The 246,844-nt window shown below is 35.1% G+C and overlaps 3 protein-coding genes across 4 annotated transcripts; 2 read left to right on the top strand and 1 right to left on the bottom strand.

Annotated features, from left to right (window-relative positions):
* Positions 1-28,487: 28,487 nt before the first annotated feature.
* On the top strand, positions 28,488-173,953 carry LOC102688033 (inositol polyphosphate-5-phosphatase A). Of its 2 annotated transcripts, none has more exons than XM_015346849.2 (16): positions 28,488-28,938; positions 72,320-72,361; positions 85,991-86,091; positions 86,475-86,562; positions 123,352-123,415; positions 124,901-125,004; positions 130,909-130,961; positions 132,120-132,239; positions 140,079-140,163; positions 154,739-154,834; positions 155,423-155,497; positions 159,451-159,524; positions 167,760-167,871; positions 171,034-171,102; positions 172,174-172,210; positions 172,373-173,953. In XM_015346849.2, exons 1-16 carry the CDS (start codon positions 28,864-28,866, stop codon positions 172,420-172,422), a joined length of 1,245 nt encoding a protein of 414 aa, XP_015202335.1. In that variant the 5' UTR covers positions 28,488-28,863; the 3' UTR covers positions 172,423-173,953. The 2 variants fall into 2 exon arrangements, with proteins under 2 accessions (XP_015202335.1, XP_006630458.1); XM_006630395.3 differs by having other exon boundaries at positions 172,174-172,261.
* A 1,812-nt stretch (positions 173,954-175,765) lies between these two features.
* nkx6.2 (NK6 homeobox 2) lies at positions 175,766-178,544 on the bottom strand. Its single transcript, XM_006630394.3, has 3 exons — positions 177,774-178,544; positions 177,055-177,227; positions 175,766-176,551 (listed from the first exon to the last, which is right to left on the bottom strand). The coding sequence occupies exons 1-3, from the start codon at positions 178,186-178,188 to the stop codon at positions 176,303-176,305; spliced, it is 837 nt and encodes a 278-aa protein (XP_006630457.1). The 5' UTR covers positions 178,189-178,544; the 3' UTR covers positions 175,766-176,302.
* Positions 178,545-217,472: 38,928 nt separating this feature from the next.
* valopa (vertebrate ancient long opsin a) lies at positions 217,473-232,141 on the top strand. The gene is made up of 5 exons (XM_006630393.3): positions 217,473-218,443; positions 220,562-220,772; positions 223,477-223,594; positions 224,713-224,952; positions 230,409-232,141. Exons 1-5 carry the CDS (start codon positions 218,080-218,082, stop codon positions 230,643-230,645), a joined length of 1,170 nt encoding a protein of 389 aa, XP_006630456.1. The 5' UTR covers positions 217,473-218,079; the 3' UTR covers positions 230,646-232,141.
* Positions 232,142-246,844: the final 14,703 nt, after the last annotated feature.

Genomic DNA, 246,844 nt, shown 5'->3' with positions numbered 1-246,844 from the left:
TGACTTGTGTCTCTTAAAAATTTATATTGTTGTAATTTTTGAGTATTTGCATCATATCTACGTAATCCACACTAATTTCAGGGTGAGTTCAAGATAAGGAATGAACTCAACAGTTGTGCGGCACGGTGCAGTGGTTAGATTTTCTGCCTCAAAGCACTGGGACTCTTGATTCAATTCCTGCAGTGCTATCTGCAGTTTGTATGTTCTTCTATGGGTGTTCTGGTTTCTTCCCACAGTCTAAATATATAATGGTACTGCAGGTTAATTGACTTCTGGGAAAATTGTCCTTGGTGTAAGTGTGTGTGTTTGTATCTTTGTGTGCCCTGTGTAAAGTCCAGGGTGTATCCTGCCTTACAAATGTATCTTCCCAGGATAGGCTCTGGCTCTCCTGTGACCCTGTATTGGATAAAGAGGTTAGAAAATGTATGAATAAATGTATTCTACAGTTATTGACAAAGCAGTGGTGTCAGCTCACATCATTTTCCTTTTCACGAAACCTTGGCTTCTTTTCAACTTTCTCAGTATCAGCAGTTAACTAGCCCTGAATTTTCTGCACTTCCCTTTTCAAATCTTTATGACGTTATTGACCCATGGTTGTTTACAAAGAAAACACTTAGCTATGTGAATTTGACCATTTTTCTGCCCATTAAAATAGTCTGAGGCTTTATTTGCCTCCAAACATAATTTTACTTTCACACATTTTTGGATAGAAACAGAAGAATGGCTGCTGAAAAAGCAGTTTACTGTATAAAAAAGACAAACTTTACCTTACCAAACATTTACGTTCCCTGGGCCTAGAAATGTTAACATTCTTGACCACCATTATTTGTATTTCTCTGACTCTCTGCGGTCATTAAAAATCCCAGAGCGTTTCTCGAAAAGAGTAGGGGTGTAACCCCGGCATCCTGGCCAAATTTCCCAATGGCTCTTACTGATCATGGCCTCCTAAAAATCCCGCTCTATGAATTGGCTACATTACTCTGCTCTCCTCCCCACTGATAGCTGATGTGTGGTGAGCGTTCTGGCGCACTATGGCTGCTGTCGCATCATCCAGGTGGATGCTGCACATTGGTGGTGGTGGAGGGGAGTCCCCATTACTTGTAAAGCGCTTTGAGTGGAGTGTCCAGAAAAGCGCTATATAAGTGTAAGCAATTATTATTATTATTATTATTATTATTATTATTATTATTATTATTATTATTATTTGCATCAATGACAATTAAATTAATAGTTCTGTAGTTTACTTTAGTTCTAACTTTAGTAAACATCTGAAATAAGGCATGTTTAGAGTACGAGTAGGTGGATGCATCACCATGCGCAGGCTGCAAAGGAAGGAGTAAAGGTTTATTCCATGCTGAAAAGAGAAGAGACACAAAAGAGACACATTGCTGTGGAGCCTTCTTCAGTTGTCATGTTACAGCTCTAACACCACATTAAACAAACGACCTTAAAATTATGGATGTGCTGAAAATAAATGTTGAGAGCCTAATTTTATAGATTAGTCTTTTTCAAATGACTACAATTCATAGATAAAACTTCTTCATCAATGATTTGCTTAATAAGAATATTAAGTACTCTTTTTGGAGTTATGCAGCATAATTTTACAAAATGTATTGCCCCCTACTGGAATAATAGAAAAACTACTATTGAGTTGATAAAATTTCTTCTGGCAGAATAATTGTCCAGTGTGCTTAACTCCTTTTTGTGCACAAGACAAGATGTATAAGTTAAAGACACAAGCATATCTACATATTTTTATTTTCACATGATTTTAAGAAATAAATCCTTCTTTCTGAAGCAAGGATTAAGTTTTAAGTTTTAATAAAACCAACCAAATGATGTTTCAGTAACATGGGTAATTTTTATTTGGTGAAATTATTAGTACCAGTTTATCAACAAGAACAGGCTTTGAGCTTAAAATTGAATTGGTTCAGCTTATGGGGAAAAAAAGATATAAAGGCATTATTCACAACTTTGTCCTTTTATTCCGCATTTTTGTCCTTTCGCTTCTCTATTTTTCTAATTTGTAGCTAAATTCTAAATATCTTTCATTTACAATTCTCATATAATTATCTGTGCTACATTAATACAAATTAACACCATTACCACTATTACAATAACATATAACAGGGGTCTGTTCGTTCAGAAGCATGTTTACTTGGTTTCAGCAGTCTCGTCTAGTTTCTCTGTGTTTTAGAAATGGAACTGGGGTTTTGAATTTATTCCAGTCATTGAGTTCTTGTTGTTTTGGATACTTTCCTGGAAAGTTTCTATTTTGTAACAGCCAAAACATCTGGAGTTTGTTGCTAGTTACACTGATTTGAGGTTTTGCTGCCTGCAGTGTCTTTGGGATACATTTAATGTAATTATACAGGTGTTGATAATTATGTGTTTTTTAAATTATCCAGTGTTTTGTGTAAATGTCATGGCTCATTAGCTTTGTGCATATTCCCGTTTTTTAATAAAAATGCCAATTTTGAACAATCTGAACCTTAAGCAACAGTTATGTACTCTTACAGTAAAGCCAAAGCCTATGTATTCCATTTTGATTAAATTATATTAAATGTATATTTTCTCACCTTCAGATGTTTCCCAAAGGCAAGCGTTGCCTTGCCTTTGGTTGTGGGATAATCTCCAGAAGTGTGACCACTTTTTCAGCCATCTGCTCAGAGCATAACTCTTTTTTCAGATTGTTCACAAGGAATTTCTGAAGCACTGGTCAAAATGTTAAAAGAAGAAAATGGGAATGAAAAGAGTATGAAATGTTTATTGAAATGTTTCCTTACAGGCAAAAATGTAATACTTTTAAGTTATCTTCAAAATCCTACAAATTATGAAGACACCAACTGTACCATAATTTATTTTCTCTGTCTTCAGTATATTCTAAGCTGTTATTGTGGTGTTCTTAGTAACAGGATATTAAAAAATCCACAACCCAGGAGTTGTTTCTGTTGAATGTTCAAACAAAGCTCTATTGTGAGGTGCTTTGAGGTCTTTTGTTATGATCAGAAGTGCTTACTAAATATAGGCACTAGGCTAGTCATTGTTGTTGTTGTCATTTCTAAGCCCGTGAATGGATTTGTAGTTAATCATCTCATTAAAACACTAATAATCACAAGGGTATCATGTTTATTTTATATTGGTGACTATAGTAATAGAACTTGGAAGAAGCAAGGCAACTAATTTAGAATCCCTAAGGAGGAATTCAGTAATGGCAACACAAGATTGTGCTGAAACACATCTAGAGCACAAAATTAGAGGATAACACTAGTGGCAATCAATCAAAACCTTTTTCTGAGCCGGCATACATTCTCTTTGACATTAATTACCTTGCCAAGAGGATCCAACTGAAAATAAGTCCGAACCAAATAAATGTATAAAACTAAAGACGTAGGACATTCAGTATAGAGTATAAGAGATAGATATTAGAGTAAAACATATTTGAAAACTGAATTAGAAAACTCAGTAGGCAGCATGGTGATGGCATGGTTAAAAGTCTAATTTTAATTTATGTTGAAGAATACCATTAAGGCAGGAGAGTAAACAGGTGTGTCTTGTCTGAGGTTTCTATAATTTGGCCCGTGATAGAACATCTGTTACTGGCTGTCATGCATTCCAAGTCTCTGAAGAGTCAGGATGCCTAATTTACCAAGTCCTTCTGTAGCCACTGGGGGAACCCAATTCAGAAATCTACAGCCTTTACATTGCTGTCAAATGCAGTGGGAGCACAGGTCTGCCCTATAGAAAACATCCTTAAACAGACAGATTTCCTCATACTATAAACGCTAGTGAGGTATACTGAGCAACAGCATTGACAGCTACTGTGAGTACAAGTCTTATGATTTACCTGTTTGCTGACAGCTGAAATAACGTTCAATAGCCTTACACTGAAGGTGACCTTCAACAAACTGTGCATTGGGAAATCTTTTAAAGAGGAATACATTTGTTACCTCTAATCTAGCCTTAATAAACTACTAATTACAGATAAATATCTGATTTCAGTCAATCACCAAGCAATTAATTATTACTTTTCTGTTTCTAAAAAGTTATGTCTGAAGTATTTGCTTTATTTCCTGTATTCCTAAAATTGCTGTAATGTCAAGATCCTGACTGCAAAAATATGTAATACCCCTTAATTTTGTCTTTAGGTGTGGTACAATTACTGGATTTAGAATTCACAGCTGGTATAGTATTCTTAAGCTTATTTGACACAGAATGCTGATGGTCTTCATTCTTGTTTAGTATATGCATTTTTCTGTGTCCTTGTCTCTTCTTTCTCTGGTTTCCTCTCAAATACATTATTTTTTGTGTTCTTCAACTACTGTGATTTCAGTTGTCTTCAGACTTTAAAGTTTGTATTGTGTTAAAGACTTTTGTTAAATCTCTCAAATCTGTAATAAAATATAAAAATGTATAGTTAAATAATGGTTATGATTATATCATCTACTTGATGTAATATAATAAGCAGTATTAATAAGTAACAATATACAGTACTAATGTCAGGACCAAGAAATTCTACCCTCTGATGGCTGAATTAAGTACACCACAGGATGTGTTGCTCCAGGATCTGCTCAATCCCACATGAATCCAGAGGGATTCACACAGGACCTGTTACTTCAGAACCAACATAGAACATTGATCCAGTTAATACTTATAGTTTATAATAAAATAACATATAGTACTACTAACTATGAAAAACGTTTCTCCAGGACAAAGACAAAATACATTGTTCCAGAATTGATGCAGAACATGAAGAGAGATACATTACATACAGATGATACAAGCATACATGCACATATACAATATACAGTAATTACCATTACTATTGTGACAAAAAAACACCACAAAGAAAAGCAAAAGTCAAAGTAAAATGGAGCCTCAAACTGCCAGAAATAAAATATTTACAATTTAATCCATTATAAAATACATTGGTTGCTTGGCAATGAAGCTATTCAATACTAACAAAAAAGAGATAGTTATGTAGACTACAAGACACTTCCCACTCAGGTATCTGGAGATTTATTCAGATTTCATTCAACAATAACAATACACAGAACAATAGCAACAGTGATAGCATTAGCAACAATAACATTAGTAATACTGAATCTAATAGCACACAAATTAATACAAGTTTAAAAAAGTATTACTTACCTTTTTCTGTTAAATTGTCTATACTTAACTAATGTAGATAACATGTGTCTTCACACCATTGTAAGCAGCACACAAACCCCTATTGAATAATAACCATAATAATAAGGCACCATATAGAAATATCCTAAGCCAACCAAAAATAAATCAAAGCACAATAAAACTTAGTGACACATTAAACTATTAAAATACATTCTACACATTAATAGTAAATGTGTACTGTACTCCAACATTACAAATCTTAAAACTACAGAAGAAAAATATAACACATAGTTTTAAAAACTGTGATGACGACCTGGCCTACCTACATTTAACATATTTTTTTTCTGATGTAATAATAATAATTCTTTACACTTATGTACTAAGTATGCAAGTGCTTTTCTGGACACTCCACTCACAGCACTTTACAGGTAATGGGGATACCCTCCACCACCAATTTGCCTGCCCACCTGAATGGTACAACAGCAGCCAAAGTGTGCACAGTACACCCATCACACATCAGCTATCAGTGGGGAGGAGAAAAGAGCCACTGATGTACTTTGGTGGGGAATGAAGGGGGTCCCAAACTGTATGTACAGTGCAATGGGATCCTTTGTATAATATAAATAATAAACGATCGATTCTATGTAACTTGATGCAGCATGGTGGAGTAATAATTAAGGTCTGCACAGGTGTGGAGAGATCTCAAACCCCAAGTGAGGCCCTGAGGTTGAACTCTTGCGTGAGATACTTGAGCGAGAACTCTTGAGTGAGACAATTGGTGTGCTCCACTAATAAATAAAACGCCAGGCTGTCATTGTCAATGAGAAGTTGTTCTTAATTAACTTATGTGGTAAAATAAACGTTCCTTAACTAATTTCCCTCACATGAGGGAGGGAAAGAAAAGTCTTTGTACTCTTCAACAAGAATAGATTAGCTTTATTTTTTTTCAAATGATTGCCCACCGCTGCGTTAGTTTCCCCAGTCAGCATTGCAGGAGAAGCTGATAAGGTGTAGGCAGGAAGTCTATCAGTATTTAATCACAGGTATTGTAGGCAAGTGTATGGCATTTCATGCAGGTAGTAAAAACATAAATTAGAAATACAAAATGGGATACAGAAATAGATGAGGCTACATATGAAAAAAAAACGGAGGTGTTTATTTTGACATGTCATTTATATCATCTAGACAATCTGTGGTATCAATCAATAAGGCAAATAAAATGCTATGATGTATAGTTAAAAGTGTAGAATTTAAATTAAGGGATGTTGTTTTAAAATTGTATAATGCAGTAGTAAATTATGTCCAATTTTGTTCTCCACATTACACTGAAGTTATTGGTGCTATGGAATCTGGCCAGAGAAGATCAGTCAGATGCATTCCAGGGTTTAAGGCAATATCTTAATCTAACAGGCTTTTTTAGTCTTGAACAGAGAACTCTATGAGGGGATCTGATGTAAGTATTCAAAATCGTCAAAGGATTTATTAAAGGGGTGAATATCACATAACGTAAAGTGTGTTCATTACAAATGTTCAATAAGTGCAGATTATTCCTATTTTATTACAATAGATTTCAGCATATAGTTGGAAATAGTTTAAATGAGTTTGCTGATTTTCTCTCATTCTTATCCCTTACATTTAAAAGGATCCTTATTCTAGGGGACTTTAATATACACATTGATTCAACTTCCTCCAGTCTGGCTAAAGACTTCCTTTCTCTTTTGGGATGCTTTGACCTTGCTCAGTTTGTTTGTACCCCTACACATAACAAAGGACACACCTTAGATCTAATTATTGCAAATGACTCCTTTGTCTCCCACTGCTCCCCCCTTGATCTAGGCCTCTCTGACCACTTAGCCATTCTCTTCAATCTGGAATTACCTGTTTCTAACACTTCCCCCTCACGCTCTGTAAATTTCCGCAACTGGCGATCAATTGATCACCCAAGGTTTGCAAATTCTGTTCTGTCCTCCTTATCCTGTTTCTCTTCCTCTGACCCTCTAGAGGACAAAATACAGTTACTTGACAATGCTCTTTTATCTACCCTCGACACCTTTGCTCCTTTAAAAACTCGAACCATCTCCTTCTCTCGCCCTGCCCCCTGGTACAATGACCATCTGCGTTTCATGAAGGCAGCCTCTCGCAAACTTGAGCGTAGGTGGCGTCTTTCCGGCCTAAATGTACATTATCAGGCCTGGAGAGATTACTTATCTGATTATAAGGTTACTATAGAGTCTGCTAGATCCACCTACTTCTCTCACATCATTGAAAATCACCAAAACAATCCCAGACATCTTTTCTCCACCATCAACAGACTGCTCAAGCCAAACTGCCCCACCACATTACCTGCCTCATCACAACTTTGCAACACATTCTTAGATTTCTTTAGTTCTAAGATTGACAACATCCGGCATCACATTCTCTCCACTACGGATATAATTTCCACACCTCCTCCCTCCTCATCCAACTTCTCTGGTTCCCGTCTCTCCAGCTTCTCTCTTCTTGACTCAGCATCCCTAAACAAACTAGTTACGCGCATGAAACCCACCACATCTATTTTAGATCCCATTCCCACCACTTTATTCCAGTCCTGTTTCTCTTCTCTCTGTCCCATTGTCCTCAATATAATACATGAATCCTTGAGCACCGGCATTGTACCAACGGTCCTCAAAACTGCTGCTATTACCCCAGTGCCAAAGAAGCCTAACATGGCTCTCGACAATCTTAACAACTTTCGCCCCATCTCCAACTTACCCTTTCTCTCTAAAATTCTAGAACGTGCTGTCACACTTCAGTTACATAACCACCTCATGACAAACAACCTTTTCGAACCCCTCCAATCTGGCTTCCGTCAACTTCACAGCACAGAAACCGCCCTAGTCAAAGTCACCAATGATCTCCTAATAGCTTCTGATTCTGGTTCTCTTTCCATACTCATCCTTCTTGATCTCAGTGCTGCCTTTGACACTGTTGACCATAACATCTTGCTTTCTCGTCTCGAGACTGTGTTTGGAGTCTCTGACACTGCCCTCAAATGGTTTAAGTCTTACCTCACTGATCGCTGTCACTTTGTCTCTCTCAATGGGTACAGGTCTGAAATTGGTCTTGTCAAGTCTGGTGTCCCTCAGGGCTCAATACTGGGCCCCTTGCTCTTCAGCATTTACATGTTCCCACTTGGTCAGCTTTTAAGATCACATGGCCTCAGCTTTCATTTTTACGCTGACGATACTCAAATATACATCCATACCAAACCCGACACTGATGTGGCTGTCTCTATTCTATCTAATTGCATCTCTGACATAAAAATTTGGATGACTCAAAACTTCCTTCATCTTAACTGTGACAAGACTGAAGTCATGCTTATTGGTACCCCCCATCAACTTCGCAAAGCCAGTCCTGTAACCCTGTCTGTAGATGGCTCTGTACTTGAGCTCCAATCAAAATTGAAAAATCTTGGGGTTATATTCGATTCTGGCTTAACATTCGACCCACATGTACAGCATACTGTCAAAACATCTTTTTTTCACCTTAGAAATATCGCAAGACTACGCCCTATGCTATCATTAACTGTGGCTGAAAAGCTGATCAACATATTTGTATTCTCTCGAATTGACTACTGCAATGCTCTGCTCCCTGGGGTATCTAAATCTACTCTGAACAAGCTGCAGTATGTCCAAAATTCAGCAGCCAGAATCCTGACCAGATCTAGTGCAAGTGTTCACATTACTCCTATCCTGGAGTCCTTGCACTGGCTTCCGGTCAAATTCCGCGTAGACTTTAAAATCCTCATGCTCACCTACAAGGCTTTACATGGCTTGGCACCTCAATACCTGTCTGAACTTTTATCGCCCTACTCCCCACCTCGCAACCTCCGCTCTTCAAATTCTGCCCTCCTTACTGTCCCCCAAGCCCGTCTACATTGTATGGGCGACAGGGCCTTCTCCTGCTATGCCCCCAAGCTCTGGAACTCCTTGCCCAAGGATATTAGAGAGTCACCTTCTCTAAACTCCTTCAAATCCAGACTCAAAACCCTCCTTTTCAGAAAAGCCTTTACTTAACTGGTTCCATTCTTCACCCCTCTGCTCTTCTTAATACCATCTTCCACGGTCTCCTCTATTGTTATTGTTGTATTGCTGTAATTATAATTGTGTCCTGTCTTGTGAAATTTTTCTTATTTATTGTTGTAGTCTTCTTATTTATTGTTATTGTCATCCTGTAAAGCGCTTTGAGAAGCCACCTTTAAAGGCGCTATATAAAATAAAGTTTATTATTATTATTATTATTATTATTAAATGATTGTGAAACTTTTGGGATCTTGGGTCAAACACAGGTTTGCAACTTTTCTGTAGTGTAGTTTTATTTCTGCCATCTAGTGGAGCTAATCAATACCTGCAACCTCACATTTTTGCATAAAATATTAATAATAATCACTTTTATTTATAAAGCACCTTTCAAACTCAAGGACACTTTTCATAGTGATAAAGGAAAAAATACTATAAAAACTTTAAGAAAAAATGAAAACAAGAACATACCGCATAAACTACAGTCTAGAGCAATCAGATCCTAGTAAAAACGTGAGTAAAAACGTGAGTTTTAAGTTTAAATTTGAAAGAAGTCAAGAATGTTGCCTCTCAAAGAATCAGAGGAAGGCCATTCCATGGCAATGGAGCAGTTACCAAAAATGTGAGATTTAGTCCTTAGTACAGTGAGCCAAGGACCAGCCTCAACTAAACGGAGCCTAAAGAAAGGAGTATAAACATGAAGGAGCTCAGAGATGTATGATGGAGACAGATTATTTAAAGCCCTAAAAGTCAGTAACCAAGATCTTATATCGTACATTTAAGTGTAGAACTGATATGCTGCCAGGGTCTGTTGTGAGATAGAAGTCTAGCTGCAGACAGAGTTTTGGACATATTGCAACTTACTGAGAAGAGTGTTACATAGACCATAGAGCTGCAGAAATCAAGCAACAAAGCAACAGCAAATTACGCCGTTTGCTTTGTCACTTTGTACAAATGCATGACGTACGTAACACCCTCTATACAGCATAGATGTTTGTCAGACTGCACTTCCACAAGATTTTGCCACACATTATAAATGTGTGGATCAAGAACTCAGGATCAGACATTGATAGAAATTACCTAATGTGGGCAATATTTCTATGATGAAAAAAATAGTTATTTTTTCAACATAGGAAAAGATCAATTATGAATACCATATTCCTGACTATGGCTGACACGTGAATGGGGAAGTCACCCACCATTATTGTGAAGCTCTCCAGGTGGATATTACATTTGTAGCCCACCAGAAAAATTTCTGTTTTGTAACTAAGTTAATTTGATGTCAGATAGAGCTTGATGTGACACAGACAAGAGATAAGTGATGGATGTGGGAAATCAGAGAAGGAGGAGGTTTTAACATAACTCTGAGTATCATCTGCCAAGCAATGAAACAATGAAATGTTTGGGTATAATCTGACCGAGAGGGCAGCATAAAAATAAAAAGCAAAGGATTAATGAAGACCAAGTGAAACAAAATGCTCCCTGCCGTTCAGATATGAGCAGAACTATTTTAAGACAGTACCATTGATATACAAGAATGTCTCCAAGAGTTTGAGCAGCACTGAATTTACTGTATCAAAAGCTACACTAAGATCAAGATCAGTATTTTATCAACACAAAGTATTTCAATAAGCAAGTACAGTAGTTTATCCATTTTACAATAAAATATTTACCCCTTTTGATGTGAATTTGTGTCTTTAATTTCAGTGTGATATTGAAACTAAAGCCCTAAACTATGTATTGTACTGTATATAACATATACATGGACAGTCCATGGACACCAAGCCTCTCTAAACATCCTTTTTCAACAAAACATAAAACTTAAAACCTTTCTTTTTACTTCAATTGACTTGAGAGAATGCCTCATGCTGTAAAAAAATAAGGAGTATTTTAAAACAGATGTGAAACATTCTTAAAATTCATAATATTTAATGTTGAGCAATTATGTTACTCAATTAAGCCTTTAAATATAATCATACATAAATATTCATGTGCGTGAGACATTGATATTGGAAGTGTGCTTTTTGATACACCATTGAGAGGCCTGGATAGTTTCTAGTATAAACAGTGCTGCTGAAACAGGATTGTTTATTGTACTACACAAAACCTGACGGTAATTATGTTGTGTATAACATTGCCACCTACTGGATATTTAAGAGATTACTTTGAACTGTGATCAGAATGTAAAAAATAATAATGCATTTCTTTTTAACTGCTAAGAGTATCTGTCATTCAATTTGTTCAGAGGATGGAGTCTGTTGATATAAAGTAATAATAAGTGCACTGTCATGCACATTTTGCTATCAATAAATCAGTTAAGAATTTTCAAGCATTATCTTTACAGTAACCTTCAAGATTCTTGTGTGTTGTTTTTTAGGCATTAAAGGAAATGTCTAACCACCTAAAATCCTCCCCCTCTGTACATGGATATTTCTCGAAAACAACAGCAGAAACAAAAGGAGGAATAACAAGCCAAACTTCAGTGGGATTAATTATTAATATTGAACTAGATATTGAACAAACATGCCACCCACATTCTCTTGGAATTTGGATATTGCAAAAGTCAGAACTAGGCTGGTGTGTTTGCAAGAGCTCCGTTGTGACTGATGTCTTTCTTTTTTCCTGCATTGTTTTTATCGAGTAGAACCCTATCTTAAACTGCTGTGACCCACCCACACAAATCCTCTTGAAGAGTCTGCAACTGATTGATAATAATTAAGCTGTCAGCTGTCTCAGTAAAGAGCAGCCAAGCAACAAAGCAACAGCAAATTACACCGTTTGCTTTGTCACTTTGTACAAATGCATGACATACTTAATAGCCTCTATACAGCATACTGTAGATGTTTGTCAGACTGCACTTCCACAAGATTTTGCCTGTGAATATGGCTTCAAACCCACCTGGCAATACACTGTTACTAAACAGTGATCTTCCCATGAAGTGTTCTTTAAAAGGTTTCCTTTTAGGCTGATTACAGTAATCACAAACTAAAACTAAGAAAGAACTACTGTAGGAATTGCTGGAAGTTAAAACTAAAATACAACTATAAATACGATACAATAAAAAATAAAGCTTAGTTATTTAAGTCAGACAGCACTTAAGTACACCTAGCTGCAACTAGCCTTCTGTGTGGCTTGAGGGTTTGAGAGGCAGTCATTGAAGAGCCGACTATGAAAAGCAATTCCTGTTGGACTGCAGCGCAGTTAGTTCAGTAGTGTCAGTTTGGTGACTGGAGTCTTGTGACTGGGTGCAAACAATAAACGGCATGTAAATTTACATGTCTCTGAAAATTTGTTTCAATGTGAGGATGTGTTTTCTATTTCTCATATTACAGTAGATCAACTCAGCTATGTAGCACTGTAATGGACATACAGATTTGTGGGGTATAAAAGAGGACACAATGCTCATTCTAATACAATAATAATAAGGTAATTACACCTTTCAGGTTGTAAATCGAATTTGAGTGTATGAAATATACTAAAGGCTTTATAAACTGGTATTAAAAAATAATGCATTTTCATTACCAGTCATAACTTCTAAATATATGTAGAATCTCATTAAAAATCAATGTCATTATGCTGATTCAACACTGAAAAAAGGAAGTTGCAATAGTGACTTATCTTCTGTGTCATTAGTGACAGAACTCAGTGCAACCAAGGCCACACTCGGAAGAAATACTGTACGCAGACTTGATTGTCTTTTCAGTCAGACTTCAAAACAGAATTAGCTACAACATTTTCAGGAGTTAAAATGTGCTAGTTTTTTAAATAGTTCAGATGCAATAACTTCCTTTTTGTTGTACTCACATTTTACATACTGTACCTGGAAAGGAAGACATGTTGCAGCAGTCGCTTCTTGCCTCAGCAGGGTCTGGGAGAAACAGTCCCTTGGCCTTGCTCTGTTCACCCTGCCCAAGACAGCAGGCTGGAAGAGTGAGCTACTGTACATCCCTCCTACTCTCTTATTTCCCTCGACTCTTAAAAAGAACAAATGCCTGACAAAGCCATGCCCCTTCTCTTTCCCTCAGGACTTAATTAAGTATGCCTGCTGTCCCTGTGGCCCTGTTGGGAACTACTGTAAGCCTGATTTTGGTTTGTGTGCTATAAAAACATAATAAAAGTTCTGACATGCATTAAATGAAAAGATAATTGCACCCTAATTAGCTTTAATGCACAAATATATTTAATCAATCTTCTGCAATATTTAAAAACATTTCAGTTTCTGGCTTTGCTCAAACAACGAAGTCTAAACTCCCATGATTTCAGATCTACAGAAATCTCAAGAGTGGATTCTTTCACAGTAACATTTTCTAATGGATTATTCAGGAGTAAAATGAGGTATCTGGGTAAAAAGAACATCAGAGGAACAGTTCTGTGGTCATTGATTACACATCTTTTACTGTCTTGAGGCATATTGAGGAACTCAAATCAGCTTTGGAAGTCAATATCTAATGATATTCCTCTAGTAGTCAGTTCCATGATTGTCATGATGGACTTGAAAGCAATCTATAAGCCTGACTTAAAACTCAGTCAGTAAAGTAAAATTATCATTTACTACTGAAATATTGTTAAAATGCAATCATCCTCTCTGACTCTGTCAATGTGTTTAAGTTTTATTTTTGCATACAGTTGCCATGATATTGTTGTTCAAATTATGTGTCACATAGTTTGGATGAATACATGAATATATAGGTTGTATCGTCTGCACCATATATTATTGAAAGCTACCAGAAAGCAGAAGAATTTGTGAGCCTAGTTCTCTTTTTTATTTTATTCTAATGTGCTCATTAATAATTTTAATGACATAAGCTCAAAAATGTGAAATGTGTAATGTGCATAGAAAATGTTGAGAAACAGTCCAAATAAAAGTTTAGAAATGCTATTTTTGTATCGTTACAATCAGGAGCACAACTACAAAAAGAGTGACATACACAATCCAATTTTATTTAATCAGCATTATCTTGTGTTGAGTCAGTGGTCAAAGTTCAATGTTTTCTGTAATAAGTAAAAGTCATAATGTATTAGTTAAAATGTATTTATTTACGCCTCTCAGTAGATTGTTGTAATCTGACCAAGAGGATCTATCTGTTGCCATGACAACACTCCAGGAGAGTTTTGTTTGTGTGTGTGTTTTCAAGGCTGTCTGCTGAACAGTTTCCTGATCAATGTCCTCTTGAATGTCCTCTTGAATGAAAAGCAAGTCAAAAGTGAAATCAATTATAAAGCTTCTTTTCCTGGGTGCATCATTTAAAAAAATATAATATGTTATTAAGGCACTTTCACTCTGCTTGAATTGCAGCCCTCATTTTTGTGGTGCAGAATTTTAAATCTGTGTCTGTACACAGGCATGCTAATGAAATAAGCTGAATTATTAGTCAGGACACCAATGTGTAAAGCTCAGAGCCGTGTACTGAATTATTTATCTGCCCTCATTCTATGGTGTTTCACCAATGGGACTTGCAAGCAGATCAAACAGCAGTGACAGATTAATTGATTTGATGGCTCTTAAAGGCTTCTAATGAATGCAGTTCAGTTGATCTGAGACACATCCCACTGCACATTAATGCACGTGAAAATCTAAAAATAATGTGACCATTTAGCTGACCCCAGTGAGTGCTAAATCCAGTCTTAAAACTATGAAGTAATTAGTACGTCAATCAGTCTCTGTAGGTCGAAATTCTAATTTTTTCTCAGTACATTATAAGGTGGATCACAGAGTTAAACAAGTGAACATATTCTCCCAAACTTTTACTTAGAGTAATGCATGCATTGAACCTATTTGACCCAATCGGGCCCTGTGTCCTCACTACCTCCAGCTTTGAAAAATAAGAAACGTCCTACAGAAGAGGTCGGGGTGGGGGAGTACGGAAACACTGCCATCAAGAGAAAATAAATCGCCCCCTTATCTCGTAATTACTCGATAGTAATTCGCGATAGTAATTGTCTTGTACTTTATGTGATCACGCGATAGCACATTTGTCATATACAGTAGTACCTAGTTGTATAGACATAAGATTCATATAGAAGGACACCATCATCTTTCATGGCATATAGTAATCAAACAGACCAGAAATTCTACCAGCATTTATGTGAATTGGTCAAATATGTTGACATGACATACTGGGTGTGGCTGATTAGGAAAGGAATCTGAGAATTCTAGAATTGTGAAACAGTTGGGACATAGATGCATGCGTTTCCTGGGTGCTGGGAGAGTTTGTATGTTCTCTCTGTGTTCTTGTGGGTTTCCTGTGGGTGCTCTGGTTTTCTCTCATAGTCCAAAGACACACTGGTAGGTTAATTGGTTTCTGGGTAAACCAACCCTGGTGGCGAGTATGTGTGTTTCTGCCTGTGTGTGCCCAGCAATGGACAGGCATCCTATCCAGGATGTGTATCCTGCTTTGTAAGCATTGCTTGCCGGGTTAAGCTCTGGCTCCTCCATGACCCTGTACTGGATAACACGGTTTAGAAAATGGATGGATGAAGGAACTCATAAAGTCACCGAATATCAAAACACTTTTTAAAGCATCACATCATACTCCTGACTTTATTTAGAAACCTTTATATAAACATCTTCCATTTTCAGAGGTTTTGGCGTCCCACTCTCTGATAAAGCAACATTTACATTTTACTGCTGCTTGCCTCTCTGTTTTGAGGAGTAAGGAGAGGCTTTTGGGGTAAAAGTTATGGAAAAACAAACTGCTGGAGGCGGGAGATTGAAAGAGCACAACAGGAAGTTTCAGAAAGAGCAGACCAAGCTGGATGAAGAGCTGTCTAAAGGATTGAAGTGTGTGACCCTTACCTGACATATACTGTACAGAGATCAAAGACTACAGCTCAGCCACTATCAGTGAGTAAGCAGGATTCAAACACTGCTTTCTGGCCATCATGAGATGAAACATCATCACAACTTTGAATGCCACAAGTGGAGTAAATTAAGTATGACTATGCAACACTGTTTTATTAGCAGAAAATTCCCTGTCCCTAGGAACAAAGAACAGGATCTCGGGAAAATTCAGTTTTATTTCAGATATAAATAATGTTTTGGTATATTTCCGTAACAAAGATTTGATGGCTTCAACAATACAAACACAGATCTTAAAATATTATAACACCTATAAATGTAGACAATGTCTAGTCTTTGAGTATGATATATGACAGCATTGAAAAAGGTTTATCCATGTGAAAAGTTGTTATTGTGCTTTAAATCAGTAAGGTTAAATCAGTTAAATAATTTGAATGTTAGTTCTATGAAAACTACAGTTTTACAATAATTTCAAGCAAGAATATTCTCAGGCTATTTTTATTAAGTTTCATTTGGTTTGCTTCCAAGTGCAAAACTTTGTGACATTTGGTGCCCTTAAAAGGCAATTTCTTCCATCCAAGGCTTGAAATGGTCTTCTCTGTTTACTGGCACACAAGCAATAACTTGGTTTACTGTGCATTTCGTTCCACAACGACTTCTTAAAAGAAATCATGATTTAAAAGAGAGTGAAAATAAATTTTAATCTTTGGAAAGATGTATAATTTTCCACTCATGTCATCTAACCAGGACTCAAATGCACAACTGTCAACAGATTAAAAAAATTAAATACAGCAAAAGTATTCTCAGTTGTACTTTAGCTTACTTTTTAGCTTAGTTTTCAGTGATTTATGATTGCTATGTTTTACATTTAGCTCCCAGTGCCTTATCCTCAAGTTTGTTTTCTAAGTTCACCACAGGACTTACCGAGTATTAAAAGAAACAAATGACTTAAATGTGCAACAAATTCACAAAGTTATCTGACTCTGCCACTAACGAGTCCACCAGAGTGACTTATTACAGTCTCCACCGTAGCAATCCCACAAAGACATTGCCCTTGATAAGTTGGGCATATAAATTTCTTTTCATCTTCCATCCATTTTCTAACCACTTTACACAGTACAGGGTTGCAAGGGAGCTTGAGACTGTCCCAGCAAGCAATGGCTGCAAGGTGGGAGTTCACCCTTGACAGGACATCACTCTGTTGCGGGGCAAAAACAGACACAACCACACACACTCACACCAGGACCAATCCTTCCGGAAACCAATTAATTTACCAGGACATTTTTGGACTATGGGAGGAAACTGGAGCACCCAGAGGAAACCTACGCGAACATCGGTAAAACATGCAAACTACAGACAGACAGCACACTAGGTCCAGAATTGAACCCAGGGCCCCAGTGGTGCAACATTGCAATGCTTACCACTGTGCCACTCTGCCACCCTCGCAAATCCTTTCAATGTGTTTTTTTATTTATTTTCATCTGACGTAAGGATCAACAGGTTAAATCAGTTAAAACTGTTAAAACACCTGTGCCCAATTTAGTTTCTCCTTAATGAGGGGATTTAGTGTTTAAGCAACATTGAAAGTCACATATTCATCTTGGTCAGTCACGAATGATCAAGTAATCAAAATAAGGGAGGCCAAAAAGATTGAATGTGTGTAGGATGGAACTCGGGATATGTGGGAGGAAGAGGGCTGTTGGATTTGAATTGATTTTCAGGTTTTCAAATGTAGTCTTAGAATATTGTGCTTTTACTTGTTCTTCTCATAGTTTAAAACAATAATTATCTGATGCACTAGGTAAAATATTAGAACCACATATAATGTACTTTTAATGTCAGGACCTTCATTAGTAAACCACTGATAACTTTAAGGACCAGAGGACCTTAACAACTGTGCTGAAAAGAAAAAAAAGATGCTAGTCATTTGTCCCACATACTGACCCAAATGTGTCTTTTCTTCATAAAACTTTTTTTACCAAGATTAACATGAATGACTTGTAATGTTAGTCCTTGTTTCACTTACAATTTCTGATCTGAAAGAAATTAACCAATCACAGAAGAAGTTATCCAGCTTTTATTATTTTTTAGCTTTAGCTTAACACGCAAAAGGTGAGAGAATCCTGAATATATTAAGATTTCTTGAAAAAGGTGGCCACACACAAAGTGAACTGCACAGATCTTTGCCATTATAGTAAACCATATTCATGTGCTTTAGTTACTCTATTGAAATAAATTGAAAGAAAAATTTATCACTCCACAGTTCTGTTGCAGTATTGTCTTTTAACTTGATGAGTCACATAAAGGGATTTTGACATTTATTTTTGATCATTTTTGTACAGCCTTATTCCATCATTATATTCACAGCTCTAAAAGATTATATTTTTTAATACTGTATGTATTTGACCTCTAGATGGCACAGTGCACAATAGAGAATTCCTATTTAAGAGGTGAAAAGTGGTTTGATGTCTTAATAACTTAGTTAATTTAAGTAAAGAGTGTGTGTACATTTAGAAATGTTTCAGTTCTGTAAAGCCAAACATCCAGCAAATCAGTTGTTCCAGATACCTCTGAATTAAAGTCTATACAACAGTGAAATGCCAGACACTAGAAAATATAATACAAATGTAATGTGGGTGATTCGAAAATTAGAAAATGGATGCAAGCAGTCTGAGCTTGCAGCTTTTTCCAAAACAATCAAGCAAAGATATGCTGTTAAAATTCTACCTATGTCAAATATTAGGATTCAGATTTCTGGAAATAAAAATAAATATTATACCCTAGAAAATCAGAGAATGCACTCAAAGATTTTATCAAGAAAAAAAATATTTTTATTTCATTTCATCTTTCCTACTTGTCTGCATAGTTGTGATTAATCCTTGAAGATCAAAGCTCTTAACTTCAGCTTTGATGAAATCTAATCACTAGTTCCTCAATGTTCTTTTATTTTCTGTACAGATAGATTTAGGCCAAGATCCCTTGTGGACTAAACTGTGTGTCTTCCACAAGGATAAAGAACCACAATTAATTGGCAGAGATATTATGGACCTATCTAATGGGACTGATTTTATAGGCCTTGCTCACACAGGAATCAGAAATCACACAGGGAATAGCAGAAATGTGTCATATATTTAAAGGAACAATTCAAATGACTTTGTAGAGACTGTGAACCATCTGAATTGAAATCTTGTTGCGGGTTAATTGCATTCCAGTGTACAGAGGTAGTTTTACTCTTTGGGTTAACCTGCAACTCAGACAGTGGGGAGTCATTCCATTTTCACTTTATGATTTGAGAATATTGAAACAGGACATTCAATGTCCTACTGTACACAGAGATGATGTAACTTCCTCTTTAAAGCCAAGGGGATATGTACAGTACTTATAAAATAGGGATTTTCAATATGCACTCTATACAAAGTCCAGGGGGATTTTATTGAACTAAACAACTTCATTTCAGTATTCATAAATTTCTTTACCCTCTAACTCCACAAGTTTGCCATTCCACCTCTTCAGAGAGAAAGCCATAGAAGCACTATGTTAAGACCTAGTGATACTGTAGATGTTGATGGTTATATTGTTCAGTCTCTTTGGTTTATATACACTGCACATATGTATTCATTCTGAATGAAAAAAGTTAGTGTATACAGTATATACAACATACTCTATATAAATACTAATTTCTGAACTATATATCCAGTCATAAAACTAGGGCTAACCGACCAGCAACAGATAAATAAAATATAGTTAGAAATATTTTGAAAAAGTACAAAGTAGTTGAGTCTGATCACTTCCGTGCTTTGGTATCACAGTAGCAGTGGGTGTCAGAGTCTTATTAAGTGGGGGAGTATTGGAAAATAAAAGACAAATGAACTGACAAAACAGCACTTGGTCATCAATTAGAGCTATTCAATAAAATTCCTTTAAAAAATTAATTAATCTTCACAACCATGCTTTATAATACAAAATATAAAACATAATGAAGTCTTAAAAAGGCTTTAGAGGTATATGTTTATGTGTGTAAGGCTTTAGGTAAGGAATCAATGTTCTGTAGCACTTTAAAAAACCACATCCATTAAACATAAAATCCCTATTTTCCAAACATATAGGAACCTAAATTCTTATAAGAAGCAATGAGAATTTATGTGCCAATATGTTTTGAATATGGGAAAAAGTTCAGGAATAAGAATAAAAGTGGTTGTACAGTTCAACATTAAGATTGTTATATATGGTATATTTCAAAAGCAGTATCATGATGGTTTATGACTGAAGGTTGGAAGTACTTCGTAGAATTATTTCACTGAAAGATGAAAGTGCTAATAAAAATAAACCTAGCGATAAATTTAAATTTTAAATGTGAACTACATTATCTCTGCATAATAAAGGGTGATTATTATGACTCCCTGGTAGTGTGGTGGTATTTTCTTGTAAGAATAAAAAAACAATAAGCATCTGAGCAAACATGGAGGTACAGATTAAAGATTACAAAAAATACTTAAGCCACAATCCTCAAAGTCCTCTTTTTTTTGGAATTGTTCAAGGAACAATGTTGTTGTTTTTTCTATAGTCAAGGTTTCCTAAAGCCTGAAGAGGATCTTAAGGGAGTGTGGATACGTCTTTGTATGAAAGAGCTAATGGATATAATAATGACTGCATAGAGGAGGCTGTGGTTTGTGTATTATTAGAATGTGACTTTTAATACACACCCACTTTTCCCTGTCCAAAACAATAATTTTATGTTCACATACAGCATAAAGTGAATTCAGAAGCATAATGTTTTTGTTTCTTTTTTGTATCTCAAGACCATTCTTAATCCAAATAAAAAAAGCTGTAAACTTTAGTTACTAAACAAAAACATTATTTAAAAACCCATCTCAGGTTTGGTTTTTCAGAATTCTAAGTGCTTGTATGAGTTAATAACATTCTTTCATAGCTAATCCTTTAGTTTACATTTTCTTTATCAACAGACCTTGAAGATGATTAAGTTTTTAAAGCAGCTTCCTCACTCCTTCAGATCTATTGCATACCAAGTCACAGTTATAGCTATGTGCACACAATTTGCTCACTTTCTATACAATTTAACTATTAAGGAAATGCCCAAGTGCTATTTTATTAGAACAATTTCAGACATATTTTATATTATTTAATATTAAGTATTCCCTAAACATTGGTTGGTAACATATAAATCACCTTGGAAATATGGAAAACATTTTAAGTAAAACATAAAAAATCAGATGTTTTAGAAACTTAATGTTGAGATTACCATACAAACTAAACTAAATATTTCTGAGTTGTATTTTTTAATGAAAATAAATGCATCATTAATAAGGAAAGAGAGAGATTACAACATATTAATACCAAAGACACAATTGAATCCCTTATAAAAAAGGCTTATATATTTATGTTCTCTCTTAGTTATTAAATACATGGTTGTAAAATAAAAGAACAAAACTTAAAATCTTAAAAACATGATTCCCAGGTTTTTCTATTTCTGTCTGAATGAATTTGGCTGGTGCGGGAGCATAGGTCAAAGTGTGCATATTTGCTCACAGACTGGAATTCCGACATCAGTTTTTCCATTACCCATAGTGCCGAGGGAGGGGCTTCAGTCAACCCTGCTGCCTTTATCAGTGGGTGGAAGAAGAATTTAAAAAAAACTTTCTCAGCTTGCCAAATCTTCTTGCTTTCCACTGGGATTTCCTGTTCACTGCTAACAGTGTAGTATTTAAAGACGTCATGGTACACATTATGTAGGATTATTATGCTGAACTACATAACACATACAGTTTTTACATACAGTATTTTTAAAGTAGCTTGTTTGTTAATAATGCACTCAGCCTTCTTTAAATATTGGTATCTGTGTTCTTTTAAATAAAATATAGGTTTAATTTTCCACCTTTAATACAATGACATTTAATTTAATTAAATTAACTTAATTTAATTTAATTTGATTTAATTTGTGATTTTAATACTTTGTTTGTCAGTAGTTTTCTTTCCAAAAGTACTGTTCATACAGGAGAAGATTCATTTTAATTCCCCAACCTGGATAATTTACAACACTTCTGTATATCTGTATTCAGTTTATCAGATGACAATGATAATTTACTTTAAGAAATGGTGAGAAAATACTCCACCAATTAGTGAAATGATCTTATTAACTGTTTATTTTTTGTAAACAAAGTACATTTTAAGATAATCACACAATCACACAAGCTTTAAAGCTTGCATTAATGATACTTTGGAGTGGCAATTTATTTCTGTTACTGTATATACACCTACTACACAACACATTCAAAGCAAAAAACAAAATGTAAATAGATAATTAATATGATATATGATATGGAAAGGTAATAATTGTGTACATTTATCCTTTGCAATGGCAAACTTAGTTAAGGTACACAAAATTATATTAGTTAGTCACACAATTACAGTAGTTGAGAGCCTCTGTCTCTTTGCAATAGTAGTGTTTCTTGTGATTTCAGAATAAATACATCTGTCTGTGTAAGGTCCATCAATTAGTGAATTTTAACCAGATTCAAACATGAAAATTAAAGAGTATTCAAAATAATCAAGGATAAAGTTGTACAAATGCACTGACCAAGAGAAGAGTAGAAAAATATTCAAAGACTGAATATACCTTTGAGCACTGTTTAGTTGATCATTAAGAAGTAAGAGGTGTATGATACCAGTCAGACACTGCCTAAAACCATCTGTCCCACCAAACTGAGCAGCAGGGCAAGAAGAAAACTAGAAGGTACGCCACTGTGAACCCAAAAGTGCCTTTAAAAAAGCAATACAGTTCAGTGGTTGAAATAGGAAAAAATGGCAATGAGTCAAAGCTGGCCTGTATTACAGTGGAAAGAAGGAAGCCATTACTGAAAACAAAATTTTAAGTGCTGCATGGAGTTTGCAACAAAGATTGTTGAAGTGATACTGAAAACATGTGGCAAAATATGTTTTAAAGTCACATGCATCAACACTTGAGCAATTTGTTGTTAATGCACTTGTGCATATGATAAATAAACTGAAGTGAAATGCATCATAAAGTACAAACAACACATTGAATCATCCAGTCAATACCATCCTTTCTGTTCAGCAAGTATGGCATCATTGTGTTATGAGGCTGCTTTCCATCAGTCGGGACTAAGAAGCTTATCAAGTCTGAGGAGACAGTGGAAGGAGGAAAGTACAGGCATATCTTAAAACTTTTCTAAAATAAAAATTCACCTTTCAGTGGGAGAATGAACTAAAGCACAAGGCCAAAGTTACTTCCAGATACTTATGCAAACAACAAATTTAATTTTTTCTCCTTTGGTCTTGTTAACATTTATTGTACCTTATCTGACCTTAGAAGTCTTCAGTTTGAGCTTTCAGGTTTTGAATATAATATTAAGTTACAAATATGTATCATTTTATAATTTCACAACACGGGACACGGTAGGAAGAGTCTGAATACATTTGCAAAACATGGTACAGTATGTCTGCACATGTAAGGGATAAACCCAGATACCCTGTACATGGTGCAGTTAAAACAGCATTTGAATATCTAGAGAGGCAAAGCTCACCAAACTAGTTTTTAATCTCTGGTGATTTTTTTTCTTTACAATAGAACCTTTAATAATGTTATGCAGTATCATGATCAAGCACTTCATGAAATGTAGAATATTCTTTCAATTAATGTATTTTCATTATGAAGTCAGAAAAACAATAATAATCAGAAGAATAATTATTTGTATGGATTCAGCACTTTTTAAGTGAAACATCCCAAAGGGTTATATTTATAAATACTGTATACGAGCACTTACTTCATCTACCGCACAACAGCCACCTGAGTGATGTGCGGCAGCTCAAGAAGCACAAGAAGCCCTATTATGCAGCACACCAAACTGTGAAGGGAAAGGGGAAAACTTTATGTAGGCCAGACTGTGAAAAGTAAGAGTAGAATTTAGCCAGGACAACAGAGGTGGCACACCTACTCTTACGAATAGTTCCATGGGTCCTTAATGATGAAGTAGTCAGGACCTCATTATAATGTCACTTGCCGTGTACCACCTATGAAATAATGCAACACTCAATACTAAAAATTCATGTCCCCTGAAAAAGGGTTTAATGTTTCATTAATTAATTCTGTGTCTCATGGAGAGGAAGCTGGGGTATGCGAAAAGACGAATTCCTAATGCAAGAAATTGTACAGGGCTAAAAAAGCAACATTATTATTATTATTATTATTATTATTATTATTATTATTATTATTATTATTATTATTATTATTATTATTATTATTATAAGGATCTTCCTAAGAGATTCGAGCAAGGCGATGCACTAGTTTGTAAGCTAGAACAGGATCAAGTAGTGGTCAATTAAACTGAAATGTAGTGTATTTCAGTCTTGCTCTTTTTTTCAGTGTGGAATCAGCCTTGGCCTCCTTATTTTTCATTTTGAGAATATAGAAGGGTCTAGAGGTGGTGTAGAATCTTTGCATTAGGGGTAATTTCAACTCATTTTCTGTTTCCTTGTTTCCTGGGGATGGCTGTGTCCCTTTCCACAGAAACCAAACCAAAGACCAGTTTCCCTCACTTTCTTAGAGGAATGCTAAAATATGTATAGCATTTCCCATTGGTCTGCAGCTGTTGTGGTGTGACTTGGGCATTAATAAATCTGTCTAAACATAACTCAAATGGTAATACTATGTATATGTTTCTTCAAAACGGTTTATGTCATAGAACAAATATATTTATTTCTTACCGATATATTTAACATTTTCCCTCCTGATCATAAAGTATAGAATCAAGGAAGGGTGATTTACATTTTAGCCCACTGTTATTTTATGTTACATATTATTATAGATCCCCAGACCATTTTAATACAGTATTTTTGGATGTCTGAACAAACTAAGTGTCTAAATATTGGGCATGTACCTGGAATATTGCAGAACTTCACATATCACTATCGTTACTGAATCATGCATCTATGTGGCAGCTATGAAGTTTGTAACAGCTGCACCAAGAATGTCTGATGAAAGCACATCACACTTAATAGATGACATATGACTCGTTCACATACAGTATATGCAATCTAAAATATAACACTGAATTGCTACTGGTTTCTTGTGTTGTATTTGGGATTTCGGTACAAAGAATAAATCTGCTACGTAAAATAAGTTTCAGTCTGTTGTTATTCAGGAGAGAAAAAGGAAATATATCTCGCCGTTTCTTTAAATTACCAGGACATTTTAGAACAACTGCCGGAGTAACTGCATGCAAACTACAGTAGATTTACAGATAACGGGGTGTGCCGTGGAGGCAGTCCTGGCTTACTACTGCCAGAGACATCTGTGTTTATTTTGAATATGAAGGTAACGTGATAATGGCCTTGTCAGCTCTCTGTTCTCTCTGGGTTTCAGTGAACCGTAAACCATTAAAGCTTTTTTCTTGTTTGACTCACTAGTCTCTATGTCCATGGCAAGCAACTCAGTTTTTTAAAATCATAAAAATAGTTGTGATTTGGAGTTGCGAGATGCTTTGTATTCAGAATTATAGCTGCTTAGCTTAACTTTGCTTGTTAAACATTATCAAACATTAACATTTTAATACGTTCCCTGAGACGTATTCTGATAAATGTTGTGACGTGTTTGTGCAAATAGACTCTGTAAACCAAGCAGAAAGCAAATAAAGTAGAGGATTCCCAAGCTATTTGTATTGTAGTATGAGATATTTAAAAAGGCTATACCAGATAACTTTTACAAGGCAGGTATGTTTTTGAATGAAAAGTGAGGAAAGTGGTATTTAAAGTAACTGCAGTAAATCTGAAAGCCTTTAGGTAGACGTGAAAACCGATGGTGGGCCCCACCAAAGTATTTAATCAGAGTACAGGTACCTTAAACAAGTAAACACTTTTACAGCAGCTCGACGACTTTTTTTTGTTTTTTTTCTCATTTTGGTTGCTTCGGTTACAAAATTGTTATTTTCTGTGTTGTGGGTGTCCCTGCTTGAATACTGTATTAAAACTTAAATTTGAAACGATTTCATCCCTTTAAATAGAACTAGGTAAAACGTACTTAACAGATGGATATGCTTTCGCAGTTACCAAAACAAAAGTACACTTTTGTGAATTTCGGAAGGAAAATACCCTGACCTTCCCTGCTTTCTCTGGAAATCACTTCTGAATTTAATTATTTGTTTTAAAGTATAGTTATACACACTGTATACTATACTTTTGGCAGTATTCACAATAACGAGTTTTGAAACAATTTTGAGTTGGATCTTTTATTTCAAATTGATTCAAAATATATTTAAACTTATTTTAACTGAGATGTACGGGAGACGTTCTTGTCTGAAAAACAGAAGCCTAATGACTGTGGTTTCACTTGTTACTTTATAATTAATTTTGTAAGAGCTGTCCAGAAGACTGCTTTCTCTCAACCTCTTCATCTCTCGAAAAAATCCTGAGTAAATTTATCCACAGAGCACTTGAAGCATCTGAGCTACTGTTACCTTTTATGAGGAATCTTTTTAAAGAAATGCTCGAGACCATATGCCATGTTTAAATTATGGCATTTGAATCACAGCAGTTTTAATCCTGTTATAATCAGGCTTCCCAGACTTGCAATTCACGGTATAGCTACATATGTAAAACACAACAGAAACAATAGACACTTGGACGCCCTGCGTTTTAACATAAACACAGAAATGTAAAACAAATAAAGTCGTTGTTTGTGGGATTGTTCGGCGCGTACTGTGCAGTAAAGAGGTTGGTCGTGGAGAAAGATAAAGCTATACAGTTGTTATTTGGGATAATTTAAGATGATATTCTTATAGGTTTGCGATACAGAAACTATATGTTCATACATTGTTAGGTCAATTGTTATTATTTTATTAATACAAGCAGAAGAATTTACTGTTCTGATGTTTATTGTTTTGAAACACAAGTAAAATTAACTTACAGTTTAATGTGTATTACTTTAATGCATAACAAATAGGATGCATAACATCCCTTCAAAAAATAAAACTACAGTGGAACGTTAAGACGATTTGTCCTAAATATTAATGTCATTTGCCTCAACAATGAACTACATGTCTATTTTACTCTAAGGTAACACAGAAATTATACTGTATTATGTTGAATAAAGTTGGGTGCTCCTTGGAAATCGCCTGATCATGAAAGTGTTCCAGAGTCTTCAGCAGGATACTCTCATAAAAAAAAAATTATTATTTTTCACATATACAATGTTATTCATGTTTTGAAATATATATGCATATTTCTGTCAAATGTTTTGATAAAGTTTGACATTGCATATTTTCCCTTGCATTCATTCAGGGATGTTAATACCATAATCATCCAAAAGAAAAAGCAGAGGGAAACTAGAGGTAGAAGCAGTGAAATGAAAATCTACAAATGAACATCTGGTCCTGGCATCTCTGTATTAAAACAATGTGAATTTTGTGTAGAACAATATTATATGCAGGTCACCACTCATGAAGACGTTTTTTTTAATTACACATAGAAACCCTTATGCTTCACTTATGGTCCGTGCCATGCTGTGGACAGAAGCGATGCTCTCTCATTTTAATGAGGAGTTCGTCATTCTGGGATTGATAGTTGACTTCTGATACCGTTACTGTATCTCATCACCAGGGGACAGTATTATCAATGCCAGAAAAAGGTTGCGACATTGCTCAGCACAGTCTGTGTGGCGGTGATAATAATTATTGTTCTGTTAAGATATACTTGTGATTAGTGTGGCAGTAATCGACGTCAACACAGACTGTTTGAGCCATGATTTTCCCTCCTGTCCACAGTATCACTGAAGGGCTTGTACTGGACCTTGAAAAGGCTGTTTTAATGTTTAAAATTGTATTTTTTTATTTTACCATCCCCAGCAATATTTATCTGCTGAAATATAAAAGCAACAGCAAGATAACAGTAGTATTCAAACGTGAGTTATCTCCATTGATTATGAAACAGCGGCCTTCATATCAAAAATTTAACTATAGGCCCTTATTAGAGTTCTATGGCAAATTAAAAAAATACTAAAGAAATGTAACAATTTAAACTTATTCAACGTTGAAATAACACATAGCGTCCAATCCACCATTCCAACAAGTCCTCACAATTTGAAAAGCAAAAACTATAATTTTCATGAAAGCTATATGTCTACTACTAATTGTACACTACTGCATTTTTCAATTATCCAAAAGACATGAAGCATTATTTTTTAGCTGCTAAACGACAAGAGGCGATTTTCTTCTGTCTGGCCGATAATAAAAACCTATTGTGAAAGGTTTATGCAATCGTTCTCATTTCTTTTTTAGCTTACTTGGGTGTCAGAAATGTTAAAATAACCGAGAACAAGAAGCAAGATTGTTTGTAATAAGGCTCTGCACTGCCACATTTAGGCACAGAAGCACGAAGACAAATGTCTTCTTCGAAATCTGCTCTCTCCCAGCGCGTTGCCCTTTTAAGAACTACATCTTTCCGTTCGCTTAGTGACGTCAGGACAGTGAAGGACTCTAGCCTATCCTCCTAAACAATCCAGGCAATGGTTCTCTCTCAGAGCTCCACTTCCAAGGGAGATAGAGTTTTTAGCAGCAAAAGCCAGAAAACACCAGACGCTGAAATGACCCAGAGTCCAGTGATCGCTGTGGATTAAAGCGGAAACTTTTACGATGGCCGTTAAGGTGAAAAAGTAACCAAAACAAACATCAGAAGCGAGATCCACAGATGCACACAGCAATGAGCGGACCGAGCTGCTGTAAACCTGGCTGCAGTTTTTATTCCTAAGTATTTTAATAGAACTCGCCTTGTTAAACATTTTACGACTCTGATTGATTTTTATCCTGCTCGCCTTTTAGTAGTTTTAATTTTAATTTTAAAAGAATTATGGCGGGGAAGGCGGCTGCACAAGGCACGGGGATATTGCTCGTAACAGCCAACGTTGGATCCCTCTTTGAAGATGTAAGTAGCTAGTTGACACTGTTTCCTTGCAGCTGGTTTGGACTGTAGTTAGCAGGGTTTTTTTTCTACAGTGTAGCGCTGTGTCCATGCGTTGATCTTTAAGTGAGGTGTGTCGATTACTTTTTAAATCTGACCACGTCGCTAAGGACCCTGCTGTACTTTTGAAAACAACCAAAACGCGGGCCCTTTTAGTTTCATGGATTGAAAAAAAATCAGTTACACTGGACTTAATGAGGTTCATAGGGGAGTGCAAGGGTGCTGCTGTGAATGGGCAGTCTGCTTTTGAGGTTGCTTAAGGTTAAATTAAAAAAATATAAATTATGCTCATAGGAAATGGTAACACAGGGCCTGTTTTTGTTTATAAGACAGGCTGTTTATAAGGTTAATTATACAGTACAATTTTTTTTTCTGCAGTACCAGATTATGTTATATCGATCATGTTTTTCTGTCTCGAGTTCCCAGCGCAGTTTCACGGTTTAAATGGACTTGTTGACAGACCTTTTCACTGTAGAACCTCATAAAAATACCCACTTCACATGAAGTTGAGGTAATTTGCTTTTGTGTTGCAAGTCACACTTGTCCAACAAAATTACTTACTACCAAAACTTTAATCACCCATGGACAACATTTGTAAACTGAAAAGTGTTGTTCAAAGAGCGTATCCTGGATTAAAATGGCTACTATTTTTTACCATGTTTAGAGTTTGGTTATGTTTGCTATGGTAATTTTAATGCCTCATTTGAGTGTGCTAAATTCACTTTACAACTTTGGTAATTAACAGTGTGTTTGTGTTTATAGCATGTGTCTTAATCTTGAAGTGGCGTACATTAAACTTTAATATATTTTCGTGAAAGATGCTCTGCAGCTAATGTAGGTTTGTATTCTGGCTTTTATGCAATGATGTGCTGATAACATCTGTTTGTTGCAATGCACGCACTTAGTCTATTTAATTTGTTAGTGGTAATCATTTGAAGTAAATATTTTAGAAAAGTTCTGGAGTTATTCCAGAACTGTTTGACTGAAGTTGACCCACGTTTTTCTAAAAATAGAATCTATACTGATTTAAGTGAATAAGAATAAAATGCACATTCAATTTTGTGTAATCACCTTATGCTTCGATTTGTGAAATGATTTAAAGTTACTTGACGTCGCTTGAGAAGTAAGAACATATCTTTATCGTCGTAGTAACATATACACTAATTTCTAAGTTGTTAAGTCTGCCAGTTAGCTCCCATTACTTTCTTTGGTTTTGATGTCCTGTTGCTTGTTAATAAGACATTTACGAATGTTACCGCCGTTGAAGAAGTCACTTCTAGCCTATCGTGTGAAACTAGCTTAGCAACAATAGATAATGGGAGGTGTACTGTTTGCTGAGCCTTTAAATTCTCTATCCATTTTCAGAGTGATTATAATGTTCACAGATGCAGATGTTAGGGTGTTAGTACTTTATATATAATTTTTTTTATTTTAACAAAGCTTCGAGTACAAACTAAAATATCAAACATGAGAGGTCAAACGTAAAGAACTAAAGGAGTACTGTTAGAATCATTACGTGTTTATTGTACTTAGCAAGCTTCCAGGAAAACATTTAAGAGAAACACTGCTTGTATCTTTTTAGTGATGTAAACAATCACAGACCAGGGTGACTGAGTTTTTTGGGAGTCTTTTAAAATCTTTACTGTTAGACACCAGAAAGAGGGTTTTTTTATGCATCTAGGGATGTAGGTAGACACAGGACTACTGTCTTAATTCAATTTTGGATTTAATTTTTCTGTATTGGGATCATCTCATCTATTAAGACACTTTCTTAATGGAAAAAATATTTCTGTAGTGCTTCTTGTGCAATGGTATTTTAGTAATATTTTGTACTGATGCCTCCTTGAATCTTTCGGACCTAATGTACTTACACTGGTATGGTGGAAAATAAACTTTAAAGTCTTGTTCCATCTGGATGTATAACTGTATCAGCAAATTAATTCATTTTTCTGTTTCACATAAGGCCTTTTATAGTGCACACCTTCTAAGTGCTTAATCGAGGGTGATTAAAAAAATAAAACATAGATATCTGTAAGTAATTGTAAGCATGATAAGAAATGGAAAGTCTGTATATTTCTGTTTTTCTGCTGAGTAACTCATTTAATTTATTTAAGTGATCCTGAAGCTATTTTTGCAATTTCCATTGAAAGCATTTTGGTTTGTTATATAATCAAAATGCAGAGAGTGTGTCAGTCTTTTTGTATTCCAGAATTCCTCACATATAATAACTTATTGTGTCTTTGTGTGTTGTATCTTGGTTGTTGTGTATATATGGAAGAGTTTGTCCATTGGTTTAATCCAATAAAATGCCTAGTATCATTGGGTGATGAATGAATTATAAACAGTGTTCATCTTGTTCTTCAGGAAATATTGATTCCTAGGTTATATGCAAAGTAGCCTACGATTTTGCTTCCTTAGTATCTTATCTGCAAGATCGGGTGACATTATTGTTTTTATCATTCCTTTTGTGTTGAAAGATGAGTGAAAATAAGTTAAAGGTTTGAAAGTGAAGCCAAGCAAGCAAACTGCAACTGTTCTTTTCGTAATGCAAAATGTTTCATTCTTAATGAGGTTTCTGAAAGCGTGGTAATTGCTACATATCCATGTGAAAGAATGTATGGCTGACCTTAAAAATCAGAGAATAAATATTTAGCATAGGGTTACACTTTAACTTGATTAACGTAAATGTAAATATCTTTTGATATCTTAAATATTCCATATGGTATGAAAACTGAACAAACAATTGAATGAGGCTGCCTAACGTTATGTTTAAAAAGTCCTTTCCTTTGAAGCAGATGTACTGAGGAAGCCTTCTGGTGACGAGTTGCAGCTGCTCATTAACAAAACAGCTTCCAGACTTTCCAGACATTTCAGTATTTGTCATCTATTTGTTGTGAAACCTACTGTTGAGCTTTTCCTTCAGCGATCGAGAGAACCCTAAATATAGTGTACTGTAGCTATACTTGAATGCATCTTTTAACCATGCTTTTACTATATCTTTCCTGAGGATGACATGAAAAAAATACTATTCAATTAATCGATCTCAAATATCTCTTTTGTTTTTGTTGTTTTTGCACTTGGAATCAAGTGAATGCATCCACAGCCCTTTGGGGGGAATTCAGTGGAGTGGCAAAGGCTACACTTCAGATTTAATTTATAACGTGTCCTTTAGATGGAATATATAATTTGCTCTGTAAGGTTGCTATGTAGACAGTGGTACTTATTTCTGTATTTCCTTGAACAGTGAAAAAAGACTGCAAAGTGAGATGTGAGTGTAAGTTGTCAAACTGCTCTTGTAGTTACAGTACACACCACTGTAATGTTAGTAGTGTTTACATAGCAGAATTAAACATGCTTGAGTAAATGTTATGCTTTTTCACCCCTTTTTTCATTAGGCCTTCTTGCTAGAGCAGGACCATATAGGGATACTAAGGTTTCAATTGGTGTAATCCATACTGTAACACACACATTTGCTGGTCTTCACTACCCGAAGCAATCAAAAGTTTTTGAAGACTCTAGTGCTCTTTCTGTGCATCAGGACATGCAAATTAAGATATTGACAGTAACTGCTACACGTTCCAGATGTGTCCTCTAAGTTTGTGCAAGAATGTGAAAATAGTACAACAAACAACCAGTACATTATTAATTTTTGTTAATACTTGTTTCTGAGTTATTGATCTCTTATTCTGTTTCTACATTATTGATTACTCTCCTGTTTTTTATGCTGTCACATGTTGCCCTTGTCATTAACTGATAATCATTGCTTTGATATTATTAAGCCATTAATGTCTCTTAATACGATGTTGACAAATTCTTCTTTTTTATGCTTAGCCTGGGCCAGCCTAATTATCATATCAGAATTGTGAAATTATGATTATTGTACTGGCAATAAACAATTAAAACTTAAATTTCTAAACCACTTTCATCCCATAAGATTACACATTGTTGCAAATGTTTCCCAGAAAATTATCGGTCAACCACTACCTCGTACTGAAAATGAATAGCTTTTGAACTGACTTTGTAGGAAACAGAAAAGAGAGCTTTTTAATATCATATTTACACAAAATCAAGATCAAGTTGCTATGCATTAATGAAGTAAACTTTGAAAGGTCAGTTCCACTCAAGTGATATGCACTTTTTTTTGCTATCCCTGAGATGCTGCTCCAGAAAAAAAGATGTGCTGGTAAATGTAATCTTTCCATGAACATATCAGTAGACACCAATGGAGTCGCATTGAGGCTTGACTGTTAATAGGTGACCATTATCCATCTATCTATTTTTAGCCTATTCTTCAGGGTGTGGGGGAGAGCCGGAGCCTGTCCCAACAAGCACAAAGTGCAAGGCAGGGTCCACCTTGGATGGGACGCCAATCCATTGCAGGGCAGACAGACACAAACACACTCATGGACATGCTCACACCAGAGCTAGTGAACATCAAGAAACTGTAGAACGAATCTATTACTGGGTGTCCTGTCAGTCAACAGTCATAGAGTGGATGCTTTGGGCTGTGAAGAGTGTTTGGACCCAGATGCTAATCAGCATACGCACATGTCTGTGAGAGCCTCAAAATGTCTTAGCAGGGGCACAATAGAAGAGCTGCAAGATGTAATTATTCCTCACTCCGCTTGTGCTGCAGAATCCTTGTGCCCCTGTGACAAATTTTTGCAGACCCAAAGAATTTTCCCTGGAGCGATGCTGTCTCTTAGGAGCGACAAAGAATCCATAATGATACAAACCTATAATGTTGTGAAGACCTCGTATTAACGGGTACCTCCCTCATTTCACCCCCCAGCACCCCGGCTGTCTGTGCATGAGTGTGGAACTGTGTGATCGTGTGCTATCTGTGGCACTAGCCTCACCAGGGCTCCCTTTGCTCCGCCAGAACCCTACTGGGGACACGTATGCAAACCTATAAATAGATTCACATGATTTGAACTGGTCCAGTGGTGAACCTGAACCTGAGTCTGTGCACCTAGGATTTAGAATGTTCTTCAAAATTGCATCTCATACAAATGTCAGCTGTAGACAGGTTACATGAATTGAATGAATTGTTAAGGTTAGGCAGGGCTGAAAGACTTTATGTGGCTGGCTTATTTCCATAAATCCCAAATACAACTTCTATATTATGGGCAGCACATGCAGACCAGAATTGATGATCTGCCTTCCATAAGGCAATGTGTGGCAACAAACATCCTCCTGGTTCAGAACTTGTGTTAAGTCATTTTGTTGATGTGCATTTTTATGAAACAAGAAGAACATACCCTGGAGTTTTGTTTGGTGCGAGGTATAGATTTTATTTGAAAGTCTTCCTCCTTCCTCCTGAAATCAGTGAAAAATCTTTGAACTGGTGCATTTTGTTCTCACTCTGTTTTTTTCCCACAACAAACGGAACATAATGCACTATCAATATAGATAAGCAGGAAATAGGTATGGTCATGTCTATCTTTTCTTGATTGATCACAGCATCGCAGAAGCATTCATTTTGAACTTCACAGTAGCTGAAAGTGATAAAAACAAAAATTGGAAAAAGTGTTTTCATTCACTGCAGAGATGCTTTTCATTTGAAATCTACATTTTTGTAAACTGCATTTATAAAGAAGTGACATTTTAGTTTCAAGCATTACTCATGCTACTTGCTACAGCGTGGAAGACCAATATTAGTGCAATGATATATACCTCCCTACTCTGTCAAAGTACGTAATTATCATACTTAAAATCTGTTGTGTATACAAATAAGACATTGCAAAGTACAGTTTCAGCTTTTCTCTTTGTAAATGATCTAACTGTAAATCTGTTTTTGTTATACAAAGAGTTTTAGTCACAAAATCATTTGAACCCCTTTCTTCTAACAAAACACCTAGTTTTTTCAGGTTTCTCCAACTTTATTAAGAAAAATATCACTCCTACTATCATTTAATACACAATTTCCCTGTTTTCACATTTTTTAAACACAATTGACCACTCGCATGTATTAGTGGAAATGTGACGTTAAGAAAGTATGGTGTTCCTGAGATTGTCATTTCAAACTATATGATCAGATTAATAATTAAGAATTATACCCTTTGAAAGAGCTTTTTCAAATTGCTTCATATCTGGTTTCTTAAAAATAGTGACCTAAACTTTCAGGTTTCAACAAAAAGCCTTCAAAAGAGTTCTGGTGATTCTGAATAAAAGTCTAAATTTATATTTATTACATTTTATATATTAGGCTGAATTGCAATGTTCAGGAAAGTTACTTTTGTAAAGTGCTGAATTTTATCCATGAAAAGTGTAGAGTTGTAATTTTATTTAAAAAAAGAATATTAAAGAAGAACTTTGCATTTCAATAATTTTCTGTCATGTCATGTCATTTGCCAAACCGCTTTGTACCATATGATGTTGTGGGAAGCTGGAGCCTGCCTGGCAAGCAACGAGCACAAGGCAGGGTACACCCTGGACAGGACGCCAGTCCATCGCAGGGCAAGTGCAAGCCAATCACACAGTACATGGAGACAATTTGAGGCCACGGTAAACGCCGAGGGGGGATATTTGGCCTTGACACCGGGATAACTCCCTACTCTTACAGAGAAATGCCCCCCCGCTGGTCCCACTAACACCACTTCCAGCAGCAACCATAGCTTCCCAGGGGGCCTCCTATCCAGGTACTGACCAGGCTCAACCCTGCTTAGCTTCAGTGGGTAGTTATCTAATGGATCTAAGGTAATAGTCACTTTTTCAATGAACTTTCTTTTAAAATAGTTTATAGCATTTGCGCTTCAATTTTATTTGGATGTATTCTTAACATTTAATTGACGTAGGATTTAGAAAGAAAAATATCTGCAGAGTCCGTCTGACATTGAGCGAAAGTTGATAAAGCAAGGAATTCCTATTTTCCAGTACGAGTAATATGTCTCAACCTCCCAGCTGAGCTGACAAACATAGTTAAAATTAATATTTGCATGCAAAAGCTGAATGTAAAGTGTAATATTTTTTTCAAATTTATAAAAATCCAACCCTCATTCCTTTAAATATGGCATATCACTCGGATTCTTTCAATGGACTGAGATGTTTTACCTTCCCTGAGGGGTCATGTAGGAAGTTATTAGTTTTTTTTTCCTTCCCAGATATTCTCTTAGTTCACTCTGGATTGGCAGACTATTATTTTTTTTCCTATCCTGCAGTCCCCAGATATCTCATTAATTTGGCTGTAGCCAAAGTTCTTGAACCAGCAGGCTTAAGAAAAAAAAGTATCATATTTGGATTAATATGCAGAGATTCAGTAATAGTGTGTTCTATGTTAAAAATACATTTGTTAGAAGAAATAGAACAGAAATTTGGTTTCAAAGGGTGATAGTTTTAAGCTAAAAAGGACAGGTATATTTTTAGCACAAATATATAATAGCCTCTTACAGCAGCTACATTTTTATGTTAATAAGCATTTGCTCCTCCTAATTTATTTTACCAATTGAGAAAGGTGTGTTTGTTTACTTTTTTAAATTAAAAGATCACAACTGAGAAACTCCACATGACTTCCTATACCACAGAGGAATTTGCATACTGTTTTTGTGTGAAGCAGCGTTTTAATTGGAACCTATGGTGGCAGGCTGGAGGACAGGCCAAAGTGAGCCATCTGGAGAGGGGAAAGGATGGGTAATGTGCCTGTTTGGAATGTGGAATCTTTAAGAAAGAGCTCCATCGTGCCTGGGAACATACAGCAAAGCAAAAACTGTTATTGTAGATCACATTACACACAGTCTTTTTTACATGCGTTTCTGTCTGATGCATTTTATAAATAGGACTGTATCATGTTAATTCTACAGTAGTGGAAGTGGAATTTATGAGTATAGACAGGGTACCAACAGCATTCTTTTCCACTGTTGACTAGAATTCATTCTTTCATTAACAATGATTTAAATTCAAATGGTGGACAGTCTAAAAGGAAATCATTGAACTAATTAAAGTCAGATTGAAAGTATCACTTGCATGAGTTGATATAAGATTATTACAATCAAAGCTGATTTTGCTTATACAAAATTTTGTGTCCTATGAAACAAATTTTGTAAAGTAGAATTAGCAAAATATCTACATTTAGTGAACTAAGAGTAAACTTACTTATACTAACACGTAGGTGACTTGTAGTGTAATTGGGTGCTATACTCTTTAAATGATGGATTTTCTGGAAAAATGTGAATCTTCATCTTCCATTCATCCATTATCAGCAAGCCTCCTCTTCCTGGTGGTAAGGGTCACAGCAGTTTGGAGCTAATCCCAGAATTGGATGCAGGTACATTTTAGGGCACACACAAGTACACAGAGGGAAAAAGTTCAAGTAGGTAACTGTGTCAGCATGCAGAGGCTGCAAAGGAACAAGTAAAGGTGTATTCCATGCTGAAAAGAGAAGAAATGAAACACAACATCAGGTGTGTGAAGGCTCCACAGCCAAACATTATATTTCTTTTCTTCTCTTTTCAGCATGGAATAAACCTTTACGTGTTCCTACACAGCAGTTAGACCAGTAGATGTTAGTCAGCATATCTTTGGAAGGTGGTAAGAGAACCCATCAAAAACCAATGTGATCACTGCTGCAGCCAGGAACTGGATCCAGGAGCTGTGAAGCAGCCGTGTTAGGTGTACCAGGCTACCGTGAATATTAATTTTTTTAGCTATAGTCTGTAACTTAGTGCTGTATCTTGAATAGCACGTTGAGAAGTGGTATACGGTACTTAAGGGCATGATCACGGGGAATAGAATGTGTGGCTGTAACCATAACTTCAGATGTTCATTAAAGATAAAAATTGTTTATAAATCAATTAATTGATGTCCTAGGAACAGGTTGATTATGGTCATACTGGTGATGTTTTAAGATAGTACATGCTGATCTTTAAGTTTAAAGGTTATCTTCAGGTGTCACCTGAAGAAGGCTCCACGGCCGAAACGTTGTTTTTTCTCTCTTCTTTTTTTCAGCATGGAATAAACCTATTACTTGTTCCTTTGCAGCCTACGCATGCTGACGCAGCTACCCACCTGAACTACATATCATAATGCTTATGTATACTAATTTGCACTAGATTCATGATTTTATTTTGAATTGTATCATAGATATTCCCTGATCTGTCTTAACAAGTGGCCATTTGTTGAGCCCAAATAATTGCTCTCTTCAGTAGTTGTATATGACCTATGTTTTACAAAGACTTTTAAGACATTTTGCCTACTTTAATTATTGGCATTTTTGTTGAGTATCAGTTATATATTGGTAGAATAATAATAAGACATACCTGCTCCACTGTGGATAAACGTGACAGCACTCCTGTTGTACTGTAGCTACCTAACTATTGTTATGTTTTCTTTCAGGTTTATTAGAAAGTTTGAACTTTCCAAAGTTTAATTAGATGGTGAAGTTTGCCTAAAGAGTACAATTGATTGAGAATGTATTTTAATTTTTATCAGTTTTAGTTTCACCACCTTTGTTTTTACTTTGCATTGCATTTGGTTTTAACGTGTGTGAAGCACTTAGGAGTTTCTAGAAGGAAAAGGTTTGTCATCACCTTTCTTTTATAGCAGTGGGAATAGTTTTTCTGCGCTCAAAATACATTTGTGTTAGTCCATGCATGCATGTGTGTACAGTGGTTAAGAAGTAGATACGTGTTACCTTTGACCCTTATTTATAGTTTAGCCTGGGTGCTTAAGAAACCTGGTAATGTTTGTACATAAGCTGCCACACATTATTTAACACTGTTTATGACTATAATAAAAAAAATAACTCTGCCTCATTTGTTGTGGGAAGGATATACATGTATATCAGGAATTAATTTATGGGACAGTTAACAGTTTGCAGTATGTACACTTGGTACTATTTAAACTCATTAGGGTCAGTATGGTAATTCAGACTAGATTAATCGATAAAATACCCTAGAAGAGGATAAGGATCTGAGATAAAACTAGATAATCGTTGTTGGTCCTGAACCAGTGGTGTTCTGCCTCATATTTCTCAGTCCTAGCCTAGACAGTAGTGGACTTCACCTGAGTATCAGAAAACATTTATTTTGTGTCCATTGCACTTTGTAACACTTTGTGAGATCTTAAGATGTCAAATGAGTTGTATTATTGCCTTTTTAGATGCAAATGAAGCTCAGCTGGTGTTATCCTTTATATTTGAGTTACTAAATTCCTGTATTAGGTTATATTTATTCTCGCAGTAAATTGGTATTACCCAAACATACTGTGTATTATTGCTACTTTGGTGCTTCTAATTTCTCAGTAGATTGAAAAAATGATTTTCAAAATGGTTACTATATCTAATTTAATTCAGGACAGGCTATTTTCTCAGTCAAAACCAAAGGTTGTATGATTTAAGTATGAATGAAATGAGGTCAACCCCTTCTTCTCAGATATTGAGTGTTTAAACCATGTATTTATTTAAATCATTTCTAAATTGAACATATGTTTCTGTAACTTCTTTAAAGCTGTATATGTTAAGGGACTTTATTTTAATGGATATTTATACATTTTACTTAAGGTACATGTATTTTGAATTAGACTGTAATTGTGTAAGACAAATATCTATCACAGTTTCATCATTTCATTGGAGGTTCTCAGGAAGTTGCAACATATAACAGTTACATCTTTGTTCCCTTTAGTCAGGGAAAACAAATCATTGATTTACTCATGCTTTTTTTAAGCTTTATTTGTTATTGGATAGAAAAATTAAAATATTTGCTAGGGTTTCAAGTGTTTGCACGTTTTAAACAACATCCTGCCATCTCAGGGTTTACCGGAACAGCTCTAATGAGATATTCTGATATTTTCACTATAGTGAATTATGCACAACTTTTTAATCACATGAAGAGGGATACAGACTTTCTCTGTATTTGAAGCCTTTTCTATTAATAAACAAACTAGTAGTCCCATGTGGTTGTCATTTACTACTTTTGTGGATCTGAAATAAGCTGTGATATCTTAGTCATGGTATCGGGGTATCTGGTAACCACGTTTCTGTTTCCATTCTCTGGTCTGACCAGCTTGTGTATTAAACCTGGCTATCACAGCGTCTTTCCCCTGAAATGCTAAAACTCTCATAAAAATGCAAATTTATGTACTTTTATTAATTTTTAAAGCTTGCTAAGAAGCAGTAACACAATTCATTTTCACAATTCTTAGAGTGGAATGGCTATAGTAGTGACAGTTTGTTTCCTTGAATACAAACTTATTGTAAGGATTCGGATTTGAGTTTTTTCTGGCTTTCATTCCTACTCTCAATAAATTGTCGGATCTCTCAGATGAATGAATAACTAATTTAGTAAAACATTTTTACTATTTCCAGCTCATAAATGTAAAAAATGCAGTTTCGAGTGAATTACTGAATCCTGAAGCATCCACCTGTCTGAGATTAAAACAATGTAAAAAAGTGCAGTTAAGAATAGTTCTTGGAAGTTTTAATAAACCTTGACCAATTATTTGGATTTTAATCTATGAAAGCCAAGAACTCATCCTGAAGAGCAGGTTTGCAAAGGCCTTGCCCTGAGGGTTAGTCAATAGTGAAGTTTGTAGATAAGATGATGGCTAACTGCTCACTTGCATTAAAAACTGTGTATGATAACAGATATGTATCATAGGAACAAGTAAAGGTTTATTCCATGCTGAAAAGAGAAAAAACTGTGGAGCCTTCTTCGGGTGTCATATGTATACAGTATGTACTATATTACTATGTGGTGGAAAAATGTACAAAAAATTGAAAATATAGTGAAAATCCAGAGAAGCCCTTTGATCTTAGTTCATAATGTTAATAGTGATTATAATAAACCTATGAAAATAAAATAATTTATCACAAGCAGTGAATAATTAAGTTTAATCATATTTATTTGTACCCCAGAGACCTGCAAATGTCAGCTTACACAAGTAGTTTATGTAAGTGTATGCTGTGTAGTCAGACAGCCCTGTGTAACAACATACAACATACTACAGTAAGAAGCAGAAATGCGTGTGAGAGTGTTTAAAGCTCTGAAGGCTGAGTTCACCGGAAGAACTTTCTACCCGTCTGCACCAGGAACTTGTCCAGTAAGGTGACTGCAGAACAGAAGAGAAATCCCGTTCTGTCCATTTAACAAAGAGAAATTTGGCCTAGCCCTCTGCTTTGCTGGTGAACACTATCTCTGTGTTGTTTTAGATTTTCTGCTGCACAGGAGTTAATAAAATTATGCTCTCGCCTGAAGTACTTCGTATGGTTTCTCCTAGTCAGTTATGAAACAGAAGGTGGAGGGACTAAATAATTTATCACAATCCATAAGTAATGAAGTAGAATCATATTTATTTTTGCCCCTGAGACCTGTGCTAGCAGTAGCATACACGAGTAATTTATAAGGCTTTCAGTGGTTCCAAAAATGCTGTGCATTTCGTTTTCAATATGAAGTGGTACTCAGGAAGGCAGTGAAGTCTTAAGAAAAAAAAACTGATACTAATTGTATCTATTCTTGCGTATATTTGTTAGCATAATGTAACTCACTAAAACATTTTTTTGCTGAGATTTCTCGCTACGACAACTACACCAGGATAGCAACAGCATTCATGTTGCCTACAATCCCTTTTTACCTGCTCCTGTTCTCACTCTCTCATTATTTCTTGTACTTTATTAGTGCTTGTAATCCATCTTAGATGCTGTGGATGTAGAAAAGGTATTTTCTCTGTTTAAGAGAAGCAGTCAATGGAATGGTAAGCACAAGTTGTAAACACTGAGATGGCTGTGGTAAGATTTCAGATGTCCCCATTCAGTGGATCTTGAAACTGGACTTGGTCTTGGGTGAGCAAAGGGAACAAGAAAAGGAAGTAAATACTGAGACATCAGTTGAGACCGTGAGGCTGGAGAGCCTGGAATGCAGGGCTGTTTATACCGTCGTAATCCCCTCATCATGGGTCTACCAGAGGAAAGTGAATGCAGTAGTCCATTCAGAGTCCCAGAAAAAAATACTCCCTATGTGGTTTCCATATGTGGCATGGCAAGATTCTGTGTCGAAATGGAAAGGATACACAGAATATGTGGATATCAGATGGCATGTCGTTCTTCTTTCTGTTTTCTTAGAATACTAACATAATTGGTGGCATTCTTTTATTGTAATTGTGCACATAGCCGAGGTCGGCCCTTCGTTTGTATGTGCCACATTCCCTTGTTAAAGAATTGCATAGGATTTTTTGTACAAAGATAATTTTTATTGAGAACTGAGATGTCTGTGATTCTTCTACCTGAATGTTTATGATATTTGACTCTCATATTACCTCTGATAATTTTTTAATATTGTTTCAAATAGGAGAATGTCAGGAAAATAGAGAGCGGGAAATACAGTAATTAAAGTAAATAATTAAAACCTCAATGTCATAGATGTACCCGAGCAGTAGGTATAATTTGAGGCATGAGACATCTTAATTCTCTGGTACATCACTGGTAAAAGACTTACAGATTGGAGGCCAACTAGGACAAACAAATATTTATTACCAAAGCTAAACACAAAAGGTTACACAACATATAGCATTTAATGTTACATTATTTACAAAACAAAGCAACTCAGAAGCCAGTGTTCTACAGACCCAAAAAACCCAAGTGCTAATCCTAAAACCTGAAATCCTATGTAATACCTGAACAGGCCGTCAAGAGAGAGAAACCTTACATCCTGAATTAATAGAATACGACTTGACACTAAATCTCCCTTACCTTAACCAGGGTGCTCAAAAGTGAATAGAAATCTGTCTCCCTATTCTAAAAAAATATCACTAGCTTAGGATTCCACAATAAAGTAACTCAAAATTTCCTTAAATAGATGAACGACAGTGTCTATTAAACAAGGTTCAAATGGTTTAGCTAGAATCTGGTTCTCAAGGCTGATCAGAACAAGGTCCTCCTACTGGGATTTTTCTTTCAACTGTTTCTTCTATCGGTTGACTTTCTCTGTTTCCTGTCTTTCCGTCTCCTTTGCCTCTTTTTGTGCTGTTTTCCTATGTATTGATTTAAATCTAATGATTTACCAAGGAGCTATTTAACAAGAGTAATTCACCAGATGGTTCCCTTTGATCCTCTGTCTCCCAGTTCATCCAGGTCAGGGGACACCTCAGGTTCTTCTCTTTGTTTGATAGGTGCAATGAACTGCAAACATTACGTTTTTTGGCCATTGTAGCTTTTTTTTTAACAAGGCATGTCTTATTTAATTTGTAATTTTCTTAGTGAATCACACATTTGACAAGGGGATGTTATTGACATGAATTGTATAGCATTTTTCAGTTGTCTTGGGGTTAGGGGAATGATTAACAAGGAAGATTGTCATTGTTGAAAGTTAGTGTTTCAGGAAAAAAAATAATATTTTGTTTCTATTTATGTCTCCACAACATTCGGATCAGTTTTCTTAGTCATTTGATCAAACCCCTAGATCTTTAGTGGGAACATGAAGGAGATGAGTGCTCAGGCTGTTGTATTGGTGGTATATATTTAACCTGTCAGGCAAAGGGTGTGCTAAAAATAACAGTCTAATAGTCTAGAACTGACTATAACGTTGTCCTGCAGTACATATCATAGGTGCTGAGATGCTACACATCACTATCAGCTCACCATGTCAATTTTGGCAGACTTGAAATGTTCCCTGCTAGCTTTTTAATACCATTCTGGTACAAAATTAGAATTTTTCAGATGTACTTTATAGCTTAATTGGAGGTGTTTATTGATTTTTTTCTGTAGTATGGTCAAATACTTAGCATTCTGTGGTACACAGTTGAGGGTTTCTTTGAAAGATAATTTGACTGTTTTTGCTGCACAACTGGACAAAAACAATCTTAGTAAATTTGCTGAATTGGAAACAAACGTGGCTTGTCTATAACATATTCAAGAGCTCACTGTTTACTATGTTCTGCATTGGAATTTAAGTTTGTTTGAAAATGTTAATATTTTGTTTATATATGCTGTTGAATTTCTTGTACATAGGTCTAGGCGTTATTGCAGTGATGAGCGAGGTAGGTGGTAATGTTGTGTCATGCTGTGTTGTTCTTATTTTCATTCCCATCTTCAATTTTTTAAATAAAAAGTAATTTACAACAAATCCTTCATTTTAAAAAAAAAACAGTTTTGCGGTCAGCTATTAGAATTCCTCTGAAGCCATGTACGGCATAATTTGCAACTGTACATTGATGATTTTATGATTACGTCTCCCAAAAAACAATGCTGTTGAGCTATAGTAAATCTCGAAAGGGTGATTTTCAGTGGTAGAGCTGTTTGTTCTTTGAGCCATCTTGTGTTCAGTTCTGAAAGGAAGTGTAGGCAGAGAGCTGAAGGAGATGAGGTGTGTTGTACTATGCTCTGATCTTAGCAACACAAATTAAATTGAAAAGACTGTGACATGCATGGAGAGAAAAAGTCAAGTTTAGTTTTATTGATCCTTAAAAGCCAAGACGTACAGACTTACAGCAATACAGCCTAATCAATGAAAAAAAGAACACGCACACACTTCAAAGTGATTGGATGATTTTTTTCTTAGTTTTAAGTCAGTTGCATAACATACTTGTCACTTTATGAATGGGGATTTTGCCACTGCGTGTGTGATGTTAATTATATTCGAATGGACAGCAAAGTGCTTTTGTTGCTTAGTTTTGTCTTTATAAAGTGACAATTTGTATCTTTCTTTGTGTCTGGTTGGGTTAGAAAGATATACAGGAGCTAAATCAAACTTATTATCTTAATTGTATAGAAAGAAAGTGCAGTTTTGCGGCATTTTAGTATTGGAGACAGCTCAGTATTTGTAATTACCAGAAGCTCAGCAGGGTGACTAAAAATGAAATAAAGGAAACCAGCTCCACCCAGTATTTTACCCCCTGTGAAGCAGATAACAATGTTGTGTCCTCTATGCCAGCCAAGATTGTCCACTTTGTACAACTGTGAATGTCGACAGACAACTAAACTGAGACACTGCCATTTGTTTAAACAGGTCTAAAATGCTGTGGGCTGACTTTCACTGTTTCTTTGAGTGTGTGGCAGTAGACTGTCTCTTTTGAACAGTGGTGCTACAAATTTGTCATTACGTGGAAGCTGTTTCTTTAATTTTTACACCTCTCTTCTTTAACTGCATTTTTTAGGTATATGGAACACCACATATGGCTTGTTATGCTGTTTGAAGTGTTAAATCAAGCACTTTTTTGTTGAAGCAAAAGTCACAGAAAGTGAAAAGAGTCAAGCTATGCTAAAAGCAAGCTATAAATCCAATGGCATTGTATTCTCCCTTTTGTAAACAGGAGAGTATATTAATTATCTGAAAATAGGTGAAGATTAGCTCGTTACAGTATTGGTGGTTTGTTTTTTTTATGATATTTGTGTGGGTGTAAGCACCGCAAGAAGGATATCTTGACTGTTTAGCGTGTTCAAGAAGAAGTAGTTGGCAGTTCAATAAAAAATGGGGGCGAATTAGAATTCAGGCCTCTTAACCTTTAGGGTTTGTTTTTGGCAAAATCATGCTTGTTAAAATTTGATAAATCAGAAAAGGAAGCTGTATTAGTGAGGAAATTACTGCCACTGAAAATGTGAACATGAAAATAGTATTGATAAATACTATTTATGTATAAGATGACAAATTATGGCCTCAGGGAATAGAAGGGAAAGTTTTCTAAATTTGAAGGAAAAAAGCAATCGTTTTTTAAAAAACTATTGCTTCTACAAAGTCAGCTGTGGGGGAAAAACTTTTTGACAGAGTCTTCTTAGTAACACACACACAACAAGATGAAAAATCCCTGTACATTCAGTAGATTCCTGTATTTATAGTTTGTATCACATTGTCATTGTTACTTTTTTGATAATTCTTCAGGACTGAAATTAATGTATGAATAAACTTAATTTTCATCGTTTTGTGTTTTAGTTTTTAGGCGTTAGGGTATGGTCAGAAATACAAAATATTGCATCTTAAAAAGCAATTTTATTACAGTAAAACTGTTTTGTGGAAATAGTGTGAATATTGGCTTTGCTTATTTTGCTTTCTTGCTGGTATTGTTAGAAAGTAATGTGCATTGGATTATAATGTTAAGGCTGAAAGTTTTCATTAGGCAATATGTTCTGCTCAGCAAAGTTTTAATGAACATTAAATATTGCTAAGAAAGGCAGTTGGATTTTTAGTATTGATTGTCCTCGAACAACAGGATGTTTTTAATTCACCAGTGAAATAAGTTCTCAGAGGTAGTTGCTGTTGGTTAGTATTGTTTGATTAGTAATATTTCATGTCTATTAATATAATTGATATGGCTGTTTTGTAATATGTCATTAGTTTTCTGCCTGAGTAATCTGTTTTATCGACCTCGTAATTTGCTTTCAGAAAGTAATACAGCAGTGACCAAGTTTGATTTAATATAATTTTTAAAAGTATTCTCTGAAGATCTTCGGTGTTTATTCTGTAAAACTATACTTATAACAGAAAAGTTCAAATACAATTACAATTGTTCTGAAGCTACAGAGCATATTCATTTTGAGCTCAACCAGTGAACAAATTAGGCTTTGGGCTCTGACACATTGTAATCACAAGATCGTCACATTATCAATTAATTTGCATCTTTTTTGCTGGAAGAGATATTTTCATTTTTATACTGTTTTACTGGGTACTGCAAGGATGGGCAGTGGCTATTGCTAGATGCATATACAGTACAGAGATATGTGGGTTCAGGTTCCCAATGCCCAAACAACTAGTGGTTATGCAAACAAGTGACTTTATTTGCCACAGCCAATCCACCTGTACCACTTGAATATAAGAATTCACTGAGGGATGTCCATTGCAGGTTAAGCATCACTTTTAGGAGCTTTCCAATAATGATCTGTGGTGTATAAGGTATGTATGCTCGTAAGGGACTTTAGCAATTTATTTTCATTGCATGAAATTATGTATTAAACATGTATTATGTGAAACAACAAATCCCCCAAAAGGTTGACATAGGTTTAAACTTAATTTTAATAACATTCTAAGTAAAATATAATTTCAGTTTTCCTGTGCTAAATCTAAAGAAAAAAATAAAGTCTTTGTAGGGTTATTAAAAGGTGTGTTGTGCTGTTTGTGAGCATTATGGTTTTTGTATATTACATATAAACAAAACACTCTGTTCCTTACAGCTGATAATTTGCGACATCATTGATTACCAATTTTCAACAGAGGTGTTTCCCTCTGGTCCCACTGAAGGACAACCAGAAACCTGTGTGATTGATTTATTCTTATCTATTACTAATAAGTCTTTGACTTTTAATTATTCAACACTACGGGTGACATGCTCTCTTTATTTGTAATTCCTACCTTGATCCTTGTTTCCAATCATATTTGAGCCTACTTTTGAGCCTACACTGCTCTTGTCTTCTGCAAGATTCTTACTGGATTGGAATGACCAATCTTCCCAATCATTCACTTTGTTTGTGGTCTCTTTTTGTCTTTTTCCATGCAGGTAAAAAGTATAAATCAGTTATTCTGCAGATTACGAACTTTAGTATTGACTAGTTCCAAAACTAAATTAAGTATTCCCAGGTGTTGGGCTACTGACTTGTCCACTGTTTGAGGTTATTTATATTGTATATAAAAAGAGATGTTGCATGGTTATACAAGATTCCATCTTGTCTATAGAGTGCTAACTTCAAAGGGGACATAGCTCTTGGGCATAAAATGGCCTATTTTGAGCCTATAATTTGAGTGGCCTAGTTTTGGAAGCTTTAGAGTTAGAATTTAGATCTGAGAAAATTCAGCTAATGTGGAACTGCTGCTTGTTCTTTGTACTTTCTAATGTAATACAACTTTTTAGTGTGATTTAGACTTTGCATCTAAGTAGTACAAAATTTTTTTCCAAGTTTAGGTTTAAGGCCTTTTTGGTATTAACGTTCAAAGACTGACATACTTAGTTTCTTCGTATCAGAAGAAACCTTTGTAAGAGGCCTTATTTTTTTTTCTCTTCCATTGAAAGTAGTTTAATTTTTTAAGTTATTTTAATACACAGTACCTTAATGTATAGTTTTCCTCAGTTTATCTCTTGGTGCAACCAAATCACATGTAAATTTTAATAATTTTGTTTATTATTAACATATTACATAATCTTGAGACTGATCAGGTCCTGCATGTTTTTTTTGCAGGGTTTTCATTTTTGTAGGAAAATAAGCCCTCCTTATCACTTGACCTGTCAAAAAAGAAGGTAGAATTGACTCAGTTACATACTGTAGCTGAAAAGAGCATGGTCTTAATGCTTTATAAGATTCAAGTAATGGTGTTTCTAAGTTACCATTTTATTATTTAAGTTCTCTGTAATTGTCTTAGACTAATGGTGGAAAAGGAAAATGAGTCAAAATGAGTATTAAATAACACAAATGTAGGGAAAAGTTAAATAATTGGTCAAATTTGTAGGCTTGGGAAAAATGTCAATTTGATGACCGTGATGAAAGAATCTACATATTTAAATTCTGAATATATTGTTTCAGAAGTGACAGACCTGTCCATGTTGGAAATTAAACACTTTACTTGAAAGGTCTTTTAAGAAAAAGTGCTTTACGATATACAAATATGCACCTATAATAGTAACAGTTTCATTTCCTGTGAGAGATTGGAGGTTAGTACATTATCTCATCAAAGTTTTTTTTTGGGTGAAATTTAGGAAACTTTTAGATTGAAGGCCTTTTTAAGTACTTGAGGCAGTTGTCGGGTAGTTGTTTTTATCAAAAATGTTTGTTAAAAATAGGTAATTTTGGATAACAATTTGCACATTTTTGCCTTAAGAATTATATATAATTTCTTAATTGAGGACAAATTATTTCTTGCTTTAACGTGCTTGGCCACAGTCAGCAACAGGCAAGTTGATAGTGTTTGAGACTATACTGTGCATTCCTATTTATAAAGTTTTTAAAAAATATTCAGCAAAAATGATGCAGAGGAAACCATGCTTCCATTTTTGAGTGTACTGATGTCACTGAGAACATTGAGTTTCAGGTTAGAACTGGTACTTAGGTTTTTCTCAGAAGGACGCTTGGTTGTTGGATTTGGTGAAAGGATTGAGTTGTTTGATAACAATAATTGCTTGAAATGGTATATTTTGTATATTTTTTTTTTATTTTGTATATTTGCCTTTGTCAAGACATTGGATCAGATCATGAGCAGCTACTGCGCTTTAAGCGCTTTGAGAATCCACCTTTAAAGGTGCTATATAAAATAAATAGTTTATTATTATTATTCATACTGATGTCTGGTGGTTATCTCGTGGCAAAACACTAGTGAGACTGTATGAACTTCGCACTGAGGTTTGTGCTTTTCTGAAGGAGCACCTGCATCCCCTTGCTGTTGTGTTCACTAAACTGAAAGAACTCATAAGGATTCATAAGGAAGGTCAAACTGTGGGAGAGGACATGTAAGGATGGAGATGTGAGCTTTTTCCAACTGCTTGATGCCCATCTTACTACCACTGACACAGACAGAGCTACTGTAGTGAATATTGTGAAAGCACATGTGTCCAAACTCAACAGTGAGTTCAACTGAATATTTCAGTGACCTTGAAACCAGGTCTGCTAAACTGGACTGGGTCAGAAACCCTTTCAGTATGACTGAGAGCGGCAGCAGCCTTCCTTCCAGACTGCAGGAACATCTGATGGATGTGTCCTCAGACCGTGGGCTGAAGATGAAACTTGCAGACAAGACGCTGACACAGTTCTGGTGTGATGTGGAAAAGGAATACCCTACCCTGAGTTGAGGTAATATGCACTTAATGAACTTTTACCCTTTGGATCTACCTACTCGTGTGTAGTGGCTTTCTCAGCTTTGACCCAAATTAAAACCAAACAGAGGAACAGACTCAATGTGGAGAATAGCCTGATTTCAGCAGTGGCCACACTGCTTCCAGAACTGTCAAAACTTTTGAAAGACAGAAGGCTCAGGTGTCTCATTAAAGGGAGATTAATCTACTTTGTGAGTCTGACTCTGTTTTTTCACCCGCAGTATCATTAATTAGGCTTTTGGTTGAAAATGAATCATTGTAATGATATCCAGTTTAATAATATTATAAATAATATTTAATATCAGTTTAAATGAACACATTCAGGATCATACTGGTTTGGTGTGGATGAGGGGGTACATGAGCCATATTGAAAGGGCTGTGGGGGTACATAAGACAAAAGTTTGGGAACCACTGATTTAGCAGATGGCATCTTTTATAGAAGAATGTGCTTGGTCGCCATACTTGCACATTGGTTTGGAAATTGTGATCCAGCAGGAAGGGGACCACCTACTGGTCCATCACGTACAGCAGCGACCTGGTCTTCCTTGAGGTCTCCAATCACAGCAATATCCAGGCACAGGCTTGTTTATCGTCTGAAATCTGATCTTGCTACAAGGTAATTGATGTCACACTTGAATGTGACGTAAGGATTCATAGAGTGACACTGATACGCAATACACTGGTTATTATTAATGTATTTCTTTGTTATGGTAAGAAATCCTTACTAAAACATGAATAAAACACTTTGGAATGCAATAAATGTAATAGATCTATGTTGTTTCCAGCAAATAAAGTGTTATTGACAATGAAAATCTGTTCTTGATTCAGTTATTTGAATAATGTGTGACATCAGAGATCATTTCGTTTGATTATTTTGTATTTGTATAACCAGAATGATTAACCTCAAGCCATTCAAATGACAGGACACTGAGGTAAACTTGAAGAATGGTGGTAGTTAGTTATTTCATCTGCTACTAAATTGTAATTCCTTTTGAACCTTAGCACTGCTCAGGAGAAATCTGAAACTGGTATTATATATATATATAGTTTTCAGGGATTGACCAGTATTGTTTTCTTGATCATTATTAGCCTCTATTTCATATAACTGTCTCCTTGGGCATTTCATATGACTGAACCTAGAAGCTCATTGAGCCTGTGAGAACAATCAAAAAGGCTGATTTGATTTAAGAATTAAATAGTGTGTGGAGCCCAAGTCCTGAAAGATCTTTAATATTTAACACATTTTTGCATTTACTGTAAGTTCCTTTTTACAGTTATCATTATCTATTAATTTGAAACATACAGTATGTATCTTACCATAGTGAGCTCATTTTTTAAAATGTTTTGTACTGTGTGTATTTGTATACCTTCCCACAGTGTCATAACAAGCAGCCTATAACAAACAGTTAGCCTATAAAAGCCTATGACACAGTGTCATAACAAACTTGTACATAACAGTAAAAGTAGTAATATTGTTATCCACTGTTTTGTACTCTTTCCCATCCACAGTAGAACCTTCAAGGATTTTTGTCCTATATAATTATTATGCCCGATATTGCATCCAGTGAAACTTCACCATCTGTCATATGCACTGCAATCAGCCCTCACAAGAAAATGAAAGTAAAACCCTTTTTCTATTTTCTCTATCTGTCTTCAGAATCCTCTGTGATGGCTTGATTGCAGCTCTTTCTGCAAGTCCTCACAGCCGAGGTATAATTTTCCAGATGTGCTTTATAAAGATATGCCAGCTTTACAATCTCCACATTCACCAATTTTCTTTCAGAATGTGGGTGCTAACTGCTGTTTGGATTTCATGCCTCTTTTTATGCTCTGATATCTACCATGCTTTAGTGAACAAAGACTAAAGATAGCAAGCAGCTGTCAAATGAGGAATGAATGCAGTATTCTGCCAGGAATTATTCACATGGTAAAGCACAGCAGTTTCCCCACAGTTATGCAACTTGTGTGTAAATGTGAAAAATGCTTACAAAAGCCAGGTGTGTTATATGAACAATTCTGATGGAAAAAAAAACTTACATTTTTTAGAACAATATACATTTTTACAATTTTACAGTTCAATGGAAACTCATTCCAATTTGCCACGTTTTTCTTTCCAAGAAGCAGTGTTATACAACATGAGGAGTATTGGTCACCATGAGTCAGGGCCGGTGATGGCTTAGAAATGTGTGGGCAGGAGGTCTACTACAAGACCTCTAGAAGACATTTGTCAGGTTCATATGCTTACTCTCATATTCCTTAACTCCATGATTTTAAAACCCACTTTCTGGAATTAAGACCCGAGTGTGTTGTTGGTAAGTTAGTTTACGAAATTTATGGTTTTTAGAGTGCATGATTTTTAGGTAAAGGGGACAGAATTTGCAAATGGGTAAGAGAGGTTATAGGTAAGAAGGGTTTACAATTATGTGGTCTATGTGTATAATTTGGTTGCTAGAAGATGATTGATCTAGGGATCTAGTCCAGCCTTTTCATGAAGGGAGCAATCTTATCGATTTCAGCAGCATGGTGTTTGCTTGCTCCACTTCTACTGTACAAGTCTTTGTGTAAAACGTTAGCTCATAGATATGTTACCCCTTTTTGTCCATTTGTGTTGTCTGGTTCATGTTTCACAAATAACATAGAGGATTTTAAATACAGTAAATGAATCTTTTCCCTTTATAGTGTACACTCTTTGAGACTAAGAAGAATTGGTTATTTTATGCTGACGGTGTAGAACAGTTCAAGTTCAAGAATGTATCTGGTTTCTCTTCTTTGGATGTGCACTGACTGCATAACTGATCGGTTTGATTGAAAGAAATGTCATGTAAGTGGCTGAATTTGTGAACACTGCATTTATGTATGAATTTGTATGAATTTAATGCCATAGTAAGTCTCACAAGCTCATTTATGCACAGATTGAGTTCTCTTGTTTTCCTTGAAAAGTAATATAATGTCCAGGTTTATGACCCTTTACCCCAAAATGCACTTTTGTGACATTTAGGATTTAGGATAAGTATAATAGAAAGAGTATAGCAGAACATGCGTGAAGAGTACGTCAGTGCTTTTGTACCTCCTGCCAGTGTAATAAAGTTTAACTTAACTAAGTAAATTTAAATACGATTCATCAAATACAAGTCGTTGCTGTGGTGCTTTGTTGAAGAGCTCCTATTGGTGAAATTGGACAGAGATTAGAGAAGTTGTAACAATTACTTATTTAATTACTGATGCCACTTCACTTTAAGACATGGTGCAATAAAAAGGGTTGCAACAAACCATTTTCATTTTTAAATAATCTTAAATTTGTGAATAATTTGTTACTTATTAAGTCTGTAAGGAACATTAATATAAATATAGCGTTAGTAAACAAGCATTTTAGTTTAATTTGCTTTGTAAATTTCACTTTAATCCTTTGCTATGCATCTGAAGAGACCTATTTGTCCTGGGTTAATCCTTGTAAAGTAACATTTCACAATTACTGTTACTGTTACAAGATGGTATTCACAATTGTATTTAATTTGATGATGGGGTTCGGTTTTAGCATAACAATAGAGTGCAATGTAGTGCGTGAAGATATGTATTGTGGGATTGTCCCACATTGTGAATGGCATGATAATATTAGTGTCTTTTTCAATGAAATGTGAAAATCCCATATACTAATAAATATACTATAAATCCCAATAGTAATAAGCTCAGTATTTATATTTCCATTTTGCAGTAATGCTATTGATTGCCCTTTGCAGAAGTAAAATGCCCATTTGATTGTATTGTACTGCATTTTGAGGATCCTAATAAAAAAAGTTTTGTTCTAATGTAGCTCCGGGGTATACAGTATTACAAGCTGCTTTTGTTGTGAAATTAATATTGCATTTTTTGAGAATTCATTTCCTTTAGACATAGCTAAATTGTTACCCCTTATATTTTATTTTGAGAGCTGGAAAATATAGGTCTCTCTTCAAAAGCAGATTTTTGGAGACAAAATTGTTTATCTTTTATATATCAAGCTCAGAAAATCAGGGCTAATAGAAACTGGGCCGATCCGCAGTAGTATATACAGCACTGTATAAACATGCCTGTCTCTGATACTTGCCTTAGAGTCCTGCTGTTCCTGGCTTCCCTTGCTGATGAGAGTAAAAATAGTAGCACAAACAACTGCCAGTTCTAAAATAGACATGTTTTGCCAATAATTTACACAATGTAGATTTGAATTCTACTTAACAGACCTTATCTGTTCACTTATTGTTATGTTTTCCTCTGACTGATTGCGACTGGCAGGTTATCTGGTACCTGCTGGACAAAGACTTGTGTTTACTCTCTGTTGATGTGAATTTTCCGAAAGGGAGGACTTTAACAATACACAGTAAGGATTTTGGTTTAAGCCAAGGTTCTATTTATAGTCCATAAAAGTATATTTGTTTTAGAGATTTTTTTATCACATGGGAAGGAAAATGACTGCTTGCTGTAAAGCTGGAGTTTGGAGATTGATTGCACATTTTTAACATTTATTTAAAGAATTGTCATGCATTGCATTTAAAGATACTTTTTTCTTCTTGTTATTTGGTCATGTAATGCTGTCTCTTAGTTTAGGCACTGTGTGTCCTATGAAGATAGCATACACTGTTTTTCCATGTAAGTAAAGAGATTACACTGGTGTGTATTGTTTTATGTGCACTGGCTAATATAAACTGGCGTCTCACAAGTCGGCAACACCTAAACATCTGGTGCTCTTGCACCTGACTCCTCTTCATTATGTTTGCGTCCAGGTGCTGTTTATTTTAACATGTTCAGGAAGAAAGTTCAAATGTCTTTAGGAGACAATACTGTAGGAGACAATAGAAATCCCTATATACTTGACATTCGAACATTCACCTTGGAGGTATTTCCAGCAAGGGACTGTGGTCAAGGTCTGCTCACTTCATTAGTCTGTCTGATGCTGTGCCTCTACCATCTGCTGGTCAAAATGTTTGGATGAAGTGAGACTGCGAAACCCAGGCCTTTGGGATCTCACAGCAAATAACTTTGAAGTGAAAGAGTCTGACTCAGAATGAAGCAGTTGGCAAATGTCTGGGGAGAAGTGTTCTTTTCATCTGAAGAGACAGTATTTCAGCTGTCATTCTTTGTAATCCAGGTGGATGCTGCACATTGGTGGTGGTGGAGGGGAGTCCCCATTACCTGTAAAGCGCTTTGAGTGGAGTGTCCAGAAAAAAGCGCTATATAAGTGTAAGCAATTATTATTATTATTAATTATAATTTAAACATCTTTAAAAAGTGGTCTTCAGTAGGGCAGGGCTAAGAAAATTTCTGGCTGTATCAAATCAAGTATGGCAGTAAGACAAGATATTATTTTGTCTAGTAGTTTTACAGTAACCCACAGATTAGCAGGAATGTATTGTTGTTGACAGATCTTATGAAATCTTATGTTACTGCTGTTTCATACTACGGTAACAGTATACAGTCCAATAAATGATTCAAAACAATTATTTCAATTACTTCTGTTATGGTGCCTGTCCAAATGAATAGTAGCTTTATGATCAAGGTGGAAGTAATAGCAATAGTCATAGTAATAAGATTGCCATTTCTGCTCTGATTTCTAATTATTTCTAATACTTTTTCACTCATAATGACCACAAGCTATCCTATAAACTACTCATTGATACAAAAATGCCAGATGCAAGGGAATTAACTGAGAGGCAATTTAGTAGTTAGAAAATGGAGTAAATCTCCAGCTCTTCATCCAGAGATTGCCCTAAGAAGATTTAACTAGATTGGTTAACTCTATAGGGGTTAGGCCTGATGATCACAAGACCATAAATCCTGGAACACTGAGGACTATGCAGTGGTCCTTTGGTCAGATAACAACAGTCATTATTTTAGAAAACACAGCTGCAATGAGGATCAATGGTACTTCGATCCTCAATAAGTAATTTATAGAGGAGAGTTGTGAGGCCTTGAATTCTGGTTTTAATGTTTAGAGATTGGGAGGTCTTGCAGCCTACAGATGTCTGTCATCAACAGGGTTTGTTGAAGTTCTTAACACCTAATAGTTCAGTTTGGGCAAAGATCTGAAGCCTTTCTTTGGCAAACTATTGCCTTGGGAAGTTCTGTAATGGCATGATGCCTCTGATACTTAACACATGATAGTAGGAAATCAGGTCACGCATCTCAATTGGCTTCTTCAGTCACGTGATGTAAATCCAATTTAAAATATTTAGGTTATTTAAATTGAAAGTGACAGGAAACAACTTTTTGCAATGTATATGTTAAATCCATACATATCTGTCTCTAAAATCTTTATATTACACACAAGAGATATTGATTGAATGTTACAAATTTATCAGCTAAAAGGGACAACCAAGCCAGTTGTAAGAAAAGATGTGTTTTATGAGTTTTTGATCCCAAGAACAGCTTAAATTGCAATCTATCTAAAAAGTAGGGCAAGATTAATGTAAACAATTATTGTACACTTCTACAAACAAACTTCCTTTTGTGTGCTTTCTGTGCTAAGACTCAGTACTAAAGTTAGTTTCCTAATATCTTTCTTCCTTTGATTAAAGAACATAATTTAACATTTTGTGTTTTTAAAAAGATGATTACACTACATAGATCCCTAATTAGTAACTTCATTTTTTCATATGAACATAACAACAAATTTAATTTATAGACCTAAGTGCTTCAGTGTATTTCTACGGTGGCTGTAAAACTAGCCGTATGTGGACTGAAATTGTAAGAAACAGCATACATGAAAAGCATTTAGGTTATTGTACACAAAATGCAAATCACAGATATTTTTATTGTGTACCAATTACAAAACTGTGGAGTTTCCAGCTGTAATCTGTCTGGGTAGCAATCATTGTCCAGAACAATCTAGGCCAATCCTAGAAGAAATGTAACACAATAAACAACAACCCACATTACTTTCAACCAGAGATTTTCTTCAACACTTGACAATTGGTGCAGGCGGGAGAAGAAAGTACCCTGCTGGGTTTGGGGTTCTTTAAAAGTTCAAATTAATGTAATCTGTAAAAGGAAATATCCAAAAATAGCACAGAAGGGCCGCTTTGAGGTCAGGAGCAGAGGGAAGAATCTGCTTTGTGACAAGCCCAGGCATGGGAAATATATTACAGGCAGCAATACTCAGCTGAGACGGCTCACATGGCAGGGATAAGTGAACCGTACTGACTATTGTTTTGGGGTCAAAACAAAACACGAAACAGAAAAAAGGTCCCAGTGTTTAGCGTTTAAGACCTTGCATTATTTATAATAATAAGTATTTATTTAATCAAGTACGCTAGGTGTAAAACATATTAAGTAAAATAATTAGATTTGAGGATGTTGTGTTTCTTCTTCGGCATCTTACGTTTGACTTTATTGGTTGAACATTAGTGATTCATGTATTTGCTAGTCCCATCAATTTGAATTATGTAGTATAGATATTGCAAACAGAACTATTGTATTAATCTCGTGCTACAGTAAAGTTTTTTTGTTCCGCGGGAAAGGGAAGATTATACCCTTTTTGTCTGGTTTAAGTCACAATACTTTAGACATTGTATTTGAATCGGACATCAGTTTATGTGTATATTGAAATTAAAAAAGTTGACGACTTTGTGATGATTGATTTTAGTTATTTTTTCAATCTCCGTTATGGCCTGCCCAATAATCATTTTATAATCTATTCCCGATGTTATGACTAGGAAACAGCTATGGGACTTTATATGTAGTCCACTAATATGGCAGGTTAACTTTTATTGCATTTTGAACGTGTCCATTGCCATAAGGTGATCCCGTCTGCTGGATAAGAAATGCAGTGACAAAATAATTTTTCACAACCTTCTCAGAAACATTCCCAACTCCCTCCCCACCTCCCCATCTTTGCCCCAGACAGGAAATGCCAATTATATTGATATTAGCTAAATGTAGAAAATGTGATAGCCTGTGAAATGTCTTCGTGTCAGACAAATGATATTTGCTTTACCAGAGAACAAACAGGATGTCTTAAGTAGTCCAGCTGAAGAAGATAACAGCATGGTCCTGACTTAGAGGACTTGGGAGTTCCACTGCTCAGGAATAAAAAATGTTACTCTTTCCTATTCTTCTAGAAGAGGGATCCCTAGATTTTTAAAATGTATGTAGTACTGCATATCCTTTTTATTCTTAAGAGAGACTTATATTTTTATTACACCATTGTGTACCATCATTATAGCATTTAGCATAATGTGTGCTTAATATTATAAAGGAAACAATACAAAGTTTTGGGTATGATTGTGCCTTGGTCTCTAACCATTTCCTGTTTGCTGCTTGCTCACGAAAATGAAAGAAGTTAAAAACAAGTGTCAAAACCCAAGCTTTCTAAAGTGATCATCCTGAGCTAAATGTATAAAGTTTTAAAATGTACTAAATATCAGAAAATAAAGTGTACTAGGTCAAATACAATAAATACCTTAAGTTTAAAAATTGGTTACATTGTATATCAAATATTTATTTGATTCATCATTATCTAAAAAGAAGATTTTTGGTTGGCATTCCTTGTGAAGGAAACCCACACGTTTATCCTTTGAGAGAAAAGCGACCACATTAAACATGTAAATTTCAAAGCATAAGCAAGTGGGATATGCTAGTAGTGGAACAGTCAGCCTTGTTCACAAAGGAGAATAAATAACTAAAGTAACTCCTTTCATGACAATTCCAGCAGTTGTGAGTTAATACTTTCATACAAATCAAGGGCATAATCCAATTTATGATGCATTTTTTAGGACTTATTACTTAAATCTTTATATTAAATTTTAAGAAAGAGCAAGAAAATGTAAATTAGTGTATTTTAACTTGGAATTAATGTGCAGCCCCCAAAACTGAATGTTTTATCACCATTTTAAAGTTTAGATTACAGTTTCCAAAGTAGGTCAAGCACTGTGACAAATCTCTGCAAGGCTTGAGAGATTGTATTTTTTCTCCTTTGTCTTGTTTGTTCAGCTGTACCTTCCATGACCAATGTTCCAAAAATAGTAACTTCCTAGCCAGTGACAGAAGGTATGGTTGGTCTCCTGCTACCTTGATTTGTACTGCTCAAAAATATTGCAGTTAAACATTTTTTATTTCCGATATCTGGAAAAATAAGCACTTTTCTCACCTCTGGCTTTTCTTGTGAAGTGGAAGAAAAGTCATGAATAATAAAAAAAAGTCTGCATTTTAAAACACATTTTTCAACATTAGGTCCTTTTTTATTCTGTATTGAGATGTTTTTTATAGCAAAAGACAACACCTTATTTGGAATAACATTGCATATTATTCTGTGAACTGTTGTTTTGAGAAAGTACTTTTATTAATTATAAATGATGTAATATGGAACAAATACCAAGGGAACACAGACAGCAATATTTCTCCTTGTCATCAGTAATGTTCTGTCTTAATTACCAACCAAATGACTTCCTTAATGTTTTGTTTAAATCCATGTTAGGCTCAGAATACCTCTGTGAAACCTGGAATTAGTGAATTTGTGATTGTCAGGTGGGGCAGACTTGTGATTCCGTCTGGCTGTTGTTGTTTCGAAGGGCCTTATTAAAAATGAGGTTAATGTATAATATATTTTGTTGTAGTTTCTAAATGGGTGAGTTTTGAAAGATAGAAGTTTGTAAGGTTCTTAAGTGAAAACTCAAACTTGTTGATTTTGTCTTAGACCCCATAATTGACAACATCAAGGCAATATTTTTTTTGTGCTTTAATAGTGTTATTTTATTAATGTATCTCATGTCTACTGTGCTAACTTAATAAATTACATTGATTGACATTCAGTGTCATTGATGGCATTCTTCATAATTGTTCTATCCTTGATGTCTTTCCAGGATATATAGTGCAAACTACAATATAGTGATTTAGCCCACATGAAAGACCAGTATCATGCATCCCTTACAAACTGCTTCTTCATTTCACAAATTAAGGCTCTTTCTCATTAGTCGATTTCTTTTACTCTCTGTTACAACAGTTTTATCCTACTTAGCTTTCTTTCTGATTTTGTATTAAGGAACTGTTCTGATGGTTTCAGGTAATGAGAGCCGGTAGCATTTTCAAGGTAAACATACATTGACATGCTAGTATGCATGTGAAAAGTGTCTGTTAGGGGCCACTGAAGATACCCCTAAATCAGAATCAGCAGGAATACCTACAGTAGACGTAAAATGTAACAATGTGGGTTGCGGTATAAATAATACATCTTTCATAGTTAAATTACTTGATTTTTTTATATTAGTAGTGTTCAGTACAATCCCTCTTCTGAATCTGTTGCTTTTTAAATGGCAAAATACACAACACAGAATATTTTTGTGCTTGCAAAGCAAATCAAACAACTCAGCCAGTGACCGTACACAGTGATCAGTGAGTTTGCATATTGGCATACTGATGTCAATTTGCATCGTGGATTTCCAAGGAACTGTAGCCTGCTGGAATATTAGAAAAAATGTGGCAAGGTGAATCAATATACAGTGAGTATTCTGCATTTCCCTTGTATTTCATTTACTTTTTCCAATTCTATGTCTTAAAACATGCTAACTCACTAACTAGAGAGTGAGTATGTGTTCAACAAACTATGGTTAGACTTCAGAAATTGTAGTAAGCAGTATTTTTGGAGTCATACAGTGTCAGTTCTCATGTCTGTGACCATATCGGAATGTAAATGCTATTCACTGGCATGATAAGGATGAAAGATATACATGATCTTTCTACATGAAAAAATTCATTTGCTTCTTTTTGGATACCTGAGAAGGTCAATCCACTGCCCCCACAGAACTTGAGACAGTATTTGCTTAGATCAGTGATATTCACTTTTAGTCCTGGAGGGCTGCATACCACTGGGTTATGTAGATAATTTATTATTCGTAATGAGTAAAGACCTGAAAACAGTGGTGATTCACTTATATAGTTCAATTAAGTGAAAACCTGATTCCAGTCAAATCATTAATAGTGGCACAGTGGTGTGGGGGGTTAGAACTGCTGCCTCGCAGCTCTGAGGCAGTGTCTGTGTGTGCCCTGTGATGGACTGGTGTCCTATTCAGGGTGTATCCCACCTTGTGCCCGTTGCTTGCCAGTATGGGCTCTGGCTCACTTGTGATCCTCTATTGGATATAGAATATGGATGGATGGTACCCTCGACTTACCAGAAGCTGGAAAGAAGAAACAGTGCTATTTTTTTTATCAGATTGTTATCCCCAGTAGTTATTGGCAAAAAGGTACAAGATGTCTTTCCAGAAGCTGTGTTTTTTAAAATAGTTTATGAGAATGGAAAGTAGTTTTCCCACAGCATCTAATAGCAGAAAACCATGCCAGACACACGTGATGCATGACACGTTACATAACAGAATGATGTCATTATTGTTTGGAATTTGTAATAAGTGTAATTTGTAATAAGTCACGCCACTTGTGTTAACATAAAAATAATTTTCTTGAGCCTTTCCTTCCAAAAAACTGTTTCGCTTTCACACTAATGAGTGAAGAACAGGCGGATCCCAGAAATTACCTTTGCCATCCTTTATTTAAAAAAGCAATTACTTCACTCCTAATGGGAACTTTTTAAATTATTTTATTATGCTTCTGTATTACTTTTCTCCCCTCCCTCCAAAAGAGATCCCAGTGCAATTAATGTAGCCGAAGACTGTTGAAATGCTACATTTATTATTTAATTCTTGGTACACAGGTACCTTAGATGTTCATCCAATTACTCAGAGAAGTGTTTCCTGTACTTTACTGCATTTGTATCTTTTTGCATATTTCCACGAGTAATTAAATTTTGATACCAGTTGGAGAATTTATTGTTCTCATTAGTTCAATTGCTGCTCTTAGTTTATTTTTAATATTGAACGTGTAAGAGCATACTCATTTGAGATCGAAAGCTCCTTAAAAATGTGTGGGATAAATTATTCAGCTGTGTTTAGTCATACTCAATCTTTTTTTGGAATCCCTTTACAGCAGGATCAGCATCTTCCTAAGCTCCTTATTTTCATTTCATTGCATAAGAATAAGCAGAAAGAAACAGACTTTGAAGTGCTATATACATTTGCACTTTTACCACTATAATATATTTTTACTCACGTATTTGTATATATTTATACAAAAATATAATCCCTTAGATGTGGTGATGCAGCTTGCTTGAGGTATTGGAAAGCATAATTTGCCTTGCTAAAATTCATTATTGTTTGGTTTACTTTTAACATACCACCTCTATCTCCCTCCATTCTATATTGTTCAGAATAGCCACCCATTAACTTTAAAAATAGAAGATCTGGGACAAGTTTAGCTCCTGCAGGAAATCCTCAACTGGTCAAAATGATTTCCTTTAATTAGTGGGGCTATTGAAAATCTAGTTTTTGGAAAAAAGGCTGTTTTCGTTATGGGGCGTAATGGGGCCATTATAACTATCAAGTGCTTCAGAGGGAAAGTCAAAAAGGATTTCTTTCCTTTTAGGAAAGTAGTGTTTCTTAAAGTGTTTTTTAACTGTCACTCCCAGTTGTCTAAATCCTTTTGCATTTTCTAAATTACGATAAAACCTAACGTTCTGCTAGTACTTTTAGAATGGTAACTAGTGGTGTTTTGGATTGATTTAGTCTGCTTCTATTCTTGGAATTACTGTAGCTTTGTGAATCTTGAAAGGATTTAGGAAACAGCAGACAGGCTCTCAGCCTTAAGGTGTAATTATCTTAAAGCACTGGCTCTAGCGTAAAAGAACGCCCACCTCTTCTTGTTTTTGAAATGTAGAAGAGACATGTTAGAAGATTTACAAAGCCAAGTACTGTAGTTCTTCATCAGTTTTACTTGGAAACAGTATGTCTTTAACACTTCTCAAGTTAATACTTACACATATTGATTGGATGAGCTATGCCTGACATGACAGCAGTTGCCTTTTAAAAAGATTAGCAGATGACAAAGACTTAAATGAGACAAATTTACAGAGGATTAGTTAATGTGAAGAACGACAAGGTTTTGTGAGCAATCTTAACTTTCCCGGGTGTGCCAGCGCTTTTGCAATTAAATTACAATATACGATTAAACCTTACATGCTTTCATTAATTGTGCTACTGTCTGATATGTTTGTATTTATCTTTACAGAATTCTTTCAGATATCTCTAGGGTATCGTGGCAAGAGATGCATTTTGCTTATTTCAATGCTGTGTGTTTCAGTGACATACTTAACATGTTTAAGTGATCAAAAGCCACAGCTTCCCCATTGAAAGTTCTCCTCCATTCTGTATTTGCCTAGCTACCCACATCATTTACATTCATATAATCTGTTTACTAGAAACACCATTATACTAAAGCCACAATATACTGTGTTCACAGTATGTCTGTCACTGTAATGAATGTTTGCAACCTGTGCCTAAAGAAGTCCATTTTCTTTCAGCCAGCCTTAGATGATAGAAAATTAGGTATATTTTTTACCCCCTATAATATATTTTGGTAATTCTCATTCATTAATTTGCATTTTCTGGAAGACATTTTGTATATATGGTTTTAGGGAACGTTTTATAACACAGCCTGCAGAATATCTTTTTAAACAGAGGAAATGGAGATTTCTTATGTACATGTGAGACCAATTTTCAGTGAAAATTGGCACTATTGAGTGCTGGCTGCTTTGATTACTGATTTAGACATCCAGTGTTATCCCTGCTGTTTTAATAATGAAGATCCAGTACAAATCTATCATGTATAGTCTGCCATAATGTCTCAATGTAGGTTTCGAGAATTGGTAGTTAGTATTTCATAGTCTTTGCAGAGGCTTTGTAATTATCGTTTTGATGCAGACTACACTCCAATTTAAGTTTTTTCGTAACTGAAATAAGGACTTTACATATAAAATGCTTTCTCCACTTGATAAACAATAAAGTTTTTGCAATAATACATGGCATTAAAGTTTGCTTTCTTTTTTTCCTTTTCATTCCAGGGCATTTTTTATCCGAGGCATTTTGTTTGGTCTTGTTATGATCTTGATATCCTTAAGTGGCTTAGACATTTACTTTATTTTGTCTTTCTTTTCTGTTTCTAATGGTTCTCTCAAATTAAGACAGTATGGTGTTTATGAAAAACCACACACAGGAAGGAGAGCCACTGTGGCTATATGTAGAAATAAAATGTTTTGTGTATTGATGTAACTATCATTATTTTAAAGTTAATACATGTTCATCTCATGTATTAAGAGATTATGGTGAATGACAGCTTTATTAGGAAATATTAATGGTATCCTAAAGAACAGTTCTTGAAGATGGGTCTTTTCAAATACATAACATACATATACACAATGGCTATCTTTATTAACAGCTGATAAATAAGATGTGTTATCTTAGCCTTTGGATTTTAAAATTATTAGCAGAATGTTTTCTCAACACCAAATATGTCCCAAGTTTTTAAGTGCAGCATGTATAATGTAATTGACATTAAAGTGCTATATTAAAGTGGAGTCATTTCCCATGATAACGGTGCCTTCCTTCCAAAAAAATAGACTGCAAAAAATGTGTTTTCACGTTTCCATGTCAAATATGTAAAAATTAATTTTGGGGGAAAGGTTAAGGCCTGATATTCAAGCATTTTAAGGGCAAAAGTCACATTGTTACTTGTGTTTCACTGCTCTAGTATAGTTTTCAGTCATCGTTAATGGAGCCAATGTAGACTGGCTCATTTTGAGGTTAATTCTAAATGCCCTTTGAATCCTTTCAATCCCAGCTCTAATTAATTCCATAATGAGAAATCCTGATGGATGATTACTCAATGCTCAGCATTGAAGGACACTGCTCATAATTTTCACTGAAATAACAGGTCACAGTGAAGATTTCTAAAACTGTTTAGGATGTGGCTCTGCCAATTTAAGACCAGTTCAAATTAGTAGGCCACTGTGCCATCCCAGATTAGTACTGAGGTAACCAAGTAACCCAGCTGGGGCTGCTGCCTGCTTAATTGCTTAGGTCAGAGAGCCTCCTCTTACTGTAACAACATGAAAGTCCATTTACTTTTTTATTATATTTCTTTAGACACAAAATAATATTGCCAAGAAAGTCATGGCTCGGTTTTCATATTGCCTTGCGTCTTGTAAATGTGTAAAAGGAACATCAACAGAAAGACATCAGCAATTTGAATACGACAGTTAATAGTTTGCGGTGAATACAAAGATGAATAATGTCAGCAAGTTGCAGTGTAGTGACATATCTTCTTCGATGTGAACTCTGTATTGTGTACCTACTATCTCCTACATCTGCAGTCTTAAGCTGACGTGGAGGTCAGTGAAGTTTTTACAGTTGTTAAACTACCGACTAGGTGAAAGTTAAGTATCTCGCATTGTATAAAAAAAGAAAAATGTAGAAAACCATTTAAAAAAATTACACCAGAGTATACGTAGTAGAAAATGATTAACAGTCATTTTTACTTCTTAAGTACAACTTTGGAACCCCTTTTTAAGAAACACTGCAAGTTGCAGCATTGCAGTAAATGTATCACTTTTGTCTAGATTTTCAAAATTGCTCCATACTTTTCTGATCTGTGTAAATCATCTTAGTGTGAAATTCCTCACACAAAAGCACAAACATTAAAACTGACTCATGTGGATTATAAAGCTGGTAACCCTTTGGCTACATTTTCAGTGATTTTGAGTTTTTCAGTGATCCAATCTTAGAAAAAAAACATTTCCTTATATTAAAGACATTTCCTGGTTAATACGTCATTCTTCTATTTTATGTGCATATAGGCAATAATGTGAGGATTGTGATTTGATCTTTTTCATGTTTAGCCTTTAAACATTGCATTTTGTTTTTGTTAAGGAGTACTGCCACATTTATGTAATACCTGTCTTACAGTGCTAATGGTAGTTTATTTGGAGTAGCATGACTAAGAAGCGTTGTATTTAAGGAAATCAGATGACTTGGTGACTTTGAAAAGTTACCAAGGCTACGGATCATTCTGAGCACTTCAGTTCACAAGCATGAGCCAAACCCTAGGTTTTAACACTGTCTTAAAGCTCTTTTTAGAAGACCAAAACGATACCAGAATCATGCAAAGAAAGAACAGAATCAGAATTTAGAAACTCAGCTGGTGTTTTCAAAACTCATTATATTTTAATCGGTTGGGATTATTTTCACCTTTTCAAAACACTTTTTGCTTTAGACTTTAAAAACTCTTACATCTTCTGTGTGTACTTATTAGGTTTGGTTTTGGTCTGCTGCTGGAACAATTTGTCAGATTGCCTGTAACCTAGAGAGACAAATCTTTATGACAGTGTCTCACAGTCTCACTTGTCCTGAAGATAAATTACCACACTGTACATAAAACTCTTCCTGTCAAATGATTGTCCGTCTTAGTTCATGTCATACAGATGCTAGGTTTAATGCCATATAAGGTATGATCCTCAGATTTAATCAATCATTAAGTAAATTGATATCAAGAGCACATTTAAACTGCTTTCTTTAATGCAATAAAAAAGTAACTTTTTAACCTGTTTGATGCTTCTTTGAATGATGCATCAGTGGGTTAATCACACATTCTCTTGCAGAGCAACTTGGAAATGTCCTCTCAAATCTGATAGTGATAGTGTTATCGGACATAAAGGCACAAACACTGAAGTACATCTCAAGGTCTCAAAAACAGAATAATATGAAAAGGCACATTGAAATATATTTTGGATTCTTCTCTAGAACAACATTAAAAATATGATGGAACAATTACACAAATTTGTATAGCACTGAAGTGGTATACTCTGCTGTAAAATACTTTATATGAAATAGTATAGTACACTGACTAAGGTACAAAACAGCCAGTATATTGAAAACACATGTGGTACTGCACTGGAAACAGGGTCTTCAAAGAGTCATCAATGAAAATTTATAAGGCAGCAAAATGGTGGCAGTAGATATTATTTTGGGGAATAACTCGTAGAATACCCAATCTAGACTTAAAAGTGTTGAAAGTGTTTTTCGATTAAACAAACCTCACTAATTATTCCATTCTTAGGATGTTGAAGCTAAGCAAAAAGAGCAAACCCAAAAGACAGCATTGACATTTTTCTTGAATAACCGAGTCATGCACTAAAACCTCTTCTGTTGGAAATAAGAGATGTAAAATGAATTGATCCTGCTCATGACATCATTGTTTTAAAGAGATTGCTGATAACTTACTCCCCCACAGACAATTAAAAATAATTCAGCACCTTTATGTAAAGTACAAAATGAAAATAAATTATATTTGGATTATTCATATGACTGCTTTGGGCTTTAATAATCTAGTTGCATTCATAGACATTTTTTTTTGTTTTTTAAGAAATAGGAATCTCCATTTGTTTCTGATTTATACCCCCCAGTTTGAATTTGCTAATCATAATCTAAAGTTACTGTGATAATTATAAGGGTGATTTTTTATAACATGTATTTGTGATAATTCAACCATATATTAATTTGTGAACAGATTGTTAGGGCAAAAGTGAAGGTGAGAGCTCACCTGTCCTGTTCATAGATTGAAATCATGACCTACTTAGAACTTGATATGTTTCGGACATTAAAAGGTTTTTTTAAGTCCTCCTACTTAGCAAAGATTTATTCTCTCATCAACTTTCTAATCATTTTCTTCATTAACTTTTAAAGAAGCTCATCTCGTCTCTTATACATCAGAAGCGAGAGAGATTTTGTGAGAGAGACCTGTGGGGCAAGAGAGTGCTCATGTGGTGTTCATGAGTCTTTGCAGATCACTGAAGTCTTTGATTAGCTAACCAGCGTGACATAGAAAAGTGCTCTTAGTAGAAAAAAATCAATTCACTGGCTTTTCTGGAAAAAAGAATGCGTGAAAAAATGTCAAAACGAAAATCATGAGATGCTCCAGTAATTAAGTGTTGTGTAACAAGTAAAGAATGGTCACATGCTTCGCAGTTGTGATTCACAATACATGCAAGATGGTATGCGCTAGATTTTTTAATGTGTTCATTTGCATAAATTGCACGTTGTGATTTACATTGTCACAATGTCAATATTAAAAAAAAAACAGTTAAGGTAATTTTCCCAGCACAGTTTTTGTCATAATTAGTTTTACAGCAGTTTCAAATTCACTCATTAATATTATTAAGCCATGAGCAGCATGGTGGCACAGTGCTTAGCCTTGCTGCCTCTCAGCATTGGGTGCCCGGGTTCAGTTCCGGACCTGGAGTACTATCTTTGTGGAGTTTGTATGTTCTTCCCATGTGGGTTTCTTCCTGGTGTTTCGGTTTCCTTCCATACTCCAAATCTGGAAAAATTGGCCTTGTGTGAGGGCGTGTGTTTATGCGTGTACCCTGTGAGGGATTGGCGTTGTCTTGGGTCCTTGGGCCTTCCTCCTGTCGCTAGCTGTGATAGACCCTTGATAACGGTCCTTTGCAGCTTCTCTTATTTGCTGTATATAAGAAGCTACATATAAGTAAGAAACTACATTTAATGTTACTGCTCCATATTCCCACTTCAATAATTTTTTTCACCATGTTGAGTGCAGTATTGTAGCAGTAATCAATATCCAATCTAATGGTTCTTTAAGTTCTTGAATAATGTTCCATTTTGGATATTCCAAACTGAACACAATATTGTAATTAAAGTGAAACTGGATTATACTGCGTAGAAATAATCTTGCTTATTTCTCTGTTTCTTTATGATCTCGTGTTAAAAGTAGGTCAGAGGATAGGGTTATTTTTAAACTTATGCCAATGTCAAAACATTTCTAATTAATTGGAAATTAACTTTTTATAAGCTGAGGGGAAAGGGACAAGGCCAAAAAGGAGAGTCTAAGAAAAAGAAAAGTTTTATTAGAATTGCCCTTTGGGATCATTTTAACCTTGTTGTTAATGCTTTCACACTTGTGAATATTTGATAAGTAAAGACTATTATCTTTGCTTTGTGTTACATATGTTAAATTTAAGATGCTGGAATTAATTTATTGTGACAAATCTTTTATTCAATGTAGTTGGCTTGGATTTAAGAAAATGTTTTTGGAAGATAAAATTGGACTCAAGTCTGCTAGTATTCTTTTCCAAAATAATCAATCAAATTGAAATTAAAAAAAATTAAAAATATATAAAATTAGTAAAATTAGAAAATTAAATTAGAGCATTTAACAGATATAGACCTATATATGTACATTTCAGCATCTTTTATATATTATTGTACAGCATGTGTGGTTTGAATTGAAATAGAAAATAATTGAAAAATCATAATACAAATAATTTTCATTTTATTTGCAAAAGTTACCCATCAAGTTGTGTTTGGCCATCTTAAAGCATAATTAACAAGTATAGGCATTTCTTTAATCTGCATTTTATACAGAAACACATTAGTGAAAGTCCAAGGGAAATTCTGCAGCTGTGAAATAATGAAACTGTGCTGTATAATAGATTAGAAGTGAGACATACACATTGAGTTAATGCTTCTTTGTATTTTTCTGTAGTAGAATAACTGGTAGTCATAGCGAAGGTGATTAATTTTTTCCTTGCAGTAAAAAAAAGATATCCCTGCTGTAGGGCAATGTGACCATACTTGGCGCCTCCAGGGAATGTTGGTTGTTAGAGTGGAAATCTTTCTAAATCTGTATCAGTTTAGAAGCTGCGCAAGGGAGTCTTGTCACATGTTATTGTGTCAGTGCAAGTGGCTGAACAAATGTTTTTTTTCTGGACAGAACATTAGTAACACTTTTGGAAATACCTGTGCCTTAAAAGGTGCAATCTTTTCCATTATAGAGTAGTACCTATTAGGAAGTGTTTTGGCAGATGTGAAACAAGTGTAGAGATTAATGTCTGTGTATCCTGGCTCACAACGAATTTTGCATGCCACATTACCCATCAAACTAATTAACTGATCAGGGAGCGGAGCATGAATTCTGTTTGTCCCATCTATTATGCAGATATTGTATGTGACATAGAGAGTGGTAAAATTGTTTTATTGTGTAATCTGAGAAGCTCTGGTGGCTGTATAACTGCTTAGAATGTATGCTAATGGCCAAATCAGATGATGAGAATGTTCTACTTGATTTGTTGTTAGAGAGGCAAAAAGTATAAACATGTAATTATTGTCAAGCATTGCTGAATAGAACTTTTGTAGAAATTTAGAGGAAAGGTACCTAAAATTCCCTGAAGAAGATACATAGAACAGACTTTGGTAGTCTGGAGTGGTCTTTGAGTAATTTGGGTGGAACGGTGGCTCTGTGGCTAAGGATCTGTGCCTGTGACTGGAAGGTTGCCGGTTCAAATCCCGCAGCCGGCAGAGGAATCCTACTCCATTGAGCCCTTGAGCAAGGGCCTTAACACCAACTGCTCCAGGGTCGCTGTACAATGGCTGACCCTGCGCTCTGACCCCAAGCTTCTCTCCCTGTCTTTTTGTCTGTGTCTCATGGAGAGCAAGCTGGTGTATGCGAAAAGACGAATTCCTAATGCAAGAAATTCTATAGGGCTAATAAATCAACATTATCATTGTTCTTTTAAGCTTTCAAAAATGCAATTAATGATAGTGTCAACAGTGTCAAATTATCAACCATATAATTCACTAATTTAGAATGTGCTCACTAGGTTACAACCAGTGTGTTAAAATGATTCATGCTTTCACTGATGGGTTATATGAAAGGTATTGTATATTTTGAAATGGTTACAACTTCAGTTTAGAAAACAGGCCTAAATTGTAAATGGTTCTTTGAATTCTTTTGATCCAACACAAATTGTCATTTGCCAAGCTCAACACAATTTATTTTGTTGCATTGGTCTTTCTGAATTCCTATAAAAAAGCTCAGAAACTAGCACAGTCCAGCAGGCTTTGGAGACAAAATAGATAAAAAGGCAGGAACCCAAAGTATGAAGGACTTATATATATATAAATGGCAAAGAACAAAGCTGACAGGTGTTTTCCTCTTATCATAATAAGGGCTTCTTCAAACTTTGTTTTTGTTGTAACCAGTAATTTTAAAAACTCAATGCAAACACATAAAACTTGAAAGTCCAATGAATATTTCTCATTTCATTGCCTTTAAAATATACATCTACATTGATGCCTGGTATTTACAGATAACTCAGATTCAGTAATTGATTCATTCACCACTGTAAGCATATGCTTGAAAAGTTGGACTGTGCCTTTTGGTTCTATAGTATAAGCTGATGTAAAATTAAAGTTGGAATGAAGTGCTTGTAAAATATTCATGTCACACCAAAATGGTAGCAGGTTTCGTAATACAACAGAGTATTTGCCAAGGTTTAAAGATTGGTACTGATTTAATTCTTGATATATGTTTTAATAATACAAATGTGGAGAATACTCCCTATTGATTTTTCCCCCTTGGCAAGTTTAGCATGATGTTCTCCAGGGATTTATCTTAAAGGCCCATTTGATTTTATTATTAAACATAAACTATTCCCATAGAAGGAAGACAGTGCAAAATATGCCCTTTTTCTCTTCTGTTTTCCCTGTGACTCCAGAAAAAGGGACAGTATTGTGCGAGAGAGCCCATCATGGCATAGAATTTTTATGACTCACCCAGTATCACCCTTGGGTGACTATAAGGACATAGCTGCTTGTTTGATCTGGCAGAATGTATTTAGTACACAAAGTTCTTCAAATTAAATAGCGTGTAAATGTCTGATTTTATGTTTGCTAAATGTAAAGACCCTGCCTCTACATTCAGTTAAGTAGGGGTGTCTGGGATGTGGTGATGATATAAATCTAGAATGTGTGTTCTTTGAAGACTGAAGAGCTCGAACTTCACCGGGGAATGATAACTGTGGGGATCTTAAGGACTTGGGTCAAATAAGCTAATTTTTATGGTAAATGTCCCAGTCCCAACTTTGGTTTTATTCTTTTGCATTCATGTCTTACAATTAGACTGGACTGAAGTTGTTTTTAGGCCACTGACACAGTCATTGGGTTTTCTTATGAAACATTGAACCCTGCAGTCCACAAGCTAAACTGCTGCAGTAACCAGTTAGGTAAGCCCAATACGCTGTAAAAACCCAAATTAGGAGCAGATAATATGTCTCACAAGCATGTGTTACATGTTTCCCCCTTTGCATTGCTCAACATATTTCCATACAGATGTTTTAATAACATCGCATTGGTGACTGTTTGAATGTGTACAATATGTTCATTTGTTGTTTTCTTTGTATTGTTTAAAGTGCAGAGACTAAAAAATGTTCTAAATGAGTTTTTGATCCCCTGGTCTATAAATTAAATTCCAATAAAATAAATTAAACTATATCAATTAAATTAAAATTTAATTGTATTGGTGAGTCCTTTATCCAAACACATTTAACATCAATGAACTGTACAATATTACTTTATATTTTAATTTTAATTCATGTAAATTGCATAGATTTCACAGAAATAGAAATCTGTATAAAATACAAAATGTCTAAAGTCTAAATGTGGTTAGGGTCCTTCACTTGTAACTGCAAGGTTGTAGGTTTAAATCCCAGGTGAAACACTGTTGTTACACCCTTGAGCAAGGTACCTCTCCCAACCTGCTTCAGTAGAATACACAACTGTGTTAACAGATGCAAATGTATACAGTATATGTATATATCAATTGCTTTGGATAGAAACACCACCCGAAATAATTAATAGTAGTAATTGCGATTGTCCTGTTATTTTATATTACTGGATTTGTAATTGACTGAATCTTCTTTTTTTTGCAGCCTGAAAACTTACAGAAGACATGGCTTCGAGAATTTTATCAGGTACTGTAGTACACATTAATAGTTTTTATTTCACTTAATTCAATTTTTGTACACAGATTTTTTTTTTACAGTTTGGATTAGAGATTGCGTCATTTCCATTAGCAGAGGTTCTGTGAGCTTGAAAGCTTCTCTCTGTCCTCTTCCTTCATTCTGCCTGTTGCCATCGACATTCTTTCTCTTCTCAGTTTGCTTTAACCTGCATATGCTCAGCACAGCACTATTGAATTAGACCATGAGCAGGCCAGTACAAATGTCCAAATGCCAAGATGATTTGTGCCTTGGGGATTTCTGAATGTCAGCCGGCTCCCTACAGGTGTCAGTACCATCTGCACCGATGCTTGTGTAGTTACATACAGTATGGCTTGGGGCTGTTTATGATTTTCCGGATCATATCTGTTGTGTTTTTTTAATAGACTAACCTTTTTCAGTTTGTAAAACTGCCTGGAAAAACACTTTTTCTATTTTTCTCTTACCTTTGATCTAGAAAAACATCAAACAAACCACAACTTTTTCCATTTTCTTGATGGGGGAATGTATTTGCATAACCTGTGTGTTGCACTGTGCACATAAACTCTGTGTTAAAGGAGCATGCACGTTTTTTGTCATCTTGTTAAATTCATAGTGTCAGTAATACACAGAATAATAAAAACCGTAGATGTAGTTTCTTTAGTGTGGGAAAATTTATTGCACGTTTTAAAAGAAATATGTGTGAACACCACACTAACATTTGACCAAAAGTCTCAGAGCTCTTGACCTTCACTTTAACTGGTTTTGAAACCTACTGCTAGTCTAGCCCTTTGCCGTTTGAGTAGTGCCTTCTACTTGCTCTCAGTTTAGAACACCTAAGATCTGAGCCAAGCATGCACACTGAATATGTAGAATGCCAGCTCTCCATTTATATTTAGATTTCAAGATCATTTGTCTTTCTCATTTCTTATTTGTATTAAAAAATGAGTGCATTTTGAAAAAAAGATCAGCACATTAAATCTAGCCTGATCACCAACCTATAAAGTACATTTATACTGTGTATAAATATTATTTAGAGATGCAGATAAAATGATCAAAGAAAATAATGTCTACTTCGAAGATGAATAAATTACTCATGACGAATGACCTTTAATTGCACTTTATATCCTTGGGAATGCACTCATTTAAAATACTGTGAAATACTTGGCGGAGGCAAGATGTTTCATTTTAACTTATTAGTCTTGGCTGTTGTTTTTGTTTCGTTATTGAAACTTAGATTCTATGAATCATTGAGGCTTAAAGGAGAGTTGTTGTAGAAGAGTTCATTGAACTGAGTAAATGAACACAGCTGGCCGCTAACCAACAGGTGTGTCCTTTACCTGAAGAGTCTTTTCTCTAAAGTGTTTTGCTGATTAGTTTGGCAGTCAGAGCAAGCCTCTCAAAGGCACAAATATTGATGCCTGGAACTGTTTAAGAAGCTGTTTCAAAGTGAAGAACTGCTGATATTTCTGTGTTTTTTACATTGCAAAAATAAATTAGTGCAGTGTGCATATACGTTATATAAACCGAGTATGTATGTGTTGGTGGTTCTGTGGTTAAGGATCTGCACCAGTGGCTGGAAAGTTGCCGGTTCGTATCCCGCGGCTGGCAGAGGAATGCTACTCTTAACACCAACTGCTCCAGGGGCCCAACAGAGTAGAAATGGGTGTCCCAATGCTCTGACCCCGAGTTTCTCTCCCTGTCTGTGTCTCATGGAGAGCAAGTTGGGATATGCGAAAAGACAAATTCCTAATACAAAAAATTGTATATGGCCAATAAAGTGATCTTACCTTATATTATCTTATCTTAATATAGAGATTCCAATGTTGGGGCGCTTTGCAAAATGCCTGGCTACGTTAACTGGATATCACTCTGGTTTCTGCCTGGACAGTTTGAGTAGTTCACACAGCCATTAAGACAGATCCCAAAGAGGCAAACACAGTACTGATCAAAAAATGGAAACGCCATTTGTAAACTCAGTTAATACGGAGTTGAGCCACTACTGTACTGTATGTGCAGATTGGTGGTTCAGATCCAGTGACTGAAAAGGCCATGACGTATGGATTAACATCAATAAGTGACCACCCGTGCTCTATAGATTGGGACGTGACATGCTGGAAGACAGGAAAGAAATCCTGCTATATGGGGTAAAGATAATCACTCGGTACCATTTGGTGACACATGTGCACTCATCTGTTTGTCAAGAACATGATGAAGAATGGTTCATTTCACCACATCATATTTCTCCTCTGCTCTGTAGTCTGTTGCCTGTGCTCTTTGCACCATGGATGCAAAAATTACCCTTCTTTCAAAGCCATCGAGGTCTCCTCTTGCAGCTGTGTTAGCCATAGTTAGAGGCAACCAGGCCTGTTGAGCATTTTTATACATCACTCTGAGCATGCTGGAATGTTATTTGGTTAATCAATTAAAAAAAGCACTTGCTCAAAGTTACTGTTTCTCAAATGTACAGGATGGCAAGTGGCTTTTGCATCCCCAGTCACTTTTTTGTGTTATGAATAGAAGTTTTGATGATACCATTAAAACAAAGAAAAAGAAATGTACCCGATATTTGCAGCCATTTACAACAATCTAAGCCTTAGTAGTGACAACTTACAGTCAGTCATGTCTCGGGGTTGTATTTACAGCCAAGAAGAGAAACAACTGTCAAACCAGTTTGTTCTGTCTAGGAAGATGTCAGTCCTTCAGTTTATAGTGACTATTTAGAGTGGAAGAATGAAAATGAGCGAGTCATATGAATCGTTGCAGTGGGTGTTTGAGTGTTCATGCTTTGGTATTTGTTTTCCAGGAGCCGGGAAAACCCTAGAGTTACTATTCTTAGTCAGGTGGAACTCAGTTTGCTGCCTTTTTACATGAATTGACTTGAAATTTTCTGAAAGTGATATAAAGAAAATATTTCTAATAAACTTTGTTTAAAAAAATATTTTACAGAGAGTGTTTCTATTAATATAACTGTCTTAGAATTCTTGCTAGAAAGAAAGAATAGAACGTGGCCTTTCATAAAGGGGGAAAGAAAAAAAAGTAGGTAAAACTGTATTTTTGTGAATACTGTCAGTAGACTGCTTGTTTTATCCTTCATTGATATTTGTATTGTTTATAAATTGTACAGTATAATTTTTATAAATTGTGGGTGTTTAAAGTGCATCTTGGTTAATAGGAAGTAAGCAAGGTTGCTTAATTTCTAATCTAAGATTTCACTGCTTTCCTTGAGAAATAGTTTATTCTAGTCTTGAAGTCACGTATACGGGAGTCATGTAATTTAAGCAATGACAGTTGACATAGACTGTTCGTTTTTCCTTGTTAGTATGTAAGTTATGAAGCCTAGTGACTTTGAATGAAGTGGAAATGACTAGACTTCAGCCCGCTTGTTTAAAATAAGTTACTTCTATTATCTTAGCCGGGCCTATAGCCAGCTGCCAGGCACTTTGTGTGACGTCATGGAAAACTTGTGGTATCCTGAGCACACTGCAGTGTTAAGAAACAACCTTGTGCCTACAACTGTAAGCCCAGAGTATCGTCAAACAACTGTAAACCCTCTGTAACATGATGTGCCACAACAGGTAGACTAATATTTGACCACAAAAAGATAGAGAAAACAGCTTAAGGTAAATTGTAGTTCAGAATTGTTCTAGAAAACCTGAATGCATTGACTTATTTTACCATTTAGTTGAGCTTTTGTCAAATATTCCAGTTTTCTTTTTTGTATGCATATTGAAAAATTGCTGTTTCTAAGACTTAAAAAAAAGTGAAAAAGGGTTTGTAATATTTTGTTTCTCAATTTTGTACTGTAAATAAAAAAAAGAATTTAGAGTGAAATTTCTTTACTGAAATGCACTATAATAGAATGGAAACCTTGAATGTTTTTTTTTCTTATGGTAACTTTACTGTTTCATGCATTTAGTATTTTTTAATGTTATCGTATGTAGCCAAAGACTTATTTTTTAGTTTTGATCAGTGTTATCATAATTCCAGTCCCTATACTGTAAATATATTGTTTGAATTTATCTTTAAACAGAAATCCTCACTACACTGTATTGTTATTATAACACACCCTTTTTATTGTGTATCTTTTTCTAAATAAAGGTTTAATTTTTTTATAAACAGTTGTGCTTCCTTACAAAGTCTAAAAATGCATTTCTATCCCGTTATTTTTAAGTTATCCCTCTAAAGAAGCTTGTACAGTTATCTTTTTTCCATATGCTGCTAAGATAAATAATGTAACATCCTGGAGAGAAAACGTTGCTTGACTGATTTTTCAGTGGTTTACAGTAGTAGGATATCCTGCCGGCTCAGTCACTGATACAAAAGAAAAAAACACTATGTCTTTTTACTGGGTAGATGATGTCCTGTCTGGTTGTGTGTTTTAAATAACACCCGCAGTGCTGTGTTGAATTATGTTCTTTGGTTTGTGTTTTTCAAATGCATTCGAAAAATAAATGTTTTAAATTACAAGAAAGTTCACTAAAATTTAGGAGCTGAATGTTGGATTTCATAAAGTCCTCATTTTACAAAGTTTAGTTATATAAAAGTTAAACTAATCTACTTCTCATCATAATTTTTATGGACTGCAATGGGTGCACTTCGTAGTGGCATAGTAGTATAATAAACAGAATATTCTTGCTGTTTGTGTGAAGACATTTATTATTATTATTATTAATATGTAATTAGTAGGTATTTGAAAGTTAAAAGTAACAAATTTAAAGAAATTGGAGTTGAATGGCCAGTTCCCCCACCTTGCTGTACACTGAAATTCTCTGTCAACTTCCAGAAGTATATGAAATCTGAGTAGATCTCCCCACTTTTTTTCTAGAAAATGGTTTAATATATTTCATTAACAACATTTAAAACAATTGGCCAGCTAAACTTTTTAAGCATCATTTTTTGTTTTTGCAAATTACTGTGTGGAAGGAAATAAAAAAAAAGACCTTTGAAAACAAAGAATGGTAGGACAGTATTCTAGTTTCTCTTCAAGTCAGAATCAAATCTGTCGTGTTTGTGAAACCAGCTCAAGATCGTGCTATGGAGCAAGGAGCACAGCGTGTTAGGAAACCAGCCACTCTCTGTGGCATCTCCCTAAATAAAAGGACTTTCACCTGCAGAGAGTGACCCAAGAGCACACTCAGTTGACTGGATTCGATTTTTTGTTCAAACTTTGTGATTTCCAGCAGAAAAGAGTAAAGCAGAATATGTACAGTAAAATGCGATTTATATCTGCTAAGCTAATGGAAAATACATATAATGTTGCATTATGCAGTAGTCATTTCCTTCTCTCACATGCGATTGTTAGGTCTCAACATCAGAGAGGTGGAGCAGCAGTGGAAAGTTGTGGTGAAGCAGAGAGAGTATGTGTCTAGCTGGTGACACACTTCAGCACAAGCACAGAGAAAGAGAATGGAGTGAATGGCATCTAGCCTGTGCAAGTTACAGGGAGGCATAGAGAGATGCACGGCCATGTAGGGTTTATTTTCACACTGGAAAGTACAGAAAAAGAAGAAAAAACAATTATTTGACCATGACCATGGTGTCACATATATATCCACCAATCCTGTTTGTATGTTGAAAGATAGTAACTGTTAACCCCCTCCCCCCTTGAAGAAAAGAAAAAAAGTGAAGGTTCATATAGTTTTTGGAAACACAAATTAAACCACAGTTCCGAAATAGTTTCTTTTTTTCCTGACTGAACACTTCATTGTTTTCCACCACTGGGATGGTGCTCACCATGAAAAGGAACAAGACTGATATGAGCTACCACTGGCAGGCTTTTACTCTCCATGTCCTCAATGTAGAGCAAAGGGGAGAGCTTTATTAAAACTGTTATCAGAAACACCTGAAGCCTTTTCCAACTTTATTAACATTTAGCAGTGCTATCACTTGTGTTGAAGCTCTGTTAACGGACAGGTTTTAAGATTTCTATTTCACAGTTTCCAGGAAGCTTTGATAGTTTACCAATAAGTAAATTGCCCTGAATTTAGTTGGGAATAGCCCTGAATTCAATTAGGGTACATGTCTTATGTTTTTTTTAGCAGTACTTGATCAAGAAGTGGTCATAGTGCTAGAATAGCACAGTCATAATTTGCTCACTTAACTGAAGCAGGAAATATACATATTTATTTTTTGTGGCAGCTTTCTCATCCCAGATATGCAACATGTACTGTATATTACCTTGCCTGACATTTAAACAGACACAGCCAATTGTTTTTTTAAGCTGTTTGCTTGTCTGACTTTCCATAAAGTTGTCTGGCAATGAATCAAAGGTTCCTTTCCAATCAGGTTGTATGGGCAGAGTTACTTTGAGGCAATAACATCAGAGGTTTAATTTTGCTGTTTGTTAAATTGTATGCTTTCTAAACTTAACAGCTGTGTGCTTGGCTTTGCTTACTTTGGCCTGAGAGTCCAACATCCTTAAAAAATGAGTAGATTCCTTTTGGCACAGATATTTTTATTCTCCAGTACATTCATAGATAAACTGTAGTAAGAAGAGTGCCACGCTGCCTGTGGCAGACAGGATTGTTTTATCGATTGTTTTATCAGTTGCTGAGGGATTTTTGACACTAATGAGAGGGCTCTGTTGGAGAAGGACGATTATTAATGACACTTGGGAGGTTTTGCCTTAGAAGCAGCTGAGAACATTAATGATTAGAAGACTGATGAGAAAACAATGCTTTATGAGATTTTTTCATGTCTTCCTTATTTTGGACACTATTTTGTGGTAAAGTGCAGTATCGATTAAATATACTGTTTCCATAGAATTATTTTTTTATCAGTGTCATAAAGTAATGCTTTCAAGGTTTTGGTCCATACATCTATATTTGTATCATAAGTAGAATGCTTTTGTCTTATCCTTCTTTATACTACATTTTGCTGCCAAACCCTGTCTAATGCTGTCTTTCACCACCTTCACCACAGTCAGTTTTTCTCAGCCACAAATAGCTTTCTTTTGTAGAAAATTGGAAGCCTCAAATAAGACACAAAAGAGAGCAAAGATTTGAAAAATATTAAAAAAGGATAGAAAAGGGTGTTCCCTATGTGACTGCGGTTGATGTTAAAGAGGATTTTTTTGAGGAGCTGCCCTTTTTCCACGAGTGTATTGTAGCAATCTCTTGGGCTTGCCTTAACCAAAGTAGTACATTAACTTCATACTTTAGCCTTTTCCAAACCACAGATTTTCTCAGGAATATTATCCTAGAATCCTGCTGCATCAAAGTAAATACGTCTTCATTGGAAAGTGAAAGTTTGTGTTAAGATTAAACTTAAAAACAAGACTTGGCTTTGTGTATGTGTGTGCTTTGTGTGTGTTCTGAAAATATAATTTTTTATGTTTTGTACTTTACTTTCTTGGAAAGCGGGATGTTCTATGGTGAAAGTTTCCAACAGTCATGCAGTCAACTGAACTTTTCAGTAATCCCACAACACAAAGAATAATTTTCCTGACTGGTCCTTCATCTGTTGAGTTCCCTTCCTGTTTTGATACGAAGATGTGAATGGGTAGGGTGAGAAGTGCACATACACACGTACACATACACATTGCAGAAGCACGAACATCTTAAACTTTTTTTTAAGGTTTTTTTATCGTGATTTTTTGTGTGACTTGCAGGTCTTACTTTTGAGATAAATGTGTTCAGGTTCTGTTTCTGTTTATTTGTGTTAAATTACATGCTGGGTGATAGGCCTGGCCAATGTCTGGGATTTATTTCAAAAAGATTGTTTTCTAGCATCTGTGCTGCCAGAATTTAGTTTACTTTAACTCTGGACTCCTGTCAAATCTTTACTTTCAAAAATCACCTAATTGATGCTTTGGCCTAAATTTAAATATGGAAGATTTTAAAAGATACTGCGTTCGATTATATAAAGATGCTCTTCATTCAAGATGAGGAAAGTGTAAAACTTTTTGACATTTGGAGGAATCATATCCTGCTAAATAACTAGACAAATGCAGAAATGGAGAAAATAGTAGGAATAGTTAACAGAAGACTATAATCATCTAGACTCTGATCTTGATACTTGGTGTAGTGTAATACTGTAATTTAATTACAGGTATTGAAAAAAGTATTACTGTATTAACATGCAGTACATGAGTTGTTGGTTTAGTTTCATTTTGTTGAGACAGAGTTGAAAATCCCTTTTATGGTTCACTCAAGTGAGTAAGAATGTGTGTAAACATATTTAAACAAATGCCAGACTTCAGAAGGCTATAATCTATGTTGCAGAGGACTGTTTAATGGGTTGTGTTTAATGCCAAGTTTAAATAAATACCAAGATTTCACACTCATGCCTGTGAAGCACCTTTGCTGAAATGAATGCTTTAATTGCTGATGAAAATTTCATGTGAAAAGTATGTCTTAATGAGAGCTGCAGTGGTTTATGTTTTGTTACGTTCCAAGCCCACTGTTTTCCCAATTTTTTACAATTAGAAAGAAGTGAACAATGCAAGATCATCAATTAATTAAGTAATTGTTAAAATTGTATTTGTAATTGTTTGGAGTCTACGGAGCCCAGACTCTTATGTGCTAAAGTAGTAATCTAACCTTAACTGTTGTTTTAATATCTATGAGAATTTTCTTATAACGGTTAACAATCTTATCGAGTGTTAATATCTACAAAGTTTTGTGTGTGGGATTTTAAGTCTGTACAGTAGAACAAACTACCCACACTAACTGAATTTTCCTTTAATATACAGTTAACTCTATTTCTTTAATTCTGATAAATGTACAATTAAGTACAATATTGCTGTCATTGAGAATTTCTTGTTCTAGTGAATTCTTCAATTACAATCTGTTAATTGTTGCTATCAATAAAGATGGTTACAAAATTTGTGTCCTTTTGGGAAGATATGAAGAGAAAATTTGGGGAGAAAAATAAACATCTTATTAGCAGTATTACTTTGGAAACACTTTGGCAAGCTGTGGTTATGGAACGATTTGTCAAAATCCACTCTTAATCTCTCTTTTGAAATTTAATAAAAATGTTTCTTTCTAAAGTTATTTTTCTTTTGAAGTAACCATTTTTAGTTTCATACTTTTTTTTATCAGAGCAAGATAAAATGGTGTTTTCTTAACAGTTCTTAACCCTCAAAATTTTGCTCAGGAAGTTGGTTGTTATTCTGAGTAAAACTAGAGGCATTAATACTCTAGTAGTTCAAAAATATTAAACCAGACATTTACAAAGCACTGTGTTCCAAGACACTTTTGTGGGTAAACCTACTGTACTGTACCTGTTTTACAGGTAGTTTTAGTTCTGTCCAATTTGGAGATTTTTAATGGCAACTCTTTTGTACACCCTTCTGGGAATGTCAGTGAGGTTACCCTCTTCCATTTGAAGTGGGTGTTTTGTGTATTTTAAAAGTGAATTCAAAATTACCCCAGGTGTGCCCTGTAAAGATAACCAAACTAATGAGTGTCACTTCCCAACCCACAATTACTTTACAAAACCAAGCTTTGAGTTTTAAGAAGCTTTTCTCCACAGAATGGATTTTTTTAGATAAAGCAGCTCTTATGATTACTTAAAAGATATTATTTGCATTGACATCTGAGATAAAGTAAAAGTTTCATAAATGTGAGAAGATTTCCTCAGAATATCCACCCTTACAGAGCAAATAGAAGCACTACAGAGTAAACAGAATTTTATTGTATCTTGGAAAAAGTTAAAACAGTTCCTTAGACAAACATCCTACTGTGCAAAGTGCTCTAATATGGAAATAAGGGAAAACATGGCTATGTATCACGGATACAGGTGGAACGTGCTATTAATCTTCCTTTAAGTGCATACCAGATAGCACAATTGTTGGTATTTTTAATGTCTTTTTAAGACTAGCTTACTGTAATACTGTACGTGCAAAACTACTGCATTTTAAAATGTTTAGAGTTTTTAATGAATTTGTGAAAAAGAATATGCCTGTTTTTCAAAAATGTGCTTTTGCACCTTGGAATTATTTTAGTGAACATTGTAGTAGGTGAATTGACAAAAGTTATTTTTCCTAGATTAAAAAGACCTAAAAATATATTAAATCATTCCTCTCTGTATTTATGTTAGACATTTGTACGTTATGCACTGAAAAAGACCTTGAAATATCTGACGATAAAGGTCAAGTTAGTTTTTATGGAACTTGACCTTCTCGGTAGGGGCTGAGAGGTACACTAATCTTTTTGGTTGGAATTCTGAATTCTCCAGCATGGTCTTGGGTCATTCAGTTAAGCGCAAGCCATAGGTTGATTGAAAATCCATAGTGTTATCGCCATACATTAGCGCCATACATTTATTTGATTTCACTTTTAGTGAGAATAATAAAAGGTTCTTAGTGGGCTAGACTTTCAGTTCTTATGGCTGTCCCTCATATAACACCCCCTTGGAGAGCTAAAGATCCCCAGTGACAATGATATAATGCTGTACCTTGTTCATCCATCCTTACATACTGCATAAATTGGAGGCCTCTGGGTGCTGTAATTCACTTTGGTATAGATTTCCTTTACAGGTCAACACCTCTGAACAACTTTGGTATATTCAGACACCCCTGTGTACTTGAAAGTGGATGAGAACAGTGAATAATTGTATGTTCTTGTTTGACCTAAGCTCCATCAAGGCCCAGCTAGTGAAACAGCACAAAAAGCTGCTGTATCCTTCTGCAGTTGGTTATCCTGTGTCAGTAGTTGTTGAATTAATTTAAATTACAATGGGACATTTTCTGTGTTTTTCACTGGCTGCTGTATGATCTTTTTAAATGTTTTTATGGTGTCTGTTGAAATGATATAATGTACACAAAAATGAGTCAATTAAGTGTTTTTTTTTATCAGTGGAATTATTTCTTGCTAAATAAAGGTTTAGTATGTGTACATTATAAAGGTTTATAAAGTGTACATCAATTTTATTTAATTCCTAACAATCACTTAAACACAGTGATGCATATGCATACTGGATAAAGCTTGTTACTATAGTTTCTCAGACTATGCTCTTACAGTTGGACCTGTATCAGAAAGCAAACAATCTAATGGACATGGTTAACTATGGTGGTGTCAGATACTTATGTATACCTAACTCGAGTGGGAGTGTTAATTTATTTTGTTAAGTGATATGAAAGAAATGTACTGTATGAATTAAAGTACTTGGAATGATGGATATCAAGAAACTGGATTGACTTAACCATACATGTTGCCCTTAAACAACTGTAGCTAAAGACTACTGTGCACAAATAAATATTCAGTGTGGCTACAGTATTCAATAACATGCTTTGTTTATATTTATACTAAACAACAACAGGACCTTCCCACATATAATTGAAAGAAAATTCACACCGTTATGGGAAATTACAAAAAAAAACCTTGTTTTGGACTGAGTTAATTGAATAGATATCACTTTTTATTGAATAGACTGACATTTGTTATCAGCTGGCTATATCAACATGGGTGAAAGTTACTACTGTGAAAGTTACAGGCTAGTAGCCTGTGAAAGTTACAGGCTGATAGCATGTATGGCCACTGTTTAAAGCAATGCATAACTGTCACATTCTCAACTTGCAAGAAGGGCGTTGTAATGTGATGCGTGTCCTTCTGGAATGTTGTTACATCGGGATGATCTTATGGAGTGGCAGAAAATGTGGTCCCTGGATGTAGTGTCCTTGAAGCAGTCAGGTTGCTGTCAGCAGCGCCAGTTCAGCAGTAACTAGACTGTCCTACCCAAACCATAACATTTGAAGATTTCTACTGATTGGTGTTCGTGCACAACAATTAGTGTATCATTCTGTGTGTCTGTCCAAACTCACTGATGCCCAGCAGGGTGGTTTACAGGAGACCTTGATTCATCACTATAGAGGACTTGACTCCACTGCTGACGAGTCTGTCTGAGGTGACTTAGTACTTTAAGAAGATAAGGTCACTCACGACTAGTTAATAATAATCTAAAACATTACATTTCATGTCATTTGAAATCAGCCTCAAAAGTCTGTATGCCTTTTCTATATGCATGCATGAATAGAATGATATATTTCTTTTGATGGTCTGTATAATATTAGTGATGGAATGTTTTTCTGTACTTACTTTTTGTACTTTTCTGTACTCTGCTGTACATATTGCACCTGGTTGCACATGGAGTTCACATTTTGAGAGCCAGAAAGAAAGGCTATTTCTGCAAACAGGAATTTTAAGATGCTGTTCAATGTGTTTGCTCTTTTATAAAACATGCTCAACATTTTCTTATGCTACTTATTAGAGACATTTTACCCAACAATTTAGCTGTTCAAATGGTCTAGTACCAAGAGATCAGGACTGTAATGCAATAGTAATTTCCTTATGTGTTTTTAACTTGACAAATTCATTTGAAAGGTTTGTTTCAGAAAACATCCAGGGGAAGATTGTGGCTAAATTGTGAGGAAACATAAGTATCTCCCCTAAGGAGAAACTCAGCAGAGGTCCCCTCTCAAAGATTTGATGGATTGTTGCGGTGAAAAAGTAGTTTTGTGTGAATGTTACATAAACACAGAGTAAAGGCCCTGGGGATCAGAACCTTTTTCCAGTGCTTTTACAATTCAGTGTATGCTTTGGATATCGTTTGATATTCATACAGTGCAAGTAGCCTATAAATGATTGTTGTAAAAATGTGATAAGTTGCAAAATATTGCTGATTCACTCTTATTTTTGTGTGCAGTAATATAGGGTATATGATATTTTGTATTAAATATATAATTAATTATACCTTCTCAGCTACACTGCGTAGATATATTAGACTTTACGTTTGATGGATTTAATTCTAGAGGCCAGGGGTGGGTAACCTTGGCACTTCATTTCATGGCATTACAGGACTTTGAACCTTCCAATACATTTATTACCGAGTTGATCCTAAATTGTTTAATTAACCCGGGTAGTGAAGATCACTTTGATAATTAAGCATTAGCTGGAACAAAAATGTGTAATGGAATGGATGTGCCAAGGTTGCGTGGTGCAGGTCCACTTCCCAAATTGTTTTTATGGCGTCGCTTCATCTTGATATATACTTTGTTTGGCAAATTATCAGACATGACAATTATATTATTATGTTACATATTTAATTTGGTATTATGATTGGTATCACATTGCATGCTTAAGGAATCTCTTTCTCATCCATGCTAAGTGAAGTAACACTCAGTTTATGTGCAATGCCTGGTGCCCACTTCTCTGCACCAGTGTCTTGTGCTTTTTAAAAGGATATTTATATCTCCTGATATAAACATGATGGGGCTAAATCTTTAGGGCAATTGTATGTGAAGTATTAAGGAAAATGCATATTCTAACCTTCCACTGCATAGAAATGCTTTTCCTAAAAAGTAGAAAATTAATCCTTTTTATTTTTTTATTTTCTTACCACTAGGTGGCATAATGTAGTCATGTGATTACTTCTGCTTAATGCAGACTTGACTACACTTTTTAAATTTATATCCACTTTATTTTTATTTAATTGTGGTTAAACTGAGGAAGCATCACTATATACAGTTATCACTATGTACAGTAATATAGAATACCTGATTGATCGTAATTGTTTTGACTGCTTAATGACATCATTACTCTATGTACAGGCCATATATAATATTTGAATTATGACCAAATGATTGAACTAATACTATGCTTTTTGTTCTTTTTTCAGGCTGTACATACACATAAGCCTCATTTTCTTGCACTACACTGCCAGGAAGTGGGAGGAAAAAACTATGAAGATTCCATGTCTCATGTGGACACTTTTGTCAAGTAAGTGCAATACCAAATCCTGTGTTTGTCTTACTGTTTTCTAGTGGATGTATTTTGTTAAACTGCATGTACCACTGAAAAACAAGGAAACAAGGATTACTGTGGAGTTAAATCAGTTATAGTTCTCTGCCCAATTATGAAAACTGTGTAAAAATAAGGGAATAACTCCCCCCACTGGTGACATCTCAACTTTGTTTTTGGAATTTATCAGTCTTTATGTGCATTGTTTGCATAAAAAGTTAATGTACATCAGTCTGCCAATTATGTAGTGAAAATATCTAATGAAAAGTTTATAGTGTGCTCTGAAATTATTATGTAGTACTTATACAGTGGGGGCCCAGTCATGTTACCTTTATAATGTGATTTTTGTACATTTCTTTCAGAGAGCTGCTGTCCAGTGATGCGATGAAGGACTACAACAGAGCCCGGGTTTACTTGGATGAAAACTACAAATCCCAAGAACATTTTACAGTAAATGGAATTTAATCTCTTCAGTTGAAAACTTGATTGTAAAATGAGATCTATTTGGGAAAAGCAGCCTTCAGGTTTCTAAAACTGGAGATAAAATATTTTTAACAGCCTTCTTCTTTCAATGCAGTTTAAAGAAGTATTGAGCAGCTAAAATCTTTCTCTAAAATTCAGAAGTGCTTTGTTGGCATTTTCAGTAAAAATCTTGAACTTTCTGTGCATCTGACATCTACATTCTTTTTAACTTAAATTATTATAACCATCTTGCTTATCTGTTTATGATAACATATACTAAGCTTTTCTTGTACATGAGCTCAATAACAATACCGATTATAATACATAAATCAATTCGCCTCTTAATCCATTTTCATCATCCCTCTGAAGATCAGTTAGTTACATTTTTGTTGACATTTGCTTATTAAGTCTATCGCAGTAGCACCTAAACATAATGTGATTGAGAGTCTTGGCTGTGAGGAAGAAGTCTCCTTCCATTTAACCCATTACGCTAAAGCACTATTTTGGTTGACGTGTGGAGGGCAGTGAGTATAGTGGAGCTGCAAACAGCACTTATTGATCAGTGTTAATGCACATGTATGTTGTGTATTCTGGTTAAATGCCTTGTTTACGTATGATACCTTCGGAGATTTATCATGTAATAACCTTTTAGTTCTCTGTTCTAAGTGGCAGGAATGTGACTGGGGGGAAAACATTAAAATCCATATGAATCAATGACAGGGTTGTGACAGCTTTTAAATCCTTTGAAGATTTGGGATTTAGTATTTACATGTTGCCTTGTGATCAAACTATTCACTTTCGTGCACTTGGGTTTCACTGCAATGCTGGTGGCATTTTGGGTTTACTTGCCAACCAAATCAAATACCGCGGCTGCTGTTTCTGCACTTCACAGGTGACTGTCTGATAATAAGGTTTCGCAAACCCCTTTTGTGCTACACTCTGACTGTACTGAGGTTATGCTCATAGGCTCCCCATACCAGCTTCAAAAGCTGATAACTTCAGTTACTAGTGCTATAACCATACACTTAATAGAAGTTGAAAACCTTGATTTTATGTTTGATACTTTGTTGTAATGTGCAGTCTGGGAATTTCACAAAGGTTTCTTTCTTCTATCTGTATTTACTGCTTGGGCCCATGATATTGTCAATGCAAGGTGAACGTTTGGTACATGTTTTTATTTAATAAAGATTAGACAAGTGTAAAACCTATAACTTCTAACTTATTGAGATATTCTCTAAGGTACTAAATATACTTCCCCAGAGTTATGTGGCTTGTGTGCTATTTCCATCACCACATATATACCATCCTATGTAAATTGACATGTCTACCTATGAATTTTACATTAAGGTTCTCCTGCTTGTGTGTAAAGTATCGAGTAAGTATAATCAAACACTTAATCAGAAATCTGCTGATTCAGGTCATGGAAGACCAGGTTTCACATTATAGGCTAAAAAGCCTTCTTTGGAGCTCACAGCCCCAAACAATGACAGATCTTGTAGCTGCTGACATTTTTAAACTGCCTTAAATACATATCCTTTAAGTAAAGTAAAGATTTTGTTGTGCAGTTTACTTTTACTCATGGTTTGACTAGGTCAATTTACGTTATTTAGTTTATTTCTGTGCTGTTGTACAGCATTCTTAGTTCTTTAAAATCGCTCAGAAATAAAACCTTTTAGCATCACCATTACATGTTACTTGTTTCAAGCTTTTCGCTAGTTCTTTGAGCATGAAAATAATTTGTTTTGAAAATTATGTTCCACCACAAATGCAGAATGTTACTTTTAATTTACAGCTGTTATTATGCTTTATAATTAGCATTTTATTGAGTCTTATTAGATTAATTGGTGTACATGTGATTTATTCTTTAGGATTAATTAATAGTAATAGAGAATTAATAGTATTTTCTTAACAAGAATTTGAGAGGACACATACATTTGAAGAAGTGTTCCTTCTTACAATTTTGTACATAATAAGAGTAAAACTAGGAAACCCGTTGTGTCTTTTGTCATAGACATGAGTGTGATATATATATTTATATTTTATATTAAAAAAGTGAAAAATTTAAGGCTCACCGCTGCTTTCTTTGCTTTATATTAATGTACTATATAGTTATTAATTTAATATGCAGTATATATCTATCGTCTTGGACAGTGAGTGCTACAATATATTTTACATAGTTGTTTATAAACATTTTGGAGTCACGTTAGGATGAATTAAATATTCTGCGGGGAAAGTGACTGCAATACTACCAAAAGTCCACTAGATGGCAATATTCTACTCAAGCGGTGGCCACCGTTAGTCCTGGAGTACAGGAGACGAGCTGGTCTTCAGTCACCTTTAATTCTTCAGTTAGTAAAGACTTGGAAGTCATGAGTTTTGATCAATTTAGTAAGTTAATTAGCTCAATTAAAACGGCAATTACATTCTGTTGTCCTGAAGATCTACACTGCACTACTCCCTGTGAGTTTTAAATTGACTTTAAAGTCACAATACATTCAACTTCATATCAGTTACATAGTAATTATAGTAATTAATAAAATTTTTTTTTTATTATTCCTATATTATTATAGCCTTTTTCATTGCAAAGTACTGACATTTCATTTCAAAGTACACCTTAGGTTTTGTTAGGCATAGTGAGTTTTTTAAATGTAGTTAATATGCCTATGCTAAGTCTGCATGTGAAGAGATGAGGCCAGGTAAGAATCTGTGGAGCTTCTTTTATATCTGTGAAAAATGATGTACAAAATATAATTTTTAGTTATTTTGGACTGTTCCTGACAAATTAAATATGTCTGGAAATTAAAAGGTTATTCTTTTTGCATTTTCATTGAATTCGAGGTTTTTGTCTTCTCTTGACTGCCGTCTTGAATTGACTGGTCTTGTACCTCTAAACGAAATCAGTGTAATTAGTGCACATCATCTCTTGGTGGCGCCAAATGCTGCTTCTTATTAAAACAGTGATGGAGTCTAGCATAGATCATATACTTTTACCTTAGCCACTAAACTGAAGTTATATCTATTGAGTCTGACTGAAATGTGTATTTCTTTTCATGTTCTTGATTCACTTACCAAGGAAATTATTAGGACAAATGGGGAGATTTATGTCAATTCTAACAGCTTCTGTAAAAAAGAAACATGTAACCTAGATAAAGTTATTACATAGTTTGCACTCATTAACAGATTTTTCCTTGAGTTATTCAGTATGAAGCAATTATTTTTAAAACGTTACATTTATTAGGATCATGTATACATTTGTTTATAATAATATATGTTTTTGAAAGATACTGAACAACAAAATTTAGACATGATGTAATGTAAACAATGCAAGGGTAACATGATGCCAGATCATTTTTTTTCTCCCCATATGCCCATTCATTTATTTTAGCTGTGCTTTAACTCCTGAAAGAGTGAGGTATTCCTTGTATGGACTCTGTACTCTTGGTAATGTGAGAGGGGCGGTCTGATTCTATCAAGATTATTCTCCACTGATCTGTGCTGTGTTTGAGGCTAAGCCTACAAAGCAAATTTGGTAGCTCAAAATTAGTGATAATATATATTTTTAAAGCACAGGGAAATAGTTTTTACCAGTCACTTTTAATTTGCTAGTATGTTCTCAAATAGCACCTGATAGTAAGACAGGAGATATTACAGGAGAAATGTGTCCCTAATTTTTGTATTATAATAACAATAGCAATAATGGCTCTGATGCTTTTAGTCTTTTCTCCTGCATTTTCCATAGTTAATTACTCACAAAACAGTGTGCATTACCTGATACACTGAGAATAATTAATAATACGTTCACAATCTTAGAAACTATAGATTTATGAAACCCCAATCTGACTTGAAGAAAAGATGGCCTGCATTTCTCAATTGTAGTTCATAGTGTGGTTTTAAAAATAAAGGACTACAGAGCCCTCTTGCTCTCCTGTGATGTGTGAGGTTTCATGTTTTTTTCTAATCTGTGCGTCCAGTTTATCTATAGATCACTAACTGTCTATGCTGTTTTCCCTTAGCATGAATTTGTAATATATTTTATTCAAGCTGCTTGTTAAAAAGAGCAATCATGCACAGATATGTTATATTGTATTGGAAGAATATCAACAGCCTTATAAAGGTGGAACTTCCCCCAGCGATAATGATAAATTTCACTTACTCATGTTAGACACACAATTCTTTCACTTGCTTTTTCATTTTGGCATAGTATGTCTGGCCAGGTACAATTTTAGCACCAAAAGCATTTTGTTCTGTCTGTTTAAAGAATTTCTGAATAAAAAGAATACATACTATCATGCTGGCACTTAATTTTAAGTAGCCCAGTAATAAATCTGTACTTCAGTGTTCTTTGCTGAAATGTCTGGAAGACCTCCTGGCAGCTCTCAGTATTGCAGAGAAATACGACAGGTTGTGCAACTGAGGGAGCATATGTCTATTAATCACAAAGCCGTGAAAAGTCACACATGTATTTATTATAAAATTAACTAACTGCCATAATGATAAAGTGATTCTGCTATTGCTAGTGTTGTATTCATTTATTTGTATACTGTGTATTGATTGGTGTTATAGCTAACAGAACTTTATTTTACTGTTTTGTGCTTTTTGGGAAAACTTAATAAGCATTTTTAGATTAATGGCACATAAAATGGAATATTAGATGTACTGTGATAAAAAAACAAAACAAGGAGAAGCTTTTCTTCGGGTGTTGTTAGAGGTTCAGTATTTCTCTCTGCATTTTTCCCATTGCTATATTCAGAAATCACGCTGGCAGCTTTCCTGTTTTTTTTTCGTCTACATAGAGATTCATTTGCTGGACGTCTGTTGCCTATTGTAAAATTTAGATTTATTTTCTGGCAGATCAATGTGAGGTAGTTTGCCGTTTGGACCAGCTTCAGTAGTTGAAGTCTTTTGTTTAAAATAGAAAATATACTAGAATCCTACACTGATTTGTTGTAATACAATAAAAAAGTATTTCAAGTATTGGATAATGTGTTTGCCTGTAAGAGTGCTGCTGGATCAGATGCTGTGACCTAACATCAGTGGACCGGCCTGTGCTTGCACAGGGGAAGTAATGAGTTTATTAACATTTGTCAATTGTGTCATGATGAGATATTGATTGCTGAAGGTTGAAAGCTGATGCAGGTAACTTGTTCACACCTTTCTTTAAAATGGTGTAGCTGGGCCAAAGAGATCTTGTTACCTGTATGTCTGTTGTCAAAAAGAAAACAATGAAATGAGATTGCAGGAGGTGGAGTGTACAGAGTGAGTGTGCTACGTGCTACTACAGAATTTACACAGCAAATAAAGGGAAGATTTCTATAAATGTGCTGGTCCATCAGATGGAAGAGCTTAACTGATTTAACTGTAGCTCCAATTCTTTATAGGTAGAACAATAAATGTATGAAGACATTTAATTGAGACTAGTATCATAGTGTCATTTTTCAAATCAAAATAAATTGAATATGTCTGTCCTTTTAGGACTTTTTAACATGTTGAGGACCCGACTGCGAGATGCACATGTAAATAGAACTTGCTTAATAGCAGAGCCTTTGGAAAAATGTTTTTGTATTACAGCACTTTTTCAACTAAAGGCTGTGCATTGCAGGTCAAAAGAGGGCATTCCGTACTTGTACAGTAGCTGTAAAGTTGATGCTGTATTATTAGCCTCTGATGGATCTCTGAGACAGCCTTGCTAAATGCAGAGAATGCTTGTGGATAGAATTACTTGCATCACTTAATTTGCCTTGGCCTTTCTGTCAAGTACCACGAGAGTAGGCCACAGGAAATCTTAATAGGAGCCTAGTTAGAGGAAACACTTCCACTTAGGTTTTCAGTGTTTTCTGAGCAGTCTATTGATCAGTGTGCACAGAAATAATGTGTATAATTTAACTGGCCAACATTGAGGAGTATAGAAAAACCATTAGTTATCCCTTGCATGGCACAGGACATCAATAGAAGGACATAACATTAATGACTTTCAGTACTCTAACTTCAGGAATGGCTAAATGAGAAAGAAATTAGGGATTTATTCCTCTTTGATTTCTCCAGTTGTCTTGTTTTACTGCAGTGCTAAGGTATACAGCAGGTAAAATGTCAATTAGGAAGGTTCTGCCAGATCATTCTGTTCCCACTCCCTTGATTCCAAGCCATTAATATTTATCATCAGATAGAAAGGTCTGGACTATAATGTCTAATGATGTGTAATAACGTCTAGGGCTACTATAGGTCTCACTATTTGAATATTCAAATAGCGTGACTATGCTTTACGAATGAAACAATTCAATATGCTTCAGAATAAAATGAAACAAGGTACTGTTAAAGAATACTTTTTAACTGGAAATGAAAAACAGTCAAAAATATGACTTTGTGACTTTGGATATCAGGTGTACTAGTAGAACAGTACATATTTTATTGTTGTTTCTCTAAAAAATGAGCCCGACCCTCTGATTAAGATCAGAGGCTATCTATTTTGTGTTTGAAGGACTACCTAGTGTTGGATGCGGTCACTTCAAGGTACCCAACAAGCTTGAAAAAATCTAGACAAACAGCTACTGACCCAGCTTTACCCAGAAGAATTTCTAATCTGGTGTTGTATTGCCCCTAAGCAAGGCACAGCTTGTAAAAATGTCTGCACCAGACTTATTTTCCTGATGGTGATAAAAGTAAAATTATAATTAGATGTGAAGTATATTTGCTAAACAGCTTATTTTCCTCTTTATGTACTGTTGAGGAATGTTGTCAAATCTTTAACAATTTATGTATGTATTAACCTCACAAGACCTGTGGTAAAAATATTTTGGAAAAGGTGATGATGTTTCTATTTAAAACACTTTTAAACACTGTTTTTACTATAAGATTCTTTATAAGTTTTTAAGATGAATATATTTATAAATGTGTCACAAATATACACAAATCTGTTATCACTCTTCCAAAATATTCTTACCACAAAGTTTTTAAAGTAAAAATAATTACTGGGCTTTGGTTTTTTAGATTACTTTTAGAGATTTTACCAAGATTCCATTACCATATACATAAAGATGAAATGCATATTTGCTTTATTTATTTCTTGTTTCCTGCCTGTTTGGGGGTTAGATATCTTCTCTTTTATCCCATTAGTTATTCTTTTGATGGTTACTGCTCTAGAATTCTTACATATGTCGTTTCTTGATTACTGACCCTGCAGTTCTCAAAGCAAATGACATAAAGCAAGAGGCATTTTGGTCAGTTCACCTCAAGTGTTATCATTGCTGTCACATTCATTTTGTTTTTATTGCTGAAAAATATTCTAAATCAAAAGAGGATCACTATACATCCCTTTATATATGTACCCAAGCTACTAAGCTACTAAGGAATTGCCCCATAACCACTTTTGTTTGAACAAATTCTGTTTTTCTGTACTTCATACATATAAATAAAATAATTTGGTTGTGTTTGGTGATACTGTTTGTAATTCATGTCTGTTAGGTACACAAAACTAAATTTTTGCTGTCTTACGTAGGCCCTTTTTATAGTCATGTAGCTGATGAAATTGCTGTAAATTGAAAAAGTATGTTTAAATAATATATGCAGTAATGCTATCATTTTATCACTTAGGAAAATACAGTGGGAATTCAGTTGCACACAGGAGGTTGGACCTTAATGCAGTTTTATATAAAAATGTATCCACATATACATGCTCACTAGATTTCTTAAAAACATGTCCAAAGAGTGAAATTCAGCACTGTAGTAAATACAATAAATGCAATCTTTTGACAAACTCATCAACATCTGAGATTATTTGAATGGAAAAAAGAGATAGAAATGGCTTGCTTTTTAGACCTTCATGTGCCTGACCGCCCCAGTGGGTATACAGATCAGTGCTCCATTCTCTAGTGCTGTCAATCCTGCCAAACTCTTCACAAACACGATAGTCCATCTCATACTGTCAAACAAACAAACAAGCCCTTTGAGCATCTGCTCCTGTGGCGAGATGTGACTTCATAAGTAACAGATACAGCTATAGTTCAAAATATATCTGTTATTCTAGCTGTATATTGTCTGATCACTATGTTTAGATTTTTTTCTAGAACATGATTCAGCATTTAAACAATAGATTTTTTTAATTCAGATTTTGATTGTCACGATAAATTTCACACACATCAAATGGTACTGATTATTCTGATATACCAGTGTTCCTCTAAATTATGTATTTCTTTAGTTAGAGTAAGAGTGAGAGAATATTATATGACGATATTGTATGCTTATTTATAGGCTGGTGCTATAAATGAAGAATTAAATAGCACATTTGCAGCCTTAGATGTCAGTTCTAACAAGGTAAATTCCAGGTATGTGTAGCCATCCTTTTATTTTAATGTCAGCTGTAATGGTGACACTTTCCTTGCCTTCATTTTAGAGGATGCTTTGACAGAAGTGAAAAACGGCACTAAACGTCTTCTGATAAGTAAAATCAGTAGCAGTTATCCCCCAGCACGTTCCAAGCTGCTGGAAGATTATCTAGATGTCAGAAAATGGCACTTTGCTTTTAGAGGGAGTTTAGCCTCTAATTTTTCCCCCAGCACGCTTCAGTAATGCAATAACAAAACACTGTTAAGCAATACAAATTTATGAACACTTACTGTTTCATCTGTGATAGAAACTATAGATGGATTGCATGACAGCATACCCTGTAGTGCTTATGTTTTTCATGTTTTGGGGAGGTTTTTTTTTCTGTATGCCTTGTTTCAGTATAAGCTGTCACTTAGAGCATGTGTTTACATGAAGGAAGATCAAACCTCAAGAAAGGCAATGAAAAGAAAGGTTACATTCAAGGCACAGTATTTTAAAGGGTTAATAGAAATGATCTATAACATAGAAGCTTTCTGGTCTGTTTGTACGTTCTGTTCACATGGTGGCATGTAACCAGGCTAAAATATTGCAAACTAAATCCAATACCTCTTATTTCAATATGGTGAAAATGACAGAACAGACCAAACCAATTTAAATGAAGTAGATGTCAGTGCAGTAATATTGTCTGGCTATAACTCTTCCTCGTCATCCCTCATGCACATTTGCTAAACGGACACGCACATACACTTATGCAGACACACACACACACACACCACACACAACTTGGTGAGCGACAATCAATGAAACAGCCTTCTCGAATGAATTATGACTGGGCAGCAGAGCAGCTGGACCGAGGTCCATAGTTTAACCTTTGAAAATTTTAGTTTTGAAATTTATGGATAATTAATTGGGTTGAACAGATGAAGAAAAGGATACATTTATTACAATACTCTTAATCTGCGTTATAAATATACCACCTACCTATCTTCCCCTTTGCCCCCCCCCAAAAAAAAACACCCATCGTAAAGGAGAGATCTGATAAAGTGCATGAGGCAGGATTGGTTTACTAAGGGCATCTGGCTCTTCGTGACCAACTAAATCATTTCTGTCGGGGGTCGCGTAGCAGAGATAATGATGTGATTCTAGCACACAGGCAACCTACATCACCCTATACTGTACATTATGATGTGCGGCCGTCAGCTGCCGGGGTTCGTAGTGAAGGTGAAACTGTCATATCGATCTTTTTAGCGCTAAAATATGAGCCACTTTACTCCGCTCCCCGGCGCTGTGATGTGAAAAATAATAACTCGGATCCAAATTAAAAATATTGATCGCTTAGAAGGTGTTGAGAGCAAATAAACACCCACCAAAGTTTTTTTTTTCCTGCCTTCTGGGTCATGGCTGAAACGTTGTTGGGCAGTAAACATATCCACATGCCAGTCATCAGGGTTTTCATTTCTCTTCACATTGATTTCTCATCACTGTGACCCTTAAAGAAATTTGAGAGTTTTTGAGGCTTCATTCCTATCCCTAAACAGTCTGCCAAATTGTTAATTCCAATCTCTGGCCAAATCATTTCCTGGAGGCCAATGAGTTGTTCTTAATCCACTCGTCCATTGATTGATTGATTCTTGACTCAATAAACTTGCATTAGCCTCGCTTTATTTAGGGCCTTCCGTCATAATTTTTTGTACATTTAAGCTTGACTTTTTTATTTCCCTGGTAACAGATGGGCTGACATTGGCCCATCAAATGTGTGGGAAAACAATTGCCATGAGGTTAATTTTATTGCCGGTTCCATGCATTTTAAGCAGGCGTGAGGTATTTTCTGCCGCAGTTGTGATAAATGGACACTTCCAGGAAATGGATACCAGGGACGAATAAGAGCGAGAGCAATAGGGCCATGTGAGAGAACAGGATTATCAAATATTCAAAACTAAATTTAAACAATCTGACATGTTGAAAATTAAAACTTTGATGAATAGCAAAGCTTATATTCAGTTTCTTTATTATTGGGTTTAATTTGTTCCTTAGATGTCCTTATTAAGGTGTCCATCGGCAAGGCTAACCTAATCTTGCATACAGAAAGTATCAGAGTCTGTATTCATTCATTGTTGGGTATTCGCTTCCCCTGCAACGTTCTTCTGCAGTGGCAACAATATCTGAAATAATTTGTGGCTTTGTTTTAACATCCCTCAACATCTAAATGTTTGGATTCATTTTTTAAAAATCACATTTGTTTCTGTCTCCCACCATTCTCAAGCTCTTTAGCTTTATATCTTAAGTGCGTTTTATGTATGACATGTTATTTATTTTATTGAATGCAGCTACTGTATTCTAGATAAATATTTATGTTTGTGAATCTGTGCCATAAAGTATCTTGTAAATGGGAAAACAAACTATGAAGGATGGAGTAAAAATTCACTTGGTTTATTAGTCTTATTCTGTTATGTGATGCATCTGCTTCCCAGAGCAGCCTGTTGTATGGGTGCTAGTGAAAGTCATATAGCCATTTCTCCCTAGAATACTAATTGTGTCTTTTTACATATACTTATTGAATCCTATGTGCTTCATTTGCATATCCCTGCTGACCCTGCCTGACATTGCCTATTATTTCCCCATTAGCTAATCCCTTTGGTTAGATTTCCATAATCCTTTTGTTATTGAAACTTTTAACAGTTCTTTTCACCCATTGCCTTCTTGTAAAACAACACCACCTCTGTTGTTTGAGGAGACTACATCTTTGTGTGCTATACTGTATGCTATATTGACAATATTTTGAGAATACAGCTGTCATGGTATCCTAATGTTATGTTCTGATGTGATGTTGTGATATGTTTACTTGCATACAAGGCCAGTAGCTTTCAATACTCTGTTTACAATAGCAGGCGTTTTCATAGAAAGCCATGGTCTAAGAGCAAAGGTGTTTAATAATTGTCACATTTGTATTTTTTTTTTAAATTTAGACATACTACTTTTCTAGAATATGTTTGTGAGAGAGAACTTAGTCTTCCGTGCAGTGCTTAAAATGGACTATTTTGTTTCCAAGATAAATATTTTCAGCACATAAATCATATAAAGGAAACATTTGCTGCTTAATTACAAGTTCCACATTAGGGAATATATATTTATAAATGGTAATCTCACAATTTTCACAATTTACTTAAACATCTTTTTAAACCATTTTTTTTCTCTTGAGCTTAAGCATTTTTAATGCACTAGTTATGAACTGTTTTCTTTGTTGACTTTCGAGTAGTGCTTGTCTCAGATTAGAACAATAAGGAAATCACACAGCAGGTCTCTCAAACACGAGACCGTTATTAAGAAGTGGCTTGAAGTATCATTAGTGTTGTTCTGAAATTGGAGGAAAAAAAGTCATTATTTGACTCATTTGTTGTACATCTAACGTTATTTTAGTGATGTTGATTTAAAAAAAATGTTGTGCATGTACATTGTATTGGTGTTTATAATTTAATATAGAAGTCAACTTTTGATGTTGGACAGACTAACATAATCATTAAGATTATGTTAAAATGAAGATCATGAGTGTTAATAAATTGATCAGTTTGTCTGTACTTCAGTTACAGTGTGTAATCTGTCCATTCATTCATGTTTATATGTATTAAACTGTATATACAAAGGCACAGTACTTTGAACAAATTTGTGAGTAAATGCTTCGTTCCCTTTGAAAAGATTGTATTTAATTCTTCCTGTACTCCTACAATGGGGCTTGTCAGGCATTACAGATAAAAGTGTGCATATTCTGTATGCATCGATGCCATAAAATTATTGTGGCCTCTGAAAAAGCTTTTACAATTATATGAAACTGACTTTGCTTACCCTTGATTATAAAAATTCAGAGTCTGTGATATTTCTAGGTACCGATAACCTGCTTGCCTCCATCAACATTATTAATGCAGCTACAAGTGTTTTAATGTTTAGTCTGATTATTATGTGTGGCTGAACTGAACTGAGCCAAGCCTCTTTTCTGTTCATTTTCATCACAGATTTCCTAATCATCATTGTGATATAGATTTGCAATATGTAAAGAAACAAGTCCCTGTTTCTATTCAGCATATCCTTAAAGCATTTAAACTGTCTGCGTCTTGTATAAAGAAGTGTTATGTCTGTGGAATCTAATTGATTTCAATTGATTACCTTAAATTTTCATGGACATCTCATCGATTGCTGAAGCACCCAACTAGCTGATAATTAATAAGCTAAGTTACACACACACACACAAGTCAACAGGCCAATGATAAATAGGGCAGTTCTGCTTAGAAAAACACTTTGCCTGAAGCTCCATATGGCCTGATGTCCATTAATGCTGTGCCCTATTAACAATGCAGAACTGCAACCACTTTTATTAAATGCCCAAAGGTTGATTTTGTTTTGATTGCAAAGTGCTTCTATTTATTCATTATTAACACTAATTTAATAATTTGTTTGACTCCATAGTTATAGGCTAAATACTCTGTTGTAATTTGTTCATAAAGATCTGAAGATAAAGTTCTGTATTTGTACCAAGGAAAATAATGTTTCCGGAACATTACAAAAAAGGTACGAAGGGTCTAAGATGTAATTTGCCCTGATGTGTGATTGTTGTCAAACCCATTAGGAATGGTAGGAAATTTGGGAAACTCAGGATCATAAAGTACAGTGAAGTCAAACACAGTACTGCCACGTTTCTACTAATTTTCAACCATGTTGTATTTTATATTTACTGTACATTTGATCATTTCCTAAATTTTACACAAGCAAAAACACTAATTCTTTTAATAATAATGATGATCACAATGATGTTATCTCTATAATGATACTTCTTCTAGTATGTGGCATACGGTCATAACTCCTTTGTGAAACATGTATAAGTTGTTTGACATTTGACAACAATTTAAACACAACAATCAATTTTTAAGTGAACAGCTCTGACACTGTTATTCACTTAAGAATTGATTTAATTTTTACAAAAGGTGGAAAAAAATCTAAATCTCTTAAACATTGATATAGGGTGCATTCATATCTCAAGATGATGTACTGTGTTAATTTTACAGACCCATAGTATGTATGGAAAAGCGATTGTTATATAGGGTTGGACAGAAGTGGCCACATTAATTTGAGACAGTTTCTAATTAAAATTGATTTCTCCCTGGTAAAAGAAAGACAAATATATTATTTATTCTTACTGTAACATTGAATGGGAGAAGCACAGGACACAAAAGACAAGGTGTAGATCCCTGCCTTATGAAGCACTTAACTACAAAAAGCTAGTTCTCTCTGCTGGAGCACCAAAGAGATCAGAGATGCTTGTTCCTGTCAGATGGGTGTGTGCTACATTGGGAATGAAGAATGAATCATGCAAAGTATATTTCTTCCACCCGCATAACATTGTCCAGTTCAGATTCTTGTTCTGCCTGTCTAATATGAAATATTGATACATGTCTTAGACTACTGTATTGCCTATTTTGGATCTCATTTGAGGAACTAAACTGGCTTTAGTATGTCCAGAATATGACTGCAGCACACTAACTACAAATACTCATCAGCATATAACTCCCTTAGTCACGTACTGTATAAGGCCCTAACTGAAGTAGTTCCAGTTTGTTTTCCATATTTATTGGATGGTTAGTTCATTTGTTAATCTGAGATCTGCTGATTCAGACCTTGTTACTCTGCCAAAGACCAGGTTCCACACAATGAGTGTGTAAATACCTGTCTTTTCGCAAAGTTTTTAATTTGTTGTTTATTTTTGCTTTTCATTTTCCAAAGTCATTCTGCTGCTCTTTTTGCTTCTGTGTATTATTGTGCTGTACTTTGAGTTGGTGGGAAAGCACTCATAAATAAAATTGGATTATTATTCCTTCTCCTCCATCATGAGCTTACTGCATGACATTACTGTATGTAAACCATGTACTGTACCATAGAAGTTCATTCATCAATACAATTTGGCAAATCAACTGTATTATTACATCATATTGATAACTCAAGAGCCAGCAGATCCGTCCTAAATGCATCATCGAGGCTACTGTACATAGTGTGGAATGCACTGTGAATTTTGTGTTTGTTTTGCTATATTTACAGGTTGATTGTATGGCAATAAAGCACCATAGCTGCATATTATTTAAATTCAGGTAATTACTTCAGAATGTTATAAAAATTAAGGGTGCTAAAAAAAGAAGCAATTTAATTAAAACAATTAAATGCACGTGTTAAATGTTATGACTTTAAAACATGCAGATCTACCTAAGTTATTATTAGGTTAACCATGTGAGATAGCCCAGAATATGTAATAAATTATATAAGTATAAACACTTTTACAATGCTAGTATGATGTACAGGATTATCTTAGTTTGTGGGATTTAAAAACGTCTGGTCACACTTAAAAGTTTATCTTCTAGATTATTCTGTGACTAATATACTGTAGCATTTGTTTCACTGTTGAAAACCATGCTATAACTTGTTGGTTAGTCCATTTAAAACCTCCCTCCACTACTCTTGTGTTACATGCATGTACAGTAGGACCACTGGGAAACCTGAGCCCCAGCCTTTTCAACCCCTGAATAATATGATTTAACCAGACACCATAACATCCTTGGGAATAGAAATGTCATGTGCAGCAAAATGGGGAAAATGGGGGAAGATTCAAGCTACTTTGGTTACTCCTGCAGAGTTTTTAATGGCTGGATTGACAATTTGCATTTGCACAGTATTGTTGTGCTCTCCGGGTGTGAGGAGATAAACTTGGGAAGTGTCTGCACTGTGGAAATGAAAAACTTCAGGATCTTTTTAAAAAAGACTGCTATTTACTATACCAGTTTTCTGTTCTGTGAATATACATTTGCTTTCCTTCAACATTTTAATTTTTGTATTGGCTGGAATAAGTATTTTTTTTAGCGTGATAGCGTTAAATGTGTGTGTTCTTAGACCCCAGGAAATCATATTGTAAAGAGAACCTTGGTGTATGTATTGATGTAATTTTGTTGTGTAGTCAACAGAACTATCCATTCTTTACAAAATGCACAGAAAATGGTTAGAAATGTGAGATGAGTGCTCTGTTGTAGTGTTAACAAATTTATTTAATAACATGTACATTTGAATAGCTGTGACTGGAATGGGCATTTGCAGGCATTGGATCACAACACTAATGACCAAGCTATGGAGAGCCAGCCAATGAGAGAGTTCATAGAAAATAAACAGATTACAAATGAGGAGGTCATTCAATGAATCATGAACTACGGAATGATATGCAGGATCCAGTGCTAGATACTGTACTACATCAGAAGGAACATTTAACACTGCTAAAGTATTAGTATTTTACCCACATTAGGAACCACTTTAAGTATAACTGGCAAAACAGATTAATGTCTAGTTCTGTTCTCAAATAGAGCTATTTAAGAAAAAATATATATCCTGCATTATACGTTGCTCATCTCATTGTTAATGGGAAGGAAATAATGTCTGTGTTGTGCAAAAATATTTGACAGACACAAGTTTTTAATGGAATTTAATGCAGTTTCCAGCTAAGGTACAGAGGACTTATGTTACTGATGGTGTAAGCATTAGGGCCTTTATATAAGGCAATTGCAGTAACTGGACTTAAGATTTTATCTGAGCTATCCGAGGTTTATAGATTTATTAATGAGATCCAACAAAGCAATGATTTAATTCCCCTCTTCACTTAAGTGCCACTATACATAAGAAAGACTGTGGGCACCTTCAACATGAACAACATTTTTTTTAAATAGCATCAGCAAAGAGGTTAAAGCTGCAGCTATTTATTTAATGCTAACCATCACAATTATTTAAAGGGCTTTCAAAAATGGGAAGAGGAGGAACAAAAATAATCAAATAATACAATTACTGCTGGATTTCATTCTGGAGTTAAGTGCATTTTTATTGTGTAACTTTTTTTCCTCCCTTTCTTTTTCTTCGTTGCAAGCCTTTCCTCCATGCCAGTTTTCATCTAATATCGCAATAATTGAGTTTGGTGCCACAAATCAAATTTCTCAAATTGGGTTATCCTCTTCTGAAATTGGATAGGTATCCTGGCAGTCAGAGCTACGAGTTAATCTGCTTTTGTTAAGCCTCTGGTGGCAGGGATGGCAACAGGATTGCACCAGTTAAAACATTTGCCTGTCACCGTGGACACGGTGTAATTTCTTCCCGATCCCTTGTGCAAATAATGACATTTGAATCGAGCATTAACAGGCTTAATTACTTTAAAATTGTCATTTTAATTTACACTGATATAGTATTGATCATACAAGCAGAGATTAAGCTGTTCACTGGAGCAGATGATGGGGAATTAAACATTAAAGGGTCCTCCTGGGGCTGAGAGGCCCGTCCAGGCTGTGCCAGAAGAGGAATGATATTTCTCTGTAATGAACTGGCAGCATGCAGGGACATGAATCTTTGGCCTGCTGGAAAAGAAGGGAAATAATGGGGTTTGGGAAGCAGTTGCAGGTTATTCATTCACTGCCATGCACCAATTCTCCAGTGATTCATCCACCTCGCTGGTGTTTATTTATCCTGCAAATTCGGGTTCTCTGACCTTTTATAGCTAAGTGTATATATAAACCAATCAGATGGGATGATATCTTCAGGTGTAACATGTTGCGGCAGACAATAGCTGTTTTTTGTTTACTGTTTTTTTCTTATTGTACAAATGTAGCTTTTCAGAAGCATTGGCCTGACAGTAGCATTTATTTTTGTTTTACTCTTCTTGATAAAGCTGATCAGAGGGCTTTCAGATATGATTGTTTGTGCTGTTCAATATTAGCACAGTAATTGTTAGGATTGAAAAGATGTGATTCCACAGCCTCTTACACACCTGGTTGAGGATTAGATGGAAACCTAATGAGTATGTTACAGTGTAATCAGCTAGGAAAAAAAAGATGCTGGCCATGGGAAAACCTGCTGATTAGAGAACATTTTGTACAGTAAATGTACAATAGAGAGAGGAGACAAGCATATTATAAATCAAGCTGCTTGTACATAAACACATTATTGTTAGTTGAAGATCTGTCATGGTTGTTTGAAGACCTTGGCTTTGTGTTCTTATGGACTACAGTGTTAGTTTTTGAAGAGACAGTTTAACCTTCCCCAGTCAATTAATTTTTAGTTTGATTTAAACAGTATTTTATGAATAGGTATGACTTAAATGCCTCTTTGTATTCCAAGAAAAGTAGTTATTTTTGCAAATAACCACTCCATGCTCTAAATTGTAAAAGGCAACCTACAGGACATTCTATGGATTAACTTTGTTGAAGCATTTTAAACTAATGCTGGTATCAGAAACACAAATGCAATTCTGGGTTTATAAAGTCTGTTTGACTGAAAAATATAAATGTATTGTGTCACTGGAGAGGATACTGGATTGGTTTTGGCATGCTTTAATTTAATCTAACATTGTTCATACAAGACAAAATAATGAATTGGTGTACTGCAACTTAAAATACTATCTTATTTGAGAATGAAGCCAAGGAGTCAAATTTCTCACTTTAATCATAAGAGTTAAAGATTTATGTACTGGAAATGCTGCCTTATTAGAGGACAACACATCAGCTGTGTTAGGTAGTATTTGGGCCTACATAATTTATCATACTATATATTCCTTCCTAAAAAATACACCAATTAATATCATTCAGTACCAGTGTTTGGTTTAGTGGAGGGATTGTCCTAGTTAGGTAATAACTATGGATATTAATTGCAATTGGGAGACACTATTTACATTAATAATTTCTATGGCTTTCTAGTTGAACTTTTTCCCAAATGTATATATTATTGTATGAAAAAAGATTACTGTGTAAAGCCTTCCAGATTTCCATGGTTGTTTATGTTAAGATTTTAGCTGGTACTTATATATTGTAAGTTTTTTGTTTGTATCCACATTGACTTGTTTTGTTTCACATGTTTCCTTTCTTTGCTTGCCCAATATTCTTGCATGGGTAAGAATATTGGGCAAATAAAGAAGCTTTGCTTAATAAAAATATTTGTCAGTAACACGATACTTACATATGGTCACTTAACTAACATACTATAGTGTCGTTTAACATAAAATGTTGTTTTGGACTATTTTTCCCCAATATTTTTAAGATCAAGTCTGATTAACAACATAAAGAAATGCTGTCATCATCAGCTTTGTAAATCAGTGTGTATGTTTCAGTAAGGTTTTCAGCAGTTATTTTAACTTCAGTGTTTTATGTTGTGTGATCTTTTAAACAATGAAAACCTGTTGATGCACATTTTAGACACAGAAAGTGGTGGTGTGAACAATCTTTTGCCCCACTGTTTGTTTCATTGCATTACTGACACCAGGGCACAGGAAGAGTGCAGTCAAGGGTTGAAAGTTGAAGCCATTGTAACAATGAGAGCCGATAATGATGCTTTCTGAAAGGTGAATCTGTAACAGTTTGGTTCTGCAATGTGTTTAATACACGTAATGGGCTTTGGCAAATAGTGGGGTATCTCTTTAGCCCACTGAGTCCTAAGCCAGTGTGCGTTTAGATCATTGTGTCACTTAGTTTCCTTACAGTTTTGTGCAGTTTACTCAACTAGCCTTCCATTTACATTAGCCCATATCAAACAAATCCTCTGGAGGAGCACTTAATAAAATTAACAAGTATTGCGCAAGACATTTTAAAACCTGCTGGACAAGTGTCATTTTTCTTTGCTAAAAGGAAGCACTTTTTAACTGTACTTTATATATTTAAGGATTCTAAGGATTGTTATTAGTTACTTAACCTGCATAATTGTATTCCTGATAATTGCTAAGAGCTCTGTACTTCTCCATGTGCCTTATGCCTGATAATTTGTGCGCTCTTTTTTTCTTTTTGCCTTTTAGTGTTTGCGGTTCAGTGGCATAATGTGTATATTTAAAATTCTAGACAAAAATAGAATTTGATTGAGGCAAAATTCTGTGTTTCCTAATTTGATTTAAAATAATGTATTACTGAATGTTTCATATCTTTATACTGGCGGCAGCATATAAATAGAACTGAAGAAATTAAACAATCACATGCTTGAAATTTCAGTCATATGCCCCATTCTGTGTGAATGATTTCTATATTTCAGCCACTGCAGACCCCTGTCACTTCAATGCTATCTTTTAAAAACAAATTAGTCTCATATGGTTGGCCCCTTGTGATTATTAGAGATAAATGCACATCAGATCACTGAAATGGTTTTAGCTCTCATTTTTTAACAATATTAAACATGCACAAGCTAACTGATTTGAAATGGCTTTTAGGAGGGATGAAGAATCCCTTTGTTTTTCAGCCTCATTTTTAGAACATTAGAAAGATTACAAACTTTATATTCGCTTATAAAGAGGTCCTTGCACCAGTAAAGAGGTGGGCTTGAGTTATATTACAATCCATCCTTTGTTCCTTCTTATGGGCCCTTTCAAATTGATTTTTGTGAGGGAAATTAATATAGTTTCTCAAGGTTACTAGGTCAAATTAATGTCTTTTTACATAAATATACAACAGTGTAAGGTGATTGCATGGCACTTCAAGAAACCAGCTTAATTTGTTGCTCTTATTTTGGGTGGTAGACCTTAGGCCAAAAATCTGTACCAAAATGTAGTTTAACACAATACATTTGCATTGCTTTTAGATCCTTTTGCTACATTTGCTTATTTTTGTTGTACATGGTACTTTCCATTTTTTCTTCCTTTCTTATTCTTGATTACTACAGCTTGCAGTTGTCACCATGGACCACTACATGAGCCATGGAAACACCAGGAATTTCTTTTTTACCATGGAACCCACCCTTATGAAAGACACTAAAAGAAAGAAAATAATAAAACAACAATTCCAGTTTAACCTCTGTGTTGTCTTCTGATTAGGTTGCCATTGCTTGAAAGATATTGCAGCTTACTAGACTAATGAACAAGTTAAACAGCAAAGAAAGCAGTGTGAGATGCCCCATCATGAAATTGCAGTTGCATGAAAGAGATATTTAATTAGATTAGTTGTTATGCTCCTTTTCGGTTTCTTGACGGTAATGTTGTAATTAGATTTCTAAGCTTTATAAGAAACATCTTGGTTTTTGTCCTACACATTTATTTATTTTATCTTGAACTTAGAACTTCAGGTCTCTTAAAGCTCCTCATGTAAAGGGTTTGATTTTGTTTTCACGACCACTTACTGTAGTGGGCACCTCAGGTTTCATTAAAGTCAAGGCTTTCACAACCAGATGATGTTGAGTTCTGTAGATTAACTGGAGAATATCTGCAAAAGTTCCCCCATACTGGGCCCCTTGCTCTTCAGCATTTACATGTTTCCACTTGGTCAGCTTTTAAGATCACATGGCCTCAGCTATCATTTCTATGCTGATGATACTGAAATATACCTCCATACAAAACCTGACACTGATGTGGCTGTCTCTCCTCTATCTAATTGCATCTCTGACATAAAAACTTGGATGACTCAAAATTTTCTTCATCTTAACTGTGACAAGACTGAAGTCATGCTTATTGGCACCCCCCATCAACTTCGTAAAGCCAATCCTTTAACCCTATCTGTAGATGGTTCTGTATTTGAGCTTCAGTCTAAATTGAAAAACCTTGGGGTGATATTCGATTCTGGATTAACATTCGACCCACATGTGCAGAATATTGTCAAAACATATATTTTTCACCTCAGAAATATCACTAGATTACACCCTATGCTATCACTAACTGTGGCTGAAAAGCTGATCAACACATTTATGTTCGCTTGAATTGACTACTGTAATGCTGTACTCGCTGGGGTATCTAAATCTACAGTACTTTGAACAAACTGCAGTATGTCCAAAATTCAACAGCTAGAACCCTGACCAGGTCTAGTGCAAGTGATCAGATTACTCCTATCCTGGAGTCCTTGCACTGGCTTCCTGTCAAATTCCGTGTAGACTTTAAAATCCTCATGCTCACCTATAAGGCTCTGCATGGCTTGGCACCTCAGTACCTGTCTGAACTATTATCGCCCTACCTCGCAACCTTCGCTCTTCTAATTCTGGTCTCCTAACTGTCCCCCAAGCCCGTCTACATTGTATGGGTGACAGGGCCTTCTCCTATTATGCCCCCAAGCTCTGGAACTCTCTGCCCAAGGATATCGGAGAGTCATCTTCTCTAAACGCCTTCATATCCAGACTGAAAACCTTCTTCTTTAGAAGAGACTTTACTTAACTTGTTCCATTCTTCACCCCTCTGCTTTTACTACCATCCACGGTCTCCTCTGTATATTGTAATAGTGTTTTTATCTTGTGTATTCTTTTTATTTATTGTTGTTGTCATTCTGTAAAGCACTTTGAGAAGCCACCTTTAAAGGTACTATATAAAATAAAGTTTATTATTATATTTTTATGATGTTTCCCCTTCACCATTAATGCAGTGAAGTACACCTAGGCTAAACTATATGTAACATTTAAAACATCTGGACAGCTTTAAAACAGAGACCAGGTTATTACCTGGCATGTTAAGTATCTTTAAAAGAAATACCTTATTACAAAAGGTAATGAGGGAGACTGGTTGTGTCCAAGATGTTTTAACTTAAAGACAGCTTTAGGTTATCTTTGCTAAAATACTAACAGTGACGATCTTTTGCTTCACGTAGTATCATAACCGGCTTTTTTAGTTTAGTATAAGAAATAGAAGAGACTAAAGTTTTATTTGAAATTATTAATAAGTATTTTATTTTTTTCAAAATGTAAATTTCTTCCATAATTAAAAACAGAAGTTGAGAAGTTATTTACAAAGTTTGAATAAGCCTAAGAAATTGCTGGTAAAAAGGCCTAAGAAGTACTGATTAGTTTAGCAGACCAAATATATTTAATTGTAGTTTAATAATAAAGCTATATTTTCAACAGCTAGTGTGTGCTTGATGTAAGAGGTAGAAACTGTTACCACAAGAACAGAGAACTGCATGTGATCTTGTCTGAAAGGACTAAAAATCAGAGTGGTTTCCAAACTCATTTAAAGGATTACATTACACGCTTATGTTGTCACTGTACTGCTTGGTAAGCACTTCTATCAATCTGTTAGGCTGCCACATAGAGGATATCTGTGCTGAGGTCCTAGAAACAGGGTGAAAATACATAGACCTGAAAAAAATGCAATGAAAAGCAATAGCAAATGAAAGTCTCATCAGGAAATGTACAGCTATACATACTTTCTAATATGACTGAAACATAGATTAAATTAATTTAGACACACATTTACAATGAACATTGGACAGAGAACCTTAAGATCAAGGGACACATTATACAGTTTTATCAGTGTTTAGTGTTGAAGTCCATTAACAGGGTATTTTGAAAAAGCTCCAACAACACCTACATGCTTTGCCTTCATGAATGATCCGAAACAATCTGAGCCTCAGCTTTATTTGATTGGCAGTATTCACGAATATTAACTTAGAAAAAATTTTGGAGAGTAAGGTTTAAAGGTATTCTCCAAACATTTCGTTCTGCTATTTTCTGCTGCTGCACTGAGATTAAAAATTAAAAATTCTAATTGGTAAAATGACAGACTGTCCTAAAATAAATTAATAGAAATAAGTTTGTGAGAGTGATTTGAACCAGAGAGTTACTTTAGTCTGTTTCATGCCATTGAACCTTTAAACTAAAAACTAAACTTGTTAGTCTTGCAATAGTGTCCTAACAGAAGGGAGACATCATATGAGATTGCTTCTTAGACTCTTTAATTGAAAAGATTATTACAAAGTCCAAATATTTCATTACATAATAAACTAGGTTGATGAACATTCCATGTCAACATTAATGATTTTAGAAAATCAATTAGAGCCTGAATTTGTCATTTCCATAAATATCATTTACTAATGGAAATACCTTTTGAAAAGCAGGTTGAAATTTTCTTTTTAATTATTGGACATCCATAGTGAAATACAATTTACATTAATGAGAATAAGTACATAATATGTATTTTATCCAGAACATTTGAAACAATTAAATAATGGCATTGGCAAGCTTGCATAGAACTAAGAATAATGGGAGTAATGTAATTTTAATTACTAATGGATGTCCCAATTGTTCTGTATTTGATTTTTTTGCAAATCTAATAAAGCAGATAATATTCATCATCTAAACTTTTAATAGATGATCTGATTAGGTATATATAGTATATCTACTTAGAGAAAGTGGTTATTCACTGGTTTATTTGAAGATTGGTTACAAAGGAAGATTTTCTTTTTTGATCTATGTCTAAAGCCCACTAATATTGCTTATTGCTTTGTTAAGTTCTACATTTTAGATGGAGTGTAGCCTACTGTAGCATGACCTAAGAAGGAGGCAGTGTTTTTCAACACTAACTTACATTAGTTTTTCCTAAATTACATGTTTTGTTATGAAATTGCTTAGTGCTTCTGTTACTTTCAGATTTCTAAGATGTGCTCCTTCCATTCACTTTACACACATGTCCAAAGAGGCTAACCTAAATATTTGGTGAAATTCCAAAAATATTTTGGGAAAAGATTAAAAAGAAATTCTAGGTATTCACTATTTCAGCCCAAAGTTTTCTGCTCTTGTATCCAGGCATCATATCTAGAGTAATAAAGCTCACAGAGCAAGACCAATAGATGCATTCAGATTGTCCCATTTAACTTTGTGGCTGAAAATTGCCTTAGGTGTGTAAAAGATGACAGACTTACTCAAAACATAGAGTGGGAAACTTTATTGCATGCAGGCAAATGAGCAAGTGAATTACGTGCAAAGTGTGCCCTATCCTTTTAGTACAGCCATACTCTGATCACCGGCTGTCTCACACCTTAGTAAGCAGCTAAAAGCTACTTTAGAAGTGTTGTGGCTGTTATGACGCCTCCTTGTATAAAGCTTGGAGTTTTGGAAGGGGTATTTGTTTATGAATGAATGCAATTTCAATCAAATACTCTGAACCACATACAGTTTCGTATAAGTTTAAATTGTAAATAGCGGTATGCTGTACAGAAGCCTTATGTGGAAATCAATGCCACTGATGTGCTGCATAATTATTTTTCACAATAAAAAGTTAGATGGCAGGTACTGCTAAATTGTAAAGTTACTGTACATCTTCCATTTATTTAAAACAGAGCCAGCTAATTTATTGTAAAGTTCAGTCATGTTTAATCTCACCACACTACAAATAATCCCAAATTTGTATACTCCCCACAGTTGTACACTAAAACATAAAAAAAGATTACTTTTCCACATGACTATACTTGTAATAATAAACCCTGAATTTTTAAAATCATGATTAAGTAGGCCTGTTACCTTTCCATGCTTTTTGTGCATTGCTTTCCAGACGATGATAATTGCAGCAGAGAAAACAATACAGGTATTTCTGGATTAATCATATCTAAACAAGTCTCAAGGCTCCTATTTTGTGGAATGTTATTGTAATCAGTTTTTATTGCTTTAGACCCTCTAACAGTACAGGTTAAGAATTTAGTTGAGGAATGATGAGTGTGTCTCTAAATTGGCAGATGGAAACATCCATTTCTCTCCTAATTAGAAGGCCCACAACTGGGAGGAATGACAGAGTTCAACTGCGCAATGTACTGCCTGCCAGGTTCCATAGAGCACGCTTTATAAAATGCTCTTTAATTCAGGAGCACAATATCATTAACTTTGTAAGTGGATGAACACAATGGACAAGCAATTTAATTAAGTTCTACCATTGGATGTTGGAGGGGAGACAAAATGAAATTAATGCACAATATTTCCCAGAGAAGCGGCCAACCTTGGAAGAGGGTTGGATTGTTGGCAGGTCAGACGCAGGCACTGGTTTGTCCAATTATTCCTTGTTTAGTCCCATCCATAATATTTTTAAAAGAAAATAAAATCAGTAGATTGTAGATCAATCATCCATTGCTGTCACTGGAGTTCAGGAGATTTTAAAAGAATGAGGACTATAGTGCTTAGAGCATTGGGATATCTCCGCAAGACTTGGTGTATGCTGCTATACAGTATATACTGTATGCAGGTGGAGTTACTCTTTTTAATATCTTGGCAGCATAAAGACACATGCTGTTCTTGTGACTGGTCAAACCGAATTACCTTGCTTTGAATTTCAAAGCTCTGATTTTGTATTCACACTCTTTTTCTTATACTTTTAGTTTTTAAATTTAGGGGAACTGTTTCCAGATGAGGCTATCATAATTGTAAGAGTTCTAAGATTTGATTAATACAGTACAGTGTATACTCACTATCATATTTTCAAAATCATTATTATAGTTTTTATGCTCACAAGCTTTTATCATTTTTTATTTGGTTTCTAAGAGTGGGAGCTTCTATTAATGGTAAAGATTTTTTTTTTATTCTTTAGAAATTTCAGACTGACCATGGTCAATGTCTGGATTGCCAGTCAACTCTGAATTTGATAGGTATAAAGGGACAGATAAGGAAGCTGATATTTTAAACAAACTGTGTTGATAGGCTGGTATTTTAAAAAAACGTGAAAAATATTTTCCTGGTAACCGCTTGAAAACTTCGATTGATACTTGGATGGTTTCATCAACAGCAAGGTGCTTCAGATTTGCTCCTTTTTAAGATTTTTATATCCATATCCCATCATCGTGCTCTGAAAAAGCCCATGTTGCTTCTGTTTCAAAACTGTTGGGTATTTTTCCTCCAAACATTTTAAGTATCATTCTAATGTTACTCAGAATCTCAGAAGCTCACTGAGCTTGAGCATCTTCAGCACTGGGATAGGAGCTCTACAGTATACAGAAACATATTTTGCTACTGTAGTTGTTGTTGGTGGACTGCTAAGTGGTATTCTGCCCTCTGGGGAACCACTAAACTGACTACTTGCATATTTAAGATTCCAAAGAAATGTTTATAAGAGTGTAAGAATGGGGGCATTAACCACAACATCCTGGCCAAATTCCAGTTTTGGCTGCCACAATTTGACCTCCCCAGATTTCCCTCTTAATCCAGTTGGGATACTTTACTGTTCTTTTGGTTTGGTAATACAAAAAAAAGAAAAAGTTAGTGAAGATAGTGCCTTTCTGACTTTGATTTACTTGTGGGATGAATTTGTTTTGTGATTAGGCAGAATATCATTAAACTGTTGCTATCCATTCTCTATTTGTTCTTTTCCATTGAACATCATGTAAACTCTCTCAAACCTTCTTTGTCAGCTCGAAAATGTAAACACTTGTTTTGGGCACTTGAATATCCTTGGCACCTGGACAAAATACATTTCAGACTATGTCGTATTACAATCACAGTTATCTGGTGGTATTCTTAAATCGATTGTTTGAAAAGTGTAGTTCAGTACTGTAGTAGATGCTCTGACAAATGGAGAAACATGGCAGTCATTAAGCATGTCTGCTTTTTCAGCATGAGCTGCTGTCTTTATCATTTTTTTCTCAATTTGTGGAAACAAATCTCCCATTATTACAAAAAAACATGGCACATCTACAGTAATTTCTCTGTAGATCCTTGCGCCTAACTGACTGGTGCATCCACCTCATTGACATGTAATCTCTCGTCTCTGCACATGTAGCCGTTGCCTTAAGATGTCTGTAGTGATTAAGAAATCTAAAGCATTTTACATTTGTTGTTATTGTTTGAACATTTGCTGGTTCAAACAGTCCCTGCTAAGACCAGTGATTTGGCCCTGCTGTTCATTTGGTTTCCAAGATCTTTGAATTTATTTTATATTGAAAGAGTAATTAATATTTATATTGAAAGTTCATTCTAATGTCATTTGTCACACAATGAGCAACAGCTTTTGGGTCTTCACCTGCCTTTGCCTCCAGGGTGACAGCATACTGTTTTTGACTTAGGGTGTCAGGTAATGTACTGTACATGTTTTAATTTCCAATTATCCTGATTTAACTCTCTAACAGTCATAACTTCTTTGTCTTGTGATTGTCATCTGGGTATCTATGGCACTGATTAATTTCATGGTGACTGGTTGTGACAAATGTTGGCTCATGCTCCTTCACACTCCTTGTACATTCTGACATTTCCCCTGTACCACCTTAGGGTTTAACTTTTTTAGTGCTCTTTCTCTGTTTCAGCTCCTAGCTCATTCTTGTTGTTTCCCTCTATGGGAAATTTGTATGGACCTCTTCCTTGTGTAGTGGTCTTCCCTTGGCTCTACTCACACACATTCTGGTAATAGAACTCCCTTCTGTGTTGAGTTATCATCAGGTACTGGGGTATTTCAATTAACTCTGTGTCATCCGATTTTCTATGTTCACCACACAGATTTTCAGATTATTCACTTCAACACAACAATGTACTGAAGTATACAACTTGATCAATTAACTACTTGTTGCCCAATTCTCTGGCTTCACTTCACTAATCCTCACTTAATTTCAAAATTAATATATTAATATATTAATTGATATATTTTGAGTAGCATTTCTCTATCATTTTTTTTGCATTGCCCTTTAGGGTGTATACTTTCATGGTTCTGGGTTTTACTTGGAAAATAGGTGTTGACAGTTACTTTATTATGAAAGCTCAAAATGTCTTTTTTGAAAGATTATGTTGATTGACAAATCAACAGTTTTTTCCTGCATTGTCCATACACAATAGAATTAAAAGTTTCAATGATGTAAATGTTGCATATTCAGTATTTTGAGCCATTGCTGGTAGAAAACTGTACCGTGTTTTCATGTTTCAGTGCGATTTAAATATGTATGCTTTGTGTTCCTGTGTTTTCCTTCTTCTCTTATAATAACACTGATAATTAATGTGGTATTGATTACTGCAAGCAAAATTATTTCTTTTCTTTGCAGCCCTCTTGTGGTTATTATTAAGTGTAACTGTTTCTTATACTGTGCTAAAGTATTCACCTCTTTTCACTAATGTCCCATTTTGTTGAAGTATAACTTATGTACAGTCATTTTTAAAGTGAATAGTTTATCAAAACACACTGAATAATGCTTAAAATGAATGCTTAAGTGAAATAAATTGTATCATAAAATACTGGAAAGAAAAATCAAATTAATGAAGTTATAATAAATTCTTGTAGGTTCTATTTCTTTGTTACTAATATCCACTCCATAACAATCTTAGTGCCATTGTACATCGATATAGTGAGTCAAGACAATGGAACTTGACTAGAAGCTGTCAAAGCAGTTATATTTGTGATGAAAACAACTATAATGCCATATTTTCTAACCACATCTGTCTCCCTGCCTGTTTATCTAGCCTGAATGTCTGTGAGACATGGACACATAATTATTGTCAAAGTAAAAGTCCAGCGTTGAACCTAACCTAATAATGTTTTTTACTTTGTCACTAGTACATTGTCATTGCAGTCTTCTGATGATAAACAATGTAATTGTTTCATTTGTTACAACTTTTTAAACTTATATTTCTGCCTGGTTCATTTTATTCAGTCGATCACTTTAAAGTTGAATCCAATGTTGGAGAGCATATATTGAGTCAGCATGGATTTGGAAGCATTGTTTTTTTATTTTTTGTGTAACATAGCACTTAACTGACATCAACATTGGTTTGAAAAAGGTTAAATATACAGTAGCGATATTGATACTTTTGTTTTTATTTTCCGAGTTACAAGTATAAACATGTCAAACTGATAAGGCATGATGCAAAACAACAATTTAACAATTTAATGACATCTACTCTTGCTGATAAAACCTCATTTAGAAACTGATAAATAGCTCACCTTGTAGCTTGTTTGCAAGTAAAAAAATGACAGGATAACTATTAATGAGATTTTTGTCTGTGTATCCAGTCATTTTTTTCTACCTTGAATGAATAATAGACACTGAAGCTCAATACTCAGAATACTTAATCAATTGAACTATGAACATGGTTGGCAAACACATAGTAGAATACTGTTAAGCTTTTCTGTCTGTTTTTCACTTCGAAAGAGATGTCTCTATTGATGGGTTTTCTCTACTTGATGTATTCATTGCAGAGAATGACAAACATCCTGTTTGTGGAGTATAGAGAATTTTCTCTGAAGCCTCCCCTTACGTTTAGTTCTTGAATAACAAGTGGTGTCTTTAAAAGAGGATCTACAATGGCACTTTGTCCAAGGGAATTGCTTATTTTAATCTTATTAATTTTTTAGACAGTACTAGTTCTGCTTTCAATATATGTCACAGTCCCAAATATTGCAAATGAAGCTAAAATGTAATTTTATGGTTTAACTGGCTGATGAAGTTAATATACCTCATTTTAAGCATAAGGTTATTTGAAGTATCACATTTCCCAGGGAGATATAGGAGAAGATGAAAAATCCTTCAAATAAATTATAAGTAATTATAAAAAATAATTGAAGTCAACTTTTGTAAGGTAACTTAATTGGATTTTTTATTTTATCTAAAATTATTTATGTACATCCAACCAATTTAGAATTGTCAATTGGTTGTTGTTTTCGGATTATGCTGCTGAGGTCTCCTGTATCCACTTGGGACAGAATGAGACACACAGGTCTCTTTCATTCCTACTGCCCTGGCACCAGGCCAAATTTAAGCCTCTTCAGATTTAGGCTGGCTTTTTTTCATCACCTTCATTCACACTTTTTGAAAATTTGAGATGGTCAGGCTTGTTTATACTTCTGACTTAATAGCTTTTCAGGAATGCAAACATGACATAAACATGAAAATATTGAGTGGTAAAGTGACATTATGAAAAGAGTTCATATCACTTGTACAGAAATGTAAACAATGGAGATTTCCCTGCTAAAATAGTAGTAACACTTTCTTTTACACTTGCTCACTGTTTTTGGAAGATTAAATGTTTAATAATTCTGGATCTGCATTATTAGTTTGACCACCCAATATGCAGTTAAAGAGAATCAAAGAATTTTTGTAAATGTTATTTTGTCATCAATATTATAAAAGCACAAAGTTGCACTGCTTAAAGATTCACCAGTGTGCACTGAGCATCAGGTGAGGGATAACAAAAAGGAAGAACACAGCGCTCAATATGCAATGCGTATGGAGTTGCCAAAGCCTTCATGCCATTGATATGTTGGAGGCTGGAGGAGGTCAAATACACTGTTGCATACTGTCTGGAATACTCCCAGCCAGCAATTTTTAACCTGGCAAGACCATGCAGTCAAGCCAATCTGTCAGGGATAGGTAACAATCTGGTTGAGAGACAAGTCATGGCACATTACTAAGGTAATATGAAGGTTTGTCATGGTCTTGGCAGAATGACATGCCATAGAGCTGCTCTTGTCGTGATTGATAGCAAACTGACTGGACTGTGCTTCAATAATCAAGTCCTGGAACCTCACTTGCTGTCTTTCCTATGGGCTCGTCCTGACAACATTCCAGCATGTCCTTAAGGTGTTAGTGTACCAGAGACTTTCTTGTTATAGTTATGGTATAGATGCCCGATTTCCAGACTTAAGCCCCATTGAACATTTTAACATTGTTAGGAATGAATGTTAGGAGCTTGAATGATGCTTGTCATATAGGGATCTGAGACCTATGAAAGGGCACTTGCTTGTCCAGGCTCTATTAGAAGAATGGGATAGAATCTTACAAGGCAGTTTTTATAGCCTCGTGCAATACCAGTGTTACAGAGGTACAGCTTGTACTACTAAAACATAGTAGTCCATGTGATTCCAAGTGCAGTAGATCACTTTATTGTCTTTTGTGCTTGCAGGCAAATTTGGGAGTTGCTTTTTACCTAAGTATTCATACTGATAATATAGTTCAGGTGGGGAGCTGTGTCAGCATGCGTAGGCTGCAAAGGAATAAGTAATAGGTTTATTCCATGCTGAAAAAACAGAAGACAGAAAACACAACATTTCGGCGGTGGAGCCTTCTACAGGTGTGAGAAAGACAAGGCAGTAAGCAAAGGTAATGTGGCGGGAGAACAAAGGCTGGGAGAGAGGAGGAGCAAGAGGCGGGAGCAGGGGACCGAAAGAGAGGCCATTCTGATAACATAAGATGAAAAGGTGGTCAAGAGTGGTTTGCGCATTCACATGTATTTTGGCCTAAATTTAAGTTCGCCCAGGGCCACCTTTATATATTGGAAGTATTCACACCCGAGAAAATGAGGTCCTGAGGCAGCCTGGGGCCGAATTGCCATGCAAGTGTAGAAGTTGTCACAGATAAACCCCCAACATGCCCACCTGCAGAGTCATTCATCATTTGACTCATTACAAACTGTGTTGACAGGAATGTCAGTGCCACCTGGAGGAATATTATGTCACTGCAAGCCTCTGGACATTTGGCGAGTTGCAGGAGTTAATGTTTTCCTGAAAGGCAGAAAGAGCTCTGGCCAGTTAATCCCAACCGTCCGTACCCTGCTGGCACAGACCCTGCTGTTGCTCAGGCATTTGTATTTTTCCACTTGGGGAAACCTGGTGACAAGTGGCTGACTGAGCTCAGATTTGACTACTTGACATCTAGATTAGAGACCAGTTCCTCAGGTGCCTTTGTAAGGGACTCATTAACTTGTTTATAAACAGTCACAGATTGAAAGAAAAAGAGCAAAGGTTTGGGAGTTATTAAGACTTCAACACCTAAATTATTTCTGTGCTTTTTGTTTTCAAATTTTCCACAGCTCACACCTTTGTTTGTTTCATTCCTTAATAAGACAGTTTTTTAGGTTTGGATACAAAGAAAAAACAAATTATTTCAGTTTGATCCAGGGAGAGTATATACCATTAATGGTGACCTATGAGGTCTACAATTAAACATCATTGGCCACATGAAAATTGATCAGACTCTGCTTAAAGGATAACGAACTTCCTCCTCAGTTAAATTTAAGGTCATTCTGCTGCTGAAAAATGATTACTTTTATGTTTGCTTTATGGGTCATTTTTCAAATTAAATGCTAGAAATCCATTTAAAGGTCAAAGGATCTATACTTTTATGTCTTCTTGCTACCATAGGGCCTAGTTAGTGAATAGATCTATTATACCAACATTTTAAATAAATGCATTTTTCTGCTTACATTAGAAAAATGTATTCTCATATTTTAGGGAACACATTTTTTCTCATTTAATTGTAACCTATTCATGCCTATTTTCAAAGTAGGTAATTTAGTTTTGTTTTCTTTTATTGTGTGCTGATATGTCTTGCCTCTCTGAGTTATTAGCCTTTAGCTGGTTAATATAATATTCCTCAAATTCGATGCTACACATTTTTCACCTTGTGTGTCCAAATCATTACTATACTAAGTGTTACATTTAGCAATATGTGAACAGAAAGCAATATGACTTTTGCAGACCAAGAGTAACCGGCAAACGGCATAAGACTAAATAAAACTCATGTGAATTTAAATAATTGTATAATTTCTGGTTGTAGCACTGAAATTCAAATCTTTCAAAAAACAATTAATCGTATATTGAAAGGAGGGAAAATGCCACTGTTGAGCACTGTTGTTTTTAGGTTTCATTATTTAGTTTGAGTGCAAAGATAACTAAGGGCATACTCCAGTGTATAATGGGTGCCAGACATTAATGGGTTAACCTCTTTATCCAACACAGATTCAAGGGGAACCAAAGCCTATCCTGGCAAGCAACAGCCACAAGACATTGTACACCCTGGACAAGACATCACATACAGACACAAACACACTCACAGCAGTGCCAATTTTTCTCAGGAGCCAATTAACCTACCAGTATGTCTTTGTACTGTGGGAGGAAACCAGAGTACCCTGTGGAAACCTATGTAAACACAGGGAGAACATGCAAACTCCATGCAGATAGAACCCCAGGTCTGGAACTGAACAAGCGCTATGAGGTAGCACTGATTACCACCCTTAATAGAAGCGTATAGTTCCATAATTACAAATCTTCTGGGATAATCCTAAAGAGAACCTGATTTTACTGACAAAAGGTGCTATAATGGCTACTGCTGTCATTCTGTTTGTCTTTGCTCTCCACAAATAGACACCATCTGTCCTACATCTGAGCAGATATAGAATCATCCCCATGTAGACCCTGCCTATTGTCTGCATTTCACCTGGCACAGAACACTGAAGGGTTCCTTTTCTTGGCTCTCGTTGTTCTGCAGCCTCTCTCTGGTCTCATACTTTCCTGACTGATTAAATGGATGGATGTTTCTATTCTCTAAACTCTCTTATTCTGGGCAAGAATCGAAGTAACATTGAACCTATCCCGGAAGCACAAGGAGGAAGATGGAATTACAACCTGCCTGTCAGGGAAGGGAATGTGTCTAAAAACTGTACAATTTACTGACTAATACAATTAGTTATCATAAGCTGTTCCTATCTATCTAAGCCTGATCACTGAAAAAAAAAATTATTTGGAAAATTAAGACAAGGTATTCAGCTTTCGTTTACTTAAAAATAAAATAGACAGATGTGGGTGTTGTTTGAAAGTATGTTGATAAGCACTGTTTCAGATAATTGTTATTTTTAAAAACAGGTAGTTATGAATTGAGATTTCCATATACTGTAGATATTACAGGAAGGGAAGTGTTCAAGCCTCAGATACAGTATCTGGGTATTTTCTCCACTTTATTGAAGGTCAATATTATCTTCACTGGTTGCACTTAACTTTATACCAGGGTAAATAGAGTCTGTTAATATACTGTTGCCAAAATAACTAATAAAGTCCTGCTTTTATTGCATGGTTATTGTCTTTCTGTCTACAATTACTGTAATTACTCATTCCCTACCTCCTCTAGGCTGAAGTGCAGCAGTTAATAGAGTGCATTTTACTAATGGAAAATTAAGTAGCACTTGTGACAGTTTGGTTTATAAATATGTAAAATATACTTTTAATTATTTCAAGTGAATCTGGCAGGTAATCAATAAAGTAAGACGTGACAAACATACACTTGACATTCACCATTGTAAAAAGACTGGTAAAAGATAAGCACTTCCTGTCAGCAGAGAACTACTCTAATTAATATTTTGAGCTTGTCATGTCGAATGACAAATGGATTAATTGCACCATACTAATATAATAGGCTCCATATAGTGAAAGAAAAAAAAAGTTGGTTTGAACTCTGACATTAAATATTTATTAGAGGTTAAGTATAGATTTTATGACTGCATAGATACTACTTAGATGCAATTGTTTATCATTTATTTGAAAAACAATTAATTGCAGTTAGTTTAAAGTAATCATATGAATGCCATTTGGTTCAATTACATTCACTGAGGTAATGGCATAATCGGTCAGTAAGCTTCTTAAAAACAAAGTATCAGTGATATCATTCAGTGAATGGGCGGACGTTGGTCAATACACCTTTTACTCCAAGAATGGTAAATCCTTGTGAGGCAAAGCACCTCAGATTGTATCTTCCTATCAGAGCAGTTATATGCTACATGTGATTTCACAAATCCTTATTTTTTGTTATTTGAGGATCCTTTGCATTTTATAACTAAACATGCAAAGCTTTGCCTTGTGACCAAAAATAAGAGGTTTAAACTGAGGCTGCATGATTTTCTGGCTGACTAATGACTGGACTCTGCAACCTATAAATGAGAATATCTGTGATAATCCACATGACAGATATAAAGATGGGTAGTTATCCATACGTGTGTAAAGTAAAACCATTTGAATAATTATTAAGATACAACAAAGTCTCATATATTGTTTTAGATCACAAAGTCTCTTACTAAACATTGTGAAGGAAGCCTATTTTTGTACTATTGTAAGCAGCAGTTATTGAAGTGCAATGCACAATAACAGATCCCGTTATTTACATTATGAGCAGTAATATAAAACATGAAGCTTTTTATTAAAGTCTTTACATTATGTATAATGTCAGAACTGGCACAGTTCTACTCTAAGTAAGAAAGCAAAGGAATTTTAAGAGCTAATTTCATTTACTTTCATCAGTTTAGCACACCATTGTGACTATTTGCTAATTTACTGTAAGTGGGGAATTCAAATTAAGATGATAATGAATGTAACCAAGGATGTCAATCTACCGCTTGAGATAAATCACAATGTTTTGCGAAGATTTAACACAGAAGTAAGCATTAGACTGGCAATGTAAAGGAAAGATGTAAGCTTTGGTATCCTTGGAAAAGTAAACAGAACAAACAACAATAAACTGAATTCCTTCTGCCAGCTGTCCTTCTGTATTTGGAAGTTAACCTTGAGTCTCTTAACAGGCAGTCTTCCTTGATTTTTTCCACCTTCAAAAGGAGGGGAAAAAACTAGTGCAGTCTGTTTGGGTCACAAGGAAGTGTTCTCATCAATTAAATGCATGACAGTATTTTCCGTTGGATGAACTTATATGTCAAGGAGATGGGCAGGACCTCATGTTTGTGCTTTTGACAAATCAGCAAATGTTTAATCTCAAGATGTGCTACTTCTCATAAATAATGCAGTGATCACTGAGCCAAAACTCTGTCTGCCAAGAGGGAGTCTCTGCCACAAAGAAAATGACAAAATAGAACTAAATCCTTTCCCACTGAGATCAGGGCTTTGCTTTTTTTTTCTCCTTCTTTTTTCCATCCTATTTTCTGTAAGGATTTATGCACTTAATCATTCTCCGTCTGTTAAACTACCTGTGAAAATCTAAATCTGTATCATATGCTGTGAAAAATAATATGGAGGAAGTGTAACTGTGCCTTTTCTGCTGGGTTGGATGTGCAATGAATTACCACAGAACTGTCAAACTGCCTTTAATTCAGCAAACTGGCAAGGCAGTGTTTTTATTGCATAGATCTTAAAAAATTAAAAACAGGTATTGAACTGGCTCATATCTTCTACACCCTTTATCTGTATGTCTTTTTTCTCCTGAGCTTGCCTGCAACAAATGAGACTGCAAGAGTGATCTGTGGATCAGGGCAAAATAAGATTTCTGTTGGAATCTCTCTATCAAATGTTAACGTATACAGTACTTTGGCTGCCACAAATGTAGTAAATTCAGTATCTAAAAATATACTTGAAAAAAATCAGAAATGGGATGTCTTCTATTCATATTGTATGTTAAATATGAAATCTACCCTTTAGCTCTCTGTCTTTAATGAAAAGGGAAACATATTTTATAGTGTCAGTTATTATAATGTGCTTTAGGTCAAAGAGAATATATTTAGAATTTTTTAATGTTCAAGCCTTTAATTTTAAAACTGAACTTCAAAATTTCTTGACAGTAAAAACAACAATCACAACTGGATTATATTTTCAAGTGTTACACAAACATGTTTCAGACCAGTTGTTTTTGAAAAACGTTTTCTACAAGAGTAAAATAAAGAGTAAAATAACTGAGATGTCATGCTCTCTCTTACTGTACCAATTATGTATTATTTAGAAGGCTGCATCCCTGCCTTACTGTTTTGTGATTTGGTGTGTTCTGTGTTGAAGGAGATGTTAACAGCACTCAAGGCTTTCAATGTGGCAGTCTGGAGAAGTAATTGTCCTGTCAGCTGCTATTGCATTATGCAACCTTACATTACAAAATACTAATATTATATAAATTGTTTCAATTATAGTTTAAACTTACTGTGTTTTATTGTGAAAACATAATTAATTTGTTTCAAAAGATTTATGCATTTCTGTTGTACCCTATTTTAATATTTTAACTTTCTTTTTTGTCCCAGGCACTAGGAAGTTGCTATTTTCTCCATGAATCCTTGAAAAACATCCATCAGTTTGATTTTAAAGGTGAGAACATTTTCTTGATTTGAGCTGTGAACTGGTGTGTTGATTCTGAAAACTTCAGGAAGATTGTTGTTACTCAGGAAATTACTTTGTTTAGTCAATTTTCCATTTTCAATTGATTTCACAGATACAGAATTATATGTTATCCAGTTTAGCATTTTGTTTTTCCTATCCTATAAGATCAAGTTGTAACATCTGTTCATTATTAAAGAGAATATGAAACAAGTAATTCCTTATTTACTTTATATAAATATGGAGAGCATTCATTTGTAAGACATAAAACTAAAGAAGAGCAGACGTGTGGGACTTTCTAAAAAAGGTGGTACCACCTACCACCTACCCATGATGGCTTTAGAATCAGAATGAAACTACTTTCGTTCATAGCTATTTTCTTTACATTGAATGCTCCTACTCTACTCTTTGGACAGTAATACAATGGTCATATCAGCAGTTTGTCTTTTGTATGAATGAGATATGCTTATTTAATCTTCATTTTCATCCATTTTTATGTGCAGAGATTAAGATGTGTGTCCATGTGTGTATGTAAAATCATCTATGAAAAATGTACCCTATAAATATTGGGTTCTAATTAATTAGTTTTCTTTTCTCAATAATTGTGAATAGAAATAATTAGACATTTAAGCTTGACTTATCATGGACTTATGTCATAAGGAGAATGTCACAGTAGCAAAACTAATTAAAACAGTGATATAGATATGAAGGGAAACACCCCATTATAAGTCAGCATTAAGATAGGTCATCTCACTGAAGGACAGCAAGTTCTTGTAGGATGAAGTAGCAGTGAACTAGATTCTTTGGAGCTAATAAAGACATGTGGGGAAAGAGTGAGGACACCCCTGTTTATATATATATCTCGCATATTATAAAACTAGCACACCAGTTACATATTGCTGTATGCATTTGTCTATATTATATAGTACAGTATAATGTTTTATTTTTCTGGCTTAAAAATCTACCAGCCAAAGGGATGCACAAACTACTCCATTAGACAATGTGTTTTTTACTAAACTGTGACCATCCCTTAAACTTGGATTCCAGTGGAATGTGTTGGAATATATAAATCCAATATTATTTTATATAATATCCAATATTAACACAAAGTCGTATGCTTGCTTTTGTTTCTTCTTGGGTTAGCTGGTGCAGGAAGCTCTTTGAAAATGAGGTTTAGTGGATACAAATAAAGCCTAAACCTCATCTTTCCAACATCTGTAAATGAACTCTAGTGCTTGGACAGATCTGTTGCTTTTAGTGACAAGATGAGCTGTTACTTACTTCCAGTAGATGGAGCACTTGCAAGGGAAAGTGCTTAGTGTGTTTTCCTAACCGGATCATCTGCAGGCTGAAAGTTAGATTTGTGCATACAAATCACACTTCTTTGGCTTATTGAGATATTAAACTTATTGCTAAAACTAGAGTACTATAGAGTTTGATGTACTTTATTTTATTTTTGAATGCTTGATTTCTTAGCCAAGAAATACAAGAAGGTTATTGGAAAAGAGATCTATTCCGACACACTAGAAAGCACCCCCATGTTGGAAAAGGAGAAGTTTCCACAGGAATATTTTCCAGAGGTATGTATACATGCAACATTATTGCATTATGGATATTCTGTTTATGACTGCTAGCTACAATAGGTCATTTGTATTCCAATAAGACAGGTAGGGTTTAGCTATTTACTAAAGTCACTGTCCACACTGAATTTTTGGATAATAAGCTGGCAAAGAAGAATTATCAATAAAAGACTTCTCTTTACATAAGAATCACTTATTATTAATTGAACAGATCACATTAGAACTTGATGGAATGACTCATAGTATGATCTTGGTCTTTAATTATAGGTTGTATTAGTTCATATCATCTGATCAGATAATTTCATATGAAATTTCTGGCTTGTCTCTGATGGACATGATGATGAAAGGCCCAAGGCTTGAAGTCATTTTAAATGTATCCCAGTAACACTAAAATAAAATGATTAAGGGACTAAAGATTGTGTCAAAGCCTTCTTAAGGGAATACTGACCAAAGGGCCAAAGCATTTTAGTGAAATGGAACAGCCTATTTATTTGAATTTCAGAAGCCTATACCCTGGCTTTCTTCAAGAAATGGCAGGATGAGGTCCTTGGAACAATTAACTACTAACAACCAAGTGGGCTAGTGTGGCAGAATGGCTTCCTCTAGTTTGTCACTTATCTTCTTGTTCACATCTGAAGCTGAAACATTTATTCTCTTCTGTGTTCATTACAGGACGGAACACTCTGCATATTCCGTCAGTATCTTTAATAAGATTTCCTTAAAAACAGTGTATTTTGCTATGTCTTTGAGCTCAAGAGTATAGTGTAATTGGTGATAGTCCACTCAAAACTGTGATGTGCTTCCTTGGTGGGCATCTGTCTTTGTCTGCAATAGTATACTGCTGTGTGACTGTTCTCCACTGATACAATGTTAACAAAGTCCTTCCTTTAGCTCTGTTGAAAGTAATAAAGACTATAGCCAATACCTCTGCCACTATAAACCGTGACATGTTGATTTTTCATTTCATTTATTACCCTAGCTTCGGCAGATAATGAAGAAATATATGCAAAAAAGATCTATATTGGTTTAAGGCATATCTCCCTTTCCGTTTCCTGTTTTTCTATTCCTTTTTTTTAACGTCATTTAAAGATGATCTAAAAGTAATTACATTGATTGAGGCATAATGCAATTCAAAATAATTACAACCCACTGCATATAAAAAAGAAAACTAACAAAACTTTTCATCTTGATTTATGGTCTCTTCCCTGCTGGGTTATGAATCTCAAATGATGCCTCTGGGAGCAGCACTCTAGATAATGTTAGGCCATTTAAAAAGAGCAGATTTGTGTAGTCTATCAGAGCTGAGTATTTTTTTAGCCCGTAGTGAGAAATTGGTTGTTATCATAGATCACAGATACTGCTCAAACCTCTTATGAAAGATGAATTAATTTCACTAATGCTTTAATGCAAACCTTTCATGAGGAAGGCAGTCTGGCGATAACCTTTGCGAGGTCTCTCCTTTCTCAATGGTGATTTATGTTGTCTTTTAGTAGATGAAACTGCCTGTATTCGCAATCCATCTGCAGCCTAAAGGAATCCTATTAACAGAGAATCCGGGACACGACTTAATACTGTTGGTTTGCAAATTCTGTGTCCCTGTTTTGTATACTGTTATTTGTGATGAAGCAAAGCACTGTCAGACAGAGCTTCAGTGTAATGCTGATCAGGAAGTGCTTTAAAATTATATTTTTTTCCAACCTTATTTTATTGTTATATATGAAAATGTTTAAAAAAGCATTAAAAAATGTATAGAAGGTAGTTGAAAATGGATTGCAGACTCTAATAGTAGTCTCAGATAGTTACCTCTGCTTTGTTGGCTTAGTGAACTATGCTAAGGAGGTAGTGACATAGTGAAGTCACTATGTGGTAGTGAAGAAACTTCAATAAGAGTTGTTAGTGAAAAAATGTGAGGCTATTTGTCTTTTCACAACATGACTGGCATGACCCTTTCTGCCCCTTTGCTGGTTCACACCTATCTGACTTGGAGCTGTTCAAGCATTAAGGAAAATGACTTGTTAGTTGTCACTTCTGTTTTCTTTATTGACGCTTAAAAATAGCAGATAAGGTATACAGTGAAATGTATTTGTCATGAGCTTTGAGCCAATAGTCTTGGTGTACACCTGGGGATTTGCCTTAACCTGAGAAGCATTGTCACTTCTTCACTGTAGCAGTGCTGCTGTCTGAGCAGTGGTTTATTAGTGGTGTGAGCTGATATGTTGCACAGATAAGAGGGAACTCTGTTATTTTATGACCCCACCCTGAGCTTTCCCCTGGGCCTGCTGTAGCCATAATGATTTGGTATCTGAAGGCTAGAGTCCCTGCCTCTGTGCAAAATACACTTCATTAGTTAAACTTTTCAGAAGAAAGAATAATTGATAAACAGAACAAGAAGCAAAGTGGCAAAAATTCTTGTCTCTGAGTAGGGATTTGAAATTTTCAGTAATCTAATTTTTTAAGTGAACTTAACATAAAAGCATCATAGTCCTGGCACTTTTGGATTAAACCTCTGTGCTATATTCATATACGTTTTATGTAAATTTTAAAAAATGATTGTAGTATTCTGCCCGTAGAAAATACTTTTTATGTGTGAAATGCAAAGTAAATGAGCTTTGAATGAATAAGCAATTTCATCTACAAGTCTTTGCTTACACATGAGCTTAAAATGGAGTAGTCCATTTTTTACAGAGTATAATTGTCAATCTCTAATTTCAAATAAACTCTTTTCTATAAATACTGGGTAATATTTAAATCTTTGGGTCAGAAAGATATATACATCACAGTCACTTTTTGTTGTGCAATCACTGAAGCCCATTCTCTGCTATGTATCTTTCTTCCAAAACCCCACTTCTCCTTTAAGAACCCATTAATACATCCCAGTTTGGGCCACTTTAATCACTCTTTTCTTCCTCCCCATACTCTGGTCACTTCAATAAACCTCTGCTGGGTCACTGTTTAATTTGATATGGCCCCTCCTGAGTGAAATGATAGAATCAAGATAAATGGAGGCCCTCCATTGGACAATATCAATCATGGTTTGTGTGTATTACTTACTGCTCACAGTGCATTTTGACATTAGCCCTTCGCAACCTCTCCTCCAGCTGGTGTTACACAGAAGTGTCTGCACCCATGTGTAACCAGTGGGCAGTTATTTATGAGGAGGTGGTCTTTCTGGTAGATGTAAAAGGTCAGTTAAAAAATATGCTTCCCATTGCTTGTGTTATGACACTTGATAGGAGTGAAACTTACAATACACAGAAATTCCGTTTATAGACTGCTTTCTCCCTGTAATGAAAACATCTGTTTGACAGCTCCCTCTCCTCACCTCGACTTTCATACCCTAGCCAAACCAAACAATAACATATCCACATGCTTGCACATCATTGTTTATGCGATGAAACTTATGCAGCCCTATGAGGTGTTGTTGATGTGACCTATAAGTGAGGACCTTTAGGTGCTGACCTTTGAGAATCCCAAAATAGCGTAATGGTGGGAAGAGCATCACCCATTGGACATGGTGTGCTACTGCAACTGGAGCAGGATTCAAAATCTACTGGGAGGATTTGAGACGCATAATAAGTAATGGGAATCTCTACTGTTATGGTACAGAAATCAGATATATTTTAGTCATATTCATTTTCTCTTTAAATTGGAAAATGTGGAATTTAAATTAATCACAAAATATAATTGTTCCCAACTTTCACTATTATTATTATTATTATTATTATTATTATTATTATTATTATTATTATTATTATTATTATTATTATCATTGATAGTAGCAGTAGTCATTTTCATTCTTGTGTCTGACAGCATTCTCTAAAGAGATTTGTGGTTACGCTTATGAATTGAATTGTATGTAATGGAAAATGATAATCCCACAGATAACTGTGAATAAATTGCATTGCAGAGTGGCTTTGTGTATTAAGTAGAGTGAGCTAATGAACTTCCAAGTATGCAAAGCTATGCTGTCACGTAGTAAAACAAACATCTAATTTGAAAGTCAAGGGAGATGAACACATGAATAAGGTGCAAGATTAAAATACATTACACTTGAACAAAACAAAATAAAAACCCACAGATAAAGTACAAAAATTAACCTGCCCATGCAACAGGAATAAAAAGGTTCATTGAAATGTGTTTGTGATCTGATAGTCAGTGCTTTGACATTTCCTAAACCCAAAAAAATATAGACAAAACTTTGTCATTTTAATATTTAACATTAGCAACATTTAGCATAATAATCCCTTAGGAGTTTGATGAGAGTTATTTTGTCTGTATAAAGTATTTAAAAGAGAGCCTTTTGGGGAGGGGAAGTGTTTGGAAAGAATATCTGTTGGCATTCCACTTGGAAGTCATAAGCAAATGATGAATACAAGGCAGTTTTGCTATCTATCTAAAGAGAGCTCGTATAAATCAGGAGCGATCAGATTTGGTGTCAGAAGGAGGTGATAAATGCTAATGGCATGATTGTAGTTAATGTCTCTTTAAATTAAATTTCCCCACACTTTAATAAGAGGACCAGCCTGAGAATTCCTGAAGCTTTGGCACGCCCCCTCTCTTATTTAATGTAATAAAGGTACTGTAGCCCTGCTCAGTTATGAAGATTAATTCACAAAAGATACTACCCAGAAAGATTACAATTGACTTTGCTATTTTCAATAAATATTTATGTAAATGTGTTTCAAGTAAATCATGCTGCATTTGTCAATATTAGTAAGTGCAAAAATGAAGTATATTTTAGTGCATTTAATGCTTATTCCAGGTACACAGAAGCTGTGTTATGTGCTGGTGTTTGTGTGAGTGTATATTTAGACTTGTCATGTAAAAAAGGTTTTTTTTATGTACACACAAAATAAGTGTGTATCTCAGTTATTTCAATTACTTTATTAGATTAGTTTTTCTTATCTATTTTAAAAAGTCTCATTTACAAACTCCTTCCCACAAAAGCAGTCAACAGAAGTAATTTAATGTGTGATTTTAGAATACTTGTAATGGCATCCATGTGTATGAAAATACTGAAGGATATAAAGGTTATATAGCGTCAATAGTGGACAAAACAGTAGTGGTCTCTTGTAAATATCTGTGTTGTACTGTATTGCGAATGTAGTTAAAAATCATTCCTTTTCTACTTTTATGTTTACATTTGAAGTTCACATGCCTGTCGTTATTTCTGTCCACCTCAACAGCTTTGCAGCTAGAATTTTTTTTATTACAATATCGTTAAAATTGCAATATAGCATTTCATCCATTTGACAGAGTGAAGACACACTTGAGTTCTACCCCGTTCCTAGTAGTTATAATTGGCTGCTGATTTTGTGCAAGTCAATATGGATTAATTCAAGTATGCTAATGTAATTCAATTTGATTCAGTTAATCTTACACTAATGCAGATTGAAGGATATGAAATGTGATGAGATACCTTTCATGCTTTAATTTATACCAGAGTTTATTAATACGTTTAGTCAATTTGCAATTATGTGACCTAAGCTTTAATTAGTTTTATTCATCTCTTCAGTTTTCTCCTGATTTGTAGTTTGGGATTTTTAAATTATTAATATTTAAAATATAAAAAATAATATTTTCTACTAGTTCTCTGGATTTCTCCTAAACTGTTAAAGCATATCTATAATGTCTATGTTTTATTTTAAACCTGTTCAGTGCTTCTTTTTATATACTCATAGAGTATGTCCAATTTTAAAATACACCCCTTTTATTTCTTATTCTAGGTCATTCAGAGTGGGCTTTGTAAATATGTTAAACATCAGCTAATCTTCCTAATTAAGAGAAATCACTTTATTAGCCATATACAATTTCTTGCATACCCCAGCTTGCGGGGAAAATCACATTAATTTTTTTGAATGGTGATTGTAATATCAGTTAATGCCTTCCTTCTTTTCTCCTTAGTGTAAATGGTCCAGAAAAGGCTTCATCAGAACACGATGGTCTATTGCTGATTGGTAGGTTTACGTCTCCTATTTGCTATGCATTCATCCACTTATTCAAAAGAATTGTACTGAGTCTTCATTTAGAGTCAAGAGTCTTTGTAGAGAGCAAGTTTGGGTCCACTCATACATTGTGCGGTGAATTGGTCTATTGGATTAGGCATAATCATATTAGTCAAGAAGTTGCATATGACAGATGACACAAGACATTACATGCAATGGAACCTGCATCTGATGAATATCAATGTTTTCTTCTCAGGAGAGGTAATTTAATATAAAGATGACATGAGAAGAAAGAAATGAAACCGTAACAAGGCGAAAGTCTCAGGAGGGGTGGTAGGGATTCAGACAGGCAGGATTTGAGCGCACAGCAAAGACACCGCAGGGATTAGGAAGTGGAAGGCATGTTTTAGGCAAGGAACCTTTGCAGCTGAAGTGGGGTGGGTGTCACTGGTGATGGTGGTGGTGGGGGGGGTGCATCATGGCAGACAAACTGTCAGTCAAAACTTTTAGTCATAATAAAGTGCAGAGAATCACACAGCTTTTGGAAAGTGTTTGGTCCTCACCTGGCTCATTTCAAACATCTAAATATGGAAAGGCCATCTGTTCTCCACCGCAGATAAATTTTAATCGATTTGAAGAGAAAAAACCCTTATCCTTTTTACATTGTTTTTTCTTACAATCTTATTATACATCCAAAACAATGCGCCTGTTACTAATTTGTTTCGAAAGGAATAAGTGCATATTTTGTTTGCATTTTGTGTTACACATACAGTAAGTGACAAATGTAACTTCTGGATGCTATTCTACAATTTCTGGAAGAAATTAAGATTTACTAAGCGTATATGGAGGGTATGCTTACACTGCTTCATTGCTGCCTACCAGTGCTTTTCATTTTGTAAAATATTCACCCTCTTAATTTTACCTGTAATCAATAAACCCTGTTTACTTCTATTCAAGGTGCAATTAAATTACATTGAGAATGAATAACGAAGTGCTGCTGTGCCTTGAGGAGAAGGGTTGATACTTTTATCAGTAGGAATTGGATTCAGCTATTACAGGGGGTATAAAGTCGTGAGTTATGGGGTTCCACTCCCGCAGAGGTTAATTTCCAGCCCTAGTCTCAGGGCATTTCAATGATGACTCACTGTGTGATGGTTGTTTTCTTGACAGTGCCTTTGACTTGGTGAACATTCATCTTTTCCACGACGCTTCCAATTTAATTGCTTGGGAAACCAGCCCATCTGTTTATTCAGGAACGCGGCAGAAAGCACTTGGTTACGTTCTAGATAGGTAAGAACCTTTTTACCTTTTAATGACTTTTTTTTTGCCTTACTATAAACAGACGTTTTGCAAAACATGTTTGTAGCAGTTGGATGTTGTGTCGAAGGGCCCCATTTGTTCCTGAGTTCACAAAATGCAGGTGTACCCACAGTCATGGAGACTTAGACCTCATAATATACTATTCCTGGTAAAATAATTGGAAAAATTGAGTTTAGCCCATCCCCACCCCGACTTTAAGCTTAAGTTTTTAGCTTTGAACAGCTGTTTTCTCATCGAAGTAATGATACAGTTCTAGAAAACTACTTTTATAGGACACTTAAAAATAACTATGGAAAATAAATACATTCATTTCAGTTTGGGGTTTACCTTGCACTCAGTTTAGTGGACTTCAGCAAATGGTGAACTTCACATATAATTAATAAATTGTGTGTATGGATGGCAGTACTGCTGCCCAGGTGAAGTCAAGCATCCATTATCGGAAAACTGCTTATTCTTGATATGGTTTTTGACAACCCGGAGCCTATCCTGAAAGCATCAGTTGTGAGGTGGGATTCCAAAATACTGTTTTATCGTTTCTTTGGGATGGGATTAATCGTAAACACCCGGAAGAAACACAGCCATGGAAAGCATGCAGACTCCACTCAGATTCCGGCCACACTACTTTGCTGCCCAGACTAGGGAATGGAGTACAGGAATTGACAAAGCAGTAGTATCTCCTTATAGGGACACAGTTTGCAATCTCATTTGAAGTTGCATTTTAAGAAAGCATGTGTTGACTTTGGGGTTTGGTCAGTGCATGACATCAGAATATAGAATACATATATGATCTACATGGCCTAGATTTGGATTGTAGTATATTCTTGCAATCAGTAATTTACCAATATTTTGACACTCATGAAATATTAACTGCTTTTTTATTTCAAAGGTCACATACTTTCTCTCATTTCATTTGATGAAAGAGTGTACCTGATTTAAGGAAGGGGTAGTTTCAGCATTCTGAAATGAAGATCCTTTTAGTTTTTATATCAATCTATAATTTAAATACATTTATAAATAAAGTAGCTAAAGAGGTATTTCCAGTAGATCATATATAGGTTTATCCTATGATGTATTTTAGTCTCTTATATTAATGGTTTCAAACTCGTCATTTAAAAAATCATTCATGCATACGTTTCTGTCTCTAGTTAAAAAGAGAAAAAATAAATCCAGCCTAACAAAACAAAAACATCTAACAGGTTTAAAGAAAATACCTCAGAACCTCCCACGAAGCAAATAACCAAACAAAAGTTAGAAGGTAATAGTTTTTTTAAACTCCTTAGTATATCATTAAAATTTGACAATGCCAGAGTTGTCAATATCTGCTTGTCTTTGGAAAGCGAATCTTGGAATTTTACACCATGGCTCCACTGTGAGGCTGCATTTTGCATGAATCGCTTGTTTTGAGAGAGCAGCCAGCCGCAGATCCGGACCTCCATCGTGAAACAGTGGGCCGAGCCACACAATAGCAGAGTTCTGTAGGAGCAGTGAATAATGGGCAAGTCCTTTCATCAGAGCTGCTAACCTTTTGGCAGCCACCAGCAAACACTATTCTGATCCGCTGATCGGGGAGGACAATACACTGAAACTCACTTTGAATGAGCGCTACCACCAACAGTGTCCCCATTCAGGAGGGTTTTGGGAACCATCTTTTCCCATTGTCTATCCTCACTCCTTCCAAAAAGTAGGAAGAGGCGAAAGTGAGAATATCTATAGTGTAAAAAACTTCTCTTCCCTTCCCCCCTGCTCTCTCTCTCGCCCCTAATCTCTCTTTAAAAGGGGTGTAGATCTACATTTCCAGCTGAGCTACTGTAGCTATTTGGTGTTGGATAATCACAGGCAAGAGAGGTTTCATGCTGGTTCTTTGAATTTCTCTTATCTGCATTGAGCTAATAAGGCAGATTTAGGGCCATTGAAAACAGATCTGATAAGTCTTTTCCTCCCAGGCCTTTAAACTGCTGAACAGTGTTTATCACCAAAGCGTTTCAAGACCAGGGAACAATACTGAGAAGGAACACAGTTTAGGGAGCTAAACTTTCATTGAATTGCATCAAAACATTTTTTCTTCTTTTTGTGTCTGTTTTTTCACTGAACCAAGTGAAGCATTACTTATTTTGTGTCTTTGAATGTTGAAATGCACTTTTTTGATGGCAAGCAAAGATTTTGATCTAAATGAAGAAATAAAATTTGTATTGTTTTGGGATTATTTTGTATATTCTTTAGAATTCATATTTGGAATCTCTGTAAGTAACACAAACTTATGGATTATAATTGAGCCATTATTTTATATTATTGAAATGTCGGTAAATATGCCTCTTTTTGGACTGTTATTATCATTATCATTGTTAAGGTTTAAACACTGTCATTTTGGCATGTAGATTTATTTTGTTAAAATTACCTAAAAACAATCTTGCATATATTCACTAAAATGCTTCAAATTTGTTAACTTACATCTGGATGATTGGCCCAAGATGTTATGGAATAATTCAAGCAATATTTCTTTGTGCACAAGCTCTAAAGCTCCCTTAAAGTATTTACCACAGTGAAGAGACTGTGTTTTATTAAAATAATTTTTAAACCTAAAGTGTTCTTTTGTTCCTTTTGTTTGTATTTTTTTCTGTTTCCCTTTTGAAAGTTGCTGATCTAGTTTAACAGAAACATTTTTACATTACAACTGTGAAATCTTGGTATAAAGCAGCCCTTTGTCGATCTCATTATTGTCTCACAAATATAGTCCATTGTCACATAGCTGAAGTTAATTTGATCAACATTCGGACATTTAACTTTTATGTTCAGTCAAAAGAGTTGTTTCATGCTCATTTTGGGCATTCAAAAGAAATGATTGCCAGAAAAATAATGTTACCATTAACAATTCAGAGCAATTAGTTTCCCAGGGAGAGTCGATGTGATGCACAGGCTCCACACAGCAATTCTTTGTCATTTTATGGATGGTCATCAGTCAACTGTCACCCCTTTTCAAAGACCCCTCCAATCTAAATGTTTCTCTTTAGCCTTTTCCCAGAATAAGCAGCTGAATGAAGGAAGAAAGGCTGCTCAGTTTCCAGGCAATAGACATGTTCAGCTGTAAGGAGGCCTCTGTAATGTGAGGTGCTTTTCGATGAAGCCGGATGAATCTATTAGTTAATCTTATCGTTCATTCATATGACATTTCTTTGAGTGCCTATCTTTAGTGAAGGTTTATACATGTTGATGACATTTCAGGTGATCAGGAGATGATACTTATTAGGATCACTGGCCTGCAGAAGTTTTGTAAATGCGTCATCCTCATGAAAAATAATGGTCGAGGCTAGTTGGAAATATCATTTTGAATCTTTATATTTGTTTAGTTATTAATAAATGTTATCTAATGCTATCTTTGAGGCACTTTTAAGGCTTGAAACTGGGAATTATTGTTATATAGGGGTGACTTCTGAACTGGCTTTTCACCTTGAGGGTGTTAATGCGAAGCTGGCATCAGAAACATCAAATGCCTTGCATGTTTGTTTTTAAGGGTAAAGGAAGTTGTGCCATTTCATTCATAACAAGAAATTGACTTTTGTCTAAAGTACACTGCATGTACACTGGTTGTTTGTTGCATTCGAGCTCAGGAATTCTTTGGTGTCCAGTATTCTAACTTAAATTTTCCTTAAAGCTTTATCAGAATTGGTTTTTTTTCATTAATTAAATGCTGTTGAAATATAGTGTCATTAATCCATTGAACACTTGTCTAAAATGGCACGTAGGCAGATTTTTGTATATATCACCTTTTACATCTTTATTTGATTTTTCACTCGTGGCTTTTGTGTCAAAAGAACGTTTTATAATTAAAGGAATTCATGACTTGGAATACATGAACGATTGTTGTGCTCTTTTAACTTTTTTTCTGTAGTTCCACAGACTGCCCTGATGCCTAAGACAAATAATCTTTTAAATGATTATAAATATGCTTCTGTATGTATATATTGTCCAAAACATAATTAACTGATGTTATTAAAGTGTTAGCTGGTTAGTAGTAAAGAAATCACTAGAGCACTTTCTATATTTACACTTATTCTCTTTTTCTTTTACTTATTTGAGGAGACATTATACATCTCAGGCCTTACAATTTTCATATTAAATACAGTCTTATGCATTACTGGTTTTAAAGTGAACCGCTTTACTACTGACCTGTTATTCTGTCACCCTTCTGATCTAAACATAAAAATCTATAAATGTTGAAGCCTGGTACTTATTAGTTTACAAGGAAATAAAAATAAATTAACATTAAAATGGACGTCTTCCAATTTAGGAAGCATCCACTAAACGTATTACAGTGTAATGGGCAATTCAGCTGGAGGTTATAAAATGAGTACTCTCCTTCCTAATTTGCTGAAGCTGATGTAAATGACAGGGTGTTAGTTTTAAGAATTGAGCATCTTTTCTTTTTATTAGTGCAATAAATTAGGTTTGGTTGTAATGAGGTTCGCAAATCCATAGCACATAAAATAAATGGTGCTGCTAGCCATGTGGTAGTGATGGTAGTGTGTGTGGTGGGGTCAGTATTGCTGGAATAATGTTCTGTAAATATAGGATATGAAAATGTCACTTGAGAGTTACCAGAAGAAGCTATTATTGAAGACAAGAGTAATGGAATTAATGGGATAGATGAAACACCGATAAACACATTACAACTGAAATGTGAGATATTAAGTATTTTCACTGTTATCAAATAATATTATATATTTTTTATCATATTAACATTGGATATAAGATGGGTCAAACAAATAATGATTTATGATTTGTTAGACCTCACCTTATGTTCAGATTTTCAGTTATAAAAGGTTAGAGTATGAAAATTAGAATTTTTTGCCTTAATATTTAAAGTGTTTTGATTCCTGGCTGAAGTTGAATCTGTCAGCCCTGTCTATGTCCGGTCACCTTTCAGTGACCTTCTCTACCAGTGAGCTGGACTCCTCCTGGCTCTATTCTAACAGGGGTGAACTGGGAGGCCACAGTGCCCGACCATTTCATATGGAAAGTGTAGCTCCTGTTGTCTAACCCCATGAGGTCACATTTAAAGATCAGGGCCTTACAATTTTTTTAAATTTTCCTTCTGAATTGTACCAGAAAGAAAATAGCATGCTGGGGGAAGTATGGAGTTCATTCAAAATGTATTAAAAACATGGAGACCCTAGAAATAAAAAAACATCTTGAATCTGATACGATGGTATTAATTGATTTAAGCAATGTATAATTTATGTAATTTATAAATCCTAAATATATACGACTTTCAAATGAATGATATAGAATATAATTGTTGTTGCACTACCTCTTCTTTTACTACTAATGATGAGATTAAGTGCAGGGCAAAACATGAACGATGGCACGATCTGACAAGACGTTGTAATCTGTTTCTATTATATCTATTTGTCATGCATACTTATAGACAGAGATTAATGATACTTCAAGTTGATTTAAAGTTTATCATCTTTCACTGAAAATCAAATTCCACAGGGAAGATTAAGGCAAGTGCCTTTTCGATACATTTCAGAAACTAATGCAAGAGCGAATTAATATATTGTGCCTTAGAACTCAAGAACTGTAGGAACAGAAAGCTCAAGAAACACATCCCATTCTCCAGAGCTGGTTTTAAGGCAGTTCTGTTTCCAATGGACTATGGCTCTGCATAGTGGGAACCTGGGAGCAGGTCTCTGCTGTGTTATAAATTATTCGCTGACCCCTGCTTTGTCTGTTCCCAGGAAGCCTGACGTGAAGCTCCCTCTCAATGAGAGCTGGTGTTTTGAAAAACCCTTTTCAGGAGTGTCAAGGCACGATGAATTGGCCAGGGGAAGCATGTTTATAGACTGTGTAAAGAACTTTGTCTTTGTGTGGGAATGTTGGTGACACTGTTACAGTTTGACTGAATGAACTGTGATGACGCGGCTAATAAGATGTCCTGCTGGGCACCTCTGTGGGGGCTCCTCAGACCTCCCACCTCACTCCATTGAGTTCCAGCTCAGTGTGGCTAATTTACCAATTCTTCAGGCCTCACAAAGGGGAGCAAAGTCAACTTTCACACCGCAGGGCAAGATAAGTGCTTTAGGAAATAATCGTGTAAACAGAATGTTACCTTCTGACCTGCAGCTGATACCTTGACTCTGGACAAAACCACTGAGGCTATCACATTAGACATGGCTATTAAGGGAATAAAGCAGTTAGATCTCTTTACAATGTGAGCTGGGAAATCTTTGGCTGTTTCAGTGTGCCACATGTCAACTGATCCCCTTATTGGTACCACTAGGCCCACACTAGCTTGCTGCCTTTCTTTTGCTCAGCCTGACTTTATCGGCCAGAATAGAATGAAGCTAGCTGAAGCTCTTCATAGGATCAGTTTTCAGTTAAGCTGATTCTAGGCAGTAAAATGTTCATTTTCTTGGGGATACATGGTTTCATGTATGTGCCAAACTTTTTAGAAAATATTTTATTTATTGTACCTGCTTGAGAAATAGGCAGCAGTAATTTTGTTGAACCTTTGGCAGTGCATGTGTTATGAGCAAGAAAAGTAGTTGCAGGAATTTTCACCAGTTGGTTTGGCAGAAGAAAAAAGTTTACTTTTCTAACAGATTGATTTTTTTCAGCATATAGAGTTCTGCTGGTGTTGGCCAATATTTGTGTAAAATGAATCAATGAGTATGTGTTTTATACACAGAAAATAGAGAGCAGAAAGCAGCAGAAGCAAACAAGAAACAGTGTTGGGTTGTACTGCTCTCTCCATGAATCATTTGTAATAATGTGCCTTTTGCATTGGGCATGTGTTTCAGATCATTTGCAGAGGGTTAAAAATACTATGACTTTGTGCAGAAGTGACTAATTGCACAAACATCCATATATAAACTGAGTATTTAGTTACACCTCCTTCTAATTCCTCTAAGATTTGCCTCAAATGTTTTATAACCCAAGGGCAGGAAAGAGACCAACACTCAGTGTCTTTTATAGCATCATAAATATATTGTTATCAGGGTAATGTCTGCTTAGATTTATTCTGCTGATTAGCTAGGCAGGCATCCCCCATCATTAATTAAGCAAGTCCTTTTATTTAATTTCTTATCTTTATACTTTTAAGGGCCCCTTTAGGCAACTGATTAGGTAAAGAAGTTAATTATAGGCTGCTTAGTTGCATTTTAAATATATGAATGCTGGCTGCTGTTGTCCTTGCCTCCACAGTAACTATGAAAATGGAATCCTTGCTCTATAGATCCCGAATGTACTTTTTTTTGCTCTAACATATTGATGAAGACCACTGCTCAACATCTAACTACATTTCCTTTATAACAATAAGACCAACAGCATCTGATTTAAACAGTTTTTTTCTTTCTGCCATTATTTCTGTTTACCACTATGGGTCTCTCTTGTCTTGTGTCCCTTCCAAAAGGCTGTCATGAAGTGCCAATTACTGTTTTTTGACCAAGGCTTTGATATAAATATTTTCCTCTAAAATTCTAGAATACGACTTTTTGTTTCACTTAGCTGAAAACTGTATTTGCCCAAACTTATTATCTAAGGTAATATTTATACTGTTCATAAAAATATTTTTTAATTAGCATTGAAGTTTGAGTATCGAAAGCTTCTAGATGACCAAAACTTTCAATTAGGTTTAGAGTTGCCACCAGGTGGCACTGTGCACTACAGGAAATGCGCATTAATTTTACCATGACAAATGATAATGTTTCCTTTTTATTTCCCTTTAGGTTTATTAATTTAATTATAAAAGATGCTTTGTCAAAATGTGATGTGATTTTTTTCTTGAGTTAACCTGCCTCTTTTTCTTTGCAGAATTACAGACCAGAGGTATGAAAAGGTGCCACACTTCATCTTTGGAGATTTTAACTTCAGGCTGGATTCAAAGCTAGTTGTAGAGGTGGGTAAATTTGAAATTTAGATGGGTAGACAATTGATTGAAACTCATTCACTTTGCTGTTTCTTATTTTATCAAATATATATACTAAATGTTAAACTTTGAAGAGTCTAGATTATCGTCATTTTTTTACTGGAATTTGGTGTCACTATACATCAGTATCGTGTAAATAGTTTCGGCACGCTCTAGATTTGAGTTCGGTTTTTGTTAAGATGGGGACTCAAACATTACAGTCATTTTAAATTTTATATTTAAATGCCACCCCACTGCAGTCACGCAGAGAAATGATTAACAGTACCTGTCACAGATACATTTATGAAATAGTTTGTTTTTTCCTATTCTTGATGGAAAGAAGAGATTATTTTTATGTCTGATGTTAAACTTATGTCAGTGCTGTGTTTAACCAGAATATGCTCAAATGGGTCTTTTCTATCTGAAGGTGTTTAATGTCTGTTTATCCTCTTTTAAGTTTAGCCTCTGTACATGACCATCAGGCCAGCAGGTGGCTTATGCGGGTGAGACACACAATGCACTAATCCTGGAGCAGCATCCTTTCTCGTCACTTGGTCATCTTCGGTTTTCCTTCAATAGTTTTAAAGTACAAGGAAGCAATCATTTGAGGCTTTGTTAGCTTTAGCAGTTTATCCAAACCGGCCACAGGCTGTGGTAATGATACTTATAGTTGGCCCTGCCTTTGTAGTTGCACAGGTCATGCAGATTTAAAGGTCATTATTCCCTTCACCATGGTCATCCCAGCTGTGTTTGCCCTCTAAGTGCATTGTTATGGGTCCTCTGTCTAGAATGCAGATGCTTATTTGCTTTCAATGGCTTCGGATGAAGTTATAAACAGGAGCTGGTGCCATTTTAAATTTTAAAACACAAGAAAGCAAAGTGGTATTTCGTGTTGTCCGCCCTGCCTTTGTTAAAAGCTAATAAAGAATGTATCTAAAGGAATGAAAACAGATTTGCTACTCAATTTGACATTGCAGTATTGATAGGACAGGTGTCTCAGGACTGGATTATAGATACATTATTACATACCAGTAGATACAGTAGATATACATGAGATATCTTATATACTGTATAAGGTGTAAGCATATAGGTATAAGCTGCACTTAAAAATTGAATTATATATCACATATTCCTACAGCTTGGAGTGTTTCAGAGTAAAATGGCACATGTTTCAGGGTTAAACAGTTATGTGCCATTTTAGTTTTACACCTGCAAAATAAGCACATTTTTTATTTCTATTCAGTGCAGACAAAAAAAATGACTTTATAATTGGACTAGTACTTAATGAGTTTTAATTTTACTACAGTATCAGTTTCTTCTTGAGATGTCTTTTGAATTCTTTTCGGTCTTAATGTTCTTTTGAAAAAGAAATTTAGGGTGACAGCCTAAATGAATCACTTTTTTATTGCTGGAACAAAACTGCTCAAAAACAATATGGTGAAAGATCTTCAATCAAGCTGTAGGCACACTGTAAAGGGTTCTCCTTGGGTTCTTGAGGACTGGCTGTTTCTGATTGTGCATCTGATAGATGAATAAGAGAAAGGATGCTGGAAAAGGATACAGTCCCCAGCACACAGCATGGGGCAGGTCTCTATGCCAATGGGACTGAAGAGTATTAAGGATCCATTTTCAAAGACTTATTAGGACAGCTTTTGTGTGGTTGGGACAGCTTTCATTAGATTGCATTTGTGTGTCAGTTAATTATGTGTTGATTTTACAGAGAAAAAGGAGAGTACTCGTGATTTAGATTTTTGTTAAATAAATAACATTAACCAGATGTACAATATTTAAACTATAAACATCACTGCCCGTCCAGACTGTTTTAGCTTAAGTTTTACACTTACAGTAGATCTTCTGAAGGAATGCCTGGAAATGAACACTCCTCAGCAACATCATACGTGTTTAAACTATAATTTATTTTCTTCAGTTTCTAGGAAGTAACTAGGAAGGCAGTTTCAGATCTATCGACAAATGCTAAAATGTGCTTTAATTTGAAGACCCTCAAGTTCAAAAGTCAAAATCCCAGTGTTATAGTTTAGAAAGGAGATGTGCTCTTCAGCATTCTTTTCTCATTATCCCAGCACTGTGGTGGGTAAACAGAGCAAGATGTTATCAGTGTCTTTTCCACATAGAAAAAAGTGTTTAAATGTAGAGGGTCATGACCCCTTTTCCATAAATGTGTAAGGCTACCTACATCTTGGTGTCTGACTCTAGCTGCCATTTTGTTCTTTTAACATGCAGAGGTGCCCTTTCCCCTCCAGTTGTTCAGGCAGATGTTCCTGATTGATTTTCTTGGCATGAGGGAGGATCGTCCCTACAGGGGGCTTTAGTCCAACAGAGCTACAGAAATTGTAGCAGGAAGTGCAGGCTATGGTCCATGAAATTCCCTAGCCAGGAGGATTAAAGGTTGTACAAACTTTTCACAAGTTTTCTGAAGGGTGTTAATTAAGAATATTTAATATGTTGCTGTACACTGGTGTAAGAATTGATGCTTTTGTGTTCTTTTCATTTCTGTGGAAGGAAATAAGGAAAGTTTTTTCTAACCATGAGTTAATATTAATATCAGAATCAAATCATGTTTTCTGTTTGATATGAACAGATTTGAGATGTTCTTTTAAATGTGCATACTTAATTGTTCAACCTATTTTCATAGCATTTTTTTAACAAATAAATTCTAAAACTTTCTAAGCAGCTGCAAGGTCACAGTTTTTAAACTTTCCAAAAGTCATACAATGAAATGAGACAAAGATTTAAGTAGATCTTATCTAAAGTCTTTTCTTCAAATGCTATGCAGAATTGACTGTCTCCCCAGACAGCTAATTAAAGCATTCAGAACTTTTACAGCAATACATTTAGAACTGTTACAGCAATACAGCAACTGCTATATTGTCTAGTTGCTCTTTTCCCAAGCATCTGTGACCGTTACCACTATGCGACAAAGTCCCAGAGAAGACTGTCATTTCGATGTTCTTTAAATGTGCTGCAGCCCATCGTGGCATTGTCCAGAGCTGGACAGGTGCGGGATTCTTCACATACTTCTACAGGGAGGTCAGTAACCAAAGGCTATAACCAGCCCAAGAGAAGGGAGTACAATTAATTTTAGCAGACATAAGGAATTGGCTTCTTTTGACCCTTATTCAAGGGGCTTTTCAAAGGGGGACAAAAGACACAGCCACGTGGATACTAATGGTGTCACTGATCTCACCGGAGGTGGTCCCCTCTTCCCGCGGAAACAGGAGATTCATAAAGGCACAAACATTCTGATTGGCCAGTACATGTCCTACTTGAATGAATATATATTATTACTGTATACAAATGGTGAGCTTTAATTCTTATCAGTGGTTTCTAATTCTATGCCCTGCTTAGTTCTTGGAGAATTTATATAACCTTCACGTTCGCCTTATTGCCATTGTGGCGTGAATAACTTTTTTATGTGTTCCTGACAGTTTAAATATGGGTTGAATAATAAATATTAAAAGGTTGAACAGTTATTTAAGAGCACTCACTCATCATCTCTCTGGGTGGTTTATATCCAGCCCTGGCTAAAGCAAAATCCCCTTTTTCAGATCACTTGATATCTATCAAAAGCAGGGAGCACTTTTTTCCACCAACAATCCTGCTTTAACTGCCTTTAGCTTCAGTATGCTATGTTGTAAACAGTGTGAGAGTACTTAGGCTCAAAGCTAAGTATATTTAAAATCTTTGTAATAAAACGTAATAGAATGTAAATTATATTTCTGGAAAATTGTGTGCTTCTTCTGCATCTTGCAATTTAGGGATTGATAGAGGCCAATGTGTGGGGTTAATTGCTGACATGATCTACTTTACCCATGACTTGACTTGTGCCTGTTTTAATTTGAGTTTTTTCATTACTCTCAGGCACATTTCATTATGCACAGTTATCACTTGTCTTGCTTTAGTGTGCTTTAGAACTTGCTATCATTGGTAATTAGAGCTCCTTTTAAAAAATTTAAAAAACATTTTAGGGCTTCATTAAACAGTGATGTTTGGTGATGCATCTTATTTTACTCCCATGTTAACAAATGCTGTTGGCTGTCTTGATTGTGACAGTCAGTAATCCTATGGGTATGCATCAATCTTTCCTTTGTCTCTTGCTTTCTTTACTTGAGCACCATGAAATTAAAGGTGTGACTGTTTACGGGCTTCGCACAAAATGAATGTTGTAAATGGTCCTTAATGACAAGGAGGGTAATAAATATTTCATTTTTCAGCAGCAAGATGCTTTACAGCATGCAAGGTGATGCACAACAACAAGACATTTTAGTGTGAAGGAATCCCACCTTGATTTGAAAATGCAGTGTAGTTAAATGATTGTCCTGCAATAAAATGTCTTCCTCTTTATCCTAACCTTGCTTAGCATTTTGTCCTACCAATATAAATCAAAACATTGTTGTGTAATTATGTATACAGTACATTAGTCAAGCTAATTAATTTTAGGACCTATCTGTTTAACCATCAGGGTATCACTGATTACCTCTCACTTTGCTTGGATTTTTGACACCAACAATTCCAACAGCGCTGTTGCCAGCCTTCTGGGCAAAGATTCATTGGAGGTTAATTAAATCCATCTTCAAAACAACGAGGGGCCAATGAGCCATATCGTCATTGAAACAGTAAATTAAGTAATGCAATTGTTTTCAGTTCTATCATTCTACAGACTGGGAGTGGGCTTCTGGTTGTTTTGTCCATGGACTGTGGAGGTGGCACATTTCAGACTCACGGGAGCTGTGTTACCATGTGGTCATAAAACCAGTTTTAATCAGCAGACGCAGGAAATATCCAACTGTAACAGCACAAGTGGCCTTATAAGCCTCATTATTGGAAAGATGACACAGTGCTCAAAGGAGATACTGTTCCCAGTGGGCAGAAGCTCCCTGCTTTGCTTGAGATGTAAATTAATACAAAAGAAAAGGACTAGAGAGAGAATGTACTGCTCAGAGGGCGGAATGCAAGAGATGGCACTTTGATCAGATTTGTCAGGATCTCAGCTCTGTAATTAAAACATTCACAAATTAAGAACAATTATTCAGCTCCCTTTTATGAGAGAGGCCTCTGCGGCGTTTGTGTAATTAATAATCGTGTGTTTGAACTTGGCCCCAGCTTTTCTTTTGTTACTGTGCTTGGGTCTAGGACAGTGGTAACTGGCAGCTGTACGAGCTCAGATGGTGATGGCGTGACACAGGGTGACGGCAGTGCCAGGCACGGTCAGCGCTGCACATCGCGGTCCGCGCTGCCACACCTGCCATTCATCACTGAGGTGACACCAACTGTGACTGATGGACATGCGGAGTACTGCTCTGTTTCAGCCCTAGGCGTCTCTGTGACTTGTTTCTGCCTCCAGCTGTGTCTTGTTGCTAGGGTTCCATTTTTTAAAGACAAGTTCCTTTTCATCTGACTTGGTCAATTCAGCAGTTTTCCATTCCAAGATTTTCACATCAAGAAAGCGGACAGTTCTTTGCAATAAGAAGGCGGTCCTACGTGTACACTGTGTTCCAAGAAGGCAAACATATGCTCCATCTTCTCCACTCTTCAGTAAAGATGCTCACACAGAAAGAAAATATTATTTTGCTGTTGGTACTCCCCAGTATGGTAAAGATCTCTATTCTTAATGAGAAGTCTTCTGTTGAATCGGATGAAGATGCCAAATTCTGCTGGAAATGCAATCCTAGAAAACTGGCCAAACTACGCTCTGGTACAGGCTTACAGAGAGCAATAAAACAGGCCTTGTATTACAAAGGGGCCAAATCTGATCACTGACATTTACACGTTTGTCTTTGGCACTATTTGAAAAATGAGTTTTTACTCTTCCAGACTCGGGGAAGCTCTTGGTTTCTTTCCGTCTCTCTTTTGCTTTGTCTTGATTACAAGCTCTGTTTCACATTTTCTGTGTTTATTGTATAATGTCTGCCTTTTAAAGACACTTTGACTTTGCACATTTACTAGATCCTAGTTTATTAATATTTCAACAATGGGCATAGGATGTTTTTAACCACATTCATAAAATGCAAGGAAAACAGGCTGTATGGCTAGTGGTCAGGATCATCTGTAAACTTTACTTCAGACACTGATGAGGCAAAGCGCTTGGTGTCTGAGATGTGAAAAGTACAAGATTATTTTAGAATTAATAGATTTTAAGTGCTTTTATCTGGGGAGAAGAAACAGTCAAAGGTTTGATATATATAGTAATAGTAATTTATATTTTAAAATATATATTTAAAGCTTTTATATAAAAACAGTTTAATATAAATTCCACATATAAAAACACTGGAAACACAGATTGCATTTTAGTGGTATTTATAATACCCCAAAGAAAATCCAATAATTATTTACCATTAAAATTGTACAGGACAAGTTAGTTTTGTAATATATATATTCCCATTAATATTCTATTAATTTCCTCTTTAATATAAACATTTACACATAGACTACCAGAATAATTTAATGGCAACATTTGTATTGTTTTACTTAAATTTTCATCTTATTTTTAACTTTTGATGGATTGATTGAAACCTTTCTTCTGAAACTTGCTTCATATTGATATTTCTTTACCTCCCATCAGCTGAGGCTGACTTCATCATGTTTCCTTCTTCAGAGATTTCATGTTGTTTTTCTCATGCAGTTTTATCTTTTTAAAATTAAGGACAAAATCCCTCAATGAGATAAATCACTAGGTTTTATTCAGACAGCATTGTATTTGTATAGGCTGTATAAGTTGTAGAAAATCACAAACATTTCACCTGTAATATGGTATCATTTAAAATTATATAATAATTGTTTATGTTTTATATATAAACTATTACTAAATTAAGAAATATAATTTTATCCAAACATTGTACTGTCCCATAGTTTCTTCTGAATGTCTTTAATTGGTGTCTAGCATGTTTGTTAGTACAAACTCATAGACTGTAGGCATTATTATTTCGAAATTGCTGGTTTTATCACATTTAGTCATAGAAGAATGTTCTGGTGGGAGATTTTTCTATCACATCTCAAGGAAAATTGATAGAAAACAACTCTTAATAATAGTGCCTTTTTTATTTAGTGCAATGAAATGTACCATAAACTCTGAGAGACAAGTAGGTCTTTGTGCTTCTCAATAGTACTTGTTTGTATGATGTCAGTCTATTTTTTGACTAATGCAGTCTGGTGCTTTGCAAGTGAACAATAATAGTTTTTTCAGGGCCTCTGATATGTGCCAAGTGGCTCCTGGGACAGTCATTGCTGTTTTATACAGTTATGTAACAATATATTTGCCCTTTTCTCTCTGACTTATTTATCAGCTAGCTCTTAAAGGGTCAGCGACGTCACCTCTATTTTTAATTACCTCCTATACACACAGTCTTTATGGGACCAATTCTGCCCAGGAATATCACACCATTGTACACAAATTTACAAAATGTGCAATAAATATTTTACTCTTGCTATTTCAAAGAACTGAAACAGAAATTTGTTGTTAGCAGAATTATACACATAACACAAAAGTCACCATATCCCAAGAAAATTCAGTTACATCTGGCAGTCTAAGATGTAATTTATGCATATATCAATGTTAATCTAACTCTTTTGTACTATAGTTCACATTTCTTCATGCAAGATTTTAACATATCCAACTTCAGAGCCATGTTGATCCAAAGATACAGAATGTAAAATTTCTTTTAAAATTTACAGACCTAGACAAGGTGACCTAACAGGTGTAGCATCTAACTCTCCTTAATGCATTCATTAGAAATATAAACCTCCTATAAGGGCCAGTTTAAATAGCACCCTGGTAACTCTGAAAACAGAACATCAGATAATATTTAAGAGCTCTCTAAAGTGGCACATTGACCATTCATGGCCTCCATATCACTCTTTGTATTGTAATTTATCTGTGACAGCCATATTGCCCCATGCTTTTTTTAGTTTTCTTTTTGTTTTAAAATGCCTGAAAACAATGTGTTTCAGGCCCATTTCTTCTACAAGGCTTTCCTTTCAGCTTGCTCAAAGTTAGGGTTTAACTAACATCTGTTTCTGGCTGCAGCCAGGCGGGTCTCTGGCTGTACCGTGCCTCACTACCCCCTTCTCTTCCACAGGGGCTTTTGTTCCCGATTTCATGCTATCAGAGGAGCTGCATGTTTTTCTGCGTGAAGTTGTCAGGGGTATAAAGGCTTCGGAGTAGGGTCACATTTAGAGGGATGGGCATGAAAAATTGGTAAAATGTATCACAAAGCCCACCCACAAGATGGTTGCTTAGCGCAGTTTAGTCTTTGGATGTGAGATCTAGTCCTGTACTTTTATTTTTGTCACATTACATCAAGGTACATTTTCATGCTGAATGACAAACAGGTTTTTAAATGAAAGGGTGTAAGCAAGTACAAGGCAAAAAAACAGCCAGTCATCATTCTTTGCTTCAACTACATTGCAGAATTTGACTTGCAGGTTTGTACAAATGCTGATAATGTTAATAAAATTATTGCACAGCAGTTTAGTGGTTTTTAAATTAAGGCTAAATCAGTTGAAGTCTTATACTGAACTGAGAAAAAAAATATTTTCTCATACTAGAAACATCCCCAGTTATTATTATTTTCACATAAAATGGTTTGCTAGTCATTGTAGATATAACTGATCATTTGAACATATACCCACCTAATTCTTCATTTGTTATCAAGAAGAAGCTTATTCCTGTTAAGGGTCATGGTGGATTCTGTCCTGGTAGAATAGGGTGCAAGCAGGTTGAAGATGTATATGAAGTAAAATATTTTACATCTGTTAATGTTAGGAGTAAGGTACAATTATTTGGTCTGCAGTGATCTCATTGATCGGAATTGTAAGGAACTGTAATAGTTTATTGCCCCAGAGCTTATCTTCTCATAGATTAATCAATAGCCTGTTAAGAAGGTGTTGGCTAATGTAAATTGCTTTTTAAACATTATTCTTACCTTGGACTAAGAATTTCATAAATTGGTTGAAGTGAACCTATCTATTTAAGACAATTAACTAATCTTTTTTGATGTCATATGAGTAATTCCTGGCTTTATCTTTAAATATAGGTACATCAAGATGAAGTACTGTAAAAATATGCAGATACTGAAGTGTAACCATAGTGTTCCAGTTCTGTAGTGATTCTGACTGGTTATGTCTTTTCAATATAGGCATTAATTTGAGAAACGGTGATGCAGACTTCTTGGCACAATTAAGCTCTGGTCTGGAAATGAGCATGTGTTCAGTGCCATTAGAATATCTTTTAACTTAAATTTATCGGGAAGGCAATGTCTAGGAAATAAATAAGCATTTTATTACTTTGAGAACGTTTAAAGAATCTTGCATGTTAAACAGTCTTGTGGACATCTGTCATGATTGGTTTTAAGCTGCTGACTTAAAGGAGTGGTGGGGGGGTGAGGATTAAATCTTTCATTAGCCCTTCTTTGTACTAAAGTCAGTAATGTGACAGAGCTGCCCTGAAACAATAACTCCACTTATTCCACCCAATATGCTACGTAGTGGAGCCCTTCTTTTTATGTGAAAACACTTCTTTAGAAAGAATAAGTGAGAGACAATGAAGCATCTGGTGGGCTTTTCCTTTTTTCTGTATGTATGTGTGTCAGTAATTTTTGCCGAGTCTAGCTGCTCATTTGCTCTCTCCAGGACTGTGCTTCATTCTGAGACGGGTGTGTGTCTGGAACCCCAGCAGTGTGAGGTCAGGAGGCCAAAGTGATGAATTTTTATGGCCCTGTTCCTTGTGTTTCTGCTCAGTACCAATTCTTTGCGCGCTGCACTGCCTCTGAAAAGGATGCAAAGGAGGGCAATTTGTTCTCCAGGGCCCTGGAGAATGGGGCAGCAGATGAGTTAAAAAAGGGGGTAACTCTCTTCGACAGGGAGCACACAAATGTTTTCCTGTGGTGACACTGAGCTCTCTTGTCAGGTCTTCTCTGTAGCTTGCTGATTTGTGGCCTGTCCATTATCCGGTTGGTGACAAATTGGTTTAGTGGCACCTGAAGATATCACAGAAAGAATGGCATTGATAAGACTGAGGGGAATTGTTTTAAAGCAGTTTCCCAGATATTATACATAAGATAAATTAGATTATGTTAACATACTTAGCACAGATCAGTTTCAGAATCGGTATCTAGACCTCCAATAACATACTTCTTAAGTTGTCAGATTCTGTACCTGTTAGTTACACTGTGTTTCTGTAGTCCTGAATCACTCTATTAAATGGCTGGATTGGGCTTTCAGCAAGAAAAGGACCATGCAAATATTAAATCACCTAATCAGCTGATTCTATATAAACCAGTATGTAAGGTTGGCATCTGATTGCATATCCAATTCTTAGATACATTCAGAATCCTGATATTTCACCCATTCTGTGTGCCTGATTAATATATTTAGTTTAACAGGATTAATTAGCAACAGAAAAGGCAGCTTTTCACACAAACTGTAGGTTTTTTGGATCGAATCCAGTGCAGGTCAATAGTGATTTAATGTCATTCCCATTTAATGGTTGTTAGGGAGGCAAAGTGAAATGTGTTTTGGTTCACTCACCCATTTTCCTGCAGACAGATGTCTCAATCACAAAAAAAAGCTACCATGGTTGGCACTAATTGGGATCGTTGGCAGTCTCTCATAGTAAAACATAATTGTACATTAAGACAATGCTATTACTCAGCTATACAAAGGGCAATGCTCTCTATTTATTGTGCTCATAGAGAAATTATTCTTCAGACTACTGTACTTTGATTATCTTAGCTTTTGTGTTCTCTATGCATTGGTATCCTGCTGTCTTTGTGAATCTATATTATACATGAGTGCAGTCACATAGTGTCTTAAATGTAGCTTTTGCTCTGGTGGGATACAAAATACAAAAAGATTTTAAAATATGCAAAAGAAACATTTGAAATAATAGACCTAATAGATTTGGGTCTATCATGAATACATGAATATCACATGCCCACAATTAAAGGTATTTAAATAAAACGCAAAAAAGAATACAATTGTAACTCACTCAGTATAGATAAAATATTGTCATCCAACTCTGATTTATTATGGAAGTACCTAGAAAATGAGTATTGGTGAATATAGAGTGTAAAACTTCACTGTAGTGTAGTCTTTAGGGTGTTTGAGAATTCTTACATCATTTAAACATTGTGTGAGGGTTGTAGTGTATGGTGATGTGTATTCATCTTCAGGTGAGTCAAGAAACCTGCTAATGACACATGCAATCCTGTTTGGGATATAAGACTATACTGTTTATGTGCAGTTTAGAAGGCTCCTGCTGGGCTACTTCTCAGTGTCCGTTGCACTAGATCTGAGGCAATATTAGAGTTTCCCATTTACTGTTGGTGCCCCTTGATCTGACGTAGATTTTGTTTAACCCTTTTCTTTTAAAGAAAACAGAAGAGGATGTTCCTTGAGACAGCGGGTTGCAATAGGGGAAAATAAAGGTTTCCTAGTCTTTTTCCTAGTCGGGTTGAGGATGAGATTATCCCCAAGATCAAGATATAATAGAGATACCCCTTTTGTGATTAGGACACACATTTTAAGCCATACCTTAGGAACTGCTAATCTGATTGGTATTAAGATTAATCTAGGAACTTTCTTCTACTCTAAACAGTACAGAAAGGAAATGTCCACCTCCAAGTTGTTTTGTACTTCTATTACAGCCAAGGACACCAAGGAGTAAAAGGTCATAGTTTTAAATTTCTGTTTCCTGCCTGTCTTTCTAATCTGGCCTTTTTCTTATCCTCGAGTTTTAAATGAAACACTAGTTCCTGATAAATCAGTTATGTTAATATCATTTTGGAAATAAGAACATGTTTAGATGTAATTTAGATTATGTTCTTTCATGCTTTGATTGGCATGCTGTTTGGACAGTGAAAGAGAAGAGTTGTTTTTTATTGAAACCAGCAGTCAACTATATCTATTACTGTTTCATTTTCAGCAATTAGGGAAACGTTTTCTAGGTTAACTCGTGGTGATCTTCTGCCTTCTAGCTTACTTATACTGAACACCTGGAATATTTAGCACTGAGGATACACTTCATATTACTATACTATTTGTCTTTCCGTTTTCATATACTTTGTAATAAATGTAGCCTATTAAGAACAGAGAATGAAATTCAGCATCTTCAGTGTTTCTTTTGTGGACCTCCATAATTGTATTCTCTGCACAATGCTCTGTGTTGTCCCTGAGACTGTACTCTCTCAGCTGGAGATTGGGAAGCAGTGCAGTACTCCCTGTACTCACTGTATAGCTCATACAACTAAATAAGTTACATTCTTATGCTGACTCATGCAACTGTTGCTGTATTTTCGTGAATGACATCTGCAGTTAATATAGTCCTTCACCACACCAGTCAGAGAGATTCTGTTACTATTGTTTCACCTACATTTGTCATCTTTCTGTTCACTTACATTTGCAATCTCTACCTTGTGGTAGTCTATTACATTGCACCTTCCATTTCTTTCAGGGATTTTAAATTGTGATCTCAATCACAAAACAGACTATTTCTTTTAATGATGATATAATCCGTCATTGTCATGGTCATGAGACTTCAAACCATATTCAATTCATATCAGAGTGAACTTTAGTAGGACTTCAATCATTCTGTTTTCAGGGACATGAACTTAAATATAAGGCAAGCTCTTTCGGAAAACTTAAGTCATATCACGTGTTCCGTGAACAAGTTAAACTTTCATTTACAAATTAATTTCTTGAAGACTCTTAACAGCTGTGCATGATTCAACTGCAACTACTGAAATTTCTATATTTTTTATTTAAAAATATAGAAATAATGGAATTAATTGTGTGGTTCTCTTAGTTAAAAACTAAATGACAGAAAAACAACAATTGCACAAACTTTTAAAAGGTCAGAAGCTTTGGATAAACAGAAAAGAATCTAAATCAGCTGATTAATTCTAAATCCAAAGCATTACTTCATGCCACTGTGTGCAGAGTAGTGGTCATGCATATAGACATGGGTGGGGAATGTCCATCACTACTGACAAGTAACTTTGACTGTGGCGTCCAATAATTGATAAACACTTGGCATAGGGTTCATTCACTGGATTATAGAATCAATTTTAACATGAATGGGGAAACCATTTTTACCCTAAATCTATAGTATTTTATTTAAATAAGTATTGGTGGAGAAGCCTGAGCTGAAATACCGAGAGGTTTCTGGTTGGCTGGTTTTTGGATTTGTGAAGCTGACAGGAGGGGATTCTGAAAAGAATAAGTAAGCCAAAAGCTTGTAAAAGTCAGCATCTCGAAAGGCTAATTTGAATACGATAACTTTTTTCCTTTTCTTTTTTTTCGAGGCAGATTTGAAGGCCATGTCCTTTTTGTAGCATACTTAATTTATATTCTGGATCGAAATCCTGAATTTAGCAGATAGCAAATCTGTAAACCCATTCCTTGCTTTTTTTAATAATAAAAAATATAATGAATTTCCTGAATTGTTGTCTCAACCGGGGTGGCTACAATGACTTTTTGACAGTGAAAGTAACTCTGACTTGCCCTTTTTAGCCCTTCTTTGGCCCATTCATTGCAGAAAGCTGCTTAAGCGCACTTAAGCGCATTAGCATTTGGATGCCAGGGGACCATATTGACCCTTCGTTTGGAAAGTTTAAATGAGTGAAAGATGGAGCGATTTGTTAGGGCTTTAGAAACCAGCTTTAGAGGCTCGGAGGGTTGTTCCGCTTTAAGTTTGTTCGGGTGTTTGTTCTAATCTGGTGTGCCATTTCAGGCAACCAGGACTGATTTGTGACATTTCAGTCTAAAGACCTTTTTTTTCTTATATTGGCTTGACCTGATTAACTAATCTGTGCTTTGAATTTAAAGCACCCAGTGTCACAGCAGTGTGGTATGGGAACCGTTGTGGTGGATTATCTCATTCTAAAGTGTCTTCAAACACAGATGGTAAAATGTTTAACTAATTGTTAAAAGAGGCTACAAAAGGAAATTTAACCATACCTTAGCTCTAGAGGTCACGATGCATTGCAGAAAAGCTGTTTTTCGGCTTCATTTGAATGATTAAAATGTGTAGTCACAATTTTTGATTTTCCAATTCAGGTGGTATGAACTGGAAATCATAGTTGAACCTCAATCTACTGCTTTTTGATGAACTAGGGCTCATTTCAAAAACTGATTCAAAAAGAACAACTGGTCTCACTACCTGGACAGACTAAGAGTAATTTGATTATGAGGTTATACCCTGTTGTTTTAAGTCCATCCTATCAAATCATCTCCTTCTCTTAAGACACCTATGTTCCTTCAAATTTGACAAAGAAATATTGTGACTCAAAGCCTATTTGTATTTTTAAAAATATGTATGAACTGACCTTTGAACTGAAAAAAATGTTTCAATTTCATTTTTTCTTACTGGTACCCAAGTTTCATTCTGGATAACCTCTGTCCCTGACTTTATATTTTGGGTTTTAAAATCAGTTGCGTCCAACCTGAAAGCAATAGCCTCAGACATTGCAGAGAGGTTTGCAACAACTAATGTTGTGATGAGTTACCAGATTAATGCTGTTGCAGGTATTTAGTAACTTTCCTTTTCCTTCAGAGTCTTTGTTCTTCAGCGACGATGCAGACCATTCGGGCAGCCGACACCAATGAGGTAGACAAGTTAATATTCCGAGAGCTGGATAATGACCGAAAGGTACTTCCATGTTTTTAACTGATAAAAGTAATGGTAGAGATTTTCTATAGAGACTACTCATTGTTTCAAACTGTAATTTCTTTGTATATTTAAAGTCTAATGTAAAACATGCCACCCATGAACAAATTCCATCTTTTTATATTGTTTTCCCACAAGTAACCAAAAATGTATATGTTAGGTTATGGTGCAAAAATGTCTACCTATAATTCTTGTCTTAGTGATCAGGTAACTATTTGTTAACTATGGAAACATACAACTGCGAAAGAGTTTCTGAAACAGAAAAAATGAAAGAGAAACTGCAATAAGTGGGTCTTGATTGAGACCAGGATTTAGATGAAAACTTTCAAACAGTGCAGTATCACAGATCTGGAATTTGAGATTGTTTAATTAATGTATTTTTCTGTAAATTTAATTTTGGATTATGGACATGAGCACTTTACACATTGGTCTCCACACAAAAAAACATTTGTGAGTATGCACAAAAATGCATTTAAATTTGTATATAATCTTTGATATATATACTGTATAATCAGTGTTATAAATCTCTACAGTTTGTTTTCTGAATTATGTGCCACTTTCATTTTTTAGGTTGTGCTTCAACTTGAAAAGAAGCTTTTTGATTATATTAACCAAGATGTTTTCCGAGAAAACAATGGAACACTGGTAAGGTTTTATATAATATTAATACAGTATATCTATCTAATGTATAATGTAACAGTGCATACATGATTGGATAGTTTAAGGTGACTTCTCTGTGAATTTTCAGTGTATTTAAAATTGTGAACACAAGTTTTATAAGGTGCCCAGAGCTCAAAATATTTTGAGAATTTGTCTTAATTTAAAGTAATGTCTGTCTTCTTGCAGAAGACTAAGAGAAGGTTAGCCACAAGCCCCAGGGAAGAATTAAAGCTAGAAAAAAATCAATAAATTGAAAGATAAAAAGATAATGTCTACAGTGGCTGCCATTGTGACCATAACGATAAAGATCTGATTGTTCATATCCTGGTTGTTTCCAGTCTTTACTTGTTTGAGTTCCTGAAAAGGTCAAATACTTTTCTAATAGTGTCTAAAATGGTGAATGATAAATTATCAGATAAGATGAACACTAGTACTTACATTTTAATAGAGATCAGTTTATTACCAATTAATAGAAGTTAACTATGCTTTAAGGTCTACATACAATGTCATAACTGAAACAAGGTCATTTCTATTAATATCCGTACATCCCAGTGTCAGGCAATTTATGATCTGCCCATGGTTTTTTGAATTACAGATTACTAGCTTCATTTTTTCTTCAATCTCAGATAGTTACATTTAAAGAGCTGTGTCTGTTTTCATCCATACACATGCCTGTTTTAGAAGGAGGGAGACGTAGGTGCTCTTCCAGATCGACTACACACGGAAAGATAAATGATATAATGAGCCATCAGAGATAATCTAATCGTCATGGTCTAGTTAAACACAAAGTGTTGTGATCCTTATAAAACAAACTACCTTTCGAAAAGGATAAATGTCCCCTACACCCAATTCAAAAAAAAAATCCATTGCATCCTTCATCAACTACTAGACTTGTACCGGCCTGACAGAAATTTAATTCAAGCCAGCTCTCGAAAATAATTATTGTATTTTGAGAGGAGTAATCATTGGTTGGGACATGATTGAATGTGTCCATGCCTATTGACTTTTCCTATGATTTATAGGTTTGTTTAGTCGATATTCCCATCGAAATTGTATAATTAATTATAAGTGAGGCTGTCAGACTGCCAGGATGGAGTGCTCTGATGAGTATTTGGGAAGATTAAATTTTCCTCTGCTGCTCTGCAGTAGTGTTTGGGAATCTTTGCAGGCCTTACAAGGCTTGGCGGGCAGGGGGCTGAAGCAGCTTGTGTGCGTGGGTCTCTGCTGTGTCTCCTCAAGTGCGATTGATTTTTTTTCAGTATCTTTTTATTTTAACTTTATCTGTGTGATGTCTCTTCAGTAGCAGCAGGATTTATGCACAGGGGCACTCCTAGCGCTAGTGATGAACTTTTCTGTCAACAGTGCTTCTTAGTCATCTTCCCAGAATGCTTTTAGGACACAACACCTTTGGAAAAAAAGGAACAGAACTTGTTTAATATTTTAGCTGTCACAGGTGTTAAGTAGTAATATACCAAAGTTCTAAATAAAATGTGACCTTGTTGAAATATATATACGCACTCCACAGCTCTCCTTGGATATATTTCTTATGACAGTCCACATCTGTAAATGGTGTGTCGTGTTTTGGGGCTTATTGATTACTGCTGTAGCAAACCCTCACACAGTTAATAGCAAAAAAGATTCAAAGTGCACCTTAAATAATGTTTACCATTGTTTATCATGTTCCTTGAGTTCCTAATTTTAAAATTTGTTAAATTTGCTCATTCTAATTTGAAATAAATAAAACAAATATCCTGGGGATTAAGAGGTAAATTGTGAATTGATCATGATTTCAGCATTCAAAATGATGGTAGATGGCTTGTGGTAGCACAAAACATAGTGATCACAATATAAAAAGAAGAAAAACTATGACCTTGCAATGAAAGCAAATCTGAAGTTAAAAAAAATAAAATTAAATGACCTTTAACCTGTACCCTTATTGATGGCCTGTAATGTCAGCAGGTGTTATCCAGGATGGTATTTGACAACTTGTAAATCAAATCACAATTACATTTTAGACAACTCTATAAGGCAGGTCACAAAGATAGCCCAGGTTAAGTTTTTGTCTAATGATGAATATTTTCCGCTTTATATTGTTATGAAAGGTAAATACTTAAATTTCTGTCAAATGGGTTTTGATTACCACTGACGTTTTCCATATGTGTCATTGCTCAGTGCTTCCATTGCTTCTATTACTAAACTTCAAGGTCAATTCTTTCTGATAAACTGCAGCTTCATAATGCAATGAGCCCTTGAACCTATATAGGCTTTGATTTTACTGCTGACCCGTCAAACCAGCAAATCATTATGCTTAATTGACCTGAGATGAAATGTAGTGTGAAATTTCAGCCTCAGGCTTTATCTGCCACCTAAATGAATTTCACAACTTTCACTTTATACCCAAGATCTCCTAAAAAACAAATACACCAAGCACTGCCCAACAGTAAACTGCTCTGTATCTTAATTGCTACATCTTGTCTTAATAATGTCGCAGATTGAAAAAAAACGTATTTTTGCTGCTGAATTTACATGTCCAGACTAAATGCACATGTGTACATGGTATAGATGTCTAACATATTCTGTTTCACAAATAATCTGTCATTTTTAGGTGGCACACACAAGCATACGTTCCCTGCTGTCTCCCAAACTTCATTTCTCATTCACAGCTTGTGAATTCTCGAGTGGCCCAGGCAGGATGAGTTTGATGAATGCTGCAAATATCACCTTCTGATCTAGGGAGGCTCTGCCTTTGGACTGTAGCGCCTTAAGAGTAATGGCTACTGTTCTACACCACTGGCTGGATTAAGTTACATTGGAAGGACCAGCTTCATACTGTCTCAGATTTTAGGCTTCCCACATAGTCCACACACTACACTGCAGTAGGAGTTGACCACATTTTTTTCTTCTCAGTTCTAAATTCATTATGTAACATACGGCTAATGTTTTTGTGTGTACTGGTTAAGGAGACTACGAAAGCAAAGGAAATCATTTTATGACAGGTGGATGAATTGATGGAAGGAATTACAGATTGATTTATAGATCGATCAGTGGGTGCTGGCCTCCATGGACATTGCCACCCTCTGTGTGACTGCTATAAGCTCTGCAGGGTCCATTTTAGGGCTGAGCCAGAGATAGAGAGCTGAATCAGGTGTCTAAGGTACCTGCATTTCACATGGATAATTAATGTGTACAAGTAGCTGCTAATTGCACTTTTCACAAATGATTTATGAGGTAGCAGGGGGGAGAGAGGGACATAATCTAATATCAATCTGAACTGCTGCTTCTCCTACAGTGGTATCAGCACAGCTGTGAGATGGGACATGATTAATGGACGCCGGGCAAACATGCAGCCATCATAAAAAGGGGGTTATTGCAATGGCACACTTGCCAGAATGAGAAGATGTGCAACTGGCATGAAGCAAGTCGTTCAGGCTTCCATTCGGCACTTTAAATGCTTTTCAGCCATTAAACAGTCACTTACATACAAGGCTGATATGGCAGCATTAAAGAGATTTCAGACTTAACAGTAGGAAAATGGTGCTGCTTTTACCCTGCATAAAAATGACACAACTTTGCAGATGTTATTTAAAATAACCGGTATCCATAAATCAGCCTATAAAAACGTTTTATCGGTTATCAGTTATAAAATAAATAGATGCTAAAGATTAGTTTATTTTATTGAAATAAATCTATTAAAATATGCCCTTTTTGCTTTCAGGACGTTTGTCTGCCAGACCTCCTCCCCCTTTATGTGTATGTAGATGTTTTCATCCTGGCAAGTGTGGCAGTTAAATAATCTCTCTTGTGCTTGGAACTTATGAAAATGTAAAGCAAACACGCATAGGCACATAGCACTCTCTATAAACTTTATTCTCCTTAGGGTGATCTCTGCTGTGATTAAAATAACTCTGTATCACCTCTAACTTTTTATCTCTTTTCAGCTGTTAGAGTTTGACAAAGAGCTGTCTGTGTTTAAAGATCGGCTGCATGAGCTTGAGATCTCCTTTCCTCCCAGGTAAATGTATATTTTAATGTAATCTTCAAATCGGGGTGCTTCCTTTCAGAAATTATAAAAAAATATTTTTACTGACTTTAAAATGTGTTGTGATTGAAATGTGTGTGAGCTTAATGTTAGAAAGCCCATCTGAAGGAATCACAATTTATGTTTATCTAGAATATTACTGCATGTTAAAAATATTGCATATATATAATTTTGCTCAGGTGCTTTATAGGAAGTAATAATAATAATTGCTTACGCTTATATAGCGCTTTTCTGGACACTCCACTCAAAGCATTTTACTGGTAAAAGGGATGTAGCTAGACACCCAGAATGATGTGCCTAATACAAGTGTTTACAATATGCCTTCTCTTTGCTTTGGCTTTCTTTTGAAAAACCTTGACTTATAAACCCGTCAGGGAAAAGAGAAAATCATTACCCAAAGAGTTTTTAAAACGGTGTTACAGTGATTATACTTTAGTAAAAAATTAAGTTGAGTCTGAAGTTTCGTAAGTTAATTTCCTTTAATCAAATGGTTTCTGTCCTTATATATTATGAAAAGACACCATTGCAGGGCCTGTATCAATGGCTTGAGGCACTGTAGAGGAGAGTCAGTCACTACAAAGAGCCACGCTGACTAGACATTCCACCCAGCACAGCTGAAACATTTGACCTTGATTGTACTACACGTGAAAAAAATGTTGCACATTTTCCAGCTTGACTAATACTTTGTAACATTAACTAATGGTTTTTGCTAGGGTTTACATTAGATGTGCTTAGTGGAAACATTTGGTGCAAAGTTCTTCACAGTTTGTCCGCCACTATTTTCATTGCTCTTTCACCTATTACACCTATAACAAGAGAGAATCAGCAGTAATCAACTCTAATGCTGAAACAACCCACTGTCTGCTGACCTGGACAGGGTTTGAACTACGTTGCACTACTAATGTATACAATAGCTAAATCTCAGATACTGGAAATTAAGTGCAGTATGTTTCTGGATGACCTTAGCATTTTAAATACAGTGGAAAATATGTTGGAGACACTATAATTTTAAGTCAAACAAATCAATTTGCAATTACCTCGTTCAAACAGGAAAGCATACTATTATTACATGAAATGTATTTTGTTGTTTGTGCGATAATGTCAGTTGACCTTTAGTGCTGGGACTTACTCAATCAGTAAAGATAATGAAATGCTGTAATCAAACAATAATTACTTGATAAACTGAGCAGGTGTCGTAGGTCAAGGTTTTGGCAGGTGCACTGTGCTTTAAATGACTAGATGTCTTAATCACGGGTCCTATTTGCATTAATTTGCATAAGTGACATCAGTTGGATTTATTGTCCTTTTATAATTAATCATTTAACGAAATGGCATCACCTTAGCATATTCAATACATGTACTTTTGCACTATGGATTGTCGTTCACAGATAGTATAGTTCTTTGACCATTACAAAACAGAAAAATTTTGTCTGATTTGAGGGTTTTTTTTTTCAGATAAATTCTAAGGTACTTTAATTATTTCAACTACACTGTTGAAAAACTGAAACAATGGGAACACTAGATTTTAAGATTTTTCCCAAGTCATACGTAATATTAAGGATAACAATATTGAAGATTTGAAAGTGTCATTTAGTTACATTAAAAAACACTTTACACTTTAGATTACAGTTAACCTGAGTGCAGGTTGTGGGGTTCATCTGGGTTCGATCCTCGATCGTGTCACTAGCCGACTATGACTGGGATATGAGAATTGGTGGCACACAGTTAGCTATCGCTGTATCACAGAGAATAATAGTCAGCCAGGGTCCTCTCGGCTCCCACCTACAGTACACAGAAACTCCTTGTTGAGTCCTGGGTGCTTTCAGGTATGCTGTTAATGAAAGACATTCCACTTCTTCAGCCATTGCTGAACCTCTCATACAGGGTTGTGTTGTCTGTGATTCAGTGGAGTCTGCCTATACTTCCCCATTCTTCTCTGTGTGTGGTAATGGGAGTTCGTAGTTGCAAGCCGGGGTCTGTGATGAAGATCCTGACTTACTGTATAAGGCAAATAGCCAGGTCAGAAAAGGCACTGTTCTGTATGGAAGTCCCGGATTTTATCTGGATCTCTGAGTCCTGTCAGGGAATGTCTTTAAAATTCTAATGGCAGTGTTGCAATGTTGTATAATGTTTGCATTGGTTATTCCAAACTGGTAGGTATAAGAAAAATAATGTAGCAGCTAAGACTCTGGAAAAAGCCATTATGATGGGAAAGGGGCAGTTTTCTGGGTTAACAGATCAGGATCTTCTTTGCCCAGCTTGGCAATGGAAACAAGAACACTGGAACTGGGAGGTAAGGAGGTGGGATACATTGTCATTGATGGTGTTTGCATTTGAAGAATGTGATACAAGGTGTAAATTCACATCGTTTGCCCTCAAGAAGTCATCAGTCAGAGTCCATTGTGATAAGTGTGAACACTGCACACCTTGGTGTTGAATTTGGCTTTCCCATGTTAGTGGTGTTCCTGGAGCCAGGCAGCCAGAGGCCGTGGCATGCCTGTGATAGACTGCAGGCTTTCCACTGAAATGCACTGCCAATTTGTTTGTTGGGTACAGAAACAGCGAACTATAGCAGTTTAAATCAGGAGTACTATCTAAAAACAGAATGAATTCTCAGGGGATCATTCTTGACTTTGTATCACTTGAAAGAAGCATGCATCAAACTTAGCTGGTTGTGTAGCTCATTAAAGAATGGTCTCCTTTGAAGGTGAAAGAATATAATGAGCATGTAAATATAGTACATACAGTATAAACTGACTCATGTACAGCAGGTGTGTACTGTATATTGAGACATCTTTAAACCCACTACCCATCTATGCTGTTGAAGCCAATACCCTGGTTTCTTTAAAACAATAGATCCTTAGATCACTTTGCTAGTAACTACCAAATGAGTTAGATGGACCAAATAACCCTCTCTTGTTGATAACTTTTCTTATGTTCTTAAGGTCTAGATTTTCATAAATAAAGTTCATGTAATTTAAATATGTTTGTTGCTGGTTAGGATTCTTTCTTTTACAGCCAGTTTCTTTTGGTATTATGATGCATTTGACTTAATCCATACTTAAACTGGATTTAGATTATCCTTTGGATCCTTTAGTAGGAATGCCATTTCATAATTTCTATTTGTAATTTCTCTACTATCTGAAGTTTACATTGGAAAAGAATTGAAAATCATTGCTTTGATAATTAGTCAAATTACTTTTAAAGAATATAAGACATTTGCTTTTTCTCCCATATGGTAATAGAAGTTAAAATAGGAAAGTCCAAAATGCATCATTTCCGAATGAAAGGTGGGGCAAATTGTGATGTCATCTGGTAAATAGCATAGCCGTAAAAACAGCATGTGGGGTTGAAAAATAGTTTTTGTCTGAAAAAGGAATTGTTATTCATATACTTGATTTATTTAAAGAAAGGGCTTTTAGTACTGCTATTATCTCAGGTTCTTGAGCACAATCGATTCCGAAATGTAATATGAAAACCAGTACTGGGGAAATTAAAGAACAATGAGAAGGGCAGAAGCAAGAGTCCTATTCATTCTGCTTCTAATAATGTTATTTAGAATACCATTTGAAGCTGATTACGGTAAATGCTGCCTGTGTGTACTGCATCATCTTGCCGTTAGAGCAGTGTAGTGGTGGAGCTACACTAATAAAATGGATGGCATCTCCCCCGTCACTCTGTTTGCCAAGTCTAGACGGCACTGGAGAGAGCTGAGCGGAGATATACAGTTGTCTCTTCACCGTTTGGTGTTTAATAGGAAGCTGAGACCAAGCTGAGACCAACTTTGGCAAGTTAGCATACATCTTCAAAACTCAGCAAGTCTATGAGGATGCGGTAGAGAGTAAATTTCCTCGTGGGAAAAGCAACAGCACTAAAGAAAGAAATCCAGGAGAACAATACATTTCTATTGCAAACTAGACATACGTTGGTTTAAAACTCGTATTCGCTGTGTTGACATTGACTTTTGTCATTTGTACCCAGGATTTCCTCTATCTGGTTGTCTGACCCCAGGATGCATAATTTTATATAGTGACCTCTTGTGGATGTTAGTTAAAATGTTATAGATCTATGAATCTTCCTGTGAAATATAAATATAAGTTCATATGAACTCAAAATGAACTCAAAATGTGAAATAAAATCTTGGATTGCCATGGGTCACTGATTCATTGGTGGTTGTTGGCCTTTTATGTGTTTTAGCAGAGGGGTAATTTTGAGGTAGCGCTGGCATTTTTTCCTCTTAATGTCAATTAAGACTCCACTCCAGTAAATACAGCAGTAATTAACCACAACTAACTGTTTACTTGAAACCCTCTTATTAAGTTAAAAACAGTATGAAGTTCCTTTACACAGGTCTTGTATATAATACCACCATAATGAATTGCTGAATAAATCTTGAGAAAATGGTGCACTTTATAACTGTACCATCCTGTCTGAAAAGATAAATAATGTTTTTATTTTCAGGATTATTTATATTTTTGTATGTTTAAATCATTTGTGCAGAACAGACAAAGAAGACTTTAATTGGAATTATAGCTTTATTTAAATGGGTCTGTCCCAAAGTTGTGTAAGGATGAGTTTGATTTTCTGTAAAAAATGCAGTGTTGTTTCTGATTGTTTAAAGAAAATAAGCAATGCATTTGTTTTCCACATTGGAAGTTGTTCTTTAACTACTGGCTATAAATTTTAATATTGCATTATACTGACTGCAATTCTAAAATAATACTACAGGCACTGGCATACTTACAGTCATCTATTTTGTTGTAGTTGTATATTCTTCTGTCACATCTCTCTGTAATGGGAATCTTTGTTTAAGAGGTGCAGAGTAAGATTTAAAAGAGAGCACAATCCCTAGTGTTATTGATGAATAAAACATGCTTTTAAAGCATTTCATTATTCATTAATCTTTCTTTGAGAATTATATTCTTAGTTAGCGTTTTGGCAGATTTATGTGAGCAGCAAGGTGTTAAAGACTAACACTCATAAAGCAGATGTTTATTGGAGAGCAGATGTAAATTTGACAGTTTTAAATTTAAACACAAAATGGTTTGCAAATATGACAGTATTCTGCCTGACCACTGGAAATGAACACAAGATTTAAACTGAGTCTTTCCACCATGTTTTAAACTCAAAACAATGGGAAACATGAAATTGTATTAATTAATTCAGAAGATTGTTTTCTGAACCCCCACTTCTATCTGGTCTCACACAGATCAATTCTGAAAAGTTTTAATTAAATATTACATTTAAGAAGGAAAAGAGGAATATGACTTAGTATTTAGTGTTAGCAGTTCAGCATAAAAAAGCTATATATCAATTATCAGTCTCTTTGTTCAGATTTATTCTGATCTTAATGTGATTCATCTTGCTCTTGTATTGAATCATCTCTCAGCAGCAACAGTTGCCAACAAAATAAAGCACAATGTAATCCGGCAGGTTTTGCCAAACCAAACCTGGTCACTGTGGCCATTATCATATCACCCCTGACATGTGACTGAACGGCAACTACAATGTTCCTAATTGACAGGGCAAAAGATAGAAGTGTAAGCTAATGAATGGGGAGTTTGAGAAACACATGGCTCCAAGACACAGGTGGGTAATTGTTAAGTTTATCACCTCTCCCCATTAATTATTATAATTACTCTTGTTGCTGGTAATATGGGCAAGATAGGAGCTGACGAGTTTCAGCATTCACACCCACCTACAAAGTTTGTTCTGTGATAAGTTTGTAAGCACTGCTATCTGCAGTATTAATCATTCTGTTGAAAGTGGCACTCTATTGTTTGTCATTGCATTAGCCTGTCATGTAATCTACAGTTGTCGTGAGGGAAAACCTGCCTACCAGCACATCCATTTTGTGTTCTGCCCTTAGGCAAGGCTGAATAGAAATGAATTGGGGAAGTGTTTAAGGCACTGTTCTTGAGTGTTGACTGATGAGGAGTCCAAACCTGAATGGCACTATAAACTGTAATTCAGTATGTGATTTCTGCTTTTTTGCTGTTTTTAAAAAAGGTTTTTGTTATTTTTATGAAGAATCACTGTATTTACACTACTTTGGTTACGAATTTCCTTCAGATTTCAGCTGTATTCAATTTCCTATGACATTTTCTGATATAAAAGGCCATTTTATTACTGTAGTGTGTCCTCTGTAGTTGTTTTTCTGTTCTTTAGATTACAGTTAAAACATGTTAATATCTTTGTATTTATTACCTAACAGTGAAAAAGTAAATTTAAATGCATTCATTTTCAAATGAGATATTTAGCAATGTTTTGAAAGAAAATTTTCGGTTGGTTCATATTGGTAACACGTGATCAGAAATATAAATGTAGAAGAAATTGTAATGTTTACCAAGGGTAAACCCTTCATGACTTTCAGATAACTGTGTCATAGAGGTATATGTCTTCATTTGCTTCTTCCTCTGTACAATGTCCCTCCTTTCTCTTCTGTCACCTATTTGTACTAAATTCTTGCTCTTTTTTCATATCTGGAACAATTTTCATCCTTTTTGCGTAATAGAAGGTATGTTTAAAATGCCATTATGGCTAATTGTTGTGTTGGCTTTGTGAAGCTGTAGCTTAGGTTATGTTTACCTACTTTACTGTGTGCTGCATATAGGCCTGATAGAGAACCCCTTACTGCTCCTGCAAAAAACATCCTTTTCACCTTTTCTTATTAAGACCCTTGACCCCACTGTTAACGTGGTCGCCATGGCATGACTGTAACATTTGCAAGTAGCAGCTGTTTAGCACATTGTACTCTTTAACAAGTGCTGTTTGCAGGGCCCATGTTTACCCTGCTGATTTGCTGAAAATGAGACTCCTATCATGGCTGGATTGCGCTGAGAAAGCTAATGTGAACGTGTTTGTGTTTTAGCAACCTGTCACTGAAGGGGATGAATGTTTAGACAGGTAAAGCCAAACAAGGTTAGCCTCTTCTGACAAACTTGGCCATCTGACTTAATCCTGGGCAATCAAAGGGACAACACAAAAGACCTAGTATAAATTAAACATGTTTGCTCTTCAAATATATGTGAGGAGGTGTTTCAAAATATCTTGCATGTATTCTGTCATTTTGCTTTAACTACAAATCAAGGGATCCTACAAGCATCTGCAGACAAATCTACTTAGCTATAGCTAGTTCTAGTGGGTATGGGAAAGAGAGTAGGCCATTATTATATGCCACTTACATTGTTTTAAAAATATATTTAATTTGTTGAGAATTTAGCATTCACTTTGCAGTGGAAGGCAATTTTTATAAAATAAAAATGTCAGAAATATGCTGATATACAATACACTTTACAGTGGCACTGAAGTAACAAATTGAATACTCATAATGTAAATCTTCTCCAGTTTGATGAGGTGTAAAGAGTACTTAAATCATTGGATTGTTCCACTAGTTTCCAATGCAATTTTTCTTGGATGTTCGCCATACTTAATCTCTTTTTGATGGCAGTGTATCTTGTAAACTCATTCGACAGAACTGCCTTGCGTGGCTTTCTTGTATAACGTCGTGATGTGTGGTAAATAAGTTTTTGTTTTTCCTGTGTGACCTGTAGGTGTTTTTTCTTTGGTGTAACTTCTTTCAGAGGTAATGTGAAAATGTATACAGTTGAGAAAATTCAGTCAAGAGTTCAGTCAACTTTTTTCAAAAGTTTTTGCAGTGCCAGAAAAATAAAATATATCAAAATGCATCAGAATCAAAAACGCAGATGTATTCACACATTTTTTTTTCTGTAGATGCCTTGTATAATTTGAATTTCTCTCTGTAAAAATGTCTAATTTCTGTTGCCTCTAGCTGAAACCTAATTATTGTTTCCCTTGCACAGCTTTTTATCAGTTTGCACCTCGTTCGTCTCCAAACTAGATGACCCTTCTCTCAATTAGCTATTTGAAATGAGCATGTAAAAATGTAATATTTCAATTAGATGTGGTGTCCTTCTTGGTACCTTCTTTTCTGAAATATGGATATCTGTCATTTTTATGCTTATAGCTCTTAACCGAATATTTATTTTCTAAAGGGGAAATGTTGGCAACACTTACTTGCTGAATAAGGAAGATTTTCCAGATAGGTCAACAGTGGAAGAAAGTCTAAAACATTCCCTCACTAAATTAACAAAACAATTTTTAAGTCAGTAGAAACATTCATGATTTTAAAAGCTGAGAGCCAGTTTTCATCTTTTTATTAATGATAATACAATCTCTTTTTATCAGTTACCCATATAGTGAAGATAGCAGTCAAGGAAAGCAGTACATGAATACCAGATGCCCCGCATGGTGCGATCGGATCTTACTTTCCTCTTCTGCAAAGGAACTTATTTCAAAAGTAAGTAGAGCTTTAAATATTATATGCAGAGCAACTGTACTGATTTTGAACAGAAAATCCTAGAATTCCCACTTTATCATCATATAGATCTTTTGTGCGTGCGAAGTCGGCCATTTGTATTATTCTTAAACAGTAATGTGCGAACAGACTGTTTTTAAAATAAAATGTAGCATTAATTGCTATGATCAATCTGTTTTTTAAATAAATACTATTTGCGGGCCTAATTTGAATGGGCTAAATATATATTCATTAAGAGTTTCTAGTAGTCATAGTAGTAGTAAATTGTTTTTAGTGTAAATTAACATAAAGTTCAATTTAGGTGAGTTCCTCTAGAATCCTTGAATTCAGATGCTAGATTATTGCCTGGGATGATATATAGTGTTTTTTGGAGACCCTTCAGTTCCTTTAGGTACATGAAAACTCAATTTACTGTTTTTATCTTTAATATGGTCCTAACAAATACAGGTTTGTCTACATTTCTGGTAATATTTCTTGTGTTATATAAGCAGTCACTTGGAATAAAATGCTATATCTTTTTAACAAAAGTCAAAAGAAAATATGTTCACTTCCTTAAACCATTATAGCATTTGATATGATTGATTATAACATGATTAATAACCTTTGTTTGTAACTTTCACTGCCCTGGAGTACTGGATTATTACATTTCAGAGGATAATCTGGAAATTGGAAAATAACCCATAGAAATTTGAACTAATTAAAAAATAACAGTGAATTAAAGTGATATGAGCAAAAGTATCTAGGATACATTCAGTTGTCTTTACAAAACAGAGAACGTGGATTGCTCCGTGATGAAAGTAATTAGTGTAATACTTCCAGTTTCCTGGATGAAAATGAATTCCCCGAATGTTTGAAGTAAAGTCAGAATTCCGCATCTATATATGTAGCTCTTTCCTGACTGTCAGCCTTACACATGAGGACTTTGGATTCAGCAACAGACTCATTAATATAGCTGAGAGGTATACACCTCATCTTTGTTGTTTTTGGTGTAAACTAAACTATCTTCTATGTACACGTGTATATTTTGAATATTTTAAATAAGTCTTTCTCAGGAGCTTGTGGGGATGATTCAGAATAAAATGCTTGACTCCTAAAATATAAAGTGCTTCTTTAGTAAACGTATTCTCCGTAAATCCAAAGGATCCATCCGAGTTTCATCAAAAAAACATTCTGGAATACTTAATGTGAGAGAGATGTTAAGGTTAGAAAAAGATATATAATTTGAATCATTCATTTATGTATTGCTGTAATACAATGACTGTTAGATAATTAGGAACTTGATAGTAGTTTTACACGTCTTTTTCTAGTAGGTTAATAAAGAATAATTTTCCAAGAATTAAATTACCTTAAGGCCTGCTTTACATGACTGACAGTTATTGTATTTACAATGTTTAAAAAGAGATTTCAGGTCATTATTTGTACCTTGGAACAACGTCCTAACGAACTCACAATTTGTGAAGGTATATATTTGTTTTGTATTGGTAAGTAAAACAATCATGGAAAACTGCAGAGAAACAGGTTACATCAGTTAAAAAAGGGCTGATTGTATTATTGTAAAAGTTAACTTTATATTTTCTAAGTTGTGGAACAGCAATTTTAAAAAGCTGTTAAAATTAATAGCTTAGTACAAGATTGCATTATATTAATTTGTAATCAGTATTCTGGTTTGTAGTTTTAGTTAAGGTAAAATTGCATCTTTAGATCCAGACAATGAATGCAAATGCATCTGTCATTCTACTTCTTTGTATGATTGTTCAGAAAATGTAAACAGCAGTAATTTAGCTCAGAAAAGAAGCCTTGACAGCCAACAAGGTTTAGATAGAAAATAGCAATCCAGAATTAAAAATGGCATTACACACATATCACTTAACTCCGCATATCACTTAAATCTATAGTCAGGCTTTAAAGCAGTGGTTAATTGCTTGTAATATTGAGCCCTGCAGAAGTATAAAGCCCTAATGTGTGAATCTCCACAAATTAGCTCACGCCGCATTGAGTGCCACACACTAGGCGTTACAGATTGTAGAGACATGGGGCTGTAAACAGCCTTCATGCAGCATCATCTATCATGGCATGGTCCGTTAACTCGCCATCATGTTATTTTCTGCTTTCTGAGCCCTAACACACCAAAGGTTGCCCACTGCTAGGGCATCGCATCGCCAGCTGAGAGCATGCGGTAATGAATGCTCAGCGAAGTGTAGGCTTGTTTCTGCTTGCGCGCTGCTGTAATTTGTTTATCTGTCTAAAGATTATGCAGCCCGAAAATCCACAATTTTATGCTGCCTTTGTAAATTATCAAGTCCTGTTTGATGAATGTATCCCAGTTTCCGAAAGCAGTGGCATGATGATCTCAAAATATATTGGAAAGTGCTGATGCATACAGTACAAAAGGTAATATTTATATTTCAATGCAGGCATTGGCACACTGCTGTAGTTGTGACCTTCGCCTTCCTTATTGGTTTGAAGTTAATTTAAATTTAAGTTTATAGTTCATTTTCTTCCTTCTTTAAATGGCAGCACACCTCACCTAGTCATACATGATTGGATGCAGCTTGGAGACTTTTATCTAAAGGATATTTAAAAACTCTTTAGTTCAACCAGAACATGTGATTTATTTTCTAGGCCCTAAGACTCTTCACATCATTTTACATGTCATTGTGTGTTAAATTTAATAATCCCAAATATAGCATATTTTTTAATGTTCAAAAATGTATATTTTGTTCACCGGCAGTTTTTAGGTTTTTAGTTTAATTGTGTTTCTTTAAGGTTAATGTGTAATAATGTTTATATACTGTCAAAAATATGTTGCATGTCACCAAAATATTTTCTAGACAAACAGAATTAATTAGTTGGCTTTTTATTATGTTTATGACTATGAAATCATACCTCTGTTTGGTCTCTGTTTCTGATTTCTTAAAGCTGTAAATAATACAGGAAAAACTGAAACTTTTTCCAAGGTTTCTTCACCATCTAAGCAAAGTTTCCAGTCCATCCCAACTGCTTGTTTTAAAACCAGTTCCTTATTTCTGTTTATTATCTTTTTATTATTTTTACTACTGTCTGTTATTTTTGGTATCATGGTATCACTGAATTAACCAACCTTTTAAGATAGAGATTTATTGTATGTTTTTGTTTTGTTTGCAGCCAGAAAATGATGAGAAAGCTGTGATTTATGATAATATTGGCCCCAACGTATGTATGGGAGACCACAAGGTAAAATCAACACCTTTTGTCACGTACACTGTTCTGAAATGCCGTCTTGTAGTTAAACCCACACAAATTTCTTTATTTCAAAACCAGTTGTCTTTGTTGTTAAACAATTAAACTTTTCTCAATAGTGATGCTACAGTACCTGTCACTTACATGGTTCTATTTATGAGTAAACACGTTGTGTTTATTCGATACTGGATAAAATTAAGTCACACTGCAGAACACTTCCAATTAGACACAAGAAGATGTCATAAAAATTGGTTTGAAAATATACTTTAGCGATTTTCTATAATAGCTAAAAAGGTCCAAAACATTTACTTTTCATCATTTAATATGGTAAACCAAGCAGGAAAACACATGAACATTGTGCAAGAATAACATGAATAAAAATAAAATTGTGCTGTGCTTCGGGCCAAATTTTGTTTTTACTTCAACAAGTCTTTTTCTAGATTTAAATACTGTACCAAGGTATTCTGGAATTTAGGAATCTAATAGTGCTGAATATCTAATACTTTATTTAAGAGTACTTCTTTATTTTAACCCCCTTGGATAGGATCACAGTGCCAAAAAACAACTACCATTGGCTAATGTGTTCATGCCAAGTATTTTTAATCGCACTCCAGTTTAGGAGTTCTAGCATCTGTCTAAAGCATGCACAGCACAACTACAAACAATACAAAGCCCAGAAACACTTAAACCATCTGGAAGATAACCTGTATTAAATTTAGAGACGTTCAGTTGTTGAAACTTGTTTTCTTTTCACATTTTTCTGTTTTTTTTTCTTTTCTTAAATTTTGTTTTAACTTTTGGTTTATATCATGAACAGTTTTAACATAAACATGTTTGATCAATGAGTTATTGTCACACCTACTAAGTAATAATGTCCTGGATTTATAGTTAATCACTACACTTAGCTTTATTTTAAAATGTTAGCCTCTCAAAGTTGTGAAGGTTCTTTGTGAAGTGCTTTGCACAGAAATGGTGCATAATAATTATTCGAATCAACAATGTACTTGTCCTTGTCTTGTATATACAGATATTAACACTGTTTTATTTTTTCCCTCTACTGCACAGCCTGTCTTCTTGTCCTTTCGAATAGCTGCAGGGGCAGGTAAACCTAATGCAAATAAGCACAAGTGTTGTGTCGTGCAGTGATGTTGTGGTAAATATTTTTTATTATTATTTTTGAATATATATTTATAGATGACTCACTTGAGAAGTTACAGAGTCTCTTTTGTTCTGTTCAATGTGTGCATTTTTTTTTAATGAACAGGGAAGCGGTGCCAATGGGGAGAGAAGATTTTACGAGAAGCAACCCTCTGAGAAGTTAGGAAGTTAGACGTTAGAAAAAAGGAAACACCAGTAGAAGAAAACACACAACTACGTACAAACTGTACAGCTGTACTAATGAATGGAGTTTTCAGTGCCACATTTAGATTGTTGATCGTACACAATGCTTCAACATCTGGACTCTGCTCAAGAAAAGCCTCACATACCTCACTGTCTTGTATGTTTCTCTGACAGAACTGAAATGTGGAATATTTTTAATGTGTCACAGCTTTGTTGCCAAAACTCTAATAGATATCAGAAATACTACGTATTTTAGATACCATATTTACAACTTTTTAGATATGCCTCTACATATAGAAGAAGCTATTTCCACATGTAGGATGTATTAAAGTGCAATGCAAAAATTGTATATCTATATTAGTAAGGTTGTTTGTACATTGGATTGTATTGAAGTAGAGGTATTGATGGTTTTAGTGGAGTTTTCTTTACTGACCAAGGTTTGTGGTCCCTGTGTTAGAATAGATAGGTATTTTCATTTCATGGTTTTTTTTTCTTTACTGATTAATGTGCATACTACACACTGCCATGTTTATGGTTTTGAATCACAGATCAGCTGCTTCTCATTTTATATACTTTTTAAAACTAATTTATAAATCTTACCAAAATTGTATGCTTAAATAAGTATACCTTCCAATACGACTGCTTGGGTGTGTCATCAGCTGATAGTATCTTTAAACCTAGTGATTTTAAAATATTCAACAAACCTGTTCTCTATATCAAAGGATATTTACCATTTCCATGGATAATACAAGTATATAAGATATTGTTTATCATATATAGCGTTCACTCTTTGTTATTCTTATTCTAACTTATTTCTATGTAATAATATTATGTTTCTGAATGTGAAGTTTTTAGATAGGCTTGGGTATCTTTAAAAAATTTTGTAAACTGTTTTTGTCTATTTTTGTTACTGCATAATGGTGCCAAGTATTGTATACTGAAGAAAAATAATATTGTGGGAGACATCATAACTTAGTTTAGTCCAACTGTAAGTAAAATTTGGCTTAATTATAAGTTGTAAATATTCAAAGGCCAGAGAAAAATAAGGAAGAAAATGCATTTTGATTTTTGTATGTAGCTGTTTACAACCTTTAGTGCTGTGTTGCAAATAATTTTCTATCATTGCATTTTACAACATTAAAAAGTGATTAGAGAGTCTGTTGATGAAACACAAATGTTTCTTTCATTGATTTAATTTAGTACACTACAGAGTTCACAGATTTTGTGATGGCATTAGATTGATGCTTAATTTTTTTAATATAAATCACTACGAGTGGGAAATGATTTTGTGTCAGCTGCCAAAATTTATGTTGCCTTAAAAGTGTGATTTGGGTTTTTAGACAAAACTGCTTGTAAAGTTTCTGCAGGTCCCGTGTAACAATGTACCAATGTTTCAATATATTCACTTTTTCTCTTCAAGCAAATAGAGATTCTACCCCTTGGACTATATGGCCTCTAGAGTAGGTTCTTTGAGTCTGAAGCAATAAAACCAGTAGACATAAAATGGTGTTTGTCGTTTTTTTTTAGTTCGTCTATGTGTATTTTTTATATACTGTATGTCTGCACCAGTAATTTAAAAAAGTCTCAGTCAGTCTACAGAGTTGATGATGACTGCTTTAAAGTAATAACATTCGAAAGTTCATCATTCTGGCTGCACTGGGTTTTAAACTGTAAAACACACAACCTACTTAGAAAACACTTAAGTGGGAAAAAAGCGCTATACTGTACCGTGGGACACGTATATTGCGCTCACACGTTATATATCTCTCTTAAATTAAAAATCCGATTACTCTCGTCAGTATTGTTCATTAAACATAATTTTTAAATACAGAACTGAATACGTGATCAGAACTGAAGAAGAAGTTGGAGCAACCTTAGAAACGTCGCGGTTTCGTTCACTTGTTTTCTAGACCGTTTGAATAAAACAAAAACATCATAATGTTAACGAGACAGAATTGCAGGATGCTTGTAAATCTAGAAATTTCACCAGAGTTCTTAAAACGTTAAAAATAGTTTTTACATGAGGCGTTTTGTCTAGATTATGAGGAGAATGAGAATAGTAACTGTAGACAACACATTCAACTATACTATTTTCCCAGTCCTAGTTAGTTACAAAAGGTAAAACATTAAAATGTGGAAATGATTAAATTATATTATCGGTCAACACGATTTTTAATTGCGTAGTGTTTTATATAGACTGTTTTTTTTCACTTTTCAAATGATGTCTTTTTTTAAAGAAAAAATATTTCACAGGCACCTTTTCTGGTTGGGTGTTCAAGGGGAGATCTTTCCTTGCTGAATTTGGGAAATGCGTGCAAATGGTTTTCGGGTATTTAACTGTTGCTTTTAAGCATTGAGTGTCTAAACGAAGAAAATGAAGAAAAAAAATATATATATATTTTTAAATTCGATTTGACAGCATACAATCCTTCCGAGGAGCCTTGCATCAGAAAAAGAGTAAACACGTTACACCAGAATATTATTATTAAATAATTTATAAAGGGAGGCGGATATCTTTCTGAGACATGCATATTACTTAAAATCGATATACATGGATTTATATGTGTGATTTAATCTTAACGCCACAACCTAATGGAACAGTAATTTAATCATTTCTCTATTTTTGGACGTCCTTTTTTCGAGCTGCATTTGATTGGAGTTCTTACGACCTCTGCAATTTCTGCTTTTAAAATATAGGAATTATAATTATTAATAGGTTGTGCGGGTGATTTCAACCGTTAGGATTGAATTTGTGGGTGTTTCCGCGTGAAGGAAGAAAATAAATTCAAGGGAATCTCAACCTATTAAAAGACATTTCAATATATGTCTCTAAAAAATTGGAAGACGAATTACCGTAACAAAACCTATTGAAGTTCTTCTATTAAACTGATCTTGTTTATTGTATCTGTAATTTGATTTTGAAACGTCAAGAAAAGCCCAAAGATTCCATTCATGATTACCACTTGAAAATACAATTGAAAATGACCACCTTTTTACAGTTTTGTGTAAAACCATTGTGCATATTGCACAAGTCCTTTTCGGTTTAATATATATCATAAGGAATTGAAAGAGTTCATTGCTAACATTAAATTCAAATAACTCATCTTATTCCATTCTCACAGTAACAATATGTTAAGGATTCCAAATACCTCGGATACATTTCGAACGCGAAGAGGTTACCCCATGTATAACAAGATTTTTTAATAAGAATATTAAAATATATATGTAATGTGCTGCTATTAAATAGAGGTGATTACTTAAGAATTACACGGATAAAACATCAAAATAAGATATTTTAAAGCAAAATGTTGTTAAATAATTTATTGATAATACAAAGTGTTTTCCAACTCTTGTGGAATCAATATTATCTTTTTTTCAACATAAAAGAATTTTCCAATTTTTCTATTTTGTTTAATGAGGTAAAAACATAAATTCCTTCAAATGGTAAAAATCTGTTGTTGTGGAGAAAATTAAAGTTTTTTTTTTACATTATAATAAACAACATTTGCACTTTTTACATATACCAGATTGATGGATTTAAACCTATACAGAACAGGAATTATATATATATATGAAACTGATTGTTAGGTGCCACGATTCTGTAAAACAAAAAAAGTGAAGATTTTGAAAACGCCTGAACAAAAAAAAAGTTGCATTCCATGTTCTGTATACCGTTAAGTACATAACTTAGTAAAAAATATATACATCTCACATACATTATCGTCTGTACAACACTTATCACTTACAACACCAAGTTGCATTTCTCGACTCGTTTTTAAACATTGTATACCCTGGTTAAATCAGCTTTAAAAGCGTATTGGAATATTTGAAAGTCTTTGTACATAATGTGTCATCACAACGTGTCCGAACTGTTACTGCAGGGGCTTATAAGACCTAAATTCGTGGCTTTGTGTTTTTTCAGCAGTCTCGTTATTTTTTCGTCATCAGAATTTGGGTCCAGAGGTTTATTATATTCGTCATCATCCTCATTGTCCGAACTTTCCTTCAACTTTTCTGTTTCTGAATCGTGTTTCTTTTTGGCTGATGCCATTTCCGCCGCGTGTCTCTTCCTCCATTTGGTTCTTCTGTTTTGAAACCATACCTGTTGAAATTTAAGAAACTGTGTTAAACCTATAAAAAGGAACATACAGTACGTGTTACTTCTACCTCTTTCATTTCAATTATTTGTTTCTATTGCAAATACGTGTTTATTAACAATTAAGACGAATAAAGTATTATTATTATTAGGTTGCTGATTGTTGTACGTTTTTTTAATAGAAACTTAGATTTTCACTCATTGTGAAAGCAGTTCAGCTTTTTTATGTGCATTTACGGCTGTCTTCACATATCACACAGTACATTTAGCTATGCCTGAACGGAAAGTTTTATTTTTCTTTCCAATTCCCACTAGTGCAGTCTTCCGCTTATATTCTGATAACAACAATATATATTTTTTTTGGTAATTCAGACCATTTTGAAAATCATAAGTTGGTTTATAACGTCGATCTTCGCACTGGTGACGGAATGGCTATCTTGCTTTCAATCCTTTTCAATGTGTTATACATTTATAAAGTTAAACCACGGTGAAAATGAATCCATGCTTACCTTCACTTGACTCTCCGTCATACCCAGGGAATAAGCTAAGCGAGCTCTCTCGGGTCCTGCCAAGTATTTTGTCTGTTCAAACGTTTTCTCCAATGCAAAAATTTGTTGTCCTGAAAATGTAGGTCTAGAATGTTTCTTCTTTCCGTCTTTATCAAGAACCATGTTAGTTTGCGCTAAAATAAATATAAAAGGCGAGTTAATATACACTTGTTAAAGAAGGAACACATACACCTTTGATTTAACCTAACAGTAAAACTCTTAAAGTTAAGGAAAACAAAAGAAAAAACGTTTAAAACACGAGTGGTTTAACAGCAGTGTAACCATAGAAAAGACAACTTGGAAAAAACATTAACTAAACTCTAACAGAAGAATTATACTTTTTAATGTTGTTTTTCTTTCAAATACAAGATGGTGCTTTTTCAAAACATATTTGCAAAAATCCATTCATATAAAATAAATTATTTTGTTTTAAAATCTCTGTCGTTTTAAAATCTTCCAAAAAAGTATAGTCTCCCTTTTCCAAAAACTGGTTCCATCTAAAAATGCCTCCAATGTTTAAATGTATGCTTTCTCTTTTAGCTATCCATGTTATTTAAAAAGATGCTCAGTAATATTATTCTTAGCATGCTGTGCATTCTGCTTTAATTAAAAGTTGATTTCCCCTTTGAAAGTCACAGTCACCAGAAATTGCATATATACAACACATAGAAGAAACTTACCCGGACATGGGACTCGCGGGTCTCTCCAGGGCGATCCCTGCATAACACCAGGCCAAAATATTGGAGCTCTCCCCGGGAGTTCCGTCAGAGGCTTTGGATATCGGGAAACAGCAGCCGGGTTAAAGTACATTCCTGCTGAAGTGGCAAGTCCATTTATCCTTGGGAGTCCAGAAAGGAGATTTCCGGCTGTAGTTATCGGTCTGCCCAAGATATCACTAATTCCATGTGGCGTCCCCAAAGGGATCTGAGTGTTCAAACTTGTTAGCGAAGGTGCCTTGAAACCTGAGGGATTCTGCAAAGCATAAGGGAATAAAGATGTCTTCATTTCAGCCATGTTATGAAGTGCTGCCAGCGGTGTACTGCCCAGGACGAAAGCACTCTGGCGATTAGTATCCATCTGCCCCACCGCTAACATTTGTGATCATCAACAACCAAAAGCCCCCAGGCTTTACAACAATTACAAGACCTGTACCGGAGGGGCTTTTGAAGTTGATTTCAGACCCTGCAGTTCAGTGTCTTGGAGATGTTGTCAGTTTCAGTTTCTGAGTTCAGACACAAGAGTTAAAAGTTTCGCTGCGAAGTAACTTCTGAGGTCGAAGCCGCTATCAAAGAAGTCGGTCTTTGATTTCAGACAGTCACTTTGTCGCATCTGTCCAGAATGAATATCCACTTGGAAGTCAGAAGATCAGATGATGTTTTTTAGTGCTTTTGATAGTTAGCATCAGGGTCGACTTTCCTGTGAAATTGACTCAAGCTGAGATCAGAACAGAGCGGGATGCACTGATAACCACACTGCCACCTGCATGTTCATATCTCCCATTGGATAAAATTGACTGAGGGTGCACTGTGATTGGCGCACCGACTCAGACACTTTACATACACGTCACTTGAACAAAGCAGAACTCTATGAAGGTCTTATTGTACTGCTATTAATGATGCAGCATACTATAGAATTCATTGTTTTAAGATTTGACAAAAAAAGATATATTTACTTTTGTAACCAATGATCGCAGGCAAAGTAAGTATATTAATCTGAATAAAAATATGCCGGATGATGTTTAATGGCAAGTGTATGCACATATATCTCTTAGCAGTAAGAGTAGCCCTAATATCTGAATTTTGAAACGTTTTCCCTTTTTTTCTAAAACAAAAAGGCACGGCTCGACGTAATTTTACTTTTACACATTTTATGTTCATTGTAAATGTGCACTCCAACAATCACTACAGTTAAACGCGTTGATCATATGTATCGAATTTGCGGAAACGCAGAAGTTGTTGGAAACGATTGATACATTATTAAAAAAAACGTGAAGTATCTTCTTAAAAGTGATGCCCCAAAAGGTATTAATGACATATTTTGAAAAGATGTGGCAATATTTCGAGGAATTTCCGGTCATAATTTCTAAAAATTCTTTCATTTCCTAACGTAACTCACCAATGTGAAATATTTTGAATTTTAATACAAAACATGCAAAATGTTCTGCTTAGGCTAAAAGCTGGAGATGTTTGTATCGTTTTATGTTGCATTTCACGATTTTGTTTCACCACATTTCACTTCATACACATCTTTATCTAGAAACATAATCGTGTCATAATATATATAATTATGCTTATATACATTACAATTCGTTTTATATGAATATTTTAAATGCAAGAAAATGTTTTTCTCAGATTTACCACTTCGAAAGTTCGCCCTCGTAATGCATTTTATGCTTAGTCTGTGTTCGGTACTGTATGCATTTACAAGAAATTACTTTGAAAGCTATTGGCGGTTGTAACAGCTTTGTTAACGTTTTCATCTGCATTGCGTTCATGTGTATTTCTAATTATTCTGAGGCAATTATTTCAGTAATTTCTGCGCACAAAGAACGTGACAGAGCTTTCGTTTTAATATTCCTTACTGTAATTACCAATATACAACTTGTCATCTTATAACAGAAAGGTGACCCATACCTCAAAAAAAGCGCAGGGCCTCCCGATTTCTGGTTTTACCTCTGTTAATATTTTAAGGAGATGTAAAAAATATTTTAGTATGGAATATGCTCATGTTGGCGTTTGAAAAAATTCAGGAAATGAACCATGGGACATCGAACAGTAAAGAAAACAGAATTTCCATAAAGTACCTTTAATGGTTTTTAATTTTACGCTCTCCAACTTCATGACTAAATGTTAAATTCTTGTTTCGCTAACCACAGTTTACCGCACAGGCTGTGAAAGATAAATCGCAAATATAAAGAGAAAACAGGTTAAAATTAGAGTTCTTCGAAGCTTTAAAGAGTATTATTTTTTCATTATTTTACTTATATAATGACACATTTTTAAAACGTTGCTGTTACATAACCTCTGTAGATGGACCTTTATACATAAGCTATATTAGAAAATATATCAGAAAAATGTATCAGTAAACATTAACTACATTTTTCGAATGTTAATTTGATTAATAATACTTCTGAGTATAATATTTCTGTGTATCAACCTTATTTTAGAATAATTTTATGCTACAGAGTATGGTTCACGTTCGTTTACGTGCGTGCTACATCAACCATGCATATTTTCATACAGTAGAGAACGTGTTGCCAACCTGAAATACAACGTTTCGATTGAAAACAGTTGAACGTCGTCTTCCAGTTGATTTCCAGTTGTCTTTCTAGTTGAGGCTGCTACAAAATCTATTACATTTTTTCTGTGTAAATCCATCATATTATTTTACATTACAATAATTACAGTTATATTTTTACTATTCTTCACTTTAACGTTTCTCCAAATATAGCATATTAAAACAAAACATTAAGTACCCTTCATTCAATAATATAACATTTAAAAGTTATTTTCATTCGTTTGTTTTATATTTGTACAAGAGCTATTCTGAAATTCAGACAAGTTTCTTTTTTAGCTAGAGGGCAAGTTTATAATTTGAATAAGTGCGTAGCCACAAAGATAAACAATTAAAAAAATTCCCAGGGTTTGCTTTTCTGCATACTGTGGAGAAATCCAAAGTCTTAAAGATCCAAATAGCAATTAAATTCTTTCTTCCAATAATTGCTTTCTAGAGTTTCTCTAGCGAGAGCAAACCGCGGATTTCTAGGGGTCTCTCTGGCTTCTTGTTTTTCGTTTCAGAGAAAACAAACTTGAATTGACTAGTAGACGACGACATTAATCTTTTATTTTATTTGATTACCGAGATCCTAAGAATCCATTATTATTAATATTTGTATCCCAAGTGTTAGTAAGTAAAGAAGACAACCCTAATTGATATGTTTAATATAAACATAAATATACTTTGAAATAACTTTTATTCTTTAATTAATTTAATGTAAATAGCAGAAATCATTATGATTATATTTTAATAGATTAAATCAGTAGGCAGATTAGATTATATACTATAATTATGACAACAGCCGGTTATACGCCGTATTGGTTAGTTTCTACCTCATCTATCACCTCGGTCTAACTACTCAATCTCCTCAATGCAGTTTTCCAAATCATAATTCTCACGCTGTTTCGGTATTGACATTAATGTGATTCTCCCGGTTATCGCGGTAAATCTCAGATGTGAAATATTGAAAACATCCAGAAAAAGAATTATACAGGATTCAAGAGTCACCTAGTGGCTAGAAATACGAAACGCATGTATTAATTCTACTTTTCACTATTCTGGAATACTTTTCCTCAGAGAAGTGATTATGACAACTCTTTAGGTTAACCTAAATAAATATTATGATATACTTATACAGTATGATAATCATAAGTATTACCGCCTATAATTTATCACATTAACAACAGACGTTAAGTTATAACATCGTATGTAATCATGTTCCATTTTTCAAAACAAAGACTCATCGTTCATCCCTTTTATAATTTGCACACAAACTGCATTATACAGTGAATAAGCCAAGAGTATATTCATTATTGTAATAATTACAACTACTGCTACTAATGATGATAATAAAGGTTAATTTTTCCCCTTTGGACTTCATTTTCAACGGCTCGCTATGCCGAGCAGTTGGCATTTGAAGTAAGCATACTATGCCCCCTGGTGCTGCTTCCAAGCAGTGGCATTACATTCGTAAATTAAGTTCAATTCTATTTCACAGTAACTGCTGGTTGTTCACCGCTATAAACGGGCACTAAAAAGTAGCAGTGACTTGCTGTGGCACAAGGTCTGTGTAATATGAGATAGTTGTGGGGGAGTGACTTTGATGTAAAAGAAGATCACCTGCACTGCATGTATTTCAGTGTCGAGTGTAACAAGTATCAAATGGTAAAGTAGTATCAGAGTTTGGATGTGGAGATTGATTTACCTTTCTTTATATACGGTAATGGAGGTTGGGTGTTTTAAAGAGGAGGATATATTTGTCAGTAAACAGATTATTTTTAAAACCTTTATTGGTGATGCTAGAGGTGATGAGATTTCTGCATATTTACAGAGCCTAGAAAACCTTGTCTATGAAATACGCTTTTACTGAGCGCTGATATTGTTGGCCTAGTAAAGGGCACAGGTTTCAATTAAGATGTTCATTAGTTAAGGTAGTTCATGTACTCAAACCGAGAAAAGCTTAAAATGTAACAAGGAGAAATCAGTTAATAATTTTCTTCAGAAGGGACAGCAATTTAAAAACCTTTGTGCAGGTGGTTTGTCTTCTTGTCTTGTCTTGGATGGATGTTCTATGGATGTTCTAGTCCAACTGCCCAGCCTCACTGGGGTATGCAGTTGGCTCCTCCTTTTTAACATTTCCTGACATGCAGGATCGTCAGAAGAACATGATCCTAATTTGTGGCCATTGGGGTGCAATCAAGCTTTTTAAAACATTTTGGGGAAAATGAACATGAGGTACTGCTGCCATGATTGAAACTGGTTGTCATTCTGCCTTTTTTTCTGTTTTTATTTTATAAACTGCACTTAGAGTAAATCACTGAACTCCCATTCATCTCCCAGGAAGCTGGCACACTCGGGGGTAGCTGAGCATGACAATTCCTCTTGTTCCTTTCAGGGAACTGTCGTCGTCGAAGACAGGAGAGCTCTGTAGATAAGATGCAGAAGCAAATGGGAACACCTGCCTTATTCTATGGATGTTTCCTGCCACTCAGCTGTAGTGAAAAATGTACCAGGCAGCATGGTGTAGACAGATAGTCCACCTGTACAACCTTTGTTTATTTAAGGAGAACTTAACAACACAAGTACTGTAAGCCCCTGCCTTATGCCCATTGCTTGCTGAGATAGGTCCTGGCTCCCCTGACCCTGGATTGGATAAGGCAGTAAAAAAACGGATTGTGTTGGTAAGCATTTGTAGTGGTTGTGTGTTGAAATATCTTAACCAGAATTTGATGCAATGTGAAATGCATACTATAATTAACTGAAACCTGAGTATTTCAAGATTATTAAGTAAAAAACACAAAAACAAATAAAGAAGCGCATTAACCCTGATACAGGACTCATGTATGTGTCTCGTCCCTGTCTGTGTCTCATGGAGAACGAGATGGGGCATGCGAAAAAGACAAATTCCTAATACAAGAAATTGTATAGGGCCAATAAAGTGATCTTATCTTATGTATGTTTAATTGATGCAGTTCTTGAAAGTGTGTCTTTTCCTATTATCTCCACTAGGTGAGGATGTTGTATAAAATGCAGAGAAACGTTTACTCGAAACAGAAAAGATTCTTTTTGATTTTTGAAAAAAAGAAATTTACCAAAGATTAATGAATACATTTTAATCTGCTGACCCCTCCAATACTGTCTTGGCTGTCTGTGTTTCAAAATTTAACAATATATTGCAGATTCTCCAAAAGACAAATGTGCATCCAGTATGGTAATAAGAGATGACAATCCCAGCTTACTAATACCTACAATCAAACCTTAGCTTTTCTTTGCATGTTTACATAAAGTTAATATGAAAAACTGCATGTGATTTGTTAAGTATTAAGTATTCCATATCATTTGCTTACAAATGACTGGATCTGATGTCTGATGACCGAAAACACCAACAAAGGATTTTCTCCAGAACAAAATTTGTTTCCAGTTTTCAGAACGTATGTCTTAACATTTCAGGTTGCAAATTGAGCATGGAAAATGTAGGTGTGGAGAAGAAAATTGTTTTTAATGTAGTTTAGGAAATCTAATTGGAAACAGAAAAAATGGAACACATTTTGTGCTGGAATTCTTGTCAGGTTTTCAAGGACTCGGTATCTTTTCCCAGTCCATAGGAGAGTGCATATTAGATTTCCTTCCCAAGGATCCTCCATCTGTAGGGCTATTTAATTGTCTCCTCCTGCCATTTCTCCTAAGTTATGCTTAATAAAACAAAATACTATTCCATCTGTTCCATGGATACGTGTCCAAGCTGGCTGTCATGGACAACATGACTGAGGCCAAGGCTGTTTTCATTAATCCAAGTAGGATGTGTGCTCCATGGAACAGAATAATGTTTGTAGTCAAATTTCCCCCCATAGGACCCTAATTTATGAGAAAACAGATACAGGCTTATGTAGTTGAATCATGAATGTATCTTACAGACCTTTTTTATTACACGTTTTTTTTTTCCATAGTTCTGCCAAGCTTATATATTATAAAATATATTATTCCCTTATAATTTATAGGCAATAAATGTTGGAATTAAGCAGTATGGTCAGAAATCCCCAGATGGCTTAACAAAGATTGTGTGGAAGGTAGATATTGAATTTTTACTTCTCCTGATGCCAGGACATACTGGGAAGAAAAAAAAGTCTCCTCCAGACTATCTGATAGTCAATTTATTGACACCAGCGTATGAAGTGGAGGAAAAGGGAATCAAAGGAAGGAATCGCATGATACATTTCTTTATTGTTGTTTTAATTTTTTAGTGGATAGATATGTCTCAAGAGATAGTGGAAATGACTTAGCCATTGGTCTATGCATTCTAGCCCAAACGGACTTTCTGTGGAACAGACTGTGTGTAAAACAAAAGGTCAATATGAAAGGAGAAGAAATATTTCGGGTTCACATAAATCTAAGTGCTTAGATTCAGGAGCTTTACATATCAATATAATCAATTTAAACCTCATTCTTCATAAGGAATTATTCAGATTTAAAATGATAAAAAAAAGGAATAGAGTAGTATATTTGTATAAAAAAAAGGAATAGAGTAGTATATTGTACTATAGTTCAGGCGGGTAGTTGCGTCAGCATGCGTAGGCTGCAAAGGAACAAGTAACAGGTTAATTCCATGCTGAAAAGAGAAGAAAGAAAACACAATGTTTCGGCCGTGGAGTCTTCTTCAATATTGAGGTATTTTACCTCAGTGATGCCAGATGCCACATTTCTGCATTTTGTCAGTTCTACACTAGATGGCAATGTACACTTACGACGAATTCACAGATCATTACTTTGTTGTGAGAACATTACTTTTCACTTAATAAGAAGGATGAGGTTTGACATGCACTTTGATGGAAGCTTAATAGTGTTCCTGTGCTTTTCTGTGCCCAGTTTTGGAACATTTACAAATTTACAGTGAACTGTGAAGATCAGGCACAGACTGTCATTAAAATCGTCTCTAATGGGTACTAAGTGCCTTGAATAATATGTATTATCTGAATTTTGGCTTCTTAAAGTCATTAAAGACTGTTTAAATAAAATGAAGACTATAATACCATTTAAGATCTCATATGTTTTATCCATTTTAATGTTCTTACTGTATTAATCCTTCTCTTGGCTACCATTAAGACTCATCACTCTTTTAAAAGAGCTTTCATTAATCAGATAATAAAAAACGGTTTGAAATAAAAGAGAAGGCAGCATTTAAAAGTCCTCAGAATAGTTAATACATGCTGGGAAATGAAGGATACTTTTTCCTGAAACACATGCTATACCATAATACAAGAAAACCCAGCAGGCAAACAAAAGAAGAATTACACAATTCAAGGATATTTACATTTGCTTCAGAAAAAGTGAAAATGATATTTTGTAGCAAGAACATACATATATAGATTACTGTATATGATATAGTATAAACTCTATATTATCATGTTTGCTGATAAATCATTCCTTTCAGATATACACATCTGTAATGTATCAGACCTTTGCAACTACTTCATCTATATTTTGCAAATAGTCAAAGGGTATTTCAACAGCACACACCTGTGATAAAACCAAAACTTAAATGCATCTTGGTATCTGTAAATTGCAATGAAATGAGTGAATAAGCATTAGAGAAAAAATAAAGTAAGAGTGATGTTTTTCCAAGTTTAGTTTATTGGAAACTGATATTTGTTAATGTGCATAAACACAGAGTTGATATTTATTTTTATTATAGTACTCATAAAGCTTTTAATCAGCAGCCTTGATTAAATTTGATATATTAGATAAAAAACATAAATTAGAAGTAATTAACATTTTACATTTCAAAATACAAAATTAAACGCTTAAAGGTATGAGCAAAAATGACCTTGTGTGATGAAGTAAAGCAGCATTGCATCAATTCTGAATGAACAATATTGGATTTGTCAGTAAGGAAGGCTGTAAGAATCTTAACATCACTTTCCCATCAAGAAAAAAATAGTTCATTAGTTAGGAAAAACACTAATTAAGACGGACCAGAGGCATGATCCAAACAGCGAGCTTTACTGGGGTAACCAGTTTGGTTGAGGGGCACAACAACATGTCCATAAGGACAATTCTGTCAGACCCCCCTGACCCTCCTTACTGTCTAACCCCATACGATGAAAGCAGCATCACGACTCTTGTAAGAAACTTTTACTGGTTCTTATGAAATAATTTATTTCCTTTTACCAGAATCCTATGAGGAAGAGAAACCTCTCTGTGTTGTGTTTGTGATGTATAATTTGGTACAGGGAAATATTTCTCTGCAGTTTAGCATCAGTTTAAAGACTGGTACTGTCATGTGTAGGGCCTTTTATGTTAAAAGAATGACTTAATGATTACATAATAATAATAATAATAATAATAATAATAATAATAATAATAATAATAATAATAATAATATCCTTTCACTTACATAGTTCTTTTCTGGACACTCTACTCAAAGCGCCTTACATGTAATGGAGACTCTTATCCACAACAACCAATGTGTAGCAACCACCCGAATGATGTGCCAGTGAACTCACCACACATCAGCTATCAGTGGGGAGAACAGAGTGATGAAGCCAATGCATTTATAGGGATTATTAGGAGGCCACAATTGGTGAAGGGGTAACACCCCTACTCTTTTTGAGAAGTAACCCTTAATTATCTTAGAGAACCAGGACCTCAGTTTAAATTTCATCCAAAGGACAGTACCATGTTTTACAGTAGTGTCCTATACTGGGGCATTAGGACCTACACAGACCACAGGGTGAGCGAGCGTGCCCTATTGTTCCTACTAACACCTCTTCCAGCAGCAACGTTACTTCTCTAGGAGGTCTCCATCCAGGTACTGACCAGGCTCACACCTGCTTAGCTTCTGTTGGTTGCCAGTTGCAACCCTAATGAATAGTAGTGCTCATAGACATGAAACTAAGGGTGGAGTAACCTGAAGTAAATTATACAATAATGAAAAAATTGTGCTTTGTGATTATATCCTACTTAACATGATTCTGTAAAATATGTTCTTAAAAATAGCATGGTTATAAACTGTAAGAAGAAGCACAACAAGACCTTACAGGAGCAATGCAAACAATTAGTTTGAGCTGAGAGTGCAGTCTGAAACTGGCTATGAATGATGAAAATCTATTTAGGACTCTGAAATTGAGCACAATGCCTGCATGATACACAGTTCAGGCTTGTGTAGTTACTTGAATGGTTAGACTAACAAAAGTATCCCATACATCAATATTATTAATATGCTGCTAAATTAATCCATAACAAATTTCCAATAATTCACATAATGAAATCACAATAATATGAAATGTGGTAATTTAATTTTAATTTAATTTAATTAAATGAGGAAACGGTAACAAGTGAAATAACACTGATGCCCTTAATCATCTGAATATGAAATTACTGTAATGGGAACTATTTATTGACTTTAGGGAGTATATAAAAAGTTTTTTTTTCTCCATTTACTGATTTTGGAAGATTGATAACTGAGCTGGACTGATTTACCTCACGTGAGGTTCTTTCGTTCTTTTGCCATTTTGGCAATATCAGCTTTTTATTCATTATAAAACACATTTTCAGCTTGATCTTGATTTCTTTGGCCTAATACTGTATGTACATCACCTGCCACTACTTTCTGTGTGTGTAGGTGAAGATTTGCAGCTATTCAAAAGAGCCACTTAGTACTTTATGGACATTGTTGCCAATTGACTCAAGTTCATATATCTTACAGAAGTCTCACTGACTCGTCTCCAAAAGAATCTCATTACATTGTGTCGTTCTTCCAATAACAATAACAGAGATTTTCTGTGTTTGAATTATGGGGTGACTAGAGTTGATGTAACTTGCACATATTCTCTGCTTCCAAAGCCTGCAGCTTTTCTGTTGAAAATCAGCAGCTCAGATCACATCACAAAACAGTGCCACCAGTTCATATCAAACATAATCTCCTGTGCTGTCTTTGTTCTCTTGAATAATGATCCAAAACACACAGCACGTTAGGATAGAGAATTGCCATAATGCTGTGCTGGGTCAAAATATACAAGAATAGCTGTGAGCTTCACAGCAGTTATTCTCTGTCTGTCTCACTCCAGGGCACACATTCACCATGTAGAGACAGCTGGCAATATCTTCTTATACCCAAATGGCAGCTGCTCAGCTAACTCAGTCAAGTGTGAATGTCGTAATCTTATGTCAACCTGTTGCATAGCTGTGGGTCACACTCCAGAGAAAAGTAGTCACACATGGGAGAGTTTTTCATTTATTTATTGTTTTAACAGCAGTAAACATTTTAGATTTGGACAAACCATTTATTTTAAGTATTTCAGTACCGTAATTCTTTCTTACCGATTCAATCAATACAGTGAAAGCAGGATGGACAATAAACAATAGAGAGGATTTGTAGCTATTTACTGACCGGAAGACCATTCTTGAACACCATTCTGTGCAAAGCATAGAGACAAAAAGATGTATACATTTGTATAAAACAACCTTTTGTTTTATATGTTTTCCTGGTAGGATGAGACATTGCTTGTATCTATTTAATTGGATCCATTTGGATTATCAAAAAATATTTTATCTTTTCAAATTAAGTCTAAAAAATACATTTTGTTCAGTACACGATTAAATCAAAATACTAGTTTGTTCTCTTGAACAAGCAATAGAATGAAGTTTAATGCTCTTCCTCTTCCTGAGGACCCAGACACCTCTCAGTTAAATGAAAGACATCTTAATTGGCCTAATCAAACGATTCATTTGATCTCTTTAGTAGTTTTCCTTTTCTGAATATGTTGTACTTTTCTTTTGACTGTTGTTATTCAGAAGTTATGTAAGATCTGCATTTTTGAGTAGGAAAAAAACTTGCAAAGATTCCAATCAAGTAAATTTGTTGGTTGAATTAATGAAAGAGCTCAACTGGATCAAAAACAGCAGGTGTGTGGGTCCCAGGGTTCTGAATGCCTGTTCTAGGGGATAACTAAAATGGAAAGTTTAAACTGGCTAGAATTTTAATGGTTTAGCCATTCATTGCGCTGCTGAAGTTGTAAGACATTTTTTAATTTTAAATAGAATTCAGAGAAAATAGGAAAAAAAGTATTCACAAATATAATACTCCTTGTCATACTAACACTGCTGGCACTACGAAAATTTAAAAAGCAGACAAATTATTTTCTCAATAATTTTATTTGTGGCCTGTATTTAAGCAAGCATATTAATTAATGATCACACTTCAGAAATTAAAAAAAAGCATAAGAACTCAAGGTTCAAGAACAGAACATTTTGTTAATAAAAAATAAACCTCTGTAGTCATAGGACACATACACAGGCTTTCAGTAAAAGGAATAAGATAAATGTAATGTATTCTGTAATAGGTATATTATGTGAGTAGGTGCAGAATAATTAGTATTAAGAACAAAAAATCCTGAATTTTGATGAACTGCCTGAAGATGAAGTTGAGCCACAGCCAAATGGACTTTTAAAATTGTTTTAACCTTTTTCTGACAGTTTGATTATTAATGTGTAGTAGGTAATAAGTAGTGATTTTTTGCATGCATTTAAAGCATTATTTGTGTTCTGATCGTGTTTTTTAACTACAGTGCCTTTGCCAATAATACAAAACATTGAATATGGAGTGTACGTTTCATTGCTTTTTAGTGGACTAAAACCCCAATGTAACAGTAATCAGAAAGCTACAGTATTTGGTAGTTTAATTTTATTTTTTATTTTCTGGCAACCTAAACTTGAATATGGTTAGACATGTAAGCAGTTGTATTGGGTGTAATTTTATATAATAAGACTTGGGGTTAAGATATTGAATATACATTAATAGAAACCACATTCAAATTCAGATTATCTTGATTTAATGATGACTACTCAACTCTATTCTTTAATGATGACTACTCTAATGTTTTTTTAATTAAATGTAGATTTTGTTTTCAAAGTTCTATTAATGTTATTCAGATTTCTGTAACCTCTAAAACCTTGTCACATTCTAACTAGTGTTGAATCCTTTGATTTATTCCTGATAATGAGTTTCTACATTTTGATATAAAATTAAAATGCAACAAATGCTACTGGTACCAAATGCTTTTAATATCCATCAGTATTATAAGTATTTGTGATACAGAAGCAGTCCATAAACCAGGGGTGGGTTTCTCAGGGTCTCTAAATTCTACATGCCTGTGTAATCTGGGCATAATGAAAAGGCTTTGGAAGTTGTCTAAAATTGTCTAAATATTTATCACTCATAAATATTGTATTGAAGAGATTTGAATTAGCCTTGTTTTTTAAAGATAACTTTATATTATGACAAATTGTATTCCTCTAAGTCTTCAATTTATTTTAAAGTCTATTTGCATGTTATTTGTTAATAAATTTAACTAATGACTATTTGAGCTGGTCTTCTGAATAAGTGCCATTTAAAGTTACTGATTCGGCATCATGTCTACTTGATTAATAGCAGACTTGTATTGTTTTGCCAAAGATTAAATTTTATCACACTTTGAAAAGAAAAAAAAGTAAAAAAGAAACCTGTCCATTTATTGTATTGTGTACTTAAACCTAAACCACTTGACAAATGACAGCACTAATTCATGGTGCTTTTCTTAATCCTGCAATTCATTTTTATCAAGGTGTTTTGCAATTGTAATTTTTTTTGTTAATACTATGCTCATTGAGCCTTACAAAATATCACACTACTGACTGCAATGTGAAAAGGTTCAGATATACTGAGGTGACCATAAGTATCTAGAAAGTCAGATTCCATCCTTTCTCATTTTAATTCCTATCAAAACTGTTACATGGCTCATTTACTTTTTAATCTTGATTAACTACTCTAGATTTCAGATTTGTATGTTATGGGATCTTTAGTTGTGTGTGAGTACAGTACTGTCATATGGTGGTATTAGACATTGATCCTGTACCATTCTTATCTAGAGTACTTTACAGAACATGTATGAAACCTATTTTACATAAATGCAATAATGTACTGACATAATAGTAACAATCATTACTATATAAATACAATAATCAATATGTAAATACAATAGGTTAATAAAACAAAAAAAGTGACAAGCACCAATCTATGAGTGCAATTCCAGTGCAGTAATACAAAATTAATTAGTAAGATTTAAAATGATATACAGATAGTGTGTATACCAACCAGCAATAACTGTGGCCTAGTAGCATGCACTCATAGGCCTCAATCACTTCTTAAGAGTCAGGGACACTGCCACAGGACACTGTAAAAAATACAAACTAACCAAAGAGAGCAAAAACCACAAAACTACAGTACAAGAATATATACATTAATTGATTTAAAAAACAGACAACCATTCATACTGTAGCTCTTGTTTCTACTCTACTACAAGCTTCCTCCTATCTCAAGGAGCTCCTTGTCTAGGTAAAACTCCTCACCATTGAATATTCCACTACAAAGAAAAAAGGAATTCTACAAAATAATCAGAATTCTGATATACACCTTTCGCCAATAAATACACAATGTCACGATAGTTCCCCCTCCTTAAGGGTGCTCCAGCCCTTTCATTAAGACTTTAATCTGTGCACCTGCTCCCTATCCCCAGCCCACCTTAAAAGCCAGGCGCTGACGCTCATCCGGGCTCTGCATCTGATTTCCGTATCATGCGAGTCCGGGACCTGGAAGCGCCTGGTCCTGTTAAGGTTTTAACCTCCGTTCCCGTTCCTGTTCCCCATCCGCCGGTTCCGACCCGGCCTTCGTGGTTTTTTAATTCCGAGTTCTGATGGATCTCCTGGTTTTGGACTTACCCTTGCGTTTTGGATTTTCCCTAAGGACTACTCTCTCGGATTGTACACCTCCCCCGTGTACCAGCGCACCTTGGACACGCCCCCTTGTCTTCAGCCCCGTTTTCCTGCATGACGTTTCCCTAGTGTTTCCCCCACTCAGTCGTACTGTGTCGTCCGCATAGGGTCCGGAAAGAACTGTTCGTTACACACAATTTGACAATTAACATATTATTAACAAAAATAAAATGCCATTAAACCTTCTATGTACATACTGTAAATATTTTTTAAGAAAATACTACCCACTCATAATGGTGTCTTCTTACAAATTGATCCAGGCTTGTGCAACCCTGGAATAGGCACTACTTAGCCAGCCCCTGTTGCCATGCCTTGGTTTGGGTCCTACAGGTAGTGGGAGAAACCATTTTGCCGGTAAGAAATCAAAACAAGGCATTTATTTGAAACACGTGAGTTAATCACCAATTTATCTATATATATTTAAATAATTTGACTTATAAAACAGGAAATAGGTGTTTGGTTTGAGTTTAATTTTGACCATATGTGAACGACCATGCTTTACTCGGTACCCACAAAGCAAGCAAAGCTATTCTCAGGATTTCAGACTAGTTTGTTTGGAACCAGTTTTATTGTCTTCTGTTGAGGTAGTGAATTGTTTGGGTATGTGTGTGTAAGTGTGGATACTTCACTTGTGCCAGATGATCTGGAAACAGAGTCTTCAGTCACAGACCACTGTAAAATATAATTAATAATTAATCCATACTTATTTAACATTTTATTATTGCTCCCTTTGCAGATGGAGAATAATGTATTGTTTCTGTAATACCAAGAAATGTTATTCAGTTGCAGTTATCATACGTGGATTTAAGTCATTTTCAGCTGAAGGGTTCCCTGTTACAAGGTCTTATGCAAAACAGCTCGTAGCCATCATTTTCATTGTGTTGGTCAAGTAGATGATTATCAGCTCCTAAGGTATTGGGCTTTTTTGCCATAAAACCATAAGGCACGTAAGACTTCCAATACCTTATCGTTCAGATTTTTTTATATATTTAGTCAGTTAAATAATATTGTAGTTCTATCATACAATTTCTATCAGATTGATAGAAACTATGATAGTTTGATCAGTTTTTTCAGCGTGACAATAGGAAGATCTGCATCTCCTTTGAAAGCATTGCACACTTTAGAAACTCTTAATAGCTTTCCAATTTGAACAACAGTTCTCCATAAGTTGTTTCTGTGTTTCTGTGACAGTTTCTGTGTTTAAGTGAAACAACGACAAGTTCAACACTTTGACTCATACTGGCCATCATTGAAAGGCATACATCTTAGCTATAGACCAGCAGCCATATCACCCTGCAACTCACAACTGGTAACTCACCGAAGCTAAGCAGGTGTGAACCTGGTCAGTACCTGGATGGGAAAAATTAAGGTTGCTGCTGGAAGTGGTGTTAGTGGGGCTCACCCTGCAGTCGATGTGGATCCTAATGCCCCAGTATAGTGACTGGGACACTATACTTTAAAAAGATGCCGTCCTTAGGATAAGATGTAAAACTGAGGTCCTGACTCTCTGGTGTCATTAAAAAGGTGTTTCTCGAAAAGAGTAGGGGTGTAGCCCCAGTGTCCTGGTTAAATTTCCCGTTGACCCTTACCAATCATGACCTCCTAATAATCCCCATCTATACATTGGCTTCATTACTTTAATCACTCTCCCCACTGATAGCTGGTGTGTAGTGAGCGTGCTGGAGCACTATGGCTGCAGTTGCATCATCCAGGTGGATGCTGCACATTGGTGGTGGTGGAGGGGAGTCCCCATTACCTGTAAAGCGCTTTGAGTGTAGTGTCCAGAAAAGTGCTATATAAGGGTAAGCAATTATTAATTATTATTATTGCTTAAAATCAAATGAAAGAAAGATATTATCAGTCATAGTACTAGTTTCTTAAAGAATGTATCTTACGAAGAAGAGTTTCAGCCGTTCATTCAGAACTGAGATTCAGTAGACATAAAAATACATGGACGTAGAAAATAAATACACACTCTAGTGTCAAGTCTTTGTGTGAAGGGTTTTAACAACTTGCGTTCTTTCAGTTCTTTTGGTTAAATATCTCAGATTCAATCAAATCTGATGAGGAAAACCTTATGTCAATCAAATCAAATAATCATTTTTTTGTGATGACATAAAATGGAATTAGAATGGAAAATTGTTGGTGGGTGCTGTTGGAAACTCATTAGTGATTCTCATTAGTACAGAGAAATACCTTATTCATGGAAGGATATTGTATTTAAGTAATTATGTTATTCAAAGACGTAATTCTCTTCTTTTGGCTAATTTGTCCGAGTCCATATTTTAAAGCAATCATTTTGTATACACAACAATAGCTCTGCCTCTTAAATAATTACCATAAGTAATGCCCTACTGTATCATGTTAGGTGTACTTTGACATATGTTATTAGGCTTTAAAATAGGAAGAAAAATATTCATGAAATCTTGTATTGTTATTCACAAGGTCTATTAATGTTAGCCATTGAGCTTTTATGCTGAACTGACCTAAGCATTCCTTTTTTTCTGCATGAATGACTGTTTTTTTTATTCCATTTTCTAATATGTTCAATTGTAAATTTCATGCTCAAATTTGTGACTGCAGGTACTGAAAAAAACTGGGTTAATTTCAGCCTTTCCTCTTGCTAGTGTTACACTAGCCCTGCAGTCTTGAATGATGACAAATCATGTGCTACTTTTATGCAACAACATAAGTAAGGCTTCTTATTCAATATGTTCAAGAAGGTAGCTGTGTTAGCACGTGTAGGCTGCAAAGGAACAGGTAAAGGGCATTCACTAAAGCACCAGGTAAAGGAACAGGTCATTCTATGCTGAAAGGAAAATAAAAGAAATACACTGTTTCACATGTGGGACACCTTTACCTGGTCCGTTGTATCTTATCCAATAATTAAAGGGAATTAAAGGATTTAAGAGTCTAAAGAGATTTTGCGTTGACTTCCCTTCTGGTAGAGGATTAAGATTCCTTGCAACTGACGTTTAAACTCCTTGTATTGAAGATCTTTGAAAGGAATATATCCTCGACATTCCTTGGAATCATACAAAAGTAAGACAGTTAACAGTCGTAGTGTCTGAGATTTACATTTACCCAGCAGAATTGATTTTGCTAAATTAAAACATGCGGAAACAATCAAATTGATTTATTATGCTTAAACGAAAACTTATCTTTAACAATAGAGAACATACTTATTTAGATTTACTTACAGGGTTTAAAGTAGTGTCATGTCTACATACTTGGCTTGCATAAAATGTCACTTGGTCCCCAGTTCAGTGATCTATATCAGTACACTGTATCTGTACAGTGAATTGAATAATTCAATTGATTTTGATGGAACACACAGTACATTCATTGTGGCTATTTTCAACCACTCTTCTTTTTTCTCTTTAGAATTTTATATACAGATTTTACATACTGTATATAATTGGCACTTTCTGGTTTGCTATCTTGTTCTCTCTTTTTTCCTCTCTCTCCCTTTTTCTTGCTCTTAAGCCTCATTAGACAGATCCAGACATTCAGCAAATTCTGCCAGCGTGTTAAATCTAGGCTTAATCTTATTCTTTAAAAAACAGGTTTCTTTTTTTACATATTACAAAACACAGCATTGTACACATAGATGTTCAATAGGAACACAACGTTTATTCAAGAGTACATTTCAGTTAATTATAATTTCTCACATCCAGCTTTCAGTAGAACTTTCCAGGTAAAAATCAAAATGTGCTTTTATTAATTTGCAGCTGGGTGTGCATCTTGACTAATTCACTTAAGAAATGAATTTTAAGTAAAATACATTTGTGATTTGTGATTTGTGAACCTGTACTCAGTACTACTGTCTATATGTAGTGTTTTGTTTTAACCTTCTAAAATGATTTACTACGCAGTGTTGAAAGACTTGATACAAACACAAACAGCCATGCTTCTAAATATTTTCAAAATCAAGTACTATTGAGCAAATTTTGTTTTCATTCCAAATTAACAATGTTGTTTCTGATTACATATGAAACTGCAGTTTCAAAAATATAAAGCCAATATAACCTAAAACTGTGAAATACAAAACTTTTTTTCTGTGGACACAAAGTAGCCATACTTTTAAGATTTGTATTTGAATTCACAAATTTGATTTTCCAATGCACTGCAGTTTGCAGGACACACACAGACAGAGGACAGTTAGAGATGGGAGTTTATCTGGACAACATCATTGGACTGTGGTAGAAACTAGAGTACCCAGAGAAAACCCATGCAAACATTGGATGAAAATGGAGTAAGCACAGCACAGAAAAACTTAGATTTGAATTGTAACAGCTATCCCCCGTGCTTCCTTCTTACCCCTGATATCAGTCAAATAAACTGAATTGAACTGTGTAGTTGAGAGGCTGAAGATAACAATAAATATATATTTATAAAAAATCCTTTCTTAAACTGTTTTGTTTAACTTTCAGAAGCATTAATAGATACTCTTGTTGATGTTAGAGTTTTCTATTGAGGTAATAAAAGCAATTGTATTTTATTCAATATAGAAATTGAATACCCTACACAGAATGTATTTTTTCCAATCAAAATATCCTCTATTAGTATTTGAGATTAATGTAATTTATTTGCAATTCCAGTACAGCCAATTGATTTTAATTCACAAAGGGATTTGTACATATGGTATTACAGTGAGTATTAAGCATTTTACATGGATTGACAAAATATACATTAAAACTGAAGTCATAATGTTATAATGTGAATTTCATGATTCCGTTTACCACCACATAATGAAATAGCTTTGCTCTGAAAGGATAATAGACTTTATGATTTTATTTAGTGACAACCAATTTTTTTTTATTTTCAGAAAATGTTTTTGCTTTAAGCCACTATACTGTATAAGCATTACCTGTCTACAAGATCACATTGTTAAAATAATTATTTGGTTTTTTTATTTAACACTTGATTAAGTGCTAAAAATACTGGAGTAGAGTTAAGTATTCTTTGTAAATTGAACATCAAATTTTTATAATGTTTCCTACATTTCTTAAAGATATGACTTTCCTCACAATAAAAGCTCACAACAGCCACTAGTCACAAATTCCCTGACCCAACAAAGTTCAAATTGACTGTCAAGAGTATTGAAATAATTTATATAAACTCCAAAAAGTCCTCATTAACTTGTTTTCACAAAGTAGTTCATTTGAGAACCACACAAGGTGGAGGAAGAAGCTAAAACTCCCTACAGGGGAGAAACAAAAATCTCATCTTAAACTGCAAAGCTGATACCAAAATCAATGGGAAGGAACAGAAGAAATATTTTTTATATCAGTATTGATTCATGGGAGAAATCTTTTCCTGCTGTAACTTCTTTCAGAATTCTGATGAGGCCTTTTATTCTAGTTTTTCATGCCTGGCTCACATGCTTCATTATGTTTTACACAGATGGTCCTCTGAACAGCTCCCTTTTATTCTCCTTAGATTTTTTATTGCAATTATGCTTTCTAAGGTGTCTGGTGTTTTCATTAACATGGAGCATGTGCAGTCCTTTCACATTTATGTACAGAAAGGTACATTACGTCATGCAAAACATTAAGCTTAAGGGAAAATGACGACTATTTTAGCATTAGTCAAAACAATATCCATCAACGATTGTACAATACCATGGCAGTGTGAAGGCACTAATTTGGAGAAAATGTATATTGACCTTGATGTCTGCATCCTGTTTTAGGCAACAAAATTATTTCTTATTTTGAGTGTAATGTAACATAAAGGTATAACACAAATACATAGTCTCATCTGATGCACTATTTTTTTATTTTCTGCAAGTTTTCCAAACTTTTAAACCTTAATTTACCAAATTATATTTAAACTGAGTCATACTGATGCTTGTCTCCACAGACCTAACAAAAACAAAGAAACACATGCAGTAAGGCAGGTAAATCCTCTCAGACATACTTTCTTACTGTACAGGTCTGGTCAGCTACAGGAAACAAGTCCCAGAAGTGCTTTGCCAATTGTGTGTCAACAGTAAGCTTCACATCCAGTTCAAGTTATAAAACTGAAAACACTGGACTGCCTGAATGTGCCAGAGTCCTCATTACACACTGCTCTTACAAGTTCAGTAAACTTTTAGACCCACAAAGAAATTCTGAAGGTGGAGTGATTCCACATTTTGTAAAGAGAAAATAAAAGTATTTGAATTTTTAAATACATTTTACAAATTTACAAATATAGCAAAAGAACTGCCTGACATTTCTATACAGAATTAAGCATGAGAGAAAGTATGTGTCAAACCTATAATGTATGTCTGGATCTGAACTGTTGTGAAAAGTGAGAATGATAAAGAATTTCTAATATTCCTTGAGAACAGATAAATAATTTACAGAGCTTTTTAACAAAAATCAGTCTATAACAGGTAGACTTTGGGCTCAACTGGAATGATACAGCAAGCAATTCGGTTTGTGAAGAGCAAGAGAAACATCTGAGCAAGACGGCTAGCGAAACCATATGGGTGCGCATGTGGGGAAGCTGGGGAGATTCTTACAGTTTAGACTGTATGTCAGAGAACCCCCAAAACTCCTCCCAGCTAAAAATCTGCTGTTTTGTGTATTTCTTGGAATAAATCAACCTCAATACTTTAAAAGTTTATTATTAAAAAGTAAATAATGCACTTTCAGCTTTGGTAACTGTGGAAGCTGTGTATCTTTTAATTAAAATGGAAAATGGCTTGTAATAATTATTGCTTTTAAATACTCTGCAGAATACATTTTTATTATAAATATAATAATAAATAATGATGTGTCATTTTGAAACAGAATAAATTAGTGTTTAAACAAAATAAATCTCAATTTTTACAATTTGCACAACCCATAAAGACCGATATTGGTTATTTTTCTAGAAATTTTGAGAATCCTTATTACATAGTTGTTTGCTGGGAAGTTCTCAGAAATACGAACAATAGCATCATCTGTGTGAATTGATTGTGTACCTTACCCACTGAAAAAAAAAATTAAAGAGTCTGCATTATACCATTTTGAGTTTTGAAAATCTCAGATCGCAGTGAAAGTCATATTCTGTCAAAATAAAAAGTTCATTTCCCCTACTAAAATAAAAACTCTACTGTTTTTTAAATAAAGTGGTCCTTAAAGATGAATTTGTTAGACATTTTGAATAAATTCATAAATGAACCACCCAGGGATCTTATTTCCACATTTAACCTAGCATTCTTTGTAATTCAAGTTTCCAGGGGCACTAATACAAACAATTTCTAGAGGTGCAGCTACACATTTCTATACCTGTTCTTGGTTGAGTTATTCTTCAATCTCCTTGCATCTTAAATAGCTTTAGAATTATAATAGCTTGAAAGAATGACTAAAATGGCCTCATGCTTCCCTACATCATGAATGAAAACAACGTCGCTGACACCTATACCTAACAGGCTAATGAGATAGATATCTTTTATCTGTTGAAAAAGACAAGTGACATTTTGTAAGTTTCATTCAGAAGGCACACTGAAAGGTTAAGCTGCTGTGGATGTAATATCTCAGGCCCTGGATGTAGAAAGGTTGTGTGACAATCACAGTATTAGAAATGACAAGCAATTTACAACAGTGAAGTTACATTTCAAAGCCTTTTGAACAGGTGCTGCTGGTTCATGTTCATAAAGGTTACAACATCACAGTGCATTTTTATATAGTATAATCATTCCACTGTGTAAATACTGTAGTATAGCAGCACAGCAATAAATTGCTATGAGGTTTAATGCTTTATAGTTTCTGAATTTAAATGTGAATACTTTTATTGAAAAACTGTTTTGGAAGAAGGTTCAGGAGACTGAAAGCTATCGATTGCTCCTCCACTTCAGGCAGTAGAAATCCTTTTTTATTACTTTTATGTGAACAACAGTAAATCAGACATTTCCTGAGTTGTCTTGAACTTCCCAGCAAAAAAATATTTTATTTTTTGGGGGGATGGGATAGAATGTATATTTACTAATTACTGCACTGAATTGCACCTTGTTTTGTGAAATAAAAATATATTCTACAAAGGATGCCATCCTACTCTTTTGCAATTATGAGTAATAATTTGGCCTGTGCAACTCCAATGAAACTTTCTAGGACAATATTCATAGTCTGTTTACCTTGGTTTATATTCAAATACCTCTGCCACTTATGTAACTTAGAAATATAGTCAATTTTCTGGCTGTGCTCTCATGAAAGGAACGAATCATTATCTACAACTCAGAGATGTCTGGACTTCTAATGTACCAGATAACAGAAATGCATATAAATTAAGCTGTTTTATTGCACAGGGAGATATTTTAATGCCAAGGAGATCCATTAATATGAAAGGGACCTGGAACTAACATGTCATCAGAAAGAGACATCAAGTCATTATGAGCTCTTTGATGTTTAAAAGACCCACAGAGTTGGAGCAAAAAAGTCATCTGTACACGGAGGGGGTTGTTTTATATAATATGTCTGGACTGCACATGAAATAAGGCTGATTGGTGGTCTAGGTCATTAAGATATATACTTTGTAAATACAGTTCCAGTTAAAATTCAGATGTACCTAACTTGTGATGATTATCTTACAGGGAACAACTTTCATGTTTAGGAGTGAACTAAGAGCATTCATTCAGTATAAATTATGGAAATTAATAAATAAATAAGCTTCTTGTTTTGCTTTCAGCTTGCAATTTTATCTAAATAATACTATATACAGACCATGCTTCATACAAGCAGGAATGTGAAAATAAACAAATAAACAACAAAAGAGAAGAATACACTATTTGTTACATATTAGCTTCAAATTTTTATTGCATTCATTCTATAAGATAAGATAACTTTATTAGCCATATACAATTTCTTGTATTAGGAATTTGTCTTTTCACATGCCCCAGCTTGTTCTCCATGAGACACACAGACGGGGAGACAGAAGCTTGGATTCAGAGCGCAGGGTCAGCCATTTATAAAGTGCCCCGAGAGCAGCTGGGGTTAAGGGCCTTGTTCAGGGGCCCGAGGGAGTAGGATTCCTCTGCCAGCCATGGGATTTGAACCGGCAACCTTCCAGCCACAGGTGCGAATCCGGAACCACTGCTCCGCCCTAATATGTGGACTGTACTTCAAATAACAAGCAGGATGGTTAGGCCAGACTTCCTCCCTCTTGGCACATGCTGCTCCTAATGAGATCCTTTTGGCCCCAGGTCTGCCAGGTGTCCTACCTCCAACTCAGTCAGCAGCCGTCCTACCGTTTACACTGTCCCCGGCATAGAACTTTGCCCCAGGTCCCTCTCTCTTGGCCACTGCTATCCTACCCTTGGCCTAGTCAGTAGACACACATGAAAAACAATGGAATACTTTCTTCTTTAATGTTAAGTCCATATTTGCATGTTCCTTCTTCCTGTTTGTGCAGTGGTGGTTCTGGGGTTCAGTTGGACCTTTTGGAGTTTAAGATTCTCCAGTTTCCTTCCTTGGGCCCTGCTGCCCTCCATGTCATCTCTTCGGCCCTTAGTCTGTGCAGTGTCTAGCAGGTGTGCTGCAGTTTTTAATACCCACCTTCTATTTTTATCGTAATGTCCATATTTCCATACTGTGCCTATACTTTCATTTCATGTCTTTCTGTTGGTGGTTTTGGAGTTTACTTGTTTACTTTTCTTTTTCAGCACCCAGCCAGGAGGCTGCCCCTTAGCCAAGTGGAATAAGCTAAAAGTTATTAAACTTAAATACTCAATAAACATTCACAAAGCATCTGATTCTTGCATGGTATTATTCCTTGTGAACTAACATTAAATTGTGAAATGTCAATGTTGTGAAATGGCAAGAGCTAGTTAGTCGGTGCATGCTCTTAAAACAATCGTAAACCTGAAAGTTGTTACTTGTAAGACAGTACAGTACAAACTTCCTGTTCACTAGTCCAGATCAGCTATGTCACGTTAATTACCCCTAATAATGGCAATCCAGCTGCCCGTGGCAGAAAACATTAACCTTTTAAAAAAACAAATACCCATAAAGGTCAGGATTTCTACAAGCTTGGCTTATTCAAAAGAATTATATACTGCATGTAACTTTGCATCAGATTATATGACCCACATTAAAAATAAATATTATTTATCATCAGTCTGTAATAGATTAATTTTCCTTGCATTGTGAAGTTCACATTAGTTTTTGAAAAAAAAATTAAGGGAGTGGTGGTGCTTCACATCATGTATCTATAGGTACAGCTATATTGGACATACCTAGCAAGACTAGGCAGGTGATAGAAGTAAAATTGCCTCTAAAAAAACTAACATTTTAGTGTTTAGTTTTTCATACCATTTTCTTTATTAAATTCAATTATTTTGGTGTATTAATGCTTTTCAAATGACCAAAAATAGTAATTATGAAACCATGCTTCAAGTATTTTTAAGTGTGGTTTTGTAAGCACATTGTTCTGTAGTTTATTGTCATTTACAATTTAATATATACATATTTTCTAGTATAGAGCTAAAGTTTTTTATATTTAATAATCATAGTGTGACAGCTTGATTGGTAATGAGTAAGGCTGATAGTAGAAGGTAGTCTACTAAATATGAGGTCTAAGAATACTATGAGTTACAGACACCAACTCCATCAAAACTCCATATGAAAGTATATGAAAGTGTTGCTTAAGACGTTTGATTTCTCAGTGGTTATCGTACAGGGATCATCGAGCAAAAATATATTATGGTATATATTTTAGTATAGTATTTACATTATAATTTAATTTCAGTTGGCCCGGTGTCCTGGCCAAAATTTCCAATTGTCCCTCACCAATCATGGCCTCCTAATAATCCCCATCTATGAATTGCCTACATTACTCTGCTGTCCTCCCCACTGATAGCTGGTGTGTGGTGAGCGTTCTGGCACACTATGGCTGCCGTCGCATCATCCAGGTGGATGCTGCACATTGGTGGTGGTGGAGGGGAGTCCCCATTACCTGTAAAGCGCTTTGAGTGGAGTGTCCAGAAAAGCACTATATAAGTGTAAGCAATTATTATTATTATTATTATTATTATTACTTTAAAGTTGTTACTGTTTTTCTGCTTAAACCATTTCTGACTTCTTTTAAAATGGTAGTTATGTATTTCGAGCCTTGGGCACTGAGAATGTGTATTTAATTTCCTCAGTCCCCAAGCAGTATCTCTAATAGACACCCATATGTTCCCTAATACTGTAGTTCCTTCGAGATATATTGTAATTAGTGTGTAGGGTTAAACAAAACTTCTGTGGTAAAACACAAAACTTTAAAATTGGATATCAAATACAGTACATTCCAAAAGTATTGGAGTTATTTTTGTTTTACGGTCAATTACAGTAACTCCTTTTGTAATCATGAGACTGATATAAACAAGTAGTGTCATAAGTAGTTATAAACAGTGGTAAGTATGTTTATTGCTGGGTAATTCCACGCATACATTTCATCATATCAGAACAAAAACATCTTTTGTTTTTAGGAGACCAGAAGTATTGGAACACATTCATTTGAAGATTTCAGAGTGTAAAAGTCAGTCTTTAGTCTACGACACATGCAGCTTGCCAAATTCTTTGTATATTTTTTTGATATGCTTTTACTACAGCTTTACTACAACTTTTAAGTTTTCACTATTCTTTATGTTCTGACGTAGAATTGCATGCTCAATTGGAGTTACATTTGTAGAGACTGATTTGACACTTCCACCCAAGATGCTCTATATCATAGCCATTCCTGACATCATTACCTGAATGCCATAATATCATAAGTAAACATCTGTTTATGATTCATCTGTGTGGACTGTGCTCCAAACAATTTCTTCATATGTTGTATGCTGCCTCCTTCTCTAAAATACTCAACTCTTCACTCTGCATCTCTGGATCAGCTGCCCTGACAATGATGTTTCCAGACTCAAGATCGTGCCACTGCATCTTTTCCAACAGACCGTTTGTGCCACCCCAGTCACTTGCTTCTGAATCTTAATCACCTCCGTTGCCAGGTCTGTTTTCTCAAACCACCACATCTCACCGGAAATCAACATCTGAATCTGCAATTCCTCTGAATCATTACCCTTATAGCCGTCTTCAATAGTCTAACAATTTTGATTATTTTGATTGCTGTCAGAAACCTCCACTATTCTGCCAAAAAGGCACGGTTGCAATATTTTTGCTGTGAGATGTTCTCTTTGCAAAAGGCCTTAATTGCCATCTGGTAACAGCCATTTAATTAAATAAACACTTGCTTTTTAAATCAAATTTGCCTCCTAACTTAATACTGGCTATTGAAATATAAGACAAGAGCATAACAGTCTCAAAGGGATTTTCACAAACAACTTCTGTGTGAATCATTTCACGGAGTGTAAAAAGTGACACTGAAAAATACAATGCTTTTTGATTTTTCCACTCAATTTTCTGACCTGTTGTAAATTAACTGTATTGTAAATTAACTACATTTTTATGTTTTAAATATTACTTTTTCCTAGGCTTGGCATAAGTGCTCTTCTGCTTAGATCGCTCTCTAGAAATCATCATTCATTTATATTTTGCACATTTCTTTCTATGATTAGTACAATTTATCATCATCACTATAATAATTCCATGCTTTTATACAGTTTTAATCCCAAAGGATCACAGATTGCTTCAAATATATAAGGGCTCCCACTTCATTCACCACCAAAGGGCAGGACACACAGCAGCCATTATATTGTACATCATCTGTAACACTACACAACAGATCAGGTAACTTGAAAGTGGAGTGGAGAAAGAACTTCCCCTGAATTAAGGGAGAATTTTATGTAGACTAGGTTTGGTTAACCCAAAGAGGGATGTAACTGTCACGGATGTTGGAAAGGGCATGCCGTGGAATGGCCAGGAGATCAACAAAGACCCTAAGCTATGTGGCAAAATGGGGTTTAGCCCAGGCTCAGGAGAAACCTATGCCCTCAGGCTGCGGAGGAGACAACATGGTGCTAGGCAGGTCTCAAGACATCCAACCCTCAATGCTGAGCAAGGAGGAAAGGGTGACCCGGAAATATATAGTCCCAAACAAAGACAAACCGGAAGGACAAGCAAAGCACAGGGAAACTAGGAACAAGACAGAGTAGGAGCGCCCTCTAGCTGTAGAGGGTGTGACAGTAACTAAAACATCTGTTGAACAATTGCATGTGGTCTTTAATGGCCAAGTAGTTGGGACCTTGGTTTAACATATCTTTTGAAGAACAGCACCTGCTACAGCACTGTGTTACCGGTTATTATACTGTGGCATTTGTTTGAAAATTCTGGTTTATTGTGATGAGTATCACCTTCAACACCACTTACAGCTGCAACATGAAGCCTCCTATCCTAGTTCTGACCAAATTCGACATTCCTCGGCTTCTGATGTCTGACAAGATCAGATTAATCTTTTAACATCTCAGTTCTTCCTAGTGTCAAAGCCTACTTTCCAACTTCTAAATATACTGAACATTTTGCATCTACTAGTCTTGATTCACACTGCTTTGTATTGTACAAAATGTGAATTCCTGTTCCATCGATGGCATGCGCATAGCATCTCAAGGATGCTCCTTTGCTTCTCAATACCTTAGTCTTGGCTCTTGCCTATCAACACTCAGGAAATCAGCGGCAGGGAGGAAATTAGGCTATCACAATTGTGTCTTAAACAATGGAATTGTATTACTTTTCTACAGTGACTGCCTTTTGTCCCCTGAAGTGGTTAAAGGAAGATGTTTCTTCTTTCCAGTTCAGCGCACACTACAGGAGAAAGTGGTTTGCAGCCAGATGGCCTATGGGCATGCCCCCTTTTGTTCTTCTGTGGTATTGTACAGTATGTGGGCTGTACCTTGTTATTGCCACATTCTTTCTGGGGAGTCTATGTGGTGTCAGGCCCAAGCTTTCCAACATCATTCTGTTATTCACATAATCAACTATGAATGCTCTTTTTAAATGGAAGTTATTAACTGAAGTTTGGGAGGGGTAACAACAGGAGTTCAATCTCACCTAGCTGTTCCTAATCATACTTTTAAGGACATTAGCTTTATATATACAGTATCTAACACAAATGCATTCGGCTCAGGCAGCCTTCCTCCACCACATCTACACCCTGCAACTACCCTTTGGTTAGGGTCTCTCTGAATGGGGTTGGAGCCTCCTCACCCTATGGTCAGGGGGCTGCCCCTTAACCAGGTGGCTGCCAAAAATAATTCAAGCATTCACAAAGCATTTGATTGTTGGATTATTGTCCCTTGTGAAGCTTACATTAAGATTTTTATTAGACACCTCATCTGGTTTCCCATTCCCTACTTATTTAAATAATAACCCTCTCTGAAAAATTCAGCCAAATAATAATCTCTTATTTATACATGAATAAACAGAGTGATTTGTTTCTGCAGTTGCTCAGTACATTTAAAAATCAATAGTAAGCTGTTTCCCTGATACCCCACAGTGAATTTGTGCCGCATTAAAAATAATAGTATCTTGAGACACAATGCAATGAATTTGAGGCATGAACAGGAAGTCCAATTTAAGAGAGTTGGAAACACACATTCGATATATTAAAGTGAACAGAAATTTTATATGATAATTTGTCTTTTTAAGAGCAATGCCCTGACAAATATAAAACCTGTGATGCTGAAGATTGTGCAGGGTCTGGGGTGTTTGGATCTGCTGAAATGGTAAGAATATTTTAAAGATTTTTACAATTTGGTGAATTTGTTTATAAAAAAGCTAATGGTATTATCGTCTTAAATGATTTACTGTTACAATTGTCACAATTGTCACTATGTGAACTTGGTTCTTAAAATCAGTCACTAAGCCAAATGTGGACTGTTTCAGGATGCATGCAGCATTGTTAAAATAATTTTCCTGTAATAAGTTGCATGACTTTGATTAATCAATATAGTTAAACCCAATTTCCTTTTCAAAAGATTTGTCTTATTTTCACAAAAAGGCAAATCTTTATTTAATTTACAATGCCCTTGCTCCTTGTGATAAAAGGCTGACAAATCATGACGTCAATAGTTTGCTGAAAGCACAAATGGTTTAGTATGCTTTGCAGGAGTTAAAGAATTAACTTATAAAAAGTAAAAAAAAAAAGAAATGTCAAGCCACTGCAGAATCCAAAACAATTATGTAATTATGAATAATCCATCAAACAGAGAAAGAAGATAAACAAATTAGTCTGTTCATTTAACACTCCACATCATTGTAAAAGATTATTAATCCCAGGAATTGTATCGTATAATTTGGTAAAAGAAAATAAATTACTCTTCCAGGCTTTGGTATTCCGAGAGGTTTATAACATTTGGAGAAAGTTCTTTACTTTGAAACTGCTTGTTCCACTTTGGTACAGTATATAGCAAAATACAATTAAATGTGTTAATTACCACACACAATACATTCATCACTGGTGTTACTGTACACATACATCCTGCATTACAAATACAAATGCAGTTTTTCTTCTCTTGAGAGTAATCACCAAGTGTGAAGATAAAAGTAAGAAGAGAGGGACATTGTTGTTCACTGTTCTTTTACAAACTACACACTTTAGCTGTTCACACTTTTAGATTAATGGTTTTATTTTTCTTTAGACATAAATCATAATGCATGCTCACAAAGTGTGAAATCAGCATTTCTCAAATCACACATTGGCTTGTATTTGTGTTTTGTACCTGACAGAAACTGTCAACATAGATGTGCTAATTTCTTTGAAGAAAAGTGTTGAAACACATCAGGTAAAGCACAAACAACCCCTTTGAAATGGAAGTAAAGTATATGTAGGTAACAAAGCATGGGGAAAACTTTGACTTTAACCTTGTTGATTCTGTTTGACTTAACAAGAAAGTTTTGATTAACTGTAAATTAACTGTACTATAATTATAATATTCAGTGATTATCATGTCTAAATGATTTTAATGAGAATTGCACAATGCTGTCATTGTAAGATTTGCTTGGAAAATGTAGATATACAACATTAGGGTAAAATTCAAAATTCAACCAAATAACTATTAGAGAATCACAATGTGAAAGTGACGTTTCATACTATTCATACTAATGAAAAAGAGTATGCTTCACTCTTCATAGCTGAGCAGTTTCCTCTATGCATCCACACCCCTTTGCTTTAATAAGGCATTTATTAAACAGGTTTCAATCTTGTATGTCTTTCTGGTTTATTTGATCCGCTCTCATTGAGACACTTATTTATATATAAATAAAATTACTTTGTACTCTGCATATAGCTATTAGTGTACAATGGTCATAAATCTAATCATCTCAACCCTTGTACTGATTACCACCACATGAAGGAAGGAAGGAAAATGCCTATTTTGAAAAAAAAAATCACTTTGACATCTCCATAGCCACATGTGTGTGGCAGTAAAGGACAGATGGCAGAATGTAATAAGCAAATGCTACTGCCACAATTTATTTGTGAAAAAACTTCCACATAAAAATAGTAATAAAATAAAGTACACAAAACACTTAAATTAAATAATATTTAAATCACTTTTATTTGATTATTCAGATTCTAAATCATAAACTGATAACGCTTGTACTGTAGATGTAGTATTTACTTTTATTCATTTGCATTAGTGTATAGATTCCAAGAAAATTCTATAGTCCTCCAGGAACTAAGGAAACGTCTTCCATAATGTTATGTTCATGCATTGTAGCGAGACTACTGAAAACAAATCATGCAGGAGGATTTATAATGGGCCCTAACAAACTAAGCAACACTGAAAAAGTGATGTTACATATGTAACAACATGAAGTGCACAACAGTGAAAAATAAACGGTAGTATGTAGGATTTTTGCCTTGAACACATGAGGGTTTTGACCTAGACACTATTGGAAAAGGCTGATATTCATGTTATGAACACATGAGTATTATAAGTAATTTTGATAATTCTACTGTGCTTTAAGGGCCCATTTTTATCAAGTAGGGCTCTGTACTATTTTTTGAATACTATAACTTAAAAATTGCAGAGAAAAAACTCTGCATCCTTAAAAATTATATGGACATTTAATGGTTTCCAGTGGTTTCTGATAAGTTATTAACTTGTCACACATTAAAAAACTAAAACTGAAAAACTATTTATAAAGCAGCTCAATGCAGTGTTTAGGAAAAAATCAAGCATGTGTACTATACATAGGTGAGCTGGGTTGGAACAATACTGAAAACATTGGGGCACTCTAAGACTAGGATTGGGGGAAAAAAGGCTCTTCTTGGGTGAATTAGGATAATGAATGGATGAATGAAGATTTAGAGCAGGATAAACAAATTGGTAATAAAAAATACAATGCTAATCATGTGTTGGGAGGGAAAAAAACTTGTCAGTATGAGAAAAATAAAGAACTGCAAATAATGCACCTGAGTTCTAGTTTATTGGAAGTTTAATATATGTTTAATATATGCTGTTTTAGCATTATAAAGCTTACAGTACATCTAAAACCACTGAACTCTTCAGATAAGACTTGTGAACGACTGGAAGCAATACATCTTAATTTGTGTAAATCTGTCCAGAGGTAAGACAGGATTGCTGGCAGAAGCTGTTGGATTAGGAAGAAATCAGAGCTAATTTGTCATAGAAAGAACTGGAATGTTAATGAGAAGAGGGATAAAAGATGAAATGGAAATGATGGAAAAATTATTTCTGGTGGTTTTTGAAGGGGTCTGCATACCCCAGTCTTCCATGTGAAACCAATTATTTGTTTAAAAATGGTTTATGCCATCTGCAAGGTATCAAGGAACTTCCCAAATGAGAAGAACACTTTTTTAAAAAAAAGGACCCACCAAATCTGGAACAGCTAGTTGTGTTTTTTCACCTCTCCGCTTGCACTTGTCAAAATCTTAACTGCACAGAAGGGAGAATGAGGAAATGTATGTATAGTCCTTTGACTCTTCCACCTTCGAGCCAGTTCACTTTTAATGCCAATCAAAAACTGGAACTTCTGCATAGATTGGAGGAGAGGCATGTCGCTTTGCCATATCACCCTGCAACTCACAACTGGCAACCCACTGAAGCTAAGCAGGTGTGAGCCTGGTCAGTACCTGGATGGGAGACCTTCTGGGAAAAACTAAGGTTGCTGCTGGAAGAGGTGTTAGTGGGGCCAGCAGGGGGCGCTCACCCTGCAGCTCATGTGGGTCCTAATGCCCCAGTGTAGTGACGGGGACACTATACTGTAAACAGGCGCCGTCCTTCGGATGAGACGTAAAACCGAGGTCCTGACTCTCTGTGGTCATTAAAAATCCCAGGGCGTTTCTCGAAAAGAGTAGGGGTTTAACCCCCGGCGTCCTGGCCAAATTTCCCATCGACCTTTATCGATATAATCCCCATCTATGAATTGGCTTCATTACTCTCCTCCCCACTGATAGCTGATGTGTGGTGAGTGTTCTTGCGCACGATGGCTGCCGTCGCATCATCCAGGTGGGGCTGGACATTGGTGGTGGTGGAGGGGAGTCCCCATTACCTGTAAAGCGCTTTGAGTGGAGTGTCCAGAAAAGCGCTATATACGTATAAGCAATTATTATTATTATTATTATAGCCATGGTTCTCAAACTATAGTAGTGTAATACGGCCGCATACGCCGCATACGGCCGCATACGCATATATAATTATACACCATTGTATAGGAATGTGCCACGAACGTAAGTGGCCAATTGTACTTAAAAACAGTTATCTCCAGCGAATAGGAAGGTATGAGAATGTGCATGATTTTTGAACACTGGCAATCTTGTGAGCACAGGAAAGCGTGATAGATAACAGAAAAATATTTAAGGACTTTTCTAGGTTAATGTGAGAAAAATACACAGAGCGTCTCTGTGTTTCGCTCCCATACGCATTAAATAAAAACGTCTTTTAACTTCTGAAACGGAAATGGGGAAGAATGCAAGCTTGCGGATTGCCAAAGCAGGTAAGCCCCACACTATCGGTGAAGAACTTTGTTTACCATTGTCAAAAGAGCTGACGCATTATGCGCGGTGAAAAAGCTGCTAAACAGCTCGACCTGCTGCCCCCTTCGAAAGACACAGTTACTCATAGAATTCTTGATATGGCAGATGATGTCAAAAGTACACTGATAGAGCGCGTTAAGATGATCGGATGCTTATCACTGCAATTAGAAGAGTCTGTAGACGTCGTTGATTTGGACAATTTGCTCGTTTATGTTAGATACAAGTTTTAAGGGCATGTCCCATGAGGACTGTTCTGTTAGCTGCTACCAACAAGAACAACATGATGATACCGGATTCTGAAAAGGCAAAAACCATCAAATAAATTTGATGCAGAATTACAGGATAAACTCAATGAATGTTAAAAATACTAACAAGTCACCGGGCCAGAATGTTTTACTATTGACTGCTTGCCTGAGGAAACGTTAGAGTGGACTTTTAAAATTCGGTTGCAGTACAGAGACAACCTTATGAAATTAATGTTCTATAAAGCCAGGGTGAGAGTCATTTTCTCTACACTTTAGCCTCAACCCTCCACTGAAAACAGGGGGTCTGCTAGCGTCATACCATCTGCATTTTTCTATCAGTTCTACGGATGTCATAAACCCATCAAGAAACTCTGAACAAATGCAATGGTTTTATCTGAACTTTTCCGATCCTTTCTCTTTCCTCTTAATCCCACTTGCAATGCTGTTCTTAACTTTCTCTCCATTTCTGTTTGACAGTTGAATCCATCAAACCTCTGACCCCAGCCTCTCCTCTCCCCAACACTTCTGTCCCCAGAGAAGTTCTAGTGGGTACTGTAACTGCGTCAGCATACGTAGGCTGCAAAGGAACAATGTTACGACCCCAAGTGTCTAGGGGTAAAGGGGTGTAACATTTAGGATGGATTTGGATGCAAGTGGATTTCTGGTGAGGGACTTAGGAAGCGTGACAAGTTTTGTGCAAAAGGGATTTATTTTAAAGTGAATGAGTGACTGGTACATGTACAGGACACAATAAACACACAGGAAAAAGGAACTACAGTGGTGCCAAAGAAAAGAAAATAACAAACAAAATGGATCTGGCTAATAAAGTGAGGGGAAGCTGACCTAACTACCAAAACAAAACCTGAAACACTCGGTTTTCTGCGTCTAGCTTAACCTTCACTGACTACCCAAAACCATACAAGAAAAAAGGCACTCACCCGTCCTAAACTAGTGTTTCTAATACAAAGATCAACTATGTGTGCAGAATGTACCTGACAACCTTAACCTACCCTTTACACAAAAGTTCACACAAATACAAAAGTGAACAAATAAGGGAAAATGAGTTTAGAGACAAGGAATAGGGTACAAAACAGCACAGAGGTTGATATAACACAATTGAGCAAGGTAATGGCGAAATAAAGGATAATCCAAACAAACTAAAGTACAAGGAGACGAACACAAACACAAACCAAAAAAGCCGAAGTGGAACGAACAAAAACAAAGAGAGGCGAAGCTGAAGCAAAATGAAAGCGAAATGAAGGTGAAGCTGAGCTGAGCAGAACTGAAGTCGAGCGAAAGGCCCCTTCATTCTGAAAACCTCCAAGTTAAATACTGGAGAAGTTGAGTTCCGATTGGTCGAGAAGCTGATTACGAATGATGTAATACAGCAAGTTGGATGAACTAATGAACCAATGGGGAGGGAGCACAACCAAAGTCAGGAAGTGTGGAACATAGCATCAAAACAAACACACATGGACCACAATGGGACCTCACAAACAAGTAATGATTTATTCTATGCTGAGACATTGTCTTTTTTTTTCAGCATGGAATAAGCCTTTACTTGTTCGTTTGTCTCCAGAGAAGCCCCTTGTTGTTGACTGTCCAACTGGTATAATGTGGGCCCTTGACTATTCTTCCTCCCAAAGCTTCTAGCAGCAAATTTCAGCAAACAGTATCTCTTCCTACATCTAGTATTGATCTAGCATTTTCATTTTCTCAGCCAGGCTAGTTAAAGCCATAAGTATATATAAATAAGTATGATATCACTTTTTGAAATCAGCTCATTTCATCATTATTAGAATAATAATAATAATAATAATAATAATAATAATAATAATAATTGCGTACACTTATATAGTGCTTTTCTGGACACTCTCCACTCAAAATGATTTACAGGTAATGGGGACTCCCCTCCACCACCACCAATGTTCAGCATCCACCTGGATGATGCGACGGCAGCCATAGTGCGCCAGAACGCTCACCACACACCAGCTATCAGTGGGGAGGAGAACAGAGTAATTAAGCCAATTCATAGATGGGGATTATTAGGATGCCATGATTGGTAAGGACCAAAGTGAAATCTGTCCAGGACACCAGGGTTACACTCCTACACTTCTTGAGAAACACCCTGGGATTTTTAATGACCACAGAGTCAGAACCTTGGTTTTAAGTCTCATCCGAAGGAAGGTGCCTTTTTACAGTATAATGTTCCCGTTACTATACTGAGGCATTAGGACCCACACAGACCGCAGAGTGAGCGCCCCCTGCTGGCCCCATATGACATTTACTTGATTTTCTATTTTAGAAAAAATGTGGTCCATAAAGTCTTCAGTAGAGATGGTTACAAAACAAGAGAATCTCTACTGTCCATTAAGATCTAGCAGATAACATTTAATAAGATGGCCAGTTTCAATGCACTTTTCCAATAAAACAAAAGCAGTCAAAGAGTTTTATATTATTAGAATGCAAAAAGAAAATCACTTAATTTTTTTACATGGTGTTACACTGTAGTGATTGATGTTTTCTTTTAGAATTAACACTTGATTTCTCTAATTGTTTCTTGTACTGTTTCTTTACCATGGCTTATTATACAGACTGTCACACGAGGTAACGGTGTTACCTTATCTTATCCTAATTGGTCAGCTAATATACAGTAGGATATCAAATACCTCCCCCAAATACTTTTCTTAGGGTTTTAACCCGACAGTTGTATCAATCAAAGTACAGCCAAGACTGGAAATAAAACATTCAGGTCTGTTGTTTGATCAATACTGCCTGGTTATTTTCTTGACATAACTAAATATCATTTAAAATGATAAATGATGGACATGTTTCAGTATTCAAAAAACAACAACTGAATAATATACATAGCCCTACATGATTCATCTGGATTAAGGATGATTAGCTTGTATATGTACGGGAATAAAAGAAACATATACTTACTTACTTATTATAACAGTCTTGCAAAAGTGCTTACACTTATAAAATACATTTAGGGGTTCATAATTTTATATAATGAGAACAAAAGCAGTGCTGGTACTATGGTTGTGAGCACTCGTGCCTTATAGTTCCTGAGTCCAGGGTTGAATTCAGAGTGGGGATGCCTTATATACGGAGTTTGTATATTCTCCCTTGAATCCTTTTGCTTAGAGAATAATACTTTAATTACAAAATACATAACAGTAGTAAAGGAAAAAAAAGCACAGTAAGTTGGCCACACACATATAAACATAAAAAGGCCTAATGCCAGTTATTTGTAACCTGTCTGGTTTGGTAGTTAGAAGTTAATTGATCCTGGCATCACACGTAACTGTTTCTTTGGGGAAAAAATGGGAAATGGTTCCAACAACGTGTCTAGTAATCTTTTTCCATACTTCCATAACCTTTTGGATAAAGAAGGGCCTCCTTTTCTAAGTTCTGTATGCACCTCCATGCAGTTTCCACTTGTGCCTTCTGTTTCATGTTTTACTGTTCATTCTAAAGAAATCTGCTGGGTTGATTTTGTCAATGCCTTTGAAGATTTTGAATTCTTGTATAAGATCTCCTCATAGTCTTTTATGTTCAAGACAAAAATAAATTGAGTTCCAGCCTGTAAGTGTTCCTTAAGCCCCGGAAGATATCTGGTTACTCTTCCCTGGACTGAATACAGAGCAGCAATATACAGTATTTTCTATAAAGTTGTGACCACAATTGTACACAATATTCTAAATGAGGCCTTATAGTGTATTCATTTTTAATGTAACATCCCATTATTTAAATTCTATGCTTTTAATTAAATATGCTAGCATTCTGTTTGGCTTCTTAAATGCACATTTATTTATTTATAATGCACTCACATTTTCTAGATAATTTGAATGATGTATCAATATAAACACCTCAGTCTTTTTCATAAATAGACTCTTCCAGCTCACTATTTATTATTTTGTATTTTGTTTTTTACTTCCTTATTGCAATACCATGCACTTGTTTACATTAAACAACATTTGCCCGGTTTGTGCCCAGTCATGAATTTTATATAAATCTTTTTGAATTTCAGTTGCTGCTTCTATAGTATATGCTAATCCTCCTAATTTGGTATCATTTGTGAATTTGATTTGTTTACTGACTGTTCCTGAATCTAGATCATAGATATTAATTAGAAAAAGTACAGTCCCTAGTACAGATCCCTGTGGTACTCACTACTTACATCATCCCAATTTTTCTGATTTCTATTTTGTAACTAGTTCTCAATCCAAATACATGTCTCCCCAAATAACCCAAGATCCAAGAGTACAACAAAATCACACATAACCTACAGTTAAAATATTTAAAACTTGCTGAAAGATCTTTTATGTTAGCTTTTATTAGAAAATCTTGTTGTTGCGACCCTCACCAAGACAAGCAGCTTTCTGATGATGGATGGATAATAAAAACCCAGATTAATCAAATGTGTATTAGGCTGAACATCATTTGACAAATGAAAACACTCTTGAATCTATGGCAGCTTTGATAAGAAAGGTTAACACTTTAATTTCTCCATCTCATTTCTTCAGAGATCTAAAACAGTATGTTTAACAATAATTTATTACAAATGGTTTTATTTTATTATATGTCATAAAATACATGTATTATATTACATAAAACTAAATGCCCCTCATAAATGAAAGAAGTGTGTCAGAAATAAAGCATGCTGCTACATAGCAGCTGAAACATGCATCTGTTCTAGGTACAGTTTACACAGTACAGTTTTGAGTGCTTAGGAAATAGTCTTTGTGGTCATTTTAAAATTACATTAGTTTTATTATTTTTTCATGTGTAATTTTAAACTGCCACATTTGTGTGTAAAGGAAAAGCCATGCTTTAATCTTAGAGCAGAGATTTAAATTAGGGTCAATGAGCCTTTGTTTCATGCAAACGACATACTATTTGTGGCTACCGTATATGTCTTCCTTAAAAGTTATCAAATATTGATGTGGAATTTAAATTACTAGCTAGATTTGTGATTTGTATGAAGTGATTTAATGAAAAGTAAGTTACTCCTTAATGAAAATAATTTAACTGATTTTCACATAGCTGAATATCTTGATACCATATTTTGTGGTATATGCAAGGAAGCTAAACTAAACCCATGACGCTATTCTTACAAGTTATAAAGGTAGTTATATATTATTCTTGTAGATCTATTAAAAAGATATACAAGAAATAATTTATGATTAAATCATTAATTGTTTGCCTGACTCCCTGCGATTATGGATGCTGTCATTCCAGTTCCCAGAAAGAGAAAAATTCCCCTTGAGGAAATAATTCCTGCGCTTTCCTGTATTCCATAAAGCGGTTATGGAACTATCGAGTGAAGTCACATGGTTGATCCGTGCAAGTGAAAGTTTTGGGACAGAAACTCTTTCAGCAGTCGGAGCTCACAGTTATGTTTTTAAACAGCTTGCCATACATGTCATCAATCACACATTTTCTGTAACAATTTGCTTAATCATATGGCAGTCGCATTTGTGGTTGAAATATCACTGTGCAAAAAGCACGTCAACTGCACCATACACCGCGGTATATCAAGTTTCAACAGAATGCTGCAGTCCCACACATTATTAAACAGGTAATTTTATATCCTATCATGCTACACATACCATATATTTGGTGTAGAGAGGAATAAACAGAGAGTTGTCGCTGGGGTATTTAAAACCAGAAACAGAAACAAAATCGATTATTAAAACCCACCTTTCGCAAAGAGCATTGTGTTTTGCTTAAAGTTCAGCAAGTCCAACATTGTAAAAGTTCTTTTATACTTACTGTACATTCATACTTTTTCGTAAAACTTTATATAGAGATTTGGTGGTTAGGAAGCTTTACTGTTTTACATCCCTTAAACTACAGTAAATCTGTGACCATAAAGGCAGTTTATTAATTTGCAGTCTTAAATTATATTTCAAAAACAAATTTCAAACCTAATCTGATAATACAACCACAACAGTCCCATACAGGGGTGTTCTTATTTATATTTTATTCCCTAGGTGCCTGTCATTTTCCAGTTTCAACAGACCATTATGTCTTCATTTGCTTTACCCCAGTTTATAATCCAGACTTTCAGAGCATTACGCCATATTTAAAAGGCTATTCGTTTCCTTTAGCTCACAGACGATTCCTCAAGGTTCTTGTGCGTTAGTCTTCTATGCTCTTTGTGGGCAGGAGTATTTATTCCTTGAGAAGTTGCAGGACTGGCCGGCGATAGCTTATATAAAGGAACATCGAGAGCACATGTGCTATAGCTATATAGGGCTACTTACTGTGCAGAACTGGTACTTGCAGGAAAAGGACAACTGCTTACACCTTAACGTTTCTGCGACTTTCATTTCACGTTTTATTTCATTGGATCATTTTCCTAGGTTTTTTGACGTTGAACCGATTTTTTTTATTACAGAGGATTACGGTCCGGATCCCTAACCTAGCAGGTGTATAAATCACTTTAGAAAGGGCATGAAGAACTTGATAAACGTTAATTAAAATTTTCACCTTGTACTGTATAACTGTAGAATTTTTAAAGCTAATTGAACAAACCGGTCTTCATACTTTGAAGACATATTCTGTAATATTCTTATAGATTGTAGAATTAATACCGATGTCTACAGGAATTGGGACATTTTCTTTTACTGATGCAATTCTTTATTTTTCACTACCTGTCACAAGGTAATTGAAGTTGACTCTACCTGTGAACTTTCTTCGGAAGAAAAGTAACTTTTTCTAAAATTCCTTGCCTCCCGCGCCCCATAAAATGGATTCGTTTCGAGTTTCAGTCAACGGTGTAGTGTACACAGAAGCTGCAGAAATATTGAAACCCGGAGATCCTTTCTCCGGTCCGATTGAAAACATCGCTCCCTGGAACTTCAAATTTCTGGCTGCGTTAATGTTCATTGTAACGTCTTTGTCCCTGTCTGAAAACTTTACAGTGATGCTTGTTACCTTTAGGTTCAAGCAGCTGAGACAACCTCTGAATTATATTATTGTTAATCTCTCTGTAGCGGATTTTTTGGTATCGCTAATCGGCGGGACGATAAGTTTTCTAACTAACGCTAAAGGTTACTTTTTCATGGGACCATGGGCTTGTGTTCTTGAAGGATTCGCAGTTACATTTTTTGGTAAGTTTCAGATTTCTAAGTAAGTAATGGATGCACAAAGAATCTGCTTTTCTCAACAGAATATACAGTACACGATAGTGTACCGAGGTATTAATGTCCTATTTTTACCAGCAAGAATTAAACGGCAGGTGTCAGTGTCGTTTCTTAGTATTCGTTTTTAGTATATATCTCACAGAAAGTTACATGATCTAATACTTCTTAGATTATCACAATGTTAAGGATTAGGATTTTATCCCAGATATCATTCGTCTTAATTTACAATATCGTAGAATTGCCGTGGAACACGGATTGATAATGTGATTGAATGGAAATGCTTACAAGTTAAACTTATAAAGGAGTAAGTATTATTGAAATGATGATGACTATAGTCAAATGGTATAACAATCCGTCATTTATTTTGTTCAGAAGTGTTTTAGCAACTGCTAAGTAGACAAATAAGTCTTTTAGGTGATGTAAAACAGTATTACAATTATTTGTAGCCCTATGTATTTGGTGTTTTTTTAATAACAGTTATGTGAACTATTATTGAATCAACCACAAGCTTTATCATAAGTGCGTGAAAATGATTTACCAGACAGCAAAACTGTAAATGAAATTGTGTTAGGAAAGATTTGTTTAAAATTCCATAACGCCTATGAACAGAAGATATAAGCCCATTATTATATACAGTAAAAGTATGAATTAAAGGACTGCAATGTGAAGTAATGCTTTGTTATCAACTAGAAATACAAAAGAGAACCCTGAAATTATGTCAGACTGCCTTCATGAGGGCAGTGTGAATTGATTTTCCTTTTAACACCACTTTTGACAGCCCTTTTTCAACTAGTTTGGTGTTTCAGGCCTCACTCGTTCATTACATTAGCAGCACAGATATTTTTCACACTGCCCACTGAGTGCATCTCCATGCAGTGTGGTAAGAGATTGTCTGATTCAGGGACCTGGGAGTGGCGTAGTGCCTATCACCCATTCCTGTAGCCTCTTGTTGAAATTGGTTACCCAGGTGGACAAGGTGTTGTTAGCCTGAATGTGATTAAAAGATAATGTTTAGGGGTTTCCAAGGGTGTTACATGAATCTGCCTTATGACAGGGACTCCCTATTTCAAGAACCATTCAAAGATAGACTCTGGCTCCCCTCACGACACCATATGGGATAAAGCACTTTTAAAGTACAAAATGGTTGTATTACCAAGCACGTCTTGGGGACCTTAATTTAATTTTCCACCTTCCCCCCATTCTTGTTTTTGTGACTGAATATTGCTCTTTTTTTGCTTCTTCCAGTTATGCCTTTCTTGTAATTCTGCTCTTGATTTTCTTCTCTTCTACTCTTTAATATTGGACTAGTATTTGTGATTGGATTGTCACCATCTTGTTCTCAGTATACAGTTTTTATCACTTGATTCAGTATATATGTACCATATGATTTATATAGTATTTTAACGCAACGGGGCTCAGGCGGGCGCCCTTGCCGCATTAGGTTGGCCCCTGCACTGTCCGGGGCTCGAACCCGGGACTCCCGCGTCACTCTGCAGCGACCCAGCCCCATGAGCTAAAGAGAGATCTCCCTACAGCTCAGTAGCTGTAGTCCTGCTATCACAGGGAAGGGCGGTGACATCACCTGCTCTGGTACGCCGGCTCTTACACAGTGCCTGTCGGCCGTAAGCGTTACAGTATGTATTATTGGAGAGCTGTTTTATTAGCTTCATTAATAGAGTTGCATACAATTTTGACAGCTACAGCATTAGAACAGTCTTGAAATTATTTGGTAATGTGATCCTTTGAATGACCTCTTAAAATAAACTTCAATTAATCTATTGGCATGTTAAAATTCATAATAGAAAGCCTTGATGTACACAGAAATAACATCAAACTAGTGACAATACAGCTAGTGAGGCTGTAAATGTGCTAAAGTTTCAAAATAAACAAAGATATTTATGAGGAATATAATATCTTGCTGTGAAAACAAAGGTCTTATCACCCCTGTAGCCTGGGCAAAAACGTGTTATAAAAATAACTGTACTTTGAAAAGAGAACATTTTGTCTTCTACTAAAAATATCATTAATCTACAGAACTCATCCATAATGCTCACAGCATAGGCAATTTGTTTTCTGTTTTGGCAGGAATCGTTGCTCTGTGGTCATTGGCTGTTCTGGCCTTTGAGCGCTTTTTTGTGATCTGCCGTCCTCTGGGGAATATCCGGTTACGGGGGAAGCATGCTGCTTTAGGACTGGTGTTTGTGTGGACCTTCTCTTTCATCTGGACCATCCCACCAGCACTGGGATGGAGCAGCTACACTGTCAGCAAAATTGGTACCACTTGTGAGCCAAACTGGTAAGATCTATCTAGATCACCTTGAAACATCAGCGTTATAACCTGGGTAGATGAGAATAGTGCATGTTTTTTTTAATGGGAAAACCATAGCTCACGAAATCTGTAAAAGTGTAGTTGTAATGTAGCTCTCAGTCCTTATGCCATTGCATTGTGGCATGTCAATAGATGAGGATCCCTAATATTCATCATCCTGGCTGGTTAGGAATGCAGTCTGTGGAAACAGAGCTAGGGTATGTTTTCAAACTTGAGTAAAATGGAGATACATTTTGTTTTACATAGTTTTCTACGCGTTTCAGTGATGGCACCCTACACAGGAATGGCTGTATATTAAAGGTTTTAAATATATTTTTTCCACCCATTGAATTATCTCTGCAGAAATGTTAGAAATGAGAAAAATGTTGATGACTGCCATGTTCAATGTTTAATCTACATAAAAATAAACCCCGTGTTTAATTAACAGACAATACCTGTCTAGTCTAGAAGTGTACTCTTGACAAAAGGCATGAGAATGTATTGTATTACCAGCTATGAAATGGGTAATCACCCATTTTGAGATAAAAAAAACATGTAGTCATTTTTCTAAAATAGAAAGAGATCTATTTTATTTTAAATTGCTTAAAAATATATGGAAGTGTTCTTTCCCATTGTGTCCCTGCACCTATCCTTAATTTTGTTCAGTGGCCGTTTTATTCACACCAGGGTTTCATTTTTGCTTTTCAGTGACCCCCTGGAAAGGGAACACGAAATGGACGAATTCTGTCCCAATTTTAATATCTGGGGAACAGGAAAGGGGCTATTCACATTTGAGATAGTTTGTAAATTGAGATATTTTCAATAGTTTCAGGCTTTTAAGCAGCAGGCTTTTAGTGTTCTGTATACCAGCTATTACAAATTCATAGTTTGCATTGTGATTAAGTGATTTAAATAATTTTCTGTCTGTGGGTGTTTTTTTAATTCCACTGAATGCCATTCATTTACATGAATGCATGTTTGTGGATATGTGTATTGCTTTGCAGGTTCCTATCTAATTATATGATAGACAAGGTGAACAAATCCCCTATTTATGAAAGTAATGAGGGGAAGGCAGCAAGCAGAATGGAAGCAGGTGGAAAGCAGGAAGAACTGCTGACAGTGCTACTCCAAACTGTTGATGAGCTGGCAGCAGGACCTGCAGATAGCAACACAGAAGACACATGACTTCATTAAGCAACTTTTCAAGTAGAGACATGAGACAGTACAAGTGAAAGACTCTGTTTAAGGGAACAGAATAAGGGAGTCTTTTTCCCCTTGCTACCAATTTAATGGACTCTGGAAAGAACTGTAAAATATGCAAAGAGAAAAAAATATTTCTAACAGAAAGGAGTTACAAAGGGATTAATTTACAGTATGGCGTCCTGATAGCTTGTTTAGCAATTGGAAGGATGTGGAGTTAATTTTTAAAGACGTGCAGATAATATTTCAAAGTAAATTCAATAAGTGAAGCAGGAAAGATAGTTGTTACCTTAGGTTTGAAGCTTTACGTACATAAAGCTTTACATTGTAAAGATTGAATGGCAACATTGTTCACAGTACTGGAGACAACTAAAAACGATAGATTACCCAATCAGAGAATGGGGGTATTGAGCCTGCATCATAAGGTTAAGAAAACATTGCTCCATGTTGCATGACTGAGTACTTGGTGGCAGGCTTTTGTGCCTAAACAACTAATATTTTGAAGCTACTGTACATAGAGACCACTGACAACATTCCAAAGTGAAATGGTTGCTACTGTCATAATCTCCAGCTATTTTTCATTAATAATGAATTCAGGTGAATATTTGAAATAAAAACATGTTTTTCAGCTGATATTCACTCCGTATTGCTCACAGTATGCTGAAGAGGAATTTAAGACACCAGAACTCAGCCAAAAGAAATGTCTCATGACACCAAAAGAAGTGGTGTTTTTTCTGCAGATGAGAAATGTACAGTAAAACATGATTCCTGTGGACAATGGTTTTGCTGTGCTTCTTTGTACATACTGCAGTTTAATCATTTTTACTGACTAGGAAATTACCTTGCCTGTAACAAAGCCATGTGAATTTGAGAAAGTAAATCAAAACAGGTCTGAGTATGTAATATTACATTTCTCAGGAGTTGCTCCCTCATCTTTAAGCAGAACACTATACTGTTTTTCATAAATATAGCAAATTTAATTCCTTAATATTGTTTAAGTTGTTTTTCCTCCTACTTCACAGTGTCTATTGTCTCTTTTCATTTTTACTTGGTCTTAAACTTGTATTGCTTGGAATGCCACCACATTTTACTTGTTTACATACTTACTCACACATTAAATATATATATAATAACCATTTTGTTAAACTAGAAATTTATTGGCAACACATTCAATATAGCTGAATGTAGTTTATCAGAACTGCATGAGTTTCACAGCCTGCATCTTACAATTAGTTATAATTCTAGAACCTGCTAGGACAGAAGCATGATTTTTAAATATTTACTTCAGAAAGTTTATTTGATTTATTATTATAATAAATAATGAATCATGAAGTTCATGTCTGATAATAATTCAAAGACATTAGGAATTTTCTACAAATTCTGTTTATAAAAATATTGTCAAATTACAGACTAAATTGCAGCTATTTTCATAACAGTGCAGTTATATCACTATTAAAATGGAAGTAATTATTTTTTTCTTTCGTTTTTGCAGGTATTCAGGGGATTACTATGACCATACATACATCATCACTTTCTTCACAACCTGTTTCATACTACCGTTGGGTGTAATAATTGTGTCATATGGAAAGCTTATGAGAAAGCTGAGGAAGGCAAGTTTGGCAGGTCTATTCATGCAGTTTCTTATAATGTGGGTTCTATGCTAATATTGTAAAACCTCTACCTATTATTTCCTTAAATTAACACTCATACACAGACATAAAACTCAAATGGAGATCAATGACTTTGAAACTGCACAAAAAATCAGAACAGAATTTGATCAATGTCGCACACATAAAACCCCAAAATAGGATAGGAAATAATGTAGCAACCATGAGAACCCCTTTAGTAGGGAAGAGCTTACAATAAGTAGCAAACAAGAACAATGGAATAAATAAATAATCTTAAATGAATCACAACACAAAAACTTTTATTCACTATTTGCAGTAGGTCTTCTGGCGTGAGAAAATATTTTTTCCAAACCCCTGGAAACAAAATATAAAAAAAAACAAAACAGTAACACCAGTAGGAAACAAAATTGCAACACGTTTACCTCGTTACAAAAAAGGTAACAAAGGTTCTTATAATATAAACCATTAAAAACAAATATGAAAGACAGCACTTCCTTGATCACTCGTTATTCTGATAATACTCAGTGCTGTTAGTTTACTGTCCTTTAAGGTAAAGATCACTACTCACATTTATAGGAATCACAGGGAAAATGTTTGAACAGATTTGTCTTCTAAATATTTCTTAAATATTTAATGAAATTAAGCACAAATGCAATCAATTAGATAAATATTTGGAAAAAAATCCAGATTGAATCTGCACTCTGCAGAACCACACATTCCCTATTCTGATAGGAAACAAGAATGTGAACAACCTAATTTCCCCCCCCCCCTCTTATAAACTTTTAACAGGTTCAAAAGAAAACTAACACTGCGTTTTGGAGGGCTTTTAAACATTCTTTGTTCTTTTTTAATACATTATTTTTTTCATAGAGCCATAATTTACATATACTGTATATTCATAATACATAAGAATAAAAACACCCTGGAAGAAGAAATGCAAAGTGAGAAAATAATGTAGCAACCATGGGAACTCTTTGAGCTGTTACCTCAATTTAGCAATGTTACTATTTCCTTTGTTTATACTAAACTATACCCCCTACCTATCTTTGGGTAATTTTAATCAAAACACTCATTTAATTTTGGTTGTTGTTGTTTTGTAGGTATCTGATACTCAAGGTAGGCTGGGAAGTACCAGGAAACCAGAAAGACAAGTCACACGCATGGTCATTGTCATGATCCTGGCATTCCTGATCTGCTGGACCCCTTACGCAGCCTTTTCAATTGTTGTGACCATCTGCCCCACAATTCACCTGGATCCACGTCTAGCAGCAGTGCCAGCCTTTTTCTCCAAAACTGCTACGGTTTACAACCCCATCATATATGTGTTTATGAATAAACAGGTACTATTTAAAAGTATTTTATTATGAATGAGCTTTTTCTGCATATTTGCTAATTGGCTGGTAAATGTAATGGTCTGTAGATTCAGTTTTAAAAGTCCTAGTCTAATCTGGAACAGAAAGCAATGATGCTCCAAAGTCAACATCAGTTAGATCTTCCCAGTATAATGCTTGTAATTTGCCTACAGCTACTGATATTTTGAACTGACTCCATATCCTCAGGGATAGTGGTAAGATAAGATCACTTTATTGGCCATATACAATTTCTTGTATTAGAAATTAGTATTTTTTCACATACCCCAACTTGCTCTCCATGTGACACACAGACAGGGAGAGAATCTTGGGGTCAGAGCACAGGGTCAGCCATTTATACAGCACCCCTGGAGTAGTTAAGGGCCTTGCTCAGGGGCCCAATGGAGTAGGATTCCTATGTCGACCATGGGATATGAACTGGCAACCTTCCAGCCACAGGTGTAGATCCTTAGCAACAGAGCCACTGCACCCTCCAGATAGAGGAAAGGAGTAGATATTCTTGAGTCACAACTGAACCAAAGGATTCGTAACTAGCACAAAGACCACATTATTTCTAAACTTGTTGTATCCTGTGTATATAAATAAGGAGGAGATGGATGGGAGACCAGGGAGGATACTGTTGTCTGTAGCCTCGGCAGCCAATGTGTGTGTAAGGTATGAGAGGTACGGTAGCCAATCTGTGTCTAAGGTATTGAAAGATAGTCGGAATAATAGTACTGAACAGAACTGCAGATGTCCCTCATCCTGTTGGATTTTTGTGAATGTCTGCAGATCTTTGGGAATGTATTCCACATATATATTCAGCATATAAGTGAAAAAAGTCTGGAAACACCATGCTACTGGCAGAAATTAGAATTAAGTCTTCTCAATACCATACAATTTTGAAAATATAAGATCTGCCTATAAAGGTTAGATGGTTTATTTAGAGACTTAACCTGTATCCATAACTGATCAAGAATAATTACTGTCTTTAAATTATTATTGAGATGATTGATAATGCATCACCTCTCACCCTTGGGCCAAATATTGAGTCTTTAACTTCACAGCTTTGTCCAGATCTCTACATATTAGAGTAGGTAACTAAGAGGCCACAACCATGCATGAATTTGTAATAGGTTAGGTACTTTCAACATAGCAAAGAAAAAGACATTCTTAAAATCAATAGGTGTGTAAACCCTTATATAGAGAGAGGCATAAAAATATTATTGATTTGAATACTAATTTATTGCATTTTTAATGCTTTTCAGTATGTTAAATTCCAGTTATTGGAAAAACATAAATTAAAACTAAAAGAATGGGAATATTTCCTAAAAATAGATTCATAGAATAGTGGTGATGAGAATCAACTTTTTGGCAGCTTGTTAATGTAACTAAAAAGTATTGCAACAAATTGTGACAATAGTATTGCACTATTGTGACAAATAATCCATATACCATACTAATGCAGTTGGGTGTTGGAATCCATTGTGAGACCATTAATAATACATTTCGAAAAGTCGAATTCTGAAAAAAATGTTTTTGTTTGGTTAGGTCTAGAAATTTTATCTGGCTGGACTGTGAAACATATGACATTGTATAATTATGCTTAGTGAAGGCAGTTGTGTGGCTTTTACATTATAGAAGAAGCTATTAAGGATGATATTACTGCCCTTGGCATGATTTATAATTTGATTTCTATCACTGAATGAATTGTTGGAGTGCGCTGTTAAAAATAGTCCAGAATGTAGAAGGAAATTATCAGGAAAGACCACTACTTCTCTCATTCTTTGAAATAAATTCTACAGGATTGTTTCTCCATATCTACTAGAAATATTGCTGCCTCTCAAGGCCAGTCCCCCTAGGATCAAGTAGAACACCTCCGGCACTCTTACAGCAGGTGTATATGCCAGTAGAATGCTAATGCTTTCAGAGTTGCATGTGGCCTGTGCCGTTTGAAAATCATTATGAGCATAAAACCTCCATGGAGCTCACTGTGTGGAAATAAACTTTATTTTCACCTGTTATCACAATTCTTCCATTTTATGATCTTCAAAAATGTATATCATGTACTGTAGGTGCATTAATAGAGTAAATTCTCTCCTAACATAAGCTGATCAAAACCCATTATCACCTTCAGTATCAAACATATTCAGTTATAAACAATGGGGATAATTACTAGTCTGTATTGCTTTTTTGCTACTGGTGAAGCATGAAACTGCTGACATTGCATGAAAGGAAAATTTGTACTTTTTGTCTTTGACCTCTAAGCTGATGTGCTTTGGCAACAGAGGTTTTAGTGTGTCTACATTTGGGGTAGAGGCAGTAGGGAACCTTTAAAAATGATGTGTTCTGCAGTGTGCCTTGAAGTAATCTTGAACATACTCGAGAAAATAGAAAATTGACTAACCTGGCTCATTCTGCGTGACCTTTTCTTGTTTAATTAAGGTTATGGCTTTTTTATTTTTAAATCTGTATCTCTAAGTACTCTGACTGACCTTTTTCTGGGCCATTTGGTGGTGTCCAGATTACATGTGTAATTACTGTCTTCTGCAGTGTAGCTCCATTCTCTCTCATTAAAAATGAGACCCAGGGTGCATATGCCATTTTCCTTTGTTCCAACACTTGCTGGTGCTGTCTTGCAGTTTTATAAATGATCAGTAGCACATATAGACTATGGATGAAAGTTCATCTGTAACATGTTCTTAACATGTAATATTGTGTTCACTAAATATTCTGCAAATACTATGAAAAGGCCGATATTCTAACAAAAGGATTCTGCACAAAAACAAATTCACATGTAATGGCCAATTTACATTTACATTACATTTTGGAAAATGGTCATTTCCATAGGAGTGACTTGTTCTTTATGATGTAACGACAATGATGGTATTCCTGTAAACCCTGAGGTCTCTAAAGCACTAGCACAGCGGACCTTTTTTCATAGGAAAACTGATGTACTTCATAAGAGGCATGTTTTTAAGGAGCATGTACCTTATCACATAGGCATTGCTGCAGGCAACAGCAGACCTGGCTAATTTGTCTATTCAAACAGACATAAGGCTTTTAAGGCACTAGCTGAAGTATAATTCAGCCTGAAAAAAGATAGAAAATCAGAGTCAGATGATTTATTTCATGGCTTGTGAAAAAAACTGAAAAAGTGGTCTCATATCTCCATGGGTGTCTGCAGAATAGCAATTTTTACTAGAGGTTCACAAAGAGCTCTGGCTGTAATTGCCATTGGAGATGGATCGACTTGTTTTTTGGGTACTATCTAATATTTTGGAAGGAAAACACATATTATCTGTATTTTCCTCATACATTTTTAAATAACCTGTTTCTTACATCAAAATATATATGCAACAAGTTATAATCCATTATAAATTCCACTGAACACTTTATTTGCCATGCCAGTTTTTTGGACTTTATAGAAAAAAAAACATTCTGTTTAACATGTGTATAATTGAATTCCCTCCTTTCAACTTAAATGTCTTTTCTTAGCTTTTCTTTAAAATAGTCATACATCTAAATTGGCATACTATTGTAAATTCTCCAGGCAAACATGCAAAAGGACTGCTATCAATTTTAAGGTGAAAAACTGATCCTTTAGACAAAAGTCTTGTATTAGATTGCAACACAACCAGGCACTCTTCATTAATTCAATATAACCTTGTATCACATATCTGCCTGTCTGAGCTTCTACCTCTCACATGATGGGGGCTGACTGCAGAATATTATTATAGCATATGCAAGTGTAGAACAATTATTTCCTTGGCTTTTTATCTTTATATTTAGAAGGATTAAAAACTATAAAGCTGAATGCAAGGCAAGGACACTACATCAGTGTCAGGTTGTCTTGCAGTACAAAGAGAATACTAGTAGGACAATAGAGTTTTGTTTTGTTCAAAGGAGAAGCTCTAAAATGCTCAGTGCTGTGCATGGGAATGTCAGACAACCACTGCATAACAACTACCCTCTAAACAGATTTAAAATAAATCAGGGACATAAGGCTACTTGACATGCTTCAATAGAAAGCATTAGTCACAAAAGAACCAAAGAATTCATAACTAGTATAAAGACCACTTTATTTCTGTAATTTTATGGAACACTAGTAGATATGCTACACTTCCATTTCAACATTGATTAAGTTAATTGCTGTCTTAGTGCAACACTGTACTTGTGTGATTGATCTGCAAAGCATTTAGTATTATATCACTCCACGTTTTCTTAAAAATGTGGTAGAATTAAATGAAATTGGCACCCCTGATAGGGATAACCCAGAAAGCCCTTCAGAGTCCAGATATTGGAAAACAAGAAATTGATTGTTGAACACAAAAGTGTGTGCAGGCTCTCATGTAGCTGAAAAGCTAAGTATTCTGTTAACATTTCAGTGCAGGGATGGTAATTTTATTTCGGAAACAAATTTCTGATAACATGAAGTGTAATTTTCAGATGAAGTACAGCACTGTTCCTGTTGTTCTTCGAACTGTAGGTCAGGACAGTTTGTGTGGATTGTAGTATTTATACAGTAAGTTAAATATATAATTTATATATTTAAAAGAAGTCAGAATTTAAATAAGATATCAAAGACAAGTTTATCATACAGTATATTATATATATTTATATTTTGCACTTGGTCTTATAGATTTCTTGTATTTTGTTATGTTCAAAATGTCACCTAAAGACAAAAAAGATTCACCACAGGCTATAGGTTGGTTTTTGCTTATCAATTAGACAAAACTGGGCTAATACTCTATTACTTCCTAGTGTTTTCTAATACTGAATAACTTTAACAAAAACATAAAGGAAAAGTAAAAAATGTAATAAAGGAAAAGAAAAAACCAACAACAACCTAGATGGGGAAATGCAAAAAAAAAGCAATTGATAGGGAAAAACACTTTGTTTAATTGGGATATAGATCAGGATTAAATTATAAAGCACCAAAGTACTACAAGTATTACAGTGGCAGATAATGCATTTTTTATAAATTTCTAAATACATAGATTACGAATAATGAACTATTGTTAATTTATCTTGCATTACATTATAAAGCTTATAATTTATCTTGCAAGATAATTTGTTATTTGTAACCATTTTAACAGTTGTGCATCTTATTAAAGCAATCCAAGTTAAATACATAGCTCACAGTTCAATGTATTTACTTTCAGTACTAGGATTCAAACCCACAACCTTCCAGGTGTTAGGCCAGAGAATATCCACTGTCCCACACTTCTCTGTACACATTTCTTCTCCTGCAACAGAATGACAGTGAGGTGCAAGGACTGCAAGTCCAGGTGACAACTGTAGATCCCAGAACACAAAAGAAGAGAACTAATTCACAACGTGCAATTTGAAACTATTACTATTCACAAATGGCATATTTTCTTATGAGATAAAAAGTACTGTTTGATTCCTGTATGTTATCGTGTATTTTTCGATTTTCTCTACAGTTTAGGAAGTGTTTAATTCAGCTGTTTAACTGTAATGGATCAGCAATGGATATGAACCTTAACCAGACTACTGACAGGGGGCCGATGACTGCTGAAAGCAATGAAGGGGAGATGTCTGCCATAGCTGCTCACATCACCATTTCGAACAACATCACTGAGAAAGCTGAAGAGGAGCAAAGCCAGCAAAGTTCCTTTGCTCAGCTTCCCATTCCTGAAAACAAAGTCTGTCCCATGTAAAAGATCCGCTGTCTGGCCTTCTTCTTTTAGCCCTTTGTTAACCAAGACGATGTTTTTCCACAGTGGTCAAATTTGAAATTGCTGACTGTTTATTAATGACATGAAGTAGACAAGAGCTTATTACAATGTTTCATTCAAATAATGCGGTGGGTGATTTCAGGGAATGGAAGTGATGTATATGTATATAATATTATAATAAAAGATCAGTTTTTTTTAAATGGAAGACTATAAGTAAATGGCAATAAACACATGCAGCAAAAGAAACTGAAATTTCTACCTTCCAGCTTTCCATATGAAGGAACTATGTTGTCAAGTAACATTTTTGTATCATGTTCCAGCTTTACTTTACTGCAGATAAGTTCAGTGATGACCAAAGCTGTGCATTCATTTTCTTTTGTGATTGGTCTTAAGTCTTGGAAAACAAAGTACTTAAACAGTAGGACCCAAACACTGCACAAAAATGAGGTCTTAGCTGAAAGTAAGGCCTTTCCATTTGTAAGTTATAAACACAAGTTTATACATTTGTTCTTGTGAAACTCTATCATCTACAAAAGAAAGGTGGTGGTTCTTCAAAATGAACCTCTAACTTGTGTTTTGTCATTATTGTTAATGATTTCCTTACCATCTGCATTATTATATAAACCTTCTTTTTAAAATAACTGCATGTGTTGCCAATCGAGCAATTTTAGCATTTGACTGTAAAAGTACAGTCATTACGCAGAGAGAACATTACTTAAAAGTGACAGCTCTTGATGCAGTGTGGTAGAACAAAGCTTGTAACGGATAGTAATGAATCTATACCCAAAGCTTTATCCCATGACTTCAAAATATTCATATTCAAATAATCTTGCATACATGAACAAAATTGGAAATAACGTACTTGACTTTATGTGACGCGTTTTAGAAAAGCTCCATACTGTATATATTCAACTATATGTCATAAAATGTACATTTAAACATTAAATACATTAAAAGTATAGAGCAGACATAGAATTGTTTCACCTCACTCTAGTGTATCAAGTAAAAAAGCAATATTTCAACAACAAAACAAAATCTAAGTTTAGGCTTGACAGATGTAGACCATTACTTGTTTTTGTCTGTGTAGTTTTATGTATTTTGTACATCTATCATAATGCCGTAAAAGGAATAATTTCCTCATGTCTGAAGGGACAGCAATGCGACTTAATCCCTAGGACTTCATATTTGTAAAATTATGATAAAATTATATGTTTCATTGTTTTGTCTTGACTGTGTACTATAACTGCACTGATATTTAAAATTATTATTAGCAGCATGTTGAGAATGTAATCCTGTCTTTTCCCTGAAACCTGTATTCATAAACTATATTAAGCATGATTGGATTAGCTGGGGTCAAACTAATGAGGAGCTCTCATTACAAAATGAAAATTTGTATTTTCATCCAAATAAAACACTAGTATATTTTTAAAAGCAATCCATCTTTGTGGATGTTTTCATGTGATTCTACACTTCTTACATGAGTATTCACTGCTGACTGACTTTTAATTTGAAATTTGTATTCACTTAAAAGCATAAACTAAATTAAAAATGGAAAACAATCAGCTATTTAAAAGAGAAAAAAATAATTACTGAAATGGGAAATGGGAAAACAATGCAAATTATGTATCATATTAATAGTATAATATGATTTTGTATACAAATGTTGAAATGTTACCTGACAGAGCATTATAATAACATTATGTCTTTAGTTGTCTGGTAATCCAATAGAAAGTGCTAGACTACATCAAACTGTATAGTATACAATTATAGTGAGAGTTACCATTTCAGAGTTTAAATATGTTTACAAGCCTTTCTGGAAAGGAAATCGTACATAACAAGAGCATGGAAATCAAGGTTATAGTTAATCTACTCTTATAAACATGTTATAGTTGAGCTTTACATTTCACTCATTACTGTATGTAAGACTCTGAGTGGGGTTCATGATACTATTACATTTGACACCAGTGTAAGCAGAGGAAGAATACATCACTTCTGTGTAGTTTGTGTTAAATTCCTCTGAGTAAATTGTGTGATACGTGATTAAGCATTGCCATGTTGCCAGTTCGGGGGATAACATACAGTAGGACAGTTACATTCACACAAAAGGGTCTCAATGGGTACACAGCTGCTCAGAAAACTTTGCCAAGTAGAGGAAACAACAAAAACCCTAAAATGTTATTGCTTCCTATACCTTCTTTACCTATGTTCTGTGTTTCATTTTGATTAGCTGACATGCTTCTAACATGACTGTGAGCCTACAGTATATGGTTTGATAACTAAAAACACAATCCAATAATTATGAAACAGGACTGTCTTGATTGTTTCTCACCTTGGAACATGGCTGAAAGGTAACGTCTTATGACCATATCTGTTCCATTTTCACAATAATGTACTGTTACAGTATCTATCTACAGGTTGCTTTTGGTTATTTTTGCAAGGTGGTATGCAATAGATCTGCCTTTTAATATTATAGAACCATGATGTGGGTACTTATTAAATACTGGTTATAATACACTGAATACAGTTTTTATTTCAATAGTATTTTGAACAAAAATATTTGGGCCTCTCCAGGCACTTCTTATCAATCAAAACAAATAGTTACTGAAAGCACTTGTCTCACTGATTTACAGTGCTTTGGAGAAAAGATTACTGATTCTATCTTCATGAATTTCTTTCTAAAGCCTCATAAATCACAGACCAGCTTCACATCACATTTTACTGTAGAACATTTTGGTTACTGAACACATAATAAAAAATTTTAGCCTACATAGCCCTTCAGCTTTTTTATGTTATTACATTAATAACATTTAATGTAAGGCACTTTATACAGTAAATGTAGCTGCTCATATTTATCAGTAGTAATAATCATTGTGCTTTATTTTACATGCTGCAGTTTCATTCACTTTCACAAATGAAACCATGGCAAAAAAACACAATATAAATCCATTATGAATCTATTACCTCTTTGAAACACATATACTCTATCAATTGGAGCACATTTGCCTGTCTTCTGGAGGGTTGTCAAATGTGATGAAGTTGGATGAATACCATCAAGATAATTCAAGTATTATTAAAAGAAAGTTTATATCACAGCTGGATATTTTTTTTTACTGTATGTTTTGTTATAATCCAACTCCATACTCTCCATGTATCCGCTAAATCTATGTCATAAAATATTAAAATATTATATTTACAAATATTACAATATTAATGTAATAAAATACAGTGTGTTCTAATTTCAGGATTCTGGCAGGTTTTTTTAAAATGTGTTTCAAAGTTTTACTTGATTATATAAATTATTATTTTTTATTTGCTGATTTTAGCCACTGAAACACCTTAGGAAAACAATAGCCATTAAAAATGCTTTTCTTTTGACAATACACTGGAAAGGGCTATTCACCTTTTTTCATTTTAAACTGCAACAGTCATTAATTTTAATTTGAAGCTTCCATAGTTCCCATATGAAGGAAAAGAGTAAAATCCATAACCTCCGGTACATTGTACAATCCGGGCAGCAAAATAAGTATTTAGTTTGACTACATTGCCTATTATATCAAAATTATAGATTGTTGCTTTCAATTCAAAGTAACAAGTCCCTGTGTGACTCCATTCTTCTGAATTTCCCAATTACACTTCATAAAAATGAACTCCAGCAGGAAATCATTGTGCTTTCAGGATGGTTAGGAAGAGAAGTGATTGAACAGCTTCACTGCAAGGTTTCAACCCCCCACCCCATCCTAATGGGTTTAGGCCCATTAAATGCATGCAAAATTATTAATTATATTTTAAGCTCAGTAAGGAAAATTTACATTTCATGTAGCTCAAAAAATATTTATAGATGTTTGCCATTTCAAGTAACACAATTACTACGAGCTGGTGTTAAGCCTTTATTCCAATAATATCAAAGCATGAGAGATTCTGAATAATCCATGTCTTCTTTGCTTTCTTTTTCATGTATGCATCCAGATTATTGTTGTTGTTCAAAGATTTAGATATAGCTGGTATATATGTTATATTTATTCCTTTTCTAGTGTGTAAAATACTGTACATATCAACCCCAAAGGTCTTATAATACTTTGCACTTTCCTTTTTTCAGATGGGATTTTTGCTTTGTGATATTAAAGGGTGATCTTCACAGAATGTTACTTTAAAAAATAAAAGTTACAAGTTACTTGGTGTGAGATTACTTTTTAAAAGTACAAATTTGTGGGGAAATTGTTTTACAAAATCATCAGTGATCAATTTTGTGTGTGTAGTAACCATGTAAAGTTTCACCTTTTTTAAAAAAGTAATCAATTTGCCACAGATTACAGTATATTTGAAAAGTTACTTTCCCCAACACCAATTCTAATAATTTAATAATTTAAATTGCACTACGTTAGAATGAAAATATTGGAAAATAATTCCCCATTTAAAAACATGTTCAGTATGTCTTCTTCTGCATTCTCTAAGCCTCTTGTTCCAGTACCATCTTTAAATTCACTAAAGTGCACTGGATAGTCTGGAATAAGTCATCTTTTATGTGTCCTCACAGGAAAAGGCACACGGATTCACCTTGGTAAAATGAAAGGCCAAAACAATCCTCCGCTATCTTTCCTATTTTTTCAACAAACAGTAGCTTTGAGGATGCTTGTCACATGCTTCAATCTTCCAGCTAAAACATTAAACTTGTTTACTCCTTTTTTAAGTAAAAACAAGTCCATGTGACCAAAAGAATCTAGTGATCCGGTTTTGATCGCACTGGGGCTTATTTTCCTGCTTCATACAATAAATAATGTTAATGAGTCAGAGAAGATGAAGACTGTTAGGAAAGATTCAAGCCCTCTTAGGTTACTTTTGTTTGCCTCTATGTCTCTTACAGTATCATTGCATTTTGCTTAGATAGGCTTACCTTTGTTTTTTATATTGCTATATTCACCGCATTCACCAAATGACAGTGAAATTTTATAACATTGCTTTGTTTTTAAAAGCTCTTAAATTTGACAAAAAATGGCAAATTTACACAAAAAAACTAGGATCTAGAAAAACTAGAAATTAGGATTTCTTTGAAACGTGAGTAGCAACCAAACAGAACCCGAATATAGTTTATAAATGAGCAAATGTAAATAATAAATCATAAGATATGAAGGTTTCTATAAATAAGCAAAGCAATACATGTTTGTGACAAGATACTTTTATTAAAAAAATTTACCTTTAGCAAGCAGTTAAACATATCTAAAATATAAGAAAGCCTTCTTTTATTTGTGTGTCTCACCATGTTTTTACGACTAAGACACGGTCTCTGCAGAACAAAAACACAATGTTTTTAATATAAATGAACCAGGGTCAGTTAAAGCAAGTACAAAACAACTGCCTTCTATTGCATTTCTAAGTTCCTGTCTGAGTACTGTTTATACTGTATTCTAAGTTTATTATTTTCACCAAACAGGATGAGGTGCTGAGACAGGATGTAGAATGCCAAACTATCTTCATTACAGTGAAAACTGCTCAATGTTTCTTATAAAAATCTTGCTTAGAACAGTGGATTATAAGATGCTGATTTCAAGCACCATTAGATACACTGTATTTCCATCAACTTGGCCTACTGTTTGGCCATGGAACTCTAAGGATAATTAGATTACAATTATGCAGAATTGTATTGCTGGCAGATAATCAAATTACAAGAAGCAAACCCTTATTTATTTTTAATTCCACATACTGCTACTGATTAATAGAAAGGAAATTAGAAAATGTCTCAGAATAGAATCCTCCATAAGCTATATTGTTTCAAATGTATATAGAAACACACTGCAAATGATTTCCATAATATCTTCAAAATTAATGTCAATTAAAATTATAGGAAAATATAATAATTTTAAATCACAAACTTGATCTCAGTTCTGTATTTTTGTGTTCAGGATAGGTGTGACTTGCCTCTTGGATACTGATACTGTCTGACACATAGCCTTCAAGGTAGAAACTAATGTGGAAGCGATAATATGGTTTTCTATCTCCCCCTGTATCATGGAGTTTTTATTTCAGTACCTATTCAGACTTGAAATTTATGTGCCACCTAAGGGCACAAAAAGTCCACTGCTGAAGACAGATGTTAAGCTTTTCTTTTTCCATTAAATTAAGAACAGATGGGGGTTTTGAGTCAATATGATGTGCGGTGCACGGTTGCGCACTAAACAGACAAATGGACTGGATAATAAGGTTTATTGCATCAATTCAGTCTAGTTTCAAATTGTTTTTGTCAAAGTTTAGAATGAAACCATTTATATATTTAAAGGAAGCATTTCTTTTTAAAATCTGTTTAAACCATAACAATGACGCAAATGCATTTAACATGACAAGAGCAGGAGGACGTTAAAGAAATAATAGTCTGCATTTTGTGAATTAGTTACAATTGCAAAAGCAGTAGTGCAATAAGAATTTCGAGAGGACTATAGAAATGTTAAAACAGTCAAAGAAAAACAGTGTGCATAACAAAAAAAGAATATGCCATTGGAACTCACAGCATTCACTTGTATTGATTCTTTCATTACATTTGTAGTGCATATTTCATTGGTTTAAAATTATTACTCTCAAGTACTGTGATAATTTTACAACATCTTTTCAGTGTAGTTCATAGACTAATTGGCTAGGAATTTGAGTAGAAATACAGCCAAACAGGTATATTTGGATAGCCTGTGAAATATTTGCGTTCATGTTCCTATGAATGTTTGGAGCTATATTGAATAAAACTTTCTATAAGATAAGCAAAGCATAACACAGAACTTGTGATGTCCCATATGGTAAGGTTTGCTAGAAATGTATCACAAATAAAAATACACGGTTTAAGGAAGTAAAGACACCAGTAAGTTTAAGAACTTCCAGCTAATGAAAAATGTTTAATAATGTATAGTGCAGGCATGTTTCTTTTTATTTAACCACTGATTAAAGGACTTGGAAAGGAGTAAGAAAAGGGAAAACATGACTGAATTATGGAAATTGAGGTTATTAGAAACAAAATATAATATCTGAATATCTATTTCTTCCCAATTTCAACATTACTTTTAAGTATTTTTGGGGATATCATCTGATACATGTTGTTTGTTTAAATGTCCCAAAAGTGCATAATACTTATTCATTTCATTACAAATGTACATTAATCAATGTGCAAGCCCCTTTTTTATTTTAGATACTGTGGCTTACATGTATTGTACCTATATCATGAAAGGCCCTTATAACCTGAAATAGCTGAATAGCTGAGAGCTATTCAAGGCTGAAAAAACAAACATTATACATTTTTTTGTATGGTATAACAACTTCAATAAATGGCACAGTCAACTAAAAGTACAAATAGCACCAGTGTAATATAAAAATAGCAAATATTTGGACTGAAGGATTTTCGCATAGAAATTGGGACAGTTAACTGTATAAAAATCCAACTATCTTTGATAGTTTTCAGAATGATCAGTGAATGATCCGTGCACTTTTTCACATAAATGCAAGTAGGTTAATTTTTTTTTTACTGCACCTTGTCCCCCACACCCCACCTTGGGTATGTTTCCATGGTATTTTATTATTTTTGTGTTCATTATTGACATCACTGCTAGTCAGCAATTGCCAAGGAGTTGAAGGCACTGTTAGTCCTTTCTGAATAATCCCAGCCTTACCTCCAACAGAGCTAAGCCATTTGTGCATGACCACTTGAGGAATCCTCGTCAAAGTTAAATTACGTTAGTTCATGGAAATAATTAGTGAAATTACATTAGTTCATGGAAGCAAATACATTGGATATCAAAAGTCTACACACCCTTATTGAAATTTCAGCTTTTGATGATGTAAAGGTTAAAAACAAGACAATTCATGTCAGACCTTTTTTAATCTCTAATAAGATCTTGTAACCAATAATATTTAAGTTAAAATTTTATTTAAAGATCTCTACCGACTTGGCTTGGTCTCACTACACTGTAGCCAGTCTGAAAAAGGTACAACAGTGCCTGCACTTTCTGAGGTGCTTAAAGAAATTTGGTATGGGGAAGCAGATCCTCATTAACTTTTATCGTAGCACCATAGCAAGTTTCCTCACTAGTGGCATCGCTGTGTGGTACAGCAATACTACCATGCATGACAGAGATGCACTACTGCACTACAAGGGGTTGTGGCAACTGCACAGAGGATTATATGATGTGATTTACCATCAATTGGTGAGAACCACAACATCTGCTGTCACAATAAAGCCATCATTCAGGATCCCAACCATCTCAGCCACAAACTGGTCCCCCCCTCTGCACTCTGGCAAGTGGTGCAGCATCATTAAAGACTCAAGAACAGCTTCTATCCCACTGCAGTAGGGATCCTCAACAGCTTACTGCAGTGCACATCTGCACTATGCACTTTTTGCATGGTCTACCATGGTTTAATTGTTTTTTTGTCTCACTACTACATATTTATTTTCCCCCACAACATATGTATTGCTGTCTTTTCTTGTTGTCTACATTGCGTGGTGTTGTCTGTTGTACTGTGCTTGTCCCGAGAGATCAGCGTGATTAAGAATGTAAGAGGAAGAGCATAAGTGTAGAGTCAATTAAGATGACAAGTTTACAACAGTTAGAACTACAATTGTCAATCAGATATGTGCAGCAATAGGCAGTCGGAGGATGAACTTCAGTAATGAGGCAGAGTAGTATGAAAAAAGACAAGGTGACATACAACAGACCAAGATACAAAGTACCAGTGCCTGGACTGAGAGTTGTTTGGAGCAGTACAAATGAATAGTTAATAAGGGCAGATTCTGAGCTGATTGCTCAAGAAGAAGCTCCAAGGTCATGTCAGAGAACAAACATTTTTGTAGTACAAGTGTCAGAATTAAGAATGACATCAAGGTTTTTGGTAGACTGAGACCGGTGGTGAAGTCAATAGGAAAAAAGTAGAAGAATAAGGTAAAAAGAATGTCAGCCTTGGAAAGATTGAGATTAAGATGACTCAGGAATTGACAGGCTGAGATACAGGAGTATGTCCACCAGGGAACAGTGAGGTGTTAGCAGGATCTTTTCAAATAGAAGGGTCTGAAAAGCTTCTAAAAACAATGTGGTTAGTCAGTCTCTTACTAGATAGAGCTAAGCATGAAACAAAACAGATGCACTCTCAGTTTAATGCACAACTGAAATTCAAATTGCAAGTGCTCATGTGGTTGCTTGTTCTGTGGCTTCATTCTTAATTCCTTGTTCCACCAAAACAGTGCATTTCAATGAATAGGAATTCTGTTGACAGAATTCACATAGTGAGGCCTGTGTAACGGTTCTTGGGGATTCCACCCTTGATGCTCCTGCCCTGCCAGTTCGTCCCTCACTGCCTGGGCGCGAACCCGGGTCTCCGGCGTCACGCAACAGGGAACTTGCCAGCTGAGCTAAAGGAGAGCTCCCTTAGCCCGGGTGGCTGATTTCCCTGATATACGCAGGGGTGTATTCGTTACACCCGGAATGCCACCCGGAATGCCACTCTGGTTTTCAAAATGTCAAAGACTAATCATATACTTCTGACAAAGGACAGTGGGTCATTCCCCACAGTCTTACGGGGAATGCAGTGCAGATAAGATCTGCAATCTTTAACCCTCTCACAGGGGAAAATATGAGTATCAGTAGGACTCAAAGGGAAATAGCCAATGGTTGAGCTGTGGATGTAGAGAGAGTACAGTAGAGGACAAAGTACAGAGCTCTAGGAGCCTCACCATGGTAAATAAGAGCAGAGAGGTAGAAGGAGAATCAGGTGCGAGCAGTGCCAGAAATTCCTTGGTAAGTGACTGTTGAGAGTGTTCCACTGGGTCAAAGACGGAATAAAGATCAAACTGGCTTAAGAGACAGGAGTGGGAAACAGCAAAAGTTGAGTGAATAGACATTAGTTTACAGATATCAGTTAAGCACATCTGTTATATATTCATCCAATTTGAAAATATTCTGTTGTATCTTCACATCCTGTCTCACAATAACAACATCTGTACCTACATGGGAAGAATGAGAAAGGGCTGATAGTTTTAACCATCTGCCACCTATCAAGCCATTCATTGTTCTGATGCACAATAATCTCTGCTGCACCATACAGCAGTTCAACATCCCTCACTAATGCCACAGTGAGCCTGAGATGCTATTGTGGTCACCATCTTGCTAGGAGCCAAAAGATTCCACAGATGACTGATCCCAAACCTGCACAATTGGCACTATTAGCACTTAAAACTATTCTCACTACTCACAGTCATGGAGTTAGTTTAGTTTATTGAACAGGAATGGCGCACAGCTCAAAGGTTGCACCAGAGTTTAATAAAAAGCTATGGTTTTTAATTTGGTGTTTAATTTACACCTGTAGTCTCTGTGCAGGATGCAACCAATGCAAAAGACCAGTGTGGGAACATTCTGTATAAATGCTATATACTGTATTACCATTTTAATATATGATGTATATCGAATCAAATACAGTACACTCTTGTTTAATGTGAAATATTTTTACACAAATGTGCAATGAAAATAATACAAATACCAAAAATGAAAAATCAAATAATGCAAGAAATTTTACAAATTCAAATCTGGCAGGGCATGCACCTGAGGTATGCTTAGGGAATTAGTTACAGAGCCAATAGCACACTGGTGCTTTCTTTATCATGCAGCATCACCTTCAGTCCACAAAAGATCAATACGAAGATATTAAAATATTTATTTTCTTACAAAAGGATTTTAAAACTATGCAGAGCAGTTTTCCTTCGCAGTTTCGTTGGGGTGGAAGGACATTTCATTCAAGGTCAAGAATAACACAATACTGAATGTTGTTTTTAGTTTTGCCTCTAAATACAGTATTTTACTAAATTGTGAACAGACTAACAATTGAAGGTGAAAGTTTCAGACACATAAATCATTATTTTGCAGGGCACGGAGAGAAATGAACTCAGAAGAATTGTGTACAAAGCAGTTGTAGTGTTTACTGAGTCAGTTTACACAACATTAATATAAAGTAATGTGTCTGAACACAACATTTTCTTATTATTTATCTGAACTGTACTTGTGCTGTACAATAAATAGAGTAAACTTACTTTATATACCATAAGACATCAGTCTTACAGTGTGTGTTTTCTAAACATGTATGACACTAACTCAACTGCATTTATATTTATTGATTTTCAATTTTCTTTGATTTCTCTGAATTTCAAGGTCTTTAAAATATATAGAAACAGAAAGACAACAATCCATACATCTTTACAAGAGTTCTCAATGGATGAAGGAGGGCATTTACTTTTAAGAGAAAAAAACAAAAAAATTAAAGGCATAATCAAACTTGTAGAATTTTTTAGAAAACTTACTTACTGTAATAACTTAGTTATTATAACCCTTTGATTAAAGAAAATGCACAGTATCATAATTAGTACTTATAAATAAGGTTTGTGATGAGGCTAAATACAGTTGTAGTTTTATATATTTGTTCATTACTGTACAATCAACAAAAGCATGTTAGAAAAACATTAGTTACTTCAGTTAATTTTATATTAATTTAATCATTATTCCTTAAATTGACTTATAAAGAATTTACATACACCATTGTATAGACATACATACAGTATGGTGTATACATTATGTAAGAAATCTTTAAAGCTTTACACAAATAACTGTTTAGACACCAGATTACAAAGGTGTAGGTGCTGATGAAAATAGTTATGAAGCAGTTACTACTTGTCTACTAATATTAACATTAATATTAATAGTTATAAATAAATCAACTGGTACTTGTTTTATAGAATAATATTGCTGTCAATGACCCAGCAAAACAAAACACCTCTGGTTTCATGCTGTTTTAATAATTCATTGATTTATCATTACTGACCTTCACATAAGTCTTTTAAGACTTGTACGTTTCATTAACTTACTAAATGACAGCAGTGCTCCATCATGTGCCCAATGTATTGCTTCAGAACGGTATCCACTTAAAACTGAACAAATTCCTTCTGAAGCAATGAACACTAGGAGACTCCTGAGGGCATTTAAGGTATTTGATTAAATCTACTTATCCAACAGTCAACGAAGAGGTGAATGTTTCACTTCCAGGTTTGGCTTATTCTCTAAAATCCTATACAAAAACTAGATTTTTGCAGGGGTAGCCAGTCCTGTTCTTGAAACACAATCCACGTTTAATGAGTCCCCCTAATATCATCAGTTTTGACATTTCTGAAATAAAGTAATCCATTTTGTCCATGTGATTTAGTCTATTATGGAGTTTAACAATGATTTAAATGAAAATATCATATACTGCAGCTCTCAATGAGCACAGATGCAATTACTGACTTAATTGAACCATTTTTTTTACAAACTGATAATTTAAAGGTAACCAATAATACCTTTCTGTTTCTGGCTCTTCTGGCCCAGGGGTGGCCACCCCTGTACTATTTTGATTTAAAACCTCAAACCTGGTTCTAGAGGGCTGTTGTCTATGGGTTTTAAGTTCAATGGGGCTTCTAAAAACCTCAATTAGCTCATCTTAATTTAGTTAGTTTAATTGGACCACTTTAATAGCTTCTCCCAGCTGCTTAGGTGCTGGTGCCTTCAGAAAAGCTCTAGATACACAGCTTCCCTAGGACCAGGTTTTAGGACATCCTGTCATAAAACAAAAATAAACACATTTACAGAATTCTATGTTTCATATGGAAATGATTTATCTGCATACATTTAAAATTAATTACATTTAAAAAGTGGAAGCTATACGCTTACAATAAATGTTATAAACAGGTTTTCTAGAAGAGGAAGCACTAGTACTTCAGTTAACCTTTTTATGATTGTTTCATGTCATTGATTTTTTTCAGTTTTCATTAAAGTGGTATTAAAAGTTAATGTTTCAAAATCAAAAATTAAATAAAATGTTACTTTACTTTTAAATTAGACTTCTTTTTTTTTTTACTAAAGAAAAAAATTGTATCAATTTTACACTATAGCCAACAGCCTTTGTGAATAGGCTATTTTTGTTTCTGGTCAGTTTTGGACCAGTAAAGGTACTGTATTGACAAATATAATTATTGAAAACAAAATTAAAACATTAAAAAACAAGCCTTATTTGAAAAGTAGAAATTATATACCTATATTAATACTGTATGGCTGTCCTAGTGTGCTTCATAAACAAAATGGAAACAGTCATAACTTTTAATACTTAATCTGTTGGATGTTTTGAAAATTCTTGTTGTCTGAAATTAACATGTGCATTTTGTTAAACTAGTGAATGACTTTCATTTATGTTTTAATCATGTTTAACAAGTGTCATTCTTTAAACCTTTAAAAAATATAAGTCTACATTTCGGAATTAAAAATGGATTAGTGTAGGCACTAGAAGTTACATGACCAAAAATGTTTTCACATGTAAAACACAGTCACTGCTTTTATTCATGCCCAGGACACCAGTGGATTGAGAATTCTACTAACTATTGTACCATCTCTTTACTCAGCACTACATTTCCAGTGATGAAAAGAATATTGTAATGTTCAGCGTTTAATGAGGATGTCCTTCTAAATCACAGGCAGGGACCCGAGATGCTTTGACCAGGTAGCAACCTTGTGTGGCCTTGTTGTGCAGGTTTTGACCAGCATTTGAGGATAGGGACATTTGTTCGTCTGCTCTCTGCCTTTGAAACAGTTTGGATGACCACCATTGGTCCCTATACAATAGTTATTTGTGTGGAAAATTGACATCATATTTAATGTCAATTACTATGAAACTGTAGAAATCTGGCTCTGGCCAGGAGTCATTGCTCGTGACCAGGCTTGAGAGAACTTTGAACAGATGCCTGCTGTTGTACATGACACCTCAGAAATAGACAAAAGGCCAAATAACAATTAAGGACTGGAAATACATAGAATGTGGGAAATAATCTTTGTGTGTGTCTCCTTCAGTGATCTCAGAAAGTGGCCATTTTCATTACAATTAAACTAATCCCAAACCTTCACTGGACTGTGTTGTGAGCCCTTGCATCCCTATAAAACAGTATGTGGTTATTGTGTCTCCACAAAATAATGTTATACAATAATCCATAATAAACAAAATGGATATACTGTATATATAATACCTGCAAAATATGAATTTTAGTTCAAATATTTTGGTCTGAATGTCACGTTTTGCTCATTAACAAATAGCTCAGGATAATACAGAATATCCATGGATATTAGGAACTTAATCTGAATGCTAATCAGTTTATTTAGAGTTAAACAAATAGAGATAGAAAATTAAATAAATTAATCACATACATGCCATCTCATAATTTCAAATTTATTGTTTCATTATATGTATAAGATTATTTAAGAATCAATAAAGCATTTCAAAAATCTGGTAAACCCCCAACCAGCCAATAACTTCATAGTACACTTTTATATTCTAATTTGTAAACTCATAAAGAATTAAATTGCACCTATTTGCAGCTTGTGTAGAAAATTAAATGCAGAGATTAAAAAAAACTGTAAAAAGGAACATTTTTTCTAAGATAGAAATACAATTCTTCATCTTGGAAAATGTGGAAGTATCAAACAGATTTCCTTTTGGTGCAAGAAAACGTGGATCTTACTGCTGTAGGTCTGTTGAACAGCACCTAATTGACTGTTTGCTTAGTTTATTAAGTGCTACTGTAGCTTCGGCAGCTTGAGATCACTGACCTATTTTTTGCTTCTCTATGTAATTAATCTTTGTCCAGGAAACCAATTGCTACTTCACTAGCATTCAGCTAGGCTTTTATTTTACTTTCTGAAACAAGTAAAGATATCATTATAATTGGACTAATGCTTCCAGAAATGACACAGACCATTTTAATAGCATGACAAGATTTTGCCAAACATAGCCTTCCTATGGCATCAATGCCATTTTATATATAAAATAAAAATGTTTCTATCATAGTCCAAAGTATACATTCTGTCTGTTGCAAAAATTATTATTTTGGGCACATAAAATAATAATAATTAATGTAATTGTAAGATATTCAAGATGATTTTTATGTTCTGCATTAAATTATTTTAAAGCAAAAGCTAAAGTAAATCTCATAAAAATGCCAAATATCTAGACTATGGAAAAAAGAAAGAGCTTTTTATCATATAGGAAACATTGATCTCAATTTTCCTTTGCCATGTTGATTGCGTGGATAGAATTCTAAGGCAGTGTTTTTCCTTGCTTGTTTTTTAATCCATCTTCCTTAATCTGGATCTATTAAATCAAGAAGACAGAAGCAATTAGAACAAGACCTCAATTTTCATGCAAATGTATTCATCTCTGAAGCTGAATGCACAACAATTCAAGAGTCATTATTATCACTTGCTGTAATAGGTGGATCAGTCAGAAACAGTATTAGCCACTCTTGTGCTGAGTTTGAAAGAGGTGCATTTTTACTAATGTTGCTTGTCCTTTCAAACACTGGGGTTTCCTCACATTTAATTTCATAATGCTAACAAACTAGAACAGAAGTTGAAAAAGTAGGCATGTGAAAGAGAAATAGCAAAATTTCATTAATTCACATTATTACAGAGTCAACAAACTGGTTGTACTTGATCTTTACTAAAGATTAGTTGTATGGTTATTAATATTTTGGATGGGAAAATAAGTTAAAGACACTACTACTTTACCTTTCTGTGTATAGTGATAAAAATATTTTCTTTCTATTTTTAGAAATACATGTTATTAGCTACTGAAAAACCTTAACATAAGATGGATGTTCCAAATGACCCTCTCTTGTTTGTAACTGTTTAAGGTTCTTATGTACCACTGAATATATATTGTAATAGCTAGAATTCATTAGCATTTCTGCAAATCAACAGTCTTCAACTTCAGTCTGCTGAATATTTTAAGCCCATATTCTGTCTCTCTAGGCTGCACAGTTTTTCATATAACAATTGAGAAAAACTTTGGGTTTCTTTAAAAGTGAGCTAGTCTGCTGAAAAGTGAAATTACAGTTCTATACAGTTCCGTACCTTCATTCCCGAGGGATGCCAGCATGAACAGTACACTGTGTATTGATTTCATATGTTGTCAGTGCAGTCTATTTGCTTTACACTGTTTTGTCAAGTTTAATGATTTTTTTTAGATGTAATGATTGAGAGCACCTCATCCACATCATAAAACTACAAAGCCGAAACTATAAAGAGCTCTCAATCTCAGGTTTCTCTAAATTTGTTTTCCAATTTAACCATTTAAATCCCTAGGTTATGAGCTTT

This window comes from Lepisosteus oculatus, chromosome 4, assembly GCF_040954835.1.
Source record: "Lepisosteus oculatus isolate fLepOcu1 chromosome 4, fLepOcu1.hap2, whole genome shotgun sequence".
NCBI lineage: Eukaryota > Metazoa > Chordata > Actinopteri > Semionotiformes > Lepisosteidae > Lepisosteus > Lepisosteus oculatus.
This window is presented reverse-complemented; position numbering and strand designations above follow the sequence as displayed.

Excerpts from the sequence above, each read along its gene's own strand:
- LOC102688033 (XM_015346849.2), top strand. The coding sequence starts at position 28,864 with ATGGCGGGGAAGGCGGCTGCACAAGGCACGGGGATATTGCTCGTAACA. Across the intron at positions 86,092-86,474 it reads CATGTGGACACTTTTGTCAA|AGAGCTGCTGTCCAGTGATG; the intron begins GTAAGTGCAATA and ends CATTTCTTTCAG. Across the intron at positions 132,240-140,078 it reads CTTGGTTACGTTCTAGATAG|AATTACAGACCAGAGGTATG; the intron begins GTAAGAACCTTT and ends TTTTCTTTGCAG.
- valopa (XM_006630393.3), top strand. The coding sequence starts at position 218,080 with ATGGATTCGTTTCGAGTTTCAGTCAACGGTGTAGTGTACACAGAAGCT. Across the intron at positions 218,444-220,561 it reads ATTCGCAGTTACATTTTTTG|GAATCGTTGCTCTGTGGTCA; the intron begins GTAAGTTTCAGA and ends CTGTTTTGGCAG. Across the intron at positions 224,953-230,408 it reads ATGTGTTTATGAATAAACAG|TTTAGGAAGTGTTTAATTCA; the intron begins GTACTATTTAAA and ends TTTTCTCTACAG.
- nkx6.2 (XM_006630394.3), bottom strand. The coding sequence starts at position 178,188 with ATGTTAGCGGTGGGGCAGATGGATACTAATCGCCAGAGTGCTTTCGTC. Across the intron at positions 177,228-177,773 it reads CCCGCGAGTCCCATGTCCGG|CGCAAACTAACATGGTTCTT; the intron begins GTAAGTTTCTTC and ends TATTTATTTTAG. Across the intron at positions 176,552-177,054 it reads TGACGGAGAGTCAAGTGAAG|GTATGGTTTCAAAACAGAAG; the intron begins GTAAGCATGGAT and ends AAATTTCAACAG.